The sequence below is a fragment of the Suncus etruscus genome, chromosome 3 (genome assembly GCF_024139225.1).
Source record: "Suncus etruscus isolate mSunEtr1 chromosome 3, mSunEtr1.pri.cur, whole genome shotgun sequence".
Taxonomy (NCBI): Eukaryota; Metazoa; Chordata; class Mammalia; order Eulipotyphla; family Soricidae; genus Suncus; species Suncus etruscus.
The window spans coordinates 81115197-81403554 of NC_064850.1; the positions used below are offsets into that span (position 1 = coordinate 81115197).

At 34.8% G+C, this 288358-nt stretch overlaps 1 protein-coding gene and 1 non-coding gene across 2 annotated transcripts; both read right to left on the bottom strand.

Annotated features, from left to right (window-relative positions):
* Positions 1 to 163779: 163779 nt before the first annotated feature.
* ANXA1 (annexin A1) lies at positions 163780 to 174625 on the bottom strand. Its single transcript, XM_049770246.1, has 12 exons — positions 174555 to 174625; positions 174354 to 174462; positions 172763 to 172857; positions 171873 to 171986; positions 171339 to 171429; positions 169384 to 169463; positions 169146 to 169202; positions 168397 to 168490; positions 167484 to 167579; positions 166871 to 166929; positions 165242 to 165364; positions 163780 to 164085 (listed from the first exon to the last, which is right to left on the bottom strand). Exons 1-12 carry the CDS (start codon positions 174618 to 174620, stop codon positions 164029 to 164031), a joined length of 1041 nt encoding a protein of 346 aa, XP_049626203.1. The 5' UTR covers positions 174621 to 174625; the 3' UTR covers positions 163780 to 164028.
* A 3526-nt stretch (positions 174626 to 178151) lies between these two features.
* LOC126004597 (U6 spliceosomal RNA) lies at positions 178152 to 178258 on the bottom strand. The gene has a single exon (XR_007493867.1). It is a non-coding gene; the product is annotated as a U6 spliceosomal RNA (small nuclear RNA).
* Between the last annotated feature and the right edge of the window lie 110100 nt (positions 178259 to 288358).

The following is a 288358-nucleotide window of genomic DNA, read 5'->3' on the forward strand; positions in this document are numbered from 1 at the left end:
TTAAAATCAATTTTCTAGGTACTTCAGTGAAATAGTCAAAGGGAATTAAGGATACAACATATATTGAATTAACATATCTTGAAGTAATAAAAATTATGCTAAAGATTAAACCTGGCATTGCCTGGTGCAGCTAAAATAATCCATACAAGAAGAGAGAGAGAGAACGTGTGGGGGGGGGAAGGGGAGGAGGGAGATGAGAGGAATTAGCATAGAACTCATTATTTTGGGCATCACATTCTAGCACATTTTCTTTATGTCTTTACTTGCTTCCAAATTCTAAAGTATGAGTTTATATAAGCTAATTAATTAGATCATAGTGAAAATAGAAAACAACCAAAGTCAAAGTACATTTTTTTATTTATTTTGTTTTATTTTGGTTAGTTTCAGATTCAAACCTGGCTGTGCTCAGGGGACCCTACCAAAGTACAATTTTAAATATGTTATAAAAGCAACTTTTAATGGTTATAAAAATAGAATATGATTCATTTCTTTTTTTAATGTTTGAATAATTGTAAATACTTGACTTTTCTAGGTTGATGCAATAATCATACCTTTGATCTTTGTTGAAATGAGTGGGATTAAAAGTCTACATTTATATAATTTAATAAATGAATTGTGGTACCAAAGCGATGAAACCATTACCTTAATACCCTATTATTACCATACTTCCCTTCCACATTTTTCCTGGTTTTTGGGCTATACCTTGCGGCGCTCAGGGGTTACTCCTGGCTCTCTGCTCAAAAATCAATCCTGGCAGGCATGAGAACTACATGGGATGCCAGGATTCGAACCACTATTAGTCCTGGGTTGGCTACTTACAAGGCAAACTCCCTAGCACTGTACTCTCTCATGCTCCACCATACTTCCTTTTATTTTCTGATAATTTTAAGTGATCAGCTTATTATATAATTATATTAATTTTAAATATGTTACTGCAATTAGATATCATATAACATAAATAACTAAGGCAATTCACTTAATCTCTATATAGATTAGCAAGGAGTATTATGTAATGATGTTAATAAATAAATTTGAGAACATCAACACTACATATTAATTTTTTCCATTTCCTTTTTTATTTTATTAAGAAAAGAAAATTCTAGTGAATTAAGTATGAGATAATAAAATTTTATTTAGTAGTATTAAATCTGCATAGAAATTATATAATATAGAGACAAAATTATTGTAAAATTTAAGAGGATATTATTACAAATGAGCTCAAGCACACCTGAAAACTAATGAAACTACATTATAATCCCTATAAATAATTCTGAAAATTTTACAATAATTAGAAAATTGGGAAGAAAGAGCAATATTATAGACAGTAGGGTACTTGACCTGCATATCATAACCCAGATATGAGCCCATAATGTCCCCCAAACAATGGGAGGAGTGATATTTGAGCACAGAAATAGACGTAAGCTCTGAGCACTGCCCAGTGTGGATTAGACCCTATTTTCCTCAAAGAATTAGAGATTCGTTTTCTCATTCAGGATATTTCTAATTTGTACTTTTTGTATCATTTCATTGTGTGTTTACTTTTCTTATATTGAAAATGTTTATTAGTAAAATTATTCAAATAGTGTTTAGTTGTATGCTCTATATTACATATGTGGACATGTATGATAGCACTAAAATAATTATTATAGTATAATTACTTAAGCAGCTTAAATTTCTAAGCATTATGGTTTATAAAATTAGTAATAGTTAAAGTTTAGACATAAAATGTTCAACACTAGCATCACCATCTTTGTTTTCTACCTCCATAAAATCAAAAGGAGAGAAATTGTACAAATTACCTTCTCAGATCATAATGCAGTAAAATTAGAAGTGAATTACAGATACAGAGCAAAAACTTTAACATCTGGAAATAAACCCAATTATGAATGTGTCTGTAACTATAGTGCTTAAATAAAGATATTATTATTTTTAAAAATTACTTGCCAGTATTTATTCCTTTACTTGACATGAGTGCAGTCTAGAAGAGGGAAGTTTGCATTTGCAGTCTGTAAATTTTACTACCTGGTTTTAAAGAAAGCAGAATAATAGTAAAAAAATTATAATGTGGGTCTCATGATTCCAGTATTGTTGACTCAGTGATTTAAATATTTAGCTCTATCATTCCTCAACACCATCTATATCTGAATCCCGTTACCTTTACACTACTGATAATTCTCATTTCTTTGTGCCCATAACCTTCATTCTATTTCTTTTTTTTTTTTTTTTTTTGGTTTTTGGGCCACACCCGTTTGACGCTCAGGGGTTACTCCTGGCTATGTGCTCAGAAATCGCCCCTGGCTTGGGGGGACCATATGGGACGCCGGGGGATCGAACCGCGGTCCGTTCCTTGGCTAGCGCTTGTAAGGCAGACACCTTACCTTACTTGTAAGGCCACCTTCCCGGCCCCACCTTCATTCTATTTCTTTCCTTCTTTTTCATATACCCTGGGGTCAATGGTAATCTAAGATATCCAACAACATATGAGTAGATAATAATGCAATTTGCTGCAATATAGATGGAACTGGAAAATACCATGTTAAATAAATTAAATCAGGATAATAATAATGATGATGAACAATATTATTATCCTGTGTTTGAATAATAAATTAAATTAATAACTAATTATTAAATTAAAAATTAAATAATGACAACTTTGTATGTTTTATGGATGGCTTCCCTGGTTCTGGGTGAATGGAGAATGCCCATTCTTCTGAGGCCTGTGCCAGGTCATTATGTCAATGTTCAGGGTGTAAGGTCCCATTGCACTTCACGATTTGCCTGTTCCTATCTCTATTAGATAAGAACTTATTTGTATGTACAGTATTTTCCATTTTAATGTGCCTATGCAAACAAGGAATAATGCCACGTGGCGTTATCAGCGCATATGGGGGCCTCAAGAACAAGTCCAACAATTCCCGTGAGTTGGTTCAGCATAAGCATTAAACAGAGGGACTCTTTCACCAAAATTCCTTATTGAACAGTTCACAAAGAGTAGAAAAGATAAAAAGTGGGGGAAATAAACAATCTGACATAAGACAGTGGACACAATTATCACCATTTAAGGGGATATTCAATAATAGCTACAGCGATTGAGGGAATATATCTACAATAACATCATCTGGAAGCAATCCTCTACCAGGGAAGACCCTACTGCTGCTCTGACATCGATCTACTCAAAAGAGTCTTCCCTTAACATTGAGAAGACTTAACAACAACAATGATCTGCTTACTGAACAGGGCTTTCTGCATTGCCCTTTAATTGTGAGTGGAAATTAGAGGACTCTTCACACCATCCTGACTTCAATGTAGGATAGACAGATTCCAGGATCTTCAATACAGAAACATGATACCAACAACAGAGACTGTGTAAAAAATAAAACTAGTGACACTACAGACAATAACCTGGATTAGACAAACTAGCTTGCCTGGAGCCTAGAGTTGATCTTATGCCAGGAAACTTCAGGGGTAGGGTCTCCTTGTATTTAGGCCAAGGCTTTTCCTTCTTATGGCCTCCATATTTTGGTGGGCCTATGCAAACGATATTTGCCACTCTAACACCATTTTTACTGTGCTCCTTTGACTCTAATCCTTAAAAATAAAAAAACACTTAAACTTTTGAGGTTAACTTAAACTAATATGAATGGGCATGAAAATATAAAAAACTACTATGCCTTCAAGTTTAAGGAGTTACATAAATTTTATGGCTTTAGATTGCTTGGTGTACTGCTAAGGAATGTTATAATGTATTACAATCTGGGGACTTGAGGGACAAAGTAATTGTATATGGGTTCAGTTTTATTTTTCTTAATGTTCCTTGACTGTAAGATCAAAATTAAGGTGTCAGCAGGGGGATTTCTTCTGAGAAGTCAGCAGGGGGATTTCTTCTGAGAACTCTGTTTTGGGTGATTGCTCTTTCACTATAACTTTATCTTGTCCTCTTTCTTTGTATCATTGTTCACATAATTAAAAATAAATAAAAAAATTAAAAATAAATTAAATAATAAAGTAGAAACACAGAATAGTATCACTTATATTTAGAATAACTCGATGAAGTAACATTAAAGTTTGGGTCTTATGGGACTGGAGCAATAGTACACTGTGTAGGCTTTGCACTTGCAAATGGCTGACCAAGGTTCCATCCCTGGCATCTGGCTTAAAGGAGGTTTAAAGAAGAAATACCTAGTTTTTGTTTTAAAATAAAAAATAATCCATCCTAAATTAGCTACAATAAGTCAAAATTTTAATTTTAATCAGAAATTGGGCTGATTCTATAATAATATATTATTTTGGAAACATTTATATATAATACTGATAATACTAATACAAAATGAATCACAATAAATAAATTGAAAACTTTTTAGCTTTAAATTGAAACAGATATTTTCCCTAGAAAAGGTAAAAAAAACCACTATATATATCCTATGATGGAAAGGAAAACTATCTGAATATAAATGAAAATGCCATTACATTAATATCACGTGATTTAAAATGTATATTTTCTTCCTTGAATGAATAGGAAAATATGCAAATTTATGTTATTTAATATCACACTGGTGTTAGAAGCTGAAACTATGGGGACCAGTAAGATAGCCAGCAGTGTGCTTGCCTTGAGTGCTACCAACCTGGGGGTTCCTTCCCAGCTATCATAATCCCATCCAGGAATCACTCATGAGCACAGAATCAAGAGTAAAAACTGAGTAGCATCCAGTATGATGCTAAAAACCTAACAAAGAAACCAAGGAGGGGACACTGCTGAAACTGTTTAGTGAGTTTATTTCCAAAAATATATTTTCAGAATTGTTTTTAGTCATAAAGTAAGTGTGAATAAAATACTTTGATCCATTAAAGTCTAAAACACTGTTTAATGGAACTAATGAGAATGTAAGATATATTGAGACACAAGTGGAAGGCCAACTTAATGCAAACTATGAACCAATTGTGATGTTGTTTTGCCATAGTAGCTTACCTCTAAAACATCAATTTTATTTTGTTGAACTATCTATTTCTTATTAGATTGCTGCTGAGTATTTTCCTCTGAATTTGAAACAAATAAGACAGAACATTCTATATTTTACAGTCAATATCTTTAATACATTATATATTTTTGTTGTTTTGTTTGTTTGTTTATGGGGCACACCCGTTTGAAGCTCAGGGGTCACTCTTGGCCCTATGCTCAGAAATTGCTCCTAGAAGGCTCAGGGTATCATATGGGATGCCGGGATTCAAACCCTTCTGCATGCAAAGCAAGTGCTCTACCTACATGCTATCTCTCCAGCCTCTACATTCTATATTTTTAAAAATATAGAATAATGATGCAATTGAAAAATGTGACATGAAAGAACATGTGCCATGAAAGGGCATACAGACATAAAAGCATATAATTTCTCATCACAAAGTTAAACTAACTGGCCTTCATTCTCTTCTCTTGCCCTCTTTATTCCTTCCCCTCCCTCCTAGACTCTCTTCTTTTTTTTTTTTTTTTTCATTTTTTTGAATACTTACAGAACTACATGAAACCTGAGATATCAATACTTTTATAGCTATTATTTATCACACCTCTATAAATTTTTAGGGGAATTCAGCCCGCCAGTTGTATCCTTAGATTTTCCTGGTGGGGTAAACTGAAATATCCACATGGGATTCCTCAAAAGGCCCACTGTGGACTCCTTTTTCTCCTGCGTGGATGGTTGAGGAATTTCGTTAAAGATGCTTGACATTGCAGTTTTAGTTAATTGACTATCTCTACTTTATAAATCTTAATGGAAAAAAATGTGATCTCTATTAAATAATTGGCTAAAGAAAATTCCAGGGCCTGGAGAGATAGCACAGCGGAGTTTGCCTTGCAAGCAGCCCATCCAGGACCTAAGGTGGTTGGTTCGAATCCTGGTGTCCTATATGGTCCCCCGTGCCTGCCAGGAGCTATTTCTGAACAGACAGCCAGGAGTAACCCCTGAGCACCACCGGGTGTGGCCCCCCAAGAGAGAGAGAGAGAGAGAGAGAGAGAGAGAGAGAGAGAGAGAGAGAGAATTCCAGCACCAAAAGATTACAAGTATTTTTTTTTCTTGCAGCCAAAGTTCTGGGGCAAATTGAAGTTAAATTGATAAAAACCGTTTGCTTCATTATGATAATTTATATCTTTAAGACCTGTGACTGCTATGCCTTATAAAAAACTCTGTCTTGAGAATAAAGTCGTCACACTCCTGCTGGAAGATGTGTTGACCCCACATACTCTGTGTGTGTGGTGATTATTATTCCAATATTATTATTATTATAATTATTATATTATATTATATTATTATAATTATATATATATTATATATAATTATATTATAATTATTATAATTATAATTATGATTATTATTCCAATATTATAAGGTTCATCCGTCTGTGCTCCCACTTTCCTCTCGTGAGGACTTCACCCCCACTAGAGCTGCTGAAACGCATGAGGCCTGCTAGCAATCAAGATGAATCCTGGTTACTTTGCTCTATTTCAACTTCTGTCTCTGTATGTTACAGTACTTCTGTTACCTTGAGTAAGTGCTCTAAGTTTTTAACTATAGATTTTTTTTAAATCTATAAGTCTATTGCTATATTACTGATAGCATCTTAAGGAGTAGATTTTTAATATTCATAAAATACTTAGATCAGCATCTACTACATGAATATTTCACTTATAATTTGTTTACAAAGTACATTTGGGTGCCAAAGAGATGGATAAAGTGTTTGCCTTGCACAAAGTGACAGTGCTCAATCATAGGCATAGTATATATTTTCTCAATCTCCACCTGGAATGAATGTGAGACTCGGAGGCAGAACTATACCCTGAAAATCGATTGGAGTTTGACCAGTAAAATAAAATAAAGTTAAATAAAATAATTTTTCCCAGTACACAAAAATGTCCATGTAAAGTAAGTGTCACAAAGTTAAACATAAAAGCTGACCTGAAATTAAACTTAACAACTGGGCCCCTGCAGAAATGATCCCTGAGTACAGAGCTAGGAGTAAGCACTCTCTACAGAGCTGTGTAGCCCAGAAATAAAAATTGGTATCTTCCATTTCTACAATTTACAAATCTGTTTTTAATAATTGCTTTTTATTCTGATCACTAGTCATAATATTTTGTCATTATTTTTCTTTTAAAAAGTTTTATTTTAGAAGACTAAATAAATATATATGCAGATATATTTATATATAGTTTATTTGTTTTTGTGTTTGGGTCATACCAGTGATACTCAGGAATTCCTCCTGTTGGTGGTCAGGGGTCTATATGGGATGCTCTGGATCAAACCTAGGTACATCAAATGTGAGGCAAGTGCCCTGCAAACTGTACTATCTCTCTAGCTTCAAGATTATATACATTTTTGGAGTATAACTTCATTCTTCTTCAATATTTATACATATGTATATATACACTTACAAATGTGTGTGTATATATTTATAACATTTTCTTTATTCATCTGTCCTTAGGTGTTTGGGTGCTTTTTTTAGAATTACAGTTACTGTGAATAGTACTGCAATGAAAATATAGCTGAGTATATATTTTTATTTTAATAGTTTTGTGTTTTTCAGATAAATACATAGTTAAAAAAGCTGTTACACTACCTAAAGATATACTTCCTGCAATCTCCATATTTTTTTAAATAGAGGCTTGGCCAACTTATTCTTTCACCAATAATAGTATATGAGTATATGAGGGTTTGTTTTTTTTAATTACCTCACCAGCATGTCTTTTTTTTTTAATTTTATTTTACACAGGGTCCTCCCCATTAGTATTTGGGAACCCAAACCCCACTTCCAGCAATAAATGACCATGTGATATATGGGCCCAAATAATATCTGAATACCTGGCTTAAGACCCAGATTCCCTACCTTTCTAATGACTCATTTACTTCATGGGGCCAAACCCAGAGCACACATTATGAGGTGCTTTGGATAAAATTAGATAAAATCAGAAACTCAGCCCCTTCCTTTTATGTGTCTTTTTTTGAAATAAGCCTTGTTGAATTAATACCTGGGTGCAACTGGATGGTAATGGGATGGATGGTGGGGCCTTTCTCCTCCAGCTCAGACCATGCGTCTTCAATATCCTCCAGCCGCTGGATCTGAGGGTCCAGGATAGCAGCAGGAAAATGATCCACAGACATCAGGTTTCAGGAGACATAAGCTTTATTCAAGGCGCTAGACAACAGGTGTGGCTCCTATTATAACCTTTTACACTGAATTCATAATCAGCCCTGATTCAACATGTTTCTTCTCCCTCCATCTGTCATCTCTCCCTTTCCATCCATCTCTTCCCCCATCACCATCCAGGGCTGTTACTCAACATTCTGGCACCCTAACGTGGATTTGAATCCTGGACCCAAGAGGACAGTGATCATGGGGAGATTTTTGTTCTTGTGTTTAATTTTGACTCTATTCAGCTGGAGTGAGCCCAAAACCTTGTGTCACGTGGAGCAATTTTTATAGATGGAAGAGTCCCCTTCTGGGGGAAGAGGAGCCAGTGAAAGAGGGGATGTAAAAGCTTGGATCACCCCCATCCAAGGCTCAGGACTGAGATTTTTATGCAAAAGAACCTTTTTCCAAAATCCTCAGCTTCTTCAGAGATTTATAGAGAGCCCTGATTGGAAAAGGACGAGAAAAAATAAGACTTTATTGAGGGCTGACTGAGTTCTGATTATGACCTTCAGCCCAGGCATAGATTTTGACTTTTGAAATTTAGGACTTTCAACTCGGACCAACTTAAACTTGGAACACCCAGACACACCCACAGCTGCAAAACCTATGATGGAGAATCCTGCAGCAGTGGTGGTGGATCACTCTCTCAGCCTGAAGCACTGGACTGCTCCCTTCCTTCTAGCAGGCAAATGGGATGCAGCTGTTGGGTGGGGCAGAGAGCTGACTGGCTGCTGCTGCAGAGATCTGAACTAGGCGAGTGAAACAGTGCTCATGGCTCCCTCCCGACCTGCCTGCGGGTGGGTGGGGGGGCAGAATCCCATATATGGCTAAAGGCAGAAATCAGGAATACGAAAGCTTATTACCCTTCATTAATATTCAGAGAGGGGGAGATGTCACCCCACCCCCATCTTCCAGTAACCTTACCTAAAAATAAGACCAACCCATTTTGGGAGGGGGTTCTTGGGAAGTATTTGGAGGATTGATTGAGGGAGATTCAGCAAGAGGGATGGAAGAAGAAGCAGCAGGAGGAGAGATGGCTGAAATAAGTTGAATGCAGGGCTGATTATGGATTCAGCACGAAAGGTTATGATAGAAGCCACACCTGTTGGCTAGAGCCTAAATAAAGCTGATATCTCCTGAAACCTGACTGACTGTAGATCATTTCCTCACCACTATCCTGAAACCTCAGACCCGCGGCTGAAGGGGGTTGAAGACACATGGTCCAGGCTGGAGGAGAAAGGCCACACCCTCCATCACCAGCCATCATATCCAACTTCATCCAGTACTCCATAATTAATCTGTTATTCTACAAGCCTTGCTTATAGGCATAAAGTTATGGATATCTTATTGTCCTCAATATCTACTTCCTAATAATGATTTTTTCATTTGTTTATTGATTACCGGCTTGTTTTTAGTATTTCTCTATCTCTTCCTTTTATTTTATCATAGGGTTCTTTTTTTGTTCAGTTTTGTTTATTTTATATACATTGAGTATGGCTAGCCTTTTTCAAGAGCCTATTTTCCTTGTTACTAATATTTTATTAGATACTGAGAGTGGTCAGTTATATTACTGCATGTGTGGATGTTTAGCATTATTTCAAAGAATATTTTCATTAATTTAGCAGATTAGTAATTTGTGGGCCTACCTAATATTTTTGAGGACTTCAGGAAACTCCTATCTCTGTCTGCCTGAAACTGTGCTTCTGAACTTCCGAAGGTTTCCTCAGGGGCTTAGGGAGCGCACCCCCAAAAGAACTGCATTTTGAAGCTGGTGAGTGCCTGCATTCTGGGGCTGTGGGATTGCTCTGCCCTGCCCTGCCTTTGTTCACTTTGAGGACTTTCAACTAGAGGCAGCAGAAGAGCTCAGCCACTTCGCTTCCCTTTACAGCCGCGAACTCTTCCTAATCAATGAACCCCACCACAACACGCAGGAAAAACCACACTACAAGCGTGACAATGGGGAAAACTCGCAGGCAAACACCATCCATAGAGAATGAAGACGAAAGCTCAGTTGATCTAGTGAATTTCAACCACCTGATTAACCTTTCAGATAAGGAGTTTAGAATAGAAATATGGAATATGTTTGTAGAATTCAAAAAGAACATAGATCGATCTGAAGAGAACACAAAAACAGAAATCAGAAAACTCCAAACTGAAATAACATCTGAAAAATACGGTTGCTCAACTGAAAACCACAATGGATAGCCTCGCCAACAGGATATCAGCAGCTGAGGAGAGAATCGGAGTACTGGAAGATGAGATGCAGAAAAGCTCAACACAGCAGAAGAAATTGGAAAAGAACCTTAAGACAAACGAACAGGCAATGGAAAATGTACTCAAGGCATGCGAACAGATGAAAATAGAAGTCTTTGATAAACTCAACAGAAACAACATAAGAATCATTGGAGTCCCAGAAACCCAGGAAGGAGATCTCCAAGAAGAATCAACTGTCAAAGACATCATCAAAGAGGTACATCCAGAGTTAAAGACTACATGCAATCAAATCCTACATGCCCGAAGAATACCAGCTAAAAGAGACCCAAAGAAAAACACCCCAAGACATATTCTCGTTACAATGACAAATCCCATAGATAGGGATAGAATACTGAAAGCAGCAAGATCAAAAAGGGAAATTACATTCAAAGGAGCATCCCTAAGACTTACAGCAGACATGTCACAAGAAACTCTCAAGGCCAGAAGACAGTGGTTGGATATTGTGACAAGATTGAATGAAATGAATGCCTCCCCAAGAATACTGCACCCAGCCCGACTCACATTCAGGTTTGGAGGAAGAATACACAGATTCACGGATAAACAACAGCTCAGAAACTTCACAGATGATAAACCAGCCTTAAAGGAAAAACTGACAGGTCTACTCTAAGACAAGAGAGACCAACAAACACAGCAAACTTATCTACAAAGATGACATTAAATCCTATGACAATCATCTCCCTCAATGTCAATGGACTAAATTCACCAATTAAAAGACACAGAGTGGCAAAATGGGTCAAAAAGATGAATCCAATCTTCTGCTGCCTACAAGAAACACATCTGAATAGTCAGAACAAACATAGACTCAAAATCAAAGGTTGGAAGAAAATTATCCAAGCAAACAACACCCTGAAATAAGCTGGGGTGGCCATATTAATATCAGATGACACCAACTTTATACTCAGAAAAGTGGTAAGGGACAAAGATGGACACTATGTACGAATCAAGGGATATATGCAACAGGAAGAAATCAGACTATTAAACATATATGCACCCAATGAGAGACCAGCAAATTATCTAATACAATTACTGACAAATCTGAAAGAAGAAATCAATAATAACACAATCATTGTAGGAGACTTCAACACAGCCCTATCAACACTTGATAGGTCAACCAGACTGAAACCCAACAAAAACATACTAGCCCTGAAAAGAGTTATGAAAGAAAGAGGACTAGTAGATATATACAGGACACTCCATCCCAAAAAAACTGGATACAGATTCTTTTCCAATGTACATGGGTCATTCTCCAGAATAGACTACATGCTGACACATAAAACATACCTCCATAAAATCAAGAGGATAGAAATCTTGCAGGCTATCTTTGCTGACCACAAGGCTCTGAAGTTAGACGTGAACTACAAAGCCACACAGAAGAAAAACTTTAACAATTGGAAATTAAACACCCTGCTACTGAACAACCAGTGGGTCCGAGATGAAATCAAAAAGGAAATCAAAACTTTCCTGGAAACAAATGATAATGAAGACACAAACTGCCAGAATCTATGGGACACAGCAAAAGCAGTCCTGAGAGGAAATTTTATAGCTCTACAAGCACACATAAGGAAGGAAGAAGGAGCATACCTGAATGACTTAATGGCGCAGCTTAAACAATTAGAAAATGACCAACAAAAGGAACCAAAAATAGGGAGACAGAAGGAAATAATAAAGCTGAAAGCGGAACTCAATGAAGTGGAAAACCAAAAAGCAATCCGAAAGATCAACGAAAGCAGAAGCTGGTTCTTTGAAAAAATAAACAAGATTGATAGACCATTGGCAAAACTCACAAAGAAAGAGAGAGAGAGAAATCTGATAATCTGTATTAGAAATGAAAAGGGGGAGATAACAACAGAAATTGCAGAGATCCAAAGGATAATCAAAGGCTACTTTAAGAAACTTTATGCTACAAAACATGAGAACCTAGAAGAAATGGAAAAATTCTTGGACACTTATAACCTTCCATATTTAAGTAAGGAGGATGTAGCATATCTAAACACCCCCATCACTACTGAGGAAATTGAAACTGTAATCAAACATCTACCAAAAAAGAAAAGCCCAGGCCCAGATGGTTTTCCTAATGAATTTTTTCAAATCTTTCAAGAGGAGCTACTACCAATCCTAGCCAGACTCTTCCATGAAATTGAAAAAAAGGGAACTCTCCCAAACAGCTTTTATGAAGCCAACATTACCTTGATACCAAAACCAGACAGAGATGCTGCCAAAAAAGAAAATTACAGACCAATATCCCTGATGAATGCTGATGCAAAGATCTTCAACAAAATCCTGGCAAATAGGATCCAATGCATCATCAAGAAGATCATACACTATGACCAAGTAGGCTTCATCCCAGGAATGCAAGGATGGTTTAACATCCGTAAATCTATTAACATCATACACAACATCAACAGCAAGAAAAATAAAAATCACAAGATCATATCAATAGATGCAGAGAAAGCATTTGATAAGGTCCAACACCCATTCTTGATCAAAACTCTCAGCAAGATGGGAATGGAAGGAACCTTTCTCAATCTAGTTGAAGCCATCTACCACAAGCCAATGGCAAATATTATCCTCAATGGAGAAAAACTAAAAGCCTTTCCTCTAAATTCGGGTATAAAACAAGGCTGTCTGCTCTCACCACTCCTCTTCAACATAGTACTGGAAGTTCTTGCTATAGCGATCAGGCAAGAAAAAGATATCAAGGGAATTCAGATAGGAAAGGAAGAAGTCAAGCTCTCATTGTTTGCAGATGACATGTTACTCTACTTAGAAAACCCTAAAGACTCTACCAATAAGCTTCTAGAAACAATAGATTCATATAGCAAGGTGGCAGGCTACAAAATCAACCTACAGAAATCAATAGCCTTTTTGTACACCAATAATAATAGGGAAGAGATGGAAGTCAGGAAGGCAATCCCATTCACAATAGTGCCACACAAACTCAAATATCTTGGAGTCAACTTGACCAAAGACATGAAGGACCTATACAAAGAAAACGATAAAGCCCTGCTCCAAGAAATAAGAGAGGACACACGGAAATGGAAACACTTACCCTGCTCACAGCTTGGCAGGATTAACATCATTAAAATGGCAATACTCCCCAAAGCATTATACAGATTTAATGTGATCCCCTTAAAAATACCCATGACATTCTTCAAAGAAGTGGATCAAACACTTACGAAGTTCATCTGGAACAATAAACATCCTCGAATAGCTAAAGCACTCCTAGGGAAAAGGAAAATGGGAGGCATTACTTTCCCCAACTTTAAACTGTACTACAAAGCAATAGTTATTAAAACAGCATGGTACTGGAATAAAGACAGACCCTCAGATCAGTGGAATAGGCTTGAGTTCTCAGAGAACATTTCCCAGGCATACAATTACCTAATTTTTGACAAAGGAGCAAGAAATCCTAAGTGGAGCAGATAAAATCTCTTCAACAAGTGGTGCTGGCAGAACTGGTTAGCGACTTGCAAAAAAGCGAACATAGACCCCCAGTTAACATCATGTACGAAGGTAAAATCCAAATGGATTAAAGACCTTGATATCAGACCAGATACCATAAGGTATATAGAACAACACGTCGGTAAAACACTCCATGACATTGAGACTAAAGGTATCTTCAAGGAGGAAACTGCACTTTCCAAACAAGTGGAAGCAGAGATTAACAGATGGGAATACATTAAACTGAGAAGCTTCTGCACCTCAAAAGAAATAGTGCCCAGGATACAAGAGTCACCCACTGAGTGGGAGAAACTGTTCACCCAACATCCTTCAGATAAGGGGCTAATATCCAAAATATACAGGGCACTGACAGAACTTTACAAAAAAAAAAAAAATCTAATCCCATCAAAAAATGGGGAGAAGAAATGAACAGACACTTTGATAAAAAAGAAATACAAATGGCCAAAAGACACATGAAAAAATGCTCCTCGTCACTAATCATCAGAGAGATGCAAATCAAAACAACGATGAGATACCACCTCACACCACAGAGATTGGCGCACATCACAAAGAATGAGAACAATCAGTGCTGGCGAGGATGTGGAGAGAAAGGAACTCTTATACACTGCTAGTGGAATGCCGTCTATTACAGCCTCTATGGAAAGCGATATGGAGGTTTGTTCAAAATCTGGAAATTGAGCTCCCATTCGACCCAGCTATTCCACTCCTAGGGATATACCCTAGGAACACAAGAATACAATACAAAAGCCCCTTCATCACACCTATATTTATTGCAGCACTATTCACAATAGCCAGGCTCTGGAAACAACCAAGATGCCCTTCAACAGACGAATGGCTAAAGAAACTGTGGTACATATACACAATGGAATATTATGCAGCCGTCAGGAGAGATGAAGTCATGAAATTTTCCTATACATGGATGTACATGGAATCTATCATGCTCAGTGAAATAAGTCAGAGGGAGAGAGAGAGACGCAGAATAATCTCACTCATATATGGGTTTTAAGAAAAATAAAAGTCATTTTTGTAACAATCCTCAGAGACAATTAGAGGAGAGCTGGAACACCAGCTCACTCCATGAAGCTCACCACAAAGAGTGGTGAGCACATTTATAGAAATAATTACACTGAGAACTACCATAATCAAGTGAATGAATGAGGGAACTGGAAAGCCTGTCTAGAGTACAGGTAGGGGTGGGGTGGGATGGAGGGAGATTTGGGACATTGGTGGTGGGAATGTTGCACTGGTGAAGAGGGTGCTCTTTACATGACTGAAACCTAATCACAATCATTTATGTAATCAAGATATTCAAATAAAGAGAGAAAAAAAATAAAGTCAGTATTTAGCATAAAAAATATTTTTGCGGCCTGATTTTTTGCTTTGGGTAGTTGTTTTGTTGTATCTTTACTCAATGGCTAATTTAATGCTACTACTAAAGTGTTACTCTTCAGAAGATTTAACTGAATGCCCTGAATGTTCATTCAACAAAATTTTAATCTGCCTGGTTAAAACTTGTATATTCTCCACTCCAATGTAGATTTAGGCAATTGATAAGCTTATATAGATTTGGTGATTTTTTTTCCAGCGTGATAAAGTATTATTTTATTTTTGTACAGATGTATTAATAAGATGAGTGTGACTCCTATGGATGGATATTTCTCAACTTCTCTTTCTTCCCTTTTCATACTCTGTCCCAGAAATTCCAGGCACTCTAAATTCCCTAGAAGTTAACATTTGTCATCTCATTTCACTAAGAGTAATGTGTCTGTTTCATTGTCCCTTCTTGGGTCAAGATCCAGAATACACTTCGAGGCAGAAATCCTAAAATTTCATAGTGCCCTTCAAATACATATCTTTTTTTCACAGATAACAGCCCTAGGCTGCCTGTTCAGAATATCTGGAAACAACTTTTATAAATTTTATGTATTTTTCTAGCTCTTTGTAGTAGGAGGTCATGTACATATTCATGGTAAAAAAAAAGACATTATTCAGATCTGCTACTTTAAAAACTTATTTTTATTTAGAAATAAAAGTAAGACAGCAATTTTCATGGTACAAATAATATAGCTACAAAAATGGCAGGTAATGGTCTTTTAAAATGATTTTATAAAAATTAAACATAGTGACATCTTTAACTTTAAAAATGTTACTGATTATTTTATATAATAAATTTCTCTGTTGACAAGGGAGTGATAAAAGTATTTTGTCTTGAAATTACCTAGCATAATCATGCTTATGCTCTCTCTGTCTCTCCCTCACCCACAAAAACCTTTAAATCTATATGAAATATAATTTAATTTTATTTATATGTGGCTAAAGATGAATTGAACTTAAAAAAAACAAGGAAGATTCTAAAGAATATCTGTTTTTCATTTCTGCTGCATTTTAATAAAATAACGGTCATAATGCAAAGACCATTGATAGCAACTCTAATCTTGACAGTTTACTGCTGTGTGAATACTACTATCACTACTATCACTAATTATTGAATCTGTACCTATAGACATCTCTTCTTTTGCTCACATATCACAACATATAAAAGAAGAATAATGTAATAGTCAGAGGTTGATGCATAATTATTTTTATAAAAATTAAGGCATATTCGCTGAAATCTTGGAATCTGAATTAAATTAAAGAAAATTTTACATAAATTTCTTGAAACATATATCTATTTAGGCAGCTGAAATTTTCCTCGCCTATATTTTGATTTAAATAGTATGAGTTCTGTAAGCTTGACAATCTCCCTCTGACATTTTCACTTAAGACAGGAGTCAGAGAAATAGCATGAAGGTAAGGTGTTTGCCTTGCATGCAGAAGGACAGTGGTTAGAATAATCCCAGCATCCCATTTGGTCCTGCAAGCCTGCCAGGAGCGATTTCTGATCATAGAGCCAGGAACAACCCTTGAGTACTGCCAGGTCAGGTGTAATCAAAAAAAAAAAAAAAAAAAAAAAGACTGTGGTTTCAAATTCTGGGCGTTCTTTGGAATAACCGTTGATATTTTCATTTTGTCTTCTGGCTTCTCTTTCATGAAATTATTATTGCAAAAATTTGGGAAAGTTTTGGGTTCTAGGATTTGTTTTAATCCCTAGGAAATTCTAAAAATAACATAGATTTTAGAGTTTTACAGATTGTGTTCCATGGACTAATAATACTGGCATCAACACGAAACTTTTCTGAAAAAGCAATATTTCTTCTCCTCTACCAAATCTATCACATCAACATCTATATTTTAGCACTGTAAGTTTTAGAAAATTCTTTAAAAATGTATCTATCCTAAAACCATTACTAAATGCAAATTTTAAAACATTTAAATTTATAATCATTCCAAATTAGGTCTAGAATCAGGATTACATGGTCCTTTCTGAAAAAAGTAAAATCAGTAACCCCTGCTTTGGACCTAGCCAATAAACTGCTAACAACGTGAATTAGGGAATTTATATCCTATATATTTGCTGTATTTTCCAGGTGAACCTCAATGTTGAGACATTTGGGAGTTAGTAAAGACTGTGTTTTTCAACATTTCTATTTGGGCAATGAAACAAGTACAGTCATAACTGCAATAAATAAGGATAGATGCATGTATTTACTTCAGCATAAATTGAGAGTATGGTGACAAAAACAATTTGATACAAATTTCACAGTGTTTTTTTTACAATTTACTTTATATTTTGGACATTTTGCTGTGGCTATAATGAGGAAAAATATATCTACCTGGCCATTTAAAAGTTCTGTCAGGTCAGAATTTTAGGCCATTTCTATGCAACACAGGGGGCAGTCTAATAGAGGCAATAGAGTGAAATTGGCAGTCTGACAGGAAACTGTAAAAAGAAATTGACAGATATAGTGAATGTGAAAATTGTGTAATGCTGAATAAGCTATTTTGTAGCAGAGAAGAACATTTCAAAACTAGTTAAATTAGTTATCTACTTTAACTAGGTCAAAACTTATGAGTATCTGTGAATACTTCTAACACTGTAGAAACTGTCCCCCCAAAATGTCATGTGATTAAATCTTGAGTGTTTGAATCATGGGGTTTCATGGCTGAGTAGATAAAAGTAGATGAAAATACACCAACACCTGGATAATTTTTCCATGTGGTTGTGGTTTTATAAACATTTTATATTCTTAATTAAACTATAATTATACAAATTGATAGACATTATAAAATAGGTCTTTATTATCTTTTTAAATTCAGAGACAAACATGTGACTGGAATAGCTGATGTAGGATTGATTTTAAACAAAGACACTTGTGCCTTCATCAGATGAAATTATATTTCTGAAGTCAATCCTTTTTATCTTAAAAAAATGGAAATGGAGGCCAGAGTGATGGTGCAGCAGTAGGGCGTTTGCCTTGTGCACAGCTGACCCAGGATGGACCACTGTTGGATTCCCTGGCATCCCCAAGCCAGAGAGATTTCTGAGCGCAGTGCCAGGAGTAACACCTGAGTGTTTTTTGAGTATGGCATCCCAAAAAGAAAAAAATGAAAATAAAGGCATCTCTCTTTTAAGGAAAACCTTTGTGAAGAACATTGTGAAGACAATGGCACAAATAAGTCTCTGACTAGAAACTCTGAAAGTAAAGATCTATGACAGGGGTGGTGAACACATGGCTCTCAAGCTGCATGCGGCTCCGGGTCAAAATGAATGCGGCTCTTTGCCTCTTATTCTTTTGCATACTGTGGCTCTTGGCCAAGTTTGGATTTGGTTCTGCTGCTTCTGAGGAGAGACCTCTGAGGAGAGATCTCCGAGCGCGGAGTCCCTCCCCCAGGCTGCGTCCTCCCGTCTCCCATCCCCGGAAACAACTGCACGGGCCAGCAAGCGAGGGACCCGTGTGTCACATGTTGGGTCACACCTTGCCGTTAGTTCTTGGTGTGGAGGACGCAGCACACCCTCACCATCACTGCAGGATTTTGACCCTCACTCAAAATGGCAAAATACAATATGTGTTTAATAGATTATTGTTAAAATTATATGCTTTTGTGTGAGTGTCAGTTTTGGCAGGTCACTGCGTGGTGTGGCTCTCTGACTCTCACAGTTTAAAATTTTGGCTCTTTGTGTCAAACTTGTTCGCCATCCCAATCTATGATTTTGCTAAATTCGTATATCACAGATAAGTGATATACAATAAGTATACTTATACAATAGGTATACAATAAGATAAGTGATTGGTTCATAAAACATTTAAAAATTAGATACTATAGTCAGGTGAGGTAATATTAAGGTAAGGTCTTGTGCATTGCTTAATGCCTGAACACTTGACATATTATCAAAAGCACACAACATTGTATAGATCATGGTGGTGTGTAGTGTCAGGTAGATTAAATCACAAAAACTGAAAACAAACAGTATTATTGAGGATATAGTAAGAACTATGCACAGTTACATTTTGTGGTTTGTCCTCTGGCTTAGTCTTTATAGCAAATAAAAAAGAGGCTTTTTAAAAAATTACAAAGTTTCCATACCATCCAATAATACTTCATCTTAGTATATATCCAAGTTAACAAACATTAATTAGAAAAGATGGTTGCATGCCTATGTTCATTTTAGCACTGATTACAATACCTAGGTTATAAAACTAACTTTATATATCAAACTTGCCAACACTAGTTGGATGGATAAATGATCTGTAAATATTGTGCTTCAGAGTGTGTATAACTAGAGGGTAAAATATTAAGTAAATTATATATAAAAGAGAAAAACACATTCTGCATGATTATACTTATCTGTGCTATATACAGAAACAAAACAATAGAAAGTACCAATGACATGCAATTGCTCTTAGATTATAAAACTCAGACTACAAAGCAGGGAGAAATAAAAGAGAGAAAATAAGGAAGTGGACAAGTAACAAAGCGTTGGTGAAATGCATTGGACACTTCTGTTGGTGATAAGATGAGTTACTCTACAAGACCATATTAAGACTATTTTAAATGTGGCCTTAATTTCAACAACAAAAATATATTTAAAATTTAAAAAGGCAAGCAGGAATGTTGACATTTTTGATATGTTACTTAAGAAATTCAATGAAATAATCCTGCCAAAACATGAAACTGATATTTGAAACTCATCACAACTCTAATTTAACTATCAGAATTCAGAAAACATATGAATCTAAAAATCTTAAAAAATAACATATATAATATACACAAATATAAAGAGTCATCAAAAGAGACATATTTCTTCTATATTTTTTAATTTAAAAATAGTGAAAGAAAAATACATAAATTTAAGACACAAAGTAATACATTTAAAAAACTCCTACTATATATTTAAAAACCCACTAATTATAAAATATATATGTTCAAGTTAGCACCATTTCCAATAGTTAATATCTAGAAACAACCCAACAGAAAACTGGATGAAAAAAATATGGTATGTATGTACACACAGGTAGACAGATAGACAGGCACACACACACACACACACACACACACACACACACACACACACACACACACTGAAATACTGTTCAGCAAGAAAGATAGAGTGAAATCTTACATTTTGCTACAACATGCTGGTTAAAGAGAGGTTTTTGCTAAGAAAAATAAGTCATAAAGGCAAAATTTAAAAAGTATTTTGCAGAGTAGAAAGGCAAAAGAACTAGAAAATACGACATTGACAAAATGGATGACAGGTTTCTTATTTTAATTCAGTTCTATTTTACAGCTTATTGATAGGCCTTCTAATAATTAATCTTACTAATATGTAAATATGATAGAGTGCTCTTCCTCCAAAACTAAACTGAAAATGCAGAGCTCCATAAAGAATCTCTTAAATAGTTTATTAAGCTCTTAACCATGACTAAAAACAAACCAAGTCTAACTAAACTAATCTTAGAATTTCTTCAATGTCATTTTTTAATTATTTGATATAAAAGCTGAAATGAGGCTAGAGTGATAGAACAGGGATAGTGTTTGCCTTGCATGCAATTGACCCAGGATGGACCTGGGTTTGATCCCCCGGCATCCCATATGGACCCCTGAGTCAAGAAAGATTTTTAAATGCATAGCCAGGGGTAGCCCCTGATTTCCAGGTGTGGCCCAAAAAACAACCCACTTCCCCCCAAAAAAAAATTACTGAAAATGGCAGAAATAGAAATAGAAGTATTGTTTTCATTGAGGGAACAATATATTTTTATGTTTATTGAGAACTAGATATATTTAGCTATATATAGTTTGCCTAAAATCAAGCCAATACATATAAAACAATGAACACTGAGTTTCCTCTTAGGTTTTCAAGAATTCTGTAAAAAACTGATTAGTCTATTTAGAAAGGGTTGAACTGATCTTTTTAGTTAGCCAATTATCTTCTAATGCATACATTCATCAATGCCATGAGGCTATCCATCTGCAAACAACCGGAAATAAGCTGTTCAAATGTAGATAGCAGCATATTTTAAGGCATAAGAGTAACACTATTTAAGTACTGTTTTTTTCTGATTTAATAAAGTCTGACTTAAGGCAATTACATTAATATAATACATGTTAATGCCAATCATTTTCAAAATATGTAAATATTTTTATGTAAAAATAAAACTGGCAGTTGCCTTTAACTTGTATGTCAATAAATAAATAGTGGTTCTAAAAATTAGTCTTTGACTATTTTAAAAATGATGTGAAAAAATAAAGTGGTGAAAACAAAGTTTTAATTGTCAGGGCCAGGAAGACAATACAGGGATTAAAGGCCTTGCTTTCATGATGACCCTTTCTGATACCTACAGGCTCAGGAATAGCTTCTGTAACCCATAGACGAGGCCCCCAACCCAAAACAATTAAGTTTTATTTTTTAACTGTCAACCTCAGCGAAGCTGAACAATTAATTCAAGGTATGAGTCAGAGGTTTCATGGATTGGTGGTGGTGGTGGGGGTGTTCAATTCATCTATCTCAGTCATCACTTAATCAAGATTTGGATAAAAATTAGTAAGGTGATCAATTTGTACAAATGCCTCAAAAGTCACGGAGTACTTTCCGAAATTCAAGGACCTTCTCAGGCCCTGGGAAAAAGAAAGAAGCATGGGCCATTAAGCAAGAGAAGGGATATAGTTTGAAACTTGTAGACTTTTCCAGAGGATTATCTGATAATTGGCCTAGCTTGGTCCTCACAGAACTAAAAAATATCAGAAAAGAATAGCAAAAGTGCTTGTTTAGACAGCCTGAAGGTAGAACTAATCTATTCTAAAATATTTCTATTTTTTTGTCCCCTGTGCCTAATGCCCAATTCTTGAATCTTTCTTAAATATTTTTCTAATGATTCAAATAATGGAAAGAGAGGAACCAGATAGATAAGACAGGGGGTAGGACATTTGCCTTTTACTCTCTGACTCAGGACCTACTTAGGTAAGATCCCCAGGTAATATGGTCCACAGGCCTGCCTGGAGAGATTTCTGAACACAGAACCAGGTGTAACCCTTGAGCACCGCTGGGTATGGCCCCAAACAAAAACAAAAGGAGAGCAAGATATCTGTTTCTCTTTCTCTCTCACTTTTTATTCATTTTAGACACTGTGGTTTGCAATATTGTATTGAAGGGGTAACATGCATATCATTTTATTTTCTGTCACCACCCAATTCTTGTTCAGAGTGATGATATAGAATAATCATTGATATAGTGGTCCCTCTCTGTGCTAAAAAACACTTCCCCACCATTTGTGGCAAGCTTTCTACCATGGATCCTCCTAGCCCTCATCTCTATTGTCTGTGAATATTATTACCATATTATTATTATTATTATTATTATTATTATTATTATTATTATTATTATTACCATAGAAAACAGTAGGGATACTTGCCTACTTATTTTTGTTTCTATTAACTTTTTGTTTGGGAACCATACCCAGATGTACTTGAAGGATACTCTCACTCTATTTTGAGGAGTCATCCTACCTGTATGGGGTATCCATGAGGTTCTGGGTATCACAAAACATGCCCTCAGTTCTTTTTTTGGGGGGGGGAGTAGAGAAATTTTGTCTTTATTTTGATACTACTTTTGACATTTTATATTTTTTCAGATGAGAAAATAAAGGATCAAATATTAACCTAAAATATACTCTTTTTTTAACCATATAGAAAATTTAGAAAATTTTTTATCTTTTTTAAATTTTTTCTTTATTTAAACATCTTGATTATGTATATGATTGTGATTAGGTTTCAGTCATGTAAAGAACACCCCCTTCACCAGTGCAACATTCCCACCACCAATGTCCCAAATCTCCCTCCATTCCACCCCAGTTCTACAAAAAACATGCCTTCAGTTTATTGAGTTATCTCTCCTATCCCTATTCACTTGGATTTTTTTTTTTTTTGGGTTTTGGGTCACACCCAGAAGCACTCAGGGGTTACTCCTGGCTCTACACTCAGAAATTGCTCCTGGCAAGCTCAGCTATCTCTCCAGCCCCGCACCAATCACTTATTTTTTCAAACTTTATTCAGAAAATAACTTTGAAATGTGTAAAATCAAATAAAAAATAGATTTCTATTTTAAATAAATACTTTAATCAAAATATTTCCCAAGTTATAAAGCAAAAACCTAACTTTGCTTTTTGAGCACTCAAGAGTCAAGAGTAACTTCTTTTTTTAAAAAATGCGTATAATAAATTTTCAGAGACAAAAGAAGGAGGGCTGGAAGTTACAGCTCACTTCATGAACCTCATCACAAAGAGTGATGAGTTTAGTTAGATAAATAACTACATTGTGAACTATGCTAACAATGAGAATGTATGAAGGAAATAGAAAGCCTGTCTAAAGTACAAGCAGGGGTGGGGAGGGGAGGAGGAAGATTTGGGACATTGGTGATTGGAATGTTGCACTGGTGATGAGGGGTGTTCTCTTACATGACTGAAACCCAACCACAATCATGTTTGTAATCAATGTGTTTAAATAAAATATTATTAAAAATTGTGTTAAAGATAAATAATATAGAAATTACACACTTGCCTTGCACATAAGTAGCAGATTTAATTTTAATTCCTAACACTATATATGGTTCCCCAGATACCATCAAGAGTATTTTCCAAGCTCAGATCCTGAATATGGTTGGATTCGGCTTACAGAAAGTAATATACATATAAAATTTATATCTTTTGTATTTGTTTTTGTATTCATTATTTTTAGACTCAGAGGATATGAGGAACATAGTGGGTGCCAGGGATCAAATCTAGGTTAAGTGTATGCAGGCCAAGCACTGTACAATGCTCTGGTCATATAGTTTAAAAAATACATATTAATCTGTGTTATAAAAATATATAGTGTGAAATAAAGAACATATCAAATATCCAAGATAGGAAATAAATTTATTTTGAGTATTCTGGACACAAGTTATTCTTGATATTTAATTCCATCTTTAAAACTTAAATCTTCTCTAAGGTCCACTAAATCTTAGAATATGTTTTAATTTAAAAAAAAATTTTTAACCCTAGTTCCTGAGTATGGCAAGATATTTTTTTCAGATATGCAGTTTTCAACAAAAAAAAGAGGCAAAGTGATCTGCTGTTTCTAAGGAAATTAATGTCATTCATAAGGTGGGTATTTTATGTCTACAAAGGTGATTGTCACATTGCTATAACTTTTGATCTTGAATAGAAGACCCTGGAAAGCACATACTAATGCTAAAACAATTCTTTTAAATAAGCCACCAGACACCTCATATAGAAACTAACACCCCTTCAGAGTGCAGCTCTACAAACAGTCTGGTGTTGTCAAATTGCAGGTAACCTGGCAAAGCTTTCTCTACTCTAATGCTTTCACTGTTACAGAGGGAACTGTAAAAATAGGAGCTCTTAGTGCATTAGAGGAGACCTTTCTCCTCTCACAGAATAACATTTTACTTCAGACAGTGATCTAAGCATTGTCATTTACTTCCACTGATGTTTCTCCTCTATCACACATTTGTTCATATGCACCCATATAAACAGTTAAAATCTATACATATTAACATTTTCTAGATATAAATCTAAGAGACTTTTACTACAAATCTTTCTTTCCCTTGACAAAATCTCTATAGTAGTTTCCATTTCCAGGTTTGCTTTAGATATTATAAGAGAATGTGTTATTGGGTTAACCAAGATTTGACTTTATTTTCTCAACTCTAGAAATTATCCTTCTCGATAGTAAAAGCCTGTTAGAATATAGCCTTCAAGGTGTTAAAGAAATATTCTGCTCTGTATACTGTAAAAATAGGGAAAGATCAAAATACAGGATTACAAACAAATTAACTTTGACTAAAATCCTACATTCTATTCCTTTCTTATACATAACTTAAAAACTGCAAAATTATACACATAGATGATTGCATATTATTAAGAAGCATAAGAATCAGAAAGATTTATATGTGACATTTATTGCATTTCATTAACAGAATTTATTATTAAAATTTCCTTTGATAAAAATAAAAAAAGAATTAGAAGAAAAAAGTATTAGGAGAAACTTGTCTGAAGAAATAAGTGTTATAATGGTATGTAAAATATTATATAATATGAAACTATAACACTGCATACTTTCAATAAAGTATGCTTTAGTAGTATGTAAAGCATTATGAAGATATTATAATTAAAAGAAATAAAATAATAGCATGTATGTTCATCACATAGAAAAATGTGTGTGCATATATATAGTACAGAAAAGGATTAAATTTTGAATATGAATTTAGAATTAGCTAAAATATATGAAAGACACTATTGGCTATTAAAATAACTGTCAAAATATTGATCATGGCAATCTTTTTATCTTATTTCTTTCTGAGAACATTATTTTTTATATTTCTTGTACTGAAACATTTGTTAAAATGTACCATTATCTGTATATATGAACATTCATTGTAGCACTATAATATCATCTCAAATTTTATGTTTATTAGGAAATGGTAACTCACAACAGATAGAGAAAGGTATTATTTAAAAATTAAGCAAGCCTCTGACATCATACTTTACCTACTTTGCCATGCTGTGATTTTATATAAATCATCTCCTCATATCATGCATGCCTCATTGCTAAAATATAACAAAATAGGCTCCACTAGGTCAAGTTTTAATTTAGCTCTCGATTGGGATAAAAATGTGAGAATAGCTTTCTCCTCCCTCCTCTTCCTCCTCCTCCCTCCTTTTCCTCTTCCTCCTCCACTTCCTTCTCCCTTCTCTTTTTTCTCTTTCTCCTCCACCTCCTCTATCTCCTCCTAGAGAAGAAAAAAGAAAAAAAATGTGAGAATAGATAAAAGCTCCTTGTGAATCTTTAAGGACTATTGTACATAGTAGAGTAAGTCATGAAGTCATGCTCATTTTCATATTTAAATTTATTTTGGTTGATCTTTATACAGAAGTTTCAAATTTTTTAATAATATAATTTTTATTTTAATCATAGTGACTTACATATCATTCACAGTAATATTCCAGGTACATATTTACATTGAATCAGGGGAATTCCCACCACCAAATTGTCCTCCTCCCATATCCACTCCCATCCTGCCTCCCATTTCCTCCACTCTTCCCCCAGGGGCTGCTAGAATGCGTGGTCCCCTCTGTGTCTAGATTATTACTTAGTGGTCTTATAACTATTTGGTCTTGGTACCTCCATTACTGCCCCCTCTAATTGGAGGCGGGGCTAGATAGTTCAAGTTATGTGGTTTTGTTTGAGGAAGAGAAAAGTAATAAAATGGGGTAAAAATCAACTACGCCGACTATGAGCAGAGTCATTCTAGAGGCTCTCCTCCTTGGTTTGAGAGATGAAGGGGAAAAAAGAAGGTGAAACACCACAACAGTTCAAAACAAGGTATCAAATAAGATATCCAGTGAGCGGGGCCGGAGAGATAGCATGGAGGTAAGGCGTTTGCCTTTCAAGCAGGAGGTCATTGGTTTAAATCCCAGCGTCCCATATGGTCCCCGTGCCTGCCAGGAGCAATTTCTGAGCTTGGAGCCAGGAATAACCCCTGAGCACTGCCGGGTGTGACCCAAAAACCATAAAAAAACAAACAAACAAACAAAAAGATATTCAGTGAGCACTGCAGCACTAGAGATATGCACCACATAATTGCCATGGTCATTAGATAAAAAAAAAAAACATGATAAAGCACAAAAAGAAAGAAAAGAAAAGAAGAAAGAAAAAGTAAATATATAAATAAAAAAATGGATGTCTACTACAATATCCACCCCAAAACAAAGAAATTGACAAAAACTTGATAAAAGAAAAAAAAGATTATTTTGTGCTTTTTGCCTCTTCCCACCCTCCTGCATAGGCACAGTAAATATTGGGATCATTCAAAAATGGGAATCCCCTTGGCCTAAGAGAAACAGGGTTTCTGGGCCCGGAGAGATAGCACAGCGGTGTTTGCCTTGCAAGCAGCCGATCCAGGACCAAAGGTGGTTGGTTCGAATCCCGGTGTCCCATATGGTCCCCCATGCCTGACAGGAGCTATTTCTGAGCAGATAGCCAGGAGTAACCCCTGAGCAATGCCGGGTTTGGGCCCCCCCCCAAAAAAAAAGAGATACAGGGTTTCTCCACCCTTGGAATATATTGTCATGGGGTTATCTATAGACTCCTTTCAAGTTCATTTACTCTCCCCTTGGTGCTTTTGTGGTGTATGAAAAACTTTTGCTCCCATCTGGATGATACAAACAGACCTCTATATCTAGAGTGCTCAGTCTGTGCACAGGTCAAGGAGTGGAACTTATGATGATGTCTTTCTTTGTGAGCTTAGAAGTTCTGTTTACTTAGTATCATTTTACTCTGTCTTCTGTGGTTGGTGGTCTTGGCCCTTGCTCTGAACCTTGGGTGGAGCCTGGGATATCGTCTTTCATTGTTTCCAGAAGACCCATTCAGTTGTAATTGCCTCAGTCAGGTCTCTAGAATTAGAGGTCATTGTTGTTGTGCAGGTCGTAGAACAAACCCTAGACTAGGGCTTTCTTGTTGTTCCCAGAATACATACTGGCTGGTCATGGTTCTATCAACCAGTCATCTGTAGATTACGTTCTTGGGTTTTGCACAGCCCACAGTGTGGTAAGTCTGATTTTGTTTTATTGTTAGTTGGTGAGTTAGGATAACCTGTGGTTATGTCCATTTGTTCCCAATTTCCTCGTTGTCAAGATATCATATTAGAACTGGCACATTTTGGTGCTCGTGCAGTATTCAGGATGTTCCAGATGGGATTTGGTTCCTGTAGCTGTATGTCTGGGGTTCAGGGTTCAAGTCTGGATGGTTGGTTTCTAATCTCCTGGAGTCTGAAGATGGGGCCACATGACATATTTAGAACTGGCACATTTTGGTGCTTGTGCAGTATTCAGGATGTTCCAGATGGGATTTGGTTCCTGTAGCTGTATGTCTGGGGTTCAGGGTTCAAGTCTGGATGGTTGGTTTCTAATCTCCTGGAGTCTGAAGATGGGGCCACATGACATATTTTCAAGGTGGGAGATTCCCCTGTATTATAAATAAGTATGAGTTCTTATCCCTAGTAGATAAGAGCTTGTTTATATATGTGAGATTTCCCCTTTTTTAGTGTGCCTTTGCAGGAAGAAATGGTGCTTCATTATATTGCCGGTGCATTTGGGGTTGAAAAGAGAAGAACAGAGAAACAAGTCACACACCCAAAAAACATAAAAATAGAATATAAAATATATTGCTCACATATGTATAGTGAAAAATAATTTTAAGTAAAATGAAATAAAAATAAAGAGAAGGTGTTATACAGGTCTTATACTTATGATGGAAGTATAGGTTCCCCATTGTCTTTTGAGACTTTCTTGTGGGGTGTGGGTTCCCAGGCACCTTTTTATCACGTATCCTGCCCTTCTTGAGATTGGTAAAAGATTTGAGGCAGGTGGGTCCTGTGTAGAGTTCTTGCATTGGGAGTCCTTTGAGGGCTAAGTCCAGTATCCAGCAACAGTCTATGTTAGGAAGAGTTGGTAGGGAGGGCCACACAGCATGAGTAAGCAGGGGTGTTGGTTGTCTTTTCCTGCCGGGGACGAGGGTGGGTTTGAGTGGATGCCCGTTCGCTTGGGTGCTGGGTACTGGCTCATTGGGGTAGGAGGTCAGTCTTGGTGCCTAATAGATTAAAAACTGAAGGGTAAAGAGGTTTAATAAATTGGAAAATCTGGATGGGATTGAGCAGTGAATGGATAGTCGGATTCCTAGAAGGCAGAAAGGGGAAAGTATTTGGAAGGGGCAGAAAGGAAGAAAGGGTAAGATAAAATTAAATAGAAAAAGAAAAAGAATAAAGGAAGAAGTAATGAGAAGAGAGGAGAGAAGAGTGTGGGCATGCTATTTTGCTTGAATATGTTCGATGAGTAGGCCCCATAGTATAAGTCTGTAGGTCACAGTTGCTGCTTTGGTGGTCTGGCTGGTCACATGCTTCAGGTCCTACAAGAAGGTATAACCTAGAGATAAAGGGTGTGTTAAAGAGTTTTATCGAGACAATTTTGTAACGCAACCTGGGTATGGTATCTCATGCAGCTTAGCTCCAAGATGCCATCTTGGGTGGTCCATCCTTTGTATGCAAGAATGCCTGTGGACAGAAAAGCTGAGAGGTTACTTTAAATATAGTAAGCTTAAGGCGTTAATACCTATTATTTTAAAATACTTCCGTTGGAGTCAGTGATTTCCCGTGTTATTCTTTACCTGTGACCATGTATAAGATCCCTAAGAGATTATTATGGGCCTTTGAAATAAAAGGCTGATTACATTCCTGTTCTCTTTATGCTGCTGTTTCTGCTGTTGCTGGTTTATTTATAGTATAATGTGTGGTCGAGAGTTTATGTTGTTCCTCTTTCATGTGTTTTGGGCACTTCTGCCCCATATATGTGGGATGTTACAGTGTTTGGAGTTTTTACCCTGTTAATTCCTATTACTTGATCTTTGAATATTAGTTGTATATATGGTGTAGTTTCTAGGTGATTCAGAATAGTGCTATCATTCTGTGTTTATCTTTCATCTTCTGGCTTACTTTGTTTAACATAATATGTTCTAGGTCCATCCATGTTGCTGCAAAGTCTGTGATTGAATCATTTCTGACTGCCATGTAGTATTCCATTGTGTATAGATACCACATCTTAATGATCCACTCATCTGTTGTTGGGCATCAAGGTTGGTTCCAAGACTTGGCTATTATACTGAGTGCTGCGATAAATAGTGGGGTACCCACATATTTTGGGATGAATGCCCTTCCAACTTGGGGGTAGATACCCAGGAGAGCAATTGCTGGGTCAAATGGCAGCTCGATTCTGAGTTCCTTGAGCACTCTTCAGACTGTTCTCCATAGGGGTTGGACTAGGGGGCATTTCTACCAGCAGTGGATGAGAGTGCCTTTCATACCACATCCACCAACATAGATTGTTCCCATTATTTTTTATGTGAGCCATCCTCACTGGTGTGAGGTGGTACCTCATTGTTGTCTTCATTTCGATTTCCCTAATGAGGAGTGAACGTGAACATGTTTTCATGTGTTTGTTGGCCATCTTTCAATTTTCTTCAGTGAAGTGTCTATTCATTTCATCTCCCCATTTTTCTATGGCTTTATTTGGTTTTGTGGAGCTCTTCTTTCTGAGTGCTTTGTATATTCTGGATATCAGCCCTTTATCTGACATGTTGAGTACAAAGATTTTTTACCATTCAGTTAACTGTCTTCTTGTGTTAAATATAGTTTCTTTTGCCATGCAGAAGCTTTTTACTTTGGTGTAGTCCCATTTGTTTATGTTTGATGCTAAAGTTCTTGCCATTGGCAATCTATCATCAAAGACTTTTTGATATATAGGTCTTCGAGTGTTCTGCCTATTTTTCTCAATAACCTTTATAGTTTCGGAACTGATTTTGAGGTCTTTGATCCATTTTGAGTTGACTTTTGTATATGGGGTGAGGTATGGGTCAATTTTCAATTTCTTACAGGTGGTTTTCCAGTTGTACCAACACCATTTGTTAAAAAGACTTTCTTTGTTCCATTTCAAGTTCTTGTCTCTTTTGTCAAATATTAGTTGACTATATGTCTGGGGGTCTATGTCTGGAAATTATGTTCTAACCCACTGGTCTGAGGCTCTGTCCATGTAATGATACCATGCTGTTTTGATCACTATGGCTTTATAATATAGCTTAAGGTTAGGTAGTGAGATGCCACCCAGCTTCTTGTTTTTAGTATGTGTTTGGCTCTCCTGGGTCTTTTGTGGTTCCAGATAAATTTTATGATTGATTGTTCTATGTCTTCAAAGAATGATGCCTAAATTTGGATAGGTATTGCATTAAATCTATATAAGATTTTGGGTAGGATAGTCATTTTGACTATGTTGATTCTACCTACCCATGCGCATGGGATGTTCTTCCATTTCCTTAGATCCTCTTCAATTTCTTTCTGAAGTGTTTTGAAGTTTCCCTGGTATAAGTCCTTCACTTACCTTGTAAGGTTGATTCATAGGTACTTAATGTTTTTTGTTACTATTTTAAATGGAGTTGAATTCTTCATCTCTCTCTCCTCTACTTCATTATTTGTGTAGAGAAATGAAACTGTCTTTTGTGTATTGACTTTGTATCCAGCCACTTTGTTGTATTGGTTAACTATTTCTAGAAGTTTTATTGTGGACTCTTTAGGGTTTTCTATGTATATCATCATATCATCTACAAATAGGGATAGTTTGAATTCCTCTTGTCTTTGATTCCCTTCTCTTGTTGGATTGCTATTGCTAGGACTTCTAAGATTATATTGAATAAGAGTGGAGAGAGTGGACAGCCTTGCCTAGTTCCTGACCTTAGTGGAAATGCTTTCAATTTTTCACCATTGAGGATAATGTTGGCTGTGGGCTTTTCATAGATAGCTGTAACTATCTTGAGGAAGGTTCCTTCTAACCCTATTTAGCTGAGTGTTTTCAACATGAATGGGTGTTGAGTTTTGTCAAACGCCTTCTCTGCATCGATTGATATGATCATGTGGTTTTGTTTTTCTTGTTGTTGATGTGGTGTCTGATGTTCATTGATTTACATATGTTAAACCAACCTTGCATCTCTGGGATGAAATCCACTTGGTCATGGTGTATAATCTTTCTAATGTAGTGCTGGATTCGGTTTGCTAAAATTTTGTTGCGAATTTTTGCATCTATGTTCATTAATGAGATTGGTCTGTAGTTTTCTTTCTTGGTGCTGTCTTTGCCATCTTTGGGAATGAGTGTGATATTAGCCTCATAAAAGGAGTTGGAGAGGGTTCCTGTCTTTTCAATGGTTTGGAAGATCCTGTAGATCAATGGAAGTAAGTCTTCTCGGAATGTTTGATAGAATTCACTTGTAAAACCATCTGGGCCTGGACTTTTGTTCTTAGGGAGTTTCTTAATTACATCTTCGAGTTCCTCTGAAGTGATTGGCCTGTTTAGGTTTTCTAGATCTTCATATTCCAGTCTCAGAAGCTGGTATTTTTCCAAGAATCTGTGGGTTTCTACTGGGTTCTCTAGCCTAATTGAGTATAGTTAACTGTTCATAATATGACCTCATGATATGTTGTATTTCTTGGGGTTCTGTTGTAGTCTCTCCCCTTTCATTTGTGATCCTATTAATTTGAGTGATTTTCCTCTTTTTTTTTTTTTGGTAAGTCTTGACAGTGGTTTGTCTATCTTGTTTATTTTTTCGAAAAACAACTCCTGGACTCATTGATTTTTTGTATTGTTTTCTTTGTTTCTATGTTTTTTTTTATTTCTGTTCTGGTTTTTATTATTTCTTGACTTCTGGTTGTGGTTGGATTTCTTTGCTGCAGTTGTTCCAGTTCCTTAAGGTGATTCTTTAAGTTGTTGATTTTTTATATTCCTCTTTTCTGACATAAGCTTGTGTTGCTATGAGTTTTCCCCTAATTACTGCTTTCGCTGTGTCCCACAAATTTTGACAAGTTGTCTCTTCATTATCGTTTGTCTCAAATAATCTTTTTATTTCTTCCTTGAGTTGCTCTTTGATCCAGCTTTTGTTGAGCAGCATGTTGTTTAATCTCCAGGTGTTTGATTTTCTCCATTGCTTCTTCTTACAATCAAATTTGACCTCTGTTGCATAGTGATCTGATAGGGTGCTTCTGATGATCCTTATACTTGTGGTTTTGTATAAGTTAGATTTATATCCTAAGGCATCATCTATTCTGGAGAAGGTTCCTTGTGGGCTTGAGAAGAATGTGTATTCTGTCTTTTGGGGATGGAGGGCCCTATATAAGTCTACTAGCCCTAGATCTTCTAATTTTTCATTTAGCGCTCTTATAACTTTGCTATTTTTCGGCCTGCTGAATCTATCCAGTGGTGATAGTGGAGTATTGAGATCCCTTACTACTATCACATTTCCCTTCATGTGTTTATCCAGGTTGGTGCGTAATTGCCTCACATATATTGCTGAGTCTACATTAGGTGCATAAATGTTGACCAGGGTTAGTATTTCTTGATCTATTGTTCCCCTGATTAGTATATATAGTGACCCTCCTTGTCTCTGATCGCTTTCTTGAGGTTGAATGCAATTTGGTCTGATATTAGGATGGTCGTCCCTGCTCTTTTTTGTTTTCCTTTGGCCTGAATGATTGATTTTCATCCTTTTATTCTAAGTCTGTGCCTGTCCTGCATTAGTACATGTGTTTCTTGCTAGCAGCAGAAGTTCAGTTTATGTTTTCTAATCCAGTTCTCTAATATATGTCTTTTAATGGGAGAGTTTATATCATTAACATTTAGGGAGATTATTGAGAGAAAGGGCTGTTGTGTATTTGTGTTGTATAGGGTTGTTGTTGTTACAATTGGGGATTTCGATTATGTAATTCGTCTCTGAGTAGGTCATTTAAGATAGGTTTTGTTTGTGCAAATATTGCAAGATCGTTTTTATTTGAGAATGTTTTTATCTTCCTTCCCATATGAATGAGAGTTTTGCTGGGTATTGGACCCTAGGTTGAAAATTTTTTCATTCAGTCGTTTAAATATGTCATTCACTGTCTTCTTGATTGAATTGTTTCAAATGGGAGATCTGGTTTGATTCTTATGTCTCTTCCTTTGTACTTGAGGTTTTTTCCTTCCTTATGGATTTAAAGAGTTCATCTTTCTCTTTGTTTTTTTTTGCCTTTTGGATTACTATATGTCTTGGTGTTGGCTTATTAGTGTCTATTTTATTAGGGACTCTTTTTACTTCCTGGAATTGCATTGAAATCTCTTTCCAGAAGGCTGGAAAATTTTCTGCTAATATTTCCATGACCACTTATTCTTCCCCTTTCCCTATTTCCTCCCCTTCTGGTATACCTAAAATTCTTAGATTATTTTTTTTGTCTTTGTTTATTAAGTACTGAACTTTCTCTTCCAGTGCTTTGTCTTTTATTTCCTTGTTGGCTTCCTGGTCGGTTTTTGATTGCAGTTTTTCTTTGAGTTGTTGGGATCTGAGTTCTGAACAAAGAGAGAAGTCATTTTGTGAAGACCAATGACAGGCTTCTTTTGATCACATGGTATAAGCCACAGGCTATACCACAGTCTTCACAAGCCTGTTTCCATAGATACTGCTCCCAGTTAGATGGCCATACCAGGTAGCCTATCAGGGAAGGATAAGTGAGAAGTAGGAAGGTACCCCTAGATAATAACCGATCATTTTAAAGATCATCAGAAAGCGATCCTCCCTATATCCATTCCCTATATATTCTTCTTCATGGCCATGGGTATTTTCTGGGAGGCCAGTTTAAGGTCTTTTTGGCAGATGGATTAAAGTATTAAACTTCATTCCAGTTGTGTGGTGTCATCGTTCGAGTCTGGACTCTAACAGCCCAACAAGGGGCTTTCTACCTAGGTAAGAGTAGCTGGGGTGGTTGCCTGAAAGCAGAGTAATAAGCAGGTCTTTGACATTATTTTTTACATTTTATTTTATTGAAACTATTGTGATCTACAGAAGCCTTCATATTTGCTTTTCAGATGTACAGTCAAATTTTGACATTTTTTAATTCAATTTATTCCTGCTCAGGATTCTCTTTGTATGTGCAGAGAGCCAGAAGTAACCCTTGAATGCTGCTGGATTTGGCCCCACAATAAAAAAAAAGATAAACAGTCCATCAGTTGGAAGGCTTAGTTCTTTTATTGAGAGCATTCACATTGTTATGGGATTATTAGGGAAAAATTATGAAAATAGATGTTATAATAACTCAGATAAGTGATGGATGCAGGTTAAGCTTTTCCCCCACCCCCATATTAATCAGATATAGATACCTGTTAAGCCTTTCTCAACCTCACCTTCTTGATCCTCCTTGATTTGTAATTTCATCTTAAGATATCAATGGCCTACAGCCATTGGTAACCATTAGCCAACACCCCTCCTAAAAGATATTTGACATATTTGAGCAAAAAATGGATTCACCTTGAGATGTCAAAGGCCAATGCCCCTCTTAAGAGAAACTTGACATATTTGGGCAAAAGTATGAACTTTTGCTCACCTCTCTTAAGGTTCTGATCTTTTTTGAAAAAGGACAAGCTCACCATCTGATTGGACATTATGTTTTAAACTGGACTAGAGGTAGGTGCATTCTACAAGCCCTACTTTCCATATTGGCCCTCCTCCTAAGGTTCCTTCAACCTATAAAAGACACTTTCCTAGATTGCCCTGTGCTTCTAGTTTCAGTCTGTATGGTTGTCTCCTGCATTCCAGGGTTCTGGATTAATAAACCCCATTTTGCTGTTACATTCTCTGAAGTTATGTTTTGTAGTCTATATTGAGTGGGTGGGCTTTTAGGGACCTTTTTATGGTCCCTTTAAAAGATCATACCTCATTGTAGCTTTCTTTGATTTGAAATTTCCTAATAATCAGAAGTGAATAGTTTTTAAATAGTATAAAGAAATCTTTAAAGAAATCTAATCAGAAGTGAATAGTTTATAAATAGTTTAAAGAAATCTTTAAAGAAATCGTCTTTAAAGAAATCTATAGTTTCTTCTCATATTTATTTTTGATGTTGTTAGTTTGTTGATGGAGTTGTTATGTTTTAGTACAGTTGATATACATTGGATATTAGCCCTTTCTAATATAGGGTATGAAAAGTTTTACCCAATATGTAAGGTGTCTTTTAATACATGTGCTGCTAAACCAAGCACAATAAAATGTCTTTTGTGCTACAAAATAATGTGTAAGTTATTTTTGAGGCATACAGATAGCCATAGGGGTCCTTTTAAAGAGATTTTAAGAAAGAATAAAATTTAAAAAGAAATTGTCCTGTCTTAAATTAGCCCAAAGTTGTGAGGAACCCATCCCTTTGAGATGCAGAGCTTGAGCTATTTGGATGAGGAACAGAGAGGCACCACCCAGAAGCGGAAAGCCCAAGCCTGAGAAATAGCATGGAGATAGGACATTTGCCTTGCATGCAATTAACCAAGGCAGGCATGGGTTCAATCACTGGCATCCTATTCCCTCCAACCCAACCCCAAGCCTGCCACGAGCGATTTCTGAGCTCAAAGTTAGTAGTAACCTCTGAGCGCCACAGGTTGTGGTCCAAATACAAAAAAAATTTACAAAAATAGAAGAAGAAGAAGAAGAAGAAGAAGAAGAAGAAGAAGAAGAAGAAGAAGAAGAAGAAGAAGAAGAAGAAGAAGAAGAAGAAGAAGAAGAAGAAGGAGAAGGAGGAGGAGGAAGAGTAGGAGGAGGAGGAAGAGATGGAAAAGGAGGAAGAGATGGAAAAGGAGGAAGAGATGGAGAAGGAGAAGGAAGAAGGAGGAGAGAAAAAAGAAGAGGAAGAGAAGAGAAAGAAGAGTAGTAAGAGGTGGAAGAAGAAGGAGAAGGAGAAGGAGAAGGAGAAAGAAGAAAAGAAGAAGGAAGAAGAAGAAGAAGAAGAAGAAGAAGAAGAAGAAGAAGAAGAAGAAGAAGAAGAAGAAGAAGAAGAAGAAGAAGAAGAAGATAGTCAAGACCCCATAGAAAAGTTAAACCCCACTGAAAAGGAGAACAAGAGAATTAAAGATCAAGGCCTAAAGCAAATAGTGAAACACACAAGACTCAAAGAAGTCAGACCACTCTTTAGGATCCTACATACTTTGTAATGGTGTGCAAAGAGCTTTTTAAATCCAGTACAAAAACTTAATTTTTTTATTAACCCCCCCCACACAAAATGAGGCCATATTAATTTAGGTTTATACTAAACTATACTAAGTTCCTCCCCATACAGGGACTTTCTTTTCCTTATTTCTACTTCTCAATAAACTTTTCTATATTTAAACTCTTAGTCTGAGCATCATTAATATTTAATATTTTCATTCTTGAAAATTTTGAAAAGCCTGAGAACCATGGAGGACCACAAATATTATGGTCATTGCTGAAACAGTTTCATGATTGACTCCAGGGACTGGCAGGTTATAAAATATCCTACATTGCCATAGTTGAGAGGTGGTAACAGTCTTTTACTGAGGGTCTTTACCTTGACTCTCCACATACCAAATCACCCACAATATTGTCTATCCATCCACCCTGGTAAACTCAGTGCTGAGGTGAGAATCCAAAGTTTTAATTCTGTTGCAGGCAGATAAGTAAATCGGGAAACGACAACTTTTAGGAAATAATAGAAGTTAAGAAAAAATTGTCCAGCCCAAAAGTAGCCCACGTCCTGAGTTCTTAGAGTGGGAGCAACTGAGGCACCAACTACATTCAGAAATCCATTACAGAAGGATGGACCCTTGAGAAAAGAAGATTATTTGGGAGAAGTAAATATGATCTTTGTGATTCAGGTAGAGGTCCCCAGGATGACTTACATGTGAAGTTGGAAGAGAAAGGCTGCAGCCCCAAGAAAAGACTGCATCTTCCTCTCTCCCTATCTCCACCACCCCCAGGAAGTGAATGTGGAGATCTAGGACTGTAGGCCTTGCTCTGGCAAGAAAAGCAAAATTAGTCTTAGACCTTACTCAGGCCTTTCTGATCTGTTGCCTTCCCTCAGAAAAGAATTTTAGGATTGTAAAAACATAATTTATTCAAGGTAATGAGGAAGGAGAGAGAGAAGATAAGAAAAGTAACATGGTCAAGAGAGAGCTTGGGTTTCTCTAAAGGTGGAGAGAGCCCTAGTACAGTCTAGCATAAAATTAGGAAGATCCACATCTCAAGAGCGAGCTATGGATTACATATAATTGGGTAGCATGTACCTAGCAAGCACACATATGTACCTCCTTTATTCCAAGTTGACTTTTATAAGGTTTTTCCAATCTGCCCTATTTGGCTTTTCCCAGATAACTAGGGTGATTGCCAGGGTGTAGTTGAATGATGCCTGCAAATCTTGTCTTGGTTTAATAACATCTCAAGAAAGTGGGGTTCCTTCCCTACCTGCCTGCTTGCCTTCCTGCTTCACAAGTTATATCTCATAGACTCCTGGCTCAATAAGAACAGTTTTTGTAAGAATTTTTTTATTTGTAAGATATAATAGTGTAAGAATAGGGTTGGGTTGATGAGTTTGGTATAATCCCTCCTATTTCAAAGCTGTTGATGAATACCTGTGAAATATCTCCCTGGCATATTTTTTTTCCAGATCATGATACTAGATTTTAAAATTCATTTCCTACAATATGCATATATATTAGATAGATATAGATATAGATATATATCAAAATACAACTACAGGGCAGGAAAAATAGTTCAATAAGATTTTGCACCTAGTTTTTATATAAGAGGTTGAGTCTCTTACATAAAAAGCACTATAGAGTACTCAGAGCTTTTACAAGAATGACCTCAAGCACTTCAGTGAGATTGGCTGAGCACTTACTGGTGTGTCCTCAGAGCAAACTAAACAAACAACAACAACAACAAAACATTTTTAGATTACAACTTGCTGCTTCATGATGAGGTTTTCTTCAAAAAATAAATTCTAGGTGCCTGAAAGATAAAACAGTGGATAAAGAGTATATCATGTATGTTGCCATCCTGATTCAATGTTCAACATCCCATTTGATAATCCAAGCCCTGTCAAGACTGACCCTGAGCACAAAGCCAGGAAGAATATCTGAACACCACTGGGTACAGCCCAAAGACACCCCCAAAAATTTTAGTTTCAAATAATTTTGTCTCATGCCTTTTAAGAGTTCCGTTATATTCCATTCAACATGACTTGAAGCAAATTTCTGCTACATTTTGGTTAGAGACTGCTGAGGATGCAGTAGAATGGTGAAATTTCTGCCTGTTTTAAAACTTGGAACCATCCCCTCATCTACTTCAGAAAATGTCAAGGTTAAGTTAAAAATTACAACAATTATAGATAATAATTTCAATACATAAGAAGAGATAGATTTCTATAATACAAAAATCACTTGACATTTTTGTAAATAAATCATAATTATTTTAAGCAATCAGTTAAACATCAATGTCTATTCCTTTCTGTTTATTTACATATTAACAATTTTGAAGATGAAAGTAATATTATAAACAAATGTGGGGGCAATTATCAGAGGAGAAAATATTTGAAAAAACTGACAATCACTATATGTTTGTTCTTTCTGAAAATGTCATTGTCCCCCCAGGGGAACAAACTTTTGCTGTTTTATGCAAAAGGTACCTTGTACTTACCGTGAAATTCCCAATAAATGTCAACAGCATGTTCTCCAAGGGAGATGACTTTAATTCCACGTCTGTTTCTAATTTCCTCACCAGCCAAATTTTTGAGAGTTAGAAAGTCTGAAATTTAATAATAAAGAGCTTTTGAGATCTAGAACATTAGACCACCTTCCATAGAGTAATTGGAGGGAACTTTTTCTTAAATTACAATGCATATTTCTTGAGTCTGGATCTTTGCTATTGTTGTTGCTTTGAGAGAGATTTTGGGATGCTGGGCCTTAATCAATTTTTCTTTTAGAGGATGATTATACAAATATTATTCTATGCAGTTTACAATTTGTCTTTCTGTATTCCTTTTTGTTTTTAATTTGGTTATATCCTCATTGTTCCAGTAGGTTTATGATAGAGGTTCACCATAACATGTTGCTGTTTGAGGACAGGAGCTGAGTCTTATAAACATTGGTAATGTTTATATTTTGTAATAAGTGGTTTTTAACAAAAGAAAGCTATATTATAATGAATTATTTTACATAAGATATTTTAATTGGATACACATGACTATCATGCTGTAATAAATTTTTTTCTCATTCTAAAATGCCTGGTTTTTTTTCCATTTATTTTACTAGGAATATAATGCACGTTCTCCTACCAGTCCAGCTGAATGAAAGCCATAATTATTTGGAAAAATATTTAAAGTTATAGAATAAATTTTACGAGTTTCCTTTAGCTCTGAAATTTTTGTTGTTAATAATTATGCACATTTGAACTACTTTTTAGATTGTCATTAAATTTTATGTCTTATTTCCACTTGATAATAAACTAAAAGGCATTACTATAATTTAAATTAGTAATCTTATTTTAATTTGTTGTAACCAACTATGTGTTTCAAAATGTTGAACTACCAAACCACTGAAAATAGTTTTTAGAACTAAAATATGAAATCTTTCATTATGATTTTAGTACAGTACATAATTTTCATTTAAAATGTTGTCCAAAAACTTCAGTTATTAGAATTTTTGTGACTCAATTTTAATCTATGTTTACTTTTTAATAAATACAATATATTACTATATATTTTAAGTAAATATTTTCCATTATGGGTTTTTGTTTGTTTGTTTTTCGCTTTTTGGTCTATGCCCAGTGATACTTAGGGGTTACTCCTGGCTATGCTCTCAGAAATTGCTCCTGGCTTGGGAAACCAAATGGGACTCCAGGGATTGAATTAAGGTCTGCCCTAGGTTAGCATGTGCAAGGCAAAAGCCCTACCACTTGTGCTACCACTCCAGCCCCACCAATATGTTATTAATATTTGAACTATCTAAATAATTTGATATTATAATCATTGCATTTGTGTACATTTTCATTCAAAGACAGAGTAAATTATCCTGATAAGGAGACATAGAGAATAATTTCTAAATGCAATAGATGACTTATTATTTTTATGTTAATAATTAGAGACCTAAGAAATAGCAAAAAATGTAGGGCATTTGTCTTGCATGCAGCTGATCCAGGATGGACGGTTGTTCAATTCCCAGCATCTTACATAGTCTCCCAAGTCTGCCAGGAGCAATTTCTGAGCATAGAGCCAGGAGTAGCCCCTGAGCACCGTGGGTGTGAACTGAAAACAAAATAAAAAAAATATTTTACTGAATATTTTAATACCAAGATTTTTACATCTATATAAAAAAGACCATATATATATATATATATATATATATATATGATTCTTGTTAAATTCCTGCATCATATGAAGTCATTCTGCTCACAACTATTTAAAATCTTTATTATATTTCTAGGGATTTCAAGGACTGCTTCTAAATATCTTTCTACTTTATTTTTGCAAAATCTAACTGTGATTCTATTTTTATAAATCTCAGCAGATGTCCAAGCTGGTTAAGACATGGCCTCCAAATCCTTGATAGTTATTTGAGGGTAACAGTATGTTCCCAATTTATTTCATTTTCAGGCTAATCTTACTTTTATTTTTCTATAAAATAAATTAGACAATATCTATGATGTGTTATCTAGGTAAAAATCACATTGCTAAGACACAAAATATTTGTTTTCTGCCCTTAACTAGACAATGATTGGTTAGACATTTTAAAGTCAAAGAAATTGGCCTTACAGTTTAGATGAAAGTGTTTCTTTTCTTTCTAAAATTTTACTATTCTATTTAGTATCAATAGTCACTGATATAAATTCAGTTTTAAATTTTAAGACATCCATTCTTAGAAATCTTAATGAATAATCTTAAACGTCTTAGACTTTACTCGGGGAAATTAGTAGCAAAGGTTGGCAACTAGAATTAGAACTTTGAATGGTTCATTCTGAGAGCAAAATAAAAATGAATAGACCACAAATGATAAAGTTATATTCAGAAAAGAATGTAGGAGTTAAGACTGATATGGTCTTAATCAAGAATAAAAGAGGTTGCGGCCAGAGAGATATCACAGCGATAAGGCGTTTGCCTTGCATGCAGAAGGATGGTGGTTCGAATGCCAGGGTCCCATATGGTCCCCCGAGTCTTCCAGGGGCAATTTCTGAGCATGGAGCCAAAAGTAGCCTTTGAGCACTGCCGGATGTGACCCCAAACAAACAAACAAACAAACAAACAAAAAGAAGTCACGGAAATAATCAGGAAAAGTCTCTATAGAAACTTGGGCTGGCTGGGCCCGGAGAGATAGTACAGCGGCATTTCCCTTGCAAGCAGCCTATCCAGGACCAAAGGTGGTTGGCTCGAATCCCGGTGTCCCATGTGGTCCCCCGTGCCTGCCAGAGCAGACAGCCAGGAGTGACCCCTGAGCACTGCCGGGTGTGGCCCCCCAAAAACAAAAACAAAAACAAAAAAAGAAAGAAAGAAAGAGAAAGAAAGAAAAGAAGAAAGAAAGAAAGAAAGAAAGAAAGAAAGAAAGAAAGAAAGAAAGAAAGAAAGAAAGAAAGAAAGAAAGAAAGAAAGAAAGAAAGAAAGAAAGAAAGAAAGAAAGAAAGAAAGAAAGAAAGAGAGAGAAGAAAGAAAAGAAGAAAGAGAGAAGAAAGAAAGAAAGAAAGAAAGAAAGAAGAGAAAGAAAGAAGAAAGAAAGAAAGAAAGAAAGAAAGAAGAGAGAGAGAGAGAGAGAGAGAGAGAGAAAGAAATGAAAGAAAGAAAGAAAGAAAGAAAGAAAGAAAGAAAGAATAGAAAGAAAGAAAGAGAAGAAAGAAAGAAAGAAAGAAAGAAAGAAAGAAAGAAAGAAAGAAAGAAAGAAAGAAAGAAAGAAAGAAAGAAAGAAAGGAAGAAAGAAAGAAAGATAGAAAGAAAGAAAGATAGAAATAAAGAAAAGAAAGAAACGGGCTGGAGCAGTAGGGCATTTGCCTTGCAAGTGGCTGACCTAGAACGGACCACGGTTCACCAGGGTTTGATCCCCCAGCATTCCATATGGTCCCCAAGCCAGGAGAGATTTCTGAGCATATAGTCAGGAGTAACCCCTGAGCGTCATCGGGGATAGCCAAACACTAAAAAAATATATATATATGGAAGCTAAACCAGCTAAACCACAATGTATTAATAACTTATTCTATCGGGCCCGGAGAGATAGCACAGCAGCATTTCCCTTGCAGGCAGCCAATCCAGGACCAAAGGTGGTTGGTTCGAATCCCAGTGTCCCATATGGTCCCCATGCCTGCCAGGAGCTATTTCTGAGCAGACAGCCAGAAGTAACCCCTGAGCACTGCCAGGTGTGGCTCAAAACCAAAAAAAAAAAAAAAAAAAAACTTATTATATCAAACATTATATTTGTTAATACCTATAGTCCATTTAGATAATTGTTCCCACAAAATTGTTCTATATATATTAGCTACATGAATTCTGTGTAAACTGTCTTCAGAGTTTACCCATTTTGGCATTGTTCAGGTTGAGTACTCAAGTATAAATAAAATTTGGCTCTCTTTCTAAAATTTCAAGTTCCCCTTTCTGACTATTAATCAGATTTCTGTAACATTTTCAATAATAAATACTAGCTACTTGGCAAACAGCCAATAAACTAAATGAAAAAATGCCATCAAAATTATCTAAGTTCATTTTTAACTATGACAAAGCATTTATCACTTTTCCTAACAAGTTTAATAACATTAGTAAATATGAGTAATAAACTTTCATAAATTTATTCAACATTAGATTATTTAGAAGCACAAAATTATAAATGTCAGGGCCAGTACAGTGGTGCACACACTGACCTAGGAGAGATTGTGATTCGATCCCCCAGTGTTCCATATGGTCCCCCAAACCAGGAGCAATTTCTGAGTGCATAGCCAGAAGCACTCCTGAACGTGTGCCCACCCCCCAATTATAAATGTCGGGGCTGGAGAGATAGCATGGAGGTAGGGTGTCTGCCTTGCATTTAGAAGGATGGTAGTTTGAATCCCAACACCCCATATGGCCCCCTAAGCCTTCCAGGAGCAATTTCTGAGCATAGAACCAGGAGGAACCCCTGAGCACTGCCAGGTGTGACCCAAGAACCAAAATAAAATAAAATAATTATAAATGTAGTCATTACTAAAATTATCTTTTCTGGGAGTTGGGCAGACTAGAAGATAGTAGAGCAGGTAGCTCACCTTGCATGCTGCAGGCTTGAGTTCAATTCCAAGCATCATGTTCATCTTTTGGGCCATATAAAGAGTGATTCTTGAACAAGGAACCAGGAACAATCTCTGAGCTCCACAGGCTATGTCCTAAAAACAAGCAAAACTGCACTGAGGGAAGACAGGCTTCTTTTACCCAAAGATGTAAAAGCAGCAGAAACCCCATCTCAGGGAGAGGCTGGCAGAAACACTGAGAAACAGAGGGGTGTGTGTCCCCTCCATCAAAGGAAATATTTAATTTGAACGGTGATGCCCCTCCTCTGCTGAGGGAACACAGGTTTCTGCCCAGAGTAACAAAAGTTGACAGAATAGTTACACTGCTTTGCTCCTTGACTGCACTTATTCCATAATCAATGTATACCAGCACAACTACATTTAGAAAAGATCACACTGCAAAAGACACTATGGAAAAGCATTGCATAATATCACCATCTTAGAGAATGAAGATGATGGTTCAGAAGACACAACAGCTACTAGCCACCTACATAGCCTCTCTGAGAGAAATTTTAGAGATAAAATTTGGAGGATTTTCAAGGAACTTAAAGAAACCATGGAACAAACCAAATGAACCACAAATAAGAATCAAGAGGTCATGGAAGTAGAAATCAGAAAACTCCAAATCAAAATATCAGAAGTAAAAATCTTGGTAGATGAAATAAAAATCTCACTGGAAAGCTTCATACACAACATAACAGCTGCTGAAGGCAGAATCAGTGAACTGGAAGATGAGATACATACAAAGAAAAGTCTTGAAAAGAGCCTTAAAACAATCAGATGATGGAAAATATCCTCAAAGAATGTGAAAAGTAGAGGCTAGAGCGTTGCAGCAGCAGTAGGGCTTTGCCTTGCGTGCGGCTGACCTAGGACGAACTGTGGTTTGATCCCCCAGTGTCCCATATGGTCACCCAAGCCAGGAGAGATTTCTGAGTGCATAGCGAGGAATAACCCCTGATAACCACTGTGTGTGGCCCAAAACCCCCCAAAAATGTGAAAAGTAAAGTAAAAATAGAGGTTTGTGATAAACTCAATAGAAACAGAATTATTGGAGTCCCAGAGGTTCAGAAGAAAATTTCCATGAAAAATTAATAGTCATGGATATCATTACAGAAAAATGCCCAGCGGTAAACAGTGCATGCAACCAAACACTAAATGCCCAAATAATGCCAGATAAAAGAGATCCAAAATAAAATCAACCAAGGCACATCCTACTCACAATGACAAATGCCACAGTTAGGAATGAAATACTGAAGGCAGAAAAGACTGAAAAGGGAAATTATGTACAAAAGAGCATCCTTAAAATTTACAGAAGACGGGGCTGGCAAGGTGGCACTAGAGGTAGGGTGTCTGCCTTGGAAGCGCTAGCTAAGGAAGGACCATGGTTCGATCCCCCGGTGTCCCATATGATCCCCCCAAGCCAGGGGCAATTTCTGAGCGTTTAGCCAGGAGTAACCCCTGAGGAGCAAATGGGTGTGGCCCCAAAAACAAAACAAAAAAAATTTAGAGAAGATTTGTAATGTCCAAATGGAGTGGTGATACAGGGTGACAAAACACAATGAAATGAATATTTCACCAAGAATATTTCACCCAGCCAGACTCATATTTAGGTTTGTATGAAAGATAGACAACTTCACAGATATATAACAGCTGAGGAACTTTATAGACTTAACCTTAAAAGAAATAAAGGTCTACTTTAAGACAAGGCAGTCCCAACAAACATAACAAATTCTTACAAAAAGATGACACTAAATACCTGAAAATATTATCTCTCACTGTCAATGAACAAAAAGCACCAGTTAAAAAGACTCAGAGAGGATAAAAAGAACAAAAGTTTTTTGAGGATATTAAATTGTTTATTGATTACTCATGATGATAGATGAAGTACAAACTTTATTCCCTTTCATAATTTTATCTTATACTATAATTCAATTTATGTATATTGCATAGGATGTGCCAACAATTACTAAAAACCAAAACTTCATTGACTGTCTGGATGATTTGGTATTGATTTCCCCGGTCACAATAAAGGAGTAAGTTGTCAGTTCATGTAAACCAAAGTTTCTGAAGACCATGGCTTATCTACCCAAGCAGGATATAAATAAATTTCAAATGGAATTTGAAATCACCCTGAATAATTCTTTTTATTCACCAAATTAATTTATTATTTTATATATATTTATTTAAGTACCATGATTACAAACATCTTTATAGTTGGATTTAAGTTATAAAAACTTCAGTGCAACATTACCACAACCAATGCACCAATCTTCCTCATCCCCCCACCCTTTGCCTGTATTTGATACAGTCATTTTATTTCTTTTACTCACTAATATTGTCATTATAGTTGTTAGTGTAGTTATTTCTCTAACTGCAATAATCACTTTTTGTGGTAAGCTTCATGTCATTGCTGGTTCTTCCAGCCTTCATCTCTATTGTCTCTGGGTGTTATTACAATAATGTCTTTTTATTTTTCCTAAATTGCACAGATGAGTGAGACTATTCTGAGTTTATTTCTCTCCCTCTGACTTATTTCACTCAGTATAAAGTATAATAGATTTCATGTCTATTCATGTATAGAAAAATTTCATGAATTCATTTTTCTGATAGCTGCATAGTATTTTATTGTGTATATGCACCACGGTTTCTTTAGCCACTCATCTATTGTTGACATTTGGTTTGTTTCCAGATTCTGGCTATTGTAAATAGTGCTGCAATGAATATAGGTGTGCAGAAAGCATTTTCGTATTGTTTTTATGTTCCAAGGTAGATCCCTAGTCGTGGTATACATAGATCATATAGGAGATCAAATTTTAATATTTTGAGGAATCTCCATATAGTTTTTCATAAAATCTGGACTAGATGGCATTCCCATTAGCAGTAAATAAAAGTTCCTTTCTCCCTGCATCCCATCCAGCACAGATTGTTCTTAGTTTTTTGTAATGTATTCTAGTCTCTGGCTTTATATGGTACCTCATTGTTGTTTTAAGTTGCATCTCCATGATGAGTAGTAGTGTGAGCATTTTTAATATGCCCTTTGGCCATTTGTATTTTTACTTTGAGAAATTGTCTGTCCATTTCTTCTTCCTATTTTTTGATATACCTTAGGAACACAAAAACATAATACAAAAATGCACCCTATGTTTATCACAGAATTATTTACAATAGCCAGAATCTGGAAACAACCCAGGTGCTCAAAACTGTGGCACATTTATACAATGAAATCCTATGCAGCCATTAGGAAAAACGAAGCCATAAAATTTGCCTATTCATGGGTGGTCATGGAGACTATTATGAGTTAATTGAGCCACGTAGATGTATAGATATAGAATAGTCTCACTCATCTGTGGTATTTAAGAAAAATAAAATAAAGTATGACAATGATATCCAGACCAGCTGATGACATGAAGTTTGCCACAAAGAGCAGTGAATGTAGCTAGAGCACTAGCCATAATGAGTACTACCATAAAAATGATAGTGATGGAGAGAAGCAGAATGCCTGTATCAAAATTTTCTAAACATGTTTATGTGACTACATAAATATTTTTAAAATAAAGGTTTTGATAAGTTAGGTTTTAAATGATTCTAAGTAGATTGCATTAAAATGCATTCAAGAAAAAATGTCATATATTTTAGAAAAGAGCCAACTGCTACCTTGAAGAACCTCTTATCTAATTTCAATGAACCATCCCACACACACACACACAAAAAGAAAAAATAGGTAAAAGGAATGAAGAATTTTAGTTTGATATGCAAATTGCCAGAAAACCTCCACCTTACTTAATTTTTATTTCTTTCCAAAATAATTGGAAAATAATTGGGTAAAAAATAGTGAGAATATTGTGTCAGGTTTACTTTAAGGTTTTATATAAATAACAGACTAAAATGTATTTATTGGGATTAAATTTCTTTGTTTTTGAAATTGCACTTGGAAGTTGCTCGCAAACTACTCCTAATGCAGTTCTCAAGGTTTGCTGATCTATTTTCATGAACCCCATTATTAGATTTTGCAGGAGTCAAAAGGCCATATTTAAGAAGTGATGAGTGTGTGTATTTCTATATATTCAAGAAATAAATTTAAATGTGAAAATATATTGAGCTTTGGCGTATGAGCTAGATATACAATTGAAATAATAGATAATAGCATAGCTACAAAAGGATATTTATGAGGAGTTATGTAGAAAAAGCAAAAGTGATGTTATTACTGACAATAACACTAGCTACATATATTATTGAATATTAACACCAGGATCTGAAACAAGTATTTATGGTCTCCTTGCATAGATGCAAAGAAGTAGAATTTCCGAGTCAAATGGAAGCTTAAATCCTAGTTTTTTGAGGAGTCTCCATATAGCTTTCCACAAGCACTAGACCTAAGTATGCTTAATGACATATTGAACTTGAGGTAACTTTCATGTAGCTAGCTCTAAAAAAATTGAGAATTATGAAAAACTAAATAATTAAATAGGCTTGTACTAGTATCCCCATTTTGTAGATGGAATCATAGGTAGAAATATATTAAATAATTTATGGAGAACATAAATTTAATCAAGAGCAGATAAATTGTTAGAGTAATACTCAGAATTTGCATTTGAAGTTCAGCAGAAATTTCTGCTACATCTGTATTCTTCATAGTAAAGTAAATTGGAATAATTACTGCACTCATTGTTAATATTCCGTATCAAAAATATGCTAGGTATTGTAATATACAAGAAATGAGATAAAACCCCTTATCCCCACTTCGGCTATAGATCTAATCCTCCAAACTTATTACTAGTACATCCAAATAGTTGTTTTATCACTTTAATTATTTTCAACAAATGACAATGGTAAAGAATCTTGTAGTTTATTTTATAATGCTAATTTATCTTATATTAACCCAAGTAGTACTAACATTTTCTCTTATTTAAAAAATAAAACACCCGACAAATAAAAAGAAAAATAAATCACCAAATAATAACCACAAGAGTGAAAAATAAAGAGAAAAGTGGAAAAAAAAAAGAGAAGAAAAATAAAGTCAAAAACTAACAAATTAAAACAAAACAAGAATAAGTAGGGTTGCTGGAGTGGCAGGGTTTGGCTTTCCCACCACTATTTTTTTTTTTTTTTTTGCACAGGCACAGTAAGCATTGGGGAAGAAAGGGAATTCCTGTGGCCTAAGAGATTCAGGGTTTCTCCATCCTTGAAGCATACCATCATGGGCTCAACCCCTGGCTCCATATATACTCATTACCCCATCCCAAAGGCTTTTTAATGGTGCCAGGAAACTTTCCTCTCAGTTGTGTGTGAGAAAATCAAGCCACTGTAGGTAGCAATCTTGGTATTTGCGCAGGTTATGGGTCAGGGTCTAGGTTAGAGTCTTTACAGTTCTAGAGGTTCCTATACATCATTGTTGTTGTGTTCAGTCTTCTGTAATACTTGCTCCCTGTTTTTGTTTAGTCCCTAAACTGAAGCCTAGGATATTATGGATCCAAAGGTTCTTGCTCAGTCTGTTGTCCAGGTTGGGCCTCTGCAATAAAACATCATGTTGTTGTTGGAGTCCTGGGCTACAGCCTAGGGTAGGGTTTTCCTTATTGGTCCCATGGTAGGTTCTGTTCAGTCACAGTTGTCAAAGTCAGTTTTCTGTTTTTAATCTTTAGCTTACTTATCCAATTGGATATATTCCACATTTTCATTCTGTGTTTCTGATTGACAATTTTTCCACTTTTTATTGAATTTTTGGAGGGAAGGTTTGGATTTTAGGTCACACCTGATGTTGCACAGAAGTTGCTCCTGGCTCTGAGCTTAGAAGTCATTCCTCGCAGGCTCCGGGACCATATAAGATGTGGGGATTAGAACCGGGGTTTGTCCTCTGTTGGCCACGTGCAAGGCAAATGCCTTACCACTGTGCTAACACTCAGGCTATTGTTCCAGCCCTCACTTTTTATTGAATTTTTGAGTTAACTTTTTTTTCACTTGGTATTGAGTTATATTAAGTATTATGTGGTTTCTTTTTTAGTGAAAATCTTAAAAATTCTTTGGTGTATATATTAAAATAAAAATTGAAAACTTATAATTGACTATATTTATATTATATATTGTACCATAATTTATTTGTTGCTTAAGACAGCAGAAATAATAGTATTTAGGAATTACTCCTGACTCTATTCTTAGGGATCAATCCTGGTAGAATTTGGGGAACCATATATGATGCCAGAAATGGAACTAATAGGCTCTATGCAAGGTAATAAAACTACCCACTGTATATTGCTCTGATGCAACAGAATTTATTTAAGAGTGATGTATCGGGGGCCGGGCGGTAGCGCTAAAGGTAAGGTGCCTGCCTTGCCTGCACTAGCCTTGGGCGGACCGCGGTTCGATCCCCCGGTGCCCCATATGGTCCCCCAAGCCAGGAGCAACTTCTGAGCACATAGCCAGGAGTAACCCCTGAGCGTTACCGGGTGTGGCCCAAAAACCAAAAAAAAAAAAAAAAAAAAGAGTGATGCATCATTAAAATGTTTCCAAGTTTTTAGTATTATATATATTCTATCTTAGTATACTTCTATATTTTGCACATAATTTCTTTAATGTAAACCCAATAATATTACTATGTCAAAATAATATGCATTCAAACATTAAATATCAGTATCTTTATTAAATTACAGTAAATTATTTTTGTCTTTATTTGTGATGGGTGAATTTTTTCTCATGGCTAGCTAATGATGATATTCTAAGTGGCACACAATATAAATAAAATAACATCATCATCTTTGAAACATCCTATTCTTTCTCAAAAGTTGATAAAATCTCCCAATAAAATTCAAATAAAAAAAAGAAAATGAGACCTAAGTTATGAAAAACCAAATGGAAAACAAAAAAAGTTGATAAAACAAATTATTCTGAGTAAAATTATAAGTTATATTTTATATAATATATTTTACTGTTCTATGTATGTGTGATAGTATACTCTAAAACTTATTTTATATTTCCAAGAATCTTGTTTCAATAAAAATGTATTAATTTGACTTAAAATATCCATATAAAAGTGTGAATCTGTAATATTTGAACTCATTTTAAAGTTAATACCTAGTTTGAGATATACTTATATAAAAACATGAAAAATAATCTAATTAGTGGATTTATTTTTGTTATTGTTGTTGTTGTTTTAGGCCACACCCAGAAGCCTTCAGGGCTTAATCCTGGCTCTGCACTCAGAAATGATAGTGAGTGAGAGAAGTAGTATGCTGTCTCAAGTACAGGCAGGGAGTGGGGAAGGAGTGAGAGGGGGGTCATTGGTGGTAGAAAAGTTGTAATGGTGTAATGACTAAAAGCCAACTACAAATATGTTTGTAGTTATGGTGCTTAAATAAAGATATTATTGAAAGAAAGAAAGAAAGAAAGAAAGAAAGAAAGAAAGGAAGGAAGGAAGGAAGGAAGGAAGGAAGGAAGGAAGGAAGGAAGGAAGGAAGGAAGGAAGGAAGGAAGGAAGGAAGGAAGGAAGGAAGGAGGGAGGGAGGGAGGGAGGGAGGGAGGGAGGAAGGAAGGAAGGAAGGAAGGAAGGAAGAAAGACGGAAAGAAAGAAGGAAGGAAAGAAAGAAGGAAAGAATGAAGAAAGACAAAGAAAAAATAAAAAAGAAGGAAGAAGGAAAGAGAAAGAAAAAAGACAGAAGGAAGAAGGAAAGAAATAAAGAGAAAAAGAACAAAGAAGAAATAATGAAAAATAAAAAGAAAGAAGGAAAGAAATAAAGAGAAAAAGAAAAAAGAAATAACATAAAAAGAAAGAAGAAAGAAAAAGAAAGAAAGAACGAAAATAGAAAGAAGGAAGGAAAGAAGGAAAGAAAAACAAAGAAAAAAGAAAGAAATAAGAAAGGAAAGAAGGAAGAAGAAAAGAATGAAGAAATAAGAAAGAAAGAAAGAAAGAAAGAAAGAAAAATAAAAAGATAGTGAAAGAAAGAAAGAAAGAAAGAAAGAAAGAAAGAAAGAAAGAAAGGGAAGAAGAAAAGAGAGAAAATAAAAAAGAAATAATGAAAAAGAAAGAAAAAAAGAAGGAAAGAATGAAAAAAGGAAAGAAAGAAAAAGAAAGGATAAAAAAGAAAGAAGAGTGAAGAGAGAGAGGGAGAGAGAGAGAGAGAGAGAGAGAGAGAGAGAGAGAGAGAGAGAGAGAGAGAGAGAGAGAGAGAGAGAGAGAGAGAGAGAGAGAGAGAGAGAGAGAGAGAGAGAGAAATCACTCCTGCAGGCTAGGGAAACTATATGTGATTCTGGAGATTGGACCCTGTAGGCAGCATGAAAGCAAATACCCTACACCCAAACAACCTGTCACTATGGCCTGATTAGTTGGTTTAGTTTTGATACTTAAGTTTATAAGTGCAAAAATAGTAAATTTTGAATAAAAGTGGAGTTCCTTAGTTCAGTTTTGTGTTATCCATTTACTTCTTTATATACTTACTACTTCATGTCAAATTTCACAATTTAAATTAAATTACCATTCCCTTTTCTATAAAGAAATAGCTGTTTTTAACCTTTAAGTTGGGCTATAATTTCTGTGAATTGGTTTTATTTTCTCTACCACATTAATAACCCTTTATAAAGAGAAACTACCTCTACTTGATTTCTATTTCCCAGTCCTCTTATGAGTATGACATGTAGTCTTAAGATTGGTTGAATTCATACATAGATGCAGACTTAGTGAAAGGTTTTCCTTCATTTTTGTCCTTTATTGCCCTCAGAATAGAAGATGATATATTTCATTATTCTCATTTTTTTCAATTAGTTAGGTGGAGAAAATAAGAAGATGCCATTTAACCTAATATTCTGTCAATGATGCTGAGATAAAAGTCAATTAATTATAATCATAGTAGTAGCATTTAGAGTGCTTACATCTCTTTATAAAGATTATAACCAGCAATTTAGTGAACAGAGGTCACAAAAGCACCAATTTTTATTATCTACCCCCATGGATAATATTCAGTGATTGAAAAGTGGGTTAATTTTTTGAGTCATTGCTTCCTCAGGGAAAGAACTTTTCTTTTTTATTGTTATATCATTCCTGCTTTTAAAACTTCAAGAGTATCAAAACTTTTGTAAAGTGAAGTTTTATAAATAATATGGTTTTATAAATGTTTCATGATATGCTTTATAGATAATTATTAATATTTTACTTCACAAAGCATTTTATATAGAAATATTATGTATGGTGGTATGTGATTATATAAATCAGAATATTTCATTAGGTTTAAAAGATTCAATGTCAGACTATTTATAAAATGTTCAAGAATTTTAATGAAAAATTATAAAAATTAATAAAGATACAGAATTTTAAAATGTCTTTCCCAATAGCTCTTTTAAATTAGAAAATCTTTACTAAAAAACATAGGATGATGTTGATGAAAAATAATTAATTATGGCAGCTATTCTATATTTGATTCTTCAAAAACAATTGGCTACAAAGTTCTGATTTTGTTACTGTCAATAGGTACAGTTAAAGCTGACACTTTATTATACTACAATCCAGGAGTGATTTCTGAGCGCATAAACCAGGAGTAAGCCCTGAGCGTCACTGGGTATGGCCTAAAAACCAAAAATAAACAAAGACAAAAAACTGATTTTGAGATTATATTAACTGTATCTTACACCTATGCCCAAATCTGTTTCATTACATATTTGACTTTTTCATGAGAAATTTTGTCTGTGTTTTTTATTTACACCAAAACTGAGTACCCCAATGTGACTCTTTTGATATCCTTAAAGAAAAAAATGACTATTTCCATCAATAATTACTCTTCCCAGTACTTTTTCTTGAAAGAGTTATGATTCTCTTACAAGAAAGGCAGTTGCTTTTTTCTTAATCAGTTTTTTCTGCAATTTTATACATTTCACTACATTCTGATCCTCTCTCATCTAAGATTAATAAATCAGTGGCAACTCTAAATGACAGTCTGTTGTTTCTATGTAGATTTTGAATGGAGAAACATAAGAGTCATTTCAATTTCACTCTGGTTTTTATTTATTTATTTATTTTGTTTTTAGTTGTGTTGTTGTTGTTATTGGGCCACACCTGGTGACGCTCAGGAGTTACCTCCTGGCTATATGCTCAGAAATTGCTCCTGGTTTGGGGGATCATATGGGATGCCAGGGATCTAACTGAGATCCATCCTGGGTCAGCTGCATGCAAGGCAAATGCCTTACTGCTGCTTTATCGTTCTGGTCCCAATTTCCCTCTTGTTTTTAGTAATAGTTAGTCTATTTATGCTATATGAATGCAAAATATATGCATTTACTCTCAATTACATTTTTAGTCAATGAACTAATATTAATAATTATTTTTATCTTAATTGTCAGCCCAGACATAAGTGAGAATTTTATGCACAAGATATTATGAATATATGAGGAAAGAATTCCTTTGTTTTGTTTAAATTGTGTGTGAAATCTAGTTTTTCTCAAAAATTACTTCTTGCAAAGATCAGGGGAAAATATGTGGTGTTGAGGATTGAATTTAGGTTGATCACATGAAAGGCAACATTATTTCAACATATTATATCTATGGCTCAATGAAATTTAAATAAATAGAATTGATAAGATTGACAATTGGTCATTTAAGAAATTTCACACACACATTGTAAATCAGATTATTAAATGGTATATTTTCAATGTTTACAGTAGGTTGAAAATAAATTCATTTTTAAAGTATGATATTTATTTTATAAATATATAATGATCATTTTCATGAATAATTATCTCATGAGTGATCAAGAATTCATTAAAAAGAAGGATAGCAGAACACTGAACTGACTTTAGATTACTTATATTGCTGTTTCTTATATAGTTCATTTCACTAACATTTAATTGAACTTACATTTCAAAGTAACTTATCATGAACTATTTTTACTTCTAGAGTCTTTACATGTATTTTTAATTCATGTGAGTACACTCAGAGAAATACTGAGAAATATGTAGTTCACTAACATCACAAGGAAGCATTAATATAGAGAGTGCAATTAAATATTGGATTCAAAGGCTACCCACAGACTGGAAGAAACTATTAATCTATATCCATCAGATAATATCTAAGATATACAAGGTACTGACAGAACTTAACAAAAAAAATATCTAACACCATGAAAAAATTAGGAAGAGAAATGAACAGACACTTCCTCAAAGAAAAATATAAATGGCAAAGAAAAATAAAAACACACATGAAAAAATATTTCACATCACTAATCTTCAGGGAGATACAAGTCAACAACAGTGAGGTACCATTGCAAGCCTCAGAAACTCGCACATGTCACAAGAACAATCATTTCTGGTGGGGTTGTGGAGAGAAAGGAACTTTCTTTCACTGATGGTTGTAATGCTGTCACTCTAAACTTTATGGAAAACAAAAATCAAACAAGCAAATAATGGGAGGAGTCAATTTAAGAGAAGAAAGGAATAAAGGAAGAAAAAAACATAAAAAGAATACAAAAAAAAATCAAACAAAAAAACTTGAAAAGCACCATAGCAATAAAGACAACAACCAAGCAATAACCATGTTCCCTAGATTAAAAAAAAGGCACAAAAATAAAACAAAACAAGCAACAACAATAACAAAAAATAATTTGTGCCTTTTTTTTTTTTTTTGGCATGGGCACAGTAAATATTGGGGAGATTAGAAAGGGAATTCCCTTGGCCTAAGAGATACAGGGTTTCTCCGTCCTTGAAGTATACTGTCATGGGAATAACTACATGCTCCGTACATGTTCTTATTCTCTCCCCTAGATCCTTTTGTGATGTCTGGAAACATTACTCTCAGTTGTGGATGATAAAATCAGGTCTCTGTATCTAGAGATCTTGGTATTTGCATAGGTCATAGGATGAAGCCAAGAATGGAATCTTTCTTTATGGTTCTAGAAGTTCTGTTCCATCACTATTGTTTTAATCAGTCTTCTGTTTTTTGGTGGTCTTGGTTTTTGCACCTATCCTAGGGCGAAGCCTAAGATAGTCTTTTATTATGTCTCCAGAAGTTCTGCTCAGTTGCAGTTTTAAAAGACATTATTCTAATAACATCCAGAGACAAAAGAGATGAGGGTTGGAAGGAGCCGCCAAGATATGAAGCTTACCACAAAATGTGGTGAATTCAGTTAGATAAATAACTACACTGACAACTATCATGACAATGGTAGTAAGCGAGAGAAGTAAAATGCCTGTCTCGAGTATAGGCAAGTGGTGGGAAGGATGGAGATGGTGGCATTGGGAAGGTTGCACTTGTGAAGAGGGTGTTCTTTTTTGATAACTGAAACCCAATGCAAACATGTTTGTAATCATAGTGCTAAAATAAATAAATTATTAAAATAGTAAAAAGTAAAAAATGAATTTATGTTCTGTGTTCATGCATATATTACTTCATTTCAGTTTTTGCTATATATTTTGTTTTTTTATTTTTTGATCTTCCAGATCAACATTTTTTTATATCTAGAATAATAACCTCTTATCTGATGTCATGAGGACAGTTTTTCTTCCAGTTAGGGATGTGCCTTTAGTTTTAGCCCATGTTTCTTTTTAATGAAAAAATAAAAATAAAAATAACCACTTTATTTAAGATAATATCCAAAAATATCAAGTACCTTGGAATCAGTTTATCAAAGACTTGAAAACCTTTACCATCAAAACTATAGGAAAGAAATGAAAACATAAAATAACAAATAGAATTGGACCTCTGAAAGCAAAAAAAAAATTAAATTTTCATCTGTTGGAAACATCAGCATTGTCAAGTGACAATCCTACCTAAATTGTAATATAGATTCAATGCAACACTCATCAAAATTTTGATGACTTGGAGCAGCAGCTAATACACTTTTTATGAAAACATAAAACACCCTAAGTGACCAAAATCATACTGAGAAATGAAAAATTGAGAGATCTTGCATTACCTGTCTTGAAACTACTATAAAACTATAGTAATCAAAATATAATGTTTATAATTGAGAGTCCAAAATAACCCTACTGATCTATGTCCATATAATTTGTATATATGAGATGGAGTGGAGGTAGTGTTCATCATCAAATTGTGTTGTGAAATATGGAACTACATGCAGAAACAGAAAGCTGGACATACAAAATGTACCCTTTAAAATATTAATTCAGAATGGATCAAAGCCTTTGAGATTATAACAGAATCAATCAAATATCGTAAGTAAAACATAGGCTGAATGTTTCAAGACTTGAACCTCTAAGACATTTGCAAAGATTTTCATTGATAAAGACGGCAAAAAAAATGAACAAATGAAAGCATTATTTTTTTCTATATTGTTCTTTATAATAGTATTTTATAGCTGGGTATATGTCTCATTGACTTTCAAAGGTTACTATTATTTCTGAGGGTTTTTCTTTAACCACTGACTCATATTTCAATTGAACTAAAAATAATTTCTTGCCAATAACTTATTCATGAATCATTTTAATACACATATATTTGTTTTCCTTACAAAAATGTATTTACTTGTTTATTGAATGTATCTCTTCTTCAACCAAGAGATGGAGTCCTTTTTTAAATTTACTTTACTAATATATTTTTTACAATAAATAATTTTGGTACCAGTTTAAAAGTATGTATCAAAGAGAACTTCAGATATTTTGTTTTGGTTTGGTTTGGGGTCAAATCTGGCTTTTCTCAGGGCTTACTCCTGACTCTGCATTCAGTGATCATTCCTGGAAGACTTTGGAAACCATGTGGAGTCCCAGGGATAGAACCAGAGTCAACTGAATGCATAGCAAATGCCCTATTCTCTGTACTATCATGCCAACCATCAGAAATTTTTATATTATTTTTATTAACCAAATAGTAGTGTGTTATTTATGAAAAAGTAATATAGTGATATACAAAAAAAAAAAAACAATAGCACAAGTATCACCATAATTGGAAAAGAAAATACATGAGAAAGATAAGGTATAAAATGCTAATTTTTCTAATTTTGAGAAAAAATCCTAATTTATATATCTGTGTAAAGAAGGTGTTTTAATTAAAGGATACATATTTTATTGACAATAGAATTTATGAACAAGCCACTTAATATTTCTAATTTTTATTAGTTTCACCTTTCAATCATTGAACAAACATAAAACTAATGCTATGTGTCTACTAAATGAGGTTATAAGAGCAGATACAAACTCTTGCCTTAATTCCAAGTGCTTTCTTTGTTTGTTTGTTTTTGTCTCTGACTAACTGGAATATAAACTCCAAGAGAACAAGAGGTTTGTTTTTTTTTCTGGTAACCAGAGCTGTATCTCAATCACAGTCATGAAATCAAAGAATCAAAATGGAATTTTTTAAATAAAAGTAACAATGTAAGGCTGTTAGGTGATGAACACAACACCTACATATTTTATAAACGTTTTATACATGTTTATTAAATTAAATGAAGGCCAAATATTCCCTCATATCTCTTACCCTTCCCACAACTGAATGGAATATCTGAAGATACTATTCAATGTGGAGAGAGGCTATTTCTTCTGGCCTTGAAGTAAGTGTTACTAAGTTAGAAGCATACAGACAAAAGTCTTCAAGATATTTTCACAGCGGATTTTTTAGAAATACCATCACCTCATTCTACTCCCAATCAAATGATGCAGCATCATACTTTCAGTGAACACCTAAAATTATATGTCAGGTTCAAGAACGTGAAAAACGATTACTTAGAACATTTGGGACCTGTGGAACAAAGGAACAACGGTCTATAGCAGTCCATAAGAAATAGACTATCAACCTCACCATTATGGAACAGTTAGTTTCTGCCTTTGTAAACTAAGCCCTTGGAGTGGCAAATCAAAACCGATGACTTCAAAGTGTGGCTAATTCATTGGCTTTATAGCAGTAGGCACTGCGGTGCACATAAAAGGAAAAAAAAAAGTTCTCCCAGACATTACCCATAGTTGAATTCTCTTCAGGTTCTTTTCCGGAAAGCAAGAAAGAAACAACACAGAAGATTAACCTAGTTGCAGAAAGAGCAGTAAAGGACTCTGGCAATGCAGTTAGCTCTCACAGGTTTGCATCCCATGAACAGAAGCCTTGCTTTATCACTCCCCTCGGAGTACCTCTTTATCAGGTCCACATGCTGTGAGTCCAAGAATTGTTTCTCTGGCTATATTTGGCTGACTGGTTATTTCACTTTCTTTTTGCTCTACTCATCTTATTCGTTATCCCCCTGTGAGGTGAAAACAATCCAGATAGAACTAGATTGTCTTAGAGGACTCGTTATTTAATTTTCTCTTTCTGAATAATTCATAAGGAAAATCTTATCAACTTGCCTTTCCTGGAATGTTGCCACACATCCAGGTTTCCCACACAGTGTCTTTCTTCTGCAAATAAGAAAGAAACCTTTGAATTTGGACTCACCTCTTGATTCAAGAATGGATATCAGGTTAGTATGTTTATGACCAGAATCCTTTTCTTCATTTAACTGGTCGACTTAGAACTTTGCCTTTTGTCCCATACTTATTTCTCTCTGTGAACTATTGCTCTTGCACTATGTTCCTCTGTTCCTCTGTTCTTCCAAAAGTCTGGCAGCTCTGTAAATCAAACTTGGAATTTGTCAGAATTTCATAATAATATATCACCCATATTATTACTTTTTACTCTATTTTATGTATTCAAATATCTAGTATAATAATCAGATTTGTTCATAAAACTCACCTATCTATAGTTCCAGATCTACTATATATATTTATATACATCTCTTTCTATATATAATATCTAGGAATATATAAATATTGAGATAGATCACAAAAGAAAGATTTCAAAGAATTTGCTTATAAAACTAAAAGAACTACAAGTTATTCTAACAGTCTGAGGTCACGGGTAGAGTTGTAGTTCCAAGGTTATCTGCTTCAGTAATTCCTTCAGTTTCTATTATATTAAAATATTATTTTAGTATCTACTCTATGATATTCAATATTAAATTTTTGTTTGTGGTCCACTCACATTATGAAGAATAATCTGCCTTACACAAGACCCACAAATTTAAGAATTTAACAATCTCATTCACAAAATGCTTTCAAGTAATCCTATAGAATACTATTTGGGGAAAAAAAGAAAAGAAATGGGCTCTATGTCCAGCCTAATTGATAAAGAAAATTGAACACCATTCTCAGAAAATTTATATGTGACATAAAAACTCAGTGTGTTGAATGTGAATGCAATAGAATATTTGCATATTGAATGGAGATATACATAGTAATATTCAGTGAAATCAAAGGGAAAAAGACAAATACCACATGATCTAATGTACCTGTACATAAAATAGAGGAATCAACAGTTTCAAACAGTGCTAAAACCAGACCTTAAATAGCAAAACTCATATTATTAAGCACTGGGCAGTGAGAGTGAGGAAATGAAGAGGTGGATTAAAAGTAACTGGACAGTAGTGGAGGTTTGGTTCAGTTTGATGATGGTAGTATACGTAACTGTTGTACGCTGCAAACTTTTAACACTATTGTAACCATGTTACATAAACTATGATAAAATAATTTATTGAATAAATAAATAATTTGACTATATTTCAGGCTGCAAAAATTATTCTTGGAAAATTTTGACTTAATAAAAATATCTTATCAGTATCAATATGGTTATACTTAATATGTCTTCATTTACCCAGATTGCTGTGTTTCGCTATCTTGCACCTCTATTTCTTTTGGGGGAGAGAGGGAAAGAGTGGCCACATAAAATAGTGTTTAGTGTTCTTATTTCTTTTTTTTTTTTTTTTTGGTTTTGGGCCACACCCTGTGACGCTCAGGGGTTACTCCTGGTTATGCGCTCAGAAGTTGCTCCTGGCTTCTTGGGGGACCATATGGGACGCCGGGGGATCGAACCGCGGTCCATCCTAGGCTAGCGCAGGCAAGGCAGGCACCTTACCTCCAGCGCCACCGCCCGGCCCCTAGTGTTCTTATTTCTATGCCTAGAAATCACTCCTGGTATCTCAGGGAAAACTGGGGTATAGGGAGTCTAATCCAGGTGGACTGCTATAAGACAAGAACCCTACCCACTCTATTCTCCTATCCCTATTTCTTTTTTACATTACTACTTTAATTCATTTATTTAATTCATTTATTAATTTATTAATTAAATATAATCTATTTATAAATAATCTTTTTTGTTTTGATTAGTGATAAGGAGCACTTTTATGTGCCTTTTGGCCATCTGAAAATCTTTGAGGAAATGTTTGTGCATTTATTCTCCCCATTTTTGGATGAAGGTAGATGATTTTTTTCTTGGTGAATTTTACCAGTAACTTGTATATCAAAAGATATTACCCTCTTATATAATAGATTTTGAGTGAATAATTCCTTGCATTATGTGAATAGTCTTTGCATTCTAGTATCCTCTTTTGTTGAGGAACAGAAGCTTCTTGCTGGAGGAGGCTTCTGTCCTAGAGCCATCAGTGGGATTTCAATGAATCCATTCAGGGAGAGTGGGTTGCCCAGGTGGTGAAATATAAAATATGAAATAATGGAACCCCACAATATAAATTGTATGGGGACCTGCGTCTTCAATAGACGTGAGACAATTTTACTTTTCATGCTGGCAATATATATATACAAGTCTCTGGTATGAATGGCATTTCCACATTGACAAAAGGCAGGCCCTAAAATATACATATCAAAAATTAGCCAATAGAATTAAAAAGAATCCCAAGCTAAAAGGGAGTAAGTAACATAAGGAGGGTGTGTTCTAATTTAGAAAGGATGTTCTTATGACAAAAGATGAGAAGCTTGTTTTGCTACAATTTGGGGACTAGCCCATAGCAACTAGAAAGGAAGACAGGAACAGTTTGTTTACCAACTATAAGCTGAAACTAGAAAATTTCTTCCTTACACCTATATTCATTGCAGCACTATTTACCATAGCGAAACTCTAAAACAACCAAGATGCCCTTCAACAGACGAATGGCTAAAGAAACTGTGGTACATATACACAATAAAATATTATGCAGCTGTCAGGAGAGATGAAGTCATGACATTTTCCTATACATGGATGTACATGGAATCTATTATGCTGAGTGAAATAAGTCAGAGAGAGAGAAAAAAAAACAGAATGGTCTCACTCATTTATGGGTTTTAAGAAAAATGAAAGACGTTCTTGCAATAATAATTTTCAGACACAAAAGAAAAAAGAGCTGGAAGTTCCAGTTCACCTCATGAAGCTGACCACAAAGAGTGATGAGTTTAGTTAGAGAAATAACTACATTCTGAACTGTCCTAATAATGAGAATGTATGAGGGAAATGGAAAGCCTCCCTAGAGTACAGGCGGGGGTTGGGTGGGAGGAGGGTGACTTGGGACATTGGTGATGGGAATGTTGCACTGGTGATGGGTGGTGTTCTTTACATGACTGAAACCCAAACACAATCATGTATGTAATCAAGGTGTTTAAATTAAATAAAATATATTAAAAATATGAAAAGTAAAGTGCCAAAAAAAAAAAAAAAAGAAAAGAAAAGCGGGTTTGCATTTTCACTGACCACTATGCGTTAGAAATGCATATTTATCTGGCTAGTAGGGGAAACTCTTAGCAGACTTTTTTGTGCTAAAAATTTCCCTGAATCATAGACTGAGGCCTGTAATTTTGGCCTGTATTTTTGCAAAGGCGAGAATGTGCCAGATAGTAAGAAAGAAATTGTAATGTCACTATCGTGTCATGAATAACAGAAATATTGCCAGTAGGGAGTATAATTAACGTCCACCAACGGGTTTGCTGGCTAAAATATTTCTAGAAAAAATATCAGCTCACTGCTCCAGGAAAATTATTATAGATACATCTGGAGGTGTGCTTTCCCTAGAATGGAGGTGTCTATGTTGCATGATGTGACACTTCTGAGTTTAATGTAGTTCAATTTGTTTAAATTTGCTTAAACTTGCTTGGCCAACGGTGTGTCATTTTTGAAGATGCCTGTAGCTTCAATATCATTGAATGTTCTGCTAATGTCTTCCTCTATGTATCTTATGGCATCTATTCTGATATCAAGATATTTAGACCATTTTGATTTGTTCTTTAAGCACAGTGTAAATATACATTTGAGTTCACTTTGTTGCAAGTTATTGACCAGATTTCCAACCACTTGTTGAAGAGGCTTTCTTTGCCCCACTTTGTATTTCTTGCCCTATATCAAAGTTTAATTGCTATGCATGAGGGTCAGTCTCAGAGTATTCATCTATTTCCACTGATTTGAAGGTCTGTCTTTATTCAAATACCATTCTGTTTTAATGACTACTGATTTATAGTACAGTTTAAAGTTGGGTAAGTGATGCCACCCATCTTTTCCACAAGTATTGATTTAGCTATTCCTAGACAATTATTGTTCAATATGAATTTCAAGCGTGTTTTATCAATTCCTTGAAAAACATCATGGGTATTCTTATAGGGATTGCATTAAATCTATAGACTGCTTTAGAAATATTGCCATTTTAATGATGTTGATCCTCACAATCCATGAGCAAGGTATAAGTCTCCATTTCCTTGTGTCTTATTTCATGAAGCAGTGTTTTATAGATTTTTTTTTTGTATAGGACTTACACTTCTTTAGTTAAGACGACTTTAAGATATTTTATTTTCTGAGACATAATTGTGAATGAGACTTTTAAATAGCTCTTCTTCTCTTTTATTATTTTATATAGTAAAGCCATTGATATTTGCATATTATTTTTGTAGCCTGCAACTTTAATATATCAAAATATTAGTTTTTTTTTTTTTGATTTTTGTGCCACCCCCAGCAGCACTCAAGGGTTACTCCTGGCTCTTATGTCAGAAGTCACCACTGGCAGGCTCAGGGGACCATATGGTATGCCAGGCATTGTACCCAGGTTCATTCTGGATCTGCTGCGTACAAAGCAAATACCCTAATGCTATGCTATCACTCTGGCCCCTAAAAAAATGTTCCTTTTTTAAAGAGTCCTTATTATTTTCTAAATATAGTCCCATCAACTATATGATGTGAGAATTTGATTTCTTCCTTTTCTGCCTTATTATCTTGTTCTTGCCTAAAGACTATGGCAAGTACATTCAGTACTATATAAATAGAAATAAACAGATGAAGCAACCATGTCTTGTGCCAGATATTAGAAGTAAGGCATTTAGATTTTCCCCCATTAGGTATAAAGTCTACCATGTCTTGTAGTAATGACTTTGACTATATTGAGGAAAGTTTCTTCACGTTCCATCTTGTTAATAGTTTTCTCCAGGTCTGTTTGTAATTCCCGTCTATTTTCAGTGCATAATCGTCTGTTAAGATAATTTATACAGTTTCTATTCTTGATTTTATGGAAGTATGTTTTATGACTGAGCATGTTGTCTATGTTGGAGAATGTCCCATACATGGGAGAAGAATGTGTATCTATTTGACTGGGGATGGAGAGCTCTATATACGAAGCCACTCTTCTATTTTATCCTTCAATACCACTATATCCTTATTAGGTTTTAGCCTGGTGATATATCAGGAGGTGACAGAGTGATGATGAAATATTCTACTATTGTGTTGTATCAATGTCTTTCTATAAGTCCATTATCAGTTGTTTTAAGTATTTTGCTGGCCCTTCATTGGGTGCATATATGTTTAAAAGTGTAATTTCTTTTTGGAATACACATTTCTTTGTTAAGAAATGATCATCTCTCTTTCTCTTTTTCTTTCAGCCTGAAGAGTGTCATTCATTATCAAGGGAGTCATTTGAAAGATTATCCTACAAACTTTGAATTTGAGTCTGTGTTTTCTCTGACTAGAAGTCTTTCTTGCAGCCAGCAATATGTTGAATTTATCTTCTGTTCTATTTTGCTACTCTGTCTCTTAATTGGCACATTCATCTATTAATGTTGAGAGAGACTTGTTATGGGATTTTTGTGCTTTTTGTAGAAGTGTGGTGTGTTTATAAGTATATCTTATCTTGCCTTTAAGTATATCCTTCACTTTATTTATTTTTATTTATTTATTTTTTTTGGTTTTTGGTTTTTGGGTCACAACTTGATGCTCAGGGATTGCTCCTGGCTGTGTACTCAGAAATCACTTCTGGCTTGGGGGACCATATGGGACCCCGGGGGATGGAACCATGGCCCATCTTAGGTCAACCGCCTGCAAGGCAAAAGCCCTACTGCTGCGCAAGCACTTAGGCCCCCAGATCCTTTACTTCTTATGTTCAGGTTTTGAGTCTATAAAGTTTCTGAGCTGTTGTTTACCTATGACTCTGGGTATCATTCCTTCAAACTTGAAGGAAATTCTGGCTGGATGAAGTATTCTTGGTGAGGCATTTATTTTGTTGAGATTTTCTCTGTATCTTACCATGACCTTTGGGCTTGGAGGGTTGCTTGTGATAAATCTGCTGTAAATGTTAAAGATATGCAATATCTTTTTTCTATCTTGTTGATTTTAATATATTATATCAATCTATATTTTTCATCGTTTTGACTGAGATGCACCTGGGAAAACTTTTCTGAGTCTCTTTTAGCTAGTACTTTTTGGGGGTCTGGGATGTAGGTGCATGCATTCTTTAACTCTGATAACTTCTCCGCAATATCTTTAACTGCTGCTTCTTTATGGGGGTTTTCTACTTGGGTCTCTGGAATTCTGGTGATTCTTATACTGATTCTGTTGAATTTATCCCAGAGTTCTGCTGCAGTGTGCTTGTTTATTTTGAGGATTTTCCCCCATTTTTGTTCATTTATTTAAGGCTCTTTCCAACCTCATTTGTTGTATGGAAATGTTATGCATCTCATATCTCAACTCAATGATTCTGTCCTCAGTAGTTGTTGCTCTGTTGGTGAGAGTTTCCAATGAGTTTTTCGTTTTGCCTACCAAGTGTTTCAGTTTTATTATTTCTATTATAAGTTTTCTCATTTCTACTCTCATATCCTCTTGCATCTTATTGGATGTTCTTTCCGTGGTTTCTTTAAGCTTTTTGAACATCCTCCACATTTCTTCTGTACAGAATGTCTGTAATAGTGTTCAGTTCTAGGTGGTCTTCAAAAGTACCATCTTAATTCACTTAGCATGGTGGGCTTCTGCTTTGTTTTCCCCTTGTGACTTTTGCAGTGTTATGGTGTTTCTTATGTGTTATGCTGGGACTCATTGACTAGAAGAAATGCAGGGTTGCAGAGCTAAGCAGAGCCACTGCATTTGTCTTGTCACACTCTGGCCCTGCCTCTTCTGCCTTGTTTCCTGAGCTCTTTATAGCTAGCTCATCTCATAGCCTATCCTCATCTCTTAACCCAAGAAATTGCAAGGATTTGATTGCATCAAATTGACACATCATACTCATTTTGTATAAAGATAAAGTAGAAGATAAATATAATGTCACCATGTTCTTCTATAATCATATTTAATCCCTTCAATATTATAATTTTTACTTTACTTAGGTTTTATTTTAAGATTATATTTATTTCATTAATATATGGTTTTAATATTTATTTAAAGAAACAATAAGAATATATGATCCATGATGCTATGTTAATATCAAGTAAAACTTTTACCAAAAAGTCTCTTGTAAACTAAAGTGTACATTGTAAATTTCAGTGTGCTTATTATAATAAATAGATTTAAAATGTTCTATTTGATTTGTGTTTATCCAAAGGGCTATATTACAGATTTTAGCAATATTAATCAAACTACCAAATTATAAACTATAATTCCATTAACTATAAAATTCTTCATTTTAATATTTTCTCTACTCCAATGAATATTTCCTAAAAGTACATTATGTATAGTTATTGATTAAAAGAGAGTAATGAAATCAGTAACACATATTGATTTGATACTTAAACAGACGTCCTGAGAAAACCATTATTTTTTGTTCAAACTATAATTACAACTAACAAGTTTAATGCCACTTTCAAACATAGGGAGTTCAGTTGAAGAAATAAAATACAATATTAATGCCATGCAATTAAATTATCTTAGTAAGGCATGCAATGAATATTGAAATTTTTCTGTTGCAAAGAGAATGCTAAATAAAGGTTTACTTCCCGACTTTCCCATCTAACTCATTTCAATATCTAATAGGTTCAGAAACATTAAATTTTTTTCAGCTCTATTTTACCAGTCCCATGAACAAAGTCTTCCATCAAACTTAGTGATAATAGCTATAATGCGTACTATTAAAACTTGTAAGAATATTCTGACTTTACAAACTGATTACTCTTTGGTAAAAATATTACTGCAAGAAACCACTGTTCATAAAAATTAAACATATTATTTGCTCCTGACTCCAGGTGAGTATCAAATGACATATTTCTATAAATACCACATGACATAACTACTATCTTAAAATAATTGGTAAAAATTAAAATTGTTATTATAATATATAAAATAGTAAGTGTTAACATTGTGTATAGTCATTTTGCTGTAAATTTGTTGACTTTCTATTTTTGTTCTTTTCCAATTGTTCTGATTAACATAAATTATTTGTATATTTTAAAAAATATTCTCCTCCCTTGTGTGAACAAAATTTGCTATGTTAATTATCATTCACTTTTCTTATTAATAAAAGTTTTTCCTAGGTTGTCTGCATATTATCTTTTTTAAGTGACTGCCATACATAATTAATTCTGGATTTATTTTTGGACTTGAATTGCTTCCCTTTTGTATTTAGCCTTAATATCTCAAAACTTTCCTTGCCATATTATGGGCTTATATTGAATATTAATATATTCAAAATTATCCCCAATATCAAAAGTGCCAAAGAGTAGATATTATCTTCAAGGAGATTCCAATGTATGCCCCAAATCTGATGATTAGATCTAAACTACTCAGCATGTTTCGCAACATACTCACAACACAGCTATCTGTTTTTGGAATAAGTGCCCCTTTCCATTCTAGTTAATTGAAAACAACTCTAAATTGCCCTCCTGAGCATAAAGAAACAGGGATTAAGATATAGTAGTGGAAAAGTATCAGGGTTTTAAAGACTTATATAAACAACACAGTTGTTTGAGCGAGTGACAAATAAATTTAAGCTCCCCAGGACATACTTGTTTAGGATTTTCCCAATTAGGCATTTTATTTGATCTCCGGGTCTGGGTGAGCCACAATTCTCTAGAATTGAAGAAGAGATTAATGGACCAGAGACAATGGCTAATTCATCTCCAGGGCTTTCTTCATTGCTTGTCTTTGCTAATTTAATACTGTTATTTCCAAACTGAAATAAATCAAAATGAGAATTGGGCTAGGGATGTACATCTCTGTGAGACACATAAACAGGGTGATTTCATTGAATCACCTTTATGTACATATCTACTTCAAACAATGCTCTGATTTTAAAGAGCTGTAAATGTTAGTGGAATGATTTTTGCATAGTATCTCAATTAAGCCTGCTCATTGATGGCAAGGAAGATAGAGAAAATAACAACATATTCACAAAGAGATTGAAAACGAATGTCAAAACGGTTTGCATTAGGGAATCTGCTTACAGTAGCTTTGGGGAGAGTCAGTGCATGGGGCACAGATAAAAGAAAAGGAGGGAGGCTTTTTCTCAATGACAGCTCTAAAATATATATTAAAAGAGCACAGTGAGTTGGAAATTTTATGGTGATTTTTAAAGAAAAGGATCTGTGGAAACAAATTTTCCTCCCTCTACTTTTGCATGTCTTCCTCTTTGAATCTGTAAAACTTACTTTGTAAAATAGTTTCAGTGAAAGAATGGATTTTTATCTTGTTGAAAGAAAAACTACAATAACTTATTAACTTATTCTATGCCATATCAAAGAGAGTAGAAAATGCTTTGAACATTAACATACTAATTAATACAAAAAATAAATTAAAGAAAAGAGAGGACACATGTGAAATCTTGACTCTACCATTTTTACTAGATTGTGAATTCCGGGCTAAGACCTTGCCAGCTGAACAGCTGAAAGATAAGTTACGTCATGGTATTATACATTAAAGTTTATTTACATTAGCAAAAAATGTTTACATTTTACCAAATTTTTCTAAAAGTAAAAACAAATAGTCACATAATCCTGTGTTCAGAGCAATATAAACATTAACAACAAAGAACTTATATTCCTATATTGTAAATGTTGAACTTTGACATGAATAAATACAATTAAATAAATTTGTTTTTGTTTTGACTTTGTTACACAGCAAATGCTGCTAATGTGCTTGTGAATCAAACCTGAGTTATGAAATCATTAAAAATACTTTGAAAAAGCAGCCAATCTTCAATAACAGAAAACATGAGACTAATTAAAGTTTATTAGACTTGTAAAGAATCTACATATTTTCTTGCCTAAGGGCACTAATAAATTATTTAATCTTTATCTTACACACGTGGAAGTGGAAACAATTCTCAAACAATTTTAGTTATAAAATTTTATCTTTATTTTTCTTTCTCACGTATGAAGAGAACAAATTTGGAAATTGCACATTTATCATTTTCTTCCTTGAGGGTTGTCTGTACAAAGTAGATGGCACCTAAATAACTGATTTGATTAAAGTTCTCTCAGTCCTGTTTTGCTTGTATAAACTTATCTTTCATTTGAGTTCTTGTTTTTAAATTTTTCTTTCTTAGGCAACATTCACACTTCTTGAAAATAGCCATGCTTTCCCAGAGCTAATTGAAACTCTACAGCTTGTTTTTCATCTTTCAGCAAATGATACAATTATTTTTTTAGAAACTAGAAATAAAGAATTTCAAACATCAATTTATACAGCTTTCAGCACTCATTAAAATAAATTTCTTCCTCTGTGCACAAATATTTGTTTCATATTTGAAAAATAAAATTAATATAGTATATATACATATATAAATATATAGAGAGAGAGGGTGTAAGTAATGAATCATAAAGCCATTTAGGAAGATTTTGTAAAAATAATATTGTATTTATAAACACAATAAAATAGAAAAGATTAAATACTTTTAGAAGCATAATAACTACTACTATCACATGTTTTCAAAATTAAATTATTAAACTCTTTTGAACACTTAAAATGACATTTTTTCTTAAAGCCTATTTAATATTTAAATAAGTAATATATAAATATAAGTAGTATTTTTATCTACCTTTTATTGATGAGGAAAATAAGAAGCAGAATAAATAACAAACTCTGTACTTTTATTTTTTAGACTACACCTGGCAGTAATCAGGTTTTACTCCTGAATATTCTCAGGGGACCATATGGGGAACTGTGGATCATACACAGATAAACTGTGAGTAAGGCTAAGGCCCTACAAGCTTTAGCTTGTACTATCTTTCCAGTTCCTAGGTCCTGCATTTTAAGAGATACAGCAAAAATATAAAAATAATTAACATGGCATCTTGCTTTCCTTAATAAAGAAACATAGCTTTTCTACTTATAAATCAAAATTTTAAATGGTGCACATTATATTTTTGATACATTGCAAAATCACAATAAATTCACTTGTTGGCCCAAGCAGTTATTGAGCAGATAGGTTCTTGCCTTGCACTTAGTTGACTCTGATTCAATGTTTGGCATTATGTATGGTTCCCCTGAGCCCTGCTAGTAGTGATCGTCAATCACTTAATTGGGAGAAAACCCTGAGCACTGCTGTGTATGACTCCAAAACAAACAAAACCCAAATAATTCATTTATTTTAGTATACTGGAGAAACAGAATACAATTAATCTGTATGCACAAAAAATTCTTTTATAATCTTTTTAGCATTTGATATACATGAACCTGTAAATTTAATATAACTTCAGGCAATTAAAAAAAGAAAATTCTTCCTTGGCATCTGTTTCAAGAACACAAAACACTAACTTGGATAGATATAGGCACACCATTTATTTCAGTGCAAAGTTCAATAGTCATGATAAGAAAATAAATCAAGTATCCAGGTAGAGAAATACACTCATCGTGACCAAATATAGCACCATACTTAGTTACCTAAACTCCATTAAGCAAAGTCCTTAATTTAAAATAGTATAGTATCTTCTTTACTTTTTAAGATTTATTACCTTATCCAGTAAGGACCTTAATGTTTGCTCTTTACAGTATATCAATAAAACTGCTAGTTTAGAGTCCATTTTTAATTTCTAGAGTTTCTGAAGCTTCAATAAAAAGCTGGTAAAATTTAATCCTGGATAAAAATGCATTTGTTTGTTCAATCACTGCATTCCATATGGTCCCATGAACTTGGCCAAGAGTAATTCCTGAGTACAGAGCCAGGAGTAACCTCTGGTGTTGCTGGGTGTGCCTCTCACCAAAGTAAACAAAATAAAAATGCCAGCAAAATTTACTTGTTTATAACTCAAATCTACTGATGCAAGCACCTACAAAGAGAAGATCACTGATTGACAAATCATTAATGTTAAGAGTGTTGGAAGAAATGTTAATATATATGTGTAAACATATATATATATATATAATTTCTATTTTTTGTCCTTTTTGCAGTTTTCTTTTTTTTCTGTTATGTGTGGTGCTATATTTGGTCACAATGAGTGTATTTCTCTGATTTTTACCCTTAGTAGTCAACTTAATATGTTCAATTAATTTTCATGAAAGAAAAATCTTGTCAGAGTTTTATAGGATCATTCTTAATTTTATGTTTTATCATAAATATATGTTTTAATATATATTAAATATTATATATTATATATATTAATATATATTATATTAATTATATATTAATTATATATATATTATATATAATATATATAATATATATAATATATAATATATATTAATTATATAATTATATAATTATAATATATTATATTATATATTTATATAATTATAATAATTATATAATTATATAATTATATAATTATAATAATTATAATAATATATATTAATATATATTAAATAATATATATTGTACAATCATAATACACACATTATAGGTATTACTGATATCTAGAAAAATAAATTTATTTTGAAAAATACATTTTTTAAAGATGAGTATTTTATTTTCAGAGAGATACTTCTAAAAACTAAGTACAGGTGCCGGAGAGATAGCACAGCAGTAGGGCTTTTGCCTTGCATGCAGATGATTCAATATTCTAAGCCCGGCTCTAAGCCCGGCATCCCTTATGGTCTCCCTTGCCTGCCAGGACTGATTTCTGATCACAGAGTCAAGAGTAAGTAACACTGATCATTGCCGGGTGTGACCCCAAAACAACAACAACAACAACAACAACAACAACAACAAAAATACCCAAAAATCTAAGTACAAATACTAAATAGAGTGGAATTACTAATAACAGAAAATCAAGAAGTAACTTAAAAGAGTATAACAGAAAATAATCTGTCTTGTTAGAGGATTCAAGAATTCATCGAGTAAAACTACCTTGAGAAATAAATGTTTGAGATAAGAATAATTATATGAGTTAGTAATAAATAAATGAAAATAACATTTATGCTAAAACTTACACACGTGAATTTTTTGTGAAAAATGGAGAATATTGTGATAAGAATGTTGAGATAAAATAATGATAATATTAAGATAAGATAAATTCATGTATATATGAAGGAGACAGTTACTTACATTTATATCTATATAATTTTAATCTTGAAAATTATAAACCTTAGAAATTTGAATGTACAGGACTAGGACCTTTGTATAAGAGCACTAGGTATAGTGAGAGATTTGTAAAGTATATTGGTAATATTTTTATAAATCTCCAACTCATAATACTAAAGTAAGTGAAAGATTTTTCAGTTTAGTCAGAAATTGAAGCAATTAGCAAAAGTGTGAAATCTATAATCATTTGTTGAGCTTCTTTTAAAAGTGTTTATCATCACATTTAGTAAATTTCACTATCATAATTGACCATATTCTTCTCTCACACATGGCAGGAAGAAGCACACATGCTCCTTATTGATTCTACTAGAAGGCACATATACTAAACCCCAGGAGCAAAATTTAAATTTAATGTACATATAGGAAAATTACTTTACTCATAACTATGCACAAGTATAATTACTGAACAAGGATGAAATGGCATGCAATTAAGTGGAATACCGAGGGATCACCCAGGGCATAGTTACAGAATAGAAGGTCCAAAGAAACTACTATTTAGGGAATACTAAAATTATTTGAGAACAATGTTCCCTTCCCTTCTCTTGTTGATTCCTCAGAGATGGCTTACATGTGTCCTCATAGAATCTGAAGAACTGCTCTCCCAAGTAAACCTTTAACATCTCCATCCTGGAATATATAGATCCTCTGTAGTGGATGACATTTAAAGATAAGAAAACATCATCATAAAATGATGTGCTGGAGTTAGTAAATCATATCTATCTCCTGAAATCTGTATCTTGACCATTACAGAAATAATTTGAGCTACTAAGGCCTTAAAATTTCAAATAATTTGGGACCTTAATATGTATGAAATTCAGTTTAGATTTTCCTCTTGCCAATATGTCTTATGTCATTTTAACTATCAGCTCAGTCAAATAATCTAAATGAGTAGTTGGGAGATATTTTTCCTACCTGACAATGCAATTTTATAATGCTACTCTTTTAACATATGGTAAAGCAGTATCATGTCCCAAATTTTTTTCCAAGATATTTAACATCCACAGAGGCCATTGTGCACCTATATCGCTGCACTGATATTATATGTATTTATTGAATTATTTTCTTTCAAGTTAAGAGTGATAATGAGAAAGTATGACTCTTTTATCCCAGTACTATTAATTTTAGTGTGCCCTAATTTTCTTCATTACATAATACAGAGATGACATTCTATAATTTATGGATATTTAAGTAAATAATCATGAAACAGCAAGCATAGATTACTTCAATAATTTCCTTTCTATATAGTTTATGTTTAATTGTTTTGCTTTAATACACTTTCTTGAACTATTAAAATTCTATCTTTCATCAACACAAGTAAGGTTTAGAAATGAAACTTAAGAGTGTGTAAAAAAATGTTCTCTAAATGCATAATAAAAAGTATGCACTAAGTAATTCTAGTACAGCAGCCATCCAAAGAACATTAATTTAATACCAAGTTTAAGAGAAAATAGAAAATGTGACTTATATAAGCAATTACTACACCAAAAGTATTTATTTCACCATAAAGATAAGCAAGTCAAATGAAAAGAGTGAACTCGTTTCTCTTGAAATGTAAACCAAGAAAAGAGAAAAACAAACTAAAGTATAGTTAGAAACTCATGTCATAGTGGCGTTTGCCTTGCAAGCAGCCGACCCAGGATCTAAGGTGGTTGGTTAGAAACCCGGCATCACATATGGTCCCCCAAGCCTGCCAGGCACGATTTCTGAGCAGATAGCCTGGAGTAACCCTTAAGTGCTGCTGGGTGTGGCGCCCCTCCCCAAAAAAAACAAAAACAAACACACACACACACACACACAAACTCATGTCATGTGGGTAATATTTATTTTTAGATAAATAACCACACTCTTTGGATTTGACTTCAATACCTATATATGTAGATGGGGAAAATATGTCCTCCTTCATCACTTCAAGGAATAACTGCTGAGAAAGAAGCAATTAGAGCCAAATTGCTAACACCTTAAGTCCCAGGGGCTCTAGACAGATGGACAAACTCTACAAGTGTGTGTCTGTTGCTCTGAGGTTCTGGGGAGAGCAAGAGGCAAAATCATGACAACTGTGTTTTGTATAAGAAAAAGCATAAAGATCTTCAGAATTAACACCTGAAATGTCTCGGAAGCTGTTGAGAGCTCTTTTTCAACAACAAAGACCTATTTTTTTTTAAATGAAATGCATTTTTCAGGGTAAAATAAAATAGCAAAGTAAGAAAATAGGTGGAATAGAGGAATATTATATAAAGGAAGGTAAGTAATTGTATGTACAGGTTTTCCAGATGGACAGAGGATTATATTGTCTGAAAACATTTTTTTTTTTTTTTTTTTTTTTTTTTTTGTTTTTGGGCCACACCCGGTAACGCTCAGGGGTTACTCCTGGCTATGCGCTCAGAAGTCGCTCCTGGCTTGGGGGACCATATGGGACGCCGGGGGATCGAACCGCGGTCCGTCTCCTAGGCTAGCGCAGGTAAGGCAGGCACCTTACCTCCAGCGCCACCGCCCGGCCCCTGAAAACATTTTTTAAGAAAATTTTCACTAGGCTGCATGTGTTATACTAAGCTGTATGTGGAACCAAATAAATCAGACATATAAGTGTCTTCCCTTGTGAGTGAAACTTTACATGAAAAATGAGGGGTAGCTTTAAAAACAAAACAAAACATGTATATGTGTGTGTGTGTGTGTGTGCGTGTGTGTGTGTGTGTGTGTGTGTGTGTTGGTTGAACAAATTTAAAACCAAAAGTTATCTTCAACAGTTTGCAAACAAGTACTGTCCTACTGGATTATTGTCCTACTAATAAGTTTTTCTGAACCACCTGCAGATATTTAAAATTTTTAAATGAAAATTGTACCATTCTACACATGATTAGAGTAAGAACTAAATTATTGTGTATAAAGTATCAAAGGTCTGACTTAGTTCTCTTATTACTTAGAAATATGAAAAAAAATATGAAAAATATTTATGAGGCTCTGGCATTGACACATTTATAAATTTGTAGAATTCATTGAAATTTAGAAATGTAATAAATGATGTATTACAAATAAAATTTATATTACATATGTTCCAATGCAATATTAGTAGACAAAAAGAGAGTTGTACATTAGAATAAATTTTTAATAATACAAATGTCCTAGTCTGTCTGTTCTTACTGTATTGAGAGGTGTTTTGGTTTTTTTGTTGTTTTGTTTTTTTTTTTGCCAAGATCAACCCTATCCTTGGGTTTTTCACAATAGATTTTCCTAGTTTGCAAGGTTTCTATGCAAATGTCTATTGAGGAAATCCCAAACCAGCTATGAGCTGGTGTACCTTGCCCTTTAATTGATTTCCGGATAGAGAGCACTGCCCAGGGAGTCATGCAACACACATTCCTGGAGAGCCATTCTCCTTTATCTAGATTACCCTTGATGTGTTATCAGGAAACCCTGCAGTGCACTTTCTCTTCTGGGGATCATTTTTTCCTTTGGGTGGAGATGCTAGGGTTTTTACAGATAACACAGTTGGGGGTTTTCATGGCCATTCCTCTTGAATCACAAAAGAGAAGCAAAAATCTCTCTTGCAGTTAATATAAGACAGTATCATGAATTTTAGCAATATCCTATTAAATACAATATGCTATTTTAAGTAAAACCCTCTTTATTTTTTACTGCATTTGTCAACGTTCTTTTTGATGCTTTGGATGATTTACTCAAGAGTTAATATTATCAGATACCTGTGGTTTCTCTGTACTACCTCAGGGGGCTTCAAAACCTACCACCTCAGATCTCAGTACTTCAAAGAGTTTCCCCGGAAGCTGTGTTTACAGCAGAAGCTGAAAAAAAAAAAAAAAAAAAGTCCTGCTTGCCTTCACACACCTTTCCCCACCTTAAAATTCTAACTCTCCAAAGTTCTCTGAGTCACAGGGCATTTTAACTTTTATAAATCACAAACCTCAAAGCAAATGAAAAAATAAGCTAAGTAGGCTTTGCCAAATCTTATATTCAATTCTTTTCTCTCCATAGTATACAGCTCCACCTTTTGGCAGAAAATTCTTTAAATTGGAGGTAAGACATGAAAGATATAAAGGCAGTGATGTATTTAGAATCATTCTTGCTTGCTCTTCCCTACAAGGACAACTGCAGTGCTACCTGCAGAAGAAGCAGGGAGGTGATTTTTCGTCATCCTTAGGAGTCTATAAACTTCTGGCACAGTATTTTATAAATGAGTAATTTGTGCACAAGGAAGCTGAGAAAAAGGTAGAATAGGTCTATAAAACTGCAGCAGCAATGGCAACTAAAACTCCATGTAATGTATGGCATGATTAATAATGCTGTATTACATTTCTCTCTGATATATGATCAATGTTTTTGTACATTCACCTGGAGTGTGTGATCCACATTTCCTCTAAAAGCTTGATGGCACAATAGTGGGAACACCCAATAATGCTTTGTTTAAAGGATCACTCAGGTTATTTCAAGTCAGCCTGGGGGAGTGGGGGTGAAGGGGTGGGTACATGCTCTATCCTAAAAACAAACCCAGTCATATACATGTAAGACATGGTCTGACCCTTGAACTCACCAAATTGCTGCTACTGCCAACATATTTGCTTCCAGAAACCACAAATTACTTATCTACAGCTTCACTAAATAGTGATTCAACATTTTTATTTGACTATTTAAAGCTCATCCATACCTTTACAGCTTGACCATAAATTGCATGGTAGACTTCAGAAATACATTAAATTCTCCCAAAAAAGCTTTGAATATTTTCTATAGCTTTTCTATAGATTGTTTTGTTTCTTTGAGGGGCCACACGTGATGGTGTTCAGGGGTCATTCTGGCTCTGAGCTTAGAAATTGCTCCTGAAGCTCCTGGAAGGCTCAGGACTACATGGAATGCCAGAGATTGCACCGTAGTTGACCACATGCAAGGCAAATGCTCTATTTGCTGTGTTAGAACTCTGGCCCCAAGTTCTATATTTACAATTAAGAAAATAAAATAGAACTATTATGTTTCCTTTTCATGTGCCAGTAACACTATTATGCAATAGAATGTTTTTCATCTAACTTAAAATGGCGTCTTTCAACTTTAATCTGCAAACCCTGCAGGTTTACAGTTGATAAAAGGACAAAATAGGAGCCCAAGGGAGAGTATTGTGTGCACAACTCTTGCCTTACATATGTCCAACTTAGGTTTGATCCCCAGGATCACATATGGTCCTCCACACACCACCAGTAGTGATCCCTGAGCATAGAGAGAGCCCGGAGCACCACCAGCTATTGCCTGCGAATAAATACACAAAACAAAAAAAGTTATACAAGTTGACTTAGAATATTCACATTTCAATTTACATATAACATTCAGAAAATTTTTCTACATAATGGTTATTTCTACCAAATGATTATGAAAAACTTTTATAACAGGTGAACATTTAGCGCATTACAAATATCACTAAAATGATTGTTAATTTGGGGCTGATCAGATAGTGCCCAGAGTAAGGAACTTCCCTTTTTTTTATATGACTGAAACTCAACTACAAACATGTTTATAATCATGATCCTTAAATAAAGATATTAATTTAAAAAAAAGAAGCAGCCCAGCTCCACAACTTAATGTAATCAAACTGCCACACCACTACACACACACACACACACACACACACACACACACACACATATATATATATATATATATATATATATATATATATATATATATATATAGCCAACCTGGGTTTGATTCCCAGCACCTCTTATTGGTCTTGTAAACACATCAGCAGTTACTCTCTGACTGCACTGCCAGGAATAAACCCTGGGTTTACACACACAGCTGGGTGTAGCCTAATAAACAAACAAAAAAGCTCTGAAGAGAGCTTAAAAGGTGATTGGCATATGAGAGACTAGGTAGGTAGCTGCCATCAATCACTACTATAATTGATCAGCACGCCATTACTGAGCCTAATGTATGATCATTGCCAGAAATAATTGCTGAACCCCCAGAAACAGCTAGGGAAAAGGATGCTGCTTCATCCTCCTAGTCAAGTATTCTTTGAATATATGCATTCTCAGAACATTAATAATCAAAGGAGGTTTTTTTGTTTTTTGTTTTTTTTGAATAGGTGGCTTCTTGCTTCATGGTCTCCACATACACCACACCAACTTAGCCTCTTTATTTCATCAAAACAAATTCAACCAGAGGAAAACCAACCAGAGGAAAGTCCTGTAAGATCCATGTAGACTTTTAATATCAAAGGGATAAAAAAAAATGGAGGAAATGGAAAAACACCTTTGTTTTGGATAATTGCAGGGTGTCAACTAACATCTCTGAAAAAAAAAAGGCATTATAAATATTTGTGTCAAATTTGCATATTTACTAGTGAAAAGTGTACTCCTTTGCTCAAGCTTGACAAACCAAGTTTTTGTATCTCCTTATTCCTATGTCATGGACTAAGTTCACTGATTTCTTGCATTATACTGATTTCTCTATGCTTCACCAAACCACATACTTCGTTTGGTCTCAGCAATTCTAACATCATTATAGTAGTTGCTGTATTTTATCCCAGCTATTGAACTGCCTAATGTGCTTATTGGCTAGATTTTAAAATCCTTAACTATCATTATTTAATTGAATAGAATATTCTCCTACTCTAAAGTAATTGAAAATTAATGTTTTTACACAGAATCTTACATTAATTTACTCTGACATAAAAGGGAGCATGTATTGAATAAATGGTTTAAGATACTACATTAGCATTTAGAAGAATATGAACAAGAAAAAGCTATTGATTCTCTTCACTGAAGTACTCCAAAAGCTGTCCTTCAATAAGCATTGAGACACAACATTTATGTTCCTGGCAATAGACAGAAACTGAAACTACATTTGCAGAGGACTAGATATACAAATAACTTCAACTCCCCTGATCAATTCTCAGTCACAAGCAAGATTTTTCAATACTTCCAAGTAAGAAAAAGAGAAACAGGAACTTTGGAAGCTATATTTATAGGAGTATATTTTGATACCTTTCTTCCATATTGCCTAATATCAGAAGTAACAGTTTTAATATAAACATGTCATTAAATATGTCATATATATAATATAAATGTTTTCTGTGTTAACTACTCCAAAAATATATAGCACACATTTTTTCTCCTTCAGCTGGAGAAGTTGAAGTCATTTTTATATAGATTCTTCAAAATCCCGTATCTCAGGCAGCTTTTAACCTAAACTCATGACTTTGCTCATGTATTTTATTTTAAAGAACCTCTCACTGTCTTAGATTCCTGTTCTTTAATATGTGAAATCCAGTTTCCCCCGATTCATTTATGTGAATTATTTTACTTGGAAATTTTAATCACATAGTACATTCTGAAAAAGAAAAAGTAGTATTCTCAATAATTTACTGATTGTAAATATAGCAATTTGAGTATACAGTTGACATCTTTGTAACAAGTTATATAAATTAAGAGTGATTATTGCAATACATAGCACAACAATAGCCCTTCTAAATTATTCACAGGATAAATACATTCATCTTAACAAACTAAAACAATGACTAAAATATCTACTATTTTATCTACCCTTAGTTATTTTTATACTATATACAATGTAGAAAAAATTCTAAAAGTAAAAAACTATCTTTAAAAAAAGAAAATTAGAATGAAAGATAATTTCTGCTTTTCCTTGTATTTTATTAGCTAATGCTAACATTTTTATTTTTATTTTCACTATAATGTTATGAGAATTTATTTGTTTTAGCATCTAGATACAAGGTAAACAAACTCTACATGTGAAGTCTTCTGTTTTACTCTGAATACTTTATTAATTTTCTCTTGTATACAACTACAATTCTGGTTATGATTATTTAATTTATTGATTTATTTAGTTTATTAATTATTGGTTAACTTAAATATATTGCTCAAATATGACTGTATACTTTTTTTGTTTTGTTTTTGGGTCACACCTGGCAGTGCTCAGGGGTTACTCCTGGCAGAGCTCAAAAGTTGCTCCTGGCAGGCTCGGGGGACCATATGGGATGCCAGGATTCAAACAACTATCCTTCTGCATGGAAGGCAAATGCCTTACCTCCGTGCTGTCTCTTTGGCCCTGACTGTATACTTTAATTTGCAGTTGTTACTAGTTAGCAAACTCTACTGACTCAGTTCTCTATAATCAGTATTATTCTATTTAGACTTGATTTTTTCTAAACCTATAAGCATCACAGTTTATATTGTTATAACTAAAATTTTAAAATTCAGATAATATATCTGAACATCCGCCCAAGTAATGATTAGTCATGTAGAAGTTTTCATAGTACTTGGCCCGATGTGTAGATTTTTGGATTGCTAAATAGTCTGGCCAAGTAATGAGCTATTGGGGCCGGAATGGTGGCTCTGCTAGCCTAGGATGGAACGCGGTTTGATCCTGGGTATCCCGTATGGTCCCCAAGCCAGGAGCTATTTCTGAGTGCATAGATAGGAGTAACCCCTGAGTGTCACAGGGTGTAGCTCCCAAAACAAAACAAAACAAAAAACAAACAAAGCAAGTAATGAACTATTGTTCAGATCTAGCTGGAGGATTTTAGGGATGCTGGTGTTAGGAATTCAGGTTTGTCAGAATTATATATGGTGGAATTTAGGAAGCCATGCTGTGACAAGAATGCAAGCTAAGTTTGCAGTTCATGCTTTAAGTTATATCCTGGGTCCTAATATAAATTTGAAAATATCAATTTAGAAAATAAAAGACACTTATACTTGATTATATGTCCTGTAATGCTCTGAGAAAGAAACATTAAAATACAAACTGGCATGCAATAAGTTCTTAATAAATATTTCTACAAATGTCTCCAAACATTGTACAAAATGTGGGAAGCAACGATATTAACTCTACTTATGGTTATTTTATTTTCTTTGTTTTGTTTTGGTTTGGTTTTTAGGCCACACCTGATGATGCTCAGGTGTTACTCCTGGCTATGAACTCAGAAATTACCCTGGCTTGGAGGACCATATGGGACACCGGGGATATAACGGAGTCCGTACTGGGTCAGCCACTTGCAAGGCAAATGCCCTACTGCTGTGCTAACACTCCTGCCCTAGTTATGGTTATTTTCTGATTATGATTGGTATCTGGTTAAGAACTTCTGATACATATAAATTTGTTTGCTTTCTTTTTTTTTTTTTTTGTTTTTTTGTTTTTGGGCCACACCCAGTGGTGCGCAGGGGTTACCCCTGGCTCTACGCTCAGGAATCACCCCTTGCAGGCATGGGGGACAATATGGGATGCTGGGATTTGAACGAACCACTTTAGGTCCTGGATCTGCTGCTTGCAAGGCAAACACTACTGTGCTATCTCTCTGGCCCCTTGTCTGTTTTCTTATTGAAAGGTTTTACTTTAAATGACAAAATAATCTTAAAAGCTGACACAATGTAATTAATAACCATACAAAAATAAACTAACCTGGTAAAAATAGACTGCTTCTAGATTGGGTTTAAATGATGACATATAAATGGATTATAGATAAAAGACAGTTGAGTAGTTTGATATCATATAATAGATGAATTCTATTTATTACAAATCTTGCATATAAATGTGAATATATATTAAAGGTTAATTAAGGACTGATCACTAGTAGTATTTATGGTACCATATGCCCAAATAGAGCCACCTCTATATCCAAGGTAATGCCTTACTTATGGGATTAAGTGGTAACTATCCCTTTGATCCTCTTGAGAGCATTTTAATCATGAGTTTTTGAGGAAACATGTTGCACTCATAAAATATAAGTAGTTCTCTTCTTTTGACTACTAGTTGAAATACTTAATAGTTGAAAACACTGCATAATGTGAATATCATTCCTTGCACAAAATGGCTATCAAACACATAATTAATAAATCCCTCTAAAATTAGAGTTACTAGTAGAGGACCAGAGTGATAGCACAGCAGGTAGGAAGTTTGTCTTGCATGTTGCTGATCTAGGTTTGATTCCATGAAAACACAGAACACATTATTTTATTTTTTAATACTATTTAAATCATATAAATGGCATAAACATAACAAGATTCATTATTCTAATAATTGAATGATATATTAGAATGGCTTTTTAATACCATTTTTGAAAATGGCATTACGTGCATTTTTAAAACCGGTATTGGTTTTGAAATGTAATTTGCTTTGTTTCTAAAAAAGTAAGATTGCTTTTAAAGCTTTATAAAATACCATTAGCATGATCAAAAAATAACAATATTTATTGAGCAATTACTACATGATAGACATGTCTTGATATAGCATCTTATTTAAATTTAAAACCATATTTTAAATGGGCAATTTTATGTAGAGATTATACCTCAACAGATGTAAATACTCAGATAACAATGATTTAACTAAATAGACTAAGAGTTTACTATTGCCAATAAATGACAGAGCTCTGATCCTCACACAGAAAGGTGACTGTTTCCGTACACACATAAATTATACCCAGCTTCTTCCAAAACAGAGACTGTAAGATGATACCCAGATATCAACACCAAACAAAGGTTTTCCCCTAAATTCCTCCTTTCTTAAACCTTTCTTTGATATGTAAAATCCCACTTGATATTTTCATTTTTCTCTTGGCCTTCCCTCTTCTGGCATTGGGAATTGGTTTGTTATTGTTTGTTTGTTTTGTTTTGTTGTTTTGTTTTTGGGCCACACCTGGGAGTACTCAGGGGTTAGTCCTGGCTCTGTGCTCAGGAATTGCTCCTGACAGGCATGGGGAATCATATGGGATGCCGGGAATCTCACCATCTTCCATCTTGGGTCTGCTACATGCAAGGCAAACACCCTACCTCTGCGCTATATCTCTGGCCCCTGGGAATTGGTTTTAATAAAGTCAAAGGAGTTCTGGCTTGGGGTTTCAAGCAGAGAACATGAGGCAACAGATCAAGAATGCAATGGCCATGATTATCCTTTCCTAACTGACTTGGTAGGATATTTTGTTGTTGTTGTTGTTGTTTGTGTGCCACTACCCAACTTCTTCAGATCTGTCTGCATGGGGGTTAAAATATGGGGCTTATGGTGAGCTCACAACTCGTGGATCTTTATTTTATGAGTCTTTGCCCTAGTTTTCTTTTTCCTTTTATCTTTTCCCTTTTCCCTTTATCCTACTCCCTCCTTTTAAGACCCACATAGACTTGATTAGCATGAGATAGATACTTTGGTCTGTTATGTCTGTCCTTCCTCCCGATGGGGAGTGAGTTTATACAATAAAGACTGCAGGTGCAGCACAGTTGGCAATTTCAGCCCATGTGGTTGGAAGCCCCCTGACCCCTATATCTTTTCTCTTACTTATGACTGTCTTGGCTTATTAATTCTTCCAGTGACCCTTCTTCAGACTCATTCAAAACAGAGATTGGATTACTACAGGTGGAGTTTTACAGGTGACCACTGAACCACTGTACTTAATTAATCATTATTGCATTATGCTACCTGAATTATAGAATTCTTCATAGATACATATATGTACATATATACATACATATATGATCTGTAATTGAGTAATTTAGCAAACATCTTGGTTTTACAATATTTTTTGTTATTGGGGGGGGGTTTACTCCTGGCCCTATGCTCAGAAATAGCTCCTGGCAGGCTTGGAAACCATATGGGATACTGGTACTGGGATTCAAATTACCATCCTTCTGCATGCAAGGCAAATGACCTATCTGCATGCTATCTCTCTGGCCCCTGGTTTTACAATATTTTTGTTTGTTTTTTTGATTTTTGGGGTCACACCTGGTCATGCTCAGGGGTTACACCTGACTTTATGCTCAGAAATTGCTCCTAGCATGTTGATTAAAATAATAAAGAAGACCCTTAAGATGGAGCCAGATGGAGGTCACGCATGGAGGTGCCTTTTTCTGCAGTCCCAGGCCATGTGGCTCCAATTCCATTAGCTGGTGGGTCAGCAAGCTCAGGTGGCCGTGACGGGTAGAAAACTCATCCAGAGACAGGAATCAGGAAATATCAGTTTTATTTATGCCCTCGCCAACATGCGTGGCTTCTATATTATAACCATTTACACATGCTATTTTTAGCTTGCCCTGAGTCTTACCCTTTTCCAGCCATGTCTCCACCTGTTACCTCTCCATGCTGGCAAAATTCCTTTTGCCCATGAGGCCAAACCTTTTATAATCTCCCTAAGACCCCTCCCAGGAATGGGAGGGTCTTGCAGGTAAGATCAAGTTACACAGGAAGAATGGGGTTACATCTGAATGATAATAAGCTTTTGCAATCCTGACTTGTCTTTAGCCAAAGGTGGGTAATATTTCCAAAGCAACAATATAATAAAGTGAAAATTAACATATTAGCCTTTTCCAAAAATTAGCCTTTTCTAAAAAATATATCATACACCTGTAACTTAAATTTTTTTTTTCAGTGCTTTTTACCAAGCACTATCCTGGAACTTTCTTGTTCCTATACCTTTAACCTATTTTGGGGAACGTTTTTTGTTCCTAATAACCTTTTACTACACACAAGAACAAAGACATAAATACAGAACATACATTTTTAAAATAGGCTAATACATCAAAATACACAGTAAAACATTATACCATTGGAAACATTAACTATGGAAAACAATAAAGCACATTTACATTAGCAAGAAAATGACTTAAACAAGAGATACACTTGAAGCAAAGTTAGATGCAGGCAAAGTTAGATGCAGCAAAGTTAGATGCAGGCAAAGTTAGATGCAGCAAAGTTAGATTTTTTAGTTGGGTTATGCTGTATTACTCCCACTTTTTAAAATTTTTATACAACTACTTAATATTATCCCATCACCAACACCAGTAGTGCAGATGTGTAAAATTTGTGGCTACCCACTTAATACCTTCACCTAAAACAATTATTTCAGATGCTGGTCTTCTCCCTCGTGGCTTCACTTTCATGGAGTTTCTGACTCTGCAGCTGCTCTGGGGCTGGGTACGCATGCGCCTGCCACTTCTGGCTGGATTAGAAACTTTTCCTCCACTTTTTTTCCCACCCAGCAGCCGCCTCAGTGAAAGGGGTGGAGCAGTCTTTGCGTTGCTTTTCTCTGTCGCTGCAGCAGCTGCAAGCTTCTTTGCCACAGTTTTTCCACCAGGCGCGTCTGGGTGTAGAGTTTAAAGTGATTTAAACAGTCGAAATTTTCAAAGTCGAAATCTATTTTCAGGTTGAAGGTCATGATTCAGTAAATCAGTCTGCTTTCAATACAGTCTTTTTTCTCTTTCATTTACAATCTAGGCTTTTTCATCAGTCTTTGAGGAGGCCAAGGTTTTTGGAAACAGGATTTTTTGCTACAAAGTTTCAATTCTGGGCCTCAGATGGGGGTGATTAAAGTTTTCTCCTCCCCTGTTTCATTGGCCCTTGTGCCCCCAGAAGGGGTCAGGCCATCTTTGAACATGGCTGCACATGGTGGTCCGCAGCTTTGGGCCATCTCATCTGAAAAGAGCCAAAATCACACACAAGAAGAGGAATCTCACCATAATAGCTGTTCTCTTGGGTCCAGGGTCCACATCCATGTTCAGGGCGCCATTTGTTGATTAAAATAATAAAGAAGGCCCTTAAGATAAAGCCGGATGGAGGTCACGCATGGAGGTGCCTTTCTCTGCAGTCCCAGACCACGTGGCTCCAACTCCATTAGCCAGCAGGTCTGCAAGCTCAGGTGGCCACAACGGGTAGAAAACTCATCCAGAGACAGGCATCAGGAAAAATCAGTTTTATTTATGCCCTAGCCAAAAAGTATGGCTTCTATATTATAACCATTTACACATGCTATTTTTAGCTTTCCCTGTGTCTTAGACTTTTCCAGCCATGTCCTCTCCTGTTACCTCTCCATGCTGGCAAAATTCCTTTTGCCCATGAGGCCAAACCTTTTATAATCTCCCCAAGACCCCTCCCAGGAATGGGAGGGTCTTGCAGGTAAGATCAAGTTACACAGGAAGAATGGGGTTACACTGGAACTCTCAGGGGACCGACCATATGGGATGCCAGGATTTGAACCACTGACCTGCATGCAAGGCAAACACCTTACCTCCATGCTATCTCTCTGGCCCCTGGTTTTACAATATTTTAAATGTATTATGTTTATTTAGGCACCATGATTTACAGTTATTTATATTCAAGTTTCAGGTTCACAATTTTCAACACTTTGTCCATCACCAGTGTCAATTTCCCTCCATCAAATCTTTTATTTTTCTTCCTCTCTAATAAACCTCATTGATAGGTACATTTTTAAGTTTGGTTACTGCAGTTTAGATATTATGCTTTCAGTTTTGTTGATTCTAAGTTTCATAAATAGCACCTCTCATCACAAGTAAGTCAGGAACCCACTAACATCCTGCCTCTGTTACCTTCCACCCACTCCTTGATTTTTCCCCTTCAATTTCTCTTCTTCTCTATCCTTAGTTCTAGATTCCAGGTTCCAGCATAATCTAAGTATCCTATCCCACTTTGATGCATTGCTTTTCCTTGTCTTTTTATTCTGTATATCACTGATAAGTGAGTTCATCTGATATTTGTCCTTTTTTTTAACTTAGTTTGACATAAAATCCTCCAATTGCATCCAAGTTGTGGAACACTGCAAGATTTTTCATCTGTACTTGCAACTGCCTAGTATTTCATTGTGTTTATATACCACAATATCATTATTCAGTTATCTGTTATTGGATACATGTGTTGATTCTATATCCTAACTATATACTCTTTGTAGTGAATGTGTGTGTGTTTGTGTGTATATGTGTGTTCTGGAGATTATATACCAAGTGGACTTTCTGGGTCATAAATTAACACTCTTTTCTGATAATTCTTCATACTGTTTTCCACAGGGAATGAATCAGTGAGCATTCCTATCAGAGTGAATGAAGATTCCTCTTTTTTCTTGGCCTCTTTATTTTATTTTATTTTATTTTGAGAAAATTTCATTTTTCTGCACATTTCCTTCAACAGAAAATTTTCCAACATTTTTGTTTTAAATATGTACCTTACTCACTGGGGTTAAGTGATATTTCTTTAAATTTTTCTAATTGTAAGTGATGATGAGCAATTTTTGGTGTCTATATTGGTCGTTGTTCAGTCTTCTTCAGAGGTAGCTATTCATTTCCTCTCCCCATTTTCAGAGAGGTATTTTTGTTGCCACTATATGCTTTTGTGGGTTCTTTATATATACTGGATATTAAAACCACTTTGAACTTTGTTGATTATGTCACTATAAATAATTTTTTGATTCCCCATGCCTTATGACTTTTTCAGCATAATCAAGAAAATTTCCAACATAAAAATGTTTTGAGATTTTGATGCTAAAATAAATGCCTCAAGCCTAGTAAATCATACACATCTACTGATTGTATGTTTTTATCCTTTCCTTATTATATCATGGCTATTACTGCTCTATAAACAAACTTTATATGCATAAAATGCACACATATTAATTTAATTAGATTATCACATATCCTCATAATATTTTGACTAAATATAAGCATGTTTATGGTAAAATATTAAGATGATGTTAATAATTTAGAGCACATCATTTATTAAGTCATTACAGAAAATGACTCTAGTGTAAAACAATCCTATCTTTGTAAAACATTTATGTTTGTTTGTTTGTTTTTGTTTGTTTTGGGGCACACCCAGTGATGCTCAGGGGTTACTCCTGCCTATGCTCTCAGAAATCGCTCCTGGATTGGGGGACCATATGAAACGCTGGGGGATCAAACCATTATCTGTTCTAGGCTAGGGAGGGCTAGTCAGATGCCTTACCACTCGTGCCATCCCTCTGGCCCCAACATTTATGTTTTTAATTATATTCTTAACATAATCAGAAGTTACTCAGCAGAAGATAATGCTATCTATTAAACATGGTTGTGAGCAAATCGGATAAACTTGTTTTTTCTGTCTTTTTTTACATATTAAAAAATATACCAACGTTATAACAATGGGCTTAACTCTATAACTTTATCGTTCTTTTAGTGCTCTCAAGCAAGGAGCCATATTGCTTCTCCATTATGCGGCTAATCTTTGATGACACAGAGTGACATTTTACCAATCTCAATAACACCTGGCAAGTGCCTCCTGTTGATAATAGTACTGTGTTTTAATGAACAAGTAAATGGCTTAGCTACCCTTCTTGGCAAGGAATACTAACTATTGAGGCAAAGCATCAGCTCTCCCTATGTTACTTGGGCTAATTGACTCTTTGGATGAAGTTAAATCACACTTATCCCCAGTGGGATGTATGTTTGCCAGTAATCAATAGCTCAACAAGATCCACATGGCAGGTAATTAAGTGGAAAGTAATTAATACCCATCAAAGATTTTATTAACTGTTTGCCATTCCTTCACTCAAAAGTCCCACTGTACTGTAAATAAGAGAGGAAAAAGTGGAGAGAACAGTAAGGGAGCTAGTGTTGTCTTCTAGGAAGCCAAATAACTACAATTTTCTCCCTAGTTCCATCCCCTGTTGAGGCATAGAACTTTACTCCATATAAATCTTTTTGTTTATTTTACTTTTAAAGTATTCAAGTACAAAATATACAACAAATAAATCCACTAATGTAGAAAAATTTAGATATTCTGGAGAAAAGGCAAAAATATTTTATAGTATTAACTATTGAAGAAATTGAGTACTGAAAGACTAAAAACAGAATTTATTGAAAACAAAGTCAAGTTTTATTTATCAGAAGCAAAAGAAAAAATTATATTTTATTGAATGAGATGTTATATATGTCTTTCATTAACTAACTCATATTATTTATTTTCATTTTTTAGTTGTATTAAGAATGAATTCTACCTAGGAAGTTTTAATTATATTAAATATTATATTGTGCTTTTTTATAGCTGTCCTTAGTGGTAACAATTTTTGGTGGAAGCATTGATATGTAAAAGGAACCGAGTGAGTTTGTCCAAAAGTTATGGCTGTAATGGAAAGAATTCTTTGTGTCAGAGTCATAGCAGAGAGGGACACTTGCCTTGCAAACAGTCTGCACAGATTTAATCCCTAACACCCAATTTAGTTCTCCATGTCATACCAAGTGATCCCTGAGCACAGAGCCAAGAAGAATTCTTGTATACAGAGGGGTGTGGCCTAAAAGCCAAAAACAAACAAAACAGAGGAAGAATTTTTGAATAAAGTTGAACAATGATGTAAGATTGTAGAACTTAAACCACTTGGAGAAAGTCTATTTATTTAAGTTTCTCTCCCATTAACTTTATAATACTTAAAATTTCAAAGGCTTTATTTCTAGATTTTCAATCATATTTGTTTATAGTTAAAAATTGTGGTAAAGTATGGTTCATGATAAGGACACTCAGAAAATTGTTTTCCATTTAGGTTTTTATTAATAAACATTTATCTTATCCTAATAGTATCTTTTTGTAATTATTTTCTTTGAAAGTAATAAAGGTACACAAGTTCAGAATGAAAATATCTACTGTACAAAAAGAATAGTTGATAAAATTTTACATGTATATTTTACCCACATAAACTAACCATATAAACTAACCAATTCTGTCAATGAGATAAATTTTTTAAATCACTTGTTCTATGTCCCTTAAGTAATGCGTAATTTAAAGTAGTGAAGGGAATGGTCATAAAATGTTATATTTTGTCTCATGTACTTCCACAAATCTTGTTAATCATGAATTGGATAAATCTTACATATAAGAAAAGAACAGGATAATGTTTTTCATTTTTTAATTTGTTCTTATATAAAAATAGGTAGCTGATAGTTTTTCATTTATCAAATGTCTCAAATCTTCTTCCATATAGTATGTACTTAGTCATTTGTCAGTAGGGAACAACAAAATTTAGATTCTTTATACGTATTTTTTCACGTACTTCTCACACACACAAAAAAAGCCTTAAAAGGGAGCATGGTTATTTTGATATGTAGTTATTGCATACATCGAAAAAAATGGCAGGGAGGAAGAACTCTAGGAATCTAATGGCAGTAACTGCAGCAGTTAAGGATTGCTAGGCGTATGCAAATTAAACAGTATAACACGCCATATCAATAAAAGAAAAAATAAACATATGACCATATCAAAATAAGTTACAAACTCAAATTGTAACACAGAATTATAATTCTAGTCTTTTAGTTTAGAGTCAATCATTGTCTCCTAAATACTGTACAACAGAAAGAGTCAGACTATTTGTTGATGACCCTAACAAAATTCCAGAATTTCTGTGATAAGAGGGAAAAAATAGAGCTGGCCAGGGACTGGAGCAGTTTCGAAGCATTTCATTTACTCTTTCACCTTTTTCATTTCCCTCAAGTTTATTCATTAGCAAGTCTGTTGTTGATTAGCCAAAATTCTCAAGTTATTCTGGATCTCTAATTCAATTTGCCTCATGATTGGGTAACAAGAGATGCAATCAACTTGACAAGTAATTGGGAAACCAAGTCCTGGGGAAAGAAGGTTAAACAAATAGGATAGTTTTTCAAGAACATGAAAAGATTGAGTTCAGACAGAGAGGATTTTTTAAAATGACTTAGAGAAAATTAAATGCAAGCTACATACTGATTTTTAAACATTAACATGAAACTCAGTTTAGATTCTGGATAACTTATATAATATAATTATCATGATAATATCATTTTAGCTACCAGCTACATTCAGATATCTATTCTTTTAATTAATCTTTAAAGGGTCATAATTTTCCAGTTAAAAAATATACATGTGATTTGGACAGAAGAGTAATTTCCTTAAACCCACCAAGCTAATTAGTGACAGGGCCTATATTCAAAGTTTTGTCTCTAACCATTAGTCAAAAGTGTAAAAAGAAGCCAAGTCTGATATATAGATTTCCACAAATAATTTTAAGGATTGTAAGTAAATCCAAAACCCAATATCCCAATATCAGACTCCTGAAAGGAAATGATCCTGCTACCTGTTCTAATTGTAAGCAATTACAAGCACAAAGAAAATATTCTTCTGAGCTACTGATATCACAAGCTACATAGTGTTAAAGAGGAACATGGTTTATAATACACCACAGCAAGGGTGCCATTCTATAATTACACTACTAGCAGTCCTGTAATGAGGACTTTCTTTTTTCCCCTTCAATCAATATAAATGCCTATCAATGTAAAATAACCACACAGCTTTCTACAATCTACAGAGTAAAAGGCAATCTCAGGCTGACAAGTATCTATAATGTAGTTAAGCATATTGCTTTTTTATTATTATTGTGTGCTACTGGTGTTATTTAACATGCATTAAGGATGGCCAGCATGCAGGAATAATTAGAACAATGGACCCCTCAAAGGGCATACATAGAAGTCCTGCTGTACTGATAATGAAAGGTGCTATCAGAGGCAAATCACACCCAATTAAGACATAAAAAGAAGACATTATTAATGCTTAATTCTGACTGTGTCAAAAACCTCTGTTTGCTTTACTTTATTGCTGATAACAGTATTGGCTTAACCTTACAGAAAAATTAAGGCTATGTATTGCATTTTGGTAAATTTATCATAATCTCCTAAAAATGTGTATTTGTTTATCTATTGGATTTGTGTCTTTATACTATCACTTAGCTTTAACTTTGTTCATAATTCTTTTAAAAATATAAAGCCTCAGAGCTAAACAACAAATGTCTTATCACTATATAGTTAAATCTATTTAAGACCAGTTCCATTTAAATGTCCATGAACTATACAAATCAGTGTTCAGGGTCTACATTATTTTTTTACTATAATTTTGTCTCTTGTGCAAAACTATAGTAATAAATTAAGGTATGCATATTACATGTGTTGGATTTTTTTTTTGGATTTACCTCTCTTCATAGAGGGTAATCCTTAAGCATATGTGAGCATATGGTCTTTTTAAAATTAAATTAACGCTTATTTTTAAAGATTAACAACTAAAATTATAGTTATTGAGTTTAATATCACATAAAAGTTTATTTGTCCTTCACTGTACAATTAACACTTTCTAATTAATATAGCCACCCTCTTCACTTTTCTTTTCTTACAGCCTAAAGGTTTACTTTCTTGTATTTATTTAATTTCTTTGGTTTCTATTTTTATCATATATAAATGAAGTCCTGTTTTATTTATATTATCTATCAGCTAACTGTTATCCATAGTGCTGTAAATAGTTGGAGATTTTATATTTCTGTTTATAAGCAATTAGTAGTCTTTTATACACACATATGCACACACATATATATATATACATATATATACTTTATCTGCTACATAATATTTGTCTTGCTTCTTATTAAGGTTACTATTGACCCTTTCTTCTAGCCCCATACTTTTTCTTTTGTGGTTGTTACTACAAGACACTTAATCTATCTCAGTTCTTACTTGATGACATTCTCAAGCAATAGTCTTATTCCTTATGAACAAGTTCCTGATGGTAGTTGGAGGCAAAAAATATTTACTGCTAATATTTAAAAATAAAGGGGATGAAAGATAATACAAAGGATAAGGCATTTGTTCTGCACAAGACTGACAAGGATTCAATCACTGGCACCCCATATGGTCACTCTGAGTCCTTTTTAAGAGTGATCTTTGAGTGCAGAGCCAGGAGGAAACCCTGAGCCCAGGCAGGTTGTGGCCTCAAATAAACAACAAAGAATGTCAAAATAAAACTCATTTTTTACTGAATGGGACATGACAGTTTCTGTGTCATATATTAATGTTTTTCATAAAATAGGTCCTTTGTATTTGGTTAATAAATTGGTTAATAAATATATAATTTGCTAAACTATAAAGGAGTTTTTAAGTACAGAAAAAATTTTCACAATTTGAGCCATTTGAGACTGGAAGGATAAATTTAAAAATTAAATAATGACCAAAGAGGTAATACAATAGTGAAGGCATTTGCCTTACGTGCAGCCATCCCAAGTTTGATACCCAGCTCTGTGTATGTTTCCTTAATCCCCACAATGAGTGAGAATATAGGTAAAACCAATGCATGAGCATAGTTTTATATACTCCTCTCTAAATATTAAACAGATTAATAAAGGAACAATCTATTTAGTAACACCCATATGGATAATTTAAATTAATAATTGTAAAAACAAAGAATGCTGGTATGGGATATTTATCCTCCATTGAGGTAGTTGGGGATGAAGATGAAAAAGGAAAACAATTTTATATATAGCAAGAAAATTTTCAAAATTTACTCTTAGATTAAAAGATACTTTTCTCTGATAGAGAGATCTATTTAACTGATAAACGTACACCCTGGTGATTCTCCCCTGACCTCTTCTAAGTCATAGTAAAGGGAATAATGAATGTAAATTTGATTAGCAAAAGACTAAAAGAGTTAGATGTGTAAAAAATCTTCTCAATCGTTTCGGCAGTGTTTTCTAAAGTGGACACTACATGGATTACCTCAAACGACAGGGGGGGGCAGAAAAGAGAGAGAGAGAGAGAGAGAGAGAGAGAGAGAGAGAGAGAGAGAGAGAGAGAGAGAGAGAGAGAGAAAGAGAGAGAGAGAGAGAGAGAGGTAATTTCTTCAGTTGCAATTGGAGATGGAGAATGCATTCTGTTTGTTCACCTAAAGAAGGTTGATTTACGGGGGAGGCAATGAATAACTTGTTTCCTGAAAGAGGGCAGCTGATCATTGATATCTCTTAGGAAGGTTTCACATGCTGCTCATTTTTAAATAATTTTCAATTTCAAGTAATGATAATATTTTTTCCTGGGTCCCACAGGAATTACAATGGCCCTTAGTTACCCATGCCAAGGCAGCATTTAATCAAAGAAGAGTTTGAAATTAAGTTTATTTGACCCATCGAGACTGATCTCACAGATACAATTTAATTTAATTCAATAAATATTGTTTTAGTGTATGCTACAAGCTCAAACTTTGCACATTTTTTTCAAGAGCAAAATAATTTATAAGCTTATCTGCCAAGGATTCATTTCCGTGATGATTCATACAATAAAAAAATCTTGAAAAAATATTGATGCAACTGTCATATTGAAGGATCCTCCCAAACGTACTTTAAGAGGAGAGAATGAGGATGCTGCTTTTCTAATAAAGAGTTTACCTCTTCAAGCATTATACTATTAACAATCAGGATATGAGAGCAAATTGTAATTGAGATTTTTTTCTACTGTACTGTATTATCTTTTATATTTAGTAACATAATTGATCATTGCATTCTACCAAAAGGTATTATAGATGCTAAAAAGAAGAGAATTATGATCGGAAGGTAAAAGATCTTAAAAGGATTGAATCTTCTATGAGGGCAGAGTGATGTAAAGAACTTTTTCTTTATTTTGCCTAAATATTCATTAAACATTCTTAGTAAACACTCATCAAAAGGAGCGTGAAAAAGATTGATGCTAACAAAAGAACAACATCAAGGACCGCCTAAATCTCTTGGGGTAGTAGCATTCACTACAGACTGGAATCATGCCAATTCCACTTTCCTTTATTATTCCCAATAATTTAGGGCCACTCTAAATATTCATGAAGATAATTGGAATTAAATGAGGTTAAAATGATCTAAGTAGGAACTGAAGAGATAGCACAAAGAGTTGGGTCTTGCCTTGTATGTGGCCAACCCAGTTTTAATTCCTGTCATCCCATGTAGTATCCATATGACTCTAGGCATAATACTTGAGTGTAGAGCCAGAACTAACCTCTAAGCAATCCTGGATACAGTCCAAAAATAAATAAAATTTATCTATCTCTATGAGATTCATTTTCAAACTCATAGAGATATAAGACTGCTATATTGTAATTTATTCCACTCAAACATCTATTATGCTAGTCTTTTTGAACCCAATAATATACATATTTTTTCAAGATTTATTCTTTTAATGTGCTATATTACATATATGGATAAAATTAATTATTTTTAAAAGAGATTATTGGAGATTGGAGATTATTTTTTAAAATAAAGAATAGCAGAGAATAAGTGTAATAAAAGTATATATTTCTATAAATAGCTATAAAGTATTTTATATAGTATGAAATTATATATATTGTTATATTTATAAATTGATTATAGTTTCTAACCTTTAACAAACATTTATTATTTATTATATGTGTTTCTCACTATCTCATACTTCTTCTCAACATAGATCCACAATTCTCTCATAATCAACAATGAACTGAGAAATTAAAATATATTTTATAAATAATTACATAGAGCACATTTTGAAATATAGACTTTATATCTAGTCTTTATTTTGTATTCAACATGTGATTACATTTATGTGAAATAGTTTTTCTTTAATTATATCTTTTTAACTTTGCCTTTGTAATTTTTGTTACATTTTGTTTTATTCTAACTATAAACAGAACTGGTTTCAAATACAGCTCAGTATTAGTAACTTCCCATAAATTTGTCTTTGTTTAATTTTAGGGTATGTGTTTTTCAACCATTGCAATTTCAAGAATTATTCATTTCTATCTTTATTGTGACAAATAGGATGAATTCTGGGAAAAGACATCTGTATTCTACGACCTTTTCGTTTTTTCTTCTAAAAATGGGTATATTTGGATCTCAACCTATTTAAGAGCTTTAATGATTGAGATAACACATACAGAAATATAGAATAATACCTGTAATGTCATATATTATGCATTCAATGTCTACTAATATCAGCCATTGTTGTTAGCCTAGGTGGATTTACTACTTTTTTACAAATTCTTGATTAGTAAGATATAGTTTCTTATTTAATCAACATTTATTCATACATGATAAAATCTCAATTAGGAGCATATTAACAATGAAAATTGTAGTGCCATAAATGCATTGCTGTTTTATTAACCTAATTCATTAGAGTCTTATGTATTCTAAAGTGCTATGAAGAGGTTCTGAAAGTATTTCAAGGAGTATTTTTGATGATCCCCTATTGTACTACCATGTTCAATCCGTCTGCCTTTTAGTTTCTGATCAAGTAGCACAAACTTTGATGCTATTTTACTCATCTCTATAGTTGAATTCCACTATTGTACAATACAACTATAAGTAATTATTAAGTGCTTTTTGTCTATATTCTCCAATACAGTAGCCAATCCCTACATATATCAGTTGACTAAATATGGCTAATGTGACTTAAATTCTGAATTTTACAAACATTAACTTTAAATTTATACAGCCATTTCTTACTAATGGCTATTAAGCTGGACAACAATAGAGCTTATAGACTATTTCACAATAATGGAAGTATCTGCAAGGATATGGTAAGAATACACATGTGCTTATTTTGTGATCTAAGTCTCTTTGATTGTAGGCTATGCTTCTATAAAAGTTTTTTTGCTATCTTATGGTTGAGCCTGATGATTCCTTTTCTCTACCTAGCAGAAATCAGTTAGTTTAAAGAATACAAGAAGAACATTTTAATTATGTTTCTGGGTCTACATCCTTACCCCCCCAACCCAACCCACTTTTCTGTTTATATCTTCTGAAATAGGTCTAAAACACTTTTTTGAAAAATGAGTTCATGAACATTGATAGTCTATGAATGCACAAGTTCATAGCTAATGCTACACATTTGCAATTGCACACATGACATAATCTTAATATTTACTCTGTTCTAAACTCTTAGCATCTATATTTAGGAAAATAGAAACTGACCTTTTTCTTTTCATTTCCTTTCATCTATATTGTCACCACTGACTACCAATCTTTAAGAAGTTATTCTGCATGCAAAGATTAACCATTACATCTTTACACTCCACTCCTATTCAGTGTCAGAAATGACACTAATGTGACATAAATAGCCCTGTAATTTTTCCTTAATGGTTAACTCAGTGTTAACTCAGTGTTAAGAAATTTATCTGGACTTTTTACTTTATATATCTAGATGGGGCCATATCCTGTGTCTGGATTTAATTTTAAAGTTGTTTTTATCTGCATTCGGGAATTACTCCTGGCACGCTCGGAGAAAAACAGGGAGTGCTGGGGACTGAACCAGGATCAGCTGACTGTAAGACAAACACAAACCCACTGTTTTAACACGTTGATCCCCTGAAAGATCGTTTTATTTAAGTCACAGTGAATTACAAAGTTTTTCATAGTTGGGTTTTAGATATAAAATGATCTAACACCAACTCCTTCAGCAATGAGCACTTCCCTTCACCATTGTCCAGTTTTCCTCCTATTCATCAGTCTGTCTCTATGACAGAAACTTCAAAGGAATTTTTTGTTTGAATTAACATGAGATACGGTTACACAGATTTTTCATGATTGTGTTTGTGACATAAAGTTTCAACACTCATTATTCAGTCACCAGTGCAAATTTTCTACCACAAATTCCCCGTTTCCCTTCCACCCACCCCCAGCTTGCTTCTATGACAAATATTTTTCTTCTCTCTTTCTCTATCCCCTTCTCTCTTTTTCTTCCTTTTTAGGCACTTTAATTTTCAGTAATGTTACTTAATGGGTATCATACATTTCACTTTACTTCCTTTTAGCACTGAGTTTGTGTCCAAAGTGATTATTTTCAACCAAGATTATCACAGTGGTCCCTTCACTGCCCTAACTGCACACCACTCCCACACCTCCACACATAACTTAGTAACAAGTTTTGTACTATAGGCCAGTCTTCTTGGCCCTCGTCTATATTGTCTTTGATTATTATAAACATACTATATTTTTATATATCCCATAAATGAATGTGGCTATTCTACGTATAAATACCCCCCTCTCTCTGCTTCATTTCATCAATCATAATACTGTCCATATCCATCCATGTCTAAGTAAATTTCATGATTCAATTTACAAGCAGCTGCATAGTATTCAATTATGCACATGTACCACAGTTTCTTTACCCAATAGTCCATTCTTGGGCAATTGGATTGTTTCTAGATTCTGGCTATTGTAAATAGTGTTGCATAAACATAAGAATGCAAAGGACTTTTCTGCATTGTGTCTTTGGGCCCCGAAGGGATATTCAAAAGTACAATAATGCTGCAGCATATGAAAGTTCAATTTCTAGTTTGTGAGGAATGTTCATATTGTTTTCCAAGATGGCCAGGAGAGTCAACATCTCCAACAGCAGCGAAAGAAAATCTCTTTCTCCCCTTATCCAAGAGAACACTGCTTGTTCTTGTTCCTTTTGATTTGTGCCAGTCTCTGCAGTATGAGATAAAATTTTGTCATTTTCATTGCATATCCCTGATGATTAATGATGTGGAGCATTTTTCCATGTGCTTTTTTTCCATGCATATTTTTTTTTGTGGAAGTTTATCTTTATTTTTTTTCTCATTTTCTGATAGTGTTGGATGCTATTTTTTCTTGTAAAGTTCTACAAGCACAAACATGTTTGGAATGTAAAAAATTGGGCACCATGGTTTACAATGTTATTAATAGGATGTCATGAGTAACATTTTACCCTTTCAGCACCTCCTCGTTCCAAGTGACCACTTCCCTCTGCCATCGTGATATATTTTCTTTTCTAACTAATCCCCACTCCCTCAGATTCCAACTGGCAATCTTCCTACTGAAGACTAGTTTTAATGTTTTTTTCTGTATTCTTTAGGTGTCTATTTTTCACCTCTATGATTATTTATTTTACATATAAGAAAGATTAGTATGTATCTGTATATCTTCTGATTAACTTCATGTAAACCTATATGTCCTAATTCCTGAAGAGCCCTAACCCTTCTACTTCCCATGTTTTATATCATAGAATATGAGTTCTAAATTAAAATTATTTATGTGTATTACATAGCTTCTATAAATATACATTTTTTTGAGAGGAAAAACATTTACTTTCTTTTTGTCTATAATACCTTATGCATAGAAAATGACATTTAATGTATATGGAATCAATCCTCATGTTGAAGTTAAAGATGTAACATTCTTTATTCTAGCAATGATGTCTTGGGGGTTATTTGTGAGATCTTTTCCTAACAAAACTTTCTAGACCTACTTTTTATTTTTAAAAAAATCTATGTTGTTTTATCAGAGTTTTTTATTTACAAGTGTGTGTGTGTGTGTGTGTGTGTGTGTGTGTGTGTTTTGGCCACACCCAGCAGTGCTCAGGGGTTACTCCTGGCTGTCTGCTCAGAAATAGCTCCTGGCAGGCACAGGGGACCATATGGAACACCGGGATTTGAACCAACCACCTTTGGTCCTGGATCGGCTGCTTGCAAGGCAAACGCCGCTGTGCTATCTCTCCGGGCCCTGCAAGTGTGTGTTTTTTTAGAAAATTTATTTAATCTCTTAGGGCTTCATTTATCATTTATATAAAAGGTAGAGAATTGTTCTCATGTTGTTATTAAGTAAAAATAAAAGTGAAAGCACATATTACAGAGATTAGGACAAGCATTATACTTATCCCTTATTGCTATATAGATGTCCCAACTGAAAATTTTGAGTACATTAAATCATTTTAATACATGAGAGAATATTTTTATTAAAACATATTAGAAAAATCAACATGTTTATAAGGCTCATTTTTTAGAAAATAAGAAAACTGGTATATATTTATTAATATATATTGGATTATTACTAGTGTAAAACCTCTGAAGAGATAATAGCAAAGCTCAGGAAATAAAGGAAGAAGTAAGTAGTAAAGGGTGAATAAGATAGGAAATGAAAAGGAAAATCAGAAGGGCTGAAGAATAAGATGGTTTGAAAACACTGAAAAAGAGAAAGAAAAAAGAAAAGCAGAATTATAATAAAAAGTAAAAGGGCATAGGCTTACGACTCTGGGTAAGTAGGGTTCTATGGAGACAAAGTGTACCAACCCTGGGTATTGCTTCCTTTCCTGGCCATCAGCTTTTGTCTTTTTGTGTTCTCCTTTTCATTCAGAACAATGAATCAATCTGCCCTCAATTTCATAGAGAAGACTATGTATAGCCACACTTTAGCAAAACTATTTTTATAGACAGTCTACTCTTCATGATTATCATATTTTCTTATTACTTTGATGGTTATATACAAATTATAGAGTCATTGAAAAGTTAGTAATTCACTGCATGAGCATCCAGAAAAATTTGTTTTCTCATCCTCTAGACATAACTGTCATGTATAAAACTGCCATTTACATACATTTATGTCACTATAAAAAGTATGATTTTAGTTTATTTGTATCTCAGTGGTACAGTTTTCTCTATTACAAATACAATGATTGGAACTTAGTTTGGAATATTGTTTGCACCAAACTTGGAATATTTTTCTTTCAGTCAGAGATGGAGTCAGAGAATCTCACAGAACAAGATAATATAGTAGGTAGAGCTCAGCAAATAATTCTATTTTAATATATTTCACATTTGATTTCTATTGAAAGCCTTACAGTATCTAGATATTTTGAGTGGTCACCGTATTATACCTTTTAGAGAGAAGACATTAACCCCACCTTTTTCTTCTCACTAACTTCATATCCATGTTCTAGTTTCTAATTTCATCAAAAGTTTATCATGATTTCTCCAGTTTATACGTACTAAAGGGTTCATATATAGTCCAAATCATTGGCGAAGCTACAGCCCCTAGAATTTCCTTTCTTCTAAATTTTTTGTATTATCACAAGGAAAGCTTATTTATTTTCTGTCTGGGCTGCTCCTTCTTTCATATCAGCAGCCCCTAAAGACATCTGAGGTCAGTCATCAGCAAGGCCAGTATAAATAAAGCAAAGGCTCTTAGTATACCAGATCTGTTTCTTGAGAAGTTCAACTAACATTATTTCCTAAAAACCTCAAGTTCTTGGCAAAATAAGATATTTTATGCAAGGAGAAGATAACACTCTTTCTCATTTTGTCATTTGCTATCAAAATTATATATTGTATAATTACTAGGTCTACTCATGAAATGTATTTATTCTTTCTAATTATTGGAAAGGGTGAGTCATACCTGGTATTGCTCAGGGCCTACTTATGGATCTATGCTCAGGAGTGACCATTGATGGTGCTTTGTAGATCATATATGGTTCCAGGATAGAATTAGTGAGTTGGTTGCATGCAAAGAAAGCAACTAACCCATGTACACTCTTCAGCCACATGTGTGTTCATTCAATTCCTCTAAATCCTTTATTTTCATAGTACTCAGACCCAGATTATAAGGGCAATAACAAACTTCTAACCTGGACACCACACTGTTTCTCTTATTCCTTACTTTCACTGAGAGTAGTGCTAACCATCACCCTCTAATTTCTCTATTTTCTGGGATGCATCACACAACATTATTTTACCTATCAAACGAGTTGATAAGACTGGGAATTTCAGTCAAATGAATCCCAGATATTCCCAAATTCCCTAAATTGAAGTTCTTACAAATGAATTAATGGGTCCCCCTTCTTTTAACTGGTTCTTTACAGATTGGTAAAGGTCACATTGATGGTTCTCTTGTCCTTGATTGTATCTATAAAATCACTTCATATCTTTTATGAGAGAATATAGACAAAGTAAATATAGATTTGCAAGGTATAAGCTAGAGGTATAAGCATTTGAGAGAATCTGGACAAACAGTATATCATATTTCTCATCCATACCTATCTGTATGTACATATGTCTCCATGTATATTTGTAAATCAGTATTAGTACCTACTTCCTCTTTATATTTTTTGTATTTTTTTACCAAGGGGATAAATTTAGCACACTAATATAAAAAGACACCAAATTCTTATTATAATAAAAAAATTAAAATTGAATCTAAGGCCCAGATCAATATTACAGCGAGTAGAGAATTTGTCTTGCACACAGCTTACAGGGTTCCTATGGAGGCTGCACTTGTCATAATCCAACCAGGGTAAGCAGGTCTGAAGCAGGAGTGCTACAGGATTAAGAAAACAAGAGAGACATAAGGAAGAAAATGATAAGGGGCGGGGCTTCCAAGATCATGGACTCAGCACCTACCTTCCTCCCCATGTGGATTTTTATTATTCAGACTCAATCCACATCAGGGGGGAAAGAAGACAAAGTTAACAGACAGAGGTATCTATCTAATGTTAATCAAACCTAAGTGTGTCTTTACATCTCAAAAAGGGTGGGTGAAGGAAGACTCCCCTGCAGTCTCTGATATGGCAAAAGCAGAATCTGTGCTCTGGGGCCAGAGAGATAGCACAGAGGTAGGGTGTTTGACTATCCAGGTAGGGTGTTTGCAAGCTGATCCAGGACGAACAGTGGTTCAAATCCTGGCATCCCACATGATCCCCAGAGCCTGCCAGGAGCAATTTCTAAATGCAGAGGCAGGAATAACCCCTGAGCGCCACTGGGTGTGACCCCCCCCCCAAAAAAAAAGAAAAGAATGTGTGCTCTGTGTGTTTAGTTATAGGTTCCTATCCCTGACACAAGTGATCAGGAATGATCCCTGAATTCATAGATAGAAATAAGCCCTGAGCACTGCCTGGGGTCGTGGATAGGAATAAGCCCGAGAACTGCTTGGGGTCAAATGATAGTAGAGCAGGCTGCCTTGGATGTGGCCTATTCAAGTTCAATTTCTGGCACCCCATATAGTCCCTTTAGCCTGGTTGGAGTAATCTCTGAGTGTAGAGCTAGGAGTAAACGCTAAACCCCATTGCATGTAGTCTCCAAAGACAAAGTCTTCCCACAGAAAAATAAAAACAAAAAAAAAATTAATTCTACAATTTTCAACAACATAGATGGATTTAAAAAATCTCAAGCTCAGTGAAAAAAATGAAGATAAAGACAAACAGTATGATCTTACTCATATGTGATATATAAACATATGAACTAAATAAAGCAAAAACAAACATTTATACTATAAGATAAATTCTTCTTGCAGGAAAAAAAGGACTGATTTAAATAAATAAAGACAAAGGAAACAAGAACACGGTGAAGAAATTACAATTTTAATGGTAATCTTAGTGAAACTGATGTTGATTTTCAATGATGCACACAGAAACATCTAATATTAAAATGTAATGTATCAATTTAAAAGTAATATTATGAAAAAGATAATTAAAGTCTTTTGCAGCAGTTTTTTCTTGTTTTATCTGATGCAATATGCTACCACATATCACGTACATTTTGCATTTTAAACTAGGTTTACTACCTCTCAAATGATAATTGTATTTATAATAATGTATTTGTGTCTAAAACTAGATTATTTTGCTAGTGTTAATTTTTATTTTGAAAATAAAATAAACACACAAATATACATATGCAAGATTTATGGATGTAGATGCATTCTAATATGTGATAATGAATAGGTAAGTATGTAGAGCATGCTCAGTGAATAATATATGTCAATATATGTCAAAATCAAAATAGCTTTGGTAACCGCTTATTATTAGTATGTTAATTATTAAAAGTATAGTGTTTAGAATTGTATTATTCAAAACAATAATTTTGATTATTAATTAACAAAAGAAAGTTTTTCAGAAGTAAATCACATCTTGACAAATGTAAAATGAAGAAAAATCAAAGAAATGATGTATAATTTGAAGAGCATCAATGCATTCCAAATTCACAAGTAATATTTTATCTTTTAATTTATAAGTACAAAGAAAACATAGAATTATGCTTTCAGGTCAAATAATTTTGAACAAAAATTAAAAGTTTGTCTTGATGAAGTGGGAAATCAAGTTAGTCTGACTATATCAACATTTCAGAAAACATGAATTGAAGCTCTCATTGAATCATGAATTAAATTAAATGTGATATCACATCATTTTACTTGAATAGGACAAAATGATTTAGAAATAAATAAATAAATAAAATTCTAATGTACTAGCTGGGGTAAGGTATGTTTCAAGAGACTTGATATACATATATTTGTATATATATGTATATATATGCATATATATATGCAAAGAGAAAGACACATGTGTATTTTTGTTTTGTTTTGTTTTATTTTTTTTTTGTTTTTGTGTTATATTTTTTAACTCTGCCTGCCTGTCAATTCCCTATTTTTCACAATATGAGTGAAAAACAATTTGCATGGCTCTAGTGTGGGGATGTTCTACTTTAAAAATGCTGTAAAGGGTGACCTTTCTGTAAGTACAAATGACAAAGCACTTCACAAATAAAACCCTGCAGTTGAAATAATCAACATGAAGTGATGGTGTGGGAGAAGACCAGGGGGAGGTAACAGCAGTGTGGAGGAGTTGGCAGTGATAAAGAGCCACTTCAATCTATCAAAGAAAAAAATGCATCTATTAGATTAGCCACTGTCCATAACTCGTGGTTTCTTCTCTAATTCACATGCTATACGCCCACTTTTATTTCTAATATGTGAAATCTTGGACAATACAGATTTTGACATTTCTCATAATATAGCATGACTCAAAAATCATTATAATCAACAATCATTACAATCAACGTAGTGAAAGGGCTGAAAGATGTTTAAATGCCTTTAGCGTTAGCTTCTCACTCACTGAAGCAGACCTGGGACCATCTCTTGTCTCTGATTAGGCCATCATAATGCATTGTAGCTGGGACTCTGATTTACTAAGAGAAAAATGGAAAAATAAAATGAAATGTTGAATGTTATAATATGAATAAAAAATTTTCATTTTCATATCATTGTATTCTGCAACTTCACATCATCTAGATTTTCATGTTAGTTATTCAGGCAAAATTTATTTTGGATGTATATTAAGATAAGGATCATGTTTGACTTCTCAATCACAAGGGAAACAAAATAGTTATTTTTTATCGGTACCCAATTTAAACATTTCTTGTGGAAATGATATATGCTAATCAGGAGAAATTCTAGAGAGAACAATTTATATATCATAAGAGGTTCTGTATTGTCAGTTCTTTGGAACTTTTGCCTAATCCATAATTACTAATATATATTAAACACATGTCTCCACTTCTCTGGAATTAGTTTATCCATATATTGAACTAGTGAATTGGAAGAATAATACTCTTTATCAAAAGAGTACTTTCTTCTAAAAATATTTAAATCAAAGGAAAAGGTAAAAATAATTGATAAGTAACTCAGGTGTTTCTACCAATTTCCCAGCCTCCTTAAAACCTGAATTGAGAACACATGACTAGATCTAGTCAAGACTTAAATAGAAAACATTTAGATAACATTTAGGTTTAGATATTTATAATAGGGTTGATTTGGGTTTGTTATATTTAGCAAATAAAATTACAAGATAACAACTAAATGTGAATTTACAATAAACATTTTTAGATATGCACATATCATGCTTTGGAAGAAATTAATTAAAATATCTCAATTTAAAATTAAAATTCAAGATTAGGCTGGGTGCCCAATTTTGTCTGATAAAACTAATTTGGGCTATCAAAATTTCTTATACCCTTTAAAAAACTTATTGAAATATGAGCCTTATTAGTTGTTAGAAGAGTTGATTCTTGAAAAAGTGGGTGGAAAATAACTGCCATTCAGAAACTCATGTTATCAGAAATTGCAGGAAAATAGTAAGTTTTCATTGAACTAAGATCTACAGATTTTAAGTAGCAATTTTCCCAGATATAGTGAGATATAATTGGCATATAATATTTTGTAAATGTAAGGTATGGTGTTTATTCTTTTGACACACATATGTTTGAAAAGTTTTGCTAATAACTCTGCCCACCTATAATTATCATTCTGTGCTAAGAATATTTTTGATGTGTTAGCTATGAAAATTTCAAGCACACAATATGCAGTGGTAAACTGTATCTAGACACTTTAGGAAGTTGCATACTTTTCAGCAATATGTCCCATTTGTACCAGTCCTAAGACCCCGACAATTACCGTTCTACTCTTTGAGTTAAGATTTTCAGTTCTCACACATAAATGATAAAATTATTCTGTGTTTAGATAGTTTGAATTGACATAATACCTTCAAAATATATTCCCATTGTTACAAATCGTTGAATTGTTTTCTTTGTTGTGACCGAAGACTACTGGCATGGCACACAATTCCAAGTACCCTCACTTCCTACTCAGACCAGGATACTCTCTACAGCCCCAGACCTCTACAGTCACTAAAGGTTAGTACTGTACCGCTCTTGCTGGTCTTGCAGAGAAATTCCTATAACACTTCAAGGGAACATAGCAACTCAGACATAACTGATGGCCTGATATTATGAACAGCAAGACACTTCACAACTAAGACCCTAGAGAATTCCAAACTCCACTCTCAGCAGTCAGAAATCACAAAGTTTAATGAAACAAACTGAACAAAAATAAATTAGCTGCTCTACAGAAGGGTGCAGAAGACCAAAAAAGTTATTAAGATTAGGAGAATTAGGAGCCAGAGAGATATCATGGAGGTAAGGTGTTTGCCTTGCATGCAGAAGGATGGTGGATCGAATCCTAGCATCCCACATGGTCCCCAGAGCCTGCCAGGAGCGATTTATGAGTGGAGAGCCAGGAGTAACCCCTGAGTACTGCCGGGTGTGACCCAATAACCCAGCCTCCCCTCAAAAAAAAAGATTGGGAGAATTATCAACACTATGTGAGGAGCAATAACTTTTCAGTGATAAATGAAACGGGAGGGGGAAGAATTGAAAGAGAAATTGAAAGAATTCATTGATGTAGAAGTAAAGGAGCTGAAGTATGGAAAGCAATAGCCTAAAGCCAAATCAGTGACTTTGAAGACAAAGCATATAATATAGGGGAAAAAGTGATGGGAGAAATAAGTAATTAAAGAAATTCAGGAAATTTAAAGGACAATAGAAAAATCACAATCATAATAATACAGAATTGTATTAATACTAGAAAAAAAGTAAAGGTTACAAAGATAAGAGCTGTGAGTATCTCCAACCTGAGAAGGGAGAACTGTGCAAGCACATTGTAACCCCAGAGTCCCAAACAAAATATACTAAGGCAAAATAACACTAATATACTTTATTATCAAGTAAAAAAATATGAGACAGACATCTTAAAACAGCAGAGAGAAATAGAATCTCAAATACAAGGGACATAACATTGAATTACTTCAAATTTCTCATATGAAACTCTACTGCTAAAAAAAATATGGAACAGTATATTTAACTAAATGAAGAAAAGGAAGTTAAACCAAGACTTCTTTATCCTATAAGATTATCATTTGGATTTGAGTGTTGGATAAAAAAACATTCCCAAACACCAACTAAAAAAAATTATTGTATTTAAGCCAGCTCTCTAAGGAATGTTCATCTATTTTTAAATCAAATGATAAAAATGACATAAATTCCCACTGAAATAGGGCATCAAATTTATTCACATCAATAAACCATTAATTTATGTACACAACTATCATGTTTATCTGCTGAGATGGAAAAACCAACTGCAGATACCAAATTTGTGTTTTGCTTTTGTTTATTAACAAATGATTAATGTTGAAAGATAAACTGTGTTCCCTTAATATTGTACCTAGCAGAAAACATTGGTCTGGGGAAATTGCAGCAAATACTCAGTTCTTTGGCACTGGGTATGAAAATCAAACCCTTTACATTTTAAACCACCTCTTTGTAAAATAAAGCAAAAAGATTCAAATTACAAAGGCATGCTTATAGGGTAACGGTATTAACATTTTTTTGAGAAAAAAATTGATATATATATAATTAAAGGCATTTTAGAGCATTAATTTTATTCCTGCATATTCTAAATTTATTTGATACAGTAGTCCAAATCTGGATGTGAAAAATATGCACACACAGCAATACTTTTCTTGAAGTCACTTTAAATTTCCACACTTTTTCTTGTTTTGTTATATTTTTTCTCTATTACCTTGTATTGTTTCTCATATACAGGATGTTGGTGGCATAAGTATTTGTTGCATTTTATTTTCACAAAACTGTATTTGCAGACTCTTTCAAGAGGCACTGCATCTCTTTTTTGTATTGTCAACTTCTGTTTAAGAAGCTTGTTTCAGTTAGAGGTGCACAGAAGAATCTCTCATAATTCATTGGTGAGAACAAATAAAATCTTCAAGCTTCTGCTGATGCATAATCAATAAGGACCTGGTAGCTTGAAATTTTACTTCTTTACAAATACCTTGCCAACATGAATGGAGATTAGAATATTTAAGAATTCTGGAGGTATTCATAAATGTTTCTTTCGAGTTTTAGTTTCTGTTTTTTTTTTCATATAAAAAATGCAAGTTATTTGGCAGAAATGTTTCAAAGCTACCAGTAAAAACATATAAATGGAGTACAAGAATGTAATGTGTACATTTTGAAAGCAAATCATAGTAATGCATACAAGATACTGAGAAATATTTCAGACAGCTCCTGCTCTAACGTAGGACAGCACTAAACAATGACATAATTTCACATATTGACCACTTGAGTGAAAAGTCACACTTTCGGGGCCAGAGAGATAGTACAGCGGTAGGGAGTTTGCCTTGCACTCAGTTGATCCAGGACGGATCCCGGCATCCCATATGGTCTCCCGAGCCTGCCAGAAGCGACTTCTGAGCACAAAGCCAGAAGTAACCCCTGCGCGCTACCAGGTGTGACCCAAAAACCAGAAAGAAAAGTCACAGTCTCCATTCATTTGATATTACAGAGAAGTTTTGAGGAGAACACTGACTCTCCACAAGAATTCATTCCAACTTCTGTTCCAGTTTACCTGGACATACAGCAAAAGTCAATATGAAGCTGACCTCCACCAATGCAATTTAAGAAGTAAGAAGTGTAATTTATTTTTTCCTTTTTTATATTAATAATTTTTATTTTGACCAAAGTAGATTACAAATCATTCACAATAGTATTTCAGGTACATAGTGACATTGAATCGGGGGCATTCCCACCACCAATGTTGTCCTCTCTCCACCCTGTTCCCAGCATGCATCCCATATGGCCCCTCCTTTGCCCCCAGGTTGCAAGTATAAGTGGTCCCTTCTGTGTCTAGCCTGTTGAAGATTGGGTATCGATTCTGTTGTAGTTGGCTTTGGATTTGGTATTCAAGTCTAATCATTGTATATTTCTACTCAATATTCATACGACTGTTTGGTCTTGGTGCCCTCCATTATTTCCCTCTCAATTTGTGAGGCAGAACAAGATGGTTCAAGTTATGTGTTTCTGTTTGAAGGTAAGAAAAAAAAAAAAAAGAAAGACAAAAGGGGGGACAAAAATTCAAACAAGCAAAAAAATGGGAGGAATCCTTCTAGAGATTATAAATATCACTTTAAGAAAAGAAAGGGAAAAAGAAAGGAAAATATAAAAATAATACAAGTAAAATCAAACCCAAAATAAAACAAAACAAAAACAAACAAACAAAAAACACCACAGCAATACTGTTATCAATCAAACACTAACCATGGTCCTGAAATAAAGACGAATCAAAGTACAGGGGAAAAAAGAAAAAAAAGGCAAAAAAAAAAAAAAAAAGAGAAAGAAAAAAAAAAACCCAAAAAACAAAACCAAAAGAAAAAACAAGCAACAACATTTACAAAACAAAAATTTTTTAAATTTAATTTGTGCTTTTTTTTTTTTTTGCATAGGCTCAGTATAAATTGGGGAGATTAGAAAGGGAATTCGGGGCCGGCAAGGTGGCACTAGAGGTAAGGTGTCTGCTTTGCAAGGAAGGACAGTGGTTCGATCCCCTGATGATCCATATATCCCCCGATGATCCATATGGTCCCCCCAACTCAGGGGCAATTTCTGAGCGCTTAGCCAGGTGTAACCCCTGAGCATCAAACGGGTGTGGCCTGAAAAATAAAAAAAAGGAAAAAGAAAGAAAGGGAATTCCCCTGGCCTAAGAGATACAGGGTTTCTCTGCCCTTGAAGTATATTGTCGTGGGTTTAACTACAGGCTCTGTACAGCTCTTTTACTTCCCCTAGATCTTTTTGTGATGTCTGAAAGTTTTCTGCTCCACTGTGTATGATAAAATCAGGCCCTGGTAGCTAGTGATCTTAGTATTTGCACATTTCATGGATGGAGTCTTTCTTTACAGTTCCAGAAGTTCTCTTCAGACTTTGAATGTTCTTACTATTCTACATCTGAAGGAGATAAATTATCAGTCTAAAATCTTTCAAGAAACTAAGTGTTAAAACCCTGATTTATTTTTAAGTTAGTTGGTTCAAATCTCTATTTCAATCATGTTTCTGCATAGACCTTCTGAGAAAATATAAAACCTGGACTCCTGGTGGCTGGTGAATGGCACTGCCAAACTTTTCACTAATTCATTTGTCCTCATGTAATGAAATAGGTGACTCAAACATCGACTGTACTTGTTTTCTGAAACTGTCATAAAAATGTACCACAAATTAAAGGAATTAATCAAAAGGTATTGTCTTGAATTTTTGGAGATAAATGTCTAAGAACAATTTGTTTATAAAGTTATGCATCTTTATGAACATGAGGCTTCTCTTTTAACATTTTATTCCTTGTCTTATGGAAGCTTGACCCCAATATTCACTTGACTATCTCCCTACTTGACAGTATCTGTGCCCAAATATTTCTTTTTTCTTTTGTTTGCTTTTTGGGCTCACGCCTGGTGGCACTCAGGGGTTACTCCTGACTTGGGAGACCAAGAGGGGTGCAGGGGTGAGTCAGCTGCATGCAAGAAAAATGCCCTACTGCTATGTTACCACTCCAGCCCTAAATTTCTTCTTTTTATAAGTATGACAGTCATGCAAAATTATGAGTCCACTTTACTGCTGTGGACACAATTTCATTCAGAACACAATTAATCATATAGCTTCACTTATGAAACTATTAATTTAAAATAGAAAATATTTTACAACACATTATTTTTATTGTATCCTAAGTATATAGATTATTGTGCACAGTGCTTGTGGATTTAATTTGGGTTGTCAAGTGACAGAAATACCTATACATATCAAGAGGGCCTGTTTCTTACTCATTATCTGATAGTACAAGTAAAACAGCACTATATATTTTAGTATACTACCTGGGGCTTATAGCATCTGATTTGATAGTAATTCTAAAGCAAATCATATAAAGTTCTTATGTAGAATACAGAAAAAAAGCAAATGTGGGCCCGGAGAGATAGCGCAGCGGCGTTTGCCTTGCAAGCAGCCGATCCAGGACCAAAAGTGATTAGTTCAAATCCCGGTGTCCCATATGGTCCCCTGTGCCTGCCAGGAGCTATTTCTGAGCAGACAGCCAGGAGTAAACCCTGAGCATCGCCGGATGTGGCCCAAAAACCAAAAAAAAAAAAAAAAAAAAAAAAAAAAAAAAAAAAAAAAAAAAGGTGTCGTTTTGATCCCGGAGAGATAGCACTGCAGCGTTTGCCTTGCAAGCAGCCAATCCAGGACCAAAGGTGGTTGGTTCGAATCCCGGTGTCCCATATGGTCCCCCGTGCCTGCCAGGAGCTGTTTCTGAGCAGACAGCCAGGAAGTAACCCCTGAGCACCGCCGGGTGTGGCCCAAAAAACAAAACAAAAAAAAGCAAATGTATTTGAGTTATATAAAAATTAACCATGGAAATAAATCTTATTGTTAAGTTTGCTTCTACAAGATTGGCAACATGGATGGTTTTGGCAGACTTGGCATTCGGGGGCAGCTTTAGCTAGAAAGTCATGAATTTTGTAGAGGAAGCTTGACCAAAGTCTTGGAATCAGGAACCACTGCTACTCTTCTCCCCTAATACTTGACTTAGCCACCTGTCCTGACTTCACCTGAACACTATTGTTTATGAGAAAGTCAACTGTCCCCACACTCTTCCCACTGAGGCAGAGATAAGATAAATATTAAATACAGAACCATCAAAATCCGAATGGAGCCAGTCTGGGTACCAACACACCTTCCAGGGTTGTTGTAGGTCAGTAGTTTATCTCCATTAGACAGTAAGCCTGAATGTTTGCCAAGTTCTTATTATGGCATTCAATAAAATGTCCTGTCCCTTTTCATTATTATCTCTCTCAATATGCATGCATCCCATATAAAACCTTGTCTTGCCTTTTATCCAAACAATTTATATAATTTGCCTTTGATTTGTTGTGTACAGTTTATTTATCTGTTTTTATGTGTTATTAGAATACAACATATATATGTGAATATGTTTTAAAAAGTATTTTAAACTCTTCGCTAAAAATTTTAAAAAAAGACCAGAGACACTGCTTTATGAGTGAAAATCTAAATTTAGGTGCAAAATCATGACTTTGTTAACTTTGGTTCATATAAGAATCAATTAGGAAAATATTCTGGTGAAATGAAAGATAGATAATGTGATAAATGTCCATCTATTTATCCACCTACCCTCAATAAAGTTATAGAAATAGTATGTCGCTATAACCACTGTAATAAAAAATTGTAAAAGTATGAATTTTGGATTTTTTAATATTTACCAACAACTGCAGTTTATCTGGGAGACAATATATCAGTTAAATAATTTAAGCCATTCATTTCAAATATTATGATTTACTAAAAATAATACCTATGTCAAATAAAATGCTTACCACATAATTAGAGTTCAAAAATGATTATCAACAAACCTGGATTTAAATAATCTTGGTTTGTCCCTGAAACAGACATTTACTATGAAAATTTTGAAACAAGACTAAGTATAAAAAAAATAAGGAGGAGAAAAGACTCAAGACTAAAGGGTGGGAAAATGCAAAGAAAAGAAAAGACATGAAAGGGATTAAGAAGAGACTGCAATTCTGTGTTCTATACAGTACCTTATGCTGCTATTTAAAATGTCATCCTTACTTAAGAACAACCTCAACCTCAAACAGAACTCAAATTCCAATTGGTTTTTAAAAATTTGATATATTTATTTAATGCAAAATAAAAGATTTAGTCAATGACCAAAAAATAAATAAATAAAAGTTCATGAGGCATAGTCATGGCAAGAAACCTTAAATCTTCTTGGTGTATTTTGATTGCATTTGCAAGTACCTGATGAAAATGTGCAGATCAGCCCATGTCAGTGTTTCAGGCTTCCTGTTGATTGTGTGACAGAGTTGCCAGGCACATAACACATTTGTTTTACAGCACTGCATGATGAACTCACAGTGTTTTACCACCAGGACTGAAAGTCCTTAATTTGTTCTTTGAGAAACAGTCTGTTTTCATCAGGAGACACGATTTTGTTGATCAAGCAATTCTACAGAGAGTTCCATTAAAAAAAAAAAAGGATCTGGTGGTAAGGATTAGCAAAGAAGTATCTGCCCACTGCGCATGAAAATATAGTGTTCTTACTGTTCAATTAAACCCATTTATTAATTTTTAAATGAAGTTTTTAGGATATGCCTACATCTAGCACAACAGCAATCTCCAGGGCAAAGAAAAATAAAACAAAAGCAATGACAAAAAATGATCAGTGAATATGTAGTGAGTGCTTTGTTTAAGGGAAGTAATATAAGTGTCAAGTAGTATATAAGATGTTTAAAATAGTGTTGGTAAAGCATTACTGTCTGCTTAAAAATCTATATGCATTTTCCCAACTCCATTTTAAATATGTAGTCGCATGAGAAAAATATTTGTACCACATTTTGCTGGTCTTAGAATTCCTCTTAAGGAATACCTTGGTGTATTCATTTATATCAGCTTAATATTTATCTACTCCATGATGATTAGTTAGCAAACACTCTTTCTAACTCCCTCTCTCACACACACATACATGGATACTGATGATACAATTATCCTTTCACCTCAGGTTAGAATATATCTTAAGAAGCCTTTGAGAAAAAAAAGATTCTGGAGGATTTATTTTTGCATAAAAAGCATAATTATTTAAAATGTGTCCAGAATAGAAAAGAAAGAGTAAGCTAAGAATAAACAATCTCGGGGCCAGAGAATTAGCATAGAGGTAAGGAAGGCCTTGCATGGAGAAGGACTGTGTTTCGAATCACGGCATCCCATATGGTCCCCTGAGCCGGCCAGGAGCGATTTCTGAGCATAGAGCCAGGAATAACCTTTGAGTGCTGCTGGGTGTGACCCAAAAACCAAAAACTAAAAAAAAAAAAAAAAAAAAAAAAAAAGAATAAACAACCTCAGATAAAATAGTATATAAGGTAAGGTTTTGAAAATGAAAAAGCAGGGGCCGGAGAGATAGCACAGCGGCTTTTGCCTTGCAAGCAGCCGATCCAGAACCTAAGGTGATTGGTTCGAACCCCAGCTTCCCATATGGTCCCCCGTGCCTGCCAGGATCTATTTCTGAGCAGATAGCCAGGAATAACCCCTGAGCACCGCTGGGTGTGGCCCAAAAACAAACAAACAAACAAACAAACAAACAAACAAAGAAAATGAAAAAGCAGGGTCAGAGATATAATAGTACGTCCAGCAAGTTTTATTGCAAGTGACGAACCGAGGTTTAGTTCCAAAGCATCATGAGGTGCAACCCCAGAGGCACTGCATTCTTGGGTTCTAGTACTGATCTGAAAGCCTGCTTATTTCAGAATCAAGGTCTTTTTTGCTCTTTCTCTCCAAAAGAAATAAATAAGTAAGATGGGGCTGGACCAATGAAAAAAATAGTATAGCATTGTATGATTCAGTCTTCTGGTCATTGCAACAGAAAAAATAGCGTAGCATACAAAGATAACTAAAAAAAAAAAAAAAACCACACATATACTGTCAAGCAATGCTGTTCATCAAGTCTGTTGTCATTATATGTGTATAATCAGAACCATCTGAAACTTGTCTAAAAAAATTAAGCTAAAAATCTAAACAAGCAATGGACATGGGTCATTGAGAAAGCAAAGAATGTTTTCCCCATATTATCCTTTACCCTAAAATCTCTATAAGAAAGATAATATGTAGTTTTAACCCTTAACCCATAAATCTTTCTTTAGCTTAAAATATTTAGATTTCTTTTTTTAATTATGTCTCAGAAGACCACAACTCCCTCCTCCAAAAGTCTTAACCACTGAGAAGTCCACTGATCTATAAATTTCCCCTTCTAAAATTATACTTATAATTAATTTCTGAAAAAAAAAACTTCTTTTGTAGACAAATGAGTGAGAGGGTTTGCCAGAATGTGAATGAAGAGTTTGTCTTCCTCTAATTCTGCTGGATTATTGCTAATAGAACTTTTTCTTGACTCTTGTCTCTTGGATGATAAACCTCTTAGAGATTAGATTTTTGAGATAAAAAATCCACTATATAACTGAAACCACCAATCAAAAAATAGGAAACTGATATTCAAAGAAGTTTTAAGTAAATATTAAGTACAGAGAAAACTCAAAGGAATCTTGAATATGGCCACTGTTTGAGATGAAATATTGAGTTGAAAGTGGACTGAGTTCATATTTTTCATGCAGACTAACCAAGTTTAGTCCCTGACATCATATAAGACTTTAAGTACCACCAGAGGTGCTGCTAAGCATTAGACCAATACTGATCCTAAGACACTAATAGATATGCACTTTATATAAAAAAGAAAAAAGTAAAAGAGAAAAATAGAATTTGATATAAAATGTACCTGATATAAAAGGCTCCAATGAAAACTATTGAGAGGACTCTTCCATATACATGTACATATGTTCATATGTGTACTTATTTATAATTCATGAAGAACAGATTTATAAAAATCAGTGCATAGATAAATTCACTCATTTATAAAATATAAATTAAATTAAATTAAATTTAAATATCAAAATCATTTATTTTATAAAATTCATTATTTTACAATATTATTATTAATTATAATGATGTAATATATGCTACACATAATTATTATATGATTGTTAATTAATATTATAATATTATTATAAAATTTATTATTTAGATTTAAAAATTAAATTTAAACATTAAATTAAATATAACAGAGAGTAGGGTGCTTTTTTGCACATAGCCAAGCCAGAATTGATTTTTAATAATCCCATATGGCACTTTGAACCCTACCAGGAGTGAACTCTAAATGTAGAGCCAGGAGCTAAAGAAACTATTATATGTACACAATGGAACATTATGAAGCCATCAGGAAGGTTGAAGTCATGAAATTTTCCTATACATGGATGTACATGAAATCTATTATGCTGAGTAAAATAAGTCAGAGAGAGAGAAAGAGGCATAATGGTCTCATTCATCTATAGGTTTTAAGAAAAATGAAAGACATTCTTGCAACAATTTTCAGAGACAAAAGAGAGGAGGGCTGGAAGTTACAGCCCACTTCATGAACCTCACCACAAAGAGTGATGAGTTTAGTTAGAGAAATAACTACATTGCGAACTATCCTAACAATGAGAATGTATGAGGGAAATAGAAAGCCTGTACTGGTGAGGGTGGGGTAGGGAGGAGGGAGATTTGGGACATTGGTGGTGGGAATGTAGCACTGGTGATGGGGAGGTGTCCTCTTATATGACTGAAACCCAACCACAATCATGTTTGTGACCAAAGTGTTTAAATAAAATATTATTAAGAATAATGTAGAGCCAGGAGCAAGTCTTTAACACTATTGGGTTTGGCCTCCAAACAACAATGTATACATAAATTTGTATATATACATATATATGTATGTAGCTAATACAAACAAACAGACAATAAAATAACCATAAAACAAGCTATTGCAAAATTATAGTAGTTATAAAATGAATAATGTATGGGTCTAACAAGATAAACAATGTTTGCTGTGAACTCAGTTAATCTTAGTGGACAAAGAAATATTAAGCTATACCCCTAAAATTATAAATCATAAACTAGTAATAGATCAATAAAAAAGGGGGTGAACAGTTCTATAAATACAAACTACAGGGGCCTGAGAGAAGGCATGGAGATATGGCATTTGCCTTGCATGCAAAAGGACGGTGGTTCAAATCCCAGCATCCCATATGGTCCCTCGAGCCTGCCAGGAGGGATTTCTGAGTGTAGAGCTAGGAGTAACCCCTGAGTGCTGCTGGGTGTGAGCCAAAAACCAAAACAAATAAAATATACAAACTACATTTAATAAAATTAACTTTTGGTTTTGGGTCACACCTACATGTGCTCAAGATTATATGTGGATCTGTGCTCCAGAAACCTTCCCAACAGTGCTTATGAGATAATGTGTGATGACTTCAATCCCTTTGAACTCTCATAATTTCACATTTTTTCTTTGCTTTTTGGGCCACACCCACTGACGTTCAGTGATTACTCCTGTCTATGGGCTCAGAAATCACTCCTGGCTTGGGGGACTATATGAGATGCCAGGGGATCAAATCATTGTCCATCCTACATTATTCGTACGCAGGGCAGATGCCCTATTACTTGTGCCACCACTCTGGCCTTAGCCCTCATAATTTCTTAATACACAATTTAACAATACATGTAAAAGCAATTTGTATATTGTAGTCTGGCAAGCAACTAGTAATGCTACAAACTTGATATTTGTAACCTCTTTATAAAAATATTTTCTATTCCTAACCACTCTATATAATATACACTATTTATCCTATTTGTAGAAAAAAAAGTATTGAGTATCCCAAGTTATATAGCCAATGAAATTGTCAAAAGGTGACTTGTACTTGAGTGCTATTTGTATAATGTTATCTATTTTTAATTTCTCAATAAAACACATACTTAGATTTATCTACAGTAGCATCAGTTTCAACTAAGTCATCTTTTCTTTTGTTAACATAACCTTGCTTTGCCACAAATGATGCTGTCAGAGATCTTGACCTATCTAATATCTCTAGTTAGAAAAAATACCTAAAGATATAGAGAAGTGAATTATACAGAGAAACTGGAGAAAATATTGAAGTTAAAACACAATTCCTATCATGCTGGGTAATTGCTTTTCATCATTTTTTAAAGAAAAAATTATATATCCATAATATGCTAATGAACATTCACCCTCACAGCATGAGCTATAATGATTCCAATTGAGATGCACAGGGATTCCATTCAACTCTGAACAGCTGCCAAATAAGATTATACCTAGTTTCAGGCAATCATTTGATGGAATAATATTGGTAGTTCACTTTAAAACACACACATTTACATATGCATGATACCACCATAGATAATACTTTAAAATTTATAGAATTTAAGCATGCATACAATCCCTAAAAAAATCATAAAATTGACCCCAAACAAATATTTTAAAGGTTAAGTAAAATGAAATAAGTTTTGTATCAGATGTAAGGCTCATTCTCAGCCAAATTTACTGTCTATCACTATTCTTAGAAATGCCAGGACCCGAGAGACATTAACATCAATAGAAAAGTTATAGTGATATTAAGTACAGATCAATCTCTTAATACTTCCCCTGACTAATACAGGTTTCCTTCTCCTCAATATGAGTAGCAAGAATATAGGTTTTACATATGCAAGGATAGTATGCCCAGCTCAATTCAACTCACCTTCACAATAACATAGCAACTAGCATTTTTCATATCAGACTTATGTGATTGATTCTATGCCACATCATTGTCCTAACTACAGAAAAAAATTGAAGTTAGTATGTAACTGTTTATTTTAATTAATTGATTGTTTGGGGGGGGCTCCTAAAATGTTCTCTAGGAATTCTGGGCTCCTAGCAGTATTGTTCAAACAAGCAGATGGGCATTCAATGCTAAGATCTTAGTATTCAATGCTGCTCAAGCCCTGTACTGCAGGGATTACCTGGTCCAAAATCTATACCCAATATTATTTGGTAGACATCTTGAATTCCCAATCAGAGGTATAATAATAAAACACACTTAATCAATATGTTGCTAAGATGAAATTGACCTATTTACATGTATGTAGGTATATACTTGTATATATATCTGCATACATCATATATTGCATACAACATATAATGTTTATGTATAAAAAGTATTAAATAAGCAATATTTTACTATGCTATATTGTTATATTGATATATATTTTATCAGCGTATTGTGCAGTCATATTATTCACAAATCTTTCATCTCTGTGTTTTGCCTATTCCAGAAGCTAATGATTAACAATAATATATATATATATAAAGTAAGAAATTAAAAAAGGTAAAAAATATAAAGGTTTAAACAGTTGGAAATAAAGAATAACTGAGACTCCACAATAAATAAAGCTGAAAAACACACCATGAATTGGTAATAGTTTAGTGCTATTGATAATAGACCCATGCTATTACCAACAGAACATGCTCAAACCTATGGAAGGCTGGGGCTTGAAGAAACCCAGAGCACCACAAGGAACAACCACTGTTCCACAAAGCACTGCCAATAACAATCCCCTCAAAAAAATAATCACAGTTACATTCACCTTTTTTATGAATAGCTAAATATTATTGCATAGGCTTCTTAACACAAACCAATGACATGTCATGCTGCAACTTGTTCTTTGTTTAATTGGTAAACCACTCCAATATAATAATTGAGTACCATCTATGAAGTTAAAGAACATGAATTTTTAAGACTGAGAAGAGAATACAAGTAAAACATTAATAAAATTTCTATTATGGATCTTCTATACTCAGCATCTACCATCTTAGTAGGCCCACCTCCATAATCTCAGACCCTCTGTTTCTGCTTCCATCACTTCATGTGAGGTTAACTTTCTCACTGACATCCTCAGAAGGAACCCAAAGTAGATGGCCCTTTCTTACTTCCAGGACTGAACATCTCCATATTTTATCTTTTTTTTTTTTTTTTTGGTTTTTTTTTGGGGGGGAGGCCACACCCGTTTGACGCTCAGGGGTTACTCCTGGCTATGTGCTCAGAAATCGCCCCTGGCTTGGGGGGACAATATGGGACGCCGGGGGATCGAACCGCGGTCCGTTCCTTGGTAGCACTTACAAGGCAGACACCTTATCTCCAGCGCCACCTTCCCGGCCCCTCATATTTTATCTTATTCTCTTAGCATGACCACCTCCACATCTCTTGAACCAACAACTCTACGCAATGCATCTCACACAGCTCACATTTTCACTTCTAGTCATTGGGCAAAAACAGGCAATAAAGGAAAAGAACAACACTAAGAGATTCGCGTGGGAGCTAACTATAAAGATTCACCCTTCACACAGCAGAATAAAGCAAACACAATTTGGATGACACATACAGTGCATAAAAATAATAACACTTAAAAATTTACCAGTAACAACCAGCTCAGTGAATAACTTGTGTGACACTATGTTAAAGATTTTTATTTAATAAGCTCAAAGAATTTATGGCATATATTCACCAAAGAAGTAGAGTAGAATAAGAAAAATTACCATTAGAAGTAACAGAAATGGAAGGTAACAAAAAAAAAAAAGATCAAAATTCTTAGCTATAGAAAAAGAACAGCTGAGAAAAAGATAGGTAAACATCAAGATGAAATTTAGTAAGACTGTAGAAAACAACATAAATGTAAAAATTCTGCAAAGAAATAAATGGCAACCAAGAGAGCTATGAACTCAAGATGAACAACATAAGAATTGTAGTAGACCCCAAAGACAAATTTGATGGGGTAATATTAGCTATAGTATAAATATGAATTTCCAAAGTTGGGAGTACAGGCATGCAGGTCCAAGACACATTATAATCAGAATGGCAAAAAATAATACAAATAAAGAGACAGCATAAGCATATTAAAAGATTAAAATAGGAACTTACAAAAAGGAAAAAAAAGAAACATAGGAAAGTCCATTAAATTCATGTAGATGTATCAAATAAGATTATACAAACAAGAAGAGTATGATGGGATATATTTAGAAAACAAATAACAACAGATAGCAACAATAAATGTCTTACTGAAATTAACACTTCACCAAGGAAAAAAAACTATCTAGCAAGATTATCATATGTATTTAAAAGAATAATAGAGATTCATGAACAGGCAAAAATTATTAAATTCATAGCCCTGAAACCAGTTTTGCAAAAGGTTTTAAAGGACCATTAAAAAGGAAACAAACTTCTTAGCACTTTGACACTAAGTGTGACATTTATTCATTGTGTTTATGATCACCATCTAACCAACTAAAGAATATTGAATATATTGAATATCAATTCAGGTTATTTTTATATATAAATATTTTATTACAATACTCTTATAATAAAGCAAACTCATACTTTATAGACCTATTCAGATTTCCCCTTAAATTTTTCTTTATTCTTTATTCTCTTCTTCTCACTCTTAACTCTATAATATGTTCATGCAAGTTATCTAGTTCATGCAAATTTTAAAATGTGTTACATACATATCTAGTGTTATTTTGAGAAGTCACAACCAATAATGCTCAGGAGTCACTTCTGGTGATGCTCAGGGGACAAATGGTATGCCAGACATTAAATCAAGACCAGCCTTATACAAGGCAAGAGACCTATTCACTGTACAACATCTCCAGCCTCTCTATTTTTATTTGTATATATGTAAAAATAGAGGAAAAGACAGTTTTGAAAAATTTATTTAAAAAAATTAATTTGTTGCCAGAAATAGTTGTAAACATACATTTAGTATTTTCAGTTTACATAGAAATGTGTTGCTTTTGTACCAATGGATATTAAACACTGAAAAGTTGCATAAAATTTAATAAAGTACGTGTATTTCATAAAATATTATATTTATTTATTAAGAAATATTTGGAATGTATATCATCACGTGCAGTTGCCCTGCTTCTCAAATTCAAAAATGGAAGTACATTTTTTAACTAAAACATAATTTATTGGTAAACTGTTAATGAAAATAAATCTACTGATAATTTAAGTCTAACCCCTATAATGATACAAGTATTGTTTGTGTTTTTTTTTTTATTTATTTTATTTAAGTAACATGATCATAGTAATGGGTTATAGTCATAAATAAGAACACCCCCTTCACCAGTGTATCATCATTTCCCCCTTTCAATGTCCCCCTCCCCCCATTCCATCCCCTGCCTGTATTCGAGACAGGCATTCTACTACAATTATTTGTTTTAAAGTTCAGTAAATATTTTTTTCTTAAAGGATAAGGGTAAAAAAAGTATAGTAAAGCTGTGACAGTGGCAATCGCCGTTATTTGCATAGCTCCAGAAAAATATGGGGAAAACAGAAAAAAAAATCCTTGGCCTGATTACAAGAAGGCCTCACCCCAGAAGTTTATTGGCATAAGACCAATTCTGGGTTACAGGCATACCAGTCTGTCCAAGCCGAGTCATTCTCCGTGGTCCTGGAGAAACTTTTTCACACTTTAGCTGTTGTTTGTATAAGGTTCTTATATTTAAAGATTCTGAATTCTATGCATTTCTTTCATTGAAGTCAGGCTAATGTGGAGCATCCTCTAGTTTCAGCACCATTAGATGTGGAGCGATCTGCCCTGCAAGCAGGCTGTTGCTGAGACGTCTGGGTGTTGAGAGCACTCTTTGGAGTAAGTCAATAGCAGAGCAGTGGTAGGTCTTCCCTGGTAGATGTTATAGACAGTTATAATGTTATAGACAATTGTGGTTGTTTCCATAGATGGTATCCATTGTTCAGGTGTGTATGGGCGATGCCCATTCTTCTGAGGCCTAAGCCAAATGATTATATAAGGATATAAGGCCTAACTGCATTACCAAATTTGTGTTTCCATCTCTATTAGATAAGAACTTCTTTGCATATGTATTACTTTCTCATTTTAATGTACCTATGCAAAAAAGAAACAATGCCACAATATATTGTTGGTGCATCTGGGGGCCAACGGTTAAAGTCCAATACTGCCTGTAACTTGGGTCAAACATGAATTCTATACAGAGATACTCTTCTACCAGTATTGCTTATAAAACAGATCACAAAGGGAAAAAGCAAACAAACAATCAAATAACAAAACCAGTGGGCAAAATTGTTACTATATGAGGATATTCAAAAAGAGTTATAGATGTTAAGAAAATACATCTGAGATATACAAAAGAGATACACGTGTCCCTTTTATGTTTTAGAAGTCAAGAGGAAGGGTGTTGTTTATGAGACATCACTTTGGTTTGTGATTTGGCCAAGCGAAGAGTGCATGGAGCCATGTCACTCTTGTGTTGCCTGCTGAAGCTTCCGACTCCCCAAAAGGCACTTGCTTCCTAAATTGCTGGAAGCCGGAAGTTCACCATTCCCCTCCCTTCCCCTGAAGGAATGGGGAAGGAGAGAGAAGGCTGGGGGGGGGGCAGCAGACTGCATCTTCCCCTAAGCTTGGCCAAAAAGCCTACCACATGGAGCCATGTCGTCCCGTGTTGCCTGCTGAAGCTTCGACTCCCCGAGAGGCATTTGCATCCTAATTGCTGGAAGTTGGAAGTTCACCTCCCTGCCCATGCAGAACTGGGGAAGAACAGGGTCTCCTTTAAATTGATCCTCGCTGGAACCCAATTGCTGGGACACTGAGCAGGAGGCCAGGGGTAACCCTGGAGACAAGGAGGAAGGAGAGAGAAGGTTGTGTGTGTGTGTGGGGGGGGGGGCAGCTGAGGCTGCATCTTCCCAAAGCTTGGCCAAAAAGCCTATAGGGTGGACCCATGTCATCCCCGTGTTGCCTGCTGAAGCTTCAGACTCCCCTCAAAACATTGATGTGAAAGATATCCAATCCACCTTGGCCAAAACAAAAATCATTAGTACAAAAAAAAAAGTTAATTGTGGGGTAATAGGAGGTGGGAGTGAGGAAATAAAGGAACAAAATATACTCCCGGGCGCGTTATGAATATGACAAACAAATTAAACACTATGATATCCAAATATTTGTCTCTATGAAACTGCCCACACACGGTTTCACAATGGGTAGGTTTAGTAAGGAAACTTGCCTGGGACTTCCTGAAGCCAGAACCTCTTGTGCTGCCATTACCCATTCTGATAGAAACTCTCAGCTCCAAAGAAGGAAAGAGATCCTTCAAGAGCTGGAAGGAGGGAATTTTAAAGGCCCCACCCACACCCTCCCTCTGGAGCCTGGTGGGAAATGGGGAAAGCCTAGGATAACCTATAAGCTCCTCCAAGAGACCTATCTCGCTGGCTTGCCCAGGCATGTGGCCCAGGAGTTCTGAAGGAAGGAGGTAGAAGGGTGCTGGGGTGACCCAAGTCCCGCACCCCTCCTAGGCCTGATTAAAAAGGCCTTTGGCATGGCGGAGGCCTGCCAAACCCCATGCTGGCAGAAACTCCCCAAAGGGAAGTACATTTTTATAGGTCAACAAAATCTATAGTCATTGCCCATGAATATGCTACTCTCCACATCTGTTCATATATAAATATTAGTAAGAGAGCTATGTTAGCATTTCTCAGAGGTTCTTTGTTAAAGTCACCATTAGTACTTACTTTACTAATAGTAATATCAATATTAATTTGCTAATACTTCTGTTGCCTAAAGATTAGTCTATAGACCAAAACTGGCACCTCATAGTTTAGTATATTAACTATCTAAGTCAAAAAAAATAATTATTTTGTACCAAAAGCATAGTAAACATTAAAAATTGCATAAAAGTTAATAAAGTATGAGTATATAATAATTTTTTTCATTTATTAAATGATATTTGGGATGAATTATTCTTTCTGTTAAACTCTGCAGGTTAACATTGTACCTTCCAACCTTACATTCCTTTTAATTGTGGATTTCATGTTTCACCCTGTAACATTTGTCAAAAATAGGTAATATTATTGCCAGCTATTTTATATCTCTCAGGTGCATTTACAACCAATTAATAGTAAGAGCTACTATATAAATACTCCTATATTGATACACAAATTATGAAATATAGCAATTAGATATTTGTTCTACTCTTTCAGCATACCTCTTTTGAATTCAACAGACGAATGGCTAAAGAAACTGTGGTACATATACACAATGGAATATTATGCAGCTGTCAGGAGAGATGAAGTCATGAAATTTTCCTATACATGGATGTACACAGAATCTATTATGCTGAGTGAAATAAGTCAGAGAGAGAGAAAAATGCAGAATTGTCTCACTCATCTATGGGTTTTAAGAAAAATGAAAGACACCCTTGTAATAATAATTTTCAGACACAAAAGAGAAAAGAGCTGGAAGTTCCAGCTCACCTCAGGAAGCTCACCACAAAGAGTGATGAGTTTAGTAAGATAAATAACTACATTTTGAACTGTCCTAATAATGAGAATGTATGAGGGAAATGGAGAGCCTGTTTAGAGTACAGGCGGGGGTCGGGTGGGGAGGAGGGAGACTTGGGACATTGGGTGATGGGAATGTTGCACTGGTGATGGGTGGTGTTCTTTACATGACTGAAACCCAAACACAATCATGTATGTAATCAAGGTGTTTAAATAAAAAAATTTTTTGAAACAAACAAAAAGAAAGTTCCACTTAAATGCAAGAGTGAGGATAAAATTATACTCTATTGTTTACCTTCTCTTCCTTGTCTAAATTTCCATGTTCTTTTGTGTGTCCTCTGGACTCATATTCTACATTACTTAAACCCTGGGTTCAGGATTTTCTGTAAAAAAATATCAAGTGAAGACCATGCTTTATTCATCAGTCATATTAATAATTTTCCTAGACATCCAAATAAATATTGTTTAATTTATTCATTGTGTTAGATTATAAGTTAGATGTGTAGACTCTATTTACTTTGCCATTTCTATACCAAAATTAAAATCTACGTGCTGAGCATTATTACACAGCAGGTAGAGCCTTGCATGTGGCTAACTTCAGTTTAATCCTTGGCATCCTATATTGCAGTTACAAAAGAATTTATCAGAATCAGTCTGCTTTTTGCCTCATGGCCTCTCGCCCTGCCATGTGCTCTCTCTGAGCATCCCCAAAGCCATCACTGCTCTCTCTTTAATATCTGGAACCCAATACATCAGGGTGGAAGAAGGTCCTGTAACTCAGGTGGGCTTTTACATATCAAAGGAAGAGGTTATCAGAAAGAGGAAGTCAGGGAAACACTTCGTTTAGGATTTCAGCTACATTCACCTTATATTTCCACCTCTTATGTTTTAAACAAACAAAAAAATAATGAAAAAAGTTACAAAACTTTTGTTCTACTTTTCTCAGCCAGAGGCTGGAACCTCAGATCAAAACTCAAACATCAGAAGTTAAATTGTATACATGATTCTCAAAGCAATCTGCCCTTTCCATATCTTATACATATATACAAATTCTTTCATAGACTTCTCTGAACATAAATATTAGAACCTTTCTGCAAAAGTAAACATATAGTTTGGGAAAAAAAAAAACGTTGCTAAGAACTCTTATTTATGCACTGCAGTAAGAATCAACAGTATCCAAGTTTCTTTTCCATCTACTTCTATGGACAAAGACATTAGAACATTTTTGCAGACATAATTTGAGGTTAACATTTTAACCAGATATATAGTGACCAGGGTTAAGAGACTAACCTGAAACAAAGTTAACTTTTTGAAGATAACCCAGATGCAGGAGTTTCTGAAAACAGCTTCTCCTCAGTGGAGCTTCAGCTGGGCTTGGATTCTCCTTTCTCTACCTTTTTTCCACCTTGTGTTAGGGTGGTTAGGTCGTCTAGGATGGAAAAGCCTTCAGTTCCTGAGCTGAAATCTGGTTTATGGGACCCGCTCATGTTCCTGCTGATGGTCTTCCTCCAGTGGAGCTTTCCCTTTGGCTTCTTCCCAATAAGTGACCTCTATAAGGTGGGGGCTGAGGTTCTCGAATAAGTACCTTTGGTTGAAGAAAGGCCTCGGCTCCTGGGAGACTACTCAGGTTCTTCAGCTCTCTCCCCGTCATTGCCTGCTTCTGTCCTGCCTGAAGGGGCCTCTGCTGCATTCAGAAGAGGTGCCAGGTGCACTGAAGTTCCAGTGAAAGATATGGCACATTCATTCCAACTAGAAGGGATTAGCAGGGCGATTATCCACTGTCAGGCCACTCACAATCATTGGGGTTTTCTCGGGTCTCTGGGTTCTGTGTTACTGTTCAAACACCATTTGCAGTTTGCAAAGAATTTATTGAAGTCAGTCTGCTTTTTCCTCATGGCCTCTCTCTGCCATGTGCTCTCTCTGCAAACCAACCCCTCAAGCCAGAACTCCTCTCTCTTATTTTCCAGAACCATTTTTACCAGGGTGGGGGAAGGTTCCGTAATCAGGTGGGCTTTTACATATCAAAAGAAGAGGTTACAAAGAAGAAGAAGTCAGGGAAACCCCTTTGTTTAGGATTTCAGCTAGGTTCACCTTACACCATATGGTCTCAAAACCTGCTAGAAGTAATTTCTGAGTACAGAGCCAGGAACAACCTCATAGCTCTGATGAGTATAATCTCAAAACAAACTAATATGTGAAAATTCAAATCTTCTTGATTTCTCTGTTTAGAATAAGGTCGGTGAGTCCATTACATGGATAAATAGAAAAGAAAACATAAATATGGACTAAGTGCATGCTTTGTATGCAGAAATTCTAAGTTGTATCACCTAGACCTACATAGTCTCTGTCTCTAGAACAGTTGCTGTAATGAATCTAGAACACTATAGGTGAGTGTGTCCCCCAAACCAAAATTTAAAAGGAGAACATGAAAGAATGACTTTCATAAAAAGAATTACTTTTAATAAAGTAGCTTTAAGTTAGTTGTGATTAACTTATTAGAAAATTAACTAATAAAATTAATCCTGTGTGAATATTTCTCCTTTTTTTAATCTATCTCTACTCATCAGCAATTAGAATTCTTTTGTAAGGCCCTCATCATTTTTAAGGATCAAAAAATGTTTATTTCCATACATATCAAAGTGAGTATTTTGTTGCCCAATTAAACTTGAGGTCTCATGTGGAATTAAGTCACATAACCTAGACTGATATATCTAGTACCTTGATCAATAGATAGAGATATATTAAAACATAAAGTAAGTTTTCAATTCCCCATTGTCATCACTGTCAACAACAAAAACATAATGAAATTTACTTGAAAATAGTATTTATTTCTAGTGTACCTATATACATTTCAAAGATCTAGAGCAGGTATTGTAAGAGGAAGAGACAGAAAATAATTTGAGTATTGCACACATGATCATATTCTTCAGTAGAGTTTATATATTAACCAATTAAAGATATTCCCAATAAACTTACTTACATGATATAATCAAATCATGGGCTCCTGGAGCCAGAGAGGTGGTGCTAGAGGTAAGGTGTCTGCTTGCAAGCGCTATTGTAGGACGGACTGCAGTTCAATCCCCCGGTGTCCCATATGGTCCCCCCAAGCCAGGAGGGATTTCTGAGCGCATAGCCAGAAGTAACCCCTGAGTGTCAAATGGGTGTGGCCCAAAAACAAAACAAAAATAAAAATCAGATAGTTTATTCTACCTATAGTGACCAAATACAATAAGTTTGACAATTCTTTAATTTCAAATAGACACATGCACATAATGTTTATTATTACTGAGATAAATTAACACTTAATTTTTAATCTATTTTCTAGGGTCTATAAGAATACTGTACATGGTAACAAATAGAAATGATACTTATAACAGAATCATTCTAATGTGACCGCTACAGAAACTAATGTATGGGTTTATATATTTTTTAAAAACAATGTTTTATAGTATATTTTACATTTGTATATTTATGTATGTTATGATACAATATTATGATATTGTATGTATGTATTTTTCTCCCAGCTAATTTAAATACATTTTTAGATGTAATAATCATGACACTGGAGACCAGAAAAAAAAAACCACTACTGCAATTATAGTTATGGTCAATGCCAATGAATCAATTCAAGGTCAGGTAAAAATGAAAAGAGGATTAAGACAGCACCTTTAAAAACATGATTCTACTAATCAAACTAGGAAACCAGACAGCAGGCAAATGCCAAGAAATAAGGGTCTGATGCCTGCCCTTTCTAGGACATTTGTGTTAAAGAGCAAAGTGATTTTTAAAATGTGGAAGATAGCAGTGCAGAGTCAAAGAAATTCATGCATTTAAGGTATGTAATGAAGAATCAACCTGACAGGCAGGGATAGCAAACAATCAACAGTGTTACTGTGCTGATTCAGAATTACTTAGTCCAGTGAATGTTTCTTTGATGCAGAGACAAAACAATAGCTAACAGATTGATGTAATAGAAGCATATCTTTCCTTTTATTTCATCTTCATTAGCGTCACGGCATAATCAACAATTAAGTGTTCTGATGCAAACGGCATTGCAATAATCAGTAGGCAAAAAAAAATGGATCTTTTACCAAAATAGAGATAATCAGAAGAGACTTTAGTTTGAGGTTTCGAGAGCAGTTAGTCCTTGCTTTATGCTGTGGCAGTAAAGGATAAAACAGATTACATTAATGTCAACACTGATGAAATTCCCAGAGACATATGGGTTTTAATTTTTGAGAGGTAGACTGAATCTACCAATTCATTTTAAGCTTTCTGAAGATATTGCATATGTCATGTATCAATGTATGACATGCAACCAAACAATATAAACCTAAGTTGGTAAATTAAATATGAAAGGTATAACTAACCTATTAAGACTTTGCATTATTCAACTCTAGAGACAATGCATATAAAATTAGTCATGATACATGCATAAATAGTTTTGACCACATTACTTTCATGCAGGGTGTCCCTGAAGAATTTTAGAAGAAATAAGATGGAAATGTACATTTGGAGTTCCTGGAAAATGTCCTCCAAAGGACTTGATATAATTTGGACAAAACTTTTGCATATGTAGATGAGGAGGAATGAATATGGTGATAGAATCAGAAAATTAGGGCTTACACTTCTGAGAAAAATAATTTTATTTATTTATTTATTTATTTATTTATTTATTTATTTATGTATGTATGTTTTGGGGGTTTTTTTGTTTTGTTTTTTGGGCCATATCCGGTGAGGCTCAGGGGTTACTCCTGCCTATGCACTCAGAAATCGCTCCTGGCATGAGGGACCATATCGGACGTTAGGAGAATTGAACTACGATCCATCCTAGGCTAGCGTACGCAAGGCAGATGCCTTACTGCTTGTTGCCACCACTTAGTCTCCAGAAATATATATTTTAATAGAAAACAAGTTAACAACAAATTGCATTGATTAAAGAGTGAGATATTTTCACATATTACAACTGTTTAGCAATAGTAGGTAACTGATGTATTAATTTAATTAATGTATTAAATTAATGAGTACTGAATTGTGCTGGCTTTTCTTGTGCCTGGTGCCTGCACCCCCTTTCTGCCGGAGGGTCTGAGGGTTCAGGATAACGAGAGGGAAATGATCCACAAGCAGTCAGTAGAAGTCAGGAGACATGAAGCTTTATTATAAGGCCCTAGCCACCATGTGTGGCTTCTAAGCTAAGCAGTCTCTCTTAATCCAACCATCTCTCATCTCCTTATCCCTCCTCCTCCTCCTGAGGCTTCTGTTGAATCTCCTGCTCAATTGCTCTCTGAATCTTTCTCCTTCACCCTTCCCCGAAGCCTAAATTACCAACCTCAGACCCCTCCCAGCAGTGGGTTAGTCTGACCATCAGGTAAGATTAGCATTTCGCCTTTGGGAGGGGTAACAGGTAACAACATGTTATTGTTTAATATAGGGGATCCATACATACAAAAATTGCAGTTCTTTCATAAAGAAATATTCAACATGATACATCCATAAATAAATTAATTCAACAGTATATACAAATATAGTTGACACAAGTTTCACTAAAAGCCTATCACTATACATTATAAAATAAATTTAGCATTAAGAAGAAAATGTCAAGAAAAGTAGGAGAGAAATTACAATAAAATTTAGATTAAAGTTGAAAGAAGAAAAGCACATCTATGTTGGAAAGTTGGAGGCTATGGTGATGGATTGTTGTGTGCATAAAAACCTATCATGAAACAGTCAGGTAAATCATAGTTCTTAGAATTACAAAATAAATTATCTTAAGGGAAATAATTCTTTAATGAAAGCTACAAACTAATGAATATATGCTGATTTATTGTATAATCCTACATATTTATCAAACATATACTTGGCATTTTTTTAGCTAACCTAAAATAATAGGTTTAGGTTGTGACATTCTTCATAGAAATACTAAAGTTTATATTATGCTTTGAAACAGAGCAAACCAATAGAAATTTCTGTGAGAAAGTAAGTAATTCTGTGTGTACTGTTCTACAGTGTAGGCATAAGTCAATATGAGCACTTGATATGGTTAATACAACTAAGAAACTGAAGCTTAATTTAATTTTAATTAATTGATATCTAAATATAAGTAGACACATTAAGCTAGTATTGTCAGTGTTAAAAGAGTTCCAGAGAGTAGGAATCACTGTAGTTTTTGAACAGGGACTAAAAGAACGAAGATCAAAATTTGACATCAAGTTAGGGCAATAATGTCTAGGGAAGTTGGTGTATGAGAAACAAGTAATTCTCAAGATGGAACTGAAAGTATAAAATCTGGAAGAACTGGCATATTTAAAAAATATATATATATATATATATCCTCCAATCCTGACTGTTTTGTGTAGCTTATTTATTTAGACGTCAATTTTTAAATATTTCATCATAGGTTTTTTTTATTATTTATGTTTTGGTTTGGTTTTGGGTTTTGGTCCACACCTGGTGTTGCTTAAGGGTTACTCCTTGCTCTGTGCTCAGAAGTCTCTCCCAGCAGGCTCAGAAGACCATATGGGATGCTGCAGATCGAACCTGGCTCCATCCTAGGTAGGCAGCATGCCAGGCAAATGCTCTACCACTGTGCTATCACTCCACCACCCTTGGTTTTTATCTTTGTTTTTGTTTGAGAAAGTTTGGGGCCATTTTTGGCAGTGCTCATGACTTACTCTTAGTTTTCTACTCAGAGGCCACTCTTGACGGTTCTTGGAAGACCAAATGCATAGAAGGAGGTTAGAGAACACATAGCAATAGCACAAGATTAAGGACATTTGCCTTGCATGTAGCTGACCCGAGTTCAATCCCCTACATCCCATATGTTCCACCAAGTCTAACAGAAATGATTTCTGAGCGCAGAGCCAGGAGTAACACCTGGGAGCTGCTGAGTATGACCTAAAGCCCATTTGTCCCCCAAAAGAGGGGGCTTGAGGTAAAAGGAAAGGCAAGTACCTCACCCCTATACTATATCTCAGAGCATTACAAGAGGTTTATTTAACTAATGGCAACATATTTATTAACAACAAAACCATGCAAATAACTCCAATATTCATTAAAAATATGTGTGGAAGATATTATGTTAAATGAAGTAAGCCAGAAGAAGAAAGATAAATACAGAAGATAATACTTATATGTGGCATTAGAATAACTGCATGAAGAAACAAAATGGTCTAAATGGCAGTTGTCTGGGACACCATTAACTCCAGAGTATAATGAGAGAAGGAAAGAAACTAATTGGAAGAGGAGAAACACAAAAGAGTAGAAACATAGAAAGGATGGGGACCAGAGCCAAGAAGTCTCAGGTGTATTTCATAGTGTTAAAAACGAACAGAAGTAAATATTTAAGTCAAACAACAATAGAAAAAAGAGACCAACACTTTGACAATCTAAACTTAAAATGGGCCTAGTATACTGGCATGTCCGGAGGGGAGGGGGAACAAAGGAAGAATGGTGTGGGATGTACTTTGGGAACAGTGGTAGTGGAAGGTCGACATTGATGGTGGGATTGACCCTGTTTTTGTATGTCTGAAACTCAACTATGAAGGACTTTATAAATCATACTAGTTTCAATAAAATTAAATTTTAAAAAAATGTGAGCCAGAAAGACTCTTTAAGGGCTGGAGCTTTATATTTTGCATGCAAGTTTGAACCCCAGAAACTCATAGTCCCCTGATCCCTTTAGCATAGCCAAGGTTGACCCCAGAGTCCCTCAACACTATAAAGTGTGGCCAACAACAACAAAATAGTGTATGAAAGTAAAATACATTAACTTTCTTCACATAAATTGGTATAAAATTATATGCAGCATTATTAACTATTTGAATAAATAAAGTAATACATAGAATAATTTTATGTTCTCTCCCCACTTTGGTTTTGGGGCCTTAGCTAGCACTTCTTAGAACTTAACCCTGTTCAAGTTTGGGGACCAGATGAGTTGCTAGAAATCAACCTTAGTTTGACAAATGTTCTACCCTCTGTACTATAGCTCTGACCTAATATTCCATATTTTTAGTGATACACTATGGCAGAGATAGATAAGTCAAAGAGATGGAGCACATTCTTTGTAAGAGTGAGGCCCAGACATTGATTTCTGGTACCTAGTACCACCCTGACCATCTCCAAACTTGACTATTACTAGCCTAATTATCACTAGCATGAGTTTTGTAGCTGTTGGCAATGCAGGTCCCAAACATCAGAGGATCACCAGATGCCAGGACAAAGCCATCAGGTGCACACTTCCTAGGCGTTATCACCAGGACTTCTTGTTATTGGACTCCAGCACAACTCTGGAGCCTCTCCTACCTCCAAAAAAAAAAAGGTGTAGACATAGGTAAATCAAATTTACATTACTTATATACATCACAAAATAGTAATGAAAAGTGAAAATAATGATTTTCCATCAATAAAAGGGCTTAGGTTAAAATCTGGAAATTTTTAGATTCATTACTAATGTAGTTACGTCTTTTTATTTGGTGGGGGGGGTGCAACACTATGTATATGTTTGGGGTTTACTTTTGACTCTATGCTCCAACTACTTGAAAGATCATATTCAGTGCCAGAAATCAAACCCTAGTCAGCCAGGGATAGACAAGTTCTCTACTCTCTGTACTATATCTACCCAAACCTAGTGATTTTTTTTGATTTGGATAATGTAGGCATTCCCTGAACATTCATCAAACTACTAAGTGTGTTTCATGTATTTCCCAATATGTGTACAGTAACTAAACAAATAGAAGATTAAATTAAATTTGAAGAGAGCAGTAGCACAGAGGTAGGGCTTTTGCCTTGCATGCAGCTGACCAGGGACGATCCCGGGTTCAATTCCTGGCATCCCATATGGTCCCCCTAGACTGCTAGGAGCGATTTCTGAGCTCAGAGACAGGAATAACCCCTGAGAGACATGGGGTGTGGCCCAAAAAACAAAAATCAAAACAAACAAACAAATTATAAAAAATTTGAAGAGAAGTAAAAAAATAACAAAATTTTTCAGAGAGATGATTATATGCAGAAAAATGACCATAGGTTTTTGTTAACCCCCTGACCCACTGAATGTTAGGGTCTCTTTTCATTGCATGTAACTGTACGTTTACTTTTGCGAACTAAGAGATTAATAAATGAGATGCAAGCAAAGAATTGAGGAGTGCTTGCTCATATAGGTTTGAATGTTCTTACTACTTTTGCAATGCAATTGCCATTCAATGAAGCCCTGGCTGTTTGCTAAAATGGGAGATAAGTGTTCTCACTTCAGCTGCATAAAGAAGTGCAAATGAAAGGAGTCTGGGAACCACCCAGCTGGACATGGCTCAGATCGACAAACCACTGACCTGTAAAATGAAAATAATTTTTAAAGCAACTATATTGGAGGATGGTTTGTTTTTAATAAGGAAGAGCTGAGACATCCCCAGGGACCAAAAGAAGTACTTGAAAACAAATGCATGTTTTTTCTGCATTCCAATACTTTATATTTAAAAAAAAGAAAGAAAAAACTACTGAAGTACAGTTTTTATGTTTTGATCAAAGTATAGTAGCAAAATTCATAAAACACCATACTTGGTTTTTTATTAACGTCAGGAATAAATTTATGCAATCCATTAAAATGACATTGGGCAAAGGACAAATATATCTTTGCAAGGCAGAGGATATCTATCTAAAGGAACTACCATAGACTTACTTCTTGTAAAGATACAAGATTATTATAATAAATGCTAATTTAAGAAAGATATTTGAAATAGAAACTAGTACAACACTTTCCTTGAAACCAACCAGGTCTAGAGGCCAGAGCCATATATATTACAGCAGGTAGGGTGAGTACATTGCACATAGTCAAACAGGGTTTGACCTCTGGCATCCTATATGATCCCCTTTCATTGCATTGCTAGGAATAATTTCTGAGCATCATCTGGTGTGGTTCCAAAAGAAAAAGAAATACAGAGCAGGTAGCACAGTGGTAGTACGTTTGGTTTGCATGCAGCTGACTCAGGAAGGACACTTGTTTGAACCCTGGCATCCCATATGGTCCCCCGAGCTAGAAGTAATCCCTGAGAGCAGACAGGTGTGGCCACCCCCCCCCCAAAAAAAAGAAAGAGAAATACAAAAACAAATCATGATTATCTCCAGCACCTCATGTGGTCCCTGTGCACCACAATGAATAATCCCGAAGCACTAATCCAGAATTAATTGATTCATCAATCCAGTTAATTAATTAATTAAACTACTAACCCTGAGTACTACTGCTATAGCAACCCTACACACACACACATACAAACACACACACACACACACACACACACACACACACACAAAGGTAAAGAAAGAACATTTCCATAGAGATTTAGAGGAAATAAAACCTATACAACGTTCCTTTGACTAAATCTATAATAATTTAAAAATAAATATTTATCACGTCTATTCCAATATTACTTTCAAATCTCTTGAGGTAGTCTTTTGAAGTTGCCCTGTTGTAGATAGTTAATGGATAATTTTCTAAAAATTGATCCGTAGTTCAAACAAAATAGGTCATATAGTTTAATAAACTAAAAGCTGGTTTATTTAGTTAAAAACATTCAAGAGAATAAATTGCTTTTTCTGATAAATTCTCAAATTCTACGGCCAAATTTCAGAATATATATATTTTTTCTTCTTTAATTGTTTTAGGTAGTTAATAGACTAATTCATCCTATGCTATAATTTACTTTTATAAAATGATTTTCATATCAAAAAGTCTACTCTTAATTTTTTACATTTAAATTGATTTGCAGCTTATTTAACTATCCCATCCTAAATTTTCCACAAACATCTTAGACATATATGTATATGTAATGTAGGTATTAACATACATATATTATATAACAGATACATACATATAAAATCTGTACTTTATATATGCATAGCTATGTACATTATATATGTATACATCTGCTATGTATACATATATTGCTCAATATATATATATCACATGCCTTCGAACTGAAGAAATTTCCTGATATATCTCTGTAACTGTTTTTTGTTTTCTTTGCTTAAGGAAACACTTCAATATTCAATTTCCTCCTTTGTGTCTTTAAAGATATGCCCTAATAGTATTATTTTATCATATAATTGAACCTGCATGTTTTTATATGTATATATATTTTTTCTCTACCTTATCATAGTTATTGTGTACATGCCTTATTCCCCTAAGCTCATCTTGAATTCTTTGAAGACAAATGCCGAGTCTAAGTACTTGCATTCACCACAATGTTCAGCACATTATTTTATCCACAGAGGAACTCAGTATTATTTATTAAACCATTCATGATACATACAACCATATTGAATTATAATAAAATGAACCAGATTGATGGATGAAAACTAAATCTGGTCTCAGGTTTTTATTTCTGTTAAGAGGAAAGAAAGAAAATGAGCAAAGAACAGTTGGTCATGAGATAGAAAAATACATAAAAAAAATTTTTCATTAAAAGGGAAACAGATGTTTTAAAAACTGATAGTCTACCAATACTATCAAATTTACAATGGGTCATAAAAGAGGACAGAAGAAAGATTATGAGTACAAATGAAAATTATTGATACTCTTCTTTCATTTAAAATATTGTGTTTCAATTGCACAATAATATAAAAATAATTGAACACTTTAATTATTCAATTGACCACAAGAGAAAATGAACTTTGAAGTCTATTACTCTAAAATAATAAAAAAAACAACTTTATGTTCACTTCTGTTAAAAAAAAAGTCCTAGATCAATGAATCATAGACATTTACCAAAACCTAAATTTCACCATATATTTAAAGAAAAATTAAACAAGAATTTTATTGCCCAGTTTAAACAAACTCATGCAATTCAGAAGCATGTGAACTGTTTTATAGGACAATTTTATATACATATTTTGAGATACCAAAGAAAAACTAATCATACAAAGGGAGCTATTTATATGTAAAAGTAACATTACTCAAATGCTTTGCAGTAACTGACTCCAAAATTTGTCACATTCATTCATCAGTTTTCTTTAACAACAGTTATGTTAAAAGCTAAAACTACCTAGTGTACATATTAAAATTTAGGGTTAAAATAATTGCTACACATTGGTTAACATTTTACTATTTAACATTGTTTCATTTTATTATTTTATATTTGTGTAATTTTATATTGATGCTAAATCTATTCTTATTAACTATTAGTAAAATGTCCAAAGTAAATAAAATTCTTAGGTGAGGATGCTAAAGAAAAATAATAAAAATTTCTGAATATTTGACTTTGAATGAATGAGCTGAATTATCTACCCACTCAACAGAACAAAGTATCAATATATATATATATATGTATATATATATATACAAACTTATCTAAAATAAAGAAACTTAATTCATATCAGTGTTAGGAACTCAATATTTTATACATTACCAAAGAATATCATTCATATGAAACTAACAGTCGTTTGTTTTAAAAAATTGTATAGTGAATAAAGAAGAGACTAAGCTTTTTTTTTAATATATAGTTTTAAAGGGGCTTTTAGATTTTTTGTTTTTGTGAATCTGAATATAATAATCTCTAGGACAGAGGGATGATATAAAAGAAAATTATTTTCTGTACTTTAGTTCTTTTATAGTTTCCATTTAATCAATCCCAAATGTATAAGGCATTTTTTTTAAGTGGAAGACTTAAAACAGAAGATTATAAGATTATTTAGGGTGGGAAGACACAGATGAGAGTGTATGGAAGCTACAGCAACCTGGACAAGGAAAAGAATAGAATTCTGAAGAAATGGGAGAGCGTTCAATACCAATTTAGGGGAGGGGTGAAAATTAAATATTCAGCATATTGGAGGCCACAGCAAAGGTAACTCTACGAAGCTTTTCTGAGCTCCCAGGGACGGAAAGCAGGGATAAGTCAAAAGACTCTGTGCATTTTTTTTTTTTTTTGTGATATGTAGAAAGCTACACTGAAAACCCTAAAATAATTAACTCTAAATGTGAAACATAAATACACCAAAAATCCTTGTTTTTTCTTTATTCTAGATTCTGAATCCAATCTTCCAGTCAGCAAATAGAGCTTTGATGCTACTAACACAGCACACATCTAAAATGATTAACCTTTTGGGTTTATATAGCTATGAAAGCTTCATACATATCTTTGTAGTTCGAAAAAAAAATCTAATTTCTTTTCCAAATGATATTTTCATAAGAATACAATTGTATCTTGATAAACTACTCAAACAACACTAAGATTGACAGTCCTCGGAGAACATCGTGGCTTAAAATTTTAGTCACCAGAAAACAGTGTGAAGAGATCCCTTTTGAAAGCTTTTCTCTCTTTTTCTCTCTCTCCTTTTTAAACTACGCTAATGGATTATCATTAAATTGCAGAAAGGAGGACAGAAAGGTGATGTTTTGACAAAAATGAGCCCGATTGTTTGGAAGTAGCTCCCTGAAGCAGTAGCTCTGAATTGAAAGCTTGGTGGATTTCTCCATAATGCAGATAAAACTTCATGATATATTTAAATCCTTTTCCGCAAACATTTCCCTGATTTGTTGCCAAGCCACTGAATTTAGTAATCCAGGCAGATTACCATAGGGGTTCTATTTTTAGGGTCCTTCTGTTACTGTGCCAGTTGCAGCTGATCGGATTACAGATATATCTGACCCATGTAAAATGCATTGTTGCTTCAAGAGAAACCTGTGCTCCACTCTCGTCATTACAATGTCAGACAGCGCGGGCTATTTTTTCCCTGAATTTATTTTGTAACTCCGTTGTGGCCAATCCATTATTAACTCATGAAACGGCATGTTGTCTTTTAGTTTGCCTCCGTGCCTTTCAGCTCGAGCTCGCTGTGGTGTGTGCGTGTGTTCTGGGAGCAGAGAGGGTGATGGAAAATTCGTGCTGAGGGTCGCAGAGGACATATATAATTTCTCTGATTCTAACGGTAGGGAAATTTGTCAAGCAACCAGAACTCTCTCCTCTAAACGGCAATATCGCCATCTAGTGGTGGTGATGACGATAACCATGTGCTTTTTCACTTCTACTGATGGGGAAAGACAGGTTGCAAATTATCTTCAAGGAATGTGTATTTTAGTTTATAACACTTTTCCTAAGAATAATATATATTTAGTAAAGCAAACCAAAAATTTTATCTTAATATCTTTAAAAATGTTTGTTTCAAAGAAAGTTTGGTCTCTAGAAACTACTGTTCTTATATCCAGCTGCTCCAAATTTGTTACTAATCCCCATCCTGATTTTTCACAAGGCATTATGTGAGAGGTATTTGGTAAGCATAAATATAATAAAATGAGGGGCTCAAGAAATAGTAGAGAAGGTGAGATGTTTGCCTTGGGTATGACTGATGTTGGTTTGAATCCCCAAGTCATTCAGTGTCTTCTGAGTGCTGCCAGGAGTCCTAAGCACAGAGCACAGAGCCAGAAATAACCCCTGAACACCTCTGGCTTGTTCCCCAAATCATAAATAGATTAAAAAAAAACCAACAAGTTGAATTGATTTTCTATGAGTCTTGCAGAAGAAAATTTAGCATTAGAATTATCTAACTATTTACTCATTACCCATAAAATGATCTTTAACCAATTTCATAGTTTTAAAGCCTCTGTAAACTATGTTCTTATAAATAAGTTATTTTGTTTTCCTTGAAGAGAGAGAGGCTAATTAAAACCATTTCAAGGGGGCCCGGAGAGATAGCACAGCGGCGTTTGCCTTGCAAGCAGCCGATCCAGGACCAAAGGTGGTTGGTTCGAATCCCGGTGTCCCATATGGTCTCCGGTGCCTGCTAGGAGCTATTTCTGAGCAGACAGCCAACGCCGGGTGTGGCCCCCCAAAAAAACCAAACAAACAAACAAACAAAAAAACATTTCAAGGACCGGGAAGACAGCTCAAAGAACAGTACTTGATATGCATGCCAGGTATTCCTGAAGTTCCTAGGGAAACATTACATCAGTATAGATAACCGCACCTATACACTGACCACTAGCATTGAAAAGGAGATTCATACCCTGCCCTGAGATAACGCTCCAGGTGTGGAGTCCAAAGAAAAAAGAATGCCAGTATTTTTCTATTTCCTAAATAACAGCAGCTTCAAAAAGTACTTAAAGTATAAAGTCAATAATTTAAGTTTTCTTCACTATTGGAGACCAAGAATGACATGACAGTTTACAATTAGTTTACAATTGCCTTATGCAAGCATCTTATCTGGAATTCTACTTGCAGCAAGCAAATATCCACAGTTGTAGTTCCATTTATTAATGAGCCTTCTTAAAATGTCCTGATAAGTCAGTTATTCCTAAATTCACTGCCATCTAAGTAGCCTCTCTCAATAAATTTGTCATTGTCCATTCGTCAGTAGTCTGGGCTGTTGATCATCAGTCAGTAGTATGCCTCCATCTCATTGTTTGGGCTTCATGAACCAGGTACCCCATACCCATACCATACATATATGTATGCTTCACAAATATTTGAGATTATGTAATTATCTATTATTGAAAGCATTGATCTTGTTTGTTTATTTGGGGGGCCATACCCAGTGATGCTCAGGGGTTACATTGGCTATGTGCTCAAAAATCGCTCCTGGCTTGGGGGACCATATAGGGCGCCGGGGATGGAGCCATGGTCCATCCTAGGCTAGAGCATGCAAGGCAGATGCCTTATGGCATGAGCCACTGCTCTGGTCCCAAGCATTAAATGTTTTTAATTAAACTTATAATGCATAACAAGTTATATATCTAGCAGGAAAGTTACTTATGTCTAGAATAAGTTCATAATCAGAGTACCCAAAAGGATTGGACTAAGTGAGCCACTTCCATTCCAGCCCACCAGATGGCATCACTCCTAGGAGGACTCCAAACCTTGGATTAAATTCAAGCATACAATACAAAAGTTACCTCTGGTGTATGACTTTTTTTTTTTTTGGAGGGGGGGCACACCTGCTGACGCTTAGGGGTTACTCCTGGTTATGCACTCAGAAATCACTCCTGGCTTGGGAGACCATATGGAACAGTGGTTCATCCTAGGCTAGCGCTGGCAAGGCAAACACCTTACCACTCTGCTCCACTGCTTAGGTCCCACAAGACGACTTTTTAACCCATGAAAAATTTCTTAAAAGTCGATCGTCATATATGCCAGTATACGGCATGTTGAAACTTACTCCAGCTTCAGGGACAAGTGATCCGGTGCCCTCTTACAGTTGCATCCCATCCAGCTGCCAGGCATCATCACTCAGGAATCAGGAAATTTTCCTATTTTATCTTTCAGGGTACACAGAGGAGCTGAGTTACCTAGTGCCACATCTCATCCAGCCACCTGGTATGCAGCTTTCAGGTGCTCAATCTTCTGTTCAGCTTTTTGGGACACAGAAGAAGAGCTCTGTCTCCCTCTAGCTGTCCTATTGATCACTGCATCCCAGGCAGCTGCTCTTGGAGGAACCCCGTCTTCTGCTCTCAATATAGATCACAATTATAAAAACACATTCACTGACTACATATGACAAATGTAAAATGATTATAGGCACTCCTAAGTCTAGCTTTTTCACTTACGTTTTTTAATTTCCATTTGGTGTGTGTCAAAAGAGAGGTAGTCTTGTATAATGAATATAGCCCAAACCCTATATTTTAACAGGAAAAGTAGGGTGTAGTCTTATATGCCCAGTCATCTTTATGCCTAAAAATACAGTTTATCTTGTGCATGGTGTCAGTGCCAAGTAGCAACAAGCTGAGCCAACCCAGAAGGAACACAGTGAGAGACACCAAGCAGCAGCATAGTAAGTGGTGCCCACAATGTGTCCCAGACAAGATTTTACAAGAGGTGCCAAGAAACAGTGCATAGTTTCTAACCAATGTATCCCAGCACAACACATAGAAAACACCACACTGGTAAGGACATAATTGGGAAATAATACAGAACACAAAAATACTTAGAGAATTAATTGGTATTGTTATTAATATTGGTAGTTGGGAAGACCCAACTATTGCCTATATAGCCTCTCTGATAAAGATTTTAGAGGATGTTCAAAGAATTTAAAAAATGTGGAATGAATCAAATGAACCACAAATAAGAATCAGAAGGATATGAAAAATGAAATGAGAAAGCATTAAGCTGAAATAACAGGGCAATAAACTTTGTAGGCAAATTAAAAGCTCACTGGAAAGCCTCACAGGCAGAATAACAGTTGCTGAGGACAGAATCAGTGAGTTGGAAGATGAGATGCATAACAACTCCAAACAACATTTAGAGATTGGAAAAGTGTCTTAAAATAAATAAACAGATGATTAAAAAATCCTCACATAAATTGAACAAATGATAGTAGAACTCTGGAATAAAAACAATATCAAAATAACTGGAGTCGCTGAACCTCAGGTAGAAAATTCCCATGTAATTTCAATTGTCATGAATATCATTGCAGAGAAGCTTCCAGAGCTAAAGATTACATGCAACCAAATCCTGCATGACTGAAGTGTACCAGCTAAAAGAAATCCAAAGAAAAGCACTCCAAGGCACATTCTAATCATAATGACAAATACCACAGATAAGGATAGAATACTAAAGACAGCAAAATATAATGGGAAATTACATTTAAAGGAGCATCATTAAGACTTACAGCAGATTTTTAACAGCAACTTTTAAGGCCTGAAGGCATTAGTAGTAAATAGTGACAAAATTCAATGAAATAAATATTTCGCCAAGAGTTCACTACCCACCAGACTTACATTCAGGTTTCTAAAAAAGATACTCAGCTTCATAGATAAACATCAGAGCAGAAAATTAACAAACTCAAAGCAAGCCTTAAAAGAAAAACTGAAATCTCAAAATAAGGCAAGACATACCCAACAAAAGCACCAAACTCTTATAAAAAGCTGACACTAAATCCTCTGACAATCATCTCTCTCAACATTAAAGTATTAAATACACTAGTTAAGACACATGGAGTAGCAAAATGGATAAAAAAAGTTGACCATTTTGCTGCCAACAATAAACACATCTGAATAGTCAGAACAGACTCAAAATCAAAGATTGGAGAACAATCATTCACTCAAACAACTCCTTAAAAAGGCTGGGGTATGGGACCAGAGAGATAGCATGGAGATAAGGCATTTGCCTTTTATGCAGAAGGACGTTGGTTCAAATCCTGGCATCCCATATGGTCCCCTGTGCCTGCCGGGCCGATTTCCAAGCATAGGGCCAGGAGTAACCCCTGAGTGCTGCCTGGTGTGACCCAAAAACCCAAAACAAAACAAAACAAAATAAAGGGCTGGGGTGGTCATAGTAATGCTATATGACACAGACTTTTAGATTTTAAAATATTCTGAGGTGTGGACAGAAATAGACATTTCTTAATAATCCAGAGATAAATACACCAGAAAGAAATTACAACCCTAAACATATATGTACCTAATGAGGGGCCAGAAAATATTTAAAACAATTGCTTATAGATTTGAAGAGAGACATCAATAGCAACACACCTATAGTGAGAGACTTCAGCACTGCCATGCCATCCAATGTTAGGTCAACCAGGCTAAAACCCAACACCCAACAAAAATGTACTGGCTCTGAAGGAAAAAAATGGAAGAGAATAGCTTAATATATATATTCTTCTCCATTGAACATGGGACATTCTCTGAGATAGAACACATGCTGGGTCATAAAATATACCTCCATAAATTCAAGAGGATAGAAATTGTTCCTGCTATTTTCCCAGACCATGCTGCACTGAAAATAGAGGTAAAGTTATTCTTATAACTTTATTTAAAAATAAAATATTTAATACTTGGAAGTTAAATAGTTCACAAGGTAATAGCAAGTGGTCCAAAGATGAAGTCAAAGAGGAAATCAAAAGATTCATGGAGCCAAACAAGAATGAAGACAAAAACTATCAAAATCTATGGGTCACAGCAAAAGTGGTACTAATAAGAATATTTATAGCTTTTTAAGCAGTCATCAAGAAGGAAGAAGGAGCCTACATAAGTAATTTGTTGGCACAGCTTTAAAAAATTGGAAAGTATTCAAATAAGTGAACCAAAAAATTTGCGGGGGAAAAAAAAAGCTTAGAGCAGAAAGTAATGAATTAGAAATCCAAAATAAAAAATAGAACATTCAATGAAAGCAAGTGTTGGTTCTTTAAAAAATAAACAAGATAGGTAAATTATTATCAAAAATCACAAAAAAAGAAAAAGAAACTTATTAAGCAGAATTAGAGATGAAAGGGGAGATTACTACAGATACTATAGAAATTTAAAGGAAAATCTGAGATTACATTGAAAATTTCTATGACAAAAAACAAGAGAACTGGAATTAAAAAATAAATTATTGGATTTCTTTTGTGAACTGTTCAATAAGGTATTTTGTTGAAAGAGTCCCTCTCTATCTTTCCTCCCCTTTGTTATTTGTTAAATAAGGAAGTTTGTAGAAGTGTCCCTCCATTTAATGTTTATATAAGAACCAAGTCAATTGGATTGTTGGACTTGTTCTAGCTTCCCTATAGGCACCAACCTCGCTGTTTACTGTTCAATAAGAAATTTTGGTGAAAGAGTCCCTCAGTTTAATGCTTATGTTTGAACCAGGTCTCGGGGGTTGTTGGACTTGTTCTTGTGACCCCCTTATGCGCTGATAACGCCAAGTGGCATTATTCCTTGTTTGCATGGGCACATTAAAATGGAAAATACTATACATACAAATAAGTTCTTATCTAATAGACATAGGAACACACAAATCTTGTGGTGCAATGGAACCTTACAAACCCTGAACATTGACAGGATGATCTGGCACAGGCCTCAGAGGTTTGACATTTTCCAGTCACTCCTGAACCAGTGAAACCATCTACGAAACATCCAAAGTTGTCTCTGACATCACCTGGAAGCAATCCTCTACCAGGGAAGACCCTACTGCCGCTCTGACATCGATTTACTTAAAAGAGTTTTCCCTTAACACTGAGAAGATTTAAACAACAACAACGACCTGCGTACTGGACAGGGCTTTCTGCATTGCCCGTTAATTGTGAGTTGAAATTAGATGCTGCTCCGCACCATCCTGACTTCAATGTAGAATATACAGATTCCAGGACCTTTAATACAGAAACATGAGATCAACAACAGAGATTGTGAAAAATATAACTGTATGGGCACTACAGACAATGACCGGGATTGGACAAACTAGTTTGCCTGGAGCCAAGAAATGGTCTTATGTCAGGAAACTTCAGGGCTAGGGTCTCCTTGTACTTAGGCCAAAAAGTTTTTCCTTTCCATGACCCCCATACTTTGATGGGCCCATGCAAACAATAATTGCCACACTAACATTGTTTTTACAGTTCTCCTTTGACTCTAAGCTTTTAAGAAACCACTAGCAAAAATATCTGGAACTGCAAAAAAAAAAGTTTACATTAGTGTTAACATATATGCTTTTAGTTACACTAGCATTCTGGGGGATAAAGGAGGCAGAGAAGGGATATATGCTTGGGAACAGGGATGAAGGGAGAACAACACTGGTGGTGGAAAAGCCCTCAGTTATTGTCACTGTGTACCTTAAATATCACTGTGTAAAATTTGTAATTCACTTTGGACACAATAAAAATAAAAAAATTATTGGATTCCTATAACTTATTAGGTTGAACCAAGATTATCTCAATTATCTGAACATGCATATCACTATTGAGAAAGTTAAATAATATTAAAAAGTCTTCTCAGAAACAAAAGTTCAGGCCCAGATAGATTCAGGAATGAAATTTATCAAACCATTAAAGAGGACCTACTGCCAATCTTTTTTAAGGATCTTCCAGAAAAATGAAGAAAAAGAAAAAATTCAAAATAGTTTTTATGAAGCAAACATACCAAAAGCAGAAAGAGATGCCAAAAAAGAAAGAAAGAAAACTACAGACAACATCCTTGATGAAAACAGATGAAAAGGTTCACAATAATATTCTAGCAAATAGGAACCAACATCTACACCATGAACAGAGCAGCAAGGATGGTTTAACATATGCAAGTCAATCAATGTAATACACCATATCAACAAAAGGAAAAATAATAACAATACATGTGGTTATGATTAAACACTCTCAACAAGATAGGAATGAAGAAATTTTTCTCTATATAGTCAAGGCCATTTATCACAAACTAATACAAATATAATACTCAATGAAGAAAAAAAGTTTTTTTCTCTTAAATCTGACACAAGGCTGCCCCTTCTCACCACTCCTATTCACCTTAATTATGAAGAACTTGCCATACTAATCAAGCAAGAAAAAGATATCAAGGGCATATCAATAAGAAAGAGATAAATCAAACTTTCACTTTTCAGATGACATGATATGCAGTCATATTTGCAGATAACATACTATATCAACAAATTACTAAAGATTCTAACAAAATCTTCTGGAAACAAAAGATTTGTGTAGCAAAGTGGCAGGTACAAAATTAACACGCAAAAATCCTGGCCTTGGACCAGATAGATAGCATGCCTTGCATGCAAAAGGATGGAGGTTCAAATCCCGGCATCCCATATGGTCCCCGAGCCTGCCAGGAGAGATTTCTGAGTGCAGAGACAGGAGTAACCCATGAGCGCAGAGCCAGCAGTAACCCCTGAGTGTTGCCGGATGTTACCCCCCCCCCCATAAAACCAACCAACCAAGCAAAAAAAAAAAAAAATCCATGGCCTTATAGACAAATAATAATAGAGAAAAATAGACATTACAAAACAAGAACAACCAGTCCTGATATGGATTATGCGAGAAAGAAACTCTCATTTGCTGCTGGTAAGAATGCCATTTAGTCCATTCTCTCTGGAAAACAATATGAATATTTCTCAAAAAAACTGAAAATTAGACTCTCACTTGATCCAGTAATACCACTCCTAGAGACATACCCAAGGAACACAAACCATAATACAAAAGTGCCCCCTGAACTACTATGTTCATCACTGCACAGTAATGTTATAAAGAAATTATGACACTATTACATAGATTTCTGTATATACATAAAGAAATTTTCAAAAAAAGCACTAGGTGGCAGTAGATGTCAGAATTTGAATAAAATCAGAAAAAAAATTCAGTGAGATATAATTGATGCACTTGTATATCAGAAGTATATTTAGAAAATATATTAAACCAAGAATACCTAATATAAAAATAACTAAAATATAAAATTAAACAAGTTTTATTTTATATAGTATAAAATGTAATATAATAATGTAATATTGCAAAATAACTGAGACCTCTCTACCATCATGCACAAAATTTAAATCAAAATTGATTAAAGATTTTAATAACAGGCTTGAATCTATAAATTATTTTGAAGAAATCTGTAAGTTACTTTGAGGCTCTATTTAGATTCTAATTAGGTAGAACCTTTCATTACATTGACACTAGTCATGTTTTCAATGATTCAATGCCTCTGGCAAAGAAAATGGGAATAACTAATTTAGAAATATCTAAACTACAAAAGAAATTATGAGCATAATAAAGACACCACAAATGTAAAGAGAAATATCTTTACATTCACCAATCATCTGACAAATTGTAAACATCCAAGACATATGAGCATGGGTAGAACTTTACAAGAAACAAAAAATTAAGAACCCTATCAAATAAAGCAGAAAGAAGGCATGAATAGAAGCTTTCTCAAAGAAGACAAGATGGCCAAAAATTATATAAATGCTCTTTTTTCTCTTAACATCAAGAAAATAAAAATAAAAACAACAAGGAGATACCTCCTCACACTAGTGAGACTGGCACATATCACTATGAACAGAAGCAACTATTGTTTTGTTTTTTTTTTTTTTGGTTTTTTTTTTTTTTTGGTTTTTGGGCCACACCCGGTAACGCTCAGGGGTTACTCCTGGCTATGCGCTCAGAAGTCGCTCCTGGCTTGGGGGACCATATGGGACGCCGGGGGATCGAACCGCGGTCCGTCTCCTAGGCTAGCGCAGGTAAGGCAGGCACCTTACCTCCAGCGCCACCGCCCGGCCCCGCAACTATTGTTGATAGAGATGTGGCGAAAAAAAACATCATTCACCATTATTGATAATGTCTACATATTCAATATTTTGGAATACTGACACTTCTCAAAACAATAGGAATTGGGGTTTCTGCATGGGATCATGATGTTGATGAGTCAATAGCCTCCCAACATCTCGCAGAAGATTGCCAGCAAATTTGTGGACCAATACATGCCTCAGAAATCCTCAAGAAACTGCATCATAAAGGAGCAAGAAATCCTAAATGGAGCAAAAAAAGCCTCTTCAACAAGTGTTGTTGGCACAACTAGCTAGCCACTTGCAAAAAATTGAACTTAGACCCCCAGCTAACATCATGTACGAAGGGAAAATCCAAATGGATTAAAGACCTTGATATCAGACCCGAAACCATAAGATATATAGAACAACACGTAGGCAAAACACTCCAGGACATTGAGACTACAGGCATATTCAAGGAGGAAACTGCATTCTCCAAGCAAGTGAAAGCAGAGATTAACAGATGGTAATATATTAAGTTGAGAAGCTCTGTACCTCAAAGGAAATAATACCCAGGATACAAGAGCCACCCACTGAGTGGGAGAAACTATTTACCCAATACCCATCAGATAAGGGGCTAATCTGCAAAATATACAAGGCATTGACAGAACTTTACGAGAAAAAAAACAACAACATCTAATCCCATCAAAAAATGGGGAGAAGAAATGGACAGACACTTTAACAAAGAAGAAATACAAATGGCCAAAAGACACATGAAAAAATGCTCCACATCACTAATCATCAGGGAGATGCAAATCAAAACAACTATGAAGTACAACCTCACACCAGAGAGATTGCCATACATCATGAAGAATGAGAACAAGCAGTGTTGGCAGGGATGTGGAGAGAAAGGAACTCTTATCCACTGCTGGTGGGAATGCCATCTAGTTCAACCTTTATGGAAAGCGATATGGAGATTCCTCCAAAAACTGGAAATCAAGCTCCCATATGATCCAGCTATACCACTCCTAGGAATATGCCCTAGGAACACAAAAATACAATACAAAACCCCTTCCTTACACCTATATTCATTGCAGCACTATTTACCATAGCAAGACTCTGGAAACAACCAAGATGCCCCTCAACAGATGAATGGCTAAAGAAACGATGGTACATATACAAAATGGAATATTATGCAGCTGTCAGGAGAGATGAAGTCATGAAATTTTTCTATACATGGATGTACGTGGAATCTATTATGCTGAGTGAAAGAAGTCAGAGAGAGAAAAATGCAGAATTGTCTCACTCATCTATGGGTTTTAGGAAAAATTAAAGACATTTTTGCAATAATAATTTTCAGACACAAAAGAGAGAAGGGCTGGAAGTTACAGTTCACCTCATGAAGCTCACCACAAACAAGGATGAGTTTACTTAGAGAAATAACTACATTTTTAACTATTCTAATAATGAGAACGTATGAGGGAAATAGAAAGCCTGTCTAGAGTACAGGCGGGGGTTGCATGGGGAGGAGGGAGATTTGGGACATTGGTGATGGGAATGTTGCACTGGTGATGGGTGGTGTTCTTTACATGATTGGAACTCAAACACAATCATGTATATAATCAAGGTGTTTAAATAAAATATATATATTAAAAAAAGAAACTGCATTATTGGCTTCAAGGACCATGCATTCATCCAGAGGAACATGGGCAAGATGGCCAAAGAGACAAATAGGTTCAACAAGCAGTTTAAAACATATGTGACCTGCTCAGTCAACCATAGGATGAGCAAGTCTTATGATTCCATTCTCCAACTGGCCAAAGTCGACAGCATCATGTAAAGGACTTCTAAGGGAGCAGCACAGGGAAGGGCAGTACTCAAGAATACATGGCACAAACTTGAAGAAAATAAAAGGAAAATAAGTAAAAATCGAGCTTCCATATGATATGGCAATTCCACTTCTAGGCATTTGCACTTCTATGTTCATTGCAGCATTATTCATAATAAAGAATTCTGGAGACAACTCAAGCATTTAAGAATAGATGATTATATAAATACACTGTGCTGCATATACACAATAGAAAATAAAATTTCTTTTTTTTTTTTAATTTTTTTAAATTTTTATTTTTAATTATGAGAACAAGGGTGCAAAGTAAGAGGACAAGGTAAAGTTACAGTGGAAGGACAATCACCCAAAACATAATTCTCAGAAGTCCCCTTGCTGATATATTAACTTTGAAATTTCAGCCAAAGAACATTAAGATAAATAAGACAGAATCCATGTACAATTACTTTGTCCCTCAAGTCCCCAGATTGTAACACATTATAATATTTCTTAACAGTACACAAGGCAATCTAAAGCCATAAAACTTACGTAACTCCTTAAACATTACAGGCATAGTATTTTCTTACATTTCCATATACATGCATATTAGCTTAAGTTAACCTCAAATTTTAAGTGAGTTCTTTTTAAGGATTAGAGTCAAAGGAGCACAGTAAGAATGGTGTTAGAGTGGCAATTGTTGTTTGCATAGGCCCACCAAAATATGAGGAACATGGAAAGAAATAACCTTGGCCTAAGTACAAAGAAACCAGACCCCTGAAGTTTCCTGGCACAAGACCAAGTCTAGGCTCCAAGCAAGCTAGATCGTCCAATCCAATACATTGTCTGTAGTGCCAACACACTTTTATTTTTCACACAGTCTCTGTTGTTGGTATCATGTTTCTGTATTAAAGATCCTGGAATCTGCATATCTTACATTGAAGTCAGGACGTGGAGCATCCTCTCCTTTCACCTCACAATCAAAGGGCAATGCAGGGAGCCCTGTCCTGTAAGCCGGTCGTTGTTGTTGTTAAGTCTTCTCAGTGTTAAGGGAAGTCTCTTTTGAGCAGGTCGAAGCCTGAGCAGTGTAGGTCTTCCATGGTAGAGGATTGCTTCCAGGTGATGTTATAGACCAGCCTGGATGTTTCGTGGATGGCTTTCCTGGTTCAGGGGAGAATGGAATATGCCCTTTCTTCTGAGGTCTGTGCCAGGTCGTTATGTCAATGTTCAGGGTGTAAGGTCCCTTTGCACTACAAGGTTTGTGTGTTCCAATCTCTATTAGATAGGATCTTATTTGTATTTATATTATTTTCCCATTTTAATGTGCCTATGCAAATAAGAAGCAATGCCACATGGTGTTATTGGTGCATATGGGGGCCATAAGAACAATTACAATGATTCCATTGACATGATTCAATCATAAGCATTAAACTGGGGGACTCTTCCACCAAAATTCCTTGTTAAACAGCTCAAAAAGAGAAGATAAAAAGTGGTTAGAATCATCACTGTATAAGACAACATTTAGTAAGAATTATAGCTGTCAGAGAAAAAACACAAAATATTCTAAAGAAATACGTGTCCATTTTATGTATCTTGAAACAGTTTGGGGTTGTCATACACAATGCACAGCTTTGGACTGTGATTACGATTCTACACTACTGAAGTTAAAAAGAGAAAACTAGATTAGTGATGTTTGAGAAGGTGTTAGAGAGTTAAGGAGTAAAAAAGAGCTTTGTAGGGGTGTGGGAAAGGGGAGAATACAAAATAAACATTCTGTATATGGAAAACATAACATAAGAATAAGGGATATTCTGAATACATGGGCCCAGAACACTCCGAATGCCAGGATTTCTTGGTGTGTTTGCCTGGTATGTTGGGGGCTCTGGGCAGGACAGCTAGCCATAGGACCCCTGGGCTGACCACTTAGTCCAGGGGAACAAGATTCCCCCACACCAGGCGGGTCTTCAGGGCCACGCCTGGTTAATCGGGCCCTGGGGGGAGGGGGTGAGAAATCCTTCCTAGGCATCCAAAAACCACAGAGGCTCGGCTGGGACCAGAACACTCCACATGCCAGGATTTCGTGGGCTTTTGACTGGTATGATGGGGGCTCTGGGCAGGACAGCTAGCCATAGGACCCTGGGCTGACCACTTTGTCCAGGAGAGCATGATTCCCCCCACACCAGGCGGGTCTTCAGGGCCACGCCTGGTTAATCGGGCCTTGGGGGGAGGGGGTGAGAAATGAAATTTCTTGGAAGAGCTTGAAAAAGATTGGTAGTAGGTCCTCTTTAAAGGTTTGAAAGAATACACTATGATAGTACCTGGGCCTGATTTTTTGTTCATTGGGAAGCCTTTTGATTACCTGGGTTAAATAGTACCCCCCTTCTGAGTCTGCAAGGAATCCATCACCTCCCGCTCCATTTTTTTCTCAATAATTTATAGTTAGACAGAATATATGAAGTTGCTTCATGAGGACCAACTGCGATAGCACAGCAGTTAGCGTGTTTGCCTTGCAAGAGCACCATCTGGATTTGATTCTTGGCATCTTTAAGGTTCCCTGAGCCTGTCAGGGGTGATTTCTGAGCACAGAGAAAGAAGTAACTCCTGAGGACCACCACTTGTGGGCCAAAAAAAAAAAAGAAGAAAAAAGAAAAAAAAGAAAGTTGGCTTCATGAGAATATCATCATGTCAATACCTTAATCCCCCCTTACTAATCCTTCCTTTTTCCCTCAGTTTATTTTAATTATCCATTTTTTGCTATTTAAATATTTTAAAATAATATTTACACAAATGCTCTTAAACATTATTATATTTCTAGGTAGGTGTGCTTGCCAAAGTCTTCATTATTTAAAAACTCAAAAAGATTAGCTAACATAATTTCTATTCTTTATTTCCTTTAAAAATTGATATACAATATTATGACTATCAAAAAATTTTTATTTGATCCTCTTATATTTTTATTTATATTGATTAACAAAGATAAAACCAGAGATGGGTTATAAACAATTTTAAAAGTAAAAATATTTAAAATACAGGTAGTACAGATGTTAAGACACTTGAGCTACAGTTGGTTTGCATTCTTTATTTAAAATTTTTCTTTAAAATTTTATTTATTTATTGGGGCCGGCGAGGTGGCGCTAGAGGTAGCCTTACAAGCGCTAGCCAAGGAAGGACCATGGTTCGATTCCCCGGCATCCCATATGGTCCCCCCAAGCCAGGGGCAATTTCTGAGCGCTTAGCCAGGAGTAACCCCTGAGCATCAAAAAAAAATATTTATTTATTGATCCACTGATTGATTGATTAGTTGGTTTCTGGCCAGTAGAGCTCAGGGATCACTCCTCTCTCTGTACTCAGAAGTTAGCCATGGTAGGCTAAAGGACCATATGATATGCCAAGAAACAAACAGGGTACCTCCCAGGTTGACCACAAGTAAGGCAAATGCCCTACATTGTGCTTTCTCTTCGGCCCCAGTTGGTTTGATTTTGACAATACAATCGTTCTAGTGGTTAAGATATTCATGAAAATATAATGGTTATGACTGTTTCTATTTATAATAATAAGGCAGGAATTGTTTTTCTTTTATTCCCATTTACGTTGGCTAGCATCAATTAACTTTCTCTCTTTATGAGTTATTTGTAGATGGTTTTATTTGGGAATAAGGCTAATTTCTGTGGACTCCTAGACTTTGTCCAAAAACAAAGAGGCTGGAGAGAAGACAGTGGGTAAGGCCTTGCAAGAATATGAGCCAGATTTAATGCCTGACATAGCTATTCAGTCTGTCAACTCTGCCAGGAGAAATCCTAGTTCAGAACCTGTAGTAAACTCTGATAATCACTGGTTGTGATCCAAAAAAGCAAACAAACAAATACAAATACTAACAAAACAAAAAAGAAAACAGCAACAAAAATGCTACAGTCCTGTATGAAGATATATGCAGTCATTTTGTTTTATTTATTTATTGTTTTATATCATATTTTTCATATCTATTTTGCATTTTGTCTGTTTTCAAAACTTTCTACTCTTGTTTATCTAGATGCAATTCCTTGTCACAGAAAAGCAGAGTAAGCAGAGTATATCTAGCTATATCTAGTTAATCTAGATATAATTTATAGTCACAGAAAAGCAGAGTAATTGCTCCACTACAAAAAAAGACTAAATTATAGCATAGCAGGTAGGGCATTTGCTTTGCACACAGCTGACCCAAGTTGGATACCCAGCCTCCCATATGGTCCCCCAAGCCTTCCAGGAGTGATTTCTGAGTGCAGAGCCAGTATAATCCCTGAGTGCCTTCAGGTGTGGCCCCCAAATGAAACAACCAAACAAACAAAAATCATCTCTAAAACATAAAAAATTATCAACTACTATTGAATGTAATGATCTTTAGATAACTTTAAAAATATGAACCATGACTTGTAAAATGTATAACATTTTATTCAGTTGTCCTTGCAGTAACTAAAAATGATTTGATATTTCTGATAAAAGTATTATTTTTTATATTGAAGTAAGACTTCTTATAAATTTATTCAAGCTCTCAGTATCAGCAGCTTTTATATATCAATATTTATTTAATCTATGTGTGTTAAAGACTGCTGCTTTCATTTTGCTTCCCTCACAACTATCAATATTTTCACTTTTCAGATAAACAAACCAAGGCAATGAGAAAGGTAAGAAGCTTGGACAATTTCCATAATCAAGGAGCACCTTAGTCCTGGAATTAGAATTAAGCTGTCCTTATTGAATATATGGGTGTGCCAACACCTACTTCCTCTGAGTCAGTCGTCAAAAATCCCAGAGCAAACAGTGGTAATAATGCAAAAAATAAGGGTACTATTTACACTTAACCAAGGAGAGTCACTTTGATTTCTGAGTCAATAGCCCAAGTTTCTACCACTGAAAGGAGGCTCATTTTCACATGACTGCATTTTGGGTTTCCAGATGTCAGAAGTTTATCTCTTCCTGTTTTTCCTGTTCAAGGAAAAATGGCACATAAACACCAATATCAAGACTTCTTTTCATAACATTCAATATGTTAATCCTTTAGATTTAGCTTTAAGAATTAGTTCAATCCTAATTTAGTCATCAAAAGGCCTTTATCATCTATAGCAAACATGCTGGATAAACACTAAATAGCTTTACAGTCTAAAAATATAATATTGATTGACTTAGGAATATAAAGTTATTTGAAGACCTGCTTTCTTTTCACTTGGTCTTACATAGTTTAATGTTGATATTCCCTCAATTTTTTTATACTTCTGCTAAGTATCGGTCACTTTAGTGCCATTACAGGTAATCCTTATAACTAAGTCTGCAGGGCAAGTAGCAGTAGTAGTGGTGATGGTGATGATGATAGTCCAATAGTAGTAGCAGCAGTAGTTATAGTAGTGCTATTTTACTAACAAAAAGTAATATCTTAAAAAATATTATTACTGGGGCCAGAGTGATGGCTCAGCGATAGGGTGTTTGCCTTGCACAAGACTGACCTAGAATGAACCACAGTTTGATCTGCTGGCGTCCCATATAGTCCCCCAAGCTAGAAGCAATTTCTGAGCGCATAGCCAGGACTAAACCCTGAGTGTCACCGGGTGTGGCTCCAAAACAAAAACAAAAACAAAAAAACTGGTGGGGTTTTGATTAACTTAAAACTCTTCGACTCTATGTGCCGGAGAAGTGGCGCAAGCAGTTAGGCATCTGCCTTGCACACTGTAGCCTAGGGCAGACCGCACTTAGATCTCCCAGCTTCCTATATGGTCCTCCAAGCCAGGAGCGATTTCTGAGCACATAGTCAGGAGTAACCCCTGAGCTTCACAGGTGTGGCCCAAAAGTAAACAAAAAACCCTCTTCGACTCTAAAGTTGCTACCAGTTGTATCACTCTGTTCCTATATTATAATAAAACTTCTTAGCAAGTGTTTACAATGTCCATTCTTCTTTTCTAGAAATATTCAACGCTACGTGGAGGAATAGTAAAGTTAGTCAGAGGAAGGGAAATGGGTGGGTGGGAGGCAAACAGGGGTGGACTGGCAGATAAAATATACACTGATGAAGGGACCGGTGTTGATACAATGTGTGCCAAAAGCCAATCATGAATAACTTCGTAATTTCATGGTGATTAAATGCTGCATATACTCGAATATAAGCAGAATTTTTCAGCAAACCCAAATTCAGCTTATACTCTGGTCATACATTCAGTGATTGTGGACTGGATCAAATGCACATAGTTCTCCAGTCGTCTTCTGCTGTCTGCTGGAAGGGGCGGTGCTTCAGCTCAGTCCACAAGACATGGCTGAGCTAAAGAGGTAGGTGGCTGGACTGAACTGTATACCACTGAACTAGTTAACCCACAATAGTCTGCACTTTGTATGAGACCGACAGAAATGATGATGATATCTGCAAACTCAGTGATGATGACAATGCCTGTGCTGATACCCTCACATCAGAGACAGCTGACGCTCTGTTTGGACATTCAGATGATGAGGAGGGATCCAGTTTTGAAGGATTTTAACTTTTGTGATTTAGCATGATTACCTGCTAAGCTACGGTTTCTGCACTTTATTTAAAGTTTTAAAGTTATTGTTGCTAGTTTACAGTTTTTTATTAGCAATGAGTATTGAAAAATATTTAACCCATTGATTCCTCAATAATTATAATTGTTTTGGGTATATATTTTTATTTTTGAAATTTACCAGTGGCTGCTGCATTTTCCCCCTCTGCTTATATTCAAGTCACTAAGGTTTCCCAGTTTTTAGGGTAAAATTAGGGGTGTCAGCTTATACTTGGGTCAGTTTATTTTGAGTATATGCAGTAAATTTTTCTTTTTAACCCATTAAAACACCAACACTCTGAAGTAGTTGTGGTCAATAAACTGAGCCTGCCTTGTCAGTATGCCCCTGGAGAATACTTTTTGAAATCTTTTTAATTTATTGTATTAAAATAGAGTAGAAGAAAAAATTTTCTCCTTGAGCAGTGACTCTTTGCAAATATTGCATAGCCTCTCAAGGAAAACATTGTAAATGATGATAAGTGGAATACATTGTTGTACTAGATAAGGCACAATGCTCTTTTAAAGTGACTGTCACAATATCTGGGAGCTCTCCCACATCATATAGGACTTATCGCTTTACTTTTAAGAAGGGAATTTAAAAATTTTTAAATCAGATTATGCTTTGAACTTGTTTGTAAGAAAAACATCGTAAAAGTTATTTCTAAGGCTGGTTGTAGGTGATAGAGCATCTGCTTTGTCATCTGGAACACTTAGATTGGGACTCTGAGATCTGAAGTCAACAGATTATTTCCCTGAGACTACCATGGGTACTGCAAGGATTGCCTAATCCACTATGAGAAGCACAGAAGAAAAAAAAAAAAAACAAAAAAAACAAAAAAACAAAGAACCAACTGTTGAGTTCCCATTGTTTTGTTGGTTTGTTTACTTGTTTTGGTTTTGGTTTTGTTTTGTATTATTTTTTTTTAATGTATGAGAAAACATAGTGAGGTTGAAAGATTCGGAAGGCCTGGGACAGTATTCTCAAAACATTTACAGCTGTAAATTGGCTCTTGTCTTCTATACTAATCCAGAGACCAGCAGGTATAAACCAGCAGGTACATATGTTAGTCCAGAAAGTCTAACTTTCCAACGAGAAGAAGAGCAAAGGTCAAGTGGACTAGTAGTTGAAAACTACTAACCTGGGACCACCGCATGAAAACAACAAGTCTGAAATGGCTAGTGTTGTGGAAAATAGAAAGGAAAAGAATCTGGTGCCCAAAAAGAACAAAGAAATTGAAAAGAGCCAGGAAAGGACAGATGTTACTCCCCTCCAGAAAATACTTAGTTGTGGAACCTGAGGGGATAGCTCAAAGGGTTTGATACCTGGTACTGCATAATTCACACACATTTGGGAGTGAACCCCAATAACATAATTGGTCAAGTTGCTGCAATTGTAATAATTTTTCATGTCATTATATAACATTTTATTGTGTAAATAGATCACAATTTGTTTTACTATTCTTTTTGTTTGTTGGTTAGTTGGTGGTTGTTTTTTGGGCCACACCCAGTGACGCTCAGGGTTTACTCCTGACTATGTACTCAGAAATCACTCCTGGCTTGGTGGACCATATGGGACACCAGGGATTGAAACCAGGTATATCCTAGGTCAGCTGCATACAAGGCAAAAGCCCTACTGCTGCACTATCTCTCTGGCCCCTACTATTCATTTGTTATTGAACATTTGGTTTGTTTCATAACTTGGCCATTGCACTGCAATGAATATATGGCATATCTGAAAGCTATAATGTTATAATAAACTTTTTATTAATATATTTAAGCACCTTGATTACAAACATGTTTGTAGTTGTGTTTCAGTTATATAAAAGGACACCCCCTTCACCAGTGCAACTTTCCCACCACCAATGCTCCCCATTTCCCTCCTCCCCTACCCTCTGCCTATATTTTATACAAGCATTCTAGTTCTATCATTCACTACTATTGGCATGATCATTGTCAGTGTAGTTATTTCCCTAACTGAACTTTGTGGTAAGCTTCATATAGTGGGCTATAGTTTCCAGCCCTGGTCTCTATTGTTTCTGTGTATAAGAAACAAAAATGCAATATAAAAATACCTTCTGCACACCTATATTCATTGCAGTGCTATTTACAATAGCCAGAATCTGGAAACAACCCAGATACCTGACAACAGATGAATAGTTAAAGAAACTGTGATATATATATATGTATATATATATATATATGTATATGTATACATGTATATATGTATATATATACACAATAGAATACTATGCGGCCAACCGGAAAAAATGAAGTCATAAAGGTTTCCTATTCATGGATGGACATGGAAACTATTATGCTAAGTGAAATAAGTCAGGAGGAGAGAGAAAGACAGAATATTCTCACTCATATATGGTATTTAAGAAAAATAATAAACTTTTAATTCACACAAATTACATAAGTTTAAAGTCAAACAAAAAATAAACTAGTGGTAAAAAGTTTAACTTGTAAACATGATCTACTGGAAACTGAATTTCTTAATGTAGTCTAAAATAACACAACCTAAGTCAAGAAGATTCTTGTTGAAGCAAAACATGTGACTATATTTTATGTTTATGCAAGATTTTAAAGTGAACAAAGAGTTTCTTTTTATAACCTGACACTACATTTTTGAACAGGGTGACTATTGCATGAAGCTGTCCAGCATATTCTAGAATATTTACCAGCACCGCTCATCCTATTCTACTAAATGGCATTAAAATACATCTACTAGTTGGAGCAATAAAATGTCTCATAATAGTGAAATGTTATCTGAACAAACTGCCTCACTGAAAGAAAAGCAGTATCTTAAGCGAATCATAATATTCCTTTCTCAACTAGTGAGTAGTATAAAATGCAGTATATATTATCTGTAGATAAGAAAGATGTTATGAAGAAAAAATTTTTTATCAAAATAAGAAATACTGGGTCAGAGAGATAATACAGAGATTAAGAACAGAATGTACCCTGCATTAAGTCAACCCAACTTCTAGCCCTGATTCCATATAATTAATATTCCCTGAGCACAGAACTAGAAATAAACTCTGAATACTACCCAAATTTCAAGTGTGTTACCCAAACCCCAAGCTGCTCCCATACATAATAAAATTCAAAAATGAATAAACTCAGAAAAACTGGGTCTGAGATATATCATGGTTAAACTACTTGCCTTGCATGCAGTATCCATTATTGATTCTTGTGACCATATAATATCCTACCATAAGCAAACCCTGAGCACAGAACTAGGAACAGTACCCAATTACCCCTATAATTTTTTTTTTGGTGTTTGGTCCACACCCGGTGACTCTCAGGGGTTACTCCTAGCTATGCACTCAGAAATCGCCCCGGCTCAGGGGACCATATGGACACCAGGGGATCTAACCGTGGTTCATCCTAGGCTAGCACGCACAAAGTAGATGCCTTATATCCTGAGCCATGGCTCTGGCCCCACCTCTATAATTTTTTGAAGGAAAAAATGTATATTTGGTAATCTCTTTAGCTTTTTCTTCTTCATCTTCTTCGTCTTCATCTGCTTCTTTTCAATATGTTGTTTTGGGGTTGAAGGCAGGGCTGACTGCATTCAAACTAAGCTCCTTATCTTCATTATTTTCAGCATAGTATCAGAATTCTTTTTTTTTTCTTTTTATTTATATTGTGACCAAAGTGCATTACAAATCTTTTACTGCATCATTTATGGTACATAGTGAAAATGAATGAGGGGCATTCCCACCACCAGTGCTGTCCTCCCTCCACCCCTGTTCCCAGCATATATCCCATATCTCCCTCCTTTACCCCACAGAATGCTAGTGCAACTGGTCTTCACTTTATAGCTTGTTGTAGATTGAGCATCCATTCCACCATCATTGGAGATAAAAAGGATAAGAAAAAAGGAAGAAAAAAATTGGTAATAACTACCAAAAAAGAAAGAAGAGAGAAAAAAAAGAAAGAAAAAAGGAAGAAAAAAATGCACTCAGCAAATAAAAATAAAAATAAATCGGGCCGGGTAGGTGGCGCTGGAGGTAAGGTGTCTGCCTTGCAAGCGCTAGCCAAGGAAGGACCACGGTTCGATCCCCCGGCGTCCCATATGGTCCCCCCAAGCCAGGGGCGATTTCTGAGCACATAGCCAGGAGTAACCCCTGAGCATCAAACGGGTGTGGCCCAAAAACCAAAAAAAATAAAAAAATAAAATAAATCACCAAATAATAACCACAAGAGTAAAAAGGAGAGAAAAGTGGAAGAAAAAACAGAAGGAAAATAAAGTAAAAAACTAACAAATCAAACCAAAACAAGAAAAAGTAGGGTTGCTGGAGTAGCAGGGTCTGGCATTCCCCCCACCTTTTTTTTTTTTTTTTTTGCATAGGCACAGTACGCATTGGGGAAGAAAGGGAATTCCCGTGGCCTAAGAGATTCAGGGTTTCTCCATCCTTGAAGCATATCATCATGGGATAAACCCCTGGCTCCATATATATACTCATTACCCCATCCCAAAGGCTTTTTTGTGGTGCCAGGAAACTTTTCTCTCAGTTGTGTGTGAGAAAATCAAGCCACTGTAGCTAGAGACTGTAGCAGGTCATAGGTCAGGGTCTAGGATAGAGTCTTTACAGTTCTAGAGGTTCCTATCCATCATTGTTGTTGTGTTCAGTCTTCTCCAGATTGTCCTATCACATCACCTAATACTAAATGAAAATCAGAAGAGGTATCGTCCTTTGAACTGTGAAAAATAAGAGCACCAACAACAGAAAACAGACTTTGACAACCGTGACTGAACAGAACCCTTATTGGGACCAATAAGGAAAACTCTACCCTAGGCTGTAGCCCAGGACTCATAAAAAAAAATAAAGCAACAACAAGATGTCTTATTGCAGAGGCCCAACTTGGACAGCAGAGACTGAGCAGAACTTTTGGATCCATAATATCCTAGGCTCCTGCTTAGGGTCTGAACGAAAACAGGGAGCAAGTGTTACAGTATCAGATTTCTTAACTCATTAAAGTGGCTTTTCTACAAAAGCTTCAGGTTCAACCTGGTGAATTGTAATGACTTTATTCACCAATGTAAACCTTAATTCATGAGTTATATATTGTGATGGTGAAGAATTAATCTGTTGAGCTGATGAGAAGATTTCAGAAAGATATTCAACAACCTGTCAGAACTTTGTCACATGGCAGCAGTTTCTGGGTGGTGATTTATAGTTCTGCAGATGGGTCAGAGGAAATGTACAGCTTTTGCGCTTACTCCTCATCGAATTCTCCTAGTCTTTGTGATGTGATCGCTGAACATGACAAAACTTCTATTGAACAGAGGCCAAAAAGCTAAGTCCTGCAATGAAACAACCTCTGATTATCTGTGAAAGACACTGATGTGATGAGGGAACAGACCATAATATTTGTCTTTTTGGTTTGGTTTTTGGATCATCCATGTGATGCAACGTGCGGAGGTGATGAGGGATGGGCAAAACTAAAATAGGGTCTCCTATATGCAAATCATGAGCTTAACCCTTTGAACCATCTTCCTGGATGTTTAGTGTAAATATGTATGTATATGTGAATATATATTTGTCCACACACTTTTTTGTGGTGGGAGGGCACAACTGGCAGTGCTCAGGGGAAGTGCTATTGGAAGTGGTCAGGGGACCAAATGTTATGGGGTCAAGGACTGTGTTGGGGTTGACTGCTTTCAAGGCAAACACTTTAATTCCTGTATTTTCTCTTTGGACCCATACAGTTAGTATTTTAATAGTATTTAAGACACAAAATCAGGAGCTCTAGAGTGCCAAGATGACAAAAAAGATTTTCTTCTTCGACATTAAAGATGAACAAATCAAAGACAATTCAATTCACAAAATTCTATTTACTTAATGTAACAACAATTTCATGTAATTATTTGTAGCTTAATGGAAATTAGATGTCAAATTGGGTTTACAAAGAGCTGAGCTCTGATGTAATCTCCATCACTGCTGATCTTAGCCTACATACAGTCTATCTATCCTTCTATTTACTTGTCACCCCTTGAAATGTCAAGCTGTCTAAAACTTAACAAAGATATACTGGCTCCATAGGAAAAATAGGGGATAATGATTTAGTAGTTATACATAGAGCACTAAACTGGATGCACAATCTTCTCCAATGTACATGAAATATTCCACAAGACAGAACCACATCCTAGGCCATAAAACATAACTCCATAAAATCAAAGGATAGGAATTGTTTCTGCTATCTTAGACCATTATGTACTGAAGGTAGAGGTGAATTACAAGTAGACATGGAGACACAACTTTAAAACCTGGAAAATAAACAGCTTACTATTGCACAAAGAGTATGCATCAGAGGCAAAATCAAAAAGGAAATCAAAAGATTCTGGGAAAAATGAAAATGACACCAAGAAGTATCAAAATTTGTGGGACACAGAAAAATGGGTCTTAAGAGGAAAATGTGTAGCATTACAAGCATTTACCAGAAGAAATGGCCTGCATAAATAATGTAATGGCAAAGTATATGAAAAAGAGCAAGTTGTAAGGGACAAAGATGGAACTTTGTACTAATCAAGGGATATCTGCAACAGGAAAAAATCTCGCTACTAAACATATATGCACCCGATGAGATACCAACAAATTATCTAATACAATTATTAACAAATTTGAAAGAGGACATCAATAATAACAAATAATTGTGGGAGACCTCAACATGACCCTGTCAACAGTTGATTGATCAACCAGACTGAAACCCAACTAAAAATACTAGCCTTGAAAAGAGAAATGGAAGAAAGAGGCCTAAAAAATAATATATATATGTATATATATGTATATATATACATATATATATTTATATATGACACTCCATCCCCAGAAACCTGGATACACATTCTTCTCCAATGTACATGGATCATTATCCAAGATAGACCACATGCTGGTACATAAAACATACTTCTATAAAATAAAGAAGATAGTAAAATTTAGGTAATGCCAAAATTCTAAACAGCAGTGATATCAAATTCTGGCAAGGTCATGCAGAATTTAGGTCACATATAGACTTACCATGATAAGTGAAATGGTATGGTAACTTTGGTAAACAGTTTGAGAATTTCTTTAAATATCAAACATGTAGGTGCCACTTTTTAGAATGAGAGAAAATTTTTTTTATATTTTAATTTAAGCATTGCTTTGCATCAGTGAAATATAGATCATGATCAATAGTTATAATGATAATGCATTAAATTTATTAATATAATTTATTTATTATGTTAATAATATCCGTCTCATAATGCAAAAAAAATCTTTCTAACTAAATATTTTCTTCAATATGTAAAATAAATTTTATCAAATTATTATGTAGATCAGAATCAAGTTGTCTGTCCCTTGAAATCAAGCTAAAACATTGCACTACGCAGGGGAAAAAAGACAGAATAGAAAAAACAGTACACATCAATGGTCTTGATTAAAATATCTTTATTTTTCATAACACTAACACTTTCTTGGGTAATGTTACTAATACAAATTTTTATGCCTTTATATTTGAAGATAAATATATTTTAAAAATATTTCTACACATTTGTGTTCTATAATATTTAACTAACAAGATTATATATTTCTTTTAGAAAAAAATAAAAAAAACTATTTCTACTGAAATAAAAGTTCTTATTTAAGCCTAAAGTATGGAATGAACATAAGCAGTGAAAAACGTCTTCTAATTAATAGCTTGAAACTGTGGTAGTTATATTTAGTTTTGATTGCACAGAGCCACCAGAATTTTTTCATAATCTCCCTTGGTTTCATCCTGTTGATTAAAGAAAAAAGACTACTGTGATAACTGAAATTATAATCAATATGATATATATTTTTATATTATTGTTTGGTTAAAGTTGTAAACATAAAACACATCCATTACCCAGTATTTTGATAGGTATTTTAATTATATAAGTAGTATCACTAATAATAGATATTTATTAATCATTATATAAATTGTAATACTTTCAAAATTCAAACTATGAATATATCTGAATTGATTTTCAAGAAAAATATCAAAAAATTAAATAGATCAAACCATAATTTTATATCACAGTGAGAAATATCTAACTTGCTCAACAAAGAAATGTATTCTCTTATTTTCTTACATTTCTTAGTAGATTTTAGTCATTCAACATAAAAATGTAATATACATAGTAATCTTTCCATAAGTTTAATGTGCTTTAAATTTTTTTTTTTTTTTGGTTTTTGGGCCACACCCGGTGATGCTCAGGGGTTACTCCTGGCTATGCGCTCAGAAGTTCCTCCTGGCTTGGGGGACCATATGGGACACCGGGGGATCGAACCGCGGTCCGTCCAAGGCTAGTGCAGGCAAGGCAGGCACCTTACCTCTAGCGCCACCGCCCGGCCCCGCTTTAAATTTTTTAATATTACAGTGAGATAACTTAAAACTGAAGCAAGTTCATTTTTTATATTTTACATATAAGACATAAAAATTTAAAAGATGCTCCTAAACTTCTGATTAATATTGTTAAAAATTCTACTATTACAAAATATTTTTATTACTAAATTTGATTGTAAGAAACTAAATATTTTTTATTTATTAAAATGTGGGGGGAGAACCACAGAGATATGACAGGTTCTATCCCTGGGAGTCTCATATGGTCCCCTTGTACTACTTCATATGGTCCCCTGAGCACTTCCAGGTGTGATCCCTAAGTACAAAGTCAGGAGCAACTTCTGAGTTTCTCTTATTGTGGCTCAATAAAAAAAAAGAAATGTATGTCAAATTTTAAAATATAATCCACTTGTAGTGAACACTCAATTTACCACTAAATTAAGTATTCTGATATAACAATTAATCTCATATATGACATTTAAAGCTATAGCAAGTCAGTCTTTCTCTCTGCAGGAGTTGCTAAAGAAATTTCCAATTATGTGTTTTTCTTACAAAAATAACAACATACCAGGATGGCTTGGCAGAGACTGATGCCATACATCTGCTGATAGTATGATTTGATATCATTCATATCAATTTCAGAACGGGAAACCATTATCCTGATCAATTTCTTATGACGAGTTCCAGCACCCTGTCCAAAATAAATAGTGGTAGATGTCTCTCATATATGAGTATAATATTTACAAAAGCAGAATATGAAGTTGAACAGGGAAGTTCTGTTCACTTGTATAATTTCTCTGGAGAAATTGTTTTCATACAAGAACACATAAACACACATATATGGTCTAAAAAGATGGAATCCAACTCATACCAACTTCTTCCCCCAAATTGTACATGTACATGATATTCTGTCATCTAGTATTGCCTCTGTATAAGCTGTTCAGTTGCAAATACAGTGAACTTTCTAAAGCAGAAATCTACTACTAGAAAAAATTCAATAGCCTATTACTTTTAAGATAAAGGTCACTCATTTTCTAGGTTTACAATACAACAATCTCTTCCATTCTCCCAATTACTCAAGTTATATTTATAATCTTGAAATGATCATAATGTTTTCTCCTCCTGGAACAAGATTACTTTATTTACAGCATACTTCACTCCTGCTATGTTTCAGTGATTCCTACTCATTGTTCAGTCTTAGTTTACATTCTAGCAAAATTACACCAAAACTACACCAAACCAAATTCTGGAGCATAGTCCTACTTTTGTTTCCTACAGCACTGAGTATTCCTCAATACCCTTCTAATTGTTTCACTGATCACAAGCAGGAATGGGTCAGAGATAATACTGCCTATTATAAAGTACAATGCCTATTATTTTATGTAGTCACCTTGCTATTAATTGAACGGTTAGATATCTGTCTGGAAACTTCCCTATTTTGGAATTGAAACTGAACAAAAGACAATTTTACACCATTTCATAATGCAAATATACAGATAGTATTTTCTAAATACAGCACATGATAGAGAATAAAGTGGAATAATTAAAGTGACATCTCAAATATATCTTAATTTCACAACTAATTTGGTAATCTTAAAATGGTATTATTAAAAATCTCAAGATCCATAACAGAGAGGGCAGAAAAATGTAAAAAAACCAAAATGTAGAGAAATGATAAAATTTAAAGTTTTAGAAAAGTAGGCTACTAAAATCACATACTAAAAAATATGTTGTCCAGGTTATAAACAAAAGATAAGTAACCTATATGTTATCTACAAGGTCACCTTAAAAATCACAACACGAGGAGATGTGGGTGGGGACATTAAAAAATCAAAACATAAGGGGCCAGAGCAGTGGCACAAGCTGTAAGGTGTCTGCCTTGTGCGCGCTAGCCTAGGCTGGATCACAGTTCGATCCCCCAGCATCCCATATGATCCCCCAAACCAGGTGTGATTTCTGAGTGCATATCCAGGAGTAACCCCTGAGCATCATAGGGTGTGGCTCAAAAACCAAAAAAAAAAAAAAACACAACCAACAAAATGTTATATTTATAAATCAACTTTTTTTAATTGGCTGGAACAATAATTCTTCTTTATAGGAAGATATTAAAATAAGCTCTAACAATAAGAGGTTCTTTGTCTTTTTCCCAACAAAATAACATTTTCTCACCCTAACTAAAAATGTAGAGAACTGTTACCTTCATAGCACGATGAAGCTCCTCAGCAAAGTACCTTGGTTTGCTTGTGGCACACATTGCTGTAGGAACGGCATGTTTTAGTTAAAATATGGAATACAAAGGGAGGCACACATGAAAGAAACTAGAAATAACAAGATTCAAGAGAATTCTATATGGAGTGTAGGAATAGGGTCAAGGAGTAGGTACCACGACACTATGAAGGAACCAGGGATAAAATGATTTGAACTCTCTGGTCTTGTTTAGTAATAGGCAATAATTTGAATCTACATTAATCTAATTCCAAATGCTAATAATAACTGCCCTAGGTTTCTTTTGCGCTAAGCTCACCTGTGTACATCACTTGGTATCAGTTAAGTGCTCCCTAAATATTTTACATCAGCCTTTCTTAACAAATGAATAATAATTATTGAATTTAAAAGGGTACTGTATAACTTTAGCTAAACAATCTTTACATAATCTTACATTTTTCTCTACTTGAAACATTAGATTCACATTTTTTGATTTCAGGAATGGGATTTATTTAGTTTTATTTTTTCATTATATTAATAAACTATGGACAGCATTAATGATGAAATTTTATTTAGAACATTCTCCCTCCTCCAGGTCTACATACCGATAGTTTGGAAGCATTTTTCAACATCACCCTTCATCTCCAGTTTCAAAACCTTGTCCATGTCATGATCACTGAATTTTCTGTACTTCTGAAACACTAAGTAAATAAATTTAAACTTAAAAATGTACACATCATCTAATTCTTTAGAATCCATAGCAGACAGGGCAACTGACTCTTTTTCTTGGAACATCTAAATGTCAAAACACATTTTAAAGCTAATTTACTCAAGGAACAGATTTTGAAAACTTTATGTTCTTTTAGGAATATAACTGACATGACTATTTTGGTACTCCTCTAGAATCTGGGAGATTTTCTACAAGTGTTGACATTTATTAGAAATGATATATGATTGACAATCATACCAATGTATTAGAGCTAAATGCCATTGCAAATGAATCTTCCCATATGTAAGGTTTTGTTAAAGAATGTTTTCTTAATTGAAATATTAAAACTCAGTGTGTACAGTAGGGGACTTGAGGATCACCTCATGACTCTCTCTTTATCTTAGCTTTCAGAAATTACAAAGTTAAATATTGTGCTCAAAAGTAAATAAGCCTTGCACTCCTCATCCCATAGCACCTAGATAATTATTTTCTTCACTTTATTATTTGTTTTTGTTTTTCCTATTTTCAATTTCAGTTGATCTATTGTGAATACATATCTTGGGTAACAGAAATAGTGAAAATAGTGAAATTGTATTCTATTAGAGTCACAGAATATCTTTCAGACATAAAAATGATGAGTGCTCAAAATTGGATTGATGCAAAATATCATTAAGGATTTAAGAGTATTATATTAATTTATTACAGTTTGTGGCTGATTGAGACATATCTACTTTTATTATTATATTACAAAACAAAAGCATCTTTTATAAACTACTTTCAGGTAAATCTTTTAATTGTTAATCTTTTACCTCTGCGAAGATGAGGATAGCTTCTGGAGGTAAGAATGGTTGAGAATACATTCACATCTGTTCCTTTTCTTTTTTCTCCTGCTTCATATAAGGCCTGTAAAGTAAAACAAAATTTAACTATTTGTAATCTTTATATCTGCAAAAGAATGTCAGATATTCCAGGCACTTGCTTTGAGTCCAATATTTTTAGAGCTGATAATGCTAAGATTTCAAGTTCCTTGAAAATAGGAGCTTTCTTTGTTAGGTATCTTATACATAGTGTCTAAGATTGCCTGATTGCCTTCCAAATACAATACTTTCCAATTGTGTGTGTGTGTGTGCGTGTGTGTGTGTGTGTGTGTGTGTGTGTTTGGGTCACACCTGGCAGTGCTCAGGTGTTACTCCTGGCTCCATGCTCAGAAATTGCTCCTGGCAGGCACGGGGGACCATATGGGGCACCAGGATTCGAACCGATGACCTCCTGCATGAAAGGCAATCTCTTCGGCCCCTTTCCAATTGTTTTTAATGAGATCTATTGAAAATTTCCAGACCTCTCTCTAGGAGGTCATATTTTCTCTCTAGAATAGCCCACGCACAGGAGAACCAATGTACATTAATTCAGGGAATATATAGTTAAATAAAGGACATTGTTCTTTTAAAGGATTCTAGATTTATTGTTTCATGGAAGTAGCTAGTAAAAAATTTACCTAATGTAGAACTATTTGGAATAGGAAAGTCAGTTCTCTGAGAATTTACAAATGCTTGCTTACCCTGGCATCTGTGTCAGCCAAGTCATCGTTCACGCTAGCATCCTCAGATCGATCACCCTAAAAAAAATCCAATCTCTTATATTTATTTCTATCATGTCACTACATTAAGTACTTATTTCTCTTTAAAACAATAAAATAATGATCTTGAGAAAGATAACTGATTCCTGGAGGGCATTCAAATTTAAGATGTTTTTCTTCATAAAAGCATCAGTTCCTAAAGTATTTGAAGTATTTATACCTTCACTAGAGAAAGCAAAACCTTCCGATAATCTCCAGATGTGTCTGAGGTGATATCTTTAACCAGATCTCTCTTCAGTTCTGAGAAAAAAATATAAAATATGTATCTTGTAGTAAATAGGTAATAATGATAATTATATTATATAAAGCTATGGCTGACATCTCTATATTAACTTACTATTTACTGTGCCAAATGTTCAATGACTTTTAAATATTAGCACTTAAAAAGTAAAAATAGAAAAATGAGAGCAAGTAAATTTTGATACATAAAATATATTTCTTATACAATAATGGAATATATAATATCATGGTTAAACAAAAACTAGTTTTATTAATTTCTTTAATTATTATACACATAAATATATAATACTGAAATTGAAAAAAATACCAGAATTTAAGGCAATGAATGGAATGAATGAGGTCCAAGAGATAGAAGAGAGTACAATGTGTTTGCCTTGCATATGGCTGACCTAGATTCAATTTCCAGCACTGCAATATGGTTCCCCCAACAATGTCAGGAGTGACCCTGAGGGAAGACCAATGAATATTCCCTAAACAGTGTTGGGTATACGTCTCACCCCCAAAAGATGCAATGGGATTAACAGATCACTCATTTAAAAGAAAAACCATAAGTCTTCTTGAGTATAAATTATTTGCTTTAATAATTATAAATACAGGTAACAGTGTAAAATATATGTGTAAAGCATGTATAGTAATATAAATATAGATCTAAAAATTTTCTATATCTAAAACTTGTTTAAACATGTTTTTAACTATAAATATTAACAGTAGAAAATTATTTAGTGAAAACTTAGTTGTGCTCATAATTACACAACACTATCAAGCAAAATATAATACATAACATTATGCAACATATATATACAAATACACACAAAATATAATTACACAACAATATCAAGCAAAATATAATAAAAACACTCCTCTTAACTAGAGTCATTTAAAGCTGATCAAAGCTGATCATCTATGAGAAAAGATAAAATATTCTTAACTGAGTTCCTTTAAAAATTGCTCTGAAAATAATACATAGGGTTGTTCTCTGTGGTCGAAATGAAGATTAAATAAAAATATCTTATGTCAGGTAACTTATTATACTGAGAATATAAGTTAACTAGGAACTTGTAAAACTAGAAAAGGTAAATGAGCTGCAGTCTCAGAATTGCTCAACACTTAGCTGCAGCTAACTTATTGGCACTGACAACATTGAACAAAGATATTTTACTAAACAGTTAAAGTCATCCTCATAGATTCATCTAGAGCCTAAGAATAATGAATTATTTCTTAGCTAACGCCTAAGAATAATGAGTTCTTTATCTTCAGGAGAGTCAGATTAAACTTTTCATAATTGGTTAAGTACCTAGCTCTTTCCATACTCACTGATAAATGGAGAAAATAGCATTTGCAAATTGTTCTGTGATTTTTCTCAAAATGGAACTTTTATAAAATAAATATAAAAATGGTAATTGCCTTAGAAAAATATTTTTAGAAAGTTCTTTTAAATTTAATAATAGCAATTTAACATTTTGTTCTTATAGGGTAATCTATAAAATTAAAAATGTAATGAGTATTGGGAATTTGTAAACTTGTTGGCATCCTTGTACATTCAAAACTGTCTGGTAACAGTGAGTCCTTTAGTAACAGAATCAAATAATAAAGAAATAGCTTAATATGTAGAGTTAATTAAGACCCTCTAATTGGCATCCACAGTCAACATATTTTTAAGTTCTTTTTGGGAGGTGGCACAGTTTAGAGCTTGGAAAGTTTCTTTGGGCACTACTTAGGGAAATGTGTGGTGCCAGGGATTGAACTCAGGGCTCTTGCATGCAAAGATAGCCTGCTGAATATACCTACAGCTCCTATGCACATTTAACTTAAAAAAATTGCATCAGTTTTCCTTTTCAGTTAAAGTCTTTTGGACTGTTGAACATTAAAACTTACCTTCAGTATAGACCCTATTAATTTCTCTGATTTCTCTGTTACATCTTGATGCAAGGATCTCATTCAAAGTATCTTCATCAGTCCCTAAACCCTTTATAGAATGAAAATAAAAAAGAAATATAAATATATCTGTATTTAAAAGTTATTGATTAATATTTGTATCCCCAAATTTGTTTGAACTCAACATTAAGTAAATTCCCCCAGTATTTAGTAAATATCCACAATTTATTATTATAAGATTTATTTTACTATCACTCAAAATATTTTGATTTTACTATTAAACTATTGAATTGTATCAATGTGGATACACAGTCACAAAGTTCTTAATGATTAAGTTTCAGTCATACAATGTATGATGGCCTTCATCAGTGCACATTTTTCCACCACCAATATCTCCAGTGTGCCTTCTGCCTTCCTCCTGTCCCCCACCTTCTCCCCTCCTGCCTCTATGGCAGACATTTTGGAAGAAATAGTTTTTAAGTGAATTTGATATTTACATTGTCTTGAGTGGATGTTTAATAAAAATCAAGCTACCTTCATGGCACCACGAAGCTCATCAGCATCAAATTGAGCTGGAGTCTTTAACAGAGCCAAAGCAACTTCCTCAACATGGCCTGTGAGGGCTTTCTTCAGATCGGCATCTAGGGGCTAAAATAGAGTTTATGAAGACTTAAGTTATACAACAATGTATTATTACTTCCTAAAATAATATTACAACTACACATAGCAGTCCTTTAGAACTCCTCTTCTTTATAACAAAAGGCTTCCAGATATTTAGGATAATATCTTATCCTTAGAGTTTTAGAATGATTAAAATAAAATGTATTAAATTACCAAATAAATTTTTAAAGGACTAGATTACAATATTTTATGCAGGTTAGAATTCACAAAGTCAAGATGTAGGACATTGTGTAGTAACAGAAATATAGTAAGTTTACTCTAAAAATAGTGATTTTTTTCAAAAGTATGTTTCTTAAATAAGATACGAACATTACATATTATTCTATACATTTCTTTATGAGCAATTAAATAACATGTAGTAGAAAAATTTAAAGCTTATTTTTAATGTGCCACTTTATATATAAACTTTATTTAAACTCAATCATCACCAATTAAATGTTAGTAGAAAACACATTTCAAAAAGAATAAATTCTTTACTGCCCATGGAAATCTCAGTTTATATTCAAAGTAATTAAATGTCTCCGAAACGAAGTATGACATACACCAAGAACTTAAGTTGAAATGACCAATGCATTAATAAGTAAATTATTTAAAATGGATTCATTGGAATTTTGTGGACAAATACTGCAGTTCTAGTTCTATGTGTTATGAGACTAAAAAATCTAGGTAACTAAGGTTCAAAATCTTTTTTTAAACATAAGTGTAACAGAAATTGAACATTTAAATTTACCCTTTCAACCTACCTTTCCTTTTTCCTGGAGGTATGCTGCCTTTATCTGCTGACGTTGTGCATTATTTCTTTTAGTAAGAATGTCAATGATGGTTGCTTCATCCACACCTAGAAATAGAAATAAACTTTTACAATGGACTTATTTCATCAATCATTGATACAAGTGATTCATGACCAAGATGTTCTGAATAAAGTTCCTAACTAATTAAGCAAAATGCAGCGCAGCTATATCAGCCTAGGATAAAGAAGTAACTATATACATATTTATATACATATACATATATACATATATGAATATGCAGTTGGAAAAGAACTTATTATTAGACTTCCAGTGCTACACATGTTGACCTGGTTCAAACCTTCTGGGAGGGTTCCCAGGGATGGCTTCATAGATAACAGTGTCCACATTACAGGTGCGAGGCCATACATTTTATTCCTACACTAGAAGGAGTGAATCCTGGCAACGCTACTGTTTGGGACTCCTGGTACAGCAACAATGTGTGTGATCTCTGCTGAACGACCATTGTATAAGAGCAACACAACTTTAATATGCAAATCCACGAAGCACCACAACTAAAGATGTGTGAAAACTGTGGTCAGAATATGATGATTCACGTTAGGCACGTGTGCTGATGGATCATCTACAGTGTGTGACTTCTAGTGAGCTCTATAGATGATTTCAAGTACCAATACCAGATGCCTACCCACTGACAAGCACTATACAAACACATTCACAGGCACAGAAGTTAAATGTGTGATCATCGCAATCAAGCCTTTTTGACCCTTGGTCATCACAATAGTAACAAGAAAGAAAATGCAAAGGAACAACCACAAAAAAATGATAAAAATTTAAGTATATGATAAAATATTTTTCTACAAAAATGCCACCTCCAAATGACATTGTTGATTTACATGGGAGTTTTTTGGGGGGTTACTGTCACACTTAGGGGTTACTCCTGGCTATGTGCTCAGAAATTGCTCCTGGCTCAGGGCACCAAATGGGATGCCAGAATCGAACCAAGGTCCATCCTGGATCAGGTGTTTGCAAGGCAAATGACCTACTGCTGTGCTATCTCACCAGCCCCTACAAGGGAGGTTTTAAAACATAAATAATATTTTTATGGAAAACATTTACATAATTTAAAAGCCTCTAGAGAAATAGAGGTATTGATTTTAGCACTGTGTTTCTACTAGAAATAAGTTGTTTAAGGAATTTAAATAGGGCCAGAGACAGTACAGGAGTTAATTAAGGTGCTTTTTTGCAGGGGGCCAACCCTCTTTCAATCCTTTGCCAATGATATGATCCTCCAAACATTGTTCCAAGTGAGCCTATAGCTCAGAGCCAGAAGAACAACCTGAAAACTTCAGCCAGGTATTTTCTTCACCATAAAGAAAAAAGGATGAAAGAAATAAATTGATTGATTTGTGGAGGTTCCATTAATTTGACCAAATTTACATTACTATGAAAGAAAATATATTTTCATTTTGAACAGATAGTTTTGTATAATGAAATAGACATCATTACACATATTTGCTTTTTAATAGCTATTCACATGACTATTCTGAAATGTCCAGAAAGGGGACGTTTAGGAATACATAATTACCTTTAACTGTTATTGCTTTATGCAAAGCTTCAACATCTGAAGATGGATTAAAGGAAGGATAGGGGTACACTGCAGACCCATGGCCACCTTTGGAACTTTTCACAGTATTCTGTGAATGAGAAGAATAAAATTATTCTCCATTAACTCATATTAGTTTTGTATTATAATTTAACTAAATTACATTATTTTCAGTTGACTTACAATGTATTCTTGCTCTTGAGACTCCATAAATTTAGCCTGCTTGAGGAATTCTGATACCATAGACATTTTTAGTATCTGGAAAAAGAAACAGGAAAATGTAGTAAATATTCATCAAACACTTGAAAGTTAACTCTATTGTTATCATGTTTCTTGAGCTATAATAAAATAAAAAAAGAAAAGAAACAATAATTTTACCACAGCTCATAAGCACCACTCTATCCTTTCCCATACACAGTATGTAGAGTAACCATTACTTTTCAATCCAAAACAAAATACTAGATGAAAATTTATTTGAAGGAGTCTTATTTTAAAAATCCAGAATCTCTACACAAAAATGTGGGGTTTTCTCAGCAAATTCAATTCTAATGTTCATGGTTTCAATGACTTCAAGAATGTACATATACATGTGCTGAATAGAACTGATGATTTATTTCAATGTTCTAGATCTCACATTTTTTAATTGAAAACATGTAGATATTTAATTCAACAAGTTTCACATCAAACTTCTTTATGTTATTGTATTATTTTTGTGTTTGAGACATACCCATGGGTACTCGAATGGTACTCTTGACTCTGCACTCAGATATCATTTCTGGCAGGGTCAAGGGACCATGTGGGATCCAGGGAGTCAAACCCAGGTTCTTCCCTTACTGGCTGCATACAAGGCAAACACACTTCCACTATGCTCTCAATTAGGCCTCACATCAAACTTTTTTTTTTAAAGTGAATTATTTAACTGCCACATAAACAAAAGCTATTGCCATAATGCAATTTAAATATACATTAACATCAAGTTCAATATAAAACAAAAGCAGATCAGTTCGATTTATTATTTTTTAGAAAGTTTAGAAAGTTCTGCCATCCTATAACATGGAGAATAGATGGTAAAGAACATTTAGCAACCTACCTAGACTATTCAGTGCCTGAATAAAAATAATGGCTAAAAAAAGAAAATAATGTGTAGTTTTAAAAGGATAATAATCTGTGAAAATATACAAGTGTGAATTTATATTAAAAACTTTATTCACAAATCAGATGTAATTCCTCCCCTAAATGGCTCAGCTTCCTTTTTAATTCTGTATTAGGAAACTATCTCAGCACATGGTGTACTCATCAGTTTAACATTCCTTTCTATTTATGATGTCAAATATTATTCTGCAATAAATCTGCAATAATAATAATAATTCTGCAGTTTATCCAGACTATCAAAAAATATATACAATTTTTGTGCTGTAACAAAAATTTTAGGGTAAATTTGCCATTTTTATATGCTCTCTTTAAGAATGCTTTATCTTATTTTTCTTGAATTGTTCTAATGCTTGAGCAATATATTTTTATTTAAGGAATATTTATTTAAATTTTACATATGTGTAAAGCTAATGTGTTCTTTATTTTGTCCACAAGAACAAACATCAAAGAAACTTTTAGTATAGAAATGTGCATTTTTTTGTCCTATGTTCAAACTTTTATATTAATTATTAATTATTTTCCCACATTTTTTCTGTTCATCCCTCCACAGACCACACTTATGATTTTATGTCAGGTTATCTGAAGGAAATATCTACAGTTTAAATTTTGATCTGAAGTATTAACTCACAAGAATACCCTTAACCTGATTTCATAATAGCATGTTCAGACATAACATTTTAATCTGTACTAGCTAAATAATATCTGCAGTTGCAAGTAGTAAGATTAAATATGTGAAATAAATAATATTCAAAGCAGCAATCATTATCATTTAATTATCATGGGGTTTTATCACATTACTATTTTATTCTTTGTGAGAAGAAACAATATATTGTTCATTTGTCACCTACCCCTCTTATACCCCACAAATTAATATATCTGTAGCTAATTTTTAAGGTAAAGTCATGATGTACAATTTGCATATGGTTTTACTTGTAATATGGTGCAAGAAAGACGTTTCTGTTTTCAGTTACTGTAATTGGTACATCCAAAACTTTTAGCAATTTTTGGTACAATTTAAGAAATTTAAAATTCCACTTGTGAAATCTTGCCATGTCTTTGATAAAGTGGATGACTTGAAATTAGTTTTGGTCACTTAGCAAAGTTTTATTTTGAAAAACCTATAGGAATGTGTGTTTCAATAATTCAGCTCTTTTAATTAGAAAATAAAACCATTAAAATAAATTTATTAAATAGATTTAATAAAATATGAATAGCATTACAAAATACATTTTAAAATATATATTCACTTCAAAATAAATTTTATGGAAATTTTACTTTATTTTATTACTTCTGAAAAGGCTAACATAAAACCAGAGTCATCACTCAAATGGTTGGAGTACATGACTTGCATGCATGAGACTACAAGTTCAGCCTCTGCTTATCATAGCCTCAAGGAGCAGCATCAGGTGTGCCTCTGGCCTCAAGAAAGAAAACTACAAACCAAATCTCACTGATGAACATTGATGAAAAAAATTCTTAACAAAATCTTAGCAAACTGAATACAAGAAAACATCAAAAAGATTATACATGATGACCACCTGGGTTCCATCCCGGGGATACAAGGATGGTTCAATCAATGTCATTCATCACATCAGAAAAAGGAAGAATAAAAAAAAATCATATGATCATAACAATAGAAGCTGAAGAAGTATTTGACAAGATTTAATACCCATTCATGATTAAAACTCTCAGCAATATAAGTGTGGAATGAACTTTCCTAAAGATAGTAACAGCTATCTATAAAAATCTTATAGCCAACATTATTCTTAATGGTAAAAACCTGAATAAATTTCCACTAAGGTAAGGCACTAACTATGCAAGGATGTCCATTGTTTCCACTCTACTCAACATAGTATTAGAAGTCCTAGCAATAGCAATCAGGCAAGAGAAAGAAACCAAATGAATCCAAATTTAAAAAGAAGTTAAACTATCTCTGCAGATGACATGATGATATACATTAAAGACCCTAAAGAGTTCACCAAAAAAGTTCCTAGAAAACAATAAACCAAGACAGCAATGTTTTCATCTACAAACTCAATAAAAAAAAATACAGTTGAATTCCTTTATACAAATAATGACTTAGAGGAGAATAAGATCAAAAAGTCTATCTCATTTAAATAGTGTTCAAAAATATAAAGTACCTAGGAATCAACCTAATAAGGGAGGTAAAATAACTATACCATGGCAATTTTAAAACACTTAAAAAATCTAAGAAGACCTAAGTAAATGAAAAAACTATGTTAATGAGGGCAGGCTTTGCGTATATGAATTTCTCATGTGATCTCTGCCCCATTCCAATACACACTGCAAATAATAAAAAAATAAAATAAATTACACTATGATTGTGCTCTTTATTTACTTATTTATAATTTATTTATTGGTTTTGGGGTCATACCCCACAATGTTTATGGATTAGTCTTGGCTCAACACTTAGGAAATACTCCTGTTGGTGCTCTAGGGATGATATGTGATGCTGATGATCAAACTCGGGTTGGGTGCATGCAAGACAAATGCCCTCCTGCTGTATTATTTCTCTGGTCATAGAATAATCAGATTTTAACAATGATAACAACAATAGTAATTATCCTTGCCTAAGACAACATAATTAATCCCCAATTTCTTTTTTTTTTAAATATGAAACGCTTCACTAATTTGCATGTCATTCTTGCGCAGGGGCCATGCTAATCTTCTTTGTATCATTCCAATTTTAGTATATGTGCTGCTGAAGAGAGCACTAATCCCCAAATTTTATCTAAAAAGATTATGATATTCTGAGAGTTTTCTAGATAACATTGGCAAACATTAAGACATACATATTCGTGCCTTCTGATGTCAAATAATTATATATATTCTTTAAACTCAGCCATCAAAAAGACAATGACAACACAAAACTTACTTTGAATAGCTGATACCTGTAAACTAAAGTCTTTAACAGCTAATTCATGAAGACTGATAAGTTTCACCCCAGCCATAGTCTGTTTTTCAATGCTTGCACTTGGGCAGTTTTAGTTAAAATAAATATTTCACAAATTCTTCCCACTCCTACCTATGTGAAAGGAGTCAATTAGACTATATAGAAGTATAGCTTTATAATGATAGTCTTGGGAATGTTTTGCTTCAGGGCCTTCAAAGAGCATTCTTTTTCTAGAATGTTCTGTCCTTCCCCAGGTTCACTTCTCTTTGCCTAATGCTTGCTTCCCAGTGCAAATCTGGCATAGATTGCACACCAAGAAAACCATTCATTCAACACAGTGTTAAGTGACTATGCTTTTCCAACACTCTTTCCTTTATTCCTACACTGGTCCTTAATATTTTTGTCAATTGTGCAATTAGAAATCTATTTTTTCTATTTACAAGCAACATTTTATAAAGTCAATGTAAACTACATATCTCCACCCATGGAAAAATGCTTGGTATCTAGCATGCTAAGCTAATTTAGGAGACATGTTATTTTCAAAGCTTTATCTGATTCTACTTAGAGAGCTTATGATCTAAGAAAAACATGTAACTACTCTAGGAAGAGAGTCTTTACAAAACAAGCTTGTTGGAATAATTAATATCTTGAATTCATTAAAACTCTGAAGGCCAACTTTTTATTTAAAGGTTGAGAAAACTAACATAATTAGAACAAAAAGGACTTTTATTAGATTGTTTTACTGTTTCAGATAAAGATCAATTTATTTTAAAGAAAAAGTTAATAATATATTCTAAAACTAACTTTTGGTTTGTCAAAATATAATCACTTCATTGGTTTAGCTTTGATTATAATAGGTCATAAACTAATGGTTCTTAAGAGGTTTACAAAAACAATTTAGCAAGCTGATGATATATATTGAAGTCAGCCTTTGAAGACTTCTTAATTAAAAAAAGTATTTAATAAGCATGAAACTGTATCAGGTTCCCTCATAATGTTATAATTAACTGTATTGTCAACATCAGTCAGCCATTGAATGGCTGCCAAATACCTGAGCCTGGGAGATGGGGACATAACTTCTAGAGAATAGGCATTTCACAATGAGGACACATGCCTTTCACCAACTTTAGGTCATTTTGCAACATGCCTACAGATACTTTGTTTTTGGAAAATACATTTCTACAAGCAGAAGGGCATAATAATTTTTCAGAGTCCATAAGATAAAAAATAGTTCAACTTTTTAAATTAATTAGTATTAAATATTAGATGCAAGGTCATGTAGTTTAAACATTTAAAGTGGACAAAAGAGAAACTCTTGAAGGAACATCTGTAATGAATTTGACAGTTATAGGATTATTATTTTAAATCTCTTGCTTTTATATACATAACCAACAACAGCTGGTTATGCTATGTAGAAAAGCTTTTTTTTTTTTCTAATAGTCTTATGGCCATTAGCTAATTAAAAAAATCAACAAGCCAGTAAGAAGAATAATTCCATAGGGGTCTAACAACATTCCCAAGGGAAAATTTATCTGACAGCATAAAGGAAATATTTCCTCTGCCTTTAAGTTTTCAAATCACCACTTGAAAGGTCTGTCTATGACAAGCGGCTACAGGAATGAGAATGCAGCCACACCCTGTTAAAATAGAAGGACTAATGAGCAGATCCTCTTCCATAATTTAAAAACATAACATTAATTTCAAAAAGTTAATTATAAATGGCATTTCTGTCACTGTGAGATCTGCCTATGTTAAATTTTCCTTAACAGTACAAGAAAATATATGAAGTCCTGCTCTTTTGAAACATTTCCACCATCTTTCATGATTTACAGCTAGCTCCCTCAGCTAATGGAAACTCATAATTTGAAAGACAAAAACACAATCTTTACTTCTTGTTCATGGCAATGAATAAACTATGTAAAATAAGGTAATATTAGAAAAAATAGCTTTGTAACTTTTTCTTAAAAATGATCTTTCTTAACTAAGAAACATATATCATTTGGGATTTCTCATATTAATACACAAGTAAAATATCTAAACTCATCAAATACAACTTTTTTAAATAAAACCTACAAAAGCAGCAACATTATGAGTAAAGTTAATAAAATCTAACAGCAAAGCTGGACTTACCTTGTTTTTTTCTCTTTTTTCCAAAGAACTGAAGAGATTCTTCTCTGTGCCTTTTACTCTGAGAGTGGAGACTTGGGCTTCAGTTTTATAGAGTTTAAGAGGAAGCCACGCCTAGCAACCAGAAATTAGTAATGTGTTGCTTTATGTTTGAAAAACTAGGCTCAGCCTTGCCCCAAAGTGAAAGAAGTCTTGCAAAACTACTTGCTAAACCAACTAATAGCTCACAGAACAGAGTGAAAGAGAAAAGACAGCTTTTCCCCTTTTATTTTGCTTTCTTTTTTCCCAGAGGGAATAGAAAGTTAAATAGAATTTAAATTGAAGGATATTTTTCCCTATAATTGTTTGGTTAGTTTTAGTTTTGAGTTTTTTTTAAATTACAGTCTTTTAAATAATATGCCAATGATTATAAGATTTGGGGAGATTAGGTGGTGCACTTATTTTGTTCATTTAACTTTAAAATATATTGTATGAATTTGATTAAATTATGCACAAATAAAAACTCTTATAGCATTAAAATTTTGTGATAATTTTGGAAGTCTATGTATTCCTTATGAGAGAACAGTGATGACCAGAAGTAACCAGTTAAAAAATACCTAAAGTTTTGTTTTGTATGTATGGAAATCAGTGACATAAACTTTACATATTGGGGTTTATAATACACTTGAAAAAGACAAAAAAGAAAAAGCACAACACAGGTGTTTTTTTCTGGCAGAATTAATAAAGTGATAAAAAGTTTTTTAAAAGTTAGCTTTCAGTATAAGTTTAAGGCCTAGTGAAACTCCTCATTTAAGCAGAAAATAGTCACTAATTATACAGATATTATTGTGAATTATCTCTTAGAAACATTTTTTCTGTACTTAATAAGAAATAAGGTGAATTTGTGGAAATGAAAAGAAAAAAGTGTATTTCTATCAACAGTTTAAGGAAAAATCAGGGGTTAAATGCTTTCTGTACTTGAAATGCCACATACAACTGCAGAGAAATGACTCACCCTCTCCTTGTTCCTGTAAGAGTATGATTCATATGCAGCTATTTTACAGACCAGAAGGAAACAAATTAGAGAAGGAAATGAAGGGTAATGGTAGTTCAAAGCTTTAGTTGTATTTTCTTTTTGTAGAATATTTGGAATAGACATAACAGTGAAAAAACTGAGATAACAGATATTTCACTAATATACCTTAACAGAATGAAAATATTTACATATGACTAGAAAAACATAAAAATGTATTCAATTGTTTTATCCATTTTATTATTTTTGATTGAACATTACTTTTCCTATGAAGAAAAAAACATATTCATTGTAATAAAGGACCACATTTCACTAAAATCTCCCCATAGCTTTCTCAAACATACAACTTTACCCTATTAATGTATTTTTCAGAAAGCATCTTAGTTTTCCTTTCTCTAGTATCACAAATAACTCTCTCTTCTCTCCTTCACTCCCTTTCTCACTCACCCATTTCTGTCTTTATCTCTGTCTCTCTGTTTCTTTCTCTCTTTCATACACAAATAGAAATACGTTTCAACTTTTATATTCAAATCATTAGTGAATTATGACCAATTACTGTATACTGATGATGATTTAAAAATTAAGATAACAGCCAGAGTGAAAATACTGTGTTATTGTGCGGAGAGCTTTTGTATTGCTTGTGGCATACTTGAGTATATTCCCTGGTACCCTATCTGATCTCATGAGCACCACCAGAAGTGATCCCTGAGTGCAGTCAGGGATAAGCCCTAAACATAACTGACTGTGGTCCAAAAATTAAAAACCAAAGCAAAGCAAAAAAGATATAATGAAATGAAATAATATTGAAATTATTAATATTCCACATGTTTGAAGGTATGATCATTCTCATATGGGCGCTGTTTTTATGTGAGTAAAGATACACATTTTTCTGACTAAATGTTGCATCTCAAAAATATTTTAAAAAGATTGAGTATGATTAATAGTTATTGTGTCCTCCCCTCAGTAGAAAATTTGTATATACTAAATTATATATAGTTATATAATTATAAATTATATAAAGGGGCCGGGCGGTGGCGCTAAAGGTAAGGTGCCTGCCTTGCCTGCGCTAGCCTTGGACGGACCACGGTTCAATCCCCCGGTGTCCCATATGGTCCCCCAAGCCAGGAGCAACTTCTGAGTGCATAGCCAGGAGTAACCCCTGAGCGTTACTGGGTGTGGCCCAAATCCAAAAAAAAAAAAAAAAGAAACAGAAGAAAAGTATAAGGTACATGGGCAGATACCCCTTTCTGTGTGAATCACAGCAACCCAGTGCCAGACCCTACACACTGCAAAAGAAATGGCCCAGTTCTGCAACTCAAATAAGAGGAGTGAAACCTTCTAAGATGGCACCCACAAATTCTGATATTCATATCCTCATTCTCATTAGTTTTCAGGATTTTTTTTCCTTTCTTTTATTTCATCTCTGACCCACTGGGTGTTCACTGTGAGCTGTTTCATTTTTAGGAATTAGTTATTTCTTTGTTTCTGCTAGTAATTCACTTCTATACTTCTATTTTCAGTATATCATGGTGTGAGAAAATAAATATCACAATTACTATACTCTTGCTTTTATGAAGGTATGTTTTATGGCCTAATGTTTGATCTATCCTAAAGAGTCTTCTCTGTGCAATGCAGAAGAATGCACAGTTGACTTTGGGGGGATAAAATTCTCTCTCTCTCTCTGTCTCTGTCTCTGTCTCTGTCTCTCTTTGTCTTTCTGTCTCTCTCTGTCTTTATGTCTCTTTCTATCTCTGTATCTTTCTTTCTCAGTGGGTAGGACGTTTCCTTGCATGCAGCTGATCGGGGGCTCGGCCCTTAAGGTCCATGGGCCTGCAGGAATGATTTCTGAGCTCAAATCCAGGAGTAAACCCCCCCCCCCACACACACACCTTGATCCCTCCGGTTGTGCCCCAATCCCTCAAAAAAGGCAAATTATTTCCTTGCTGAGTTTTAGCCTCGTTCATATATCTTTTTTGGTCAAGGAATCTTTGAGAAGGCAGAAACTACATTTCAGTGACTATCTCTTACTATGTGACTTAAGAAAACTCAGTATATGATTTGATGAGTAAGTTCTTACACTTCTACCAGATACATTATATTAGGATTAGTAATGTCAAATTACAAAAGTCTTTGGAGTTTTGAACATAGTATGCCTATTCTTCTTCATATTATCCTATTTTTTTAAATGTATTTTCAAGAAATTATAGACCTGCATTAATCTTTGTATTAAGGTCAGTAAATAAAACTATGTTCAAGGTTTAAAGAAGGATAAAGAACAACTTATATTGAAGTGTAATTTCAGGATTTTGGTTTTTGTTAGTTCTTTAGCCACACCCAGAATTACTCAGGGATTACTCCTGGTTCTGCACTCAGAAATTACTCCTGGCTCTGAAATGCTGGAGATAAAACCCTGGTGGGTCATGTACAAACAAATGCCCTACCTGCTGTACTATCTATCCAACCCCAATTACAAATTTTTTGTTTTGATTTTTGGAGGCCATACCTGGTGACACTCAGGGGTTACTCCTGGCTATGTGCTCAGAAATCGCTCCTGCCTTGGGGGACCATATGGGATGCCGGGGAATCGAACCACCGTTCATTTTAGGCTAGCGCTGGCAAGACAGTCGCCTTACCCATTGCACCTTTGCTCTAGCCCCCAGATTATTATTTTTTTTTTGTTTTTTGTTTTTTTTTTGTTTGTTTGTTTTTTGGGTCACACCCGGCGGTGCTCAGGGGTTACTCCCGGCTGTCTGCTCAGAAATAGCTCCTGGCAGGCACGGGGGACCATATGGGACACCGGGATTTGAACCAACCACCTTTGGTCCTGGATAGGCTGCTTGCAAGGCAAACGCCGCTGTGCTATCTCTCCGGCCCCCCAGATTATTTTTTTAATGTCAGTTCCAGCTACTTAACTTTTCGTGCTCAAGTAATTCTACTAATTTTTAAATATTTGTGCTTCCACAGTGATTTGTCCTTAGTTTGTAAAGCCACTTCTAAACCTTTTGATAACATAAAAAAGCATAAAATCATTGAGCAATAGATGTTTCTTTATAAATCCAACAGACATGAACATTCACTTATTACTAATGCATACAGCATTTGGAAAATACCTGTCCATTTCTTACAAAGTTAAGCTTACCCTCACAATATTATTCAATGACTGTTCTCACAGATACTAGTCTCAAAAGATACTGTAAATTATTTTTACACAAAATCCTCCCTCAAAACAATTGATTATAGCATCTTTATAAGCTAGTTTACAAAAAAAATGTAACCATAAAAATGTTCTTTAGTCAATGAATGGTGGCACATCCATATAATAAAATTGTATACAAAAATTAAAAGAAATGGTATCAAACTTAATACTTCAAAAAGATATATAAGTACATATTGCTAAGTGAAATAATGTGGTATGAAAACAACTATAAGGATAAAAAAATATTCCCAGGAGTTAGAGGCACAAGGAGAAAAATTATGTAGAAAAAAAGCATTTTAGGGAGGGAAACTATTCTATATATTTCTGTAGTGGTATGAATATGAATTATGCATTTAAAAATTATTAAGATACACAGGATAAGTGAAACCTGATCTAACTAGTGATGTTAATTTATCAGTATATTAATATTGATTCACTAGTTATAAGAAATGTACCACATCTGTGAAAGATGCAAATAAAATAAAGTTCAGGGGAAATGGAATATACAACAATTGTCTAGAATTTCAAACTCAATTTACATGCAATCTCAAATTGCCCTAAAACACTAAATTTTATTTTAAAATATGACAAGTTTTTATGCAGAAAAATAAGTGAAAGTAAAATCAAATTTTGTTTACTATATAGGTTTATGACTATGTTAATGGACTAAGTAAAATAATTATATAATTAATACCAAAAAGGGGCTCTCTGTGGATCTGGAGAGGCCTTACAGTAAGTAAAGTCACACTGAATTGATCCTTCATACCACAGTGGCCTCCTAAGCACCATGAGGAGTCACTGGAGTCCAAACTCCAAAATTTTTCCTAATTGTTCTGAGTTTAATCCAATACTGCCTCCACAAAGGAAATGACATATTTTTCTTAACATAAAATAAATACTCAATAAGCGTCCAAAGTGCTTAATTAAGCATTGTCAATTGTCATGTGCTTATAACATAAACAAGATACTCATATTCTTTAATTTAGTAATGATGTGTCTTTAGGTTTCTATTTAAACTCAATGGATTTTTAGATTAATTGAGACTTTGTTTTCTCAGATAGCTTTTTTAAAGCATTATAAAAGCATGGCTCCCATTTTATGCCAAGAGGGAGTAAATACATAAATCAAGAAAACATTTTCAAGATGTTATATAGATCAAATATAGTATCTAGGTTAATATAGTTTTTCATTGGTGGCAACCTAAAATTGCAACAGGGAGATATTTTATTTTTATTATATTCTTATATTTATTTATTTACTTATATTTATTTATAGGTCAATTTTTAATTGAGCAAATGTCAGAACTACTCATAATTTGACTGTTTTAAAAGACTACCTGAATTATTTACTATGAATGATTTTTTTGTTTTGCTTGTTTGTTTTTGTTTTGAGTCACACTTGGTAGTGCTCAGGGGTTACTCCTGGGTCTGCACTCAGAAGTCACTCTTGGCAAGCATGGGGGACCATATGGGATGCCGGGATTTGAACCACCATTTGTTCTGAGTCGGCTGCAAACGCCCTATCACTGTACAATTTATTTGGCCCGAAATGAATTTTTGTTACTAAAATATAATTTTTATTTTATTTTGGAAGGGGCACTCTCATAAACTCTCAGGTTAACTCCTACTCAGGAATCTCCTGACTTTGTCTAGTGTACCATATGCTATGCTGAGAATTAAACCTAGGTCAATCACTTGCAAGACAGGTGTTCTATCTGCTAAACTCTCTCTCCAGCCCTAAACAATGATTTGTGTATAGCTACCTTTCTAATATTCCTTTCTTCATATTGTTAGCATGAAAGTGGATCCTGGACTTAAGGGTTCTTGAGATGTGTATGAAAGATTTGCATACAATTCAAGTAGATAAGTCTCGATCCCTCCTCAAAGTCCAGGCCTTTACTTTTAAACTGTGTACCAGACCATTCATCCCGTCCCTCAATGTCAGGTCTAGTTTAGTATAATGTCCTAAATATTGTACCTTACCATCTACTCTCCTCTAGCATTTGATGATTCTGTCCCTATTCCACTTTCTCTCCAGTATTTATTTTCCTACTCTAAAATCTGTGTCTGGAACACAGTCACCTCTGTCCCTTGGCTGGGTCTAGCTTCTCTGCAACTTTTCACTAGGCCTCTCTAGAACTGAACCCCTGTAGTTCCCTATCCACTCAGCTTTCTTTATTCTCTTGCCATGACATTATTCATAAGAATCAGATCCTTAATGACCTGCCATTTGTCTGGGCATAGGTAAGTGAGGGAAAGGGGAGAGCTGCATGGTTGGAAGATTCCATTTATCTTCTGCCATCTCCTACCCCAAGCCATCCCATTATCATTTTTGACTGAAGACCTTTTATGCAAGTGAAATTTAAAAAGACAAATTAAGTGAACTAGTTTACCTGACATTCCATCCTAAACATACAGTATCAGGATGGTGTTAGTTTTCCACATGATGTTGTTTTTCCGTTTCAGGCATTACTTTACTGAGAACAATAGCACAAATTAATACCAAAATCACTATTATAATAGCAAAAACTGAGCCATGCTTACCCTTCACCATGAAATATATTATGCTCCAATAACTATAAAGATGACTAGGTTCTACTTAACAATTAAAGTAAAATAAGATTAAACTACAGTAAGGTACAGTAAAATTTATTTTCTGAAAAGTTTACAATCAAACTTCAATTTTTAAAAATATGATCATTATAGTTTAGGAACAGTTGTGTTAACATTATAATGTTCATGTATGTAGTTACTATACTTTACTATTAGTAACTTACTAAAATCTTTCACCGATGTCCTTATTTTACTTCTGATCTATCTCAACCTCTCTCAGAACTGCCCCACCTGCTTATATTTTTAATTACAAAATTCAGGGACAAGGGTTCCTTATATTTGATACTGTCTATTCTTATTCCTTTGTTTTTGTCTATAATACAGATGCATAGGATATTTTTTCGATATGTATATAAAAATCCACATATGGAAAACAATTAATCCAGGTTAGTAAAGTTTTCAAAGTTTATTAACAAAAGGCTGGAATATATGCAATATATTATACATTGTTGTGGAAACAAAACCTAAAGAAGAGCAAAATTGAGTGAAAATTTTATATATGCAAAGAAGTAAGCCCAAGTGGCTATAGGAGAAAGTATATGAAAATACAATGTGATGAGAATATTATTTAAAGAAATAATGTATATATGTAAATATATGTAACCATTCTGCTGGTTGAAATAGAACCTAAATGAATTAGTAACTGGATTGAAAAGTAAAACAGAGAACCATGTATAGAGAACTAGTAGAGGGTTTAAGTCATGTGCCTTACTTAAACAAACTTTGGTTCAATACCAAAATCAAACATTGCTAGTCCCTGTCACTGGGTTGAGCAGCAATACATCATAAGGGCTTTGCATTGACACACTGGACCAGTTGGTTAAGAATGGCTGACCGGAATCCCTTGGCTACCTAAGCCACTTGCTGAGAACTACAACACCCATCAACATCCTCCTGAAAATCTGAAAACACAAAATCCAGCTAAATGCCCTTATCTTGGGTCGTTAAAGATATAGAGACTGTTTCCTTATTTTTCCCTTTCCAAGAGATCCTATACAGGATATATAATATTTAGGCTTAAATGCTAATCAAAAGTAAAGCAAAGGATTAGTCCCTGGGGAACTTATTGACCACCCATTTGCCTACTAGAATACATATCTTTCCTAAAAATATACTTCCTGGAAGGGAGAGATAGTACATCAGGTAGGGCACCTGCCTTGCATATGGCCAACCCAGATTTGATTCATTGCAACCCATATGGTTCCCTGAATAGCACCAGGAGTGATTCCTGAGTACAGAGTCAAGAGTAAGCTCTGAATGCCAAAGGGTATGACCTCTGAACCAAAATAAATAAATACATTTAGAACATACTTCCTTGTTAGTTTCCATACTTTTCATACTTTGTTTTTCTTCATACTTTCCCTACTTTTGCAAACTGCTTCCATACTTGCAGATATGATTCTACTCTGAGTCAACTATCTACCATCTTCCATTCTGAGTCTTATTGCTAATATAGCTGTCTCTCCATCCATCATCTTGTCCCTTAACTGATTATTCCCATCATTCAGCAGTGAAAGGAGTTTTGTAGGTTATATGTTGATGGTTTAAAATTTATTATAGTGAAATTAATTTCAAGGCATTAGAAAAGAATAAACATGTGCATTTTTATCATTTATTCATTTGAAAGCAGTTTGATGACTATTGAAATAAATCAGATTTAGAAAAGAAAATGTGTAGAGAGACAGGAAGAAAATCAAGAGAAAAATTAATTCTGAAGAGAGATGAAAAAAGCATAAAAAATGAATACATAAATAATATTGCCAAAGACTAAGGATGGGAGGAGGATTGAGGAAAGGATTTTAAATGGATCTTAAGCCTAGTGATTAATAAGAAGACTGAAATGGAAGCTTAAGAGTTTTGGAAGCATAGTAGAGAAATTTTGTCAAAATTTTTTCTCTAACAATCCCAGGGAAAAGAATTGATGTTAAGCAATAGATGATGCATGCAGAAAATGTACATTGTGGGGGGAGGGTGACTGTTAAATGTACTGGGGAAAAAAACATTATCTAGAAACCAAAACAAACCAAAGGAATGAAACCTTTGAGACAAATCTGAGACCAGAAAACAACTGAGATTCAGAATTCCTGACCAAAGTAGGGTTGAAGAAAAGCTATACCATTGGAACAAGAGTAATGCTAAGATTATAAAAACCTTACAAACAACTCCAAGCTCTCCACTTAGGCTACTCCTCTAGCAACAAACCGGTAAAACTTTAGATAAACTAACTGGGCAGGAGCAAAAATGAGGATTTGCTCAAATCTTTGTGCTTCTTAATTTAAAACGCATTTTTCCCATCCTCGAAATGTAGCCCACACCTCTCCCTCAGATGTGTTCTTTCATATTTTAGAGATCACGTCCCTATTCTGGGGAAGTGACCCAAATCCCTATCTGTGATGTGTACTTTTGAAAACATTTCTTGTGAATTCTCCATCTTGGAAATTCAATGATTATCTACTTAAGATTTTGTGCTTGCTTTTCCATTTTAAAGAAACCTGAGTTCCCTCTCTAAAACAATGCTGTGTGTGTGTGTGCACACGTGCTCGTGTGTGCATGCGTGCATGTGTGTGTGTGTGTGTGTGTGTGTGTGTGTGTGTGTGTGGTATGAAACTGTCTCTCGTTTTGTTTCCCAAACTAATTTATGTCACTATTTTTCTCTTTAAATTTCTTTTGTAAGGGAAGTGGATGAACCTGGAAAAGGCTGGGTAAGATGTAGGACTAAATTTTTCTTCCTGCAAAGAGCAATTTTTTTCAGGTTTCCAAGGAATCAAGTGGCAAGGATTACTTTCCGCATTGGTAGGACAAAGAAATTCTATTGTGGTTTGAGGACCACCTCCTGAGGCTGAAGAAATCTAAGATCTATGCCTTGAAAGTGCTAGTAGAAGACTTTTACCCATTCTAAACATTTGCAGGTAGTTTCCCAAGTGACTGAGGAGGCTTGAGATGAAGGTAGTAGACTTCTTGAAGCTGCTATCTGTCTTCTCCCCTTTTCACATTAGCTACTGCCGGAATACCTACCTCTTTGGATGGTCATCACTCTCTCACCGCAATATGGACAGCAAATGCTCAGGCAATCATTATTTGATATGAAAATAGAGAACAAGACGAAACTACGCCTGCTCAGTGTGGCCCGACTGTAAAAAATTGTGAGTGCTGCCTCGGTGTGTCTGTCTACTGTCCTGTCACGTGAACCTCTTGGGAGTGGGCTGAAAAGAGGCTCCAGCAGAGCATGGCAGCTCTGCTTCTCTATGAGGCCATGCGCTCTTTAAAGGAAAGAACACCATCACAACAAGGAAAAAAAATCACACTAAGAACTGTGCTAGATCACTGAAGACCAGCATTTCTCTCCCGACTCTCTTCTCTGCTGTAAGCTCAGGCCTAAGATTTGATCCTGTGTGAGGCTTCATCCACAGAAGACTCCCCTCCCTTGGAGGCAATTCGACCCATCCAGAAAGGGCGGGGCCAGAGGAGTGTGGCTGCCTACATCATTTAGCCAATGAATACCACCACAACACGAAGAAAAACCCACAATACAAGTGTGACAATGGGGAAACAACGCAGGCCAGCATCAGACATAGAGAATGAAGATGACAATTCTGATGACCAGATAATGACCAACCAACTAAACAACCTCTCAAATAAGGACTTTAGACAAGCAATATGGAAGATGCTCAAAGAACTCAAAGAAACCATGGATCGAGTTGAACAGAACACTAATAAGAACCAAGAAAATATGAAGACAGAAATCACAAAACTCCAAACTGAAATAACATGCCAACTAAAAGGCCAGAAAAACTCAGTAAACAAAGTGAATGACAAAATGGATAAGCTCTGGGACAGGGTATCAGAAGCTGAGAATAGACTTGGTGCTGTGGAAGATGAGATACATAACAATTCCATACAGCGGGAGAGATTGGAAAAAAACTTAAAGCAAATGAACAGACAATGGAAAAATTAGTCAAAGAATGGGAACAGATGAAAATAGAAGTCTATGATAAGCTCAACAGAAACAAGTAAAGAATCATTGAAGTCCCAGAGACCCAGGAAGAAAATTGCCAGGAAGAATCAACGGTCAAGAACATCATTAAAGAGAAACCTTCACAAATAAAGAATATATGTGATCAAATCCTGCATGCTCAAAGAGTACCAACCAAAACATACCCCAGAAAAAATACCCCAAGACACATCCTAGTCACAATGACGAATCCCACAGATAGAGACAGAATTCTAAAAACAGCAAGATCAAAAAGGGAAATTACATTCAAGGGAGCATCCTTGAGATTTACAGCAGACCTGTCACCAGAAACACTCAATGCCAGAAAGCAGTGGTGGGATATTGTGACAAGACTGAATGAAATGAATGCTTCACATAGAATACTGTACCCAGCAAAACTCACTTTCCGGTTTGACAGAAGAATACATGGTTTCACAGACAAAAAACAGCTCAAAAACTTTACAGACTCAGAACCAGTCTTAAGAGAAAAACTGAAAGACATAATTTAAGACAAGACTAACCAAAAGACACACCAAATTTCGATATAAAGATGGCATTAAATCCAAGGACAATTCTTTCTCTCAACGTCAATGGACTAAATGCACCAGATAAGAGACATAGTGGCTGAATGGATCAAAAAAACTCAATGCAACCTTCTGCTGCCTACAAGAAAGACACCTGAATAGTCAGAACAAACATAGACTCAAAATAAAAGGCTGGAGAAAAATTATCCAAGCAAACAACACCCATAAAAAAGCTGGAGTGGCCATACTAATATCAGATAATGCAAACTTTATACTCAGGAAGGTAGTAAGAGACAAAGATGGACATTTTGTATTAATCAAAGGGTATGTAGAGCAGGAAGAAATAACTCTCCTAAACATATATGCACTGAATGAGGGGCCAGAAAAATATTTAATACAATTGTTGACAAATCTGAAAAATAATATCAATAACAACACAATAATTGTGGGGGACCTCAACATGGCTTTGTCAACACTGGATAGATCAACCAGACTGAAACCCAACAAGAATATACTAGACCTGAGGAGAGAAATGGAAGAGGCCTAGTGTATACATATAGGACACTCCATCCCCAGAAACATGCATAAACATTCTTCTCCAATGTAAATGGGACATTCTCCAGGATAGACTACATGCTGGCACATAAAACATACCTCCATAATATCAAGAGGATAGAAATTTGAAGGCTACCTTCACTGACCAACCACAAGGCTCTGAAATTATTTGTGAATTCCAAAGGACACAGAAAAAAATCTGTAACACCTGGAAATTAAACAGCCTCCTACTGAATAACCAGTGGGTCCGATATTAAATCAAGGAGGAAATCAAAAGGTTCCTGGAAACAAATGACAATAAAGACACAAACTATCAGAACTTATGGTACACAGAAAAAGCAATACTGAGAGAAAAATTTATAGCTTTGCAAGCACACATCAGGAAGGAAGAAGGGGCTTACCTGAGTAGATTAATGACACAGCTAATAGAACTAGAAAGTGCTCAATAAAAGGACCCAAAATTGGGAGAAAGAAGGAAATAACAAAGCTGAGAGCAGAAATCAACGAAGTGCAAAACCAAAAAACTACCCGAAAAATCAACAAAAGCAAGTTGGTTCTTTGAAAAAATAAACAAGATTGATAGACCACTGGTAAAACTAACAAAGAAAGAGAGAGAGAGAAACTTGATAACTCATATTAGGAATGAAAAAGGAGAGATCACTATTGATATGGCAGAGATTCAAAGGGTAATCAGAAACTACTTTGAAAAACTCTACACCACTAAAAATGAGAACCTAAAAAAAATGGATAAATTCTTGGACTCTTATAATCTTCTACGGTTTAAGAAAGAGGATGTAGCATATCTAAACACCCCCATCACTATTGATGAAATTAAAACGGTAATCAAATGTCTGCCCAAAAACAAAACCCCAGGCCTAGATGGATTCACTAATAAATTATTTCAAACTTTCCAAGAGGAACTACTACCAATACTGGCAAGACTCTTTCATGAAATTGAACAAACGGAAACACTTCCAAATAGCTTTTATGAAGCCAACATCACCTTGTTACATAAACCAGACAGAGATGCTACCAAAAAGAAAATTACAGACCAATATCGCTGATGAATGCAAATGCAAAGATCATCAACAAAATCCTGGCAAATAGGATTCAATGCCTCATTAAGAAGATTATCCACTACGATCAAGTAGGTTTCATCCCAGGAATGCAAGGATGGTTTAACATCCGTAAATCTATCAACATAATACACAACATCAACAATAAGAAAAATAAAAACCACATGATCATGTCAATAGATGCAGAGAAAGCATTTGATAAGGTCCAACACCCATTCTTGATCAAAACTCTCAGCAAGATGGGAATGGAGGGAACCTTTCTCAATATAGTTAAGGCCATCTACGACAAGCCAGTGGCAAATATTATCCTCAATGAAGAAAAACTAAAACCCTTCCCTCTAAATTCAGGCACAAGACAAGGCTGTCCTCTCTCACCACTCCTATTCAACATAGCACTGGAAGTACTCGCTATAGCGATTAGGCAAGAAAAAAATATCAAGGGAATCCAGAAAGGAAAGAAGTCAAGCTCTCACTGTTTGCAGATGACATGATACTCTACTTAGAAAACCCTAAAGAATCTACCAAAAAGCTTCTAGAAACAATAGACTCATATAGCAAGGTGGCAGGCTACAAAATTAACACACAAAAATCAATGGCCTTTCTATACACCAATAGTAATAAGGAAGACATGGACATTAAGAAAACAACCCCATTCACAATAGTGCCACACAAACACAAATATCTTGGAATCAATTTGACTAGAAATGTGAAGGACCTATACAAAGAAAACTATAAAACTCTGCTCCAAGAAATAAGAGAGTACACGCGGAAATGGAAGCACATACCCTGCTCATAGATTGGCAGAATTAACATCATCAAAATGGCAATACTCCCCAAGGCATTATACAGAGTTAATGTGATCCCTCTACAGATACCCATGACATTCTTCAAAGAAGTGGATCAGGCACTTTTGAAATTCATTTGGAACAATAAACACCCTAGAATAGCTAAAGCAATCATTGGGAAAAAGAATATGGGAGGAATTACTTTCCCCAACTTTAAACTTTACTACAAAGCAATAGTTATCAAAACAGCATGGTATTGGAATAAGGACAGGCCCTCAGATCAGTGGAATAGGCTTGAATACTCAGAAAATGTTCCCCAGACATACAATCACCTAATTTTTGATAAAGAAGCAAGAAATCCTAAATGGAGCAAAGAAAGCCTCTTCAACAAGTGGTGTTGGCACAATTGGATAGCCACTTGCAAAAAATTGAACTTAGACCCCCAGCTAACATCATGTATGAAGGTAAAATCCAAATGGATTAAATACCTCGATTTCAGATCAAAACCATAAGATATATAGAACAACATATAGGCAAAACACTCCAGGACATTGAGACTCCAGGCATTTTGAAAGAGGAAACTGCACTCTCCAAGCAAGTGAAAGCAGAGATTAACAGATGGGAACATATTAAGCTGAGAAGCTTCTGCACCTCAAAGGAAATAATGCCCAAGATACAAGATCTCTCCACTGAGTGGGAGAAACTATTCACACAATAACCATCAGATAAGGGGCTAATCTCCAAAATATACAAAGCACTGACAGAATTTACAAGAAAAAAACATCTAATCCCATCAAAAATGGGGAGAAAAAATGGACAGACACTTTGACAGAGAAGAAATACAAATGGCCAAAAGACACATGAAAAAATGCTCCACATCACTAATCATCAGGGAGATGCAAATCAAAACAACAATGAGATACCACCTCACACCACTGAGATTGGCACACATCACAACTAATGAGAATAAACAGTTTTTGTGGGGATGTGGAGAGAAAGGAACTCTTATGCACTGTTGGTTGGAATGCCATCTAGTTCAACCTTTATAGAAAATGATATGGAGATTCCTCCAAAAACTGGAAATCGAGCTCCCATACAATCCAGCTATTCCACTCCTAGGAATATACCCTAGGAACACAAAAATACAATACAAAACTCCTTCCTTACACCTATATTCATTGCAGCACTATTTACCATAGCAAGACTCTGGAAACAACCAAGATGCCCTTCCACAGAAGAATGGCTAAAGAAACTGTTGTACATATACACAATGGAATATTATGCAGCTGTCAGGAGAGATGAAGTCATGAAATTTTTCTATACATGGATGTACACGGAATCTATTATGCTGAGTGAAATAAATCAGAGAGAGAGAGAGAAAAATCACAGAATGGTCTCACTCATCTATGGGTTTTAAGAAAAATGAAAGACATTCTTGCAATAATAATTGTCAAACACAAAAGAGAACAGAGCTGGAAGCTCACCACAAAGAGTGATGAGTTTAGTTAGAGAAATAGCTACATTTTGAACTGTTCTAATAATGAGAATATATGAGGGAAATGGAAAGCCTGTCTAGAGTACAGGGAGGGGTTGGGTGGGGAGGAGGGAGATTTGGGACATTGTGATGGGAATGTTGCACTGGTGATGGGTGGTGTTCTTTACATGACTGAAACCCAAACACAATCATGTATGTAATCAAGGTGTTTAAATAAAATATAAAAAAAGAAAAATAAGAATTGCTCTGTGCTCCAGAATCATCCTGGGATACAGGCTAGAAGAGTATATGGAAGGACCAGGTTCTATAAAAAAAAAAAAAAAGAAAGAAAGAAAAAAGAAAATAGAGAATAAGGTATTCTGAGGTTGGATTAGAACATCAAAATGCTTTAAAATCAGAATAAAAAAATAACAACTCACCCCAAGCAGGGGAAATTTCTAGTTGAGTAGCCAGGAATAACCCCTGAGAATCAAATGGGTGTGGCCCAAAAAACCAAAAATAAAATAAAATAAAATAAAAATAAAAATAACACAACAGCAACAAAAAATTGAGGCCGGATTTGTGGTACAAGATGCAAGATGTGGCCCCAAAAAAACAAATAATAGAAAACAAAAACAAAAAGATGCTTTAAAATAGATATGCATTAAATTTTTAATAAAAGGGAGTTAAAGACTGAAAATAAAAGCTTATGAAATCAGTTTACAAAAGATTTGGGAAACAAAATAACCAATCACTGTAGAGAAGTTTCTACCCTTAGGGGTGCAGGAGATGTCTTCCACTGACACTACCCTCATAACTTTCTTTTGTAAAATATTTAATGACACAGAAGATAGCCATAAAGAAGTCAAGAAGAACTGTCTAAAACAGTTATAATTTTCATGTCCCTCTGAAGAAATTTCTAACCTAGTTAACTTTAAGAAATATTTGTTATTTATGTAATGCACCTACGGTAGTTTGCAAAAGCAGCCTTATTGAACTATTATGGGTTTATAACATTAGTAATTAATAATGTACATATAATAACAGAAATAAGATGTGCATTTAAAAAACTTAATTTTTTCGTTGTTTTTTTGGGCCACACCTTGTGACACTCAGGGGTCACTCCTGGCTATCCACTCAGAAATCTTTCCTGGCTTGAAGGACCATATGGGATGCCTTGGGGGGGCGTAGGAGAGAGTTGAATGGTCCATTCTAGGTTAGAGCGTGCAGAGCAGACACTCTTGCTTACACCATCGCTCCAGTCCCCCAAAAAACTGTTCTTAAAGTATTCCTATTTGCCTCCTATTCACACTTTCCCATTGATTTTTTTCCATAATGTAATAAAGATTATTTAAAACCAGATAAATACGGGGATTATACTTGGCTCTGTGCTCAGGGAGAACTCCTGGCAGTGCTTAGAGACTATATGGAGTGCCAGGATCAGTCAAGGCAATGCCTTCTGTGCTCTGCTCTTTTTCCAGCCTCATATTTGCACTGTTTTGAATAAAAATGATGGATATAGAATAAGCCTTTGATTTTTTCCTTGGTACCCATAGAAACATTGATTCCATTGAAGAATTCTTCACAAATTTTGTTTTGAATATATAGTTATCTCCGGTCTAGAAAAAGCAAAATATTTTTTTATGTTTAAGATTAATATAACTGTAGTTTAACCATGACAGGTACTTTTGAACTTTGCACCACACACACAGTTTTCCTATATATATAATAATGGAACTGAATAAAATATTTTAATAACTAAATTTACCCCATATGACTTGCAAACATAATATACAAATATATGGAGAATGGTTGCTATAGTGCAAACTAATACATAAATAATTATTTATGTATTTATGTAATACATAAATAATTATTTTATATTTTAGTTATTTTTTATTTTATACATCCATATAAACATGGAAGACCATGAAACTGCATTAAAACAAGCATCAAAATATAAGATTAAAAAGGGGAGGGTAAACTGCACAATTTTTATAACTAAGATTATATTTAAGCTCAAAGCCAAACATGCAAATTCTAACATTTTCTCTTAATCTGATACATAACCAGGAGTCTTTTGGAGAGACTAAAAATAAGCAAAATATAAAAAGAAAACGTTCTAACCAGATTCAAAAGAACTCCAAGAAATTTAAATTGAGCTAATGGGTTTATAGTGGACAATCCAGCGAATTAAAGACCTTCAATCTCTTTAGTTCTTTTTCTTATTCAGAACTGTATCCCCTTGCCTGGTTAAGGTTTTGCATTTATAAGAGGCTGTAGCAGGTGCTTGCAATATGTGCTTTTCACTTGAATTTTCATCTGGATGAACAAGAAGTCAGCTGCCTAGAGCTAAGGGGTATTTGCTGTGAACCTAGGTAGATTTGTTTAAAGTACTCAAAATGTAAAGAGAATACAGGCTTAGTTGAGTGAAGAGAAGCACAGAACACTCACTAGGATTAGAAATGATGGGCTAGGCAAATAATCTTTATAGCATTTGATATTTGCAATATGTAAATGAAATGCAGATCAGAAGATCTGCTTTCTGGATTTCTGAAAATACAGTGTCTGTCGCTTAAACTTCCTTTAAACTAAAATGTCTAACTTACATTTTTATGTAGCATGGGCATAACAAATATAATAATACTATGAAGTATTTTTTGATTTTGGGGAAGGCATTACTTTACTGAAGATAATTACTATATAAGAGAGTGTCACTACTATACATTTCCTAAAAAATTAATGATTATTTATGATTATTAGATAAGACTTCACTTAGAGAACAAGTCTGTTTTATAGATGTTACTGACGTTCAGAAAGTCTAACAGTGGCTTCATGAGTCATGGCTTTAAAATTACCCTGGAAGTGGGTGGACTGCATAATCTTGTCCAAACTCAAGGAATGGAAAGATGTTATCTTTCCTCTACTTGAAATACACTTATTTTTCTTTCTTTGGAAACTCAACTTTTAATATGGCAGAAACTTAAAATTGAAACATAAGCCTCAAAACAAAATGGAGATTAGAAATGCATTTTTTAAATTACTCATTTCACATAAGAAGTAGAAAAGCTACATTTTTATCCACTGGAAGGCACTCAGAACTTCCACCAGTCTTGAAGTTGGGAGGTTAATAAGTGACAGTAAAGTTATTTCAGCTATGAAAACACAGCAATCTTCATGTCTGCAACTGCAAAAAGTTAAAAAAAATTCTGGAGCAAAGCATTCTTTGACATCCAACTTCCTGTACTGAAGTTTTAGTTACATTTTAAGAACCAGCTCAAAAGCTTTTCCTCTATAGTACAAGTTGAAATCTTTGTAGAAAGGAGAGTAGCTTTTCTTGGATAAAAATAATAAAATGACTTATTGGTAGATCTTAAAAACAGAAAAATTTCACTTGAGTTTTTTGTACACCTATTTTAATCTCTCTGCTCTATCAGACTTTATTTAAGGGGTATTTATATTCAGTTTTTATTTTTATAGGACTTTGCACTTGGTAATTGCATATGCAAAAACCTCAAGCACTTATTCAAATATTTAGCAAAATGATTCAATGCTACCCAGTCACTGTGTAGTAGTTTTACCAACAACAACAAAATCAACAACATCAACAACAATAATAATACTGATATTTTCTTTAATTAGTACTTAGTGACAAAATGAGACCCAAAACACATCTACCACATTTACATAATTTAAAATCTAATGAGTAAAGTTAGATTATGACAAATAATCTACTATGAAAAGGTCACTTTTTCTCCCAATAGATTTTTCACATTTATTTATTAATAGTCTAGACTTTGAAATTGTAGATGTATATTTGATCGAAGTGATTGCTTCTAACAGATAGTAAAACATTAGATTATCCACTGGCTTAGAACATTCTTTTTTTTATTTTATTGAGACCAGTGTGAATTACAAGCTTTTCACAGTTATATTTCAGTCATATAGTGACAGTGAATTAGGGCCATTCCCACCACCAGTGTTGACCTCCATCCACCATAATTACCAGCATGCAACCCATATCTCCCCCCCTACACCCCCTGAACTACTGGTGTACAGGTGTGCAGGTCCATTTTGTTTTTAGTTTGTCATAGTTTGGGTCTCTTAATCCTGTTGTCATTGACTATGGCTTGATATTTATGTCTGACTTTTTTTTATTTTTTACTCAACATTCCTGAGACTGTTTGGCCTCTGGGTCCCACCCACTGTCTTTTTCTTATTTTCTATATTTTTAGTAAGATATAGAAATATGGATCATAGCAAAATGATTCAAGTTCTAAAGTTTATATAAAAGTGGGAGACCCTACTTAGAAGATATAAGTAAATTAAAAGAAATAGAAACATGAAAAGAGGGCAGGTGTAGTACAATTTTTATTTTTGCATAGGTGCGAAAAATATTGGGAAAATTAGAAAGGAAATTTCTAAATTGGCCAAATAGATATGCTTGAAGCATAGATATCCATAAAGCATACTGTCATAAGACTGACAACAGGATCTTGGCATGCATAAAGGCCCATGGTCTTTATGGTCCCAGGAGAAGTTCTGTTCAATTCAAAGGCTTTCAAAGTCAGTCTTCTGATTTTAGAGATCTTGGTTTTTGCACAGATTCTAGGAAGAAGCCTAAGGTAAAGTTTTTCTTTATGGTCCCAGGAAAAGTTCTGCTCAGTTACAGTTATCATAGTCATTTTTCTATAAATATAGTGGTTTTTGCACAGATCTTAGGACGGAGCATCTTCTGATTTCATCCCACTGTTAGGTGGTGAGGTAGGGCAACCATCAGTTAAATTAAGTTATTATTGTTTCCTCATTGTCTGAGTGTGAGATGAGCCTACCCTGGAGCAAGTTGGTGCCAGAGCAGTATTAGGGCTTAACAGAGGGAGGTTGATTTCTGTTGCTGTTGCAGCAAACTGTGCTACTTCTAATGTTGGGATACATTTGGGGTGACAGTTGATATCTAATTGATTGAAGCCTAAGTCAAATCTCTATTACTAATGTTCAGGGTGGAAGGTGCCACTGTACTATAAAATTTATGGGTTCTTATCCCTATTAGGAAATAACTTCTTTCTAAACATAAAATTTCCCAATTTTAGTGTGCGTATGCAAAAAGAAACAATGCCATATTATAATACTGGTGCATTTGGGGTTAAAAGTAAGCTTCTACAGGCTCTATGTTGTGGTTTTGACCTGAGCTCATATCCCAAGCAAGATTTTCTTTTTATTTGTTTTTGTTTTGGGGTCACACCCGGCAGTACTTAGGGGTTACTCCTGGCTCTATGCTCAGAAATCGCTACTGGCAGACTCAGGGGACTATATGGGACGCCAGGATTTGAACCACTGTCTTTCTGCATGCAAGGCAAATGCCTTACCTCCATGCTATCTCTCCGGCCCATCCAGGAGCTTTTCTGTGACCTCTTTAGGAATTTTGCTGTATAACATCATATCATCTGCAAATAGAATAGTTTGACTTCTTTCCCTAATTGGATTCCTTTGATTCTCTTCTCTTGTCTGACTGCTATTTCTAGGAATTCTAATGTAGAGACAGTGAACAGCTTTGCCTAGTGCCTTATATTAATGGAAATGCTTTCAGTTTATCACAGTGGATAATAGATAATGTTGGCTGTGGGTTTCTTATATAGAGATGTGTCTGTCTTGAGGAACGCTGTCTCTCCCATATATTCATTGTGTGGTCTCATTATCTTCGTATTTCACCGCTCATACAACCACTCTCCTCAAGTGAACTCAGAAGTTCTTTAACTCAATCAGATTCCAAGAGCTAGTCAGCAGCAATGTGGTGTATGATGTTGATTGATTTGCATATGTTGAACCATCCTTGCATCCTGGGATAAAACCCACTTACTTTATTATGATGTATAATCTTATTGATATGTTGTTGGATTTGGTTTGCAAGGACTTTATTGACGATTTTTGCACCCATAATCATTAGTGAGACTCTAAAGCTCTCTTTATTGGTGGTATCTTTGGGAATGAGTAATATTAGCTTCATAAAAGGAATTAAGAAAGATTCCTGGGGCCGGGCGGTGGCGCTGGAGGTAAGGTGCCTGCCTTGCCTGCGCTAGCCTAGGATGGACCGCGGTTCGATCCCCCGGCGTCCCATATGGTCCCCCAAGAAGCCAGGAGCAACTTCTGAGCGCATAGCCAGGAGTAACCCCTGAGCGTCACGGGGTGTGGCCCAAAAACCAAAAAAAAAAAAAAAAAAAAAAAAAGAAAGATTCCTGTCTTTTCTATGTTTTGAAAAAGTCTAAGGATCAATGGTAATAATTCTTCTCTGAATGTTTGATAAAATTCAACTGTAAAACTGTCTTGTCCTGGAGCTGGAGTGGTGGCACATGTGGTAAGGCGTCCTGGTGTCCCATATGGTCCCCCAAGCCAGGAGCGATTTCTGTGCACATAGCCAGGAGTAACCCCTGAGTGTCACAGGGTGTGGCCCAAAAACTAAAAAACCAATCGAACAAACAAAAAAAAACCTGCCTTGTTCTGTACCTTTATTCTTGAGAGTTTCTTAATTATTGTTTTTATTTCCTTACTTGTAATTGGCATGTTTAGGATTTGTACTTCCTCCATATTAAGTCTCTGGAGATAATATTTCCCATGAATGAGTTTATTTCTTCTGGATTCTCCAACTTAACTGAGCACAGTGGTTCATAGTAAGCTCTCATGATGTGTTGTATTTCTTGAGGTTTTATTATAATCTCTCCCCTTTCATTTGTGATCAGATTTGAGTGTTTTCCCTTCTGTTCTTTGTGAGTCTTGCCAGCAGTTTGTCTATTTTGTTTATTATTTCAAAAAACAATTCCTGGTTTTATTGATTCTTTGTATTGTTTTGTTTCTATGTTGTTTATTTCTGCTCTGGTTTTTATTACTTCTTGTCTTCCTTCCTATGCTTGGGTTACTTTGTTGCTGGTTTTCCAAAAAACGTAAGATGTCTTTTTAAGTTGTTGATTTTGTCATTTTTCTCTTTCCTAAATGTAATGCTATGAGTTTCCCCTTACTTAATGCTTTTTGCTGTGTCTCATAGATTTTTTTTGGTAATTTGTTTCTTCTTAAGGAACTTTTTTATTTCTTCCTTGATTTCCTATTTGATCCAGCTGTTTTTGAGCAGCATGTTGTTTAAGTCTCCACATGTTAGATTTTCTCCAAATTTTTTATCGTCAATCTTGAACTCTGTTGCATTGTGGTGTGAAAGGGTACTTGGTATAATTCTTTAATTATGTAAGTTATATTTGTGTCCTAAGATGTGGTCTATTTTATAGAAGGTTCCATGTGCAATTGAATGTGTATTCCGATTTCTGAGTATGGAGGACCTGTATAAGTCTATAAACCTAGTTCTTCAAGTTTTTTCATTTAGGTCTCTTATGTCTTTTCTAGTCTTCTGCTTAGTGGATCTGTCTAGTGGCTATAATAAGTGTTAAAATCTCCTACTTCTATCACATTTCAATCCATGTGCTTCTCTAAGTTTGCCAGAAAAGGCTTTACATATTTTGCTGGCTCTAAATTTGGTGTAAAAATATTGATTGGAGTTAGTACTTCTTGGTTCCCCTGATCAATAAGTAGTGTCTATCTTTGTCTCTGAGTACTTTCTGAAGGTTGAATGCAATTTGGTCTAATATAAGTATGGTTGTACCAGATTGGTTTTTTGTTGTTGTTGTTGTTTCCATTGGTTTAAATTATTGATTTCCATCCTTTCACTATTAGCCTGTGTCCATTTTAGGTGTGTTTTCTGCTGGCAGCAGATACCTGGTTTTTGTTTCCTGATCCAACTCTCTACTCTGCTTTTTAATGGGGGCAGGGTGGGTTAGTTCATTGACATTTAAGGAGATTATTGACAGAGAAGGTTATCGTGCTGTTATATTGTATAGGGTTTTTGTTGTTACTGTCGGACATTAGAGTTGTGTAAGTTATCTCTGAGTAGTTAATTTTAGTCAGTTTGGTGAGCACAAATATAGTGAGTTCTTTATTGTCTGAGAATATTTTTGTTCTCTTTCAAACATAAAGGAGAGTTTTGCCAGGTAGTGGACTCTAGGTTGGAAGTTTCTTTCATTCAGTAGTTTAAATATGTTGTTCCATTCTCTTTTTGCCTGTATTGTTTCCAATGGAAGCTCTGTTTTATTCTTATGTTCCTTCCTTTGTACTTGATTTATTTTTTCTTCCTTATTGCTTAAAGTGTTCATCTCTTTTTTTGGTTTTTGCCATTTATATTACTATATGTCTTGTTGTTGTTCTGCTATGGTCTATTTTGTTTGTCACTCTTTTCACCTCCTGGATTTGTACAGCAGCTTCTTTTCAGAGAGTGAGAAAGTTCTCTGCTATTATTATATTCACTACTTATTCTTCCCCTTTCTTTTTATCCTCCCCTTTAGGTTTCCCTATAAATTGTAGATTATTTCTTTTGCCTTGTTTATTAAGTACCTTACATTTCCTGCCAATGTTTTTTCTATGTTTCTTTATTTTCCTTGTTGTTGTTGGCTTGTATTTTCTCTTTAGTTTCTTCCATATGATTCTCTGTGTGTAATTCTGCAATTATGGCTTGCTAGCATCTTTTTTAGTTCTTTTAGTTCCATTTGTATGGATTATCTTTTTTTCTGAGTTAGTTGAATTGTTTTCTTATGTATTTCTTAATTTCCTTAGCTAGTGATTTTTTAAAATTTACTGCTAAGACATTAATTCCTGGTTTTAGATCTCATCTATAGGTTTTGTGCACCTTGGAGGACTTGGATATTTGCTAAGAGTTCTTTTCATATTCCCAGTTTCTGGTGTCTTCCTTACTTTCCCCATTGTTCTTTGCATTGGTTGGGTTGGGGCGCTGTCTCCTGTACAGCCCAATCATTAGGTATGCCAGGGCTCAGCGCCAAGGGATGGAGTGCCCTCTGACAAGTAACGGTCAGTCAGTTGGTTGGTTGATCCTATCTTAGGTCATTCTTGTACAATGTGTCAATATACAAAGTTAAGTGAATAAAATAAAGTAGATTTCTCATCAAGTCAATAATTATTTAAATATTGTATACAGTTTAGTGCATATAAATTTAATTATCTGAACCTTGTGGACAGACAATGGAAAAGTTATATCCACCTCTTCATATTGTTCCTCAGAAATTAGTTATGAATAGGGCCAGAGAGATATCACGGAGGTAAAGCGTTTGCCTTGCATGCAGAAGGTCAGTGGTTCAAATCCCGGCACCCCATATGGTCTCCTGAGCCTGCCAGGAGCGATTTCTGAGCATAGAGCTAGGAGTAACCCCTGAGCGCTGGCGGGTGTAATGCAAAAACAAAAGAAAATAGGAAAGGAAAGGGGAAGGGAAGGGAAGGGAAGGGAAGGGAAGGGAAGGGAAGGGAAGGGAAGGGAAGGGAAGGGAAGGGAAGGGAAGGGAAGGGAAGGGAAGGGAAGGGAAGGGAAGGGAAGGGAAGGGAAGGGAAGGGAAGGGAAGGGAAGGGAAGGGAAGGGAAGGGAAGGGAAGGGAAGGGAAGGGAAGGGAAGGGAAGGGAAGGGAAGGGAAGGGAAGGGAAGGGAAGGGAAGGGAAGGGAAGGGAAGGGAAGGGAAGGGAAGGGAAGGGAAGGGAAGGGAAGGGAAGGGAAGGGAAGGGAAGGGAAGGGAAGGGAAGGGAAGGGAAGGGAAGGGAAGGGAAGGGAAGGGAAGGGAAGGGAAGGGAAGGGAAGGGAAGGGAAGGGAAGGGAAGGGAAGGGAAGGGAAGGGAAGGGAAGGGAAGGGAAGGGAAGGGAAGGGAAGGGAAGGGAAGGGAAGGGAAGGAAAAAGAAAAGGGAAGAAAAGAAATAAGATATGAAGGAAAGGGATTTTGCAAAAACCATTATCAGCACTGTGTCCAAGTATGGTATTCAAAGAGTAGCTCTACCTACATAGACCATTAAAACTGGAGCATATAATAGGAGGATGAGAACACAGATAAACTGTAGCCAAACCCAGTACCTCTCAATAGTAACTTAATCAGAAATTACATGTTTCTAACTCTCTGTAAAGTGTCATAAAAGAAAAATGTTAATAAATAAATAATTATTATTAATTATAATTACTAGAGTTTTTAAACTGGCAAGGTAATTACATCAAAACCTTTCTCCCTTCCCTTGGCAGCCTTGGTTCTGTGGATAAAATTCTTGTTTTTCATAATGGTATTTCTTTCCTTGCTTTGTATTTTATATCTAACGTGAAGAAAGAAATTTTGTATTTTTCTTATCCTGACTTATGTTTTTTAGCATAATTTACATTCTCCAGTCTCATTCAAATTTTAACTAAAGGTAAGATTCATACTTTCTACTGGCTAATTAGTATTACATTGTTGAATGAAATACTATGGAAAGAGAGAAGATGTGAATGACATATCTTCTCTATTTTTCTTAAAGGAAATGTAATTTAGAGATGTCTATAGTAAATTCCCAGGTATTTAATGCTCTTGTTTTTTATCGCACCACCATAACCTCAGATTCCATCCCACTCTGAAATCTGATTCCTTGACAGATAAATTTTTAATTTTAAAATCTGTGGTTTGTGTCTCATACTTATGGTAGTGTTGGGTACTAGTAGTTTGGATACTACAGATTGTCTATATCACAGACAAGGCCAGTGGTACTTAATCCCTATGCTATATACATATCTTCTCTTCTTGCTTCCCCTCTCCATTTCTCTTTCCTTGGCATTTTTCTGCAATCTCGAGCAAGCATTTTTATCTAGCTTTGATATTTACTATTCCATCTATACTTCAGAGCTTTGAGAAAATTCACTGTTTGACATTGTCCTCACATACTTTATTTAACATAGTATTTTTTAATTCCATTGAAGTTACTGTGAATGGTATGACTTGATCATTTTTGTGGCTGAGTTGTATTCTATTGTACATATCCACTTATATGTCCTTGGGCCTAGACTACTTTCAATAAGTTGGCCATTTTGCTAAGTGTCATAATGAACGAATACAATATTACAGCAGGTAGGGCATTTGGCTTACATGCAGCAGCCCCAAATTTGATCCCCAGCATCCCCTCTGGTCTCCAAGCCCAACTAGAAGTAATTCCTGAGTGATGAGCCAGAAGTAACCCCTGAGAATCACTGGGTGTGGCTGCAAAGTCAGAAAATAGAAACACACACATACAAAATCTTTTTTGAAGTAATGCTTTTACATTGTGTGCTTAGAAAACAAGCAGTAATATTGTCAGATCATATGGTAGGTCTATTCTTAGGTTTTTAGAGAATTTCCATAAGGTTTGGATTATACAACATTCTCACAAGTGTATGACAGTTTGCTTTTGTTCATAATCCCACCAGCAAAAATTGTTCTATCCTTGAAGTAATCTCTTTGGTCTTTAGTGTTTAGCTTTGTGATTTGTTTATATATCTTGGATATTAGTCATTTTCTCAATCACTGGCATGTTTTATTTGTTTTTAATATAGTTTTTTTGCAGTATAAATATTTACATAATTATTTTGATATAACCTCTTTTATGTGTTCATTTATATTCACCAATGGAATAAAATCAGGTAGACAACATTGAAACCAGTAAGTAATATGAGTATATTAGCTTATATTTTCTCTAGTCTAATTTTTAATTTTGATCATAAAATTGTAAAGCTTTGAGCCTAGATATGATACATCTTAAGTTATCTTGGTGAACTCTGTAACACAGTGATCCAATTACCTTAATTTGAATCTGGTTATATAGTAATCTCAGCACCACTGGTTGAACTGACCTTCTTATTTCTATTCCATGTTCTTGGTTCCTCTTTCATAATAAACTGTCTACTATTTCTAAACCCTCAAGAAAATTCAGTGATCTAAGTATTAAAATTTATCCCAATGATATGATATTTAATTACTATAGCTTTGTAGTACAGAGATTTGGAGCATATTAACTCTGTGTTCTCAGAATTGCTCTCAATGTTATGGAGGGATGTTGCTTCTATAAAGCAGTTTTAGTAATGTTTTTCTATTTCTTGAACAATGATATTGGAACTTTGATGTTAATCTACATAATGATTATATTACCAATCTATATATTTATTTATATAATTCTTTGGTAAGGATAGTCATTAAGTAATATTGCTTCTTTCAATCCATGAACTTGGAATACCTTTCCATTTTCCATTCCCTATGTCTTTTCTGTCTCTTAATAGTGATTTAAAAATTTCAAATTTTTTTTGTTTTGTTTTTGGGTCACCCCTGGCAGCACTCAGGTGTTACTCCTGGCTCTGTGCTCAAAAATTGCTCCTGGCTCAGGGGACCATATGGGATGCTGAGGATTAAACCCGGGTTCGTCCTGGGTCTGCTATGTTCTAGGTAAATGTCCTACTGCTGTCCTATCGCTATGGCCCCTGACTCAAAGATTTTAATGTACATGTTGTATGTTTCATTTGTTAATATTATTTTATTTAATTTTATACAAATTTTTTTCACTTTTTTCTTATTAATTTATTGTATGAACATATAAATCTAAATAGTTTTTAATGTTAATTCTACTTCTTGCCACTATAATATACTGGTCTATTATTTCTAATGATGTTTTAGTGGAGTCTACAGAATTTTCTGCATATATGAATGATCAAAAACTTTCTATATAGTTATCAATTAACTTATTTTTAATTCTGTTCCCTGCAGTTGGAGAAATAGTACATTGAGTTGGGCACTTGCCTTGCATATAACCCATCTGGGTTAAATTCCTGGCAAACCACATGGCTTCCCAAACCCTGCCAGGAATGATCCCTAAGCACAGAGCCAGGAGTAAGTTATCATCAAATAATACGAAGTTAAATTTAGATACCTTATATTTTCCTTCTTAGCTAATTGCTGAGAATAGTACATTCAATACCATTTAAATGAGCTTTTGTAAGAGTCAAAATTTCAAAATTCTATTTTGTCCAAGATTATTGAATAATTAACTAAAACTTACTCACCATAAGTATGATGATATCTGTTTGTTTATCACATATTATGCTGAAGGATGTTTCTTCTGTTCATATTTTATTGAGATATTGCACTATCAGAAAATGTTCAATCCTTTTAAAGATTTCTGACTATTGGTAGTATATGTCTTTTATCTTCCTTTTTTTAATGATTGATTATATTACATTGTAATTTGTATAGCATATAATTTATATATCTCTTTAATATAATTATATTATGTTGATTATAGTTATAGTAAGCATTATAGTCATTAACTTATATCCATGCTTATATCTCTAGATAATATATAGATAATATATGAATAAAAATAATAATATAATTATAAGCCATGCTTATATCTCTAGAATTAATCTCATTTGGCTATGATAACATATTGAGTTTGGTACACATTTATATTTCTAAGAATCATGGCACTTAGTTTTGTCAGAAATATTGGCATATAGGTTACTTTTCTGTGTATGATATTCTGATCTTTTTAGATAGCAGGTTAACAGCAGGGTCATCATCATTCTTCTACATATTTCTCACTATTTTATTTTAGCAGAGAAGCTTTATTTTTTACTATTTAGAAAAAATATCCTTAAAATTTGTGTTTTATCTAGTTTATATCATAGAAAAAATTTAAATAAATGTATTCATTGAATTACCATAAAATAAAGAGTTGCTAAGTTGTTCATAACTAAGTTTTAGTCACACAATAGCCAGTGTCCATCAATATCCTGCCACCATTGTCCCCAGTTTCCTTCCTGTTCTTCCCCTCTTTACTACCCCCTGCCTGCCTCTATGTGCTTCATTCTACTGTGGTTTGCAATATGTTACTGAAAGGATATCATGAATATCACTTTACCTACTTCCAGCATACAGTTCTATTTTATTTTAAATTACTTTATTTATTCACTGTGGTTATTAATTCACAAGGTTGTTTGAGATAAAGTTTGTTTTTTTCAATTACAGAGTTATTCATGATTGAGTTTCAGACATACAGTAACAACACCCTATACAAATGCACATTACCCACCATCAATGTCCCTAGTTTCCCTCCCATCTTCTCACCTGCCTCTGTGGAAGACATTTTTCTTCTTTCTCTCTCTTTTCCTTTTTCTCCTCCTTTATTTTGCTTTTAGACACTGTAGTTTGCAATATTGTCAGTGGAAAGGTATCACTTTATCTCCTTTCAGCACTCAGTTCTTGTGCTCAAAGTAATCATCTCCAGCTAGAATTGTCATGTCATAGTGGTTCCTTCTCTGCCCTAAGTGCATTCCTTCACTATTGGTGACAAGCTTCCTACCACGAACTTGTTCTCTTGGCTCTGGTATATATTGTTTCTGAATATTATTACCATACTCTCTGTTTTTCTTTATCCAACAAATAAGGAAGCACTCAGATCTTATTATGGTGATCATTTCCAACTAACTGTCATTGTGATTCTTTCTCTAACCTAACTGTACTCCCTTACTCTTTGTTGCAAGCTCCCTGTCCTCATGGCCCTCATCACTCTTGTGTTCGTGTATTTTTACTATACTATTTACTTAATATCACAAGTAAATGTAATCACTCTATGACTATTCCTTTTCCACATACAATTCTCTTCATATCCTTTCATGTATAAGAAAATTTCATGACTTCATTTTCCTAACAGCTACATAGTATTTCAATATGTATATTATAGTGTCCTTTTGTTTTGTTTTTCGGGCCACACCCGCTTGATGCTCAGGGGTTACTTCTGGCAAAGCACTCAGAAATTGCCCCTGACTTGGGGGGACTATATGGGACGCCCGGGGATTGAACCAAGGTCCTTCCTTGGCTAGCGCTTGCAAGGCAAACACCTTACCTTTAGTGCCACCTCGCCATCCCCAGAGTGTTTTTTTTTACTTATCTGTTCTAGGACACTTAGATTGTTTCCAGTTTCTGGCTATTATGAATAGTGCTCCCTAAGAGCCCCAAAACACAATATATAACAGGAATCTGCACTCCTATGTAACACTAAACATTTGCCTTAAATATATATCTATAATATATGCTGGGCCAAACATGTCACTTTTCCAGATTTACTAGAAAGTAGGAAACAGTATAAGATTTAAAGAATTACCCAGGTCTTATGTGTGATATCACCTGTTTCCCAATCTCTTATGGGAATATTCCTTGAGCAAAGAACCAAGAGTAGCTTCCAAGCACCAATAAGTGTTGGCCTCCCTACCAAAAATATTAACTTAGTAATCTATACTTAAATAACAACAGAACCAAAGAACTGTTATTTTTATAGTATCGCAGGTTGCGGTCAAAGCAGTATTAAAAGAAAGTTTAATTTTCTAGAGCACATCAATAAATAAAAAAAACAACGATGTAACATTACATTTTAGGGAACTAGAAAAGGAGAAACAAACAGAATTAAAGTAAGCAAAGGTTTGGAGTGATAGCACAGTGGAAGGAAGTTTGCCTTGCAAGGTAGCTGAACCAGGATGGACCTAGGTTCAATCCCAGGTAACCCATATGCTACCTCAAGCCAGGAGAAATTTCTGAGCACATAGTCAGGAGTAAAACACACACATACACACAAATCAGCTGAATGAGTAAATTATAAAAATCATAAAAATTAGAGTATAAATAAATTAAATAGAAATATTAAATGTTAATTATAGCGGACCACTTCTCCACAACTATCTCAGAACCTCCAGGTGAAATTAAGATTTCTAGAGCATTTTAGGAACCAAAATCAGATTTCTCTTCCTTCCAGTAAGGTTCAGGAGGCAGCCTGCTAGTTCAAGCTCCAATATCTCAACAGTCCCACCTCCACATCTCCTAAATATCTCTACCCATCAAATCTCACTACATTCATAGTTATACCTCCTGTTATGCTGTGAAAGCTTGAAAGAAAAGAAGAGAGCAACATTATTAGCATCTTGAACTCAGGATCTGCAACCCAAAAGACCACCAGGGAGACAAGCAGTAATATAAATACGAGGGAGTTTATTCCAGCATGCTGGGGTCCAACATTTTCTAAGAAATCAGAACCCGAGAATGGCTCACATGCCAAATTTAAAGGGATAAGTAGGCCAGATGAGGGTGCGTGTCATCTGCTATCTGTCCTTTGCTGCAGACCCAGGGTGAGGCTATCATCTGCCAGTCTGTCAGCTGCTGTTTAGCCTTGTATGGATGTATTCCTGGCTTTTATCTCTAGAGCCTGGTTTCAGGAACTGGCTGTTCTTCTGGTCCAAGTCTTTTTACCTTAAAACTACACCCTGTCATGTGTGTACTTTGGCTCACAGAAAAGCCAGTTTTACAGCACTTAACTTTCTTAAGCAAGTGGAGTACAGAAGCCAATGCAATGCTATCTCTAAGCAAAGACACACCATATTCTAACATCAACATTTCGGTTACAGTTAATTCAAAATCTTAGATTCTAAAAACACCTTGCCAAATCCCTAAGAGAATCCCACAGGAAACAAATGATGAAGATTCACATTCAACACAGCAGGAAAACAGCAAATATAATGTGAAAGAAGTGTAGAACCCACCAAGCTCAGTGAGTGAAAAATTATATCCTGGAAATCTTTACCAGTAACAACAGGCCCTGTAAATGATTAAGGAATGATTTTATTGGCACCATGTAGAAGTATTCAGTGAGCATTCAGAAAAGATGCACAGGCAGTCCTCAAAACAAAAGAAAGAAAATAAATGATAAAAAATTAGAAGAGATAAAAAATGAAGAATATGATTGGTTATATAAAAAAATTCAAAAGAATGTTTGATTAGCAGATTAATGGCAACCATGACATCAGGAACAACAAAATAATATGCAGAAAATCTTTAAAAAGCAACAGAAGAATAGGAATTCTAAAAAACAAATGTTGAGCGCACCAGATAATTATAGTTAAAGAGAAACAATGTAAAATTGATTAGAGTCCCTAAAGAACAGAAAAGCAAACTCAATGAAGAAATACTAGTTAAAGAAATAACAGATCAGAATTACCCAGAGCTGAGATGTGTAGACATCCAGACCCAAGAGATCTAAAGGGTAATATCAAAAATAAAATAAAAATAAGACACATTATAATCAGAATGACAGGAAATAGAATTCAAAAGGCAGCTAGAAAAAGAAAAGAAAAATACAAATAAAGACCCATATAAGATTCATGAAGATTTACCAATTGATTCTCTAAGAGTCAAATGAGAATAGTGAAAGAAAATCCAAACAAACAAAAGCCTCAACTAAGACCTCACTATGAATACTCTATTGAGTAAAGAGCTTATTGAACAGGGAACAGTTTAGGGATTTTAAAAACAGTTTGCAAGAAACTTTAAAGGAGCTTCTTTAAAAAAAAAACAATAAAAACTTCTGAGAACTTGGACTTTGAGTGTGGCATTTACTCTTGAAATTTATGGGTGCCCTTATAGATTAAAATGTCATGTGTATTTTTAGTTTGCTAGTAGCTTTCATTTATTTATTTATTTATATTTTTATTTTATTTTATTTTATTGAAATCTTTGTGATTTACAAAGTCCTTTATAGTTGGGTTTCAGTCATCCAATGAGTCAGGGGCAATCTCACCACTAGTGTTGACTCCCTTCACCAGTGTTCCCAGAGTTCATCCCACACTTTGCTCACCACCCCATCACCCCAGCCTGCCAGTATAACAGGCCCCTTTCAAGTTTAGATTGTTAAAGTTTGGGTCTCTTGACTCCATTGTTGTTGATTTTGGGTTGGATATTTAGTTTTTTCTATCCCTTTTTTTTTTATCTCCACCAATGTACCTAAGACCACTTGGCCTCTAGCCCTCATCCTTTCATATTTGTTTTTCTCCTACTTCACACAGTTTCTTTCCTTCTCCTCGCTATAATCTGGGATCAAGGGTGTTCAATACAACTCCTATTTAGACCACTGCATTTATTTATGTAATGAAAAAAATTATTCTAAATACTACTTATAAGTGATATATAATTCTGTATTTATCCTTCATCTGACTTACTTCATTTAACATAATATTTTTCAGTTCCATTCATGTTGCAACAGCCTGCGTGATTGCATGATTCCTTACAGATATGTAGTATTCCATTGTATATATGTACCACATCTTCTGATCCACTCATCTGTTTTTGGACATCTAGATTGATTCCAAGTCTAAGCTATGTACTGAGTGCTGAAATGAATAGTGGTGTGCATACATCTTTTGCATAAATGCTTTTCTGTTTTAGGGATATAACCCAAAAGTGAGATTGTTGGGTCAAATGACAGCTTTTATACTTCTCAATGATGAATTAATCTTTCTTTTATATTGAATTTTCTATGTTGATTAAAGTGATTTTACATAAATATTTATCTAGCAGTATTTTATTTTTTGATGCAGATATCTGTCATAAATAATATTTTATAACTAAATGTCATATTTACATTTTAGGAAAACATATTTTCATGTTTATATAATCAAATGCTCTCTTAAAATTTTTCTCTTTATTCTGTTTTACTTTGTATAGTTGTAGGATCTATTTCACATTACTTCAAAATACATTAGATGAAATTTTTCATATTAATAATTATTAAATGTATAAAATTGCAAAATAAAAATATATATAGTATTTGAACTTTTTAAAATAAAATTATGATTGAATATATATATATTGTGAAATTTCAGGAGCCACAACATTATTTTAAAAAAGATTTCCCTAAGTGGGATATAAAGAAACATAGTAGAAAAACAAGTCATTGGAATTGGGAATTATACTTATAGAACACCACTTACATGGAGGACTGAAGGAGGTCCTTGGGACACTAGTAGAGGTAAATTTGCACTCTGGTGTTATAAAATAATGTATGATGAATTATGTATAAGAGAGACTCGGTGGTATTTTAGACTCTGATACTTTGATTAAATGGCAAAAAAAATCAGTCAGTAAAAATATATTTGGAATGCTGGTTAGTTCAGCCCATATGAAAAACATTGTAGAAATTCCTCAAAAAAGTAAAAAATAGAGATACCATACGTCCATCAATGTCATCTTCACAAAAGATGCAAAAGCATTTATTCAAAATGACATATATATACATATATATATATATATATATATATATATATATACACCCATACACCATACACTCATAAACACACACACACATAGCTCACTTTCATGGTTAATACTTATCACAACAGCCAGCATAACTGGGGACTATTAATCAACTACACAGAAGGCTAAAATCATGCAATTTTCTGCAACTTGTATGGAACTAGAGGATCTTATGTTAAGTAAAATAAGTTACAAGGGCAAAGACAAATACAGATAAGTCTGTGAATTCTGTTCCCTTGGTTAAGTATTAAATGTATTAAATCACATACCGGCATGCATATGAATTGGACTCAGTGTGTACAAAATATTTCAATTCCCTTATCAGTCATAAATTCCATTTATAATTAAAAGAAAAAAATATGGTTATTTATTGACTGTAATGAATGTAGTTTGTGTGGTTGTGTCATGCATGTGTATGTATGTGTAGCTCCTAGCAAACTTTTCTTCTTTGACTTCCAATTTGCCCAGTTTTCTCACATTATCTAGCACATAGAGAATAAACACTTAATGAATACATGTTAAACAAATAGTGGTTTAGTAATACTGCTTCAATAGTGATTTAAATATTGCTGTTTACTCTATTAATATTTGGTCCAAGAAGACTATGTTAATAAATAAGCAGACCAAACAATTACTCTATTAACAGATTGGTAAGTAAATTGCTAAGCTCTCATAATTGCTAAGCAAGTAATAGTTTCTTACAATAGCATAGAAAAAAATCCACTGGAGTACTTGGGACAGTTTATAGGTAAACTGATACTGACCTATCTCTAATTCAACAACATATCTTTTAAAAAATTTTTGGAAAATTTAAGTCTGAAACTAATGCCATTTTCAGTTTTTGCAAGCTAATATCTTTTCACTGTTCTTAATCTTAAAATAAAATTCCTCACTGTTGATTAATGATATGGTGACAACACTTAACAATAGTTTTCTTGTTTAATAACCTGTTGTACACACATTATTAACTATACAAAATATGGAGTGATGAAAATGGAATTTAGAATGGTCTTATTTTAAGGAAAAAATGTTATGTAGGCAAGATATCTTTATTGTTGCAGAAACTACAACTTGAAGTCCTCAGGAGCTAGGTGATACTGTGGTTTGAGGTTATGAGTTCATATATACCAAGCGTGTGGCCTACTATGTCAGCCATGTTATAAAATAGGACTGGCATGTAAATGAGAAAGGAGAGCAATATATTAATGATTAATGATGAAGCTATAGCTCAATCAAACTTTCAATCAAGCATAAAGAAGCACTGTTTATACTTGCCTGACTAGGATAAGTTCCTGAGTAAATAAAGACTTTATATGGGGCACATTGTAGAGCTATTCAAAAGCAAATGAAAGTGAACCCAATCCATCTGACAAACTGGAATGAATTCTCTTGTCTCTTGAAAGCTGTAGAAACTGTTGCTAGAAATAAAGCACAGATCCAATAAATCAACAATATTTCTCTATCATGACTCTGAAATTCACAAACAGAAAACTTAGAAAAAACATTGTGTACAGATAGACAATAGTATAAGGAAATGAGGCGTAAGCGATTATGGCTGACTAACCGAAACTTTAGAGTTTAAGACAAACCTCAACAGATCCCAACCTTAAGAGTACATTCAAACATGCTAAGGCAAGCTTGAACTTCTCTCAAAAGGGCAAATGGAAACCAAGAGGATAGAGAGAGAGATGACATTGGCTTATGCCTGGACCTATTGGCCTATTCCTGGACCTATTAACCTTCAGACTACAAGCTTTAACAGGATTTGATTATTTAAACAAGAAAACTTAACTTATTCTCTCTTACTTTTACTCTTTTTTACTCTCTTTTACTGATTTGCTTTTAAAGATTTGTGTCTTTAAACATCCATTAAAAGTTGAGGTATTTAAATGATAGTAACATATTTTAAAATATTTTGATCAAATGTTGAATGGCAGCATTTTATCTGGAAATGTTTAAAATATTGAAATAAGACTGGAGAGAAAATACAGGTGTTGAAGTTCTTGCCTTTAGTATGGCTGACCCTGGTCCAATCTCCAGGCATTGCATATGGGCCTCTGTACTGTCACGAGTGATTTCTGAGAAAAGACAAATACGACCCAAACTACCTTCCATTTTGTCATACACACACACACATACACACACACACAAACACATGCACACACATAAACACACGCACACACACATACACACCTGCAATAGTGGACTTTGCAACTAAAAAGGAAACTATAATTATTTATAATGTTGATTTCACTTACACAATTGCTGCTGTTCAGGACTTGATCCTGTTTTTACACTCAGGGACCAGTCCTGATGGTGCCTAGAAGACCCTATGTGGTGCCTTTCTTGGTTAGCCCCTATATTACCTCATTATATTTTGGCCTTAATTTTTTAATTGAAATTCTGTGGTTTACAATGATATCAGTAATAGCTTCTTATGCACATAATTCCAAAACCACACACATCACTAGTGTACCCCATCCCTCTCCCAAGGACATTAAAACTTCTTTCCCCTAAACCCCAAGATCTTTCTCTTTTAGTTTCCTACCCCCAAATTGTGTGGTTCAGTTCTCTCATTATCTTGCCTTTGGACCTTTTTGGTTTTTTACTGTGTATTTTTAAGTCTCACAAATGAGAGAGATAATCAGTATTCCTTCCCACATCACGATATTTCTAGTTCCTTCCATCTTGCTAAAATTGCAGGACTGTGTTCTTTCTTAGAGTTACATAGTTCCACAACATCTTGATCCATTTATCTGTGATTGGGCATTTTGTTTCTTTTCATATTCTAACTATTGTATTCAGTGTGAGAATAATTAAAATTTTGTATTTTGGGAATAGATGCCAAGAAGCGGTATCAGAGAATTATGTTGTTCCTATAATGTTTTTGATCAAAAGAGATACAACTGAAGTTTATCTGCTACATAGAATATGAAAGTTGCTAATGGCTTAATACTAGTTTAGTTCTCACAAAACTTTTTCAGCAATATGTATTTTCTCACAATTATAGTGTGGAAAATATAGGACACTAATACTATTAATATGCATATTTTAAAATGAAACCTCAATGAATTTGACATTTAACTAGTTAATGATTAGAAAATAGCAAGTTGGAACTTGAATCTATGTTTTTCTCCTTATACTGCAGAGTTGGCTCCCACAGTAGGTAGTCTGACATATGATATTGTTTAACAAAGCATTTTAGAAAGCAAAGTTTAAGTTGACAATAAAATCTAAAAATAAGTTCAGGGTCAAACCTTTAGTCACTAAAAACTTGACAATAAAATCTAAAAATAAGTTCAGGGTCAAACCATTAGTCACTAAAAACTTATAAACTTTTAAACACTAAAATATAAGTACGCATGCAAATGTTCTATTCTCAGAGTATATAAAATTATTGGCATCACTTTATTTCCCCTCTTTGAGAACCTCAAAAAGGATATATGTTTCTGATTACTACATCATTACCAATTCCTGTTTGAATCTAGAAAAACTGGCTCTTATGGACTTAGTACTCAGAATGCATTCATACTTTTCAAAGAATTATTTGTCCTTTAAGCTTATGGTTTCAGTAATTTTTCAGACATGACAGTTTAAACAAAAGAGGTGATGCAATAATAATACCATTTTATTTGTTTGTTGTCTTTACAATGAAAAGACTTATGCAAAGATATCTGTGTGCCTACCACCTGTGTATTTAAGAGCTGGTTTAATTGCTATTCAACCTACAGTTTTTCATAATTTTCTTGTACATAGTTTTTAAATTTCTTTATTTCTGAATTAAATTTTAATTACATTATTTCTTTCATTTTTTCACTAAAAGTATTGACTTTTAATTGACTTAAAATCAAATTTTGTTAGTATTCCTAAATAAGTATTCTGAATCCTCAGAAAACCTAAAGTAAGTTAAAACTGCTCTAGTATCTCAATGAGCAATTCATATCTCTTGTTAACAAACATGTAGAAATTCTATTATTTCATCCTCAAATAAATCAATGGAAAAATATCAAATCACGAGATAATTCAAACTGATAATAGTCTATACTCATAGGTGATAGAAAGAAACCAAGAAAACATACTTCAAAATAATATGCCACTCTATATCTGAAATTATTAAAATAATTAATGATACTATTATTTTTTCAATTCATGTTTTATTTACCTTTCAAAAAGTCTGCATATTTTTACATCAAATAGTTTGTAACAATAACATGGATACTGTGATTTATAATATTTTCAAAAGTTTTACTTCAAAAATCTGGCAAACTGTCAAGAACAAAATGAATTATTTGATTTTCTTCTTAAGTATTCTAATCTATCCTTTATAAAAATCATTGAGATTATGACAACTACGGAAAATATCTTATTTAAAGACTTTTTTAAACAAACATCTAGGAGCAACAGGTTGTTTTTTTTTTAAATCAAAGATGAAAATTTGAGGTGTAGAATCTTCTCAGCTTAATATAGTCCCATCTTGTTTATCTCTGCTTCCACTTTTTGGGAAACTGCTGTTTTCTCCTTAAAGATGCCTTTAATCTCAATGTCATGGAATGTTTTACCTACATGTTGCTCTATATACCTTAAAGTTTCTAGTCTGATTCATTTGCATTTAACCTTTGTGCATGGTTTTAGAAGGAGGTCTGAGTTCACTTTTTTTGCAAGAGGCTGACCAGTTGTGCCAACACCATTTGTTGAAGAGGCTTTCCTTGCTACATTTTGCATTTCTTGCCCCTTTATCAAACATTAATTGATTGTATGTCTGGGGAACATTCTCTGAATACTCAAGTCTATTCCACTGACCCAATGACCTATCTTTATTCTGATACCATGACTTTTTTTAATGACTATCACTTTGTAATACAATTTAAAGTTGGGGAAACTGATGTCTTCCACATTTCTTTCCCAAGGGTTGCTCTAGCTATTCTTTTTTTGTTTTGTTTTTTTGTTTTTTGGGTCACAACCGGCAGCGCTCAGGGGTTACTCCTGGCTCCAGAAATTGCTCCTGGCAGGTTCAGGGGACCATATGGGGATCTGGGATTCGAACCATTTACCTTGTGCATGAAAGGCAAGTGCCTTACCTCCATGCTATCTCTCTGGCCCCACTCTAGCTATTCTTGGGTGTTTATTGTTCCAAATGAATTTAGGAGTGTTTGATTCACTTCTTTGAAGAATGGCCTGGTATTCTTAAAGGGATTACTCTGTACAATGCTTTGGAAAGTATTACCATTTTAATGATGTTAGTCCTCCCAAACCATGAACAGGATATATGTCTCCATTTTCTTCTGTCCTCTTTTATTTCTTGAAGCAAAGTTTTGTAGTTTTCTTTGTATAGGTCCTTCACCTCTTTAATTAAGTTGACTCCAAGATATTTGAGTTTGTGTGACATTAGTGTGTAGGATACAAATGCCACCACCAGAATAGGAGAAGCTATTCACTCAATTCCCATCAGATAAGGAGATAATATCTAAGAAATACAAGGTACTGACAGAACTTAACAGAAAAAAAATCTAACCCAATAAAAAAATGGGGAGAAGAAATTAACAAACACTTTCTCAAAGAAGAAATACAAATGGCCAATAGACACAAGAAAAATTGTTCCACACTCTAATCATCAGGGCGATGCAAATAAAAACAACAATGAGGTACCATCTCATGGCACAGAAACTGATACACATCACAAAGAACAAGAACAATCAGTGCTGGCAGAAATGTGGAGAGAAAGGAACTCTTATTCACTATTGGTGGGAATGCCATATAGTCCAGCCTTTATGGAAAACAATATGGAGAGTCCTCAAAAATTTGGAAGTCGAGCTCCCATATGATCCAGCTATGCTACTTCTAAAGATTTATCCTAGGAACACAAAAACACAATACAAAAATTTCTTCTGCGTACCTATATTTATTGCAGAACTATTTAAAATAGTTTTTAGAATCTGGAAACAACCAAGATACCCTTCAACAAATGAAACTGTGGTATATATAAACAATGGAATATGAGGCAGCTATCTGTAGAGATAACGTCATGAAATTTTCCTATGTATGCATGGACATGGAAACTATTATGCTGAGTGAAATAAGTGAGAGGGAGAGAGAGACATAGAATATTCTTACTCATCTACGGGTTGTTTTAGTTTGTTTGTTTATTTGTTTTGGTTTTTGGGCCACACCCGGTGACGGTCAGGGGTTACTCCTGACTATGCACTCAGAAGTCGTTTCTGGCTTGGGGGACCATATAGGACGCCTGGGGATCAAACCGAGGTCCGTCCTAGGCTAGCTCTGGCAAGGAAGACACCTTACCTCTAGCGCCACCACACCAGCCTCATCTACGGGTTTAAGAAAAATAAAAGACATTACTGTAATAATGCCCAGAGATGAGGGCCAGAAGGACAGGCTCAAAATATGATGCTCACCACAAAGAGTGGTGAGTGCAGTTAGAGAAATAACTACACTGACAACTACCATGACAATGTTAATAGTAAGAGATTTAGAATACCTATCTCGAAAACAAGCAGGGTGTAGGGGAGTAAGGGGATGAAGGTAATGATAGTGGGATTGTTGCACTGGTGAAGGTGCGTGCTCTTTTTATGACTGTAACCCAACTACAATTATGTTTGTAATTATGGTGCTTAAATAAGGATATTATCAAAAATAAAGATGAATATTTGAAAAAGTATAAAAACCAACAAATGATAAACTGTGAGCTCATATATTTCAAATGTGAGATCCGGAAACTTCAGACTAGTCATAGCTAAATTTAGTTCTCCCTAAGGTTTATTTCCCATAAAGGTAATATGCATTAACAATAAAACCCAGGAAGTATGGATAAATATAAGTGACTCTTTCCTGAGCAAGTAGCAGAATTACACAGAAACAAAGGGAGGATCAGTTGAAACTCTTATGTGTATTGTGAACAGTTACCTAAGGTGTGGCAAACACAGAAATCTGCTGTGGTGAGCAAGAGGGAATAAAAATGCTGGGACTTGTTGCTACTAGTTCAGCAGGGTGGAGTATAATAGTCAGCCAAGGAAAGTATACATTACACTCAAATAACAACGCCAGTTGTTTGCTGAAGTCTGATGTCTTATTTTTAAGATCATTATCTTAATTTACTATAGAGTTCACAATGTGAAACAACATAGCTCATCAAGATAGATAATTTTTAGTGATAAAATGTCAATGTTATATATTACCAGTATTTTCTTTCTTTAATATAAATTTATTAAAATAATGCTTTATAGTTGACATAACATCATAATACATTTGTTTCAGGAAAACAGGAAGCAAAGTTATCAAAAATGTAAAGAAAATAGGAGGTCTAAAATAAAAAACAAAGAATTGGAAAAAGAAAATGAGAGTTCTTTAGCAGATATATTCGTGACAATTATTTTATCACCAATAAAGTCATTAATACAATAGCAGAAGCTTTAGTATGCTCTTTTTTTAAGGTAGTAGATGGACAGAAGAAAAGATGTGTGTGTGTGTGTGTATGTGTGTGTGTGTGTGTGTGTGTGTGGCAGTTTTGGTTGCACAGGCAAAGCAAACTATGGGAGAAATTGGAAGGAGAAACTTTTTCCTAAAAGCAGAGAAACCTCAACCCTGAAGTGTTTTGGCATAAGATCAACTCCAGACTCCAGGCCTACTAAGTTGTCCAGTCCTTTCGACATTCTCTGTGGTCCCAGAAACAGTTCTTCACCATCATCATTGTTGCTGTCGGGTTTCTGTAATTTTAGATCCTAGTTTCTGTATAGGTCCTATGTTGAAGGCTGTGTGGTGTATGTTATCTTCTGGTTTCATCTCACCATTAGATAACATTGTAGAGAATCCTGCCCTAAAAGCAGGCTGTTGCTGTTCCTAAGTTGTCATGGTGTCATAAGTACCTTCTTTGGAGTAAGTCAATCCAATGACACTAGTGGAGCCTTCCTTGTTAAGAGTTCTTATTCCTGGTGATGGTGTAGGAAACCATGTTTTTTTCTATAAATAGTGTCTACAGTTCAGGGGTGAATAGTCATTGTCCGATAAGTTGAAGTCTAAGCCAAGTCACTATGCCAGGAGTTCAGGGTGTAAGGTCCCACTGTAGTTTAAAATGTGCTCCCATATCTATTAGATAAGAACTTGGTTGCATATGTAATCCTTTCCCATTTTAATGTGCCTATGCAAAAAGGAAGAATGACAAAATGTATTACTGGTGCATATTGGGATCAAGGTATCAAGACCAACAATCCCTGTAAACCTTTTCTTACATGGCCACTAGACAAAGACTTGCTTACTAGAATTCTGTACTAAACAGATCCAGAGGTAAGGGAAATTGTCGCTACCTGAGAAGATATTTGGTCACAGATATGCTTATTGAAGGAATGAAATTAAAGAAATATTCAAAGGAGATTTGTATGTATGTTCTTTTTAAGTCTTTTGTTTATTTTATTTAAACACCTTGATTACATACATGATTGTGTTTGGGTTTCAGTCATGTAAAGAACACCACCCATCACCAGTGCAACATTCCCATCACCAATGTCCCAAATCTCCCTCCTCCCCACCTGACCCTGGCTTGTACTCTAAACAGGCTCTCCATTTCCCTCATACATTCTCATTATTAGGACAGTTCAAAATGTAGTTATTTCTCTAACTAAATCCATCACTCTTTGTGGTGAGCTTCCTGAGGTGAGCTGGAACTTCCAGCTCTTTTCTCTTTTGTGTCTGAACATTATTATTGCAAGAATGTCTTTCATTTTTCTTAAAATCCATAGATGAGTGAGACCATTCTGCGTTTTTCTCTCTCTCTCTCTCTGACTTATTTCACTCAGCATAATAGATTCCACGTACATCCATGTATAGGAAAATTTCATGACTTCATCTCTCCTGACAGCTGCATAATATTCCATTGTGTATATGTACCACAGTTTCTTTAGCCATTCGTCTGTTGAAGGGCATCTTGGTTGTTTCCAGAGTCTTGCTATGGTAAATAGTGCTTCAATGAATATAGGTGTAAGAAAGTGGTTTTTGTACTGTATTTTTGTGTTCCTAGGGTATATTCCTAGGAGTGGTATAGCAGGATGCTATGGGAGCTCAATTTCCAGTTTTTGGAGGAATCTCCATATTGCTTTCCATAAAGGTTGAACTAGATGGCATTTCCACCAGCAGTGGATAAGAGTTCCTTTCTCTCCACATCCCCGCCAACACTGTTTATTCTCATTCTTTGTGATGTGTGCCATTCTCTGGGGTGTGAGGTGGTATCTCATTGTTGTTTTGATTTGCATCTCCCTGATGATTAGTGATGTGGAGCATTTTTTCATGTGTCTTTTGGCCATTTGTATTTCTTCTTTGTCAAAGTGTCTGTTCATTTTTTAAGTCTTTTGAAATATGCAGGGAAGGTGTAAGATCTGGAACCCAACTTCAACCTTTGAGTTGTTTTTTGGAGTCTAGGGAAGATGGCTCCTAGCAATCACATATCAGTGAGTATTCTCACTGATACTTTTTGAGCCACACCTGGTGATGCTCAAGGGTTACTCCTGGATATGCGCTCAGAAATCACTCCTGGCTCAGAGGACCATATGGGACATTGGGAATTGAACCTAGGTCCATCCAAGTCAGTAGCATGCAAGGCAAAAACCCTAGCACTGTCTCACCCCAGCCCCCTATTACCAGTATTTTATGTATAATGGCTATTCTGTTCCTTTACTATTAAGTTTATGAACATATAGAAAGCTAACATACATTATTTAAGTTTTCCTTAATTGCAAGGTAATGAAACATTGATTTCGTATTTTTACTAACCTCTCTTTCATTTAAACCACTGTTTAAGATATTAGATTAAAACTAAAAGGGGGCATAGAAATAGCACAGTGGTAGGGCATTTGCCTTGCATGCAACCGATCCAGGATGGATGATGTTCAAGTCCCAGTATTCCATATGGTCCCCCGATGCCTGCCAGGAGTGATTTTTGAGCATAGAGCACTGCAGGTGTGACCCCAAAACAAAAACAAAACAATAAAACAAAACTAAAAGGGGCCTAGGATAGATCTCAGATGTCAGAGACACATGCTCTAGTGTATAAGAACATGTATTCAGTGCCAGCCCCATAAGGCATGGGTGACTTTTGTGCCCACCGACATCCCCTATTAGCTCTGGACCCAAGCAATGCAGCTGCTTTGCTAGGCCTTAAAATTGAACAATCGGGTCTAGTTTCACAGGAGTTGTGCTTAGAACTCTTGAGTACTGTTAAGGAGGACACCAAAATTAAATTTAAAAATCAAAAGTAGAAAGCATAAAACCTGAAAAATAAAGATCAGAGTCCAGCTTTTACAGAATTGAAAATTTTAGAGCAAATAAATTGACAATTTACAGAACAAAGTTTTGGTATTAGGTAAAAACTTATAGCTGAGAATTAAACTGCTTCTACCCTTACTTACTAATTGCTGATTCTCTTGTTTTCTGCATGTATTTTATAGATTAAAAAATTCTCAACCCTTACAAAATTAGCTTGAAATTTTCTTTTTGTCTTTATAATTTGATTTGGCTCATATAAATTATTATAAAAAACAATCCCATTTACATTAGTACCACACAAACTCAAATATCTTGGAGTCAACTTAACTAAACATTTGAAGGACTTATACAAAAAAATCCTACAAAACCCTAATTCAAGAAATAAAAGAGGACACACAGAAATGGAAGCAGATAGCCAATTCATGGATTGGGAGGATGAACATCATTAAAATGGTACTCATAAAGGCATTGTACAGACTTAATGCAATCCCTCTAATAATACCCATAATATTCTTCAAAGAAATAGATCAAACACTCCTGAAATTCATCTGTAACAGTAAATACCTAAGAATAGCTAGAGCAACCCTTGGGAAAAGGAATATGAGAGACATCACTTTTCCCAACTTTAAATTGTATTACAAAGCAATAGTCATTAAAACATCATGGCATGGAAATAAAGACAGATCATAAGATAGTGAAATAGAATAGAGTATTCAGAGAATGCTCCCCTGATATACAATCAATTAATTTTTGATAAAGGGGCAAGAAATACAAAAAGAGCAAGGAAAGCCTCTCAAGCAAGTGGTGTTGGCACAGCTGGTCAACCATTTGCAAAATAACAGAGTTAGACCTCCAACTATCACCATGCACCAAGGTTAAATGAAAATGGATTGAAGACCTTGATATCAAACCTGAAACCATAAGGTATTTAGAACAACACATAGGTAAAACACTACAGGACAGTGAAACTAAAGGCATCTTCAAGGAAGAAACAGCACTCTCTAAACAAGTTGAAGCAGAAATACACAAACTATATTAAGCTGAGAAGCTTTTGAACCTCAAAAGAAATAATACTTAGGATACAAAAGCCACTCAGAATGAGAGAAGCTATTCACCCAATACCCATCAGATAAGGGGCTAGTATATAATATATACAAGGTACTGACAGAAATTAAGAAATAAACATCTATCCCCATCAAAAATAAGGAAGAAGAAATGAACAATTTCTCAAAGAAGAAATACAAATGGCTAAAAGGCACATGAGAAAATGCTCCACATCACTAATCATCAGGGAGATGCAAGTCAAAATAACAATGAGATACTACCTCACACCACAGAGACTGGCATACATCACAAAGAACAAGAACAATCAGCGCTGGCAGGTATGTGGAGAGAAAGGAACTCTCATTTACTGCTGGTGGAAATGTCATCTAGTATAGCCCTTATGGAAAACAATATGGAGATTCCTCAAAAACCTGGAAATTGATCTCCCATATAATCCAGCTATACCACTCCTAGGGATATATCCTAGGAGCACAAAAATACAATACAAAAATTCCTTCCTCATATCTATATTCATTGCAGCACCTTTACAATAGCCAGACTCTGGAAAACAACAAAATGGCCTTCAACAGATGAATGGCTAAAGAAATTGCAGTACATATCACAGTGGAATATTATGCAGCCATCATGAGAGATGAAGTCATTAAATTTTCCATGCACATGGATGTACATGGAATCTATTATGCTGAGTGAAATTAGTCAGAGGGAGAGAGACACAGACACACTCATCATGGGTTTTAAAACAAATTAAAGACATTAAAATAATTTCCAGAGTTGAGATTGGAAGAATTGGCTCGACATGAAGCTCACCACAAAGAGTGGTGAATGCAGTTAGAGAAATAACCACACTGAAAAGTATCATAACAATGTCAGTGAGTGAGGGATGTAGAAAACCTGTCTCGAATACAGGTGGGAGGTGGGAGAGGGAAGAGATGGGGGCATCGGTGATGAGGAGGTTGCACGGATGAAGAGGGTGTTCTTGTTATGACTGAAAGCAACTACAATTATGTTTGTAATCATGGTGTTTAAATAAATAAATTATTTAATTAAAATATCATATTTTAAATATAAATTTATTGACAGAGATCTATGTTAAAATTTATGATATAAATTGCTACAGATAATTCTCATTTAATAGTTCACAAGTAATTCTAAGTCTGTGAACTGGTTATTATTATATTATCTTCCCTAGGATTTGAAATTGGTAAATCAAATTGGTAATCAAATGGAAGATTGTGTCCTTAACTCGGGATAGTTTTGATTAATCAATCAAAAAGACATACTAACAGCTTTTAAAAGAGTGTGGGAATATGTAATTTTCTCCCTCTCTCCCAGTCCCTCCACATCTTCCATCTTCCAGGAGGGCTGGCATTGACTTTGTGTCCCTAAAAGTCACAATATCAATAATAGTTCATTGTATTTCTGAACAGCTCATTTGTTTGATGCTGTCATCCTAAGAAACACATCAATTTAACAGATTGGACAGCTTTCAACAAGCGCTTACTAAACCTTCTGCCCCTATATTAATGAACATTATTGATGCAATCATTTTCACAAATGTGCTTGCTACTGTACTTTTTTCTTTCTTTTATTTTTAAATTTTCTTTTTTCTCTTTCTTCTTCCTTTTTTTCTATTATTATTTTTTTAGGGGATCACACCCGGCAACACTCAAGGGTTACTCCTGGCTTTGCACTCAGAAATTGCTCCTAGAAGGTTCAACAAACCATATGGGATGCCTGGATTCGAAACACTGTCGGTATTTCTATTATTTTTAAATAATAATTTTTCTCTCACATTTTTGGAAAAAAATGTATTACATTTAACTATGTCAATTATTTTAAGTGTTTTCTTTAAATCAAGTAAAAAAAGATGCAGTTATAGGTCAGGAAAAATTTTTATTGACAGCAATCTACCAATTTGGTATATAGTGGGCTCATGGTTCCTTCTTATGTGCAAATCAAAATTAAGTGAAAGATTTCTGAGAAAAGTTGCAAACTGTTCTAACCTAAGTATCCCAGTCTCTGTTATATTTTTGATGTGACAAGATAAAAGCAACTGTCCTTCACTGGCTTCTAGTTTTAAATTTTGACTTTAACTCTCAGTTTTTAGGTGCATAGTTTTATATATGTTGAAATGTAGGATGAGACTGCCTTAAGCAATCAAATTGCTGACATCCTAATAAAGTTTTGCTTTTTATTTTACATTTCATGCTGCCTACAATCAAGTCAGTTTCAAAATTAATGAAAATATTATTTAAATTAAAGGTGTAAATTGATGTGATTAACAAGTGCCTATGCCTGTAAACACTTAACAAGCTCCTGTTCCTTTGCCTGTTTTTATGGGTTCTTGGGCAAGTGCTTACATCAGTTCTCTTATTTGCAGAAACAGAAGTTGTACAAGTACTTTACTTCCCTATAGCTACTATATATAATCACTTCCTTATATACTGAATATATTAATATATAAAATAATATTAATAATAAATATATTCTATATATTAAAATATATTATATATTACTTCCCTATAGGTTTTTGTATTTTTGTATTTTAATTAATGTATTTATTTAAACACCTTGATTACAAACATTATTGTGGTTGGGTTTCAGTCATGTAAAGAACACCTCCTTTGACCAGTGCAACATTTCCATCACCAATGTCCCAAATCTCCCTCCTCCTCACAACACCCACGCCTTTACTCTAGACCGGCTTTCTACTTCCCTCATTCATTCACATGGTTATGATAGTTCTCACGGGAGTTATTTTTCTAACTACAATCATCAGTCTTTGTGGGGAGCTTCGTGTCGTGAGCTGGAACTTCCAGCCCTCCTCTCTTTTGTCTCTGAAAATTAATGAAAGAATATATTTTATTTTTTTCTTGATACCCATAGATCAGTCAGTGGTCGGCAACCTGCGGCTTGCGAGCCACATGTGGCTCTTTACACTTTTAATTTGGCTCCTCTGTGTGCTGGGCAGCCGCTCCAGGGGTCAGGACTCTGCTCCTAACCTCTGTCAGTGCGCCCCCCACCCCTGTGTAGCCCCAGCAGCCGGCTCCAAGAATGTAAGATGATACCCAGTATCAACCCTTAACAAAGGTGTTCCCCCAACATCATCCTTTCTTAAACCTTTTCATTTGATATGTAAAAGTCCACTGAATATGTACTTTTGTCTCTCTCTCTCTCTCTTGACCTGAAGCCTCCTGGTATTGGGAATTGGTTTTAATAAAGAAAGAGGTGTTCTAGCTTTTTGGGCTTGAGGCAGAGAGTACAAGGTAAAAGGCCATGGACTCCATGGTCATCCTTCCCTGGCTAGGTTGGTTTATTTCTTTCCTGCTACCCTTCTTCTTCAGACCAGGTTGGGTGGGACTTAGAAATGCAGTGCCTGGAGTGATCTTAAAACACGTATTTTATTTTGCACAAGAGTGGGCAGCTTCCATGAAAGGAATTCTCAACCCAGCGTTTTCTTGTCCATGGATTCTCATGTTCAGAGCACTCATGATTAAAGTTGTGAGCTAATGCCCTTAAATGCTGTTTTTCATATTGATTATGGCTTTCCAAATAATTTAAGTGCCAATCAGAAATTTTTTGCAAGAGTGGAAACATTTCAATATCTTCTCAGACACAGTTATCCCAGAATTAGATTATTTTTTGAACACATCCATCTTATGTCTCACTGTAAAAACTACTTGTGAAATTCCCCTGCAGAGAAATATTAAATTCATAGAGAAAATGAACAATGTCTGCCAAATGCACAAGCTTAGCTACCCATTCCTTGTCCAACTGGGGCTGTACAAAGTCAGAGTTCTGTTCTCACAGGATCTGCACTACTTCTCTCTTGCCAACAAGGTGATAGAGCACCCTTTCCCCGAACAGCCACTTCACTTCTTCATGGAAAAGATGCTATAGTGGGCATCCATACTCTCACCCAGGGTAGAGAATAGCCTGGATTTGATCACAATTGTGAATTTCACAAATTATCTTTACTGTGTCATCTGTCACAGAGTTTAGTTCAATAGGGAGGTTTTTTTGAATCCAGTCTATGAGGGATACAATGAGTGGATACAATGTATGGGTGTGCAACTTCTGTTTCTTGTGACTAGACAAAAACACTGAGCCATGCACAGTGTATCATCTGTACATACATCAACACATCAGATTATTATTCTGAGTGAAATGAGTCAGAAGGAGAGGTGTAGACACAGAATAATCATTTGTGGCATATAAGAATAATAAATGGCAATATGGTAATAATATCTAGAGAAAATAGGAATGAGGGACAGGAGAACTAGTCCATTGTAGGAAGCTTACCATAAAAAGGTGGTGAATATATTAAGTTGAGAAGCTTCTGCACCTCAAAGGAAATAGCGCCCAGGATACAAGAGCCACACACTGAGTGGGAGAATCTATTCACCCAATACCCATCAGAAAAGGGGCTAATCTCCAAAATATACAAGGCACTGACAGAACTTTACAAGAAAAAAACATCTAATCCCATCAAAAAATGGGGAGAAGAAATGGACAGACACTTTGACAAAGAAGAAATACAAATGGCCAAAAGACACATGAAAAAATGCTCCACATCACTAATCATCAGGGAGATGCAAATCAAAACAACTATAAGGTACCACCTCACACCACAGAGAATGGCACACATCACAAAGAATGAGAATACACAGTGTTGGCAGGGATGTGGAGAGAAAGGAACTCTTATCCACTGCTGGTGGAAATGCCGTCTAGTTCAACCTTTATGAAAAGCAATATGGAGATTCCTCCAAAAACTGGAAATCGAGCTCCCATAGGATCCTGCTATACCACTCCTAGGAATAAACCCTAGAAACACAAAAATACAATACAAAACCTCTTCCTTACACCTATATTCATTGCAGCACTATTTACCATAGCAAGACTCTGGAAACAACCAAGATGCCCTTCAACAGACGAATGGCTAAAGAAACTGTGGTACATATAAACAATGGAATATTATCCAGCTGTCAGGAGAGATGAAGTCATAAAATTTTCCTATACATGTATGTACATGGAATCTATTATGCTGAGTGAAATAAATCAGAGAGAAAGAGAAAAATGCAGAATGGTCTCACTCATCTATGGGATTTAAGGAAAATGAAAGACATTCTTGCAATAATAATGTTCAGACACAAAAGAGAAAAGAGCTGGATGTTCCAGCTCACCTCAAGAAGCTCACCACAAGGAGTGATGAGTTTATTTAGATAAATAACTACATTTTGAACTGTCCTAATAATGAGAATGTATGAGGGAAATGGAAAGCCTCTCTAGAGTACAGGTGGGGGTCGGGTGGGGAGGAGGGAGATTTGTGACATTGGTGATGGGAACGTTGCACTGGTGATGGGTGGTGTTCTTTACATGACTGAAACCCAAACACAATCTTATATGTAATCAAGTTGTTTAAATAAAATATTAAAAGAAAAGTGGTGAGTTCAGTTAGAATAGGGAAAGGTACATTATGACATTGATAGTTGGAACATATCACTCTGGACAAGAACTGGATGCTGAAAATAGATAAGTGACATGCATGGTACCCTTTATTTAACAATATTGCAAAGCATGGTGTCATAAAGGAAATTTTGCAAATCTCAGTGTCAAAAAGGAAATGAGAGATAGAGAGAAAAACAGCAAAATGCCTGCCCCTGACATAGGCAGTGAAGGGTAAAGGGGAAGGAAACAAGGGACATTGGTGGAGGGGAAAGTGTATTGGTGAAGGGTGGTGTACATTCTCTGATTGAAACTCAAGTATAAATAATTTTGTAACAAATATGCTCAAATAAAAATTATTTTAAAATGTTTCAGGCACTTTATCATAATTTCTTTATGATATATGCCTTTAACAAAGTGCCATTTTTGTTTTTGTGTGTATTTTAGTTTGGTTTCTTGCAGCACTCACTAAAGTGTCAATAGATTTTATTTTCCTTTCAGGAAAATCACTACTTTTCTCTGGAACACTGTCCTTGCATTTAAAGATTGTTAAAAGGTTTTTCTCTTTTAACTGTTTCATCTCCATATTGTAGGGTTTCAAATTTTCAGCACATTTTGGTTATCAAAAGGAAACGTTTTAAAATTTTTTTCTTAATTATTGTCAGAAATCAAAGCATTTTTTAAACATTTTTAAAAACATTTTTAAAACAGCACTTTCAAATATGAGGGAAGCTTTTCTCAAGAGGTTTCAGGATTTCAGAAACAGCAAAGCGAGGTTAGACTTTGTTAAAAAAAAAAAAAACCTCTGGATGCCACTGGAATAGAATTAAATTTTTTCCCTTTAATATTAACATTGGCAACTTTGAAATGCAATGGCTGGATTTAAAAAACAAAGAACTGTGGAGCCCAAAACTTGAACGTCTTTGGGCTAATTCAGAAAGACTGAAGAAACACAAATGTGAGCTTAGTTCATAGCACAAGTAGTCTGCTTTAGAAGAAAGATAATGTTGATTTTTAACACCTGGAATAGTATTCCTGACTCATATAATCAACTAAAAAAGCTAGCATTTGCTGTTCTTTTCTTGTTCAGGTCACATATGTATGTGAACAATCATGTTCAAGCATGAATCTTATCAAGGGTAAATTGAGAAATCATATCATCAATGAGAACCTGGAATCGTGCTAAAATTAAAAACAACATACAAACCTGCCTTACTCAAACTATCCAAGGAAATGCAAGGCCAATGTTCATTTTAGTGTTTGTGACATTGTCTGTCATTGTCAGGATGTAATTTTACCTACATTGTAAGGCAAATTTTATGGAATTTAACGTTATCGATAAATAATATTGTTCTAAAGTTTTTGTTTTATTAGTTGTGTTATTTGTATACTCCCGACCTATGTGGATACTTGCATGCAGAATATTCTCAATAAAAACTTATTGAAACTAAAAATAGTGTACCATCCTATGAATTTTTGGTTTTAAAAATGTAGCTCTCAGGGCCAGAGAGATAGCATGGAGGTAAGGCATTTGCCTCTCATGCAGAAGGTTGGTGGTTCAAATCCCGGCATCCCATATGGTCTCCTGAGCCTGCCAGGAGCGATTTCTGAGCATAGAGCCAGGAGTAACCCCTGAGCGCTGCCAAAAAGAAAATGAACAACAACAACAACAACAACAAAACCAAAAAATAAAATCAAAAACCAGGGGCCGGGTGGTGGCGCTAGAGGTAAAGTGCCTGCCTTTCCTATGCTAGTCTTGGATGGACCGCGGTTCGATCCCCCGGCATCCCATATGGTCCCCCAAGCCAGAAGCGACTTCTGAGCTCATAGCCAGGAGTAACCCCTGAGCGTCACCAGGTGTGGCCCAAAAAAACAAAACAAAACAAAACAAAACAAAACAAAAAACAAAAAAACAAAAAAATGTGGCTCTCAATATAAATTTTAATCGTGGTTTTGGTGAGATTTGGCTCAGTTGAAAAAAGAAGGTTGCTGACCACTGCCATTGATGAGTGACAATATTCTGCGTCTATCTCTCTCCCTCTGAATTATGGCATTAAGCATAATATATTCCATGTACATCTATATATAAGAAAATTTCATGACTTCATCTCTCTGAAAGGCTGCATAATATTCCATTGTATATATATACCACAGTTTCTTTTGCCATTCATCTTTTGAAGGGCATCTTGGTTGTTTCCAGAGTCTGGCTATTGTAAAAAGTGCTGCAATGAATATCAGTGGGATATTTTTATTTTATTTTTGTGTTCCTAGGGTATATCCCTAGGAGTCTTATAGCTGGATCTATGGGAGATCAATTTCCAGGTTTTGGAGAAATTTCCATATTGCTTCCCATAATGGTTGGACTAGATGGCATTCCCACCAGCAGTGAATAAAAGTTATTTTTTCTCCACATCCTCTCCAGCAATGCTTGTTCTCATTCTTTATGATGTGCGCCAAACTCTGTGGCTTTAGGTGGTACCTCATTGTTGTTTTGCTTTGCATCTCCCTGTTGATTAGTGATGTGGAGAATTTTTTCATGTGCCTTTTGGCCATTTGTATTTATTTTTTGGCAAAGTGTCTGTCCATTTCTTCTCCCCATTTTTTGATTGGGTTAAATGGGTTTTTTTTTCTTATAATGTTTGTCAGTGCCTTGTATATTTTGAATACTAGCCCCTTATCTGATGGGTTTTGGTAAATAGTTTCACCCACTCAGTGGGTGGCTCTTGTACCCTGGGTGCTGTTTCCTCTGAGGTGCAGAAACTTCTCAACTTAATATATTCCAATCTATATGTCTCTGCTTCCACTTGTTTGGAGAATGCAGATTATATACGTGTTGTTCTATATATCTTATGGTTTTAGGTCTGATATCAAGGTCTTTAATCCATTTATATTTTACCTTCGTACATGATGTTAGCTGGGGGATCTAAGTTCGCTTTTTTGCAAGTGGATAACCAGTTGTGCAATACCATTTGTTGAAGAGTATTTCCCTGTTCCACTTAGAATTGCTTGCCCTTTTATAAATTTTGAGCACTCAAGCCTATTCCACTGATCTGAGGGTCTGTGTTTATTCCAATGCCATGCTGTTTTGATAACTATTGTTTCTTAATCCAGTTTAAAGTTGAGGAAAGTAATGCCTCCCATATTTCTTTTCCCAAGGATTGCTTTAGCTATTCGAGGTTGTTTATTGTTCCAAATGAATTTCAAAAGTGTTTAATCCATTTCTTTGAAGAATGTTATGGTTATCTTTAGAGGAATCACATTAAATCTGTATAATGCTTTGGGGAGTATTGCCATTTTTTTTTTTTTTTTTTGGTTCTCACCTGGCTGTACTCAGGGGATACTCCTGGCTCTATGCTCAGTAATCGCTCCTAGCAGGTTTGGAAAAACATATGGAATGCTGAGTTTCGAACCACCATCCTTCTGCATACAAGGCAAATGCCTTACCTCTATATCTCTCTGGACACCCCTATAGCTTTTCTATGTTTTCTTTCTTTCTTTCTTTCTTTCTTTCTTTCTTTCTTTCTTTCTTTCTTTCTTTCTTTCTTTCTTTCTTTCTTTCTTTCTTTCTTTCTTTCTTTCTTTCTTTCTTTCTTTCTTTCTTTCTTTCTTTCTTTCTTTCTTTCTTTCTTTCTTTCTTTCTTTCTTTCTTTCTTTCTTTCTTTCTTTCTTTCTTTCTTTCTTTCTTTCTTCTTTCTTTCTTTCTTTCTTTCTTTCTTTCTTTCTTTCTTTCTTTCTTTCTTTCTTTCTTTCTTTCTTTCTTTCTTTCTTTCTTTCTTTCTTTCTTTCTTTCTTTCTTTCTTTCTTTCTTTCTTTCTTTCTTTCTTTCTTTCTTTCTTTCTTTCTTTCTTGCTTCCTTCCTTCCTTCCTTCCTTCCTTGCTTCCTTCCTTCCTTTCTTTCTTTCTTTCTTTCTTTCTTTCTTTCTTTCTTTCTTTCTTTCTTTCTTTCTTTCTTTCTTTCTTTCTCTTTCTCTTTCTTTCTTTCTTTCTTTCTTTCTTTCTTTCTTTCTTTCTTTCTTTCTTTCTTTCTTTCTTTCTTTCTTTCTTTCTTTCTATCTATCTATCATCTATCTACCTACCTATCTATCTACCTACCTATCTATCTACCTATCTATCTATCCTTATATATACTATATAGAGAGAAGTTAAGGGAAGTAAAATACTTGTACAATTCCTGTTTATTCAAATAAGGGAACTGATGTAATATTCATATATATATGAATATAAAATCTAACTGCAAATGTTGTGGAAATTTATTGCTGAAGAAAAATGTGATTTTCCTAATTAATATAAAAATAAATAGTAAATATATGTGTATATAATATAAATAAGTAATCAATACACATCTTTTCTATATGTACACATTGGAACATTTTATTTTTATTTTCAGTGCCTCATTTTCTCACTTACAAAATATACATAGTCTGGGTAAAGTGGAGTCGAAGAAGTAGGGTGTTTGCCTTGCACATGGCTGACCTAGAATATACCACAGTTCTGATCCCCTGGTGTCTCGATGGAACCCCAACCAGGAGTGATTTCTAAGTTCATAGACAGGAATAACCGCTGAGAGTCACTGGGTGTGGCCCCCAAAACAAAATAAACGCACAAACATTACATATGTATGGAGTTCTGCTGTGTCTCTGCAGCACAGCAGACATCTTTGGATTTTTCTCTGCTTGATTTGGCCTAAGACTTGATCCTGAGTGGCTTCTCTTCCTAGGAGGTGAGTCAAACCACCCACAAAGGGTGGAGTCTGAGGAGCATGGCTGCTCCACTTTGCATCATGGCCACACACATTATCTAGCTAATGATATCTCCACAAAATGTAGAAAAACCCACAATACAAGCATAACAATGGGGGAAACAATGCAGACCAACACCAGGTATAGAGAATGAAGATGACAATTCTGATGACCTGAAAATGGCCAACCACCTAGTTAATCTCTCAGATATGGAGTTCAGAAGAGAACTATGGAGGATGTTCACAGAACTAAAAGAAAGCATTGATCAACTTGAAAAGAACACTAATAAGAATCAAGAGAATATAAAAATAGAAATCAGAAAACTCCAAACTTAAATAACAGGTCAAATACAGGTCTGAAAAACTCAGTAGATAAATTTAAAAACTCAATGGAAAGCTTCTCCAACAGGGTAACAGCAGCTGAGGATAGAACAAGTAAGCTGGAAGATGAGCTGTCTAACAACTCCGTACAGCAGAAGCGATTGGAAAAAAGCCTTAAAGCAAATGATCAAACAATGGAAAAGTTACTGAAAGAATATGAGTAGATGAAAATAGAAGTCTTTGATAATCTCAGCAGAAACAACATAAGAATCATGGGAGACCCAGAGACCCAGGAAGAAAATTTCAGGGGAGAATCTACATTCAAGAACACCATTAGAGAGAAACTACCAGAGCTAAATAATACATGTGACCAAACCCTGCATGCCTGAAGAGAACCAGCTAAAAGAGACCCCAGGTGAAACATACAAGACACATACTAGTCACAGTGATGTATCCCACAGATAGAGACAGAATACTGAAAGCAGCAAGATCAAAAAGGGAAATTACATTCAAGGGAGCATCCTTGAGATTTACAGGAGACCTGTCACAAGAAACACTTAGGGCCAGAAGGCAATTATGGGACATAGTGACAAATCTCAATGAAATAAATGCTTCTCCTAGAATACTGTACCCAGAAAAACTCACTTTCAGGTTTGAAGTAAGTATACAAAGCTCCACAGATAAACAACAGCTCATTAACTTTACAGAGTCAAAACCAGTCCTAAAAGACAAGACTGACCAAAAGACACACCAAACTTCTACACAAACATGGCACTAAATGTCATGACAATTATCTTTCTCAATGTCAATGAACTAAATGCACCAGTTAAGAGACACAGAGTGGCTAAATGGATCGAAAAAGTGAACCCGACTTTCTGCTACCTACACAAAACACATCTGAATAGTCAGAACAAACATAAACCCAAAATCAAAGGCTGGAGGAAAATCATTCAAGCAAACAACACCATTAAAAAAGCTGGCCATACCAATATCAGATGACACAAACTTTACACTCAGAAAAGCTGTAAGGGACAAGGATGGACATTTTGTACTATCAAGGGATATGTACAGCAGGAAGAAATCACTCTCCTAAACATATGTGCACTGAATGATGGACCAATAAAACATTGAATACAATTGTTAACAAATCTGAAAAAGGATATCAATAACACAACAATTGTGGGAGACCTCAACACAGCCCTATCAACACTTGATAGGCCTGACTAAAACCCAACAAAAATATATTAGCCCTGAAAAGAGAAATGGAAAAAAGATGCCTACTTGATATATATAGGACACTCCATCCCCATAAACCTGGATATATATTCTTCTTCAATGTACATGGGTCATTCTCTAGGATGGACCGCATGCTGGCATATAAAAAAATGCCTCCATAAAATCAGGAGGATAGAAATTGTGCAGGTTACCTTCGCTGACCACAAGTTTCTGAGATTAAATGTGAACTAAAAAGGGACACAGAGAACTTTAAAAACTGGAAATTAAATGGCCTGCTACTAAATAACAAGTGAATCCAAGATGAAATCAAAGAGGATATCAAATCTTTCTTGGAAATAAATGACAATGAAAACACAACTAACAGAATCTATGGGACACAGCAAAAGCAATACTGAGATTAAATTTTATAGCTTTACAAGCACACATAAGGAAAAAAGAAGGGGCATGCCTGAATAGTTTAGTGACGCAGCTTATAAAATTAGAAAATGATCATCAAAAGGATCCAAAAATAGGGAGACAGAAAAAAATAACAAATCTGAGAGCAGAAATAAATGACGTCAAAAGCCAAAATACAATCCGAAAGATCAATGAAAGCAGAAGTTGGTTCTTTGAAAAATAAACAAGATTGATAGACCATTGACAAAACTCACAAAGAGAGAAACTTGATAACCCATATTAGAAATGTAAAGGGGGTGATCAGTACAGATATTGCAGCGATTCAAAGGGTAAACAGAGACTATTTAGAAAAACTCTATGCCACTATACCTGAGAATGTAGTAGAAATAAATAATTCCTTGGACTCTTATAACCTTCCACGGTTGAATAAGGAGGATGTAGCATATCTCAATACCCACATAACTATTGAGAAAATTAAAATGGTAATCAAATATCTGCCCCTTCCCCCCAAAAAGCCCAGGCCCATATAGATTCACTAATGAATTCTTTTAAACCGTTCAAGAGAAAATACTACCAATTATGGCCAGTCTCTTTTATGAAGTTAAAAAAACAGAAAAATTTCCAAATAGCTTTTATAAAGCCAGCATCACCTTGATATCAAAACCAAACAGATATGCTGCCAAAAGAGAAAATGACAGACCAATATCCCTGATAAACATAGATGCAATGTTCCTCAACAAAATCCGGGCAAATAAAATCCAAATCCTCATCAAGAAGATCATTCACTATGATCAATATGTTTTATCCCATGAAAAAAATGATGGTTTAACATCCATAAATCTATCAACATAATACACAACATCAACAAGAAAAATCAAAATCACATGATCATATCAGTAGATGCAGAGAAAGTATTTGATAAGGTCCAACACCCATTCTTGATAAAAACTCTTAGCAAGATGGGAATGAAAGGAACCTTTCTCAATATAGTTAAGGCCATCTACCACAAGCCAATGGCAAATATTATCCTCAATGAAAAAAACTAAAAGCCTTTCCTCTAAATTCTGGTACAAGACAAGGCTGTCCTCTCTCACCACTCCTATTCAACATAATATTGGAAGTACTTGCTATAGTGATTAGTTAAGGGAAAAATATTGACGGAATCCAGACAGGAAAGGAAGAAGTTAAGTTCTCACTGTTTGCAGATGACATGATACTCTACTTGGAAATTAAATGAACAGGGACTTAGAAAACCCTAAAGTCTCTACAAAAAGCTTCTAGAAACAATAGACTCATATAGCAACGTGGCAGGCTACAAAATTAGCACACAAAAATCAATGGCCTTTCTATATACCAATAATGATAGGGAAGAAATGGACATTAAGACACAATCCCGGGGCCGGAGAGATAGCATGGAGGTAAGGCGTTTGCCTTTCATGCAGGAGGTCATCAGTTCGAATCCCGGCGCCCCATATGGTCCTCTGTGCCTGCCAGGAGCAATTTCTGAGCGTGGAGCCAGAAATAACCCCTGAGCACTGCCGGGTGTGACCCAAAAACCATAAAAAAAAAAAAAGACACAATCCCATTCACATTAGTGCCACACAAACTCAAATACTTGGAGTCAACTTGACTAAAGATATGAAGGACTTATACAAAGAAAACTATAAAACCCTGCTCCAAGAAGTAAGAGAGGACATGTGGAAATGGAAATACATACCCTGCTCATGGATTGGCAGGAATAACATCATAAAATGTCAATACTACCCAAAGCATTGTATATATTTAATGCTATCCCTCTAAAGATACCCATGACTTTCTTTAAAGAAGTGGATCAAACACTTCTGAAATTTATTTGGTACAAAAACACCCTTGAATCGCTAAAACAATCCTTGGGAAAAAGAACATGGGAGGCATTACTTTCCCTGACTTTAAACTGTATTACAAAGCAATAGTTATTAAAACTGCATGGTATTGGAATAAAGACAGATCCTCAGATCAGTGGAATAGGCTTGAGTACTCAGAGAATGTTTCCCAGAAATATAATCACCTAGTTTTTGATAAAAAAGCAAAAAATCCTAAATGTAGCAAGGAAAGCCTTTCATTAAGTGGTGTTGGCACAACTGGTTAGCCACTTGCAAAAAAGGGAACTTAGACTCTAGCTAACACCAGTTACTAAGGTAAAATCCAAATGGATTAAAGACCTTAATATCAGACCAGAAATCATAAGGTATATAAAACAGCACATAGGTAAATCACTCCATGACATTGAGACTAAAGGAATCTTTAAGGAGGAAACAACATTCTCCAAGCAAGTGAAGCAGAGATAAACAGATGGGAATATATTAAACTGAGAAGCTTCTGCACCTCAAAGGAAACAGTGCTCAGGATAGAAGAGCCACCCACTGAGTGGGAGAAACTATTCACCCAAAATCCATAAAATAAGGGGCTAATATCCAAAATATACAATGCACTGATGGAACTTTACAAGAAAAAAAAATCAAATACCATCAAAAAATGGGGAGATGAAATGAACAGACACTTTGCCAAGAAGAAATATAAATAGCCAAAAGGCACATGAAAAAATGCTCCACATCACTAATTATCAGGGAGATGCAAATCAAAACAACAATGAAATACGACCTCAGGCCCCAGAGATTGGGGCATGTCACAAAGAATGAGAACGAGCAGTGCTGGCAGAGATGTGGAGAGAAAGGAATTCTTGTTCACTGCTGGTGGAAATTCCATCTAGTCTAACCTTTATGGGAAGCTATATGGAGATTTCTCCAAAATCTGAAAATTGAGCTCCCATAAAATCCAGCTATAACACTCCTAGGGATATACCCTAGGAACACAAAAATGCAATACAAAAATTCCTTCCTAACATCGATGTTCATTGCAGCACTAATTACAATAGCCAGACCTGGAAACAACCAAGATTCCCTTCAACAGAGGAATGGCTAAAGAAACTGTGGTACATATACACAATGGAATATTATGCAGCTGTCAGAGAGATGAAGTCATGAAATTTTCCTATACATGAATGTACATGGAATCTATTATGTTGAATGATACTTATATCATTTATAATGATTTATATCTATATATAATGATTTATACTTATATCATTATAACACTGACTTATCAGTGTTACTCATCTATGAGTTTTAAGAAAAAAAGAAATTTTTACAATAATTCCCAGAGACAAAAGAGAGTAGGCCTCAAAGGTCCAACTCACAACATGATGCTCCCCACAAATACTGATGAGTGTAGTTAGAGATATAACTACATTGAGAACTATCATTTCAATGTGAATGAATGAGGGAAGTAGAAAGCCTGTCTAGAGTACAGGCCTGGGTGGGATGGGGAGGAGGGAGATTTGGGACATTGGTGGGAATGTTGCACCGGTGAAGGGGGGTGTTCTTTACATGACTGAAACCCAACTACAATCATATTTGTAATCAAGGTGTTTAAATAAAGATATTAATTAAAACATATCTACATAGTCATTACTATTTCAAGGTCATTTTAATAGTCTTGTTTCCAGTAAAAAGCACGGGTTTCAGAGTGAGGAGGTGGTTCTTATAACAAAGATTTACAGAATTCCTTTTGAGTCCACCTTGAATTCAGTGGTGAAATTCTCAGTAAGGTGTGGATTGGTGGTGGGGGTGCAGTTTTTAAGACTCACGAAGTTACTGAAGTAACTTCATGATTTGTGAGTATCTGCATTTTCTAGTCAGTAAGAGGCTACCACCTTGACAAGGCTATTATATACTCAAGATATGCTTTATTTTTGTAGTGTAGAAAACCTGTCTTGTCTCTACCATGTAAATTTAGGGGGAGTTTTGGTTCTTAGTCAGGAGAAGAGTCTGCTTTTACTAGAAAAGGGAAGTCATTCCTAACCTCTGACCTGGTTTCTCAGATTCAATGTTTTTCTTGCAGAAATAAAAAGTCCAGGAGAGGACAAATAGTGAAGTAAAAACATTTTATTTAGAATATGTAAGAGAACAGGGAAAAGAAAAGATAACAAACCTTAACAATGGAAGGTATTACATCCGAAACTGGAATGTGGACTACATTAGAAATTAAATGAACAGGGACCAGAGTGATAGCACACGGGTATGGCATTTACCTGACACACAGTGACCTCAGGTTGACCTGGGCTCAATCCTTGGCATCCATTTGGTCCTCTGAGCCTGCCACAGGCGATTTCTAAGCACAAATACAGGAGTAACCTCTGCGTGCCCATTGAGTTTTTGGGTGTGGCCCCAAAACAAACAAAACAAAACAAGATGAAATGAACACTAGTTGAGAGGTTGGTTTCATAGGTTTTTTCCAAGCTTGAGGTTTTCTGTGTAAATACAAACTGTACTTTGGCAAGGAAAAAGGACTTTCAACTCTTTTTTTTCTTTTTTCTTTTTTTTGTTTTTTTTTTTTGTTTTTGGGCCACACCCAGTGTTGCTCAGGGGTTACTCCTGTCTGCTCAGAAATAGCTCCTGGCAGGCATGGGGGAGGGGCGTTATATGGGACACCGGGATTCGAACCAACCACCTTTGGTCCTGGATCAGCTGCTTGCAAGGCAAACGCCCCTGTGCTATCTCTCCGGGCCCAACTTTCAACTCTTGGTGGTCTTTCAGATTTAATAGGACATTTTGTGTTTGCTCAAGTTTCTCTTTTTCTTCAGGATCCAGTCTTCTACATTTGGACTGGCAGCATTTCTTAGATAACTAGGTTTACTAATTCCCAAAAATTACTCCAGGGAATTCTTCTACATAATTATCTACTTCAGATAAATGAGGTAGCATGTGTAAAAGCTTAGCAATGCAACTGGCAATTGTTGTAAACTAACTTACTAACTAGAAGAAATTGTGCAATGATGAAAAAATAACAAATTTTTAGAGTTTACAGTTCAAGAGGAAGTTAACAAGATTTTGTGTAGCAGCTTTGCCTTTTTCTCCAATAGATACTTTGATTTTATATCATCTTGTCAAGGAAAATACCCAAAGAAGAGGATAAATTTATTTGTGAAGTAATAAAAAATAATAAAGCACTTGCTTTTTATTCAGTTATTAGCCATTTTTAACATCCTTGGTGAACAAAATGTGTTTGGATTTTAAGATTGGAGGCAATCAATGTTCTAGATGTAAGCAAACACAATTCAAGGGTGATTCTGGAGAAAATCGTGTTGAGTGAAATCAGTAGTCAAATGGAGAGGAACATATTTAGAATAATCTCTCTCTATGTGGGATATAAAAAATCCCTAAGGAATATTAAATGGCACTGTAAATGAAAAACACAAAACTTGGTCTTTAATAGAATGGGGTAGGGTGGGGAGTGGAATAATATAGGGAAGGCAACAGTAGGACAATTGGGTTGGAAAAAATGCCTGTCATAAGGCAGGTTGGGAGGTTGGAAGAAAATTGATAGACTTTGGTAGAGGCTATTGGTGAAGGATTGATGTTGGAACAATTTATGCCATTAGAAAGGAATGTAAGTTTAGAATTAACTGCTACTGTTTTGCTTCTGCAACCATGCTTTGCTTTATATATAAGGACTGCCATGATAGGCGTCAGATATATGGCAGAAAAGGCTAAGCCCAGAATAGTCAGATCCAGGAACTTTAAGGGCATGCACCAAACAGTTAGATAAACTAGCAACACCTGGGGACCTGAGGGTGATAAACCTTATGAAACTGCACTCCTAGCTCCTCAACTACTTTAGCCAACCAGTTTAAACCTGGCTGATGCAACATGTACTAAGAACCTATAGTTTTATCTATACCGTGAAGCCCCAGCAGCCCTATAAAAGAGTTTGAAAACCCCATCTGGTTTACTGCCACCTGGGAAAGGTGTTACCCCAGCATGCTGGTAATAAACTCCTCTGCTTTTGAATTACTAATTCACTTCCTAATGGTCTTTTTGGGTCGGATCTCAAGTCCAGAGCTAAAAATGTCAGAAAATGCAATGATGAATATCTTTTATCTTTGTAATATTGTAATTCTTGGAAATTGACATAGTTATATAGATATAGACATAGATCTTAGGGATGCTAGGATGGTTGGTCTATTTTACTAGAATAGACTCAGTAAGGAGCTGTAATGTAGATGGGTTGTAGTCAATATGCTTTTCATAATGACTTATTTGCTTTCTTTTTCTCTCTTTATCTGTGCCTAAGAAGCCTCTGAGAAATTTGTCTACCTAAGCTTTAGTTCATGATATTTTGAATAAACATTGATTTTTATTTCTTCACACATATACACCTAAAATTCAAAACATCTATAAAAGGGAAAATGAGAGGACAGACAGTACAGAGTAGATGACCCAGGTTACTCTCCATATGTTGTTCTGGTGCTAGGCCTTGCCAATAGCAGAGTCAGCTGTAACCCCCAAAGAACTACAAACTGAAAAAAGTGAGAATGAAAATGACCTCTAATTAGATATTACTATGTGGCAATTTTAAGAATAATTATTAAAAGTACCGTTATTCTGAAATAATTGTGATTAATAAAACAAGCTTGGACTTTTTTTTAGAAATGGTTATTATGCAACTTTGCATTGTTTACCTGATGGAAATGAAATTGTTAGAATAAATGGATTTACTTTTCGTTCTTAATAATCTCTGAACTTCTGTGTTTGTTTGTTTGTTTGTTTTAAATTATTAATTTGGGGGGAGGTTTGGGGATACACATGGCAGCATTCTGGGGTGATTCCTGGATTTGCAGTTAGAAATCACTCCTGGCAGGTTCATTGGAGAACCTGGGATGCCGAAAATTGAACATGGACCCATCCCTGGTCGGCTACATGCAAGCCAAACACCCTACAACTGTGCTATAACTCCAGCCCTACTTTTGTGTTCTTTAAAAACATGATCCTCTTTTCTGAAGAGTGGCCCTTAAGTAAATAGATTAGAAGAGATTTTAAGATATTCAACAAGGTAATTTATCATTCTATTTCTCCTGTTTTATGCATGTTTACAAATTGTTATTCAGAACACGCAATATCTTTATAGCTTTATTATTTGACATCTGAACAAAAATAAAAAGAGTACTCCAAGTGATCCAGTGAACACATTAATTAAAAAGAGGCAGAATAATAGAAGTATTGCCAACAATATTTGCCAAAGCAAAGCAAGGTGTTTGCTGTTCATGTTAAGCTGCACTGTGGCAGAGCACTAAACCTGTCACAGCAGGTGTTTCTTCATTTTGTGTTTTCAAGGTACATTCTCTACCAGCTGAGATAGAAAGTATTATATTGCAGAAATTTGGGGATGTAAAAAAAAAGTATGTTCAAGGATGAACAGTTCAAGATCAAGATGAACTGTGATCTTTGTGTGTGTGATATTACTTGACTTTAAAAGGAGTTATGCATAAAAATATTATGAATTAAATTGCCAATTTAGAAATATGAGTTTATAGTTTACCCAAGTATCACATTTCAGCTCCACGAACTGGTTAAGTCAGTGCTAGTGACAGAAGCCCTTAGTTAAGTAATCAGTAAATGCTAAAGCAAACAGGAAGTGGTTCAGTCAAGTGGAAGAATGTCAGATTTTAATCAAGAAGTTGAGGATAAGTGTGTCTTTGAAGGGATGATATCATCTTGTAAATGAGCTCTTTTTACTCTTAGGAATATGCTGGGATGTGACTACCATAAAAAATACTTCAAAAATAAAAGCCTTTATTTTGTGTTTCGCTAATAGTATATTTTTTGTGTCTCTTCCACTCCCACCCCTGGAATAGTAGGATTGCCAAGTTCTATATTTCCCAAAATACATCTAGCAACGTGTTAATTTAATCGGTGGGGCCCTGAAGTCAGATTGGAGATTACCACTGAAAAGGTACACATAAACATCTTTAATATTTCTCTTAAAAAAGATATAGGGGGGCATTGGTGGTGGGAATGTTGCACTGGTATAGGGGAGTATTCTGTTTATGACTAAAACCCAACTACGATCATGCTTATAATCATGGTGCTTAATAAAGATTTTATGTAAAAAGAAATTAAAAAATACAATAAAAATATAAAATCTATATAGAAAACAAAATTGAAATTGCCTAAATATGCCTGCTTTTGATAGCCTTCCTAAATGATCTTAATTTTTTTTCTTCTCAGTCCTCTACGTTAACTCAGTTTACAAATGGTATCTTAGTTTATCAAAGTTTTATATATACAGATATAGAAGATGGTATGTGTAATGTACATATATATGTACAGCTAAGTTAATATATTGTTATTCTTTTATCAAACTTACATAAGTTATTTCTGCACTTTGTTAAAAATAAAAAATTGTTAGAACAACCCAAAATATTAATAGGGTGGAATATGGATGTTGTATCCACTGTCTGGGTTCTTGTCCCCTAATAGAGGAAAAGTCGCTTAGGGAACCCAAAATAAAAGCCTTTATTTTATGTTTTGCTAATTTTATATTCCTTTGTGTCTCTTCCACTCCCACCCCCATGAATAGTAGGAAACCCAAGCTTTATATTCCTCAAAATGCATCTGAAAAATGTATAAAATGTACATATGTCTCTGGCAAAATACAACTGCCAAAACAAGATTATGAATATATGAGAGAGCCAATACAGTAGATGATTTTCTTGTCTGTAGTTGAACCTAGTTTCAAATCTCAGCACCACATACGGTGGATCTCCGGAGCCCCATCAGGAAAGATCCCTGAGTGCAGAACCAGTTATATATGTCAGTTGGGTCTGGGCCCCAAATCAAAACCAAATAAAAAGTAGGATTGTAACATAAATTTTACTAAAAAGAAAAAAGAAAAAGAAATAGTATGCTGCAGAAACACTTGGAAATAGCCAAAGAAAAGAGAAAAACACTTGATCCTCATTGAAGTGTGTTCTTCAGAGTGTGTGGCAGCCTGCTAAGTCATATCATTTGAGTTTGCTTTTGAACATCTTTTCCTTGATCCCCATATTTGGGTATTTCCTAGATTTTCCCTTGGAGATCTTCACCCCTGGACATTGCCTAGTCTCACATAGTTGCTACCACAGCCTGCAGTCAATTCAGATTCTACTCATGATTATCTAAGAGATGTGCAAAGGGCAGGGTGGGGGGAGAAGGCTCACCAACTGCAAGATGAGATTAATAAATATGGTGTCCAGGCCCTTCCACCTCCCTCTGTTCTGTGTCAAGAATGTTTTGGCTCCTGGTAGTCTCTTACTCTCAGTATGCACAAACCCAAAGGAATCCTGAGTTTTGGCGTACTTGCACTTTGCCTCCACGCCCACTGTGGTTTGGTTCTAGGCAGTTGCCCTGTAAGTGTCAGCATTCTGGATGGCCCTGAGCAATTTCTCTGACACAGGCCTCCTCTAACTGCTCACTGCTGACGAAGTTGCCTATCCTAACAGAACACTAATTATTTCAGTATCATGGCTGCATTGAGGAAGAAGTCAGACAGAATGTATACAGTGTCTTTACCTTTAGGGAGATAGGGCCAGGAGTTGGGCCACACCCTGTGGTGTTCTGGGACTTGTTTTTCTCTGTACTCAGGAATGTGCCTGGAGGTGCTCAGAGTCATAAGTTGTACCATCTTTTGAAAAGGGTCATCAAGGCAAGCACCACACCTTCAGAAATATCTCTAAGCCTCCTACCTACTTTTTTTCTTTTTGTACTACTTTAGTTTTCTGATAAAACAATGTACCTTATTAGAGGAAACATTTACATTTGAATTAAATGAGAAAGAGGCAGAGTAGTTATTTTAGCTTTGGCTAATCAAAGACTGTTCTTTGTAGGCGTATTGTTGTAAAGCTGTCAGGCAGAAAAGGAACTTCAAACTCTCCCATCCTCCTTCCATGCATTGAGTCCTTGTGACACAATATAACCTAGAAAAGAAATTTGAAGAAGTTACTATGTCACTAGTCCTAAATTTAAGGCTTGCAGGAGTTAAAAATCAGGAAGTCACACCTCCACCAGGAGAAGGGTTTATCATGATTAAAGAAACCAGTTAAAGAATATACAGGGAAAGAAAAACAGGATTTTTGCCTTTACCATATGTCCTAAGGACTGACCAAGGCTAGAACTCTCAATGGACCTGTTTGCTGGGTCAATGGAAAATTTACAACCAAAAGACACATATGCCTAATACATATCTTTCCCAGTCCCTATACTCTTTTCCACCAAATGCAATACTACTGCAGGCAAAAGTGATTCTGACAACTCTGAGAAGACTGTCATACCTTGCCCAGGAGTACTCTGCAATGAAGGTCCCACTTGGTCAAATATGTCTCTGCTTCTGACTCTTCTGCCAACTTTCACTAAGGCTGTCAGAACTCCCCTGGTGAACACAGAAAGAAACTCAGGCTTAATATGAACTTTTATGGGCACCAGCAACAGACTCCGAGAAAGCTGGTGCCTCACTCCAAGAGAAAGTTCAGTAGGAATGAAAGCAAGAAAAGGGATATAAAGGAAGATGTTCAACTGCTGTCCAGTCTGCATCTTCCCTTTTGAGTTCCTATTTTTATACTTTGATACCTTAATGCTGGGATGTGTTTTGAGTCCCCCCCTCTTCCTCGGAGAAGCCCATATTCTCTCTTGAACATGTTTCTCTTCCTCTCTTCTCTCTCTCTCTCTCTCTCTCTCTCTCTCTCTCTCTCTCTCTCTCTCTCTCTCTCTCTCTCTCTCTCTCTCTCTCTCTCTTCCTCTCTGTCTCTCCCCACACACACACACACACACACACACACACAAACAGAAGTTTTTACTTCACTGCTTATCTCCTTCCAAAATTCTTTCTGATGAGGAAAAGGTTAGATTCCAACAGGCCTAGGTAAAGCCTAGGACTGACTTTTTCTTGAAAAGAACAAAGCTCACAGCCTAGATCTCCTCAGTCATTCCCAGGATGGCAAAAATGGATAGAGATAAAAGGATAGATATTTTTCTCGAGGCTTCCATATCTCTCTTCACAACTTCCATAAGTCACCAAGTGACATGGATGCTACATCACCCCATGTTAACAAATCCTGAGACCTAGGAAGGCACCAAGTTTATAAAGGCCCTAGTTGTCAAAGGAAGGTTGTTTTTTTTTTTTTTTATAAGTTGTCTGCTATTACAGGAACTTTTGCAAAGCAGTCTGTATTCTCAGAGAGGACTTTTGAAAAAAGTAGCACCTGCTAGTAAAGATGCTTGAAAAAATAACCTGTACTCACAGGCATTAGGGCCCTGAAAAAACCTTGCTTGCCTGTCCATAAGGCATTAGGTAAATAAAGGGATGGAAGTAGCATAAATATTAGTTAAGATTTACCTTCAGCTGACATTCTAAGATTACTCAAATTTAATATTTATATGGATTCAAATATTCTTCATCTAATAATTATTACTCACTTTTCTTAGAGTCTCTCTTAAAAATTACTCATATGTATAAACACACCTTATGAGGAACATTTGCATAGATTCAAGTATTTTATTTTTTTTTAGTCTTACAGAATAATTACCCTTAAATCTAACTTTGCTCTTAGCCCATGTGCAGTGTAGTAAGAGTTAACATTTCAGACCCCAGTTCAGTATGCATAAAACCAAAACAATTCTCAACTGACCTTGCTACTGAGAAACTATTGATACAAGAAGCAGCCTCAAAAGTGAAACTATCCTGAGTCAGAAACATGCCTTGAACAATTTGCCCCTATGCCTTTTTCGGTAAATTAGCCTTATGATCTGTCAAGAAATTGAGTATAAGTATTGCACCTTGTGCTTTGAATAAACGAAACAGAGCTTGAACCCAACTTGACTCCTTGGCCTCTGTTATCCATTCGCTGACCTCAGTACAGGGACCCCGGAAGATTTCTTTGTGTCAAGTCCAATCCGAGGGAACACTACAGGACTCTGCAATCATCAGTAGATAGTTTTGGAGCTTTAGGGTGCCACAGTGTAGGGCCTTGTTTGTGGTCCCTCTCTTCATTGCTGTGGAGCACCTGGTTCTTTCTCTGACTTTCTGGGTCCTGAGTGAAAGCAGGCAAAGGAGGCCAGACTTGGGAGGGGAGAAGGATCTCCCCTTTGTGGGAGCCATGGGCATCATCTCACTCCTGTACAAACTGCTTTGTCCTAATTGCTGTTCTGCTTTCAGAAATGGGGCTAGCTTAGGATTTTCTGAGTTTCACCATAGCTCTGTGATCTCTAACCAGTGTTGGAGAGGTGGGTAAACTTCTTCCAATTCCACGGATTCTTTGGACTCAGCTCTGTGGCTTTGGCAGCGCCTGATGCCTTTGCTGAGTTCCCACAACTCCAGTTTCTCAAGCCCTTCCTTTTAGTCTTGTGCTGTTTGCTTTGTTTGTTTATTTATCTATTTATTTATTCATTTGAGTTTTGGCTCACATTCAGAAGTACTAGGACTCTACATCAGATGTCACTTCTGGAGGAGTTGGGGAACCATTTGGAGTTTATTGATTGAACTCAGGCTTACTGTGTATAAGGTCCTAACCTAGAAATATACAGAATAATTAAAGATCTTATTGTTTTCCCTGGGTCCCATTCCAAATGTCTGAAAGTTTTTCTTAGACCCTAAACATTGTATGTGGCCATGGTCTTGAGATAATAATTTGGTATACTAAAAGGATGTTAAACTCTAGGACCTTCTTGTTGAAAGATGGTATTTCTAACTGAGAAGGATCAGTTCCACTGTTTCTATATGGCCAGTCAAGCAAGAGTCCCAATGACTGGCAGGAAAAGAGCTTTACTACAACAAACCAATATAAAAGATAAGAAACTCATATCAAAGTGACTATCTTGTATGCACAATAACAAGTAAAGGTTTCTTTGGTTTTTTGTTTGGGGGCCACACCTGGTGATGCTCAGGCGTTATTCCTGGCTATGCACTCAGAAATCGCTCCTGGCTTAGAAAATATGGGACACCAGAGAACTGTGGTCCTTCCTAGGTTAGTGTGTACAAGGCCTACCACTTGTAGTGGTCGGCAAGTGCCCTACCACTTGTACCACTGCTCCAACCACAACAAGTAAAGGTTTCTTATTTGTATTTTCTATGGAACAGGGGAGAAAGGGTGGGAATAGTAAGCACTAGAATAAAAATAAAATCCCCTCCTGATACCATTTTCCTGATGTACACTCCTCCATATTTAATGTAAACAAATAAAGGAAATGTAAATGTAAACAAGTAAGGCTTGGGGTAAAGATAAAATAAGGAGGATTGTCTTATCTTTAGGCATTTGGGGAGAAGTGTAAACTGAGGACAATTGGTCTTTAACTTTAGGCTTTGGACAAAGGACAACTTTTCTAGTCTATTAATGATCATTGGGCTGGTTTTATGTTTAACATTAGACAGAATTTTATATAGGTTGGAGAAACTCAAATGTTCTATGCTCAAGAAAAAAAGTTTTCTTATTGTTTATAAATAATAAGTATTACTGTTTAGATAAAATACTTACATTAATGTTAGCATTTATAGCTTTATTGTAAACAGTTAAAGTACTTCACTCATATCTAAAGCCCAAGACCTTCCATCATTGTCTTATGTTATTTCTAATGTGTTTTTTTTTTCCTGTTAAAAGAAGAAAACTTGGGGGATCAATCATCTCTGCCCAGTTAAATTTTTTTTCGTTTTATGATCTTTTATTTAACTATTACTAAAATATTTTAATTTGTATTTAACTTTAAAATTAAATTTTAAGTGTTTTAACTTTTATTGGTTAGAGAAATTCCATCTATTTTAAGTCAAAGCAAATTCAAAATATTTAGCAACTGCAAAACCAGTAGTCATTTATTCTTATAATCAGATACTCTTAAACTATAGACTATTGGGACCGAAGAGATAGCATGGAGGTAAGGCCTTTACCTTGCATGCAGAAGGACAGTGGTTCAAATCCTGGCATCCTGTATGGGCCCCAGAACCTGCCAGAAGCAATTTCTGAGCCTAGAGCCAGGAGTGACCTCTAAGTACTGCTGGGTGTGACCCAAAAACCAAAAACCAAGAAAAAAATTAAAATAAACAAACAAACAAACAAAAACTATAGACTATTACCAATGTTTTGATGCTGTTCTAATTTCTATTAAGGTTTTCAATCTCCAGTTCTTTCTTCTGATGATCCTATCTTTTGTCTTTCCAGTCACTGGATCTCCAATACCATTTTCACTATTTTCGCAAGTGTGTTTGAAAATGCTGCTTTTCCTAACAACAACCTGGGCACAGATGTGTGATCCAAGAGGAAGTACCTATCCAGTGCTTTCTCCCCCACCTTCTTTATCTCCTCTCTGAAAGGGTTAATCAGTTTTTCCCCTAAAAAGGTGAGATTTAAATGACCCATTCAGTTAACTAGATTGCCTTTTGCTTTCCCTGTTTCACTTCCAATGGAACATAGGCAGTGTCTTATAGTTTAAACTTTAAATGCTGGAAAATAAAGCTATTGTTCACGTATAACCCAGTAACATTTGATTGGTTAGCAAATATTTTTTTATTTTATTTATAAGTATTACTAGTTACATTAATAATTCAAATATAAAGGAAATTAAAACTCAAAATGAATCATTAAAACTAACAAGCTGGGAAATAAGCTCTTCCTTTAATTTGCATTTTAACAGTGCATCAAGCATGTTGTAAATATAGTAAATATTAAGTGAATAGAATAGTTATTTAGAGGAAGGATTGATTTTCATGAAATAATGATATTGTGTGTATTAATACTGTAATAATAATTCTTTTTTCGGTCTGTTTTTGTTTTTGTTTTGGGGCCACACCTATTGATGCTCAGGGGTTACTCCTGGCCATGCGTTCAGAAATTTCTCCTGGCTTTGGGGGCCATATGGGATGCCCGGGGATTGAACCGAGGTCCATGCTAAGCTAGCGTTTGTAAGACAGATGCCTTACTTCTAGTGCCACTGCTCTGGCCCCGTGATACTATAATAATAATTCTGACAGATCAAATTGTTTTGCTCACTAATATTATAATGACTCCTCCTGATGAAAATGCAGTGGATGCTGACAGAATGATATCCCACTGATGCAAAAAATAATCAAAAGAAGTCGTGGTTTAGGTTGTTGAGAGGGTAGAAAGTTAGAACAGCATTGCAGGTAATGCATGTCTTGAATACAACTTACTAAATTTAATTCTCAGAATGGCAAGCATATGGGCTCCAGAGTTCTTCCAGGAGTAATTTCTGAGTCCATAACTGGCAGTAAACACTGATCACTGCAGACTGATAAACAGATGTGATAAAAGTAAGTCTTATGGAGCCTATGTTTGGAGTTGTTGCACTGGAGCTAAATCTATAGATGATCTTAGTAGCTTAATTTGGAAATATACATTAAACATATTGAATTGTGCAAATTTATATGGATTCTGCACTTTGTATTTGTATTTTGTAGTCTAATTCAGTGAAAACATCCAGATCCTAGTTCAGGAGAAGTGGTCTCACTCTACCTGCAAATATATGCTTTCTGGGAACTCTTTTGTGATATAGCTGTCTTCCTTTACTCCAAACCAGTATCAAAATTTTTATGTCTTCATTTCTTCTCACCATTTATAGATGGGGTTAGATTTTTTCTTGTTAAATTCTGTCAGTAACTTCTATATTTTTGAAATTAGGCCCTTATCTGATGGGTATTGGGTAAATAGTTTCTCCCATTCTGTGGGTGGCTTTTGTATACTAGGAACTATTTCCTTTGAGGTGCAAAAGCTTCTCAGATTAATATATTCCTACCTGTTTATTGCTGATTCCACTTGTTTGGAGAGTACTGTTTTCTCCTTGAAGGTGCCTTTAGTCTCAACATCATGGAGTGTTTTACCTATGTGTTCTTCTATATACCTTATGGTTTCAGGCTTGATATCAAACTCTTTTATCTATTTGAGTTTACTTTTTTGCAAGTGTCTAATCAGTTATACTAACACCACTCGTTGAAGAGGCTTACCTTGATCCATTTTAGATTTCTTTACTGTTTATAAAACATTAGTTAATTGTATGTCTGAGGAAAATTTTCTAAATACTCAAGTCTATTCCACTAATCTGAGGATCTGTCCTTATTTCAATACCATGCTGTTGTAATAACTTTTGTTTTGTAATACAATTTAAAATTGGGGAAAGTAATGACTCTCATATTCCTTTTCCCAAGGATTGCTTTAGCTATTCATGGGTTTTTATTGTCCCAAATGAATTTCAGGAGTGTTTGATTCACTTCTTTGAAGAATGTCATGGGTTTATTTAATGATATTGCATTAAATCTGTACAATGCTTTGGGAAGTATTGAAACTTTAATGATAATACTCCTGCCAATCCATGAGCACTTCCTTAAAGAAGAAATACAAATGGCCAAAAGACACATAAAAAAATGCCCCACATTACTAATCATCAGGCAGATGCAAATCAAAACAATGATAAGGTACCATCTCACACCTTAGAAATTGGCACACATCACAAAGAAAAAGAATAATCAGTGCTGGTGGGAATGTGGAGAGAAAGGAACTCTTATTCACTGCTGGTGGGAATGCTGTCTAGTCCAGCCTTTATGGAAAACAATATGGAGATTCCTCATTAAACTGGAAATTGAGCCCCATATGATCCATTTATACCACCTCTAGGAATATACCCTAGGAACACAAAAAATACAATTAAAAAATCCCTTCCTCACACCTACATTCATTACAGTACCAATTACAATAGCCAGACTCTGGAAACAATCAAGATGCCCTTCAACAGATGAATGGCTAAAGAAACTGTGGTACATATACACAATGGAATATTATGCAGCCGTCAGGAGAGATGAAGTCATGAGATTTTCCTATACATGGATGTACATGGAATCTATTATGCTGAGTGAAATAAGTCACATTGTGAGATATAGACACAGAATAGTCTCATTTATTATGAATGTTAAGGAAAATAAAATAAATTATTGTAATAATGCCCAGAGAAAATACAGATGAGTGCTGGAAGAAAAGACTCAGAATATGTAGTTCACCACAAAGAGTAGTGAATGCAGTTAGGGAAATAACTACACAAACAATTATGATGACGTTCTTTGTTTGTTTTACAGCCATACCTAGTGATTCTCAGGAGTTACACCTGAGTATGCACTCTGAAATTGCCCCTGGTTTGGAGGACCATATGGGATGCCAGGGGATTGAACTGTGGTCTGTCCTAGGCTAACAGCGCAAGATAGATGCCTTACGCCCTGCGTCACTGCTCTGGCCCCTATCATGACTGTCCTAATGAGTGAGAGAAGTAACATACCTGTCTCAAATACAGGCACGGGTTAGGAGGATGGAGGGAGGGACATTAGTGGTGGGAATGTTGCACTGATGAAGGGGGGTGTTTTGTTTATAATTGAAATACAGCTATAATCATGCTTGTAATCATGGTGCTTAAAATTATATATATATATATATATATAAATGGAACTTTCTGTCTTTCTTTGTAACTCTTTCCACACTTCACTATGTGTGCTGTCAACAATGTAAAGTGGTACTACATTAAAAAATGTAATTGTATTACAGTTGACTTGAGACAAAAAGTGAATTCACTTCTAAGTGGTAAGTGGGCCTTAATGGAATATGTATTATAAATTATAGTATGTCATGGGAAAGGCTTTACTGAAGCTTTAAAATTAACAATAGGAGCCAGAATGGTAGCACAGCGGTAAGCATTTGCCTGTACATGGCTGACCCAGGACTGATGCGAGTTTGATTCCTGGCATCCTATATGGTCTGCCAAGCCAGGAGAGATTTCTGAGCACAGAGCCAGGAGTAACTCCTGAATGTCACCAGGTGTGGCTCAAAAACCAAAAAAAAAAAAAAAAAAAAAGTTAACAATAGTTTCACATGAGGCAAAGGAAAAGGAGGGTATTTTGGAGATGAGAAGCATTATCTAATACTAAGAAACTAAAAATGGTCAATGTGTGTTTGGTTATTATAAATCATATGTGAGTCATATAAAAGAATACAAATATATTTTATAATATAAATCAATGCATTATATACCATTTATGCTTGGGTTTTTTGTTTGTTTGTTTTTGTTTGGGGCCCAACCTCGTTATACTGAAGGCATATTCTTGGTTTTGTGTTAAGGGAACTTTCTTTGTGGTGGTCAGAGGATCATATGGGGTACCAGGATAGCCATCTGGGATTGTAGTTTAATACAATCACTTTACCCACTGTACTACCTCTCTGGAATCTGCAGTATATACTTATGACAGATATAATTATAATATATTTTAATCTGATAATGTGTTCAATTTTTATAAGTTAATGGCTACTTCATAGATATAATAATATCAGGCATCAGATATTTTAATGATTTTTATTGTATATATTAAGCCATGATCTTATCAGCTATCCATTTATTATAAAAATACATTATACATTAATAAAGATCTTCAAAGACCCCTAGTGATTGAGCATTTCCACTTGACCACCACAACTCCCAGTGAGAACAGACATCTCTATTTTATAATAATAGTACTATTCATTAATCCTACCATTACTCATAAATTCTAGTTCAACTACTATTGAAAAATAGAGAGCTATCAAGTTCTCACATACACAATGGCACTATTGTAGCATATATATTTATCATCACCTTTTGATTTCTTCCTCAAAACTCTGCCAAGTCAGTTTGTTTTCATTTCTATTCACTTTAGAATGCAAGCTTTGTCTCCTATATGTCTCTAGTAACCACAACAGTAGTATTTTAGAATCATTTTTAGATTCTCTTGATAAAGAATTTTTAAAGAAGTATGTGCCCTTATTGACCAATGTCATGCTATTAAATTTATCTGTTGTCTAACACTCTCAATCTCTTCTCCCTATGTCAACAATATCTCCCTAACATTATTTTGGCTACAATTTTTCATGTATTTAAGTTATTTTTTTAACAATTATTTTTTTTAACTGGCAAAAACAGATGGCCCATAATGAGACTTGACACTAGTTACATATAACAGGAAGGGAATTAGAAAGTAGAGTCAGATATTAAAGAGAGAATATATCTTCAAAGAAAATATCTTAGTTTAAATTTAGCATGAGATATAGACAAGAAAGAGCTGCTATCCTCCATATAAACAAAACTGGTCATTCCTACAGACTGATTTCAGCAGAATTGGTGCCCATGTTCTACATCTATTCACATTCATATATACTTATTCAGTATCTTGCGATCTTTATTCCTTCCCTCCAATAATTTTACTTCTATAATGAAAGATTGCTCAGGCTGTAAATTCAGTCTTCATTTGAGTTGTACTATTTTTATTTTACAATGAAGTGCATATTGAATAATAGAGAAAATGCATATATCTTACTGTGCCTCAACCAATCACTCCTGTCCTATCCTGGCAAAAAATTATATATAATTTATAATTTCTTCACTTTTGTTCTATAAGGTGACATTGGTGGGATTTCTGGAAATACGTGAAAGCTCATACCTACTTTGCATTATCTGGAGTTGTCAGAAGAATTCAAAACAGCACATAATCGCTATGCTTATGTGATGAAGATTTTATGGAAATTTCAATAGTTTAATATTATAATATTAAGATAGTTGTCCAATTGAGGTTCTATACTCAATCTACAACAAGCTGTACAAGTGGGACCAGTTATACTAGCAATAGTATTCTGGGTGGTAAAGGAGGAAGAAGATATGAGATGCATGCTGGGAACAGAGGTGAAGGGAGGACAACACTGGTAATAGGATTGCCCCTCATTTATTGTTACCATGTACCTTAAATATCACTGTGAAAGATTTGCAATTAACTTTTGCCATAATAAAATTTAAAAAAAAATCACTCCTATGCTTGAGAATTTTTCTTGTACTTTGTAATTAATATTTATTTCATTTTAAATTTTAATTTTAACTATTTCTTAGTTTTCAATAGTGTCTTTAATTGAATCACTGTGAGACATACAATTATAAAGTTCTTCATGATTGGGGCCAGAGTGGTGGCAGTAGAGTTAAGGCATCTGCATTGCAAGCGATAGTCTACAATGGACCGCTGTTCAATTCCCCCCTGCATCCCATATGGTCCCCCCAAGCCAGGAGTGATTTCTGAGGGCATAGCCAGGAGTAACCCTTGAGTATCACTGGGTGTGGCCCAAAAAACAAAAAAACAAAACGAACAAAATAAAGTAGTTCATGATTGAGTTTCAGTAACACTTTATCATTTGACTGCACAGACAGGTCTACTAGAGATAACTAGTCCATTGTTTATTATAAGTTACATGTTCTTTTTCTTTCATTCCTGGCATTTGGTATGAAATCAGAAAAACTCAGAAACATTTTATTTTATTTTACTGAAAGGGCCATTGTTTTGTGTTAACTCAGAAACAGGAATCATGATTTAAAAAAAAAGTAAATTATAAATGTGTCTATTATATAAAATTATGTCAGCAGAGAGATCTTCCCTTTCCCAACCACTTAGTCTATTAATAAGCTCCAAATAGTTTTTTCCAGTTTCTCTAATCTGGTCTATTAGAAATCACTTCTAGAAGAGGTAGCAATTCTTTCAACATTCCCTTATTTCATGCTGGTGAGATCAGCTTTTGCTTGCTTTCTGGCTCTAAGTACAGTGAAAAGCTTTGTTCTGCATTATCTCATGAGCTTGCTGTGAACTTAAAATAAAATAATCCATGAAAAACTATTTACACACTGCCTACTATATAAGCTATATAAAATAAATGCTATAGTATGTCATTTATATGTGTTATATAGTAAATGATCAGTACATGTTACTACGATTTTATTTTATTTTTTTTAGATTATTTTACAAGTAATTAATTTTTAAATTTAAGTTACATGGAAAACAATACATAGTGGAAAGAAAACTTTAAACCAAGGATATAGTATGACAAGTGACTTTCCATTTGACTTCTTTTTTTTATAATTATCTTTATTTAAACACTGTGATTACAAACATGATTATAGTTGTATGATACTACGATTTTAACTCATTCCTTTATAATATTGGCCTTAAGAATTTTTTGTTTGCATTAACCTTCAAGGGGTTTTCCAATATCTAAAATAACTTTTCCCATCTTATATATATTATGCACTGTTACTATATTAAATATCTTAATTAATAATTACATGCTTCTCATATTTCTAATAAAGTGCTTTTATTTTTCTTTGGTTTTTGGATCACACCTGGCAGTGCTCAGGGGTTACTCCTGGTTCTATGCTCAGAAATCGCTCCTGGCAGAATCAGGGGACCATATGGATGCTGGGATTCGAACCACCGACCTTCTGCATGAAGGCAAATGCACTACCTCCATAATATATCTCTGGCCCCTTAAAATGCTTTTCTAAGCCTACATTTTAACCATAAATTTAAAACCTACCAATTTCCAGCTACATATTGCATTTCTAATTTTAGTTTTTTCTTATGGTATATAATGGACATTATATTCAGGTTATTCTTAATTGGTACTTCTTGTTTGTGTGTTTTGTGGCCACATCTGGAATGTTCAGGGCTTACTCCAAACTCTGCTTCAGGAATTATTTTTGGTGGTTCTCAGGCAACAATTCGCAGTGCTGGAGATCCAACCCAGGTTAGTCACATGCAAGGAAACTCTACCTGGTATACTATCTAACCTTATTTTATATTTCTGTGAATCATATACACAAGCTTTTTCAACTGTGGAGGAAAAACTATTTTAAGTTATTTAATAAGCTCTCTTGAGCTGGAGGCTAGCTCTAGCCGCATGAGGTTTGGGCAGACCCCATGTGGAAGGCCTTCTCCCTAACTTGGGTGCGCTGGGAGCCTTGATAGGCCCCCAGCCTTACCCTCTTCTGCCCCCGGCCTCCAGGCCTTCTGGGGTGGCAGCCCAGGCGGCCGGACAAGGTGGGTCTTAACTTGGGGTGTGCTGAGATTTGCTGGGTTGCGCTAAGTTTGTCACTGGCAATTTCTGACTAGTCCACATATGGAAAACTGCATGTATTAAGAGTATCCCTTATCTTTATGTTTGTTTTGCATATCCAGAATATCCATTTTGTATTCTTCCCTTTCCCACACCCCTACAAAGCTCATTTTTACTCCTTAACTCTCTCATCCCCCCAAACATCACTAACCCACATTACTCTTTTTAACTTTAGTACTCCACAATCTTAATCACAGACCAAAGCCATGCATTGTGTGTGACAACCCCAAACTGTTTCAAAAGACATAAAATGGACACGTATTTCTTTCGAATATTTTGTGTTTTTTCTCTGAAATCTATAAGTCTTACTAAATATTCTCTTACATAGTGACGATTCTAATCACTTTTTATCTTCTCTTTAAGAGCTGTTCAACAAGGAATTTTGTTGAAAGAGTCCCCCAGTTTAATGCTTATGATTGAACCATGTCATGGGGATTGTTGGACTTGTTCTTATGGTTCCCATATGCACCAATAACGCCACATGGCATTGCTCCTTTTTTGCATAGGCACATTAAAATGGGAAAATACTATACATACAAATAAGATCCTATCTAATAGAGATTGGAACACACAAATCTTGTAGTGCAAAGGGACCTTACACCCTGAACATTGACATAACGACCTGCACAGGCTTCAGAAGAAAGGGCATTTTCCATTCACCCCTGAACCAGGGAAGCCATTCATGAAACATCCAGGTTTGTCTATAACATCACCTGGAAGCAATTCTCTACCACGGAAGACCCTACCACTGCTCAGACATCGACCTGCTCAAAAGAGACTTCCCTTAACACTGAGAAGACTTAACAACAACAACAACCTGCTTACAGGACAGGGATCTCTGCATTGCCCTTTAATGGTGAGGTGAAACAAGAGGACACTCCACATCCTGACTTCAATGTAGGATATGCAGATTCCAGGATATTTAATACAGAAACATGATACCAACAACAGAGACTGTGTGAAAAATAAAAGTGTGTTGGCACTACAGACAATGTCTTGGATTGGACGATCTAGTTTGCCTGGAGCCTAGAGTTGGTCTTATGCCAGGAAACTTCAGGGGTAGTGTCTCTTTATATTTAGGCCAAGGTTATTCATTTCCATTTCCCTCATATTTTGGTGGATCTATGCAAACAACAATTGCCACTCTAACACCGTTTTTACTGTGTTCCTTTGACTCTAATCCTTAAAAAAAAACACTTAAAATTTGAGGTTAACAAGCTAATATGCATGTACATGGAAATGTAAGAAATACTATGCCTCTAATGTTTAAGAAGTTACATAAGTTGTATGGCTTTAGATTGCCTTGTGTGCTGTTAAGAAATATTATAATATGTTACAATCTGGAGACTTGAGGGACAAAGTAATTGTACATGGATTCTGTTTTTATTTATCTTAATGTTCTTTGGCTGAAAGCTCAAAGTTAAGATATCAGCAAGGGGACTTCTTCTGAGAATTATGTTATGGGTGATTGTCCTTCCACTGTAACTTTACCTTGTCCTCTTTCTTTGCATCTTTGTTCTCATAATTAAAAATAAAAAAAAAATTTAAAAAAAGTTATTTAATAAGAGACATCTAACTCTAGAAAGAGGCACAACCAGGAGCAAAAACTCTACAACTTTCACAGCTGATTGCAGTGGGGCCCTTAGGAGAGGGAGTGAAATACCACCACATTTCCACTGATCTTTGTAGAGAATTCTAGCCACCAAAAAGCCCTCAAATTTTGCAGGTTTTGTGACTGACATCTCTAGAGTCAGCTTGGAAACAGTCCTGCAGCTTCCACTGTGCCTATGTACTTTCAGAAATCTCAGCGGCAATGCCCACAAACCACCATTGTTGCCATATGAGCTCATCAGCTCAGCTCATTAGATCCTCAAGGGCCTTGAAACCCCATAATTTAATTTTGACTTCTCAGTAGGAAACAAAAATTTAGATTTGAAATTATTATTGTAACTATATATTTTCAACAAATGAAACCAACAACAGAATGCTCAACTTGAAATATACAGCTTAGTAAGACCTTCAGACAATGACATAATGACCCCACTGTAGAGATATGACAATTTTCACAAATTTTCCTTTAATTAATTTTTTTTCAATAATTTGATTACTATTTACTTGTATCAAGCAACAGTAATTAAATTATTCATACCTGCCAAGGTGCAAGCTTCCAGAGTTTAGGGAGAATTGGTGGCAAAGTGGAGAGAATATTGTGTTGGTGGTAGGATTGGTATTGGCATATTAAATACCAAAATATAACTACATTATTAACAATGCTGTAAACCTTAGTGTATAAAATAAAAAATATTAAAAATTATTTTATAAAAATAAAAAGCATTTTATGAAAGATAGCTGTTATTTGATACATTCATGTAATTTTGTGATATAAAAATTTAGTATTATCTTCTGAGCTCCTAACTCCTCTTTTTTTGAATTTTCATAGAATTCATTTTTAATGATTAATATCTTTATTTAAGCACCATGATTACAAACATATTTGTAGTTGGGTTTCACTTATAAAAATGAAACCCCCCCTTCACCAGTGCAACATTACCACCACCAATGACACCCATCTCCCTCATCTCTCATCCCCTGCCTGTAGTCAAGACAGGAATTCTATTTCTCTCACACACTACCATTTTTATGATAGTTGTCAGTGTAGTTATTTCTCTAACTGAACTCACCATGTTTTGTGTTAAGCTTCATACCATGGGCTTGTCCTTCCTGCCCTCGAGGATCTTTATTTTCTCTGGGTATTATTACAATGATGTCTTTAATTTTCTTAAGTCTCATAGATGAGTGAGACTATTCTATATCTATCTCTTCTCCTTCTGACATATTTCACTCAGCATAATAGTTTCCATGTTTATCCATGTATAGGGAAATTTCATGACTTTGTTTTTCCTGAAGGGTCATAGTGTTCCATTGTGTACCTTTATGAAAAACAATATGAAGATTCCTCAAAAAACTGAAAATTGAGGTCCATATATGATATATCTATACCACTCCTAGGGATAAACCCTAGGAACACAGAAACACAATAAAAAATGCCTTCTGCACACTTATATTTATTGCAGAGCTATTTGCAATAGCCAGAATCTGGAAACAGCCCAGATGCCGGACAACAGATGAGTGGCTAAAAAATGCCTAACTCCTCTTGACCCAAATAAGCAAGAAAAGTGTCAAGATACTGGAAGAAATACCACAGAACTTTAATACCTGAAAAAGACTTTCTTGGGGCCAGAGCAATAATACAGTGAGTGGTCTGCATGCCTAGCATACACCTCAATCCAGGTTCAAGTCCCAAAATCCCATATAGTCCCAATAGCCCTACAGGAGTGACCCCTGAACACAGAGCCAGGTGTAAACCCTGAACACAGCCAGGTGTTGCCCCAAACATATATCTATATCTTTATATCTATTATATAGATATCTCTCTCTATATATATATATATGTAGCATATATATATGACAATTGGTACAAAATTGGCATCTAGTTATTAGAGTATTAAATATATGGTGAAGAATTAGAACAATGTACTTCTATTCATGAATTATCTTTGGATTTTAGTTACATTGAAGTGAAAAATCTAGTGATATAATTTTGTTTTAAATATTGGGAAATGCTGGAAAATCTACTCTGATATTAGTAGGATCTTAAGTCACATGCTTATTGGCTTTTCTTACTCATTTATTCTCAGAAATTCAGCAGTTGGGATTATTCAGACCAGGAATTAACAGGATGTATTTCAGTTTCTTTAAATCCCTATGCCCTAGGCTATCCTGAATCCATCTATGGTACTACTCCCAAATTGAAGCAATTTCTAGAATGAGAAAGACATAGAACCCTTGCTCTGTCCTAAGACCAGAGGCTTGAAGAAAGGTTATTTGGCATGACTAATTCATTATGAAAATATGGTCAGAAATATTGCTTCATTTTATTGTTCCCCAATGACTACATAATTTGTAAAACATCTGTATTCAACTGAGTAGGACCATTTTACTTAATGTTTCCTCTAAATGTTTTTCTACTATATAAGTTACATATTTTAAAAATTGCTTATTGGCAGCTGTATTTAAATATAGCAATTAAAATGAATAAAACAAAAACTCCTTAATAAATAAGAAAAATTATTTAAAATTACATAAGTACATAAAAGGAAAGAATAACACTATTATCTTAACACCTTTGACTGTCAAAGCATAACACTGATCAAAATATAATGCAAATATTCCAAATAAAGTTAGTCAGACTGATATTCTTTAATGCTAGCTCTTTTGGTAATGATTATTTAAATAAATTCATTGGAATGATATGTTACATTGGTATTCAGATGCACTTTGAGAGAAGTTAAAAATTAAATATATTTTACAGGCAATTAAAAATTAATTTGTTATAGATCTTTGCAAATTGAGTAATTATATTGCAATTTGTTGAAAGTACTGTGATCAGAAACATGACAAAGGCAGTCATTTTCCTGATGTTTCCTTGTCTGGAATAATAGTGTATGATGAAATGCCAGCTCATCCATTTTATAAGACTAAAGATGTTAGTAAGAACAAGAATATAGATAGGATAAGCCATGATTAGCTGCTTGGTTAGACAAAACTAGCCTGAAATAGGGGCCAGAGCGGTGTTGTGAACCATAAAGCATCTGTCTTGAGCGCACTAGCCTAGGACGGACCACGGTTGATACCCTGGTGAACAGACATTATTAAAATCTTGTTTGTGGTTATTTGCTTAACCAAATGAACACACTCTTCCCTGTTTGGAAAATTATCTATTGCTAGCTACCAAGCCAGGAGTAACCCCTGAATGTCACTGGATGTGGCCAAAAAAAAAAAAAAAAAACCCCAAAGCAAAAACATAGTCCAAAATATACTTTTAATATTCAATGTTTGTTAATAAAAGGTGGGTCTTCATATGTTTTAACACATCTTCAACACCACAGATTCAATTTTTTAAAAGACACAAGCTCTCAATTTCATCAAACATAATTATAGAAAAATTAAATAATGTAACTTAATAAGGCATAACTTCCCAGGTTGTTATATGTATCTAATTTAAGATAATATTTAACTATCTTACTGCTTATTTAGATTCCCTAGTAGGTTGATAATAGAAATATTTTCTTGATCATTTTAAGTTTAAATTAAACACATGTCCCCACACATAAATGAAAGTAGAGTTCACTAGAGTGGGATATAAAATCAGGTTGTAGAAATATTCTCTCAAAAAAACAAACATGGTTCTAGTATAGAAAAAATAGAATTTATGGCATTGCTGTGTGGATTTCAGTGACCCAGACCACACTTCAGTTTGAAAGCCTAGACAGACAGAGCAGAGAAATGGGTATCTGTACACTTTGCACCCGGAATTTTCTTACTTAGCTTTGTTTTCACATCTTCTGTTCAAGAAAGCAAATGATTGAGAAGTGGAAGTTTGAATAAGTAATATTGTGCTGAATGTTTTTAGTGGTTGTAGTGGGAACTACCATTCCTGGGATACTCCCAACCATGCCAAAGAGCAGAACAGACATTATTAAAATCTTGATTGGTGGATATTTGCTTAACCAAACCAACAGACTCTTCCCTGTTTGGCAAATTACCAATTGCTAGCTACTAAGCAAGTCATCATGCCTTGTAAAACCTTTTTAGTATGAGGCCAAGGCATTCAAAGCTAGTAGATCTGTATTGACAGAGGCACCAATGACACATTAAGTTTAAGTCACCTCACAGGTGACTCTTTTTTTGAGAAAAGGAAGATGAGGGAATGATAATCTTTCATGATAGAGGGAACCTAAATTTCCCAACATAACTAATTAGGCTTTTGGAGCAAGTGTGATGTGAGGCCTATCTCCCAAAGGTACATAAAAACACAATCTCTAATCACAGCTTAAGGCAATCATATTTCAGGTTCATATCTATTAACAGACACTAGTAATTCTGGGTCAAAGCTAAGTCCTACTGGAATTTGGCTTGCAAGTACTACATGGCATCTGAGTACACACAATCTCATAGTCACTGGAACTGACTAAAGTTTGTAAATGTGAATATGTATGTGTATATGTATATGTAAAAGAAATAGTTGTTTGGAAAGATATTACAGTGGTTAAGGTGTTCACTTTATAAGCAGCTGATTCAAATTTTATTCAACATCACCTATAATTCATTAAGCAACACCAGGAGTGATTCCTGAGCACAGAGCCAGTATTTTTGGAGTGCTGTTACAAAACAAAAATAACAGAAGTTAATAATTAAAAAATTGAATCAAGAAACTAAGAGTTAAATAAAATCAAGAACTGAGTTTTCAAAAGAATGAACAAGATTAACAATCCTTAAACTAGACTCACAGAATTTAAAAAAAAGAGTAAAATCTCAACATACTCAAAACAGAATTAAGTGGGGGATAAGTTGCAGCACATAGCTCAGAAATTCAGAAAATCATGAAAATTTATGAGCAAGTTTATGTCACTGCACTGCAACCTAGAAGTACTGGATTAATTTTTAGAATGATACAATGTCTTTAATCAGTAGATAATAGAAAACCTGAACAGAACAGATCCTAGTACAGAAATTAAACCAATCAGAAAAAAAAATCACTTCTAAAAAAATCCCAGATACAAATGTGTTTATTACTGAGTTATATGAATCCTGCAAAGGAAATCTCCTAAAAATACTTCTCAACTTCATATAGAAAATCAAATAAGCAAATACATTCTATCATCTTCTGAGAGACCACAATTTTCTCAGGCTCTAATATCTGAATGAATTTTTCCTCATGTTCCTTTGTATTCTGAGCCAATAGGCTTGAGTGGTGACCATGCAAACTTGGGTTTGGTAATGTTAGGGCCACACCTGGAAGAGTAAGTGGGAAATGATGCCATATCCTTTATTACTAGGGAATGACACATGCAGTGATGAAGAATAAACCCAGCATCACCATGTACTCTGCTGAATACCAAGCAAAAAACTTAAAAATTAAAAGGTATTTCCTTCAGAAACATATAAAAACATAACCAGCCACATTATGAAGTGGCTTACAATAAAAATTATTTCTCTTTGTTTATACTTACTTGGTAATTAATTTTAAATGTGTTAGTTTTTAAAGCATATTATCCTTTCTTATGGTATGTAAATAAATGATAGGTAAATATTCAGAACTTTTTACATCTTTCATATACTAGGGGAATTATTTTGTTATCTTCAATTTAGGGTTTTGTAATAAAAATTAAACTATTAAAGAAGGAAGGGGACAGTAAGAATTATAATTTAAGTACGTTTGACTTATTTTATTCCTCAGAACCAATGGTTATTTTAGAATATAAAGGATAAAAGTCAATAAAGGCAAGAGATTGGACTGGATAAAGATAAGAAATTTGAGAGAAATTTAGAAAACAAGGAAAAAAATAACTGGTTATACATCATAAGTGAGTCTTCATTTAGGTCTACATCTAATCTATAACTATAAATATACATTCAATTAGCCAGATTATTACTATCTTACACCGGAGTCATTGAATAAGAAAGTATTGAGCACAAGGGTATCATTTGTTTCAGTAATCCACTATTTTTCCTATACCAAATACGATTTTTTTTGGCGGGAGCGGGGCAACCTGAATATGCTCAGGGCTTAATCCTGGCTCTACATTCAGAAATCACTCCTGACAATACTCAGGGGACCATATGAGATGCCCAGAAATCGGACTCAGGTCAGCCATGTGCAAGGCAAATGCCCTATTCACTGTGCTATTGCTCTGGTCCCTCATACAAATACTGATAGAAATAATGTGGCATATATTTGTTCCACTGAAAATCAACTTTTTAACTTTCAAAGAAACTGCTTCATAAATTTTTACAGAGGAGGGAAGTTCTTTAAGGACTATTGGCAATATAGAGTAGCATGTCTATTTTATAGTCCTCAAATCTTTATATAAAGTAATTGAAAGCTCTGTGGCATAGATTAAATTTAGCATGTATCATGATTATAACCTTTTATATTTCCATCTGTATAATAAAAATGTTAAGATTAGAAAGATTTTCAAACAAAACAAAACAAAACAAAGTCGACCTTTGCACCCTTCCCTCAGCCTCCTTCTGGGTTCCAGTGCCATCCTGATTGCCTATACTTTAAGACCAGCCAGGTTTGCATCTGGGAGACAATAGGGATCATTATATCTTACTCCCTTTCAGCAAATGCAAACGGGGCAGTTTGGGTCTTTTCTAATTTTCCTTCTGGGTCCCAGTACGACTGCTGATTTTTTTTTTTCTTTCCCCTGGGGAAAATCAGCTCTGTGTCAGGACAGAAATAGGGAAACCTCCATTCCTAATTCCTTCCACCAAGCCAAATGTGGCCTACTTTGCAGTCTTCCCTCAGATCCTCTTCCCCAAACCAAGTGAATGCACTAGCGTCAATGCAAGATCATTTCAATTTATATCAAGATATACATTTATATATAATTTTATTAAAAAATTCAATAGGTCACTTTCTTAAATACCCTGAAACTGCAGTATTTCAAACCATTCAATGCAAAAATCAATGAGAAAGTTAATGAAGACACCCACACTGGAAAATATAGAGAAGTGTCTGTCTAATCTTCAAGTCCATCCAAATGCCTGAACCTTTATAGATGAGGACCTAAAATAAACACTTAAAGGAATAACAGTGGAAATCAAGGAGTCAATAGCCTGCAAAATTAAGAAATCTGTAGGTGAACAATTCAACCAACTCAAATATTAACTCTTCTAAAGATGAGAGAATCCATACATATGGAAATGAAGGAACTAAAAATATATATTAGCAAGTTATAAGAGTAGAATGACACAAGTTGAAAATAGCATAGATTAAAATAAAGAAAATAGCATAGATAAACTTGAAACAAATTATACAGTAGTGATAAAAGAAGTTAAAAGAAAACAGAAGAGAAACAAAACATTGAAAGGAAAAATAATGTACTTAACAAAAACAAGAGAAATAATCTCCATATTATAGGAATACCAAAAGGGGAAAAAAACGGGAAAGGGAAAGAATAAGTAGTAAGGGAGATAATAGCAGAAAACTTTCCCACCCTTGGGAAAGAGGCTTTTTTTAAAAAACAAATCCAAGAGGCAAAAAGAGTGCCAAACAAAATAGACCATAACAGAATAACACCAAGACATTTAGTAATCCAAATAGCAAAAAACAAATAGATAGATGGACTCTTGAAGGCAGTAACAGAGAAGAACATCCTCAAGTATATATATATATAAAACAAACATAAGAATCAAACCAGATCTTCCATTTGAAACAATCCAGGCAAGGAAAAAATGGAATGAAATAGTCAAACAACTGAATGAAAGAAACTTCCAATCTAGTGTCCACTACCCAGCAAAACTCTCATTTACATGGGAAGGAAAATTAAAATCATTTACAGACAAAAACAACTTGCAATATTTGTGCTAACCAAACAGACTCTAAAGAAACTACTCAAAGAGCAATTACACAAGGCAAATTCCCAATTGTAACAACAGCCCTAAGCAACTTAATGGCACACAGCTCTTATTGTCAATAGTTTTCATAAATATCAATGGACTAAATTCTAAAATCTGAAGGCACAGAGCAGCAGGTTAGATCAGTAAACAAAACCCAGACATCTGTTGCCTGCAGGAAACACACTTAAAACTGGAAATTGTGCTCCTATATGATCTAGTTATACTATTTCTAGGGATATACCCTAGGAATAAAAAATACAATTCAAAAATGCCTTCCTTACACCTATATTCATTGCAGCACTATTGACAATAGCCAGACTCTGGAAACAATCAAGATGCCCTTCAACAGATGAATGGCTAAAGAAACTGTGATACATATACACAGTAAAATATTATGCAGCCGTCAGGAGAGATGAAGTCATGAAATTTTCCTATACGTGGATGTACATAGAATTTATTATGCTGAGTGAAATAAATCAGAGGGAGAGATATAGACACATAATAGTCTCACTCATGTATGAGTTTTAAAAATAATAAAAGACATTATTGTAATGATACCGAAGACAATAGAGACAAGGGCTGGCACAACTGGCTCACAATATAAAGCTCAACACGAAGAGTGGTGAGTGCAGTTAGAGAAGTAAATATACTAACAATGATCATGACAACATTAATGAGTGAGAGAGAGAGAATGTCTGTCTCAAAATCAGGCAGGTGGTGAGGAAGGAGGCTAATGGGGATATTGATGGTGGGAATGTTGCACTGGTAAAGGGGGGTATTTGTTTTATGACTGAAGTTCAACTACAAACATGTTTGTAATCATGGTGCTTAAATAAAGATTTATTTAAAAATAAAATAGTATAAAAAACAGTTCAGTAAAGATACAGGCTCAGAATAAAAGTTTGGGAAATAATTATACAAGCCACTGAAAAACAAAACAAAATAAAAAAGTAGGAACAGCCATACTCACATCAGACTAAACAGCATTCAACATCAAGAAAGTACTTAAACACAAAGATGTTCACTACTTATTGATTAGGGGAAAATAGACCAAGAAGTTCTAATTCTAATAAACATCTATTCACCAAATTTAGAGTCATAAAAATATCTAAGGCGTTTTCTCACAAACTTGAGAAACATCTAAATGGAAAAGTCATAGCAGTGGGAAATTTCTACACCACATTTTTAACACTAGACAAATACACTAGGCAGGACACTTAAGGTTTGGCACAAAGCAAGGATGGCCACTTTTTTATTCAACATAGTACTAGAAGTCCTAGCAATAGCAATCAGACAAGAGAAGGAAATCAAAGGAATCCAAGTTGAAAAGAGGAAGTCAAACTATCTCCATTTGCAGATGACATGATGATAAACATTAAAGAACCTATAGAGACCACAGAAAAGCTCCTTGAAACAATAAACCAATACAATAAAGTGGTAGGTTACATACACAAAAGAGAATGCATTCCATTATGCAAATTCAGAGGAGAAAGAGATCAAAGAGTCCATCCCATTTAAAACAGGGTCCAAAGCTATCAAGTATCTAGGAATCAACCTAACAAGAGGGATGAGAAACCTATAGCAAGAAAACTTCAAAAACACTTCAGAAAGAAATTGAAGAAGACCTAAGAAATGAAAGAGCATTCCATATTTGTGGATGGAAAGAGTCAATGTCATCAAAATAAACATTTTGCTTAAACTATTATATAGATTCAGTAAAATCCCTATTCAAATTCAGACAAACTTCCTCAAGGACTTAGAACAATCAACTATACAATTTTTGTGAAATCATAAAAAAAACCTAGGATAACAAAATTAATACTGAAAAACAAGAAACTGAAGGCATTTCATTACCTAATTTGAAGCTCTACTACAAAGTAGTCATAGTGATCAAAACAGCATGATATTGGAACGAAGATAGATTTTCAGACTAATAGGTCAGAATTGAATATCCAGTTATACACCCCCAAGCATCCAGTCAAATAATCTTTGACAAAGGAGCCAAGAATATGAAATGAAATAAAGACAGTCTCTTCAATAAATAGTGTTGGAATAATTGAATAACTACTTGTAAGAAATTTAAGATTAAACATTATTTCAAATCCTTAAACAATTGTCAATTCAAAGTGGATTAAAGATCTTGAGATTAGACCCAAATCCATAAAGTTCATTGAGAAAAACATAGTAAAACATTCCAAGACTTGGATCTCAAAGAAGTCTTTGATGATAGGATGCCAAAGGCCATTTTTTTATTAATTGGATTTTTTTTTGTTTTTTGGTCCACACCCGTTTGATGCTCAGGGGTTATTCCACGCTCAGAAAAGGCCCCTGGCTTGAGGGGACCATATGGGACACCGGGGGATCGAACCATGGTCCTTTCCTTGGCTAGTGCTTGCAAGGCAGACACCTTACCTCTAGTGCCACCTCGCCAGCCCCTATTAATTGGATTTTTAAACTTTATCTTATAAATTGGAGCTTCTGTCTTTTTTTATAGAACCATAGGACATGGTTTACTTTATTTTACCACACATTCCCACATTATTCTGTGAAACTAAGAATAAAAGATCAAAGAAAGGCCAAGTGTTCTCAAGTGCATTGGTAGGGAAATAAACAAGGTCAGAACTAAATATCTAAGCCAAAGTCAATGATAATCGAATCAAGGGACCTAAACTTTCTAAAGTTAAAGTACCAGTTATACTGTCAGGTCAGGGGCAAAGTGTGATGGTATAGGATGCACCTTGGGGCCACTGGTATAGGGGGGAAAGTTGGCACTGGTTGCGAAGGGCCTTGACTTATTGTATAACTTAAATTCAACTATAAAGAATTCTTTGATCACAACTGTTTCAATAAAATAAAATAAAAATGTCTCCTGTGTGCAAAAGTACATGGCAGGAATCAAGCTTTGCCCTTCATGGGCAAAGGCAGCCTATCATTACTGATGTGCCCTTAGGAGATGTTATGGCTGGAGTTGGTCATGGCCACCCCACAGAGTAGAGAGCTGAGCAGAGACCATTTAAAAGGTCTCTTGTATGCCAAAGCACAAGGCAGAAATCCAGCATTCCTCTCTACATAAATTATTAGAAAATATAATAAATTCTTCTATGAACCATCTGTATTTGTTCTGAAAAAGAAAAAGTCATCAGATGTGCATTCAGGAACACTCAAAATAAATCAATAGTTTTCATCATTTTTTATGAATCAATAACGTTTTCCTATGTTATATTTTGGTAGATTGGTACTAATCTTTCCCTGATTAATGGGCATAAATATATATCATCTATAATTTACATTTTAATGACATAATGAGGCATCATTCATTGAAGGTGTTATGTTTTTCTATTAGAAATTTTTTTTTTTTATTTTTGGTGGTACCTACAAAAAGCAAGTGCTGTACTGGTGAGCAGAGACACACACCTGATCCCCTGGAGGAGTTCTTTTAGCTTCCTTATGATTTGGGATCTATATCTACCACTTTTTAAATTTAAGCTTGTTTGAGATTAGAATTTCATCACTTCAGCTACCTAGAATTTTTCTGAGTATTTTTCACCTGAGTTTAGCTGTCTCTTTTGAAGTTGAAGAGTTGGGAGTGTCCCACAATGATAGATATGGTATCAACAGAAAGCTGAGTTCTTTCAGTTGGCTCATTATATGGAAAGAAAAGAAGGTAACTGTGGGAAAGGCATTTGATTGCACAATATGAAAATATTTGTATTAGCTTATAAGACTAGTTGATTAAACCACACCCAAAACCAAATAAATAGCATACTAAAATCCCATTTTTCCTATCAAGGTTAACACAATAAAGACTGTATTTTCATTTCCTTACCATTACATTGGGGTAGTCAAAAAACAGCTTGTGACAGTGGCATGAATTGTGCAATATTTGAAGTTATGGTGGTAAATATAACATAAAAATAATGTAGAGTTATTTATAATCATGAAATGGTGTTAAGAATAGGAGTAAGTAATGCTCTGAGGTTTTCTATATGTTGATTCAGATTTTGATATAATGTATTAGTATTCTAAGCCAAAATGTTTTGTTCTAAAAACTGTGTTACAAATGAAAAAACAATAGTTACATTTATTCTGTTGGCTAAATATCTGAACTTAATTTTTATGGATATATATATATATATATAGAAGTATAGTAAAATATAAAACATTCTAAGTATTTAACTAGAACAACTTGATGAATTTAGGATATTTTTGATAATTTATGCCATAAATATATTCATCATTATCAAAAATATCTTACTATATAATTTTATATCATCATATTGTTTTTATTTTCCCCAACCTTAAGCAGTGGGCATCATTTTAAGCAATTTATAAATGATGAAAGCATGCACTGAAAAAAATATATTGATTAATTTCAAAATAATTAAATGTTTCAAAACTGGAAATGGAACTCGGGCATTTTTCTTTTTTGATGGGGGAATGGGCATTCCTAGTGATAATGCTTAGGTACTCTAACACTTAGGAATCACTCCTGGCCATGCTTGGGGATCACATGGAATGCCAGGAATTGAACCTGGATTGGCCAAATACAAGGCAAATGCTTTACCCAAGCATTGAGACTAAGGCTTCTAATACTCCAAGCTTACTTGTTTAGTTATGGTAATTATTACTATTATTGTTTTGTTTTTTAATATTTATATAATATTAAAATGGTAGGAAAATATTTTAAAGTTATATTTATATGCTTGTAAAATTAGTCATTAAATAAAAATAAAATAAAGCTAATTATATGAAATCAATAAACATTAATATACTGTTATAATAAATTTAGTACGCATAAATTAAAATTTATTGATGAATGTGAAGTATATAAAATATTTAAATGTGGTTCAGAGATGTTGTCCAGAAGTGCAGAATAATTACCTTGCCTATCTCTCAGCCAGTTTTGATCTCTGGTACTTAGGTGATTCTCTTGAGTACTATCAGGAGTTAAGAATCAAATAATAGTAATTTTCAAAAGTAACAAGTTTACATTTATTTTGTAGGAGGTAACTTACAAGGTAGTGCTCAAAAGCTACTCCTGACTTAGTGCTTGGGAGACCATAAAATACCCAGGACAGAATCCAGAACATGCAAAACATCCCTTTATTCTTTAGCTTTGTCTAAATGAATGTATTCAATAGCTTATTTTCCATCTTGAGAAGAGTTTTGATAAGATTAAAATTAGCTTTTGAATAACATAATTCTGATCATTTTAAGTCAGAAGAGATTTGTAATAAAGACATCTTTTCTCATACTGCAGAATGCAAACATTATTTTGTTGACTGTAGTTAATGTAAAAGTAGTATCATTAATATAATTACGATAATATTATTTGGACACATATTGCTTATTGTTTCATAGTCAATCTCTTGCTGACTATGCAAGTTTCCCAGTGTTCTAAATATGTGACCCCCTGCTCATTACCTTAGGTTTCTAATCTAGAATATTCTATGGTAGGTCAGATCAGTTTGGAGAAGAAAGAACAAAGGCTTTCCTTATTTTTTTTTGTTTTGGGGTCAAACCCAGCTGTGTTCTGGGGCTACCCCTGGCTCTACGCTCACAAATCGCTTTTGGCAGGCTCAGGGGACCATATGGGATGCCGGGATTTGAACCACCGTCCTTCTGCATGCAAGGCAAATGCCCTACCTCCATGCTATCTCTCTGGCCCTTTCCTTAGAATTTTTAGCATCTATATAACAGACTCTTTAAATGATGTCATCAACTTGTGATGAAATTGAGCAAGATTCTATTTCCAATTCATATCAAGAGAATGAGAAAGAGAGGACAACTCTGGAGCCTTCTCCAATACATCTATAATATACCAAAATACTAAGTGAAAAGGTCAGAAAATTAGCTTAGGAGAGAGTTAATAACATGGAAATTAGAGTACAGAGACTGAATATGGGAAGGAGGGGCAAAGACAATGGCTGCAAGATGTCTATAGGCTGGTTGTTTTGACTTGAAAGAAATGAAGAGAGTTCTAAAAATGAAGTTTGTCATCTCTGGCTTCCTCAAATAAGAAAATAAATCTCTGGGCTGGTTCTGGAACTGACAGTCATAATAGGTCTCAGAATCTTGAAATAGATGTGTGCAAAGTTCTCCTCAGTTCCTTTCATTGAAATGGAAAGAGCTTTTGGTTCTGTCTTTCCTCAAATTAATTTCACACTTTCTACAAAGTGCATAACCTCATTGGAATGGCTAGATAATAGCTTCCATTGTTCTTTTTATGGATCTCTAGATCCATGTTTTGTCCCATGTTTTGTCTTCTGGTTAATCTTTTTTTGTCAGTGTGCTTATCTTTAATTTATGCACCTAGAAAGGGTGAAAGAAGATTACTTTCTTTCCCAGCAGTTTAACTGTTATTTTAATCACTTATTAGCATAAAGACCCTACAAATTCTACTGAGTTTTTTTTTTGTTTTGTTTTGGTGAAAACTGGCAGTCCAGGGGGCACCAGTCTTGCTGGCTCAGTATGTGGGTTGTTTCCAGAGATGCTGAGGAGACCATGTAGTGCCAGGGACTGAACCCTGTCTTCTGCCTTTGAGGTATTTCCTCTAGTTCTTTGATATATCTACTCTACACAGTCCTACATAATTATTCACCTATGAAATCTTCTTAACAACAACAATTTTAAAAATAATTTTTGAGGGCCAGAGAGATAGCACACCAGTAGGGCATTTACCTTACATGCAGCTGAACCAGGACTAATGCTGGCTCGAATCCCAGCATCCTAGCTGGTTCCCCTAGCCTGCAGGGAACAATTTTGGAGTGCAGAGCTAGGAGTAACCCCTGAGTGTCGCTGAGCATGACCCAAAAAACAAAACAAAACAAAAATTACACTTTTTAAAGTTGGTGTATATGTTGCATTGAATTTTCACCGACTTTTTTCTTCAAATGACAAAGGACATGTACCTATCGTAGCACAAACATAAACACTTTAAGTCAAGCAAACAGTTTATGAGAAAAGAGAGAAAAATGAAGGATAGTGAATATTTTCTTCTAAACCAATAAAGTGTTACATAAATGCTAATACATTTTCATTGACTCAACTTAACTAGTATTGTGACCAACTTTTTGTTATAATCATTTAATATGTGCAATCATTAGTATTATATTTCTCGCTAAGTCTTAACTTGTCTGATTTAGATGAAGATAGACATGTTTAATAATCCAAGTATATAAATTTTATTTAAATAAAAGATATAACCAAGATACTAGATTTCAAAAAATGACTAAAGCCACAGCTATATGGGATTAGCAGGTCATAGCTCCCCCTACTGTTTTGAAGGGTAGAGGATATCTAATACATCTAAGAGCTCACCCTCAAAAGCTATTAAGAATTTAGCAACCAGGCAGGAGAGATAGCATGGAGGTAAGGAGATAAGGAGTTTGCCTTTCATGCAAAAGGTCATTGGTTCGAATTCCGGTGTCCCATATGGTCCCCCGTGCCTGCCAGGAGCAATTTCTGAGTGGAACCAGGAGTAACCCTGAGCACTGCCGAGTGTGATGCAAAAAACAAACAAACAAACAAACAAAAAACAAACAAAAAAAAAGAATTTAGCAACCACTCTAGGGAAGATGAGATACTGAAGAAAGGAGATGGTGTATGGGAGACACTGGATAACGGTGGATGGAAGCTGACATTCTGGTGGGGAGTGTGGTATTGGAATGTCTTGTCCCAGAAACCCTGTCATTATTGTCACTATTGTAAATGACAGTGCCTAAAATAAAATGAATTTGTGAGTTTCTGTGTATATACATCCAGATGTATGTATATGTATAAACATGCATTATCAATACACAATGCATTCTGAGATTGCCCCAGATATAAAATATTGACATATAATGTGCATATGGGATGCAAGTTGCTACATCATTAGAGAAATATCCTCTTTGTATAAATAGCAGAGTACCAACTAATTGGTCTGGTATGGTCTTTGTTAAAGAACTACTTACATTTAAGGCATAATTTGAACTCTATTTTATTAAGCATTGAAGTTTCTAGGAACAAATAATGTCTACATAAGTCTGAAGGACAAATAATCTTTTTGTATTTCTTATTTTCTATAATTTTCTTTAATGCATTTATATAGTCTACTAATAGCTATTAAATGTGTACTCTGAATCAGACAACATGCTAGTTCTGGGAATGTGGCAAAAACTCTTTTTATAGTGAGGAGAATGCTGTTATCAGTTCATTCTCAGTCTCTGAAGTTGAATAAGCTAATAAAAATAAAAAAAATACTAATGAGTTTAGGTCATTCCATGTTAATTTTATTTAATTTTTTATTTTAAACCATTGTGATTTACAAAGTTATTTGTAATTGGGTTTTAGAAGTAAAATGTTTAGGGACCAGTCCCACCACCCATTTCATACTCCTTCCACCAATATTCCCAGAGTCCACCACATGCTACCACCCCCACTCCTGTCTGTCATATCATAACAGTTACCTTTTATAAGTTTAGTTGTGAAAGTTTGGGTCTTATGATTTCATTGTTGTTTATTTTGTCTTGAATATCTAGTTCTGTCCTTTCTTAATGCACCAATGCACTTGAGGCCCTTTAGCCCTGTCTCCTGTAATTTTATGTCTTTCTCCGCCACCACTCAATATCTTTTCTTCTCGTCACTATATACCAGAAGCTAGGGTGTTCTTGACAACTGTCATTTAAACCATTGCATTTCTTTATATTTGGTATTAAATTTACATAAATGTAAATCTTTTCTCTTGTTTAGACACAATTGACCTATAGATAATACATTTTAAAATGTATTTCCAGTTTCTTCTAAGGTGTTTAAATGAGTCCAAAATTTCTAATAAAATAATAAAAACAAATTTATATGAAAAATATAAAAATTCATTTGTTTGGTACAGAATTCATTCGACAATATATGAAATGAAAGAATAGACTGCTATTTTTTAAGACTTTAATCCTTTTCATATCATACAAAATATGACTTCTTATTACTAAAATGTTTTGTTCTGCTTATTTACAAAGGTAAACAACAAATGTGATTGCAAAGTCCCCACAATTTTTTAGTTACTATGTCCATATATTGGCTGGGTGGGAAGTGCCCTTCCCACTGAGAACAGGCGGTGGTGGGGTGGGGAGGAGGGAGATTTGGGACATTGGTGATGAGAAAGTTGCACTGGAAAAGGGGGTTGTTCTTTACATGACTGAAACTCAAATACAATCATATTTGTAATCAAGGTGTTTAAATAAAGATAGTAAAAAAAGTTTTTTTAAGAAAGAAACTGTGGTACATATATACAATGAAATATTATGCAGCTGTCAGGAGAGATGAAGTAATGAAATTTTCCTATATATATGTACATGGAATTTATTATGCTGAGTGAAATAAGTCAGAGGGAGAGAGATACATAATAGTCTCACTAATCTATTGGCTTTAAGAAAAATAAAAGACATTGAAGTAATTCCCAGAGGAAGGGCTGGCTCAAGTATGAAGCTCACCACAAAGAGGGGTGAGTGCAGTTAGAGAAATAACTATGCTGAGAACTATCATAGTAGTGCCAGTGAGTGAGAGATGTAGAAAGTCTGTCTTGAATACAGGCGGGGGTTGGGGGAGATGGAAGATATGGGGCAATGGTGATGGGAAGGTTGCACTGGTCAAGGGGGCTGTTCTTTTTATGACTGAAATTCAACTACAATCATGTTTGGAATCATGGTGTTTAAATAAGGATATTATTTTTTAAAAAAAAGGAGCTTCCAATTAAAAAAAAGGTTCAAAATAGACACTTTTAGAGCTCAGAGAGATAGTATGTCATGTGGCTAACATAGGTTCAAGCTCTGACAGGAATCATTCCTGAGAGTGAACCCTAACAAATGAGCCCTGAGCAGAATCAGGAAGTAAGCCCTCTGAGCATTAGAGTACAGCTGGGTATGGCCAAATCATTTCTATACATTATATATAAAACAAATAATGTAGAAATAAAAAATTCTTTTTGACTATGGTGTAGGCGAGTATTGTGATATATAGACTAAAGTGCTTAAAATCTCTGAGAAAAACTAGCCCTCCAAGACCCAATTTGCACATTGCTTGTATAGCCCATCTTCTCATTCTGTTGTGAGTTCAAGAGTGAATTTACCATAGCTGACCTAAAATTTCAGAACATTCTCTCATATAAATGCATTTTTGTCCATAACTGTTTTCTTTTCTTTCCTTTTTTTTTTTTTTTTTTTTTTTTTGGTTTTTGGTTTTTGGTGTTTGGGTCACACCCCGTGGCACACAGGGGTTACTCTTGGATCTGTTTCAGAAGTCACTCCTGGCAGGCTCAGGGGACCATATAGGATGCCAGGATTTGAGCCAGGTCTGTCCTGTATTGGTTGCATGCAAGGTAAAAGCCTTACCACTGTGCTATGCCTCTTGTCCATATTTCTGAATGCATTTTATTCCATTCATTATATCAAATAGACTGGTACTGAATTGAACCTTTTTTTTTTTGGTTTTGTTTTGTTTTTTGCCGTTTGATGCTCAGTGGTTACTCCTGGCTAAGCACTCAGAAATTGCCCCTGGCTTGGGGGGACCATATGGGACACTGGGGGATAGAACCGTGGTCCTTCCTTGGCTAGGGCTTGTAAGGCAGACACCTTACCTCTAGTGCCACCTCACTGGCCCCTGCATTGAACCATTTACCCAAAATTCAGCTAGACCTATATTTGCTCTAACATCAAATTTAATTTTGAAAAGTATATAAATCAAGGAATCATGTTTTCCTTAATTTGAAAAAGAGAAAATAACTGCATATTTGAAACAAAATCATAAACATATATCATGTGATTAGATGTTCAATAATGATAAAATTAAAATCATTCTATTTAATATGTACTATTTCATGTTCTCCTTACCATCATGAATACTGTAAGTTTTGCTTCTGTACAGTTGATTACAACATTGTGATAATTATATTTAATTTCTGTGCGTACTCCATGGTCCTTTAATTAAAGCAGCTAATTATCTTCAGAAAGCTACTGACAAAAAATTACTATTTGATTTATATCTTAAATCTCAAAAGCTTGTTAAAAACAGATGCTGATATATCACATCAACTTTATGTATGAAGTATTTGGACAGCAGCATCCTACTATTAATTTGAAAGTTAAATAAAAGTTAAGTGTCATTAATTTGTTTTTATTTCTTTGACTGTTTTTTTTTCTTTCTTATGGATTAAAGTTAGCCATAGTTAATGCCAAGATAAGAGTTATGCCTGTTAGAGCCAGAGCAATACCACAGAGATAGGGTGTTTATCTTGCATGAAGCCAACACAGGTTTGATTCTTGGCATCTCATGATCCCCCAAACCTGCCACGAGTAATTTCTGAACACAGAGCCAGGAGTAACCCCTAAATGCCATTGCTGGGTGTGGTCTAAAGAAAACAAAACAAAATAAAAAAGGAGTTATATTCCTTGTCAAAATTTTACTAGTAACACCAAATATCTAAGGTGATTTAAAGATCTGTTTTATTTAAATGAATGGAAGTTAGAAATTGTCATGAATAAAGATAAATATAGGTGGAATATCTCTAAAGGCATATTTTAAAACAAAACTATTGAAATAGTAATGTGTTTTCTAAATAGATTTATTGCCTCTGAGTAAAATGCATGCAATTTATCACATAATGGGAATTTTTAGGCTTATGAATGAAAAATAAAATAAAACTATTTTAATTATTTAGAAACGATTTTAATTATTTCAAAAATGTAAATATGACACCAGAGTGATAGTTTAGCTGATTTATTAGACAGATAATACAGGGATACTGCAGTACTTGGTTTACATGTAACTGACCTGTGCTCGATTTCCATCATTCCACATGGTGCCCAAGCACTGCCAGCAGTTATCTTGGGATGTAAATCTTGAGTACATTCTGATCACTAATGGGTGCAGCTCAAAAACAAAACCAAAAAAATAATGTGAAAACGGAAATAAAGATTGTGTTACAATTGTGTAAGTCAGAAAAAAAATCACATGCTTTTGCTTTGTCACATAGATTTTCCCAATTTATTTCTTCATTGTCATTCATCTCAAGGATTCTTTTTATTCCTTCCTTGATTTTTTCTTTGATCCAGCTGTTAGTGAGCAACTTGTTGTTTAGTCTCCATGTATGATATTTTCTCAGCATCTTCTTTATACTGTCAATCTTGATCACTGTTGCATTGTGTTCTGATAGGGTGCTTCTATAATTCTTACAATTGTGACTTTATATGTTAGATTTGTATTCTAAGCCATGGTCTATTTTAGAGAAGGTCCATGTGAACTTGAAAAAATGTGTATTCTGCTGTCTGAGGATGGAGGATTATGTGTAAGTCCATTAGTTCTAGTTCTTCTAGTTTCTCATTTAGGGCTCTTATGTCTGCAAGTGTTCTACCTAGTGGATCTGTATAGTGGCGATAATGGTATGTTGAAGTTTCCTACTACCATCATATTTTGGTCCATTTGTTTCTCTAGGCTCTACATTTGGTGCATCTTCTTGCTCTAATGTTCCCTGATCAATAAGTAGTGTCCATCTTTGTCTCTGAGTAATTTCTTGAGGTTGAATGCAATTTGGCCTAATATAAGTATGGCTGACCCAGCTTTTTTGTTTTGTTTTGTTTTTCAGTGGCTTGAATAATTGATTTCCATCCACTTATTATAAGCCCATGTCTATCCTGATCTTTTTGGTGTGTTTCCTACAGGCAGCAGTTATCCAGTTTTTATTTCCTGATCCAATCCTCTACTCTGTGTCTTTTAAATAATTTTAAATAAATTATTGACAGAGAAGATTTTTGTGCTGTGATGTTTTTTTTTGTTGTTGTTTTGAGATTTTTGTTGTTGTTGCAATTGGGTGTTGCTTTGTGTTATTGATCTCTGAGTAGTTCATTTAGAGTCGGTATGTTTGTGCAAATATTGCAAGTTCTCTTTTCTCTGAGAATGTTTGTAGTCCTCCTTCCCATGTAAATGTGAGTTTTGCTGGGTAGTAGATTCTAGGTTGGAAGTTTCTTTCATGCAGTAGTTTAACTACGTTGTTTCACTCTCTTCTTGCCTGAATTGTTTCAAATGGAAGATTTGATTTAATTTTTATGTTCCTTCCTTTTATTTGAAGATTTTTTACTCTCCTATTGCTTCAAAGAATTTATTGTTCTCCTTCTTTCATGACATTTGGATTACTGTAAGTCTTAGTGTTGATCCATTATAGTTTATTTTATTTGGAATTCTTCTTGCCTCTTGAATTTTACAGGAGCCTCTTTCCAGAGAGTAGGGAAATTCTATGCTATTATTTTTCTCACTACTTGTTCTTCTACTATTTTCTCACTACTTGTTCTTCCCCTTTTACTTTTTTTCCTTTTGTTATTCCTATAAGTCATAGATATTTTTTGTCTTTGTTCATTAAGTAACCTACATTTTCCCCAATGTTTTGTTTCTTTATCATTTCTTTGTCGACTTCTTTGTTGTTTGTCTTCTAGTTCATTCATGTGATACACTATGTGTGTAATTCTCTATATATAGAGAATTAATATATATAGTATATATATATACTATATATAGTGTCTTTCTAGCATTTTTTTTTTAGTTTTTGTAGTTCCATTTGTATGGACTCTCTCATCTTCTGATACAGTTTTATTTTTGAGTTGGATGATTTGTTCATCTATGGATTTATTAATTTGTTTAGTTAGTGTTCTTTTGAATCCTATTGATAAGACATTAAATGCTGACTTTAGGTCCTCATCTATGGGGTTAGTGCACTTTGGAAGACTTGGAAATCTGCTAAGATTTTTCTCCAATAACCCTAGCTGCTTATGTCTTCTTTAGTTTTTCCATTGTTCTTTGCTTATGGTGGGTTTGGGTGCTGGGATTTCAGAGAATTTTAAAAAACAGGGTCCATTTAATTGTGTAAGAAGTGGTTGGATTTATTTATACGAGGTAAGGGAGGTTTTCCAAATATGGTAGTGATGTTGCAAACTAGTTTGTTGGGTTGATTTTTTGGTTTGGGGGCTGTATATTTTCTAAGGGAGAAAGAAGTTAGGCCTGATCTACGTAGAACTGACTGGTATAGACGAAATACAGCAAGGTTTGTGGGACAGTGGTACTATGGCCACAGTGTGTACGTACAGAACCAACTGACCTCTCCTGAGCAAGAAGAGTATGGGCTTCTGACTGGTAGTGGCTGGAGACTCAGTGGGGGACAGTTGGGGAAGCGGCCGTCTATATGCAGTCCAAGTTTAAAACCTTCCATCAGGTTCCCCTACCCCACTCCCAAGGTGGGGTGAAGAGGGCTTATGGGGGGCTTATGCATCCAGCTCACCTTTGGCAAAGGAGCAGGGGGGCTTTAGGCTGGTGGCGGTTGGAGACACGGTCAAAATCACAGATCTCTTAAAAGGATACTTAGTGTGGAAAGCTTTTCTACTAGCTCTGTGTTTAGTTAATCACTCCTGGTGGGGCTTAGAGAACTCTATTTGGTGAAGGGGATCAAATCCAGGTTAGATATGTTATAGGCAAAAGTCTTCTTTCTATATTATAGCTCTGGCCCTGGAGTATGTTGTTATAGTTACTTGTTATATGATAGATCGTCCTATAATTATAATTATTTATTCATTTATTATCCATCTTTGTGCCAGGATTTCACATATATGAAGTGAACACTATACAATTAGACTATATTCTTAGATTGGGTTTAGCAGTTTCAGATATGCTTAGGTTTCTAGTTTATAAACGGCAATCTCAAGATCTCAAAACTACATGAAAATTGTATGTTTATGTACATACATAAACATATGCATACATATATACATATATATACATACACACATACTATCTTTATATATATATATATATCTTTTTCTAAATCTTGAATTTTCTTTATTCCTATCCTGGTGAAACAGAAGTGTACACAAATAAAATACACTAGCTCTTTCACTTCTTCTGGGACACATTCTTAATATTACTTAATTTACTGCTATGATCTTGGAAATTATTGGGTATTTAAATAAGGGTGAATGGTTGACTAATGTCTCTTTTTACACAATTGTCTATAATTATCTCTTACTCCTTTCAGTTTAAAAATGAGTAATAAGCATAAGGACAGTCAATATAAAAGCTGAATTGTATTTCTTTACTACTTTGTAAAGTTAACAGAATTATAATAAGAACAACAGAGCTGAAAGAAACTTCAGACATAGTATATATAGCTCAATGTTCTCAAAGGGAGTAGTAGAAACAAGTGCTCAAATTTCACTCAGAATGATAGTAATCAAACTGATCGTATAAATCAAGACTCTGAATCCTTCATCCAAGAAATAAAATAAAAGTTACAATGCATTATATATAATTCAATTCTCACAATATATCTATAATCATACATTATCAGCCATGAGTTCTTACTGCATGTGAATATATACTTAATGTTTTATTGTTTCACACTTAGTTAGTGGAAAAATCAAAACAATGAAATCTGGGTGTGAAAACATTAGTATTGGTATTTAATATGCAAAATAATTATGTCTTCAGGCTCAGTAACTTAAATAATATCAACATATTATAATTCAATACAGTATCAACATTTTGGTGCCAGAGATAGAATATAATATATCACTCATGCAAGGCCTGCAACCTACTGTCACACATCTTCAATAATATTTTGAGTAATATTTTGAGGGCAATGTGGTTTAGAATACTGTTATAGGCTCTGTGCTCAAAGGATCATATATAAATGTATATATAATATACATATGTATGTATGTGTGTGTTGCTTGGATTTTCATAAAAGGTTACAGTATCTCAGTTGCAAACAGCAACTTTCTATACTCTTTCTCCAGCCTACGAGTAATATTGTCTGACATTGGCCTTTTTTCTATTAACTTTCCTCTTCATATGTCACACAAACAATTGAATGCCATTGAAAAAGTTGTATTATTTCTAATAAATAAAATAAGCTTTGAAAAATTAACTAAGGAGGCAATATAAAATAACAATATCGAGGAAAATATAAAGGTTTGAGGAAAGAATTTAATTTTGGAAAATGATTTGGCAAAACTTTTGAAAAATTTTTCTCAGGATTTGGTGCACTATAATTTACATCCCAGTAGGTGGTGCTAGTGTATACATATTTCAAAGTCAAAAGTTCTCTGTCCTTTTGTTCTCAAAATACTGCTAACTGAACGTTAACTGAATATTAATAATGCTGGATTTAAAATAAATCATTTTTATTTAACCATAATTATTAAATAAATTATAAGAAATTTGATGCTAAAGTTGAAAAATGCTAACTTGCCTATTAAAAATAAATCTTTAATTTTTGGCATTTTTTTGAGCTCACTTTTTAGTTTTCAAGAGATGTTTTTTGGTCACAGATAGTAAAGAAGGTAGGACACTTGTCTTTAAAGTGTCCAACACAGATTAGAGCCCCAGTACTTCATATAGTTTTCTGAGTTCACCAGGAAACCAGGTTCTGAGCACAGAACCAGAAATAAACCCTGAATGCCAGTTGTCACCCTTCACACACTCCCCCCAAATAAAAGCAAAGAAAGAATAAGAAAACAAACAAAATATATAGTTTATAATTTATATATATCTAATATAATATATAATTTAATATATAAAACATATAATGTTTGCATGGCTATCTCATGTATAGAATTAAAGAAGCTTTAGAGATTCCAAGTTCCAAAATATAAATGTAATGTTAAAGAAGGTATGAAGACATAAACTTTCTTGACCTTATTCTCAGTCAGATTAAAATAAACATTGAGGGGTCTAGAGCAACAGCACATGGTTGACCTGGGTTCAATCCTTGCCATCCCAGATGCCACCCAAGATTGGTAGGAGTAATCAGAGAACCAGGACTCACCTGAGATCAAAGCCAAGAGTAGCCCCCAAACAATAAACAAACAAAGAAACATTGAGAACATTAAAGTTTCAATATACCTTCAGTTAAGAATAAAACAGACAGGCAATATTTAAAGTAAGTTCTTTATTATATAGAACAGTTAAACATCTTCAAGAAACAAAAGGCCTAATGACACGAATAGTCATTTCAGTATGGATTTAGGTTAATCTCTAACATATATAATGTTCATTAAAATGACCTCAATCTGTATGTTACCCATAGATGTTTCAGAGATGTTTCAAGATTAAACTTTCTGGCACATTTCAGAATGATCTCTTGCTGTACCTTTCTAAGACAATGACTTTAATTTGTTATTTTTTTCTGAGTTTGAGGTGGAACCAAAGCCTCAACAGTTAAGCATGTTTTCTTCATTAAGTAATATATATATACATATATATATATTCAGAACAATAATATATTTCATTAAACTGTAAAGGCATATTTTAAATAAAATAAAAATAGAAAACCTAATTAAGAATAGGAAATATCTAATAAAATACTATAGAACCTATTGATAAAATCCCAAATAGGAAATATTATTGGACTCATACTTTCTAAATATTTGACCTCTCTCATATGACTAAGAAATGAAGATAATTTTAGTTTTTTATGGGGAGAAAACTGTTTTGTTTTTTTAACTTAAAATATTTATTTAAGCACCATGATCACTAACATATTTGTAGTTGGGTTTCAGTCACAAAAAGTACACCTCCTTTCACTAGTACAACCTTACCACCACCATGCCCTCCATTTCTCACCTATCCCACCCCACCTAGTTACGAAACAGACATTCTATTTTTTTTACTCACTACCGTTATTATGATAGTTGTTGGTGTAGTTATCTAAATACACTCACCAATCTTTGTGGGAAGCTTCATATCATGGGCTTTTTTTTCCAGTCCTCATCTCTATTGTCTCTGGATATTATTACCATACTGTCTTTTATTTTTCTTAAATCCCATAGATGAGTGAGACATTCTGTGTATCTCTCTCTTCCTCTGAATCATTTCACTCAGCATTATAGTTTCCATGTCCATCACATATAAGAAAATTTTATTACTTCATTTTTTGTGACAGCTTCATTGTATTCCATTATGTATATGTATCACAATGCTGTTTTAATGACTGTTTCATGCTATTTAATGACTATTGCTTTGTAGTACAATTTAAAGTTGAGGAAAGTGATGATTCCCATCATCTTTTTTCTATGCTGCATTACCTATTCATTGGTGTTTATTGTTACAAATAAATTTCAGGAGTGTTTGATCCACTTATTTGAAGAATGCTATGGCTATCCTTAGTGGGATTTTATTAAATCTGTACAATGCTTTGGCGAGTATTGCCATTTATAATGTTAATCCTCCCAATTCATGAACAGGGTATGTGTCTCCATTTCCTTGTATCTTCTTTTATTTCTTGAAGCAGTGTTTCATAGCCTATCCAACAGAGTAATAGTAGCTGAGAACAGAATCAGTGAGCTGGAAGACGAGATGCATAACAACTCCATACAAAGGAAGAGATTAAAAAAGAGCCTAAAAGCAAATGATAAGACAATAGAGAAAAACCTCAAAGAATGTGAACACATGAAAATAGAAGACTTTGATAAACTCAATAGAAATAACTTACAATTCAGGAGCTGGAGTGGTGGCACAAGTGGTGGAACATTTGTCTTGCTATGCACTAACCTAGGATGAACTGGAGTTCAATCATCTGGAGACCATATGTCTCCCAAGCCAGAAGCTATATCTGAGCGTATAGCCAGGAGTAACCCTTGAGCATCACTATTTGTGGCTCCCAAACAAACAAACAAAAACACACACACCAAAAAGAAATACCATAAAATTCATTGAAGTCCCAGAAACATAAGAAGAAAAATCACCAGGAAGAATCAACAGTCAAAGACATCATTGCAAAGAAACTC

Excerpts from the sequence above, each read along its gene's own strand:
- ANXA1 (XM_049770246.1), bottom strand. The coding sequence starts at position 174,620 with ATGTCTATGGTATCAGAATTCCTCAAGCAGGCTAAATTTATGGAGTCT. Across the intron at positions 171,987-172,762 it reads ACCTCCAGGAAAAAGGAAAG|CCCCTAGATGCCGATCTGAA; the intron begins GTAGGTTGAAAG and ends ACTCTATTTTAG. Across the intron at positions 166,930-167,483 it reads AAAATGCTTCCAAACTATCG|CAATGTGTGCCACAAGCAAA; the intron begins GTATGTAGACCT and ends CCGTTCCTACAG.